This window comes from Tetrao urogallus (genome assembly GCF_951394365.1).
Source record: "Tetrao urogallus genome assembly, chromosome: Z".
Classification (NCBI taxonomy): domain Eukaryota; kingdom Metazoa; phylum Chordata; class Aves; order Galliformes; family Phasianidae; genus Tetrao; species Tetrao urogallus.
In genome coordinates this window covers 26902609-27190966 of record NC_136816.1, presented here as the reverse complement: position 1 = coordinate 27190966, position 288358 = coordinate 26902609, and the positions used below count along the sequence as shown (strand labels likewise).

Below are 288358 nucleotides of genomic sequence, written 5' to 3'. Positions count from 1 at the left end.
TCATTAGTTTCTGCAGATGCCCGTTTCTCCAGAAATATTTCCATGAAACCAATAGTTCATGGCCATCTTCACTTTCACTGTTACATGTCCTTAAAGGGGTTGTGACAGAGAACATTCCATTTGTGAGCATGTTCCTGTTTAGAATCTCATTTTCAGGTAATAGTTACTTTCTGAGGATAGTTAATCTCTCTGTCTTTGATACGATATCATCAGAAAGCAGTAGTTGTGAGCCGTATGCATTCTCTTGAGAGTTATTATGTTTTAGAATGTGAAGAAACTGAACACGCTGGAGCTCGTGGTTGCTTTCTTGATTGTTGGTAGAAGCCATTCTCTACTGCCAGTCAGAAAGAAGGGACTGAATCATGAAATAAGGGCAGTTGATACATACACGACCTTTGTATTTTCTACTTTCCGCATAGATTCTTTACAGTTACGTGCATTACTTTTTCTTATTGTTGTTGTTGTTTTTTTTTAATCTATTAAGTAAAAAATAGAAAAATATGTCTGACTAAAATATCTAACAACAGAAGATGAAGTACCACATACTGAGGAATTAGTTTCTTTTTAACACACACACACACACACACACACAAACCAAAAAGTTTATTAAAAGAGATGAATAATTAATTACTGATACTATAATTAAATTATAGAAAAAATGCATTATCCATTCTTAGTAATTCTTATTATATGAAATGACATATCGTGTGTAATATAAATATAAAATATGTACTATGATAATAACAATGATAATAATGATCAACAGAATTTAAGGATGCTTGGTTTCAAACCATCGTTCTGCTTTCTGGGTAAATCCTAACTAATCTTGAGGTATATTGAGAACATTTAATCCCAATAACTGGCACACACTAGGCTTTTCATGTGTGTGACTCATGCACAACACACTAACTGCAGTTCCAGTGGCAGTTCTGAGGAAATACACACCTCTTTTCTAGATATTAGGGAAATCAACCTGGCTAAAAAGCCAGGAATGCTTCATTTGTCCTCCTGTCTCACAATGCAATTATGTAACAGAGAAGTTGCATAGACGAACAACAAGAAAATTTTAGATCGATGTTATAAGCATAATCTCCTTGTTTTCTGATAAGCAATTTGGGGTCTCGTATGTATATAGTCAAAAAGTTCCATAAGTTGACTCTAATGTTTTATGTTGATTGTTGCAAAATTCCACCTAACTTCTTCTATCTGGGAATTACCAGGAACTGGTGCTTATGTGTAATAATCTACTTTCCACCAGGATTTTGGGGAAGTGCTGGGTGGGCCAGAATATTTTCAAAGCATATTCCTGAACTCTAGTAAGATAGGAAACATTACAAATAGAAAATGTCTTTTGGGACTCCTTAAGAGAAACTATTCATGTCTCAGAGGATGCGGAGTGCTTACAGATTGTAAATTTAAGAGGAAGGTCCTCCTTTTAATGAACATGAAATGTCATTCAGCTCAAATTTCTGCTTTTAACCACTGGCTGTGCTGGACAACATTAATATTTCATAGGCAAATACAAGGATATTGAACCTCATCTGAAAGAAAAGACAAAAATTACATTAAGTCTGAACTATATCCCATTGCATCCTGGAAAACAGTTTCCAGCAAATCTGTGAATGTTAACATCCATTGACCAATGGAATATCTCTGCCTCATCAACAAGGGTAGTCCATATAGAAAACAGTTCATTATTTTTCTTTCTAGAAGCATAAGATCCCCGTACATACAGCCCCTAATGGCCTAAATCCTGCACTGTGCCATATTCCATCAGGAGCCAGCATGCAAATAATATATTTCCATCTAAAGTCTGAAAAATGTCACAAAAAGCTTTTGGCATTTACATGACTCAGATGATCACTCTTACACACTCTAATTCTCTCTGCAGATAATTTCTAGTGTTCAGTATGTAACCACAGCAGGATACTAGGAATAACTACTAAAGTAAAAACTAAAATTCTGCAGCATAGCCACTAAAGTGCTCCGGATTGCAAAAAGAAGTATTTTAAATGATGCTATTGACAGCTACTGATTAATAAAGTGAAAATTGAAATGTAATGCACTTAAACAACAAATAGTCTTGATATATGGGACTAATTTACAAAATTTCATACCTGTAACTTGGCACAAATTAATGTATCTGCATTAATGAGATTTTCACCTGTGTCTCAGTGAAAACAAACAAAAAAACAAACAAAAAACCAAAAAAACAAAAGTAGCTTTGTCTTCTTTCATATTACATTTCTTCATCACATTCAAAAAACATGTGATATTTTGCATTTTCTTTCCCTGATCCTTTGTAAAAGCAATATACCATTTTCATATCTGAATCCAGTATGAAAACAACATGGTACCTGTATGAGTTGCATATGCCATGTTTTGAAATTGGACTGACAGTGGTCCCCTTTATGAATTCATAGTCACAATACAAAATGAAAAAATGAAAGCCCAACAGCTGGAATTCTGTCTTGATGGCATAGAGGGAGTGCAAGAGAAGGTTGTCATTAGAAGGACAAAAAATGAGGAAAAGGAAGTTGCTGTCAGATTGCTAACAAGAAAAGGTCTGTTCTTACAGGGACGTAGTTTTCCATCTAGGATGAGGAAGTACCAAGTGAACCACAGTCATTTAGTTTGCAAAGAATTTGTGGGCATTACTGTTCTCACATCTTCATTCTAGGAAAAGAACAAAGTAGAAAAACAAGAAAGCATCTGAAGCAGGGTGCAAAGACAGTGAAGAAATGTAGAATGGGTGCAACTGTGGGAGTATGTCTGTACATGCATTGATGAGGTGGAAGGACTAATGTAAACTCACAGCCGCATTGCCACTATTACCAGTCACTAAAAAAAACATAGCAGGCATACTTCAGAGAAAGCAGAAAACAGTTCTTGCTTGTTCAGCTTGCCTCAGGCATCTTCTGTGCTTGCCCAGTATGTTTCTGCTGATATGTACTTTCAGATAAAGGTATGATAAGGTCAGTGAATTTTAAGACTCTCACTAGTGTTCTGGATCTTTATTTTAGGGATTAATGAGCATGTTTTTAATTTAAGATGGAAAAGGACTTGAGAGTATTTTGAAAAGCTGAAGTTCAGTTTAGATGTCCAACTCAGAGAAGCTACATCTTCCTGAAAGGGGTTGCTCAGACTTTTAGGTGATTTCTCTTCAGGCATGTAAGAGATTTAAGGCATCTATCAGTTAACTTTACAAAAGGTAACCAGTGTGAAAGAAGCAATAAAGACATCAGGAAAATAATGTAATTCCCCCAGTGATTATTCAAAACATTTTCTTTGAAGATCATGAGTTGACTATTAACATACCTAGTGTTAGCCACTGATGATGATGTATATACAAAACAGGAAAGTTTTGGTTCCTCAATGTATTTGGGAATGATCATCACAAGCTGCAAAATGGAAGTAGAAGAGAGAAACTGATTAAAGATTCCAGATGTCAAAATTGCAAAAGAACATCAATAATTCATTCGGCAGCCATTCTTTAGCATTCAGCAGTTGCCTAAGTTTATCAATAGTGACAATGTTTAACTGTTTCATTTCTGTCTCTGTGAAGGAAAGAAAGAAAAACACCTCAGTAATATGAAGTATATAGAAATTATAGCATGTAGTAAATGTAAACAACGCTTCTGAAACTCTACAGGCACAAGAAGGAGATTTATAAGTGTGCATATTGCAATCAGTTTAGGCATTTCCTCTTGTTTTGACAATTAACAACTGAGCTCTGTTTCGTAGCATCAGTAGTAAAGGCAAACAAAGCTGTTGTGTTATGATTTTGATTCGACCAAAAAGAAACAAATTCCTAATTCCTTTTTTTCATTTGAAGGACTTAAATCACATGACAATAATAATTTTCTTTTTTCTTTTTTCCTTTTTTTTTTTTTTTTTTTTTGCTGCTAGAGAGTAAGATCATAAAACTAAAAATTTCATGTTTTATGCCTGTTGGCTGTATTGTTGTTGGAAAGGGATAAAAAGTGGTATTTATGTGACTGTGAGTTATACTACAAAACACTTGTCAAGACAGAGATCTTCCCAGATTTATGAGGCTGTATAGTCCTTTACATGATAGCCATCTCATGAAAACATTCAAAAAGATGCAAGAGGGTTGAAAGGCATTAGAAAATATGATGCAAATATCAGGCTTCGGTACACCAGCTTTCTCTTGCAAAAATATGCTACATAGTCTGTGTCTTAGAGTCAAAACTTTCTGAACTGGACAGCCACATTCTAAAGCACACTTAGTCCAGAAGGCTAAAAATGAATAAGGTAAAGAGATATTTTTATTATCAAAAAGTTGAATTACTGAATTCAGTAAAATGTCTGATAGTTAGATTTGTGTGATTTCCTGGCTGTTAAAAAGGCTGTACAAAAAAATAGGTCAGTTTCCAAGACAGCACATAATCATGTTAGTAAATTTCAGGAGGGGAAAAGGATGCAGAAACTGGCACTAGCCTACAAACTATAGAAAATGTACAACTAAACAAAATCAAATGTAAAAGATGTCAAAGGATTTGCATCCATAAAAATACTAATTTTGCAGGACAGAATAATGATTTTGATGTAATTCTTGCTTTGTTTTACTGTTTAGAAACTTGTTACAGACAGTACTCACACCACTTTTTATTGATGGAATTCACCAGAGTTAATTCAGAGGCAATTCTAAAACAAAAGAAACCTCTGAAGCTTATGCTAACTGGGACAAGCACCAATTAAATAAATAAAGATTTGCTTATATGTGAGCATTCCATCAGTACTCATAATATAGCATAACCTCAGATGTAAAATCAGAAACACAAAACTGAATTTTGTGATAGGCAGTGGTAAGTTGCATATAGTTTGTTTTTATAGAGCAATAATAACTACTTAATTATAGTATAATAATTACTTAATTATAGTAAACTGTTACTTAAAGCGTGGTGCCTTGAAACAGCACAGCACAAAGACACAGAAGTCTAAACAGATCAATCACCCAGAATGATTTATAGTAATGCTTGTAAAGACTTTAAATGGAAAAAAACAATTCAATTGGTCTGCAGTTCTTAAGGCAAATAATCCCATGAATTTGCAGAATGTAGAGAGAACTTAGAGGTCTGCATCAATTTTATGATTCAGTTTCATTCATATGTGATTACATGTAATCTTTCTACCAGAAGGTTTGATCCTTTAAAAATTAAAATACATGCATGTTTTACAAAGATGAATATTTCTAGGCAAATGCAGTGCAAAATTAATAGGTAAGAGATAATGTAGGACACCAGTAACAGGTTTGTACAAATTCTGGACATTACAACGAAAGAAAAGCCCATGAAATTAGTTTTGTAGCTTGTAGTAACATAGTTAAAACACTTGGCTCATTTAGCCTTATTTCTCTAGGAAAGGAGGGTTTTGTATGCTTGTTATCTGTCTGTCATTCACTTTGGAGTGTAATGCCATCCAAATTCATCTAAGTAGTAAAAGGCTGGAAAACAATGAATGCCCTGGAGTCATATGGTACTGGGCACCTTTCTAGAGCAGAGCAAGAGATTTATATTGCAGAATCCCTGGGAAGAAAGTGGCAGGCAACAAGCCATTATCTTTCCACTAAGCCTGACTGTGCAGCAAACATGTTCTTACAACACAGATATGAAATATGTGTCAGGAGGGAGGTGAATAATACTAACACTCTGAAACACATTAGACACAAATCTGCGCAACAACAGATGTCATTAGACTCAAAATACATGGAAGAAGCTGTTAAAAAAATCATGTTATAAAACATCTACTATTCCCTCCAAACTCAGGAACAAGCTGTTCAAATTACATCATCTGAAGAGTTTACCAAAATCAGATCCTAATCATTAATACAGGCCAGTCAGCCTCAACTTCATCCCTGGAAGGGTGATTGAACAACTTGTACAGAAAACCCTCTCCAAGCAATTGGAACAGAAGAATGTTATCAGGAATAGTCAACATGGACTGACCCAGGGGAAATCTTAACCAACCTGGTAGCCTTCTGTGATGTCATCAGTGGCTGAATAAACAGATGGAGTAGAGCAGGGTACGTTGTGTACCTTGACTTCAGCAAGGTATTTGACACCATTGTGGGAAACGCACAACATGCTTGTTCTGAAACTTTGAAAGCATGGGATAGATGAGTGGACGATGAGGTGGATTGAGAACTGGCAGACTAGCAGAGCTCAGAGAGTGTCATCAGTAGCACAGAGTTTAGCTGGACTCCTGTAACTAGCTGTGTTCCTGAAGTGTCAGTGCTGAGTCTGGTCTTGCTCAACATTTTCATCAGTGACCTGAACGAAGGGAGATAGTCCACCTTCAGCAAGTTTGCTGATGATACAAAACTGGGATGAATGCCTGCCACACCCGAAAGCTGTGCTACCATTCAACAAGATGTGGACAAAGTGAAGAGCTGGGCAGGGAGGGTGAAGTTTAAAAAGAGCAAGTGTGGAATCTTGCACCCAAGGAAGAGTAACCGCATATATCAGTACAGGGTAGGGAATGATCTGCTGGAGAGGAGCTCTGCAGAGAAGAACCTGGATGTTCTGGTGGACAACAGGTTGGCCATGAGGCAGCAGTATGCCTTTGTGGCCGAGAAGGACTATGGTATCATGGGGTGCATTTAAAAGACCGTGGCCAACAGAGCAAGGGAGGTGATTCTCCATTCTATTCTGCCCTGGTGAGGCCATGTTTAGTTCACTGCATCCAGTTCTGGGATCCTCAATTCAATAAAGATAGGGATCTCCTAATAGGAGTCCAGCAAAGGGCTAAAAAGATGATAAAGGGCCTGAAGTACCTCTGTTATGAGGAAAGGCTGAGTAACATGCACTTTGCACTTTTTCCTGCACTTCGGCCACAACAACCCCAGGCGACGCTACAGGCTTGGGGCAGTGTGGCTGGAGGACTGCGTAGAGGAAATGGACCTGGGGGTATTGATTGATGCTCGGCTGAACATGAGCCGACAGTGTGCCCAGGTGGCCAAGAAGGCCAATGGCATCCTGGCTTGCATCAGAAACAGTGTTGCAAGCAGGAGCAGAGAGGTGATTGTTCCCCTATATTCAGCACTCGTCAGGCCGCACCTCGAGTACTGTGTCCAGTTTTGGGCCCCTCACTGCAAGAAAGATATTGAGGCCCTGGAGCGTGTTCAAAGAAGGGCAACGAAGCTGGTGAGGGGTCTGGAACACAGGCCATATGAGGAGAGGCTGAAGGAGCTGGGAATGTTCAGCCTGGAGAAGAGGAGGCTCAGGGGAGACCTTATTGCTCTCTATAACTTCCTGAAGGGAGGTTGTAGTGAGCTGGGGGTCGGCCTCTTCTCTCGTGTCATTAGTGATAGGACCAGGGGGAATGGTTTCAAGCTACGCCAGGGGAAATTCAGGCTGGACATGAGGAAGTATTACTTTTCAGAAAGGGTGGTCAGGCACTGGAATGGACTGCCCAGGGAGGTGGTGGAATCACCGACCCTGGGGGTGTTCAAGGAAAGACTGGATGTTGCGTTGAGGGACATGGTTTAGTAGGAGCTATTGGGAATAGGTGAACGGTTGGACTGGGTGATCTTTTAGGTCTTTTCCAACCTTAGTGATTCTATGATTCTATGATTCTATGATTCTATGATTCTATGAACATGAGTCTGTTCAGGCTGGGGAGAAGAAGACTGAGATAGCATCTGAAAAATGTTTATCAAAGGGGAGATGGGAAGCGGATGGATAAGGCCAGCCTCTTCTCAGTGATGCCTAGCAATATGACAAGGAGCAGTGTCCTAAAAATTGTACATAGAAATTCCATACAGATATTTGGAAAAACTTATTTACAGCAAGAGCATTGAAACAGGTTGTCCAGAAGAGGCTGTGAAGTCTCCTTCTACGAAGATATTCAAGATCCATCTAGATGCTTGTGTGACATACTGTTGGGAACCTGCTTTAGCAGTGGGTTGGGCTTAGTGATCTCTTGAGGCCTCTTCCAATCCCTACAGTTCAGTGATTCCGATTGATTCTGTGGCTAATAATAGCAGTGACAAGGTGAGGGCTAGGTGAAAAATGGATTATGACAGAGAAAATAACACAGCCACTGTCTTTGGGGTTTGAGGCAGGCTAAGGTGGGAAGGTGTGGGCTTTAGTTTGTTTTTGTGCTTTTTTTTAACAAGAAACAGGTTTATATGATAAAGATTTTAAAATATACCTTATCAAAACAAAAACAATTTTCTATGTTCCTGGCATTGCTTCATGTGGGAAAAATGATGATTACATATACCAAATTATCACCCGTATCAGGGTACCAATTTCAATTGTTGAGCGCTTGTTTCAGTTGGTCTTCCCTTCTCACATTCTGTGACTGGCAGTTGTTAAATTAATAGCAACTTTATATCATACATAAAAGACAACTGAAAAAAAATAAAAGCATACAAATGTGTTCCCAGCTAAAGAATTTGACCACACTGTCATTCAAAAAAAGAGCTATATATATCTTGAATGTCCTATGGGCTTCAAGAAATATGTCATTTTTCACTCCTTGAGACACAGAAACTGTAACTCACAGTTTAATGCGAGACAGTCGCAAGCTTTCACACACAGTCTTTGGCACAACATCCTAAAATATTGGTTTTGTCTATTTTTACTGTCAAGTTGCCAAGAATGAAATTCTTTTTACAACACAAAATTTAAGAGTTGATAATATATTTTTTTCTCTGGGTTGATGTCTTCAGCTTCTGACAGTGGCTTTAATTTATTATAACATTTTCAAGGAGCTACATCTTAGCACTGAATGCCGTAAGTTAGCACTAGACACAGAAGCCTGCCAACTCTAATTCATTGAGAATTAGATGAGAGTTCTTTTTTATTTTGATGTGAAGATACTTGTGTCCTTAAAATAAATCCAGATTTTGTGACTGTTAGGCAAACTTTTAATCAACGTTTTTTTGTTCAAAGTGCATATGTGACAGTCAGGGTGGAATAGGGCATCTTCACTGTCCTAAGGAGAATACTCTCTTTTAGCCTGCCAAATTGTGAAGGATTTTGAGAAAAGCTTGTAGTCATTGTGATAAAAGCCATTTAAAGTAGTGAGAAAGGAAAGGGAAAAAGAGAAGGGAAAAAGGAAAATAAATGGGAATATCTGTCACTTAGTCTGAGTTACTGATGCGAAAACAACCATGGAACACTTTAATTTGAAATAACAGTTTACAAAGTCAGGTTTTTTTCTGCTCTTTGGGACAAGAACATTGGTGAAGTAAAAGCCATGGTATGACTGAACAGTCTTCTGAAAAGAGACATCTCAGCTTCCAAAATGTTATTTTTTTCCTATACCCTTTCCCTTTCTTCCCAGTGTAGACAGCCTTGATCTTCATAGAACAACGAAGACATACTTTGGCCAGCAGTGACTGGCAAGAGAGATATCACATTCTGCTGAGACCAGAAAATGAAGTGTAATCTTTGTCATCAGAATGACAGTTTAAAACCAGTGGCAGTCCTTCTCATTGTAGCAGAGTGTAGGTGACAAAATACTTTTAATGGACGAGTTTTGTCTTTTTCCCAGTTTAAATGTACTCTTACATGCCTCATGTCTATGACAAAACAGCTGAGCTGGAAACTACTTCAGTTACTTTCTCCTCTCCACAGAATATATTTTTACACAAACATCAATTTGCATTAGTCAGAAACAGGGAGAAGAAAATAATACCACTTATGCAGATGATTCTATAGATGATATCAGTATGAGCTACGTATTGCATTATGTTAGCAAGACTCTTGTTAACCAGCGGATGGAAAGCTGTCAGCTTCCCCCCTCCATTTACTTGGCATTTCTGAGGGTACATCTAGAGTTCTCTGTACAGTTCTGGAATCTCCAGCACAGAAAGTATGTTTTTTGAAGCAAGACCAGTAGCTGCAGAGGCATTCAAAAAGTCAGATTGTATGATACAGGATGAGAAATGGAGAAAACTGTGATTTTTAGCTTGCTGACGAGTAAAGAGAGTAAAGAGAACAATATTGCCTTCAAGAACTACCTAATGGAACATTACATCCCTTCAAGGTGCGCCCTAGAAGGACAGGAGGCAAGCAGTCAAAGATTAAAAATAAATAAGCAAATACAAAATCTAATGAGATATTAGTGAGATAAAATCAGTGAGGCTGAATTGAGCACTGAAGTAGGTACCCCCAGAAGACTGTGAAATCACAACCCTAAGAGACATTAAAAACTTGACACGACTAAGCTGAAGGAAGATAATTTTAGTTGGCCTTGCTTCCAAAAGGAGTTTGAACTAAATTGTTTTTAAACAATGAGTACATTTAAATTTATGTATACCTTTATTTATTTTATATATTTACATAATTTATAAATAAATTTATTTTGTTTTGTTTATTCTATAAATTAACAGAAAAAACAAAAGCCTCATGGGAAAATTAGCAAACATAAAATGCTTTGTCAATCAATTTCATAATATACAATTTGCCCAACTGTGTGGAAAGTCTCTAGTCTAATCTCAACCTCAGTGAGTTTTAAGACATGAATTCCAAATCAAATCAGACTCTGAATCTTCTCAGATTTGACTCTTGTTAAGTACATAATGTCATTTTACTCATCAGCATTTAAATCACTAAAAGTCCATGCATGACTTAAACACAGATGAAGTTATGATTTCATCAAACACCATTTACAGGAACTAATAATAAAGATATGTTTATCATTTCAGAAATCAGGATGTGGTTCACATATCTAATATATACTATGAGTTCCCATTATGAGCTATGTGAAAATTTAATTAAAATTTAAGAAAACATTTTTCTCAATTGGCAGAAGTAATGACGGATACCTATTCTGGTTTCATGGAAGGAGGTTATTTGATATCAAGGCAGAAATATTTAAATGACAGTAAATATGCTGCCATCAAAGCCCTCTGAAAGAGAATTTTGTTTCTCATTTCATTTTCCAGTGACGTTACTGGAGTTCTTTTTATCTCAATTGGCCCAGTTGTTCAATAGTCTTCCTCCTGAACTTGCTCAATAAGTATTTATAATTATCCATCCTTTCCCATTATAATAATTGCCAAAGAGTCTTGATTTCACACACCAGTGCTTTTGCTGTTACTGAGTGATGGGTATGCACCTAGGGCTGGGCCATCCCAAGCTGGTCAGCAGGGAAGAGTCGCCACTATTACGGAACAGGAGAAGGAGGCAGGTTGTAGCAAGAATATCTGGCCTAAATTAGGTAGTGTGTTTATTCCATATTACACGACATCATGCAGAAGGCTACAAAGCTGTGGGGAGTTGGCTAGAGGAGGCCACAGGAATTGTCTGATTGTCAGTCTGTAGCTACTGAGATGTTATATTGTTAGTGGGGCACTTGTCAGTAAGAAGTTGTGCTGTTAGCTGGTCAGCAGGTGGCAAGTAATTGCATTGTAGTTAAATATAAAAACATACATGTATATATGTATATATCATTTAATTTTTGTTTCTGTTTTCCTTTTCTGCCTTAGAAAATAATTTTTATCTTAACCCACAATTTCTGTTTTGTTTCCAATTCTTTTTCAGCCCATACAGGTGATAGTGAACGAACAGCTCTGCAGTGCTGAGACGCCTGCCAGCTTAAATCACAATTACCTTTTGCACCAAATGTGAGGTTCAAAATGTGGTGATAACAGCAGACCTGACCAGAGCATGTTATAGCAAAACTGGTATAAGTGTTGTAGCCATTTAATAACTGCAAGTCTTAATGTCATTTTTATTATCTGAATTCTTTCAGATTTTTTTCATTCAACCATTGTATTTAATACCTTACTTGCTGCATGTGAACCCTCTTATGCTATTTACCATCTCTAGGGACTGGATTAAGGCTATCATTTTTCTATACATTGTAACGGAAGACTAATCTGGTATTTGTATTCCATATTGCAGTCATCTTCACACTTCAGGAAACACATCTTGGGAAATATTATTAATTTTGCTCTTTAGTTTGTCTCCTTGAGTGCCAAGCTATGGAGGAGACAAGGGAGAACATTTAAATCAGTATGTTCCTATTGCGAGGTCTTGCTTAAGACTAAACCACAATTTAAGAATATCAGATCTGCCCCAAAGTTGGATAGTTCTGAGTGGCAGGAACCTAGAACTGTGGGTGCTCCTAATGTTCTGAAACTTCAACCCTGAACAAACGCAGAATTCTGAAAAACTAGTAAAATATTTGAAAAAGATATGCTGTCACCCTGGCAATCCTACAGAAACACAAATCACTGCAGTGTGCTGGGGCCTAATGATGCCCACCAAGTCCTATTCAACACTACTTATCACCCTAAAGAGAAGAAGATTTCATGCTGATGACAAGCTGTCACTTCAGTCTCTGCATGGTTGCTCAAGCTTCTGTGTACTTTGCAGTTCACTCAACAAACACCATAGAATAAACTTGTGTCAGTAACAGTCACCCCTATACACAAGACAAAAAAAAAACAAAAAAAAAAAACAAAAAAAAAAAAACAAAACAAAAAAAAAAAGGGCAGTGAAAGTCAGCTTATTACTGAGGAAATAAACTGCTAAGATGAGAATGAAAGAAGAAATGGGGATGAAGAATGGGAGGAGTAAGAAGGAGAACTTATAATGAAGCAATAACTGTCTTACTCCTGAGCATAGATGAACTGCAAGATATCTGAAAACACTTCAGCTGTCATCGAAACAAGCATATTGTCACCTAGCTGCTCTGAAGCTGGGAAAATGGGGCCCGTAGCCTGGACATAGTGGACAGCAGTGCCAGGCAGCTGGGATACTTTTTTACAGAAGAGGACACTGATGAACAATTGGAAAAGGGACACAAGTCTTCAATTCATGAAGGATATCTTTGTCAGCTGTGAAGGAAAGATACCCTTCAAGGAAGATCAGATATGTTAACCAGGCAAGTAAAAAAAATGGAGAAAAGTATCCAGTACCTGCATGAATTAGATGTGCTGGAGGAGATATACAATATTGACCTGGATGATGATCATTATCCTAAGATCCTGATGACATGACACCTGCACAGCAGATATTTTTACATTATCACATGTCAACACCCTGGCAGTAATGGCCTGGAAAGTTGAAGAAAATCCAGTGGTGGATTAAGTGGCTAGCCTACATGGACAATATGAAGAAAAAATGTCTTTGTCCCTCTGGGCTTGTGTCTCAGCTATGGAGATACTCTCCTGGGCGTTCTAGCAATTCAAAGACAGTTTGCTCTGCTCTCCACCTGTTTGGAACAGTATCTCAGCCACTAAATGTAAGTGTTTCTCTGCTCAAGAGACGGGCTCTAGTGGGTACACACCATGTGCTACCCTGTAATTTCACCTGCATGAGCATGGAGAAGGTATGAGGAAATAGCATGGAAAATCTATGTTGACCTTAGAGGTACAGGTATGTAAGTTACAATGAAGAACAAGAAAAAGAAGGGACATTTCCAGGAAAATGGCTGCACCTGATCCTAGTGCACAGTCTCCCCAGAATAGAGATAAGTTGGCCTGATCCTATTTCTGAGGTTGATAATGAGGACTTTATGGCACATCAGAAGCACAGGTGAACAAGGAACTGGCTGCAAAACTACATCCAAAGAGTGATAGTCAGTGGCTCAATGTTCAGATGGAGATCAATGATGAGCAGAGTCCCTCAGCAGTCACTGGTATTGAGTCCAGTCCTCTTCAATATTTTCATCTATGACATGAACTGGGACTGAGTGCAACCTCAGCAAGCTTACTGATGACACCAAGATGTGTGGTGCAGTTCAAACACCTGGGGAGAGGATGGTATTCAGAGAGACCTAGACAGGCTCAAACAGTGAGCCCAGGAAAATATCATGAGGTTCAACAAAGCCAAGTGTGAGGTCTTGCACTTGAATTACGGCAATACCCACTACCAGTACAAGCTGGGGGATGAAAGAATGGAGTGCAGGCCTGTCAAAAAGGGCTTTGGTGAAGTGGTGCATGGAAAGCTGGATGTGAGTCAGTAATATGCCCTTGCAACCCAGAAGCCCAGCTGTAATCTGGGCTGCACCAAAATAAGCATGGACAGAAGGTCACAAGAGGTGATCCTGCCACTCTGCTCTGCTTTGATTACTCACCTGGAGTACTGTGTGCAGATGTGGAATTCTCTGTAAAGGAGAGACATGGACCTATTGAAGTCCAGAGGAAGGACACAAAAATGATTGAAAGTGTGGAGCACTTCTTCCATGAAGACAGGCTGAGATGGCTGGGCTATTCAGCCTGGAGGAAAGAAGGATTTAGGGAGATCTGATAGAGCCTTTCATTACCTAAAGAGGGGCTCACAGAAGGAAGGGAACACGCATTTTAGCAGTGTCTGTTGTGGTAGGAGAAGGGGAAATGGTTTCAAACTAGAACAGGGGAGATTCAGATTGGATATAAGGAAAAATGTATTTAAGATTAAGGTTGTGAGGCACTGGAACAAGTTGTCCAGACAGGCAGTGTATGTCCCATCTGCAGAGACTACCGGGCAAGTTAGAATGCTGCTTAATGTCCTCTGTCTCCAAGGCAGCTACACCAAAAGCCAACTAATACTCTTTCGGGTCCTTGAAATACTGTCTCCTGAGGTAATCTATACCAAGGATGCATGGAGCATCTGAGCCATTCGCAATGGGTTACTTTTGCTATTCATTCCCCTTTAAGTTCACTTTGGCCACCAGTGCAGCAGGCTCTTTTTTATTCCTGTCATTCCAGAAATGCATATGGATTCTGCTGCATTATAACTTGATGCCAGTGGAGTACACTGTGCTCCAGGGTCCACTACAGCTTTATACTTGCAGACTTATAAAATTGTTTGAGTTGGAATGAACTCACAAAGGTTGTCTAGTCCATGCAATGAATAGGGACATCTACAGCTAGATTGCTCAGAACCTTGTCTGGTCTCTCAGAGAACCATTCTGTTTTGGAATTGCTAAGAGAAGAAAAACAACAAGTGCCAGCTGTAACACAACGGTGCACCAGAGTCAATTTCAGGACTCCTTGATTCCTATCCATAAACCCAGATCTTCAACTGGAGAGCAAAGGGGTTATCTGCAAGACTCTTTAACAGTCCCATATGGCCAGTATGAAAGTTCAGTGGACAGTGGAGGCTAACAACTTGCAGCCACAATTCAGAGATCAACTGGAGATCAGTCTGCAGATAGTGAAACATTGCTAGCAGGGCATCCATCAACAGTTATATTGTGAGCTGAGTGTCAGGCAGCAGGTGGCAAGCAATTGTGTTGCGGATATATATGTGTACGTGTGTGTAGTTACTGTTAACATATTTTTTTTTCTGTTTTCCCTTTCTGTCTTATTAAATCATTTTTATCTCAGCCTACAAGTTCTATTTTGCTTCCAATTCTCAATTCTCTCCCTCATCCCATCTGGGAAGTGGACTGTGTGGAGTTTAGTTGCCTGCCAGGTTAAACCACAACAACTAAGCTTTTATGAATGACTCACACAAAAGGAACAGCAAGCATATGCGTTCACTCCTTCTGCTCTATGAAGAACTACTTTGTCAGTTGTTGACATAAAGCACTTGTGACAACCTCTTAGAAAATGAAATTTACCCAACAAGGTTCACAGAGAAAAGACTATCAAAATAGTCATCAAGAAGGAGGAAAAAAAAAACTTTTGGAATTCTTTCATATATTTCAAGCCATAGCAATATCTATTCAAATTTATATGTCATGGGCTACATAAGCAAAGTGTCACTCAAGCAGAAGAAATGGTGTGAAGGCGCAAAGGAAGTTTCATGTTTCTACTCACTTCACTTGCAATACTTGGTTGCCTGTTTTGGGAAAGGGATGTAGTGGGAGAAAGGTTTAACTAAGTCAGATTGAAGGCATGGAAATAAATGAAAGTTGTGAAATAGGCTCCTGTCTGATAGAATAAAATATAGAAAATGTTTTCCTATACATCTGTACACCAGCTGCGGTTTTTCACAACAGTACTTCGCTTACCTACAACAGGTGGTTTTGTGGCTGCACCAAATTCTCTGCCTTTCCCATGAAGTCATAGAGGTCAGAGAAGTACTTAGACTAAACTGCAGATGTGAACAGTCACTGAACAAGCCTGAGGATGCTTTGACTATTGTGAGCACAGAGCACCTTCTACTGCAGTGCAATACAGAACATATACAAGTAGAACAACATAGGTTCCTACTACCACAAAGTGGTTCTTAATGAAATAATTTAGCTTTAAAAATTTTTCACTAAAATACAGTCTTTTTACACATTTCCTCTCTTTGTGTTCTTTATATTCCTTCTCTGTATCTTTAATTGTTTATATTTTTCCTTCCACTATTCAGATTACTGTATAGATTTAGAGGAATGAGTGAGCACTTAGGCCAGTTGAAATTGTATGTGTTTGATAACATCCAAATTTTTTTCTTAATCCTTTCTCCATCTTGATATCATTGTCATGGTAAATGTGTGATTTCATGTTCACTTCCACTCACCCTCATGGCACTTGAAGTAGTTTTAAAAAAGTTAAACTTCAAAGACTTCAACTACCAGATTATCACTAACGTAAATAAATATTAGACTCCCTGCACACAGTCCTAATCACTTCTGCATCAGCTCTGAAGAAGAACTGTATGGTATTTTAAGGACATTTCAGCATATTTTACTAGAATGTTTAATCAAAAGTAGCATTAATTTGGAAGGAAAAAAATAGTAAGATTTTTTTTCCTTTAAATTGCCACACATTGTGCTGGCATAGAACAACTTGGTAAACCACAATTATTTTGTTTTGATTTTCATTTTGATAGCATAAAAAGAGCATGCAATGCATTTATTTACTCTCACACATTAGTTGAGACGGATAAGTAATTGTCTGTCTATACAGAACTGATCTGTATCTACCATGTTTCAAATAAGACACAAATCCAATCAGGCTTCATGTCAGTAGTTGGAGAACGCTACAGACCACTACTACAGTATTACGTCAATACCAATATAATAAAGTTATAAAGTCATATCAATACAGATATAGATTTTTCTGAAACCACACAGATTACTGTATACTCAGGGACTCCAATAAATTGTATTTCAGATTGTTTGAGTGAACTCCAATGTCACAATCCTACCAGATATATATGTTATTCCACAAATGTCTTGAAATCAAAGAGGAAAATATTTTGTACCACATCATAAAGCTGTCATTCCCTTTTGTCTGTTTGACAGCGTCTTTTCAAGAGAATCCCACACACAAATTAGTAAGAAACTTCAAAATATTTACAGAGTGCCTCATATCTACCCTAAGTTATACCTAAGTTAAATCAGTTCTGTTAACTTCCTTACATATACGAGCAAATCACTTACAAATTGAGAAGAAAGAGAAATTTAAAGCAAGATTTAGGTCACCATTTCTGAAATTACATTAATACCCATAGCAACACTTTCAAAGATAAGCAAAGTGTATGCGCTTCAAAAAAAAAAAAAAAAAAAACCAATGTCAAGCAACAGTACACACAAAAAAGTGCTGCTTCACCTTTCCTCTGATTTCTGACATACATAAAACATCAGAGAGAAACACGAAATCCAGACACAGTGTAAAATACTTATTAAGCAATGAATAGCTATCTATTCATAGAATCTTTAAGAAATCCGAATATCTACATCATAGTAACTAATTTCTCAATAACTGATTTCCTTTTTTCTATTTCATGAACCATAACTTTCATTGGATTTCATAGTTTATATGATATTTAAAAAACTCTTCCATCCATCTATGGTTCCTGTGCTCTCCCATTGAGTTCAAACTTCTGAGTACATAATCCACTGTTATTAAAGGAATCTAGGTGGTAGAAGATATGTAGTATTTAAAATGTCTTAAAAAGTACTAGGAAATGAAACCTACTCCACATCAGAGAGGCTCAGTATTGTACGGAATATGTAATACATGTCTCCATGGTGCACACTCATATGCTGTAGAATACATGGTATATAAGAGAGTGAGTTTTTTGTGTCTTTTGCTGTCTTTCGGTGTTTTTGCTAGATGAAAAGCTGATCTCTTGTGCATGTATTTTAGAAAAAAAGGAAGGAAAATGAAGGGCAAAGGGGAGGGAAAGGAAAAGGGAAAGGGGGGGGGAGGAGAAGGAAGGGAAGGGAAAGACAAAAGGCAAGGCAGAAGGCAAGGCAAGGCAAGGCAGGGAAGGGCAAGGCAAGGCAGGCAGGAAGGGAGGGAGGAAGGGAGGAAAAAAGAAAATATATAAATTACATTTTGCTTCCCTTTTTGTGTTAAAGTATAAAATAAAATGTAACATACCTGTTGATGGAGTGCCACATGCTTGTTGATTGAGGGTGACAGATGTCTCAGGAATTTTACAAAAGAAATGATTGTTGCAAGTTTAGCATCCCAAGCAGTGGAGTGACCACGTCCACAAAACAAATGTTCTGCAGACACTGCTTTACCAGCTAAAATATTCCAAGGTTTAGAGTCTTCTCCAGCACAACCACTTTTGTGCAGACAGAGAATACGTGCTATGAAATTAGTCCATGGAGAAAAATGGTCTCATTACACCAAGTAAAAGCAGAGGTTTTGTTCAAGTGTTCATGGAACGTGAATATGGAGTAATCATCTCAGGAAATATTGTATCAAGAAATTCCCTTTCTGAAAAGTGTCTAGAGAACTTCAAAATAATTTTGCCGTTTTTTACTTGTCATAACATTAATTCCCCAATTCTTTTTGTGAAATATCAGAAATCAAGCAGTCTGTTGATTTACTGTGTGTTCAGTGGGTAAGAATGTGTGCACAAAACTCAATGCATTATGCTTGCTGTATGACTAAGAATCAAATGTTCTAGCACACACTTGTCATCTGTCTGTTGTTTAGTCATGCAGAGGATAACCTTCTTACTCAGGAGACTCATGATGATCAATGCTTAGGGCTGAATGAAATTTAGAGATTAAGACATAAGGATAGAGCAGTCTTCCATATTGTCTCATTTGCAACACTCTCTGTAACACCCAGGAAGTCAACACTAGCATCACAATGATAGCGTAGTGTGTGAGAATCAGAAGGAGATGCTGCTCTTGCTTTTGGTTTCAGGTAAGGGATTTCAGACAAAAAGAGGTGGACTGGGTAACAAATGCATTAAAATGCTTTATTCATCAGATCCTTCAGGATCTACTGAAAAAAATACAACTGGCAACATGACAAAGGTAATTTTATGTAGTTTTTATTCTATTGTCACTGCTTTGAGTAGCAGAAATAATAAGATTTTTTTCCCCATGTTAAATATACAAGTATGTCAGGGCTGTATTACATTGGAGGGGAAGGTGTAGCACCTCTGTTATTAGGTTCTGAGGAACATTATGGCCTGAATTTTAAAATATTCTTGAGAAACCTCCTGGAAGAAAACTCCGCTGGAAATGGAGTAGGTCTAGTGTGGCAACTCACTTTAAAATCAATCTAGGTCATATTCAGTCTCATGCAAAAGGACAGCAGGATTTCCATGTGTTAACTATGAAGAAACAGGCTAAGCTGAGTCTTTAATAATGCATGCTTTCAGTCACCATAAACTCCTGTAGCTCTTAATTCATTGATTTCATCATTAAAAAAAAAAAAATTAAAAAAAATCAATCTATCTTTCCTAATTTGGGAAAATGCAATGCCCACCAAGCAATAATTTTCACAATACAACTATGAAATACATGTAATATTGTTGCTGTTTTGCTGCCAATATTTGTAGCAAAATTACATCATATATCAAAGACTGACTGAATGAAATTATATATTTAGAAATGGAATTCAAGGTCTTTTGGCTGCTGCTAGCTGATAGCAAATTCTTCACGTCCATTCTATATTAAAAATTAAAATCAACTTTTTCCTGTATCAGTAACAAGAGATTATAGAATAATTATGATGTTACAAATTCCCAGGCTGTTTTCTTTACATCTTGAATATATTTCACATTAAATCAGCTTTGTTATTTTATTCTACAGTCAATAATCAGACAATAACAGATTTTTGTGCAAGTGTCCTATGACAAGAGGTAAGGAAAATGTTTTTAAACAAGGAAAAGAAATAAGTTTATTAAGCCACAAAAATTGATAGAGAAACACAGAAATAGATCCAATATCTTTAAAAATTGATATGAGATGTCAAATGATAAGAGCTTCTTCAAATCTCAGAAAGTACTGTAGATGAAAGGGAATAATTCTGGAAAATTATAAGCCAGCATATTTCTAACACCATGGGCACATAGTGGTTATCTCACATAAATTAGCCCTTCGGAAAACAATATGATAGTAATCAACTGAAGCGGTATACATAATAATCATAAAAGATTAGATATTGTTGTCATGTTTTTACCACAATGTAACACCAGAAAATAATTTTTAACACCCACAACAGTACAAATTGTTTTACTGACAAGTGTTTAGACATCGTATTGAAACCCTATCATGAAACAATTTCAGTAACATGTAATATTATTATCTGAAATTAGTTTTCTTGGTCTTCTCTCTTCTGAGAACATTTAGAGAACATAAGGCTATACTTTAAGGATGTTTATTTAAGTAAATTGAAATACATACTTTCAGGGAAAACTGAAGTTTTCTGCATTTGCAAGTTAGGGGGGGGAAATGTGAGAAGGAGTGAGCAATGAAATTTTAACTGAAAATGAAAACTTACATATATTCAGAAATCTCTCATAAAGAAATATCCACTGTAACTACCTTAATTATGCAATATATATGTAGCTTATGCAAACTCTACAGTGTTTGATTTAAGCAAGACATCAACCAGAAACACGTTTTATAAATAAGAATTTGTTTATGGTTAAGTATTTATTCAAAAACAAACAAGCAAACAAACAAACAAACCAAGAATGTTCAGCTCAAAGAAAAACAAGCACAAAAATCAAACACAAACAAATGAAAACTAGAAATTATATCAGAAAATATTTTTGCATGTTTTAGCTGTGTCAGAAAGGCACAGCTATATTTTGTATACATGTGCATGAGTGTTTATTTTCAATTGGATTTATCAGAAGTTTTTGATTGAAAAATGTGTTGCCTCAAATCCTTTTCTTTAGGAACACAACCTATACATAAACAGGCATATTACTATGAGTGCAAAGCAGGTTGAGTAGTTGCATCTGATTTTCTTTATAGTGTTTTAAATATAAGATAGTTCAAATCTAAACAAAAGCCTAAACTTCTCTAGAATACTGAAACATCGAAGTCCATAACTTTAGATGCGAAACACTACAGGCAAAGGCTCATTTTCCACTGTTTTGATCAATACAGGATTTTTTCTGTTTCTGGTTCTTATATTGCAGTTTGGATCAATGTTCAGTTGGGCTTTTTCTTGCAATCTGTATATATTTAGGAGGGTGAAGGAGACATTTTTAACCTTCCTGAAAACGTTCTTTGTATGAAAAGTGACATGATGATTTATAGTATATGAAAAATTCCAGGTTTTAGTGACCTGTGTAAAAATGAACTTGATTTCACAAGCCTTACACAGCACTTCAAAAGGAAGATAACAATAGGCTTTTGTACAATTTTTAAAATAATTCTACTAATTCCTTTTACTATGTGTTAACTCAGAGTATGGCATTTGTTTAATAACAGAAAAGCACAACTGTAACAAGACATCTTCGCAAGAGTGAATACAGGATTTGCATAACTCATTTAACTGTGTCTAGTATCAAACATTTTTCAAAATCCGTACATACTTTTTGTTCAGAATATAAAAAAATTAAGCTACTGGTTGGCAAAATCAGAATTAAAATATTCCGAAAGAATGATTCGCATTTTGTAGAAAATCTGCATTCTGTATTCAATTCATACAATTCCGTGATTCTTTGATTATGAAAAGAGAAATGTAGAACATATTCATGTATGTTTAGAGGTAATCAGTTTCACACATGCACACACCAAAAAACAAACAAACAAACAAACACAAACATTTTGATGTTTATTCACTGTCCTTCCCTTCCCTTCAAACTGTCCATAAAGAATTATATTAAAGTAATTATGTCATACAATAACTATCACAAGGACTCATATCTGTTCTGCAGGTTCCTGTATAGAAAAAAATCTTGTTTTTAATATTGTTATGATCTCTCCTTTTGCTCAGTTTGATTGAAAAGATCTGTTTTATAAATTAAACTTTCAGAAAGGGCCTAAAAAAGACATTCCTAAAGATTTACTCACATTCCAGTTTATGATTTATTGATATTATTTTACTAAAGTACAAGTGCACTATTTTTGTTCTTTGAGGTATTTCCAAGTATTATATCTTAATTTGAGTTCTCTGTTGTATCTAGTTTTTTGGATATTCCTATGTGTAATAGCATGGAGATATCTTTAGTTGTCCTGAGAAATCACAACATTGAAGAATTCTTTTAAGCTTTTTTTAAAAAAATATTTTACCAATTGTTGGTAATGGTAGAAAAGTACACACACACACACACACACACACAAAAAAAAAAAAAAAAAAAAAGGATGTAGTGCTTTCTAAGACAAAGACATGATCTGTTTCTGGGTTATATGGACCCACACGGAGCGGTAGTAACACATCACATTCATACACTTCAAGTGCAAATTCACCAATTGCACCACATCCCCTGTGTTAAGCTACATTTTTCTTTTCTTCAGACAGCAAAGCTAAGCAGATGAGATCTATTGCATCCAAAAGGTGCAGGACAGCAAACTAATATAAATAACAGAAAGTGTTGAGTACAAGAATAATGCAGGCTTTTCAAATCTTTTTTTAGGACTAGTGTAGGTCAAGAGTGGTAGTGGACTATAGTTTCCACTGTCCCATCCTCTGCATAATCACAAACAAAACAAGATCTCTGCCCCAAACAGAAAGATGGCAAGTAGACACCATCAGACAGACAAGAAAAAGTACAAAGGAGATAACAGAAACCTTATTCAGAACACAGTTTGAATGTTTTAAGAAGAGATGTGAGAATTGACTGACATAGGTTGCAATCACTTGTACGCATGTCAGAAGATATGCCATACAAAAAAAACTAGTTGAAATTTTGCCTTTTTGTAATTCTGTGCTCAATTCCTATGCTGCTGTTGATCCTTCTTCCCCTACAGATTATCTTCATAAATCTGATACAGGGGTTATAGACATCATCATTCTCCCAATGGATTTTTCTTTATTAGCGGAAAAGTATTGACGATCTCCATCAGTCAAATCTGAAAAATCTTGGCTTACATTATATCTCTGTATTTGAAAGGTCACACAAATATTGTGTTCCTAAGTCTAGATAATGCGGAGATCCTAGAGATTGAGCTGCTTCACCTGAAACAGAATTACAAAGTCCTCTGGATGATATGGAAGGGACAGAAAGATCTGTGCTGGAGGTTGTGGTGGCCATCTCAGTGCTTCCATGTTTGCTAGAAGTTATGCTGTCTGCCATATAGGCAGAGCCTACTTTCAGCTTCATCATAGAAACCTACCATTAGTATTGGGTTAGTATTAGGTTAGAATTGGGTTGGTATTTATTCTGTGTGACAGAAACTCACACACAGTCAGTCATCAAATGGGAAGAAATACTGACCAATCCTGCCCTGTCCTATTTCTTTTAGGTATATTTCAAGGCATAGAACTTTTGAATTGCATTTATTTTTTCTGTGGCTTTTATAATTTCTTCTGCTAAACTTAATAGAAGTTATTTAAATGCAGTGTGTAGTGTTTAGAGGGAAGGCCAGATAGCACGCCAGGTGCAGAAATTTATTTTTATTCCATGGTGTTGCATATGCAGCCTGATACCTTACACTACAGCATGGCACTGACTGCTACCAGAAAAATATAAAAATAAAAAAACAAAGAAACAACAACAAACAGAAAGAAAGAATAAGTAATTTGGCAATTTTTATGTTTTTGTTTACCATAAGCATAAAGCTGATATCATACTATATATTGTTTGCTCCATATGCTTCCACATAGAGGCATCTTTTCCAAGAGCCTCATTCTGTAGTCACTTCCATGATCCTGCAGATTTTCACTGATTCTGTCTTTATGAGCAAGAGATGAAAGATGAGACTGTAGCAAAGTGGGAATAACCATTCTTTTACTTCTGCTGTGCATCACTTTAACCATCAAGCTGTTCTTGTCATGTATTTTTTGCACTTCTTTGGTTTCCCTCCACAATTTTACTTTAAAGTTTAAGAAAGTTTATTAGCCTTTTCTTCTTGAGTTATTTAATTTGATAATTTTTCTTTCACTCCCTTTGATTCTTTAGTTTTTTTATACTGAATCTTTAGCCTCCATTTTTTCCATTTTCATGTTTGAAATTTTCCTTTATTCTCTAGAGCTAGATATACCTTAATTCTCTAGAGCTAGACAGCTATTTTTAGTAAGGTTAAGCTAGTGTGACCAATATAAGAGATAGCAACAACTGAGTGGGAGCTATCCTTGTATTAATTTAATATTTCCTTTCTCTTAATAGAATGTTGGCAAGCTCTTTATCTCCTATTCTTACATACATAATAAAATTAACAAAACAATCTCTATTTTATTACAGAGCCTCACAAAATGTTTTACCAAAATGCCCAGGTCTAATTGAACTTTTATTTAAATACTTGGTCCATTTCTTTGTGTGTGTCTGTATGTATAAATAATTAAATATATATAATATATATATTATATGTAATAATATATATAATTATATACATATATAATTAAAATTACTTGAATAAATGTTACAGTTCAGTAACATTCAGTACAGTACAGTAGAAGCAGGATTTATGAAAACAAGATATACGTTTATGCAATTTAATACTTTGCCCTTCATTGCATACTTGCTAAGCTGGACTATAAAACTTGTTAACATTCTGTCTAGGAAGCACACTAAATTCACAGAATCACAGAATCACAGAATGGCCAGGGTATGAAGAGACCTCAAGGATCATGAATCTCCAACCCCCCTGCCACAAACAAGGCCATCAAACTCCCCATTTAATACTAGACCAGGCTGCCCAGGTCCCCATCCAATCTGGCCTTGAAAACCTTCAGGGACGGGGCATCCACAACCTCTCTGGGCAGCCTGTTCCAGCACTTCACCACTTTCTCTGTAAAGAACTTCCCCTAAATTTCAATTTATAAATTTCAATTACAATTTCTAAATTGTAGAAGTTAAATTCACATGATGGAGAATGGGGACACAAACAAGTTTTGGATGTGCCAACCACAGAACTGATTCTCTGTAGGTCATAACAGGATGCCACCCTAATGTACTAATTGCCTGCCAAGGACATCCATTGTGATAGGTACCCTACACGCTGTGCCTTTCAGGCAGTGATAGACTTCTCCAGCAGGAAGAAAGGAGAGCCTTGAGCCTTGCTTGTACTGCATTATAACTCATAAGAATGCATTTTCATTTATTCATATCTCACTAGAAACAGCAAATATGGCTATATATGCAGCAGCACTCTTTGTTTTCTTCCTTCTAGTTTTCCTTTTCTGTCTGAATACAATCTTTGAGTTGCTCAGAGAAAAGCATGCTTACAAATGTTTCTAAAATCACAAAACGCAGACACTTCACTCATTCTATAAATACTAGCAGGTATGACATGTCAGACAAGTTGATTTGATCTTTTGGAAATAGTTTAGTATATAAAATTCTGTTTGCCATATATGAAGAAATGGTGCCAGCAGGATATTGAAAACCACAGAGAGCTCTGTGGGAAACATTAGGAAAGAATAGGGCAACTAAATGAGCACCCAGGAAAAATAGATACTATAAAATTGGATCCCTGCTGTATCAACATTTTTGGGACGATATTGACAATTTGGGAAAGAGTAGATTTCAGGGGCTTTGGTAACCAGAAGTTATATGGAATATTTCTGAAGTCTCTTTTCTTGCACTGGAAATTGCAACACTTTTAAGTATAATAAAAATAACTATCTTTGCAGTATCCAGCAAAATTGTTTTCTGAAACAACATTATCTATTTGGAGTCACAGCAAAAACGTTCAAAGGTAAAACAATGCAAAAGATATTTGTTAGCTAGGACTGAGGATTAACCAATGCATTTTTTTTAGCATATTTTACACTTAAACCTAGTATGCTTAAACAGACTATCTACATATACATCTTACATGTAATGTAATGTATATGTATGTTACATATAAATCTTTACAGAATAAAAGAAAGCTAGTATAAAATCCACCCAAACATAAATTAGAAACCAGTTGTATGGGAAAAAATCTATTGAGCTTTAGTGCTTCAATTTCTTTATGCCAACCTAAGACACTAAGGAACAGCTTATTTTCCATAACTGATGGAAACATAACTTTGCTCAGCTGTCCCGAACCCAAGCCGAAACTTCAGAATCTAAGGCTGAAATCATAAGGAGTCTTTCAAATCTTCAGTTATTCTGAAGAAACTGTATTTGTTAATGGAATGAAAATGCAATCTCAAGAGTGTTTTCAGATGGATAAAACTCTTTTCTGTTAATTAATTCCAAGTTTCCTCAACAAATAAACATGAAACCCCTGTTTAAATAACTGTGTGTGAAGTTCTCAGCCTTCTCTCAAATGCTGGCTTCATAGAACATGACAGTTACCTGAAAGCACTTTTATTCTAGAAACAGTGTAGTTCATTTCATCTTAAAGCACTGGGATTTTTTTCCATTTTTTTGGTGCCTAATTTATCACACTAATTACTTAGACTGTTGAGCAACTAGTATCTTATCACACACACAGATATATGTGCATGTGTGCACACACAAGCTCTTTGAGGTCTGTAATTCTAGGGTAAGCAACCACTGTATTTTATGATTTGCACACAAAAGTAATTGTTTGGAAAATCTATGAAACCTTGACTTTCACAAGATATACATGAGTGCTGTTTCTAAAACATTGCATAGCTGACATAAACCAGTCCTAAACCTTGACATGAACGGTAAAAGAAATATCATTTGCCCAAAATGTAAGCAAATGAGATACATTTACCAGGGTCAGAAAACTTGGGGGCTAATCAATTTGGATTAATGACATACAAATAATGAGTTGCACTTAAATCAACTATGTTGTCAAAACATTGCTCTTTTAATCCCTGGTAAATGATGAGGTTTATAAAAGCAGATTTTTGTGGATAATTGAAGATTATTTAAACATATGTGGAAAGCAGATGATGTGTGAATCTAGTGCTGCTAAAATAAACTATATGTCTGTCAGGAGTCTTTGTACTTCTCCATTTCATAAATCCACAGCTATCTGTATATATATATTTACTGTAATATAACTCTATTTTATGTTTAGACTTTTCATGTTAAAATATTCCATACATGAACTTAGTTGTAAGGTCCTTTCAATGCATCAGTTCACATTAGGTTGTAAAGCAAAACAACTTCCAGATAGGACGGTCTTTTTTCACCCCTTTCCACCTGTCTTAGACTGGAAATATAGGAAGAGCTCTCCTCAACATGTTTAAGCTTCCTTATAAAATCTATTTCCAAGCTAAAAGGAAACATAAGTTTCTGATAATTACTAAAAAATTCCAATGCTCCCAATGTTCTTTACTTTTTTTTAATGATAACTGGGTTTCTGCTGATGTTTTATAAAATTCGTCCAGTGCCCATGAACTCCATCCATAGAAACTTTTTGAAGTGCAAGTGCACTAAATGCAAAATTTCTAAACATTTATTATATCACATGGTATTAATATTCAAAACCATAATTTAACATCAAGTATTCATCATCTGACTCTCCTCTCTCTGAATCCATTTCCACAAGTATGTTCAGCTCTAAAAAAGAATACCAAGGATCACATTGAGATAGAACAATAGAATAACAGAATTGCTCAGGTTGGAAAAGACCTTAAATGTCTTGGCCCTTCTTTGGACCTGCTCTAGCACCTCAGTGTCCCACTTTCAGAAAAAGAGCAGATGACATCTAGGTGCTGATATGACTGAAGTCTTTGTATACATCTAGTGGAGCCATTTCAGTAGGAACTGTCAACCAGAGCCACAGATAGGAATAAAGCAGGAGAGGAGAAAAAACAAAAAATGATAATGATAGATGAGTGTAATAAGGTGAATAGCCACTATTACTCTGGACAATTGCTGCTCTAACTTCCATCAATAATAATCGGATTGATTCACTGATAGGAAGAACTGAGAAAATAATTTGTTTCAATTCTTATATTTTCATTATTTTTATATATGTTATGCTACATTTTTCTCTGGTAGATCTCAGGTATGTAGATGATAATGCGATCCACCTCCTCCATATAACTTCTAAAAAAGTTGCAATTAGGAGGCTATAGAGTCTACAGACTCTTCTAATCTACAAAAGTATGCACATACCTTTGCTTCTGGAAACTTTTCCTATGGTTGATGAATCCAGTCACTGAAATCTGCCATTAACAAAAGTCCAAAAGGGAGGGAATCCTCAAAAAATATACAAATGTTTGCCTTCGTGACCAAAAGTTAAATCTCTTTGATCATGTTTGCCCTGCATTTATACTAATAATTAATCTAAAAAACCTCCTAAAAAAGAGCCACTAATTTTGAGAAATCTTTTGCATACAATCTTCATGTCACTGTAGTTCAAAATCTGTTATTTCCAGAGTGTTCCACATCTCCAAAATCTGAGGAGCACCTACTTTGATTGCCTATCAGTGCTTCCCAGCTCTTGGAACATACAATTTCTTAGATGTAATTGAGTTAATTTTCTTTAATGGCTGCTGCTCCTGCTGCTCAGCTCCTCTCAGCAGAACTGCTCCAAGACAGCTATTACTCCCAAAGTACAAGGGAGATGAAACCCTGCAGCAGAAATAGCAGCAGCAGAGCAGCTGACTTTATATGAGGAGAGGAGAGCTGTCTCTGATCTTGATGATAAGGGTTCTCTGTTACACTTATAAAGGCTTCTTGAATTTTCTCTCCTTTTAAATTCTTCTTTTCCCTACAAATCTGATTTCTTCACCTCAATGTCCCATTCAGGTCTTATTTTTCTTCTTGATATGCAAATTAAGGCTTCTTCACTTCCCTCATACTTATTTACTTCTACCCCACAAGAGGCAAAGTGAGCACTGTGGTTTTAATTGGTTTGTTGCTGCTGTTTTAGGTTTATGTCTTGTTTTTTAGGCTGTAAGAACATCTTTATGCTAGTATAACTGCATCTCCATTAGAATATTTGCACTAACCTACTCCTTCGTTTTTTAGAACGACAGGGGAAAAAAAAAGAAAGAAAAAAAAAAGAAAAAAAAAACAGAAAAACTGCAGCTAGAAAACTCGTTTCACAGACTCAGAATGACAGCATGGCCGAGGTTGTGAAAGACCTCTGTGCCCATCCAGTCCAACTCCTGACTAAGCAGGGACACCTAGAACACCCGGAGCAGGGTGTCCAAGACCAATTTCAGATGGCTTTCGGAAATCTCCAAGAAGGACACTGGGAGACTGCACAGGCTCCATGGGCAGCCTTTGCCATTGCTGTCACCTGCACAGCACAGGAGTGGTTTTTGATGTTTATATGGAATCTTGTATGTTCCAATTTGTGCCCATTTGCTCTTGAATATGTAAGATTTTTAATATTATGTGAATAAAGGTGTTGCTAGAATTCATTTCTATCTTGTTGCCTTTGCTAAGTGGGGTAAATTTACATATGAAGGAGCTTGCTAGGTTTGTTCCAGGGGATTAAATCTTTGAGGACATGTGTTTTGGGTTGCAGTGAGCTCAGAAAGCACAGGAAGCCTGAAGAACCTTTGAGTTTTCTAGGATTCCAGCATCATAGGTTACTAGCTTCTTTACAGCAGACCACATTGCAAAGAAACATCCAAAAAAAAAAAAAAAAAAAGTCTATTTCCCAGTGCATTACATTTTAGCTTGCTTTCTCTAGATTCAAACATTACCAATTGCTTGTTTGATATAGAAATGAAATTGTCATAGGACAAAGAGTGTCCTATGTGTCCTAGCTTTAACCTAAAGCTAGGTTAAATCAGAATCTTCTATAATTCTTCGCAGTAGATAGTTAGACTACCCCTTCCCACCCAAGCTTTGTCAGATTTTCTTTTTTACCAAATATCTCTCTATGTTATACAGAAAATATCAATACAATATATTCTCAAAAAATATCTGCAAAGTCATTGAGTTCAAATAGTCGTGTAGCTCATATCTTAATTTGAATATTCAAATGTTTGCTAGCATGACTTTTTCACAGCTTTCAAAGTGATAAATTCTAATTGGGTTACTTATTTTAATATATAAATATATATTTTTATTTTTATTTTTATTTATTTTAATATCTACCAATGCATTCAAAACTCCTGCTAGATATTTTAGAAATTGTTTTCCATTGTTAGACTATCTCCTGGAAGATCTGAGGGCAGGGATTTGTATCATGCTTCCAGAGTCTACTCTTCATGGATCTCCTAGCTACTTCCAAAATAAATACTTCACTCCTGGACCATGAGCAACCCATTGTGACAGAAAAAGAGGTAGGATAAACCACCTCGAAGCCAGAAGAAAGATGAAAGATGAAAGATGACAAATACCTACACTCTGCTCCATCTTTCCTCAGATGGCTCTCTCTGTTTGTAGTTCAGCCATCTCAAGATATCCCATTTTCCAGTGATCCTTTCACCTGTGTAAAGTTATGGACAGTTTTTCTCAGTTCTTAATTTTGTATTTAAATATTCACTCTATCAGCAAATAGAAAGAGCAGCTCTGTGTACCCACCACATTTTTCATCTTTTGGGTACAGGTTTCTTATGTGAACTCAAGTGCTCTTCTTTCAGTCACAAGGTCTGCTAGGTATATTTAACTGTGTCCTTAAGAAACAAACTGACTGCATATTACAAATGGAGATTCTTAAAGGAAAAAATTTTGATCTTACAGATATCGAGCTTAGATATCTCCCCTTCTTTTTCCCTTTCCCCATACCCTTGCCTCACCTTCCTTGTTCTGAGTCAGGAAGAACAGCTTTGGAGGGGACACATTAGCACAGCATTTTTCTGGCAAAGTCAGCAACTGTGTCTCTTGTTATTTAAAATCTCTCCATTTTCTCATTTTCTTCTCTCTCCTTTTTTTTTTTTAATAAGATATATTTCATGTCAGCAACATAACCAGAAGGTCAAATCCCTAGATTTCAGAAAAGGACAGCCATATTCTGTAGCATAAAGTTTAGATTATCATAAATACTCACAGCTGCATTATGGAAGGATTTGGGTTTCCACAGTGTTTTGTCTCCACTTCGCTAGATTGTATGATTTACACTGGGGTGGGGAGTCTCAGCTAACTGGAACTCAGATTTTCTGAAAATAAACAGGTAAAAAAAATAGGCAAACAGAGATACAATTTTCTCAGTCATTTCCAGAAATTACTCTACTGAACAGAAAGATAGATTTCACTTGCTAATAGACAGATAGATCTGGAGAGTGCTGGGATTCCTCAGTCAGGATATATCCATGTAACAAATTGCAGCATTAGGCAAGGTCATCCACATTAGCTCTGAGTTTGCTAGCTGGAGGCAAGCAACTGCATTAGAGTGGACCATGGGGGCTAATGAGCTTCTCTCAGGGCTCAGCACTGATGCAAGTATGTGGCTACCATAGAGCTAGCCAGCTCGTCTGAGATGCTACTATGGGCACTGCATCGTACTGCGCTGCTGTGAGGCTCTGCTCTTCAGCTTACTTAGTGAGGAAATCAAATGTGAAAGGCAAGCATTCAGCGCACAATGTAAAATAAGACAGTCGCTCAGCTGACCAGTCCAGTCCCACTCACAGGACTGCCTGCAGTGTATGATAAAGTTATGTTTAAAAAGCTCACCAGCTACAGCAGGGATGTTAGTATTTAACACTCATACCTCACGATAAAGATCTGGATATGTAAATCTGTAGAGTGATCTAGAGATTAAAAAACAATGTTTTGATCTTTCTTTTCTCTACAGAAGATCTTTACAGACAGTTTGTTACAAGTGGGAGTAAAGAACATCCATACATTCAAATGTATTGAAGGCATTACAGTCCTTTGATATGTCATAAAAAAAGAGTGGTAAAGCAGGTCCAATCTTCTTTGCACTTATGCAAGTATTGCTGACATGTTAATCCTCACATTCACCTCAGAGACAAATGAGTACAGGACACTGAAAAGTGTTGAGGGGGCTATTTATCAACAATGAGGAAAAAGAAGAAAAGAAAAAGACTAAAAAGTTATGTAAAACATGCTTGACAGACAAGAACAGTTTATCAACATGCGAGTTTTGATACACCTGTTATATGAAGAGATATTTCTTCCGCAAGACCTTCGACATTGACCCACACCACATTCCTATATCTAAATTGGAAAGAGATAGATTTGAAGGGTGGACTTTTCAGTAGATAAAGATTTGGTTGGAGGATTGCAGCCAGAGAGTTGTGGCCAACAGCTTTGCCTCGCTGAAGGTCGTTTATGAGAGATGTCCCCCATGGGTCTGTCTTGGGACCAGTGCCCTTCACCATTATCTGATGCTGGTGAGGAGGGTCTCAAATCAAAATGAGGCAATCAACGTCTCTGTGGACAATTTTACATTTGAGATAATCTCGTTGGAGTTGTTTGCTTTTGAGTGGGAGGGCCCAAGTGTATTCATTGGCTGAAGACTTGGCCATGAGTAAATGAAACCAGCTTGATACAGCAAAATGGGAGATGATGCCACTGTATCCTGTGAAGGCAAGCTACAAGCCGGCATCTCCCTGCTTTCTCTTATATTCTGACTTACATTTGCAAGGCCTGGAAGACAGGAACAAAGGAGTTCCTGCTGAGATCCCCAAACCAAAACTGTCACTCCAAAAGAGTTCACTCAATCTCTTCGGACTGTAAGTAAGAACTTGTACTGTCGTTAGTCATCAATTGAACAACACAACCTCCAATGACCCATCACAACTGAAGATCAGCATCTGACATCAAGACATCTCTGGCTCAAGAAGTGGTGAACCACTTTACTTTACTATGTTTGTATATCTGTCTGTCTGTCTCTCCCCATTTTCCTCATTTTCTGTTTTTTCTCTTTATCTTCTTTTATTACTCTACTCTTTGTGGTAGCTGTCATCTAACATTATCTTATGTGTAACGTTTATTAATCACCATTAGCCATTAACCAATTTTACCTCCAAGTAGCTGTTGTTAGTTGTTGTTAAGAATGTTCTCAATAAATTGATATGTGTTATTCCTCTGAGTCTGGGATGACTCCATTGTGGTAGCAATCCATTAACGAGGGGAGGCATGACTCAGGAGGTAGAAAAAGGTTCACCTCCCTCTAAATCCACTGAGTGGGATGAGACAAACGTCTTTATCAAAGACATACACAGTGGGCTTGAGTGTACCCTCAGTGAGTTTGCAGGTGACACCAAGCTGAGCTGTGCAGTAAATACAATAGAAGGAAGGCATGCCATTCAAAGGGACCTGGACAGACTTGAAAAGTGGGCCTGCATGAACATAAGGAGGTTAAACAAAGCCAAGTGCAGTGTACTGCACTTGGGTCAGGGCAATCCTAGACACGTGTACAAATTGGGAGAAAAACTTACTGAGATCAGCTCTCCAGAGAAGGACTTGAGGCTCTTGCTGGATGAAAAGCTGGAAATGAGCCAGTAGTGCGTGCTTGTAGACCAGAATTCCAGAGGTATCCCGGGCTGCATCAAAAGAGGGTAATCAGCAGTATGAGGGAGGTGACTGTTCTCCTCTACTCTGCATTTGTGTGACTTCATCTGGAGGACAATGTCCAGATCTGCAGTACGCAGCACAAGAAAGACAGAACTTTTAGAGAAGTCCAGAGGAGGATCACAAAGATGAGCAGAGGGCTGGAGCACCTATTCTACGAAGACTGGTTAAGGAAGCTGGGTTTTTTTAGACTGGAGAAAACTCCAGGGAGACCTCCCTCGGGCCTTCCACTTCTTGAAGGGAAACTTATAAATGGGAGGAAGACTGACTTTTTACATGGTCTGACAGTGGCAGGAACAAGGGAGAATGGTTTTAAACTAAAAGAGGAGAGATTTAGATTAGATATTAGGAAGAAATTAGGGCAATGAGATGATGGAACATGTATCCAAAGAAATTGTGGGTGCCCTATCCCTGAAGATGGTCAGGGCCAAGTTGGATAGGGCTCTGAGCAACCTGGTCTAGTTAGTAGTAGACTTGTCCCCACCAGGAGAATTGGAATTTGGTGATCTTTAAGGTCCCTTACCATTTGATGATTCTGTAATATTTTTCAATTTGGAGAATAACTAGAATTTTGAATACTTTAATTTGAAGGAAAATTAACTTTTCTTTTTTTTTTTCTTTGTTATAAAATCTTTTCTTAAAGGAAATATCAACTTTTAATCCATACCTTAGAGCTGAGATACACAAAAAAAGAAATTCAAGTACTCCTTTTCAAGTCCCCAAGAATATACTGAGTGGTCTTAAAGAGCACTTTTTGCTCATTTTGACCTAATATAGATTATTATCTTACATTAAATTAAAATTCAAAATCTCAAATTTGCAGCTAATCCCTAACTGTATGATGAAAAGTTAAAAAAAAAAAAGAAAAGGCATGGATTCAGAACATATATAAAGATGATTAATCAGATATGTTTGCACCTCACAGCTACCTCCAATTTCTATGTAGAGCCCCAAGACCTCCAAACTTCACTGAACATAATGAATTTACATGAACCTTGATTAAAATTTGTCTGAATTTGTAACAAAATAATGAACCAAGTAGATTTATGTTTTTCTATTTTTATGAACGTTTTAGAGATCTGTAGTCCTCATCTATTCTAAGATTATTAAGATATATAAGGCATTCATAAGCAACCTGAGGCCATTGCACAGGTCACATAAATAGTCTTTCAGAGGTACACCTCTGCTGGTTTTGCCAATGTACGTGTTCCATAGTAAAAACTTTCTCAGGCAAAACTTACTGAGGGCTTTTAACTGGCATTTAAGGGCAGTGCATAGAAGGCAGTAAGAATGCCTTCCCACAGCATTAACCCTACTATTTTATTTGCATTACAGTTATGTCTAGAAGTGCTTTCTGGAAGTTTCTTTAGTCTAAATAGAGATCTAGAATTTCACCTTCGTTATTTCTGGTGTTAATACGCTGAATTAGAAACAAAACAAACATACTTACGGAAATTACTTACGGAGACATAGTAAACAATTCCAGCATCTGGTTACTACTTCCAAACGTGTTTCAATTTTTAAACAGAGGCAGATTGAAACAAAAATATTACAAGAGAACAATTCAGTGCCAAGTGGAAATAAAGGTGCATTAAACCACAGCCAAATTCTCTTTGCATACTTTTGTCTGTAGTCCTGATCCATAAATGTAGACAACCCTTCACTGCATGCCACCTCATGTTACATAAGACTTGCTGGGAAATTTCCTGTTGATATTGAAGCCCAAGATAACAAGAAATGTACTCCATATGTTTCTTCCCTGCTAACTTACAGAATTATTATTAAGCATGCATGTGTGTGTATACATATATACATATATACATATGTGCATATATGAGCATATACATGTGCTTATATAGATATGTAGTTTTAGTTTCTCAGTATAAACTAAGACATCTACAAAAGAGTTACGTAAAACTGCAAATTAAAGCAAACAAGCCTATTTGATTCATTTTTAGTATGGAGATCAAAAGAAGCATCAAGGACACAATTATGCTCTTTGTCACAGTCAAGAAATCTTCAGCTGAGGAAAATTCCACAGCTTAACCTTTTGTGTGAAAGGGGTTCTATTTGAAGAACAAGCTAATAATATCTGATTCACTTCTGAATGAATCATTCAATTATGCCACCAGCATCAAGGAAACAGAATGGACTACAACTTAAGGATAGTCTTGGCCATCAGATGCACTCTAAAAGCAGATAAAATCAGTCACTTGAGAACTGTAAACAAAGAGGAGAGTTTTATTATAGCATTCAGAGAAGCATGCCTTCAAATGCAGTTATGATGAGCCATTCCACACTCCAACTTCTGTTTTAGTCATAGCAACATTCCTTGCAAATAGAGACAAAGAGAAGGTGGGGAACAAACTGTTCTTCATGCCCTGCATTGAACAATATGTGTTTTAGTGGTGCTTTGTATTATTTTAATTTTTAACAACACACACACACACAAGAGAAGAGGATAAGACTGAAAATCGATAAAACTGAATGAAATACTTGCCTGCAGGAAAACTAAAGGCCTATATCTGTAGTCCACATATGAGCACAACAAGCATTAAAGCAAATTAGTGCATTGCCAGCATGGGGACTTAAGGACTGAAATATAAGAAGGAAAAGAAATAATGCTAATTTGAATGCATAGAGTTAAATTCTACCTCTCTCTGTTCGAAACTCTCAAAGATGTGTGGGACTCCACCACGATAACCATCACACTCCTAGGTTGGCAGTGAGGAAATGGCAAGCTCCTCTATGACTGACTGACACTCAGCCATGTCAGGGAATCTAATCATCCATATGTTTTCCAAGAGAAAAGAAAGCAAAAGCAAAGATCTATTTCTGCCAGCAAATCCCACCTAATTCTAAGATTCAGTACTTCAGTTTAGCAATCTTTGCATTTACAATTGTGTTACAAAAGAGCAAAGGCATTACTTATGGTAATCTCATTCTACCATTTTAAGTCACATGTTGTGTGGGTGATTTTACATCTGCACACTTGTATGCAAACAAAATGAAGAAAGACCTGAGCGCCTGCCAAACTGAAAAGGAAATAAACAGCAGGGAGTGAAATGATTTTCTTCAGACATCTAAGAAACAATTACAAAGGAAGATTAGTGCCCAAAAGTACAAAAAAAGAAGTTAGCAGTTACTGAATCTCACTGGGACCTGGATAATGTTAAAGGATCTGTTCAGCTGTGTCCAACCTCAGTGTATTATCATAAATTTGTAGACTTTTAAGGCCAGGAGAGATCATTAGTTGTGATCATGTATTTTCATATATCACTGACTATAAAGAAGCCTGAATAAAACCTGACACTTAGTGAAGCAGGAGAATATCTTTTAAGACACACAATTTTCAAGCGAAACCTTTAGTCCTCATTCTTAGGGAAACTGTGCCAGCCTAACTGTGTTCATCATATGACTAACGTGTGTAATTCTCTTCCTTGCAGAGTATTTGAAGAGGAAGTAGAAGCTTAGATGGAATTTAAGCAGAGGTCAGGGTCTCTTCACTGAGGTTAATTTTATCCTGTGCCAGTGCATATTCACATTAAAAGAAGAAATCGACAGGGAATTCAGTAAAGCCTTTAATTTGCCATTGCAGAATCTCATTCATATCCAAGAGTGACAAAACAAAGCAAAAAAAAACTCAACAAGAAACAGCAAAAAGATTTAATTCTCCATATCATGGAAAGGAAGAACCAGAAAGCAAGAAGTACTGTGTAACAAGCAATCCAGCTGAGGCAGTAGCACAATTTGGTGCTTCTGTTGATGGATATTATATTATCCTAGCCACTGCTGTTTTCCCTTACACTTCTTTTCTTGGCTCCCTAGTCTAGGTTCTCATGGATTTTGAAACCATCAGTTTTGTTCACAAACCTTGTCCTCCCTTAGAAGGAGGCCAAAGTGGGAATCATCACACTACCTGCTGACCCTACTTCTCTGTTGCAAAACTCAAATGTGAACTAACATCCGAATGTGGGAAATTGTATTTAATGGGAATGAACAAGTCTCAACAATTTATTTCTTCATTTCAACACTAAACTCCTCCTTTCTTAGCAATAGAACCTTCTTAATCGCCTTTAGTGAAAACTATATTCAGCATGGACTAATAAGATATACGATTCAGCAAGAGAAATTAAAAAGCCCACCTATAACATGCAACAGAGACTTAAGTTATCTCAGGTTTGACTGCCAAAGTAGGAAAGAGAGTTAAGTTTTCTCATAAGCAGAGAGAAAGATGGGAAGGGGAGGGGAGGGGAGGGGAGGGGAGGGGAGGGGAGGGGAGGGGAGGGGAGGGGAGGGAAGGGAAGGGAAGGGAAGGGAAGGGAAGGGAAGGGAAGGGAAGGGAAGGGAAGGGAAGGGAAGGGAAGGGAAGGGAAGGGAAGGGAAGGGAAGGGAAGGGAAGGGAAGGGAAGGGAAGGGAAGGGAAGGGAAGGGAAGGGAAGGGAAGGGAAGGGAAGGGAAGGGAAGGGAAGGGAAGGGAAGGGAAGGGAAGGGAAGGGAAGGGAAGGGAAGGGAAGGGAAGGGAAGGGAAGGGAAGGGAAGGGAAGGGAAGTCATGTCTTCTGAGTCCTCCTTTCCTCCTTGTACCAATAAGCAGTGATCAGTGTTAGTCAGGCAATAGGATAAAATAATCCCTCTGTGGGGCTGCACAGAAGATGTTTCAGGAATTTACATTTTACCTCAAAACCCCACACAGAGTTCTACCTCACATTGGCAGTAAGCACTCTGACTTTCTGTCCAAGGAAAATATTTCAGTTGGGAATACGTGAATGGTTTTTGTATACATGAATTATAGGCCAAATTTCTGTCTCCTATCTGAGAACAGATGTTATCCTGCTGTGTCTAGAGGCAAAAAAGAGAGAGAAAAAGAAGCAAAAATTGACAAGAATAATTTTCCCCTAAATTGCTAAGGTTAGTCTTTCACCTCTGCAAATAGGCTACATTTTTTGTCAGCATACTATTACTACTCTATGCTCTCCACCAGGATTTTAAATACCTAGTACTGTATTTTTGAAATATTTTGAATTACATGAATATTTTCCCTGAAAAACTGTGAATTTAAAAACTACCTACCACTAAGCTAACCTGAAGCTTCAGCAAAAAAAAAAAAAAGAAAAAAAAGAAAAAAAAAAAAAAGCATTTATTCTGTAATTTAAAAAATAATAAATAAATAAATAAATAAATTATTAAAAAAAACTTGTCCCCAAATAATTCTGCTTCATTTTATCACGCATACGAAGATTTAGTTTTCTCTTTTGTTAATGTTGTCTGAAAGTTTTTCTGTCATTATTACAGGAAAAGGTCGATCTCAATTTCTAGATGCAAAAGCATATCAGGACTATATCCAGTTCAAAGCTGGTAAAAATGTGAATATAAAAATACAAACTCTCATGCTCTCTTAAAGCTCCTAATATTACAGTAAAGGCATGTTTAATAAGGAGAAATTTCAAACAGGTAAAACACTGTTTCTCATTCTCATTAGGGTGTGGTGAAAAATTATTCTCATGTAGAAAGTTCTTTGAGATCTTTACATGAAAAGGATTACTTCGGTTAATAGCAAAGTGTTATTATTGTTATTAAAATAAATTGGAGACAGAACATCATAAATGTTTCCCTGTAGGTTAAATCTGAGAACAGGTCTCTGCTGCATTGTAGCTCAGGTTTAACCTTTACAACATCAACATCATATGCATCTCATTTACACTGCAGAGATAAGGTTCCCCAGGGTCTCCAGCCTCCCAGTCATGGCCTAAACAGCTAGTTGACAGCCAGAATGCTGTAATTGTCACTGAACTTTTATGGTAATTTCAGATCACAGAAGGAAGTAAACAGTAATTTCACATTACAGTTCGTCTTTTAGTTTAAATGTATGGGTTTTTTTAAGAATAAACAACTGTACATAAACAACCATATGGATCAAATGCAAGCTTTTAAATTTTGAAGGCCATCTTCCTATGCTATGCTGTAATTATGACTACAAAATACATATTTATCCATGGAAAATCTGCTAGCTTTAGAAAGCTTAGTTGAGAAGGAATAAAATGAAGGAGCAGACTTGCCAGGGCTCTCTCTATTCCTTGATATTGTTTTTAGCACTAACTACAGCTGTTAAAATGCCAGCCCTGAAGACTGGCATCCTCCTTGTAATCACAAAACAAACACAAAGCAACATCAGTACATTCTTGCTAAATTTTCAGTAGGGTCCTCTCCTCTGGCAGAGGCCAGATAGAATTTGTTCAAGAGAATAGAATGTTCATGACTTTGCTGTTTCAAAAATCAGGCAGTAGGAGTTACTGAGTGAATGTACCAATTTAATTCACGTACAATGGTGTCCAACTGGACTGTGGGCTTTGAGAAGTAAGTAGTATAAATGCCAGGCAGTAGTCAAAAAAATTGCATGGAAAGGCATTAGCTGGGATTGGGAGTGGAAAAGATAATTCAACTAAAAAGAATCAAGGCAAAAGTGACAGAGTAAGTGCTTCACTTAAAAGCACTGGCATTTTTTTGTTTTGATTTAGATGTCAAAAACAAGAGGGAGGTGTTTAGTTTATAAAGTTGTTATTATTGACATATTAAAATTTTAAAGCTTAAAAAATTGTGTAAAGTTGCCAATAAAATTCATTTTGTATTATTCTCATAAGAGTTATTTAGAAAGGTAGCTTGGCAAACTGTGTATCGTCTTGTGAACACCTGTGAACTGTTGAGTTTAATTGGGCAACAGCTGGTGCTGATTGTGGGTTTTCTTGCTGTATCTCATTACTGGTTTCCCCTTTGCTCTTACCTGAATCAGTGTTGCTGATGTGCGCTGCTTAAAGGACCCCAGCAGAAATAGTTAAAGATAGTCAAAGAAGGTGATTGACAATGTTTTTCTGTGTAATCTGTATACTAGTGAGCTTACTTAGAATACAGCAGATGTGTGATGTACATGGATGGTAGTCTGGGGATACTGCATATTGGCTGTCGGTCTTTCAATCTCCATCTAGACATCAAGTTTTTCTGCAGAGGTTAGGAGAAGCTCTGATTTAAAGATATTTATGGACTAAAAACTCAGAAGAAAAAAAAAAAACACCATAAAACCCTTGTCATTTCACAGTAGAATATATTCCTTGCTTCCCACTTCAATAAAATTTTAAAGAAGTAATCATGTGCGTCCTACTGTATTACCTTGCTAAGCATTCTCAGGGCAAAGCTGCTGATCCTGAGAGCCAAATTACCATCTTTTGCAACTTTTAGGAGAATTAGGAGTTCAGAGAGAAGATATTTTGAGTGCTGACCTTGCCAAAAGCAGAGGCGCTCAGAGTGCACAAAGCAGGAAAGTAAATGGCAGATGAAAAATGAGTTTTTTCTAGAAAAGAGCAATGAAAGAAAGAGAAGGAAAAAACCCTCTGCAGTGAAATTATCTGTTGATTGCAAAATAGGAAAATAATTCTGAGAATGGCTGAAATTGGTAACAGAAGAAGAGCACTAGATATATATTTGGAATAGAAGCTACTTATTACCGAATTGAGTGAGATCAGAACTAGACTGAAGCTAGTTCAAAAAATTTTTGAAAATGGAAATGCCCACCCATTTGCCCAGTCCGAAGAGAGGAAGCAGTATTAAAACAAAGGATCATGAAAGAATTAGGCCCTTCACCTAGTGCTGTTTTAAAGCTAAAACAAACAAACAAACAAACAAACAAAAAACAAAAACCACCCAAACTCTCAGATACAGTTCTCTGAAATTGTTGCTAAATGAGCTGTTTTTAGTGCGGGCAGATAACAAGTTTACATACTGGTCAATGTAGCTTAAATACTGCAAATATTAAATTGATATTTAGAAAGCTTTCAGTTTGTGTACACTACAATGTAATATGAACATATTATCATCATAAAATTTACACAAATCTACCACATTATAACCACATGAAATTACTGAAGTTTTTTTTTTATAATATTGTTTTGATTTCAAAAGCCTTTACAATTAAGCTCCTTTTATTTTTCTTCTCTTTAATAAGAACAGGAAAAACAGGCAAGAAAGAAGATAATAATGTTGTGTGCAGCAGGTGAAAATAGGTATTAAAAGCAGAGATTCCACTTTGGAGTATACTTTCTACTTTATCAATAACTGAAGAGACATGATTTAGTCCTTCTACACCAAACTGATGTAATATCTCCTGAAGTTGTATATGACAGACATATATTTGGAACTATATTATGTTTTCATAGAAATATTAAATATATAAACATACTCAGAAAAACTCATGCCTATGGGAGTATAGGATAATTATGAATATTTATAATCCTGAATTGTGAACTGTTGGAGTTGTATTACTTTGCATTACCACTGATAGAGTTGGGCTTTAGATTTACCTATTAGTGTTCTTATAAATCTCATTAATACAGATCCCCTTAGCAATGTGCTTCTAATAATTCTGCAACCATGGCATTAGGAAGCACTAAGGTGTGACAATTTTCAGCTAGATAGTGTCCCTGCACCTAGTAAGGGGTATTTACTGCAACACTGCATTTCAAGTCTTTATTAATGCACTATTAGTGTTGTTACTACACTCAGAAGAGAATTTCTGAGTATACAGCTGCCTAAATAATGAAATACTTTACTTACTAGTCCTCAGTAAGTTACAAAACATGTTTGTAGTGGCTTGACAGAAGAAACAGTTCTAACTCAAAGATTGCAATCTTTATGCTGAATCAGACAAACGTTAAGATAACTGTGTTTCTGCTAAGTCCAAAATCTGCAGCAAATTTAGGCTGTAACATTTTGTTACTAGAATTTAGTTTGCTTGTTGGCCTCCTGGAGCTTCCACTTCGGCATGTGGCAGCTAGGTTTTCGTTTTGATAAGAAGTCACTGATTAACATCCCGCTCATTAGGTGTCCATTCCAAAAAAGAAACATTACACATCCCATCTCTGTCACAAATACTCATTGTCCTAAGTCAGATGCAATGATACACCCATGACATCTCTCTGATCTGCTAAATGGCTAACTCAGAAGAGGAAATAAGATATCTCTATTTATAAGGTATTAAAAGGTTCTGGTTGAGATAAAGACAGACAAAATATTAACCGAATCTCAAATATTATGTTTTTAAGCACCAGGTAAACAGTTCAGGGACTGTAACATTAAAAAATATAATAACAATAAATCTAGATACACTTCCTGAAGTTTGCCACAATAAAATTAACATATCTTTCCTAAGCTTGGTTGCAAATGAGAGACGTGCCCCTAAGCAGCTTACAGCTTTATTAAATAGAATCAGATGATGGCAAGATACCTCAATTTCATCTTACATTTACCTGCATCTTACAGCTTTAATTTCCATCAGAACAAATGCCATATTTCCAAAGGCTATAGATTTTCACATCAAAGGCTTGATTCTTGGCAGAAACAACTAGTCATTTAGAGAAATTATGCCACAAATGCAGAAATACTAGTTAGTTATGTTCAGAGAAAGAAAGCATGTAAATAACAGTAAAAGCTACCAAAAGCTTGACAAAAAAAGTTGTATCTCTCATACTAACCATACCACTCTTAGACTCTCAAAAGATTTTCTTCAGGCCTTCATGAGCCATTATGAATTTTATCAATAGATTTTAATGTGAGATTAATGTAAAACGTACACACATTAGTGACAACTTCCTGCATTCATTACAATCAAAGGACAAAGAACTGACATGACTTTAGCATAACAAAGAACTTAATAACTGTATGTTATAGGGAACTTTTAACCTGTATGAGCCTTCATGATACACCTAATGTGAAACCTGGTCCAACTAATTTTAGGTACACATTTGTTCAAGAAAGAATTTATGTCTGGAAAGAATCTAACTTTGTTCCTATGATGGGATAGAACAATTTAAAATTTATGCCATCATTTTGTGGCTCTCTTCTTGCCTCGGGGAATCTCCACCTCTGAGATGTTTCTTTAAGTATATTTAAGTATAATCTAATGCGTAAGTCTAAAAAATATATAACATTTACAATCTACTATATAGATTGTCTTTAAGTATAACGTACATGAATCTAAAATCTTTAAGTATGATGTAGGTGGATAGTCTCAAAGATGAATCATCTCTTCCTGACATGAGGAAATGACACAGAGATAATCACTAAGCAAGCAAAGATAATTACCTGTAACACAAATCTTTCTCATGCATACACACCAACAAGGAGAAAGACACATATAAGTAGTTCAGGAACCTGTCAGGCCGGATGGAAGGACACTCATATTTTTGAAGATGTCAGCAGATACCGGCATAGGTGGGGAACAGGGTCTACCAGAGACACCAGCTGAGTGGATGGCTCTGGGCAAGCTATGTGCTGTCATGTCCAAGTACATGAGTCCCGCTTCACAGTAGGATTAACTACCATCAGCACAATGTTGTGCTGATGAGAGCTACACTATTTCCAGATGCAATACTCATTTAGTCATGTAATTTCAGGTCTCCCTACACCAGGCTCTGTTGTGAAATGTCCCAAGCCTGTACCAACACTTATTACCAGGTCCAGTGAATATTGAGACAGGTATGCTCAGCAGCTCAACAAATTTCTATTTGAGAGATGAGCACTGAAGTTTATGCCAAACCAGCTACCAAAGACAATTTTTTGGAATAATTAAGAAAGAACTACACAACAGGATGATAAGATAAATTTCTCTCAGGAATTCATCCCTTGAGTTATCGGGCCCGTGCCTAAAAATTGTCATCAAGATGAAAACTATGAAGTATCCAGCAATGAAATGTGTCCTCCATTTCCATTGGTAAAGCCACAAATTGTAATTGTTCTAGCAGCTTATCTGTTATTATCTACCCTTTCAATTACCTTGACAATTAGAGTGTTTAATGTTCAAATTGGGGGAAAAAAAAAAAATGAGCGAGAGAGAGAGAGAAAAAAAAATCATTATTATTTTATATACAACTTCCTATTTAGATCCTATCCCATTCTCTATGTTGACTGTTAAAACACTTCAAAACAAATCATCATAAAATTCACAGTAGGCCACAGCAGATGTAATTCTCTTCTCACTTCTCATGGGCAGATGAAGACAGAATCAGCTTGTTTTCCCTCTTCTCCTTTTCTAGTTCTTCTCTTTTATTTCTCTTTTTACCTTTGTCTCTTCTTCCTGGATATTTTTAGCAGCAGCTTCAGAAAAGTGAAGTTGAAAAAGTGAGCCTTACAGTTTGTTCTGAAGGCAGTGAGATTTGTGTTCATTCTTATTTCCTCCAGTAACGAGATCCAAACTCATTGCCTTGGTGCCAAGAAAGCCTCATCTCCAGCTCTCACAAGCTTCACCCTTGAGGCTGACAAGCTCATAGTTTCCAAGAGAATATGGTTGTCAAAGGATGTCATCAATACAAGGATAGAGGTCCTCTCGGGGAAATCTTGAACCGTATTCAACAGAGATCCTGAAGATTATTAATGGGACCTTGAGTTTGAACCAATATATTTATGATTTCATAATAAATTTATTAAATATATTAATACATAAATTTTCCAGTTTCCTTCAGCTAAAATCTGAAAATGAGTTTGTAGAATTGAAAAGGAAGAAAAAAATGTACCAACTGACACTGACTATGCCTAACTCATTGGGTCATTATTATTTAGTTTCTATTTTTATCTCTGTGCAGACACTACTTTTCAGCATTTAGCTAATTAATGTTTTCTCTATGGACAAAGTAGAAAAAGCTAGATATGATTTTTTTTTTTCTCATTTTACATCCGTGGGAACTGGCAGGCCAGTCCTGCCAAATGGAACTTAGATAGTACCTTTTTTCAGCTGTTTGTCCTGCCACTCTGCTGGAATTACCAGAAGTAAACATGAGACAGATCCTCAGCAGCTGTGGCCTACATCTCTGTGTATCAACTTAAACTGAAGTTGAAGGTGGCTTAGATTAGTATATCAGACTCTTAAGTGCCAGCAAAATAGCTCAGCACCGATTCCATCCTGTTTTCTCTCCCACAGGGCAATAATATTAGCAGAGGGAAATGACAGAATCATGCATGTACAACACACTGGGCCTTATCTGTTAATTTTCCCGAGTCACATGTGGAAGCATAATCAAACCACAGTATACAAAACCAGGACTTTTCACATGAATGGTGAAAAAAGGTTATTTTTAGCTCAGAAATAGCTGATTAGTTCTCTGTTGTCTCCCTAAAGAAATGAGTTTTCATGAGCCAAGCAGATAAATCTTTATAGCCTCCAACAGATGTAATAATGCATATTATATTAAAATTTATTTAAAATATTGCCAGTATCTGTCTTACATATTGACATATTATCTATTAGAGATATTTTAGGCCTACTTGCTCATATGGATCCCAAAATCTGAGCTTCCAGTTTCTTCTGACAAGCAGTCTGACAAACTCACTTTTATCATCGCATACTTTAGTGCATATCTTTAATTTCTATGTCAGGTTTCATTTCCTCTGCTCTAATAAATAAATAAATATAATTTATACATTTCATTTCATAATACTCACTGCTATACTAGCTCTACTTATGGTAAATCTCAGAGGTCTGGTCACTAAAGTGAGTAACTGTGCAGCATTTGCTATAATTTTTCATCATCCTCCTGATTGAAATGGAAATTAAAAACTTGTTCTATCACATCCTTGTAAAACAGAAGTCAATTACCTTTGAGGAAATGTATTTCCAATTTGTGCAACCATCGTTTATTTTATCACTTTATTGCATGTGCTTATTTCTTCCTGCTCTTCAGTTGTACAGTAGAGCTGCACTTCTGCATGCTCCTCTTATGCTTCAACTCCTACCACATCATTTCAAACTCATGGATCAATTTATATAAAAATTCCTTCAATATTTTAACTTGAAACTTTTCTTCAACTTCAGTATTTTATCTTTTCAAACCCACAGTGGAAAGCCTCCTAAACTCTCACTGGCAGCTTAATATAGCCCAGCAGTGAAGAGGTAACAAGGAATGGTACTGTGGATGCAAAGATTGCTAATGTATAGGCCTTACTCCCAGCCTTGGAAGCAGCAGAAAGCTCTCCAGGGTAATGCTGAAAATGTGCCAGATACAAAGCGTTTTGCTGACTCGCTTTATGGTACTAGTTCCTTCATGATTTCTTTAATTTTGTCTCTTCCTGTTCCTTTCTGTGGTGCTGCCGGCATTGCTGTTCCTTGCCCATTTGTCAGCTTTGATGTTTTTAAGGTGTGCAAAGCCAACATGTCAGCAATGCCAAAAAATAATAATAATAAATTCCATCTGATTATAATTCAACAAGAGCTTGCACCAGCTTGACTGCCCTTTACCTTAAGGCTACCTGACAATACCACAAGGCCAAAATCAGAACTTTATGTGTAGAGTAGCTCTACTTCAAAGACTTTGTGGTTGGGCTGATTAACCTCCCTGCAATTTCAGGGCTGTCTCCTGCCCCACAGTCCAAGCAGGGATGAGCTTGGGTGGAACAGGTGATTGTATTTCTGCTTCTGTTGCCCTCCAGGGATCTGAGTGGGAGAGGCTGAGAAGACAGCTGAAAAGAGAGTGTAAGGCACTCCACTGCAAGGGCAGTAGAACCACCCAAGAGCACATCATATCTGCATTACCAGCCTGATGATATCTGGCATTATGAATAATCTCAGTGTCATATTATTCTTCTTTTAATGTTTGTCTACAGTGGATGACCCCAAGAGCAAAATTCATAGCTGAGATGGATTCTGGGACTGATCTGTGTATTACTTTCTCTTCCCATTAAAGCTCTGCAGATATCTAATTATATAGTTTGTTTCTGACTCCACTCAGCACCTTTTTACACACCTCTTCCCCTTTTTTTTCAAAGTCATCAAGATTATTTTCTTATTACTTCTGCTACTTCCTAATATCACTCATTATGAAATTGCTTACATATGACTCTTGAACTTGAATTTACAGTATCTGTCCTCCAGCTATTCTGGTACGGATTAATAATCATTCTGCTTATAACCAGTACACCCCACAGAAACAGCTAATGGACTCAGCTGAGCTTTTAATGAAAGAGAAAGGGAATTCTACCTGCCAGTTTCATGCAGATCAATATAATAATGTATGAAGCATTAATGGAAAAATGGACAGATTAATATGATGTTTGATAAGAATGAAGCAGATTTAGTTTACAAAAATTTTAAAAAGCATGATAGATTTTAGACATCCATATCAATAGCAAGAAATATTGACAGTAATGGAAACCTGTCACAGCAACTATGTACAACACAAGGTAAAATTTGAAGAATGTTTTTGGAAGATAAAGTTTTGAGAACATTTGTGAAAGCAGGCACTTGCAAAACTTATCCGGAGTAAGAGCTTTCACTATCAAATGCTTAATAAAAACTAGTTTGAGAAAACACTCAGAATCATTGAGAGTAATGTAACATTTCTCATTCAGAAAGGTTTATTTTCTGTCTTTTAAACAAGATGCAAATTTTGACATGCAGCCAATGAAGCAATAAGAGATATTAAAAGATATGGAAGCCTTCCCTGATTCAAAAGTCATTAGAGGATAATTTGAAGCAGATTGCATAGAGTATGTTTCCTGTTTCTCTCCTCTGAAGAATCATTGCTTACCTCTGGAAAGATGTGCGAAGAAACCAGGAAGATTTCTCAATAGAATATGTGATAATTATAGAAAAAGATTTTCTGGCACAAGACCTTATTTCTGAAAGAAACATAAATGAAATTGTAGTGCCTTATTCTCATAACAAATCAACCAGAGGTAACATGTAAAATGATGCCTTCTTCCTTATTTAATGAGCATAAAAATAAACAAGATTTTTCCACAAATTACAGAATATCTCAAGTTGGAAGGTCCAAGCTCCCTGCTCAAGCAAGGACTCACAGCAGGCCACCCAGGCCCACGTCCAGTCAGCTTCTGAAGATCTTCAAGAATACTCCACAGACACTTTGGATAACCTGTGCCAGTGCTCTGTCATCCACACAGCACAGAAATGTTTCTGTTGTTCAGAGGGAACCTCTTATCCTGGCACTGGGCATCACTGAAAGGAGCCTGGCTCTGTCCTCTTTGCATACTCCCATTGATTATTTATATACATTGATAAGATTCCTCTTACCCCTTCCTCCTTCTCCCCCTCCTCCCCTCCTCCCAAACTTTCTCCAGACGAATCAGTCCCAGCTCTCTCAGCCCTTTCTACTAGGAGTGGTGCTCCAGTTCCTACTGGTGGTACAGCATTCGGCCATTTCTAATATGCCTGTGTCTCTCTCACAAGGTCAAGCTAGTGGCTTCAGAATGGCTCCCTATTAGCCAATTCTATAGATGGTCAGAGGTAAGCTCAGGAAAACAAGAGGATTCTGTTGTATGTAGCTAACACTCATGATTATGTCAGCTAAATCTAGCTGAGGTCTAACTGTTCCCACTGTAACAACTACCAGTGTGAGTTTTGCACTCTTGCTGCCTATGTGTCCTTTGCACTCCATAGCCATGATAGCCATGAAGACTGAGATGCCCAAAGCCTTTATTCAGACAGCTCTGAAAGGCTCCTCCTCTGTAGGAGGAGTTGAATGAACCTATTTTATTTTATCTGAGTTGTCACTGCAAATTGTTCAAACTACAGGGTTATATCACATTTAAGCTAGGCAAGGCTGTCAATAATATATAGGACAGGATACAACAAAAGACAAAAAGCAATCTGTCTGTAAGTAATAGGAAATATTTGTAATACCTTCCTTTTTTTTGGTAATTATATAAGATGGATGTTTCCTTATAGTCCTCTCAGGTCTTCTTACCAGGATCTTACCAGGATAAATACAGAGAAAAAACTTGTTGTACCATTCTCTCAGAACATTTACTATTAAGATATGTTACTTTAATAGAAAAGAGTTTCCTTTAAAACAAAGAATGCAGTCCAGCCATATGAGAGAGGCTACAATCTGCATCACCTGGCAAGAGTAAGAGGACACTAGAGGCTTCCGGCAAATCTCTTATGCAATAAACCTGGCTCCAGACCAAAGATAATACCAAGTGTTTGTTCAGGAGTGGTATGTCAGTAAGAGAAACAAAAAGCATGTCAGAAGGGAAGTATCTTGGAAAAACTGATGTGGGAAACCTTATTCAGAGTCTCAGAAAAAGACAGTGAAGTTCAGAGTCAGCACCCACCTAATGGTGTACAAGAAGTCAAGAGAGCAGTTCTCAACACCAGTGGTAAGTTCAGGTTCAGTGTTGGCCAACTACCTTGCAAAGAGGCAGAGAGTTTCCCCAGTTATTCCTGGCCATGAGAAAGAAAAAAAAAAAAAAAGAAAAAAAAATTGTAAAAGCCTTTTTTTTTTCAAGAGTCATGACACTGAACTGTGACAGACTGTCCCTTGCAGAAAAACCTGTAGGATAAAGGAGGTGTTGGTCCTCCCTGTCCTACTGGCATCACTTCAAGTGGCAATCCTTCAACTATGCAGACAACCATCTATTTGTTGTCTCCCCCTCAAACTGTATGTAGAATACACCCTTCAGCACCCAGAGTTTATAGAAAATGTAATTTCTTCCTTTAAAAGGGCCACAATTCTGCAGAATATGAAATTGTGACAGATTACGTTATGATTATGAAAAGTGAAGTTGAAATAGTTACATGATTCAGCCAACCTGATACAGAAAAGGAAGAAAAGACAGGGTGGGTTAGGCAGGAAGGGAAGTGGCACAACTGTGGCACAAGGACAAGACAGTCCCTATCTCCCTACATACTGTAGATGATGAGATCATTTCATGTAAAGACAACCCTAGTAGTCCTCAGGTGAGAGGAGCACAAAATGAAAAGTTGCATTGTGTACTAAGCAAAAAAAAATAATAATAATAATATAGCAGCTCTTGAGAAGTAAGCAGTAGTACACTCACAAAAATAAAATGTCAGTAACATCCCTTCCTGCTCCTCAAATTTTATACTGATGCAAGCACCAAAGAGGTTAAAATGACTGAGTGTTTACAGCATAAAAAAAATTACCACACAGAACAAAAGCTGGTAAAATCTTCCACACCGATCCTAAGAGGGAGTCTGTGGAGGAGATGATTATTAGAATGAGTTTTATGATCAAAGGACACAGGAGAACTGTTCTGAAGGAAATTTAATTTTGCAAGTTGCTGTCTTGTAGCAATAATCAAAATGACAGCACTGCTGAGAGTTACTCATTTCCTGCAGACTATCTAATTTGTGATTGCGATAGCAATACGTTTCTATAACCAACAATAAAGCATTAACTAGGATTTTTTCCCTTTAATGTTGCCAAAGCAAAGAAGTAAGGATTCCACCCTCCACCCCTCTTTTCTATTTTTAAACATGCATCTTCATTCAGCAACCAAAATTGGACCCCTCTGCCCTACGCAATTACAATTCCAAGACTCAAGCTGGGTGTTTGTGTTTTATCCTGTTGATTAATAGCATTCACATTTAAATGGTCACAAGCAGCCTTTGAAGTCATTAACACCCCATTAAGATGAATGGAGTAACTTCGCACCTTTTGTTTCGGTCTCCAGACTATGGAACCAACAAAACCGCAGAATATTGATTTACACAGTAAAGGCTGTCTCCATAGCCATTGAAGGAAAAATATGGAGGTTTAAATATAGGAGAATACTTCAATATCTGCTAAATAACTCCAGATAGTCTGCATCTTGCATTTTCAGCACCTAGAGAGTCGTTGCTACCTTAGTAATAGGGTAATGACATTTAAACCACCAATCAGTCTAGCACAGTTTGCACCATGATGCAGATAATTGTCAGCATGAAACTTCCATTTAACATCTCCAAGAAAATAAATAAGTATTTGCAGTATCTCACTTCTCAGTAGAGAAAACATATCCCTGGGCTTAAATATCTGCTGACTCTGTTATTTATGCTCATACATAAAACAATAATGTAATCCCTACTGTATCTCTCTGTTCAGAATGCAGCACTGATAGCACTAAAATTTAGTTATGATTAAATCAGGGGTGAAGGAGTATCTTCACAGTGAGTAATTGTATATATAACCACATTGCATCTACCATAACATGCTTTGTCCTAACTCAGCTACATCAGTTTTGTTCAGCAGAAATGTAATTTGCATGAGCTTTTGGAAAAAAAAAAAAATTAAAAAATCTTTCTACATCAAGTTAATTTGGGGCTTTCTTAAGTTACAAAGAAGCTATAAAGTAGACAAAAAGTCAATATCCTTTACCTTCATAAACTGTGGATGCCCTTGCCATTTAAACTAGAGTGCATTAAAAGCATAGCAAGTAAGAGGAAGTTATATATATATATATATATATGCGTGTGTGTGTGTGTGTGTGAAGGAAAGAAAAGGAAAGAAAAGGAAAGAAAAAGAAGAGGGGAAGGGGAAGGGGAAGGGGAAGGGGAAGGGGAAGGGGAAGGGGAAGGGGAAGGAGAAGGAGAAGGAGAAGGGAATCAGTGGATCAGATAAACTACAGAGATTTATCTCTGAAGGAAGGGAAGGGAAGGGAAGGGAAGGGAAGGGAAGGGAAGGGAAGGGAAGGGAAGGGAAGGGAAGGGAAGGGAAGGGAAGGGAAGGGAAGGGAAGGGAAGGGAAGGGAAGGGAAGGGAAGGGAAGGGAAGGGAAGGGAAGGGAAGGGAAGGGAAGGGAAGGGAAGGGAAGGGAAGGGAAGGGAAGGGAAGGGAAGGGAAGGGAAGGGAAGGGAAGGGAAGGGAAGGGAAGGGAAGGGAAGGGAAGGGAAGGGAAGGGAAGGGAAGGGAAGGGAAGGGAAGGGAAGGGAAGGGAAGGGAAGGGAAGGGAAGGGAAGGGAAGGGAAGAGTCTTAGAGCTTTATAGGTTATTCTTCATATCTATTCCTGCTGTCCTCTCAAAGCCAGGACGGCATTAAAGATTCACTGCCCCTATGACTGACCAGTCCAGAATGGTCCAGTGGACTGAGAGGCAGGGAGGCACACATGTGTTGAGAAACTTTGTTGCAGCCATCCATGGAATGGAAATTCCTTTTCTACATCTGCCATCAGGCAGGACTGCCATAAAACAGGACTGACAGTCTATGAAGAGTGGCGTGCCAGACTGTATCTTTCTTCTCCAAATTAGAGGATAATATGACAAATCCGAGTGAGAGCTAAGGGACACTGCTGCTCAGGAGGTCTCAACTCTTCCCATGTGCTGTGGCTTCCAGAACTGGCCCCATGGTACACCATTCAAATTCTGTCTTTGAGCCATCTTTGCATTGTGGTTTTCCTCACAGGTAGAGGTGCTCCTTTTTCTGCCTTTTATGACATTAGAAAAATAATTTTCGTGCATTTGTACAATACTATTTTTTTTCATTTACACTAGGAGGCAGATATCCTTCAGCCTTGTATGAAGTAACTAGGTGGTTTAAAGCAGATCATAGAGATCAGTGATTTTCCTGTGCATTACTCTAGATTGGAATCATGTAGTGATTTGGGACTGTTGATACAGGAAGGAACAGTTAGGATTGAGTCATAGCAACAGATTAATACAGCATTTAATTAATCTTCTTAATACTGTTGAGGGATGGTTAGGCATCTGTATTGCTATTCTAGAGAGAGACAAAGAGCAGCAGAGGCAATGACTTGCCCAGGGCACCCAGCAAGTCAGTGGTGAAGCAGTAATCAGGTCTTGGAAATTCCTTTCTCCCTGCTGTCAAGACCAAGCAGCCTAATGAACAATGCTTTGTACTGGTTTGCTTTTATAAGGTTATTCTTCACTCCTGATCACTTGTGTTAAGTTTTTCTCTCATCCTTCACAGAAGAAAATGCAAACTGACCTTATTATTCAGCAGCCCAAAGGACCAACTGTACACTGGGGTGCATCAGGCCCAGCATTGTCACTGGACAAGAGGAGGGATTGTCCTGCTCTGCTCTGTGCCGTATGGCCTCACCTTGAGCACTGGATGCAGTTTGGATTAGCACACTATAAGAAGGAAAAAAAGCTATTAGAGAGAGTCCAAAGAAGAGCTATAAATAGGGTCAGTGAGGTATCAGGAAGAGTTTCTTCACAAGAGGGTGGTGCGTATGGAACAGGCTAAGTTCTCCAGGGCAGGGGACATACCCCAAAGAGCAGGAATTCAAGGTGCATTTGGACAATATCTCAGATATAGGGTTTGAATCTTGGGTAGTGCTGTTTGGAGCAAGGATTTGGATCCCTGTGGGTCCCTTCAAACTCATAATATTCTATGATTCTACGATTTAAATCGCAGTGGATAATCCATTTGAAAGTAATTATAATTTTGTTTTCAAAAAGAAAATTTGTTTTGCCGTAATATCAGCAGAAAGGCTGTTCTGATTTCCTCAGCAGTGATAAGGTAACTTTACTTAGAAGAACTTTTTGACCTTCATACTAGTAGTTAATCCACTTGGGATCTTGGTAAAGCAGGAGATTCTTCTTATTATCTGTCAAATATCTCTATAGTATTTTGCTGCGAATCAGTAAATAGGCTTTCATTACTGACTGTTACTTTGAAATTATTATCATGAAAAATGTTCTAGTAATCTTCAGAAAGTATCAGTCAGAGAAAGCAATCTGGTTAACTTTAGCTAACTTTTAAGATTCCTTCTCTGATGTTTTATGTGTTCTGATTGGAATTATCTTTGAGTCATTTTTTTATGGGTTTTGAGTTGTTTATTTGGGGTGGTTCTGTTGTTTTATTTTGTTTTGGGGATAGTTCTATCATTCATTCAGAAATTCCACCTGAGGTGGATTTCAGGAGAGAAAAGATTTAAATAGCATTGTGTTTCCCTCAAATTAGGTTTAAATATAGACAATATGAAACCTAAATTTCCTGTTTCCTAACCTTTTAAAAATATTTTTCCTGCATGAAACATGAAGAGAATTGATATTTCATAGCAAATCTGTAGAAGACACAAGAAGCCTACAAGCTACGTGAATTACGGCTATACATGGACTAGAATTTTAACATTATTTGGATACAGAAATCTAGAGAATTTATTCTGGTTTATAAAACCCTAAGGAATGCTCTGGGTGTTTCACCACATGCTAGGAGAAATGATGGGAGAGAACTGGCAGAATTTATCTCTTCCCACCCAGTTTAACTGATTCAGACAGGGCAATTTTGTTGGAAGAGTCTGCCGACAATCAATATGTCTCAGCTTGCTCCTATATGCCTTGCTGAGAGAAAGAGCAGTTGGAAGAGAATCAAGACATGAAACTTTTTCTACTCTAGTTTAAAGCTTATGAAAGCAAATGATCTCCAGCGCACTAATCTTTTCACCTTGGTAAACATGCAGTGAATCTAAATGAAAGGAAAAGAGGACTCCTCCCTCCACCTCCTCCTTTTTCCTCCTTCTACACTGAGTATTTCAGCCTGCACAGTGGGCTCTGCCTTGCCAGAGAGCTACAGCCATTTTGCAAAACTCAAAAAATAAATACATTTAAAGAAATCAGAGGAAATAAAGTCAAAGACAATTTTTCAACATCTTATTGTTAAACATCTGTTTTCAGGCAAAATGTCAGTGCCTTGCCCACAAATTAAAACTACAGATTTGTACTGCTAAAGACAGGCACCCACTCTCCTGATCTACCCATCTTAGCACCAGCTCTGATAGTAAAACAGTCTGACTTCATAAAACAAATCATCAGTGATTGTTTCTTGTTCCTGAAGAGTTATTTTGCAGAGTTTACTTATTGATCAAGTATGTTTGTGCATAAGTAAACTTGGCTTAATAAGTTCAAAAGGCAATGCACGTCATCAAGATTTTTACTTCAGGGATTCACTTATTTACTTATAGCCTTCTGGAAATATAGGATCAGGTCAAAGAAGAAGACTTAATCTTTGCTCCCTTAAGCAACAATCAGTGATAGTATTTCATATATATTCTCCTAAGACTAGAAAGAAGAAGAGCAGCGAACTTTTCTTTATTTCAGTCAATTATATTACACTTGGATTTTAATCAATAAAACTGAACTGAACTGAAACACTGCAGGTAGATCAGTTAGTGAGCCATTGCTTGCTTCTTAAGAAATACTTCTAAAGGATTTTAAGTCTACTCCGCTTTTGCCTATTTCGAAATCACATTGATTTCTTAGGGAAGATAGTTTAGTGTTTCTTTGTTGTTAAATGATATAGACCAATAAGACTAGATTTTCTGGCCACTATCACGATGGGCTGACTGTGAGTGGAAAAAGCAGAAGACAACACCCAACAGTTTAACATCACATGAGTAGGAGGCAAGATGGAGAGAGTAGCTTGAAAGCAAAAACAAGTCTTTTTCCAGTATTTTGCACAACAGCTGATCTGTCACATTTTTCTTCTTGGTGTTGGTTAATGATAAACTACTGACTGTCATGTCCTAAGATACATTTCTCTAGCATTTCCCTCTAAAACAAGAAACAAAAAACTACATAGCTCCAAGTAGGAGACAAAAGTTCCAAACCTGTCTGAACTGCATTTATATGGTTCATACTAAACCATGTAAGTGATTACATTGATGCTGCAGTCCAAACTCAGCCAAGTTTACCCTACCTACGGTGAAAGGCACTGTGCATAGGAAGCCATTCTCTCTGTCATAAGGCTTCATTTAAGAGCATTTTTAGATGCTCTCTTCATGCTTCCCTTGCACCAGGCAATCCAGTGTAAATATTTCGACATCATACAGCCATGAAACTATTGCATGTAATTCAAATAATGAAAAATAAGCACATAGAGGCACAGTAATCCGTACATAAGGTAATTGCCTGGGAGACTTCCTCAGCTCTTGTGTACTTCACTTGTCAGACTGCAGTTAGGTTTTCTTGCCTTAAGTTATTCCCTTACTGCCATGCTTGGTTATTTTGTGTGGATATTCAATCAAAACCATAGCTTGCCAAAACTAGAAATGCATGTGCAATCATCCCTTGAGATATTTATAGAGTGAAAATCAACTGGTGCAGAAAGTCAATGGAAAGTCCTCTGTCTCATCTGAGGTCCATAATATGGAGAAAAGGCCAAGAACAAGAATGATATTCTGTGTTTATTTCCACTGCTTACTTGTAGCTCACACAGGTCAGTGCTCAGTACAGAAAGCATATGCACTATGTTAGGAGGTGAGTCACAGATTTGGAGAACCCCATGACTAGGAACTAGGAACATGACTTCCCCACAAGTACTCTATAAGTTATCCAAGAGGTTAAGGCCACCTTCCATAACTTGCTTGGAGCTTCTTATGTTAGTTTAAATGCACCTCACCCAAGCAACCCCTGTTGTTCCTTCATCTGTGTCAAAAAAAAAAAAGAAAAAGAAAAAAAGAAAAAAAAAACTGGCTAAAGCTGAGAGTATTCTGTGGGCAAAATGATAAAAAGCAGGACAGTGATAGTTTTACAACTAGCCACTCAATTTCAATGTGCTCTTGAAAACGTTTTCCTTGTTAGTCAGGGGCAAGAAACCACAATAAAGCTATGTAGAATTTGCTTGTAAACCATACATGCATACAAAAAGCCTGAGACACCCGCCATGTAACCTAACATTATGGAACCATTCTTAATGCAATCTGCATGCTGTAATACCAAAGCATGCTTGGACTAGTTAGGAGAGGCAATTAGGAGTTTCCTTACTGTGTTTCTTCATCAAGCACTTCACATAGGAATTAAGCTTTCATTTACTTTTTTTTTTCCCCTCTGTTATTTTTTTATTTTTTTTCTGTAGATTGAAAGTGTGGAATGCTCTCAATTTGAAAAAGCTAACTAATTCCAGAAGCCATTTACAAGATTTATACTAAAAACTGTGAGGAAAGATGTGAAGAATTAGTTTTTGAACACAAAAATTTGTCTATAACTTGTTGATAAGAAAATTTTCTGTGTTATTAGTATCATGGCAATACTAGTATTACAGTTGGCAGAAGAAACTCCACCTGTGATCTTACTTCAAGGCATGGTACTAATACATTATTCTTTCAGCTTAACAATGACTAGTTACAATGGCTAAGCAGATGTTTTCACTTATCTTACTTTATTTGAGTGAGGATGTAAGATTTTTTTTTGTTCAAAAAAGGTTTCTTTTATGCTGAAGATTTAACTATTTAAATACAGCTGTATTTAAGCAAACAAATTTTCACCTATCATATCACAATAACTTATTTTCACACACAATAAATATGTTGTCCCTATACTCTAGTAGTCTGTCTTCAGCAGCAATCAACACCAGGTGCTTCAGAGGTAAAGAACTGTCAGATTATCTTCTCTGTGCCAGATTAGCTTCTTCACCTCTTCCTGACAATCACGATTTTTTTTTTCTAATTCTCACAATCAAGATAAACATTAAATTTTAAGATGTACTGCTTATATTAGGTCACCGGCTTTTAAATTGTATTTTAAGTCCATTTAAATTTAGCCCTTTACCTCTAAATTGTCTTTGAATCCTGATTCAGAGCAATAAACCATGAAAATAAGAGTTAACTTTGCAAGAGTGTTTCCAGTTATGAGCTGAGTTTGCCATCTCTGAGGGACAGTAAGTTCTTCCTTGAGCCTATCTGTACTTACATCACATTGCACATTGCATTACAGATTTTGCAGTTTCCCACCTCTGGTTTTAGCTAAATTTCAGTGTCATAATGAAACAACAGACTTAATAGTACAGTTAGTGCTCAGAAGTCGAGTGTAGTTCAAGTTGGAGGAGAAAAAAATGTTAAACCACAAGATAGCACTGCTACTTACTACATCACAAACTGTACTTAAAAATTCAATTAAGATGACACTGAACAGTAGACAATGGAAAACGGCAAAAATGCAGGAAAGGAGAGTTGCTTTGGCAGCATTCTTCCAGCAGAGGCAATATAGCTCCATAAAGACATTAGCCCTTCTCTGCTTCACTCATGTTTGCAGAGTAGGTAGGCACAAGATGTAATACGGGAGTTGTCCTGCGGTCTAGACCTAACTCTACTTGAGTCAGAATGCAAGGCACCATCTGCATTTGCAAGGAAAAAATGAGAGGAGTCAAATCTATCTCGTTTTCCATTAATGGACTACAGGGCCATGTGTTCTTCTAGCAGAAATTCACCTTTACACATTCCATCTTTCCAGCACTCATTTTTTGCCACGTTTTAGCGTGCCTAGTCTCACTGATGCCTGTCAACATTCCCATTTCAAGAAATGCAAGCGAGCTGTTGTATTGGATTACATAGCCTGCTTTAGGTAAATTCTTATTATTTGATATTTGCATATAAATTTAAGCATTAAAATCTGGATTTATATAAAAGGAAAGGTAAGAGCTAGTGCAGTGGACTTATTACTTTTCTAAATTGTATTGAAAGAAACAATAAAGCTTTCACTGTATTATTCTTCTTCCAGTACTCACTACAATTTGAGCTAGTTCATCAATGTTTCTAAATTACAGAGAAGGCTGTAGCTAATCATCCATTTCCTTATGTTTTCCAACAGCCATGACAACATCATATGTTTGTATAAGCCCTTTTAAACTATAAAACATGCTGTGACTAGTGGAAAATCTTCAAAAATGTGAGTTTAATTATCAGCTAAGAGATTGCAAATACAGAACATGTGCCAAAAGGAACCCTGCATTTGCATGCTGCAGATGATGTGGTGAAGGACAATTGACAAATTGCCTCTGAAGAGCACTTCCATTCTACCAATGTCAACTGCAGCAAAGGAAGGCATTTGGAGTATCCATTTCTTGTTCAGCCCAGTTTTCTCAGTGCAGTCACAAAGCTGAAGTTCACATTTCAAAACTGCAGAACTCTCTCTGAGGGTGGAATCTATCGGCCTTTTCTGGATCCCCTAGTCCAACTTTAGAGGGCACCGAGAATGGTCTCATGCATAAGTGCATGTGATACAGGTAGCTGTTACTGCCATCTGATGGGAAAACACAACACAGCAGATTGGAAGAGAGATTATCAAAGGATAGTTGCCCATAAAATGCACGTAACAATACAGTGTGCCCAAACCTGCCATAAGCAGAAAGACTAAATTCGAAAAATTATCTCAAACCGTGTCCTAGCCTTGATCTTAGTGGGATTTTTCCTATGCTCTAGCAACAACAGCGAACCTCTAAGTCTAATATAATATACCATATGAAGTCAAAGCTACAGCCTCCAACTCTAATCAGCAACATTTCCCATGCCTGTTGAGGGCTCCTGCTGCTGACTGGACCACTTTCTGCAGCTTCTTAGTGGTGGGTCCTGCAACAGGTCGGCCCTGTTTACCCCAGGGCACAATCTACACCACCAATCTCTGCAACTCTTTGATTACTGTAGAAAGTTGCTTACAAACAAAAGCTAACATGCAGCTCCCTTGTAGGCAGTGTCTTCCTCTGCAGGCTTGCACATCCCTTCCAAGCACATTTCCATACTCCAGTAGTGCCTCTTTTATCCAGAATGAAGCAGACACCCCACAGGCTTCTCTCTCACCAAATTTGACCACAATCTGCTCATTTTAACAGGAAGAACATAAGAAGAATATGAGAAGTCCATACATTTGATGGAAAATTGTGAGAGACTACACAGGCAAAACTAACATTTTCAAAAAATGAAAGGTTAAAATTTAAATAATATATAACTAATAAAGGATAAAATTATGGATAACGTTTAGATTTTTCACAATGTAAATCAAGGTTGGGAGACATTTTCAGAAGCATCAGGGTACTTGGCTCCCTATATACTATGTGGTCTTAATCAGCAGGACCCTACTGAAAATCCAGATGGCTGTCTACATGTTTAGCTGCTAAGTACCTTTAAATTCTAATTCTTAAGAATTAAGGCTAACATCCTTGCTCAAATCAAATCTGTGACAAATTCCCATTGACAGTCCCATGATTCCATCCTAAAGCCATAATCAGGCATCTAAATGAGTAGTCTGTTGTTTTTTCATTGTTATTTGTATGAGGTTTTTTTGTGTTGTTTTATTTTTTTCCGCTTTCAAATGCTCAGCTCATATTTAAACAAACATGAGTCCTGGAGCCAAACTGTAAACTCTGAATTTTAACTTCAGACATATACTTCAAGAAACATTTTTTTTTTTTTAATTGTACAAGTGAGACTTTTCACTATCATACTCATTCTAAAGACATAGAATTCCCAAACACAGAATACCATCTTTGGAAAATCAAATCTACTCAAAATTCCATGTGCCATTCTTTTGCAGGATAAAAGATGATAGAGATGAATATGTACTGCAGCAAAGGTGCATCTGCAGAGATATTAAAGGTCCATTTTTAAGAGCTGTAAACTTGATCTGACTTCAATGCAGGATATATAGGGAAGAAAAATAACATCTAAGTGTACAAGCATAAGAAACTTATCACTGGAATGGCCTGAGTGTTACAGGCCCGATTTAAAAATGTGCTGGCAATATTGCATCTAAATCTAAGGCAGCAAAGGACAAGCTGGTTTTGTAGATCAAATCACTTTTTCTTAAGAAAGTAAAAGATACCTACAATTAAAAAGAAAAGGGAAAGCAGGAAAAGAAAAGAAGAACAAAGGAACACTTAGAAACGTGAAGCTCTCTACTAAATGGTTATTGACATTTGTAAATGGATGAGGTTTTTTAATAATTGATTTTAAAAATTGCTCCTGGTCTGAGACCTCTGTTTCAGTTTCTATCCAGATCAATTTTTACAGCTGAAATAATTCTTGAACTGCAGAGTTCATAGCAGGAGCAGTGACAGATCCTGTACAGTCTTCCTATGAGAAGGTTTAGAACAAAGGAAAGTATAAAAAACCTAGGATTATTTCATTTTATTTTGTTTATTTACACTACTACACAAAATAAAAAATAATCTAAATAAACAAATAAATTCCTGTTGATTTTTTTCCTGCAGAGCATTAATAGGTTTTAGAAATGAAATTGTTTTATTAATTTGATTGTCAAAGGAAAATTTGCACTTCCCATGAATAATTCAGATTACCACCATATCTTCGAATGTCATATGTAAAACATTGTTATATCTCAAAATTCCCTCACAGTCTAACACACATTTAATTTTCAATAATGTTGATTTATAGTATTATAAAGCAAAATATTAAATATAATAAATTGTCCCTATATTCCCTGATTTCAGTCACTATAAAATAACTGCTGGAGTTTTACATTTTCAGTGTGAAATATTAAATACATAAATCAAAACATGATTATTTTTCATCTGGAGCTGGAGACTTGTTTCTCAAACTGATAAATTCATTTTAGTTAAAAATGAATATTTTAGGAAAAGACCTTTACTGAGTGCATAACAGCTCTAAAATAAATGAGAATTTTGCATTTTAATATCCTGTTCTTGTTGGCTTCTCTGTAATGCATGTTGAGTCTTGTGAACACACTGGCTAGAAGCAGTCTCAGCTTTCTAGTAGCCTCCTCACTGTCTTTACCTGACCACAGATGCTACTCTTCATAGTACACAACTACATCACTGCGAGGCTGGCATTGTCTGCTGCAGTTTTCGATACGACATATATCTATATATGTATATATAAATAAATAAATAAAACTGAAATAAAATTTTTAATGTACATAAGCAGATTCAGTTTTTTTACACATTCAGCATCCCAAACAGAAGCTTCATTGGGAGCTAGAAATTATATTTTGATCTTTGCTTTAAAAAAGTAAATCTAACTATGAGGAATCATTATAAAATTTAAATAACTTTCAGTTCTTAGAATGCTTCAATATTCAACCACTACAAGCTTTCTGAAGGACTCAGATCTGAATAGTAAAGAATTCCAGAGTGTAGGAGTGTGTGTGCAAATAAAGTCTACTCGAGGTAAATAAAGGTAAATAGGGTCTATTTGATTCTACGTTAGACAATTCTGGAAATCAGAACCATACTCTTAGCCAAATTCTAAGTGCTCTTCCCTGGGCCTTGCTTAAACCTGGGACAGATTAAATTTTGGCAGCTTTTTTTTCATGTGTGGAATTCTATTTGTTGTTTACATTTGTATTTTTCATATTTGTTCTTTAATACAATTATATGCTTAGTAATAATAATAAATTAAAAATATATCTCACCAACAATGTGTGGAAGAAGCCTACCAAACAGGATCTTTTGGCTTTACTTGCTTACCTTGTCTTTCAAAGAGATAAAGCTGAGGTTTTGTTTTTTTTTTTTTAAGAAAAAAAGGAAAAAAATCTGATGATCCCCTTCTTTGTTTTGAAGATTGATATCAATGTAACAAGTTTGCCAGATACTATTCCATAGCTGACTGTTACCTTGGCCTAATTGCCTACACAGATTGGCTAACAGATTATTGCAGCCTCAACAGCCTGGCAAATGCACCCTTGACTTGCTATGTAAACAGGGCAAAAATAATCCAGGTACATTTCTGAATTTTCTTTCACCAGAAACAGGAAGAAAAAAATAAAAGAAGAATATTGATGAAAATTTTTGCTATGAAATTTGCTACTTTAGGAACCACTTGATTGGCATTTACATAAGCGTTTCTTTGCAGAAGCAGTACTTTGCTATTGCAGTTTACTTCTTCAGTTATTACTTTGAGGAGATGTTTCAACAATTCTTCTGCTCGGTTCGTTTAAACTCTCAAGTTAGTATGCCTCTTTGCAATTGCAAGTAGATCCTATAGGGAATTAACTTACACATGCAGCACTTCAGTATGGGAAGAGTAGGTTATCCTTTTCCAGTCTGAATCACTGGGAGACAAAGGCAACTTGCTGTCACAAATTAATGAAATTAATTAAGCCAAGAACTTCATTAGTGGTACTTGTAGTTCTCTGCGTTGATTTCAAGCCAAATCTTGAGATCTTTGCATGGTTCACATTAAGACCCGGGTAACTAGGAATTTTCTTTTCTCAAGACCTGAGGTAATCTTTAAATTTGCCATGTTGTGATCTCAGTCCTTCAGGAAAACCTGTAGTCTGAAAAGGCAATTAATCTTGAGATAATCTTGCTATTTCCAGTCTTGATTTGACAAGAGAGATGGTATGAAATATGAACTAAAACACAAAAAGTAATATGTAATATATACTTGCTGAGAAGTCTTTTCATTCATAAATATTCTACCACAAAGACATTTTAAATTACTTATCCTCCTGGAATCAGTGATTTCAGTAAACCGTGAGTAGCTTACTCAAGGAAAATCATTAAATGAACAGATATACACAACTATGGTCCAACTGAGAAAACAGATGATTACTATTATCTCTGGCAAGCTAATCTTAAGCTACTATGAAAAGACATAAGTTTAAGTTCAGTTATGTAACTTTGGAGTCTTTCTGGATGCTTCAAGAAAGTCAGGAATAGCGCAGAATCTTAAAAGAGCCAGGTATTCATTGCCAGGTAAGACAGAAGCAGGATGTGCAAGTGACCCAATCTCGAAGATCCATCTTGGGTTTCTCTACATCACATACTGTGTCCCTTGCTTATAGTTCACAGAATCACAGAATCATAGAATTGTAGTGGCTCGGCCTTAAAGTAAACATGACATTTTTCTTTACATTTCATTTGCAGAAAATCTACCTGTATAGGTAGTCAGCTACCTATACTAGTCAGTAGTTACCTCTTACAGCTTGGGGAAAAGGGGGAGAGGGGAGGAAAACAGGTTAAAGAATTGACAAAGAATCGCATAGATTTCTAGCACATTTCTAGCATCCTAAAACATATTGTTTCGTACTCAGGCATACACATAGACGCATCATAACAAACCACAGGAATAAGGAGTACTGCATGACATACTGTCTCACCCAAATTGTTTGGAAACTCAAAGTGGGTTTCTATTTTTTTCTTGTTTTGATTTAATTTCAATTACTATCTTAAAAAAATCCTTAAAAAAAGGAAAGGTAGCAAACTGATGACAGGGCATATGCATAGTTGCTTAACTACCAGATTATCTCCATAACTTTATTAACTTCATCAGATTTATTTGCTTTTTAAGAAATCACAGTATTCCTGTAAGCATTATTCAAAATGTTTTTATGCAAATTTGCCAGCATTTTATTTTTCTATTTAATGGATACGACTTTACATATTTAAAATACTGAGTTCCTAATGATTCTTATGGCTAACTTTGAATTTTAATGTCCTTCTGTTATTTTTAAAATTGCTTTCAAAGTGGAATGAATGTGTCAAAGAATATACAACACTAAGCATTACATTAAACAGCGAATAACTGTCAAGGTTACACAACTCTGAGTCAAATTTAGTTTCCATTGTGTCCAAGAGATGATGCTTTACAAAAAGGTTAGGTGGAAATCAGATGAAGAGAATTTAGAGAAAATAGAAAGAATTACCGTGTTGAGGCTTTGGAACATGCAGCACTGCTATGGGTTTTTTTCTGCTGCTGATCATCTACGTTGAAGTACTTGTGAGAAAAAGAATAATGGACTATATTGGAAAGAAAGGTTATGATAAATTGAAAGTGAGAAAGGGAATGAAGATAAGAACATTGGGTTAAGAGCATTACATTAGAAGTTATAAATTAGGACCTCATCACTTATCTAGAGAAAGAGAAGAGAAAAATTGAATTGACTGCAATATAATTTCAGGAAAGAAGAAAAACTGATGGAGCCGCTCCAGAAAGAGGACCCCTCTACAAGGGCTGACTGTCAAAACTAATCTTTCTTCGGACTTTAACCCACTGTACGATTGGTACTCTGTGCCTCTCACAGGTTTCTTCTATGGTCATATCTTGTTAGGCATATTGCCATTAAGATAGTGTCTTTACTTTAACTGATAGTGATCATGCTAGTATGGCTTATCTGGTTTCAATTGCAACACAGATGTAAGGAGAAAGGAGTCATTGGACCATGTGGAATGGTGCTATGTGCCTTGATAAGTGGCTTCATTGGCAAGTGACCAAAACTCATTTAATCTTATTTGCATACATATAATAAATCAATATATAGATTTGTAAAATCAAGGTGTCTAATACTGATATAAAAACATTCAGGAAGAAAATGTTTCCTAAGTGGCTAATTCACATGCTTCTAGATTCAGCTTTGCTTGTTGATAAATGCTTTCTAGAGTTTATGTCCAGAAGTAAGGCTAAAAGCTGATTGCACATTAGCTACCAGAATAAAATTTTTTGCCATCACATTTTGACACATCTCTTACAGACTCAGTTGATAGTGAGTCAGGTGTGAACTATGTCCTTTACAGGAAGTGTCAGTATCTAAGCATACTGCTTTCACTTCAAGTATGGCCTGTACAATGTGCTCAACAAAGTGCATTGCCATACTGACTGCTTTTACTCCTAAAATAAAACAAATTGCCAAAATAAATAAATAAATAAATAAATAAATAAATAAATAAAAGAAAAAAAAAACAAACAAAAAAACCCCTTTATTACAACCATTAGATGAGCTAGAAACAATAGGCCTAAATGTGGAAGTGAAAGGCATTTTGCTTCAGAAAGAGTGCCAACTGACTCAAACAGTTTGAATGAACTCCAAGGCCCTGATTCAGTTGCCTTCACTCAGGTGTCTAGTGAAATATCAGATGCAATGATATCTCTCGTTTGGCCTTCACCTACTTCTGCTGTAGACCTCTTCATGTGTTGCATCTACCACTGGAGGCAGATGTCTTACACACTTTCAGGTGTCTGCATAACAGTGTTTACTCAACACAATCAATCTCCAAATATTCAACTTGAGTCCAATTCAGATCCTAGACAGAAAGTACATACAGCTGAATGTGAACTGCAGTTATGCAGAAACCTTTGTATCCAAAATCTCATGAGTGACAATGTAAGTCTAGAAGGCCAAACAAATTCTCTAAAATAGATATCTAGACTGGATCTGCAGTAGAATATCTATTGCTGACACCTGAATTTAGACATTTTAATCTCAATAATAATACTGTTCTAGATCAAAAGAAAACTATAGTAAAAGCTAGTGTATAGAACTCACAGTCAAGAAGCATACGAAATGAAGAATTCCATACGTAGTATGGAGATAGTATGAATACAAATATAAATGAATTCTTTCCAACCAGAATATCCTAAATGCTCAGAATTACTGAAATCAACAGAACAAATCATGCCAGTGGAAAACAAAAGAACACAAGAACAAAATGCATAATCTGATATGGATCCAGCTCTCCATGTTTCTCAACCTTTTCCAGTCTGTAATCTTCAATGGTTTTGCACCTGTAAGCACACAAACTGCTTTGGTCTGCCTATAGATTGATTCATACAGTAAGAATATAGGATATGTAACAATAGTATTTCCTAATCATGGCACAACATGAACCATTTTGCTAACAAGGATTAATCTGACTACCAAATAATGCTCACACCTATTTAGGCAGAAACCTAAAACCTTAATTAAGTGGAATACTTTAAGCATTAAAAATGCAGATCTAAAGGGCTGTGAAGATTTTAAATTAGCAAGTGAGCATCACACTGGTCTAGGCAACACAATGAATCATTGTGAATCACTGGCAGAAACTGCAACTCAACTTCAAAGCAAAAAATTAGTGGCTTGGAATTCTGGGTGGAGGGAGCCATAAAATACTAGCATCAGCTTTGTATATAACAAGTTCACTACACAAAACTAACCTGGTCCAATATCTTCTTGACTAATCTAGAGACTTCTTTAAACTCGTCTTCTTTTCCAGTACTCTCTTTAAATGCAATAGGTAGCTCAACTGAAGTATGTGAACATAGTCTCCTCTTCTGCAATACTCTCTTCCTTTTTAGTCATTTTTTATTCATTTTTATTCATTTTGCAGGAATTTTTGGAAAATTCCTGTTTTCAAGCACACCAGTCCCAGAGGAGGCTTCCATACTCATATTCAGGTTATTTGCCTAATCTTGGAATATTTGTCCCCTCACTGCTATGTTCAGCCCTCCCACCATTCTGTTGTCAGAAAGTGCTCTCTTCATTTTAAATTGTAAGCAACTGAATTGATTTTAAAAGATTCCCTGAGTTTGAGTTCTGGAGAAACATGAATTTGAAGGAAAGCTGCAAGATCTGTCCACCATTCCTGCACCCTACTTTTCTACACATTCTACAAAGCGTATACAGAACTAGATTTCTTTTTTCCTAACAATGTCTTTTTTGAGATCTAGAAGGCCAAACAAATTCTCTAAAATAGATACCTAGACTGGATCTGCTGTAGAATAGCTATTACAGACACCTGAATTTAGACATTTTAATCCCAATAATAATACTGTTCTTGATCAAAAGAAAAATATAGTAGAAGCTAGTGTATAGAATTCATAGTCAAGAAGCATACAAATTGAAGAATTCCATACATAGTATGGAGACAGTATGCCAAAAGCAGTCTGGGAAACACCCAGAAGCAAAATAATCAATTTTAAAATTATTCTTCAAATATCAGACAAACTTTTGTCTGTGGGCAGACCTTTTCCAGAACTCCGATATATGTAGGGCAAATTCTAGGGGTGGTCTTAACTCTATGATATGCTGTTAGAGCAACATGTTCGAGACTTTAATATAGATGGAAATCAGACTTTGGTGGCTCAGTCTTGTATAATTTATCTGTGGGTATGCCTCCATGCACTAAGACACAAACAAAAGTGAAACAGGGCTGAGAACATAGCTCCCTACTTAAAGTGAGCTAATTAAAAAATGAAATTCAAAATAAATCGGCTATCTCATCTAAAAAGGCAGAGAAGCACAGCCTACACAGGAGGAGCAGCCAGACTACTGCCATATTCTCTCCTGGGGATAAAAGAGGACATCTGTGAAAAGCCTCCCCTCCACTTTCTCCAGAGCAACAAGCGCGGGAGTTGAGAAGACATTAATCACATTCCACCCTTTGTATCTGAGGAAAAAAACTCCGCAGGGGGAATAATATGACAGAAAAAAAACACCTACATTCGGGATCTAATTTTTTAATGAAATATAACCACCTCTTTTTTGAAAAGAGAATCAGACTCCCTACATCTCTTTAAGTGGGAAGTTAGCTGTGCATATATCTATTTCACAGAGGGAAAGATTCCCATCAAACTCCTCTGTCTCATGATACCTTCCAGCAAAGGAGAGTAAAATAATACACAAACTTCTTGTGGCCTAAGTATACTCTTAAGCTGTCCTGCCATATACCACGTAAACTCATAGCTTTGATGGTCAGCCCTGGTGCCATTTCTCAATTAGTGTCTGTGTTCTTAGGGCTCTAAGATGTGTGGGTGCTCCGTAATAATTTCATCTGAATATGATTAATGTTCTTTACTTTCTAGCTCAAGCTGTTTTCTTGTGTTGCTTTGCAGAGCCAAATAGTTGACAACCCAGTTGTGGCTGAACTTCAGATGGTAGATGAAGTGATTCATGCATATATATTGTCTCTAAAACCACTCTGAGATCCTACAGGATAAAAGATACATTTAAGCAGTGCAAGTCATCATTATCATCAATAAATTGGATGCTGGAAACACAAAAGCCCGATTCAGACGCATGAACATTTTTTGAGTTTCATTTATATCTAAAAATACGGGAGATATACACCGCAGTGCTCACGAAATTCTTCAAGATGATTTTAATAATAGTCATTATCTTAAAAAATGAAACTTCTCCCTGTGTCAGAGATGAACTGGGAAGAAACAAAGAAAGAGAAGAAGCTCCTGCAGCACCTCTGTGCCATTCTAAAATTGCTGTTCATCATTCTTTCTTTCAGCAGTTCACTTGCTCCTTTTGTGCAAAAGGTACCACTATCTAATGAAACAATTAAGGCCTGACAGTTTAAATACGCTATTCTGTTCTTTTCAAGCGTAAGTGCCAGCCATCAAGACAAACTATACCCACTGCTTCACTATCAGCAGAGTCATTGTTATCCCAAATAGAGTGCCCTAAAAATAAAAGCCATTCTGTATGTGCAGCTTCATCAAGTCAGGTCATGTCAGCCCCGCAGGGTAGATTGCACTGTACTAATTTTATTATTCTATTTTTAAACATGGCCTCCTTAGATCTTTTAGTGTGTCCTACATAACAATGCAGAATTGACATATTGTACTCAAGTACATTCCTACAATGTACATTCCTACTCCCAGCCACGCTCAATTTCTGAATATTCCACTTGGTTACTATGTTTGGTGTCCATAGCAATGGTGAAGTGGTTCATACTTGGCTTAATGACACCTCTTGTGCACTACTTGGCTGTTAAGAGGTCATGATATCAAGTCGAAATTAGTGTCCACAAGACCAAGCGGTGTCAACAGTGCCCTGAGAACCATATTTCATGGAGAGCGTCATCTCCAAAAGCTGAACAGACTTTTACAAGCCCATGAACGTAGTTGCAGCGCGAGGTTTTCACCCTGAATTACCTCCAACACGCTAATGATGAGGAGCCATCAAGACTATAATAATCCCTCAGAGAGGAAATAGAAATCATTGTGTCATTTTTGTACATATGAGGAATTTGGTTCCCCACAGCTGCCTTCCCATAGCACTGAGGTCACCTAAGCTATTTAAGGGTTATAATACCTGCACAAAATACCGAAGTAGAGGAAGAATTGACTATATTTGTCAAGGCATTTTGAGTGAACACCACTGCTACAGAGATTTCCACCAGGCTGTGGCTATTGGATTGACTTTCATATTTGATTTTTTTACACCAATCAACACTAGAAGGGTGCATACATTGTAGGGCAACTTTCTGAATCAAGAAACTAAATAAGAAAGCCCTTTTCTATCACTTGCACCTACTCCTTGCAACAATAAAATTCGAAAGCTGACTTCACCAAAATCCCTACCTGATAATAACTGCACATTTATCTGCAGTTTGGAAATTAGCTCTTAGCCCACTGTTAACTAGAAACCTGGAGTAGTTTCAGATCAAGGACAGCTATTTTGATTACTGCTGTGATGGTGATTTTAGAACATAAATAAGAATCCAGTCAGTGTTGTGCATGTGCACAGTTAAAAATGACTCCATCATATGCAAGAGGAAGGGAAATAAAAGCAAAGTTGTTTTCATCAATTTGACTGGACAAGTTCCTTAGATGTTCAAATTGTCCTTTTTGTCATATCATAATGTCACATTCTCAGTGATCAGGCCAGCAGGTGTCTTAGGAACACTGGACTCAAACAGTGGACAGCAAACAGCTCTCACAATTCTGCCACACTGTATACTTTCCACTTGTGATGTTGACTAGTAGTATCCGGTAGTATCAGCTGATGAAAATTTGCACAAGTGGATGGGATTAAGAGAAACACTAGGTCCCTAGAAATATCTGGTGCCTGCTGCATGGTATTTAGTTGGTTAAATCCCATCTGAGGTTCTTCTCATTTGGCAGGGCACTTCATAGTTTTCATTTTGTCTTTTAGTATGTGAGGACGTGGAGATTTTTTAGTCTGGAGAAGAAGAGGATCAGGGGAGACCTTATCACTCTCTAGAACTACATGGAGAGAAGTTGTAAAAGTTTTCAAAGGGCTTTTCTGCCAGAACAAAATTGGATCACTCCAGTCCAGGATGGTCAGCAAAGAACAAAGAGCATGCATTCACAAAAACACAATACCATGCAAAAAAATCCAAATGAGTGTTGGCCAATGCGGTTTTAGACACTAGTATTAATACAACAGCCTTATTTCCTGAGATGTCCAGAAAGTTCGCTCAGGTGAATTTTTTAGCTTCCCTACCACAGTTATGCCATTTCCATTATTTCAGCAAGATGGCACACATCCCAACAGGGTACTACACAAATATATCCATGGGACCAGTGTTAGTCAGTCAGATACTGCAATTCTGATCTGACATAAACATCCTGTTTATTCTGTTCATTTCTCACAGTTTGTTGTTGTTCTGTCTGCTTTTGTTTTGTTTTGTTTTGTTTTGTTTTGTTTTGTTTTGTTTTGTCTTTCTGTCCCTGGAGTGATCAGTGACTAAAGGAGGCTGGAACACCAAGATTTGTGTTTATCAGATACAGTTTGGAAGAGTCACCTCTTTCTAAATATTTCTTGCCATTTAAATCAATCCTGATGCACACTCTTGCCATTAGGCAGATCAAGCTGCCAGGCTGTTTTGTTAAAGATTCCTCAACTTCACAGAAAAAATTAAGGAAAAGGTATGCTAAGAACTTCTCAGAAACATTCATACAGTTTCTTCTTCAATGTATTATATAAGCAGACAGAAGAAGAATGCCAAAGAACTGGAAACTATTACGATGTTAGTAAATATACATAGGTTGCTCTGAAAGTAATGCCTCCTTTTAGGAGATATAAAAAGCACAACAACACTACTTGATGAAGCTAATTCTCAGCTACAAAACAGTTTTTCAACATAGTCACCATCATTAGCTGGGCATTTTTGCAAGTGGTAAACAAGAGCCTGCATGCCATGCTCATAAAAATCTGCACCAGCAGAGGTGACCCACTGTTTCACAGCTGCTATGATGGTGCAGGTGCTACAAAAATGTTACCCACACAGTTCATCTTACATTGCCTGTTGTGAATGGAGACTAAAGCACTGCACGCTTTACTCATACAGGAAAGGCAGAAGGATATTTATTGATATAAAATAGCTATTTTATCTAGTGATTTGAACGATGACAGAGACTTAACTAGATTTGAAATGGCTAGATACCTTTGTCTATTTCTACACAGAGGGTGGGAGTCAATAGTGAATCTAAGATCAAATCTTAGCAAAGCTGGTATGGCTTAAAAACAATAAATTACTTACCAAATAACTGTCAGCAAGGCATCACCAGGTGAATCTCTGCACAGACATTAAGTAACCATGAGAAGTGTCCCTACTCAAGAGGAGATTCTGATGTGTAGCCAGCTGCCTGGAAGGAGAGCTCATGAAGGGATTCTATTTATGGTGCAAGACGATAACAACCTAAAATGTGATCTATTGAACTAAGTGTCCGTTATCAGTTCTCTGAGCTTTCAGTTTGAGACAACATGGTGGTTGTAAACTGTCTTCAGTAAAATCTTGATTGTTATCAGTCCCAAATACATAGTTTTTTGCCCCCCACTATGTTCTAGGCCTTAGTAAAAATGACAAGGCTGGGTGGAGGGCAGCAAGGAGTGCACTGTCACATCAGCTCAAACAAGTGAAAGTCAGAAAGTGCCAAATCCAGACTGAGGATGTGGTAGAACATTCAAGCCAAGATAGCCAATGTACTCCACAATCTTCAAACTGTTATGAGGCCTAGTGTAATAGTGTTGTAAGATAAAGGCTGCCCACTTCTATGGCCTGAGTCTTGAAGTCTGAGCGTTCAGCTCAGTCAGTGTTGTAATGCAGTGGTAAGAGTTTATGGTTCATTCCAATTCCAGGAAATCCAGAAAGATTACCCCTTTGCAGCCCCAAAACATCACAGACAAATTTCATGTAACACGAGGCATTATTTTTGGAGCACCACGTTTGTTTGAAATATACATTGAAAGCTGGGCTTGTACTGAACGCACTCAGTAGTGAAAGTTTCATACAAATCAAACCAATCACAAATGTTTTTAATCTACCTTACCAGAGCATGCTTATGCTTCATGTCCCTAATGGCTGAGATGTATGCATCCCTGACAGAGCTTTTGGAGAAGGAAACCTCCTCAAATGGTCTCTGAGGATTTTGTTCTGGCAATTCTCATCCAGCAAAGCTTTGCTGATGTAAGTTTCAAAACTGTTGCTAAGTGGCAACTCTACTGGAAAGCAAAGACATATCTGTGTTGCTAGTGCTTAAATCCCCCCAAATACAATAATCAGTGAAATGACCTTTTCTGCTGTTTGTTCTGTTGCAGCAGTGTGTTCGTGTCATTATTTTCAGGCCCTGTAGCTGACTATTTCTGGAGGACATCTGCATTTGGTGCCTTCTTTGTTTCTCGATGAATATGTAAAAACAAAAGTGTCAAGTTATTTGAACAGATTTCTGGCCAGCCTTAATTTAGAATTGGAATATGTGCACATAGTTGGCTATTTCAAACTATCACTCACTGCAAAAGGTTTACTTTGTTTAGTTAAGAAGCAAAAAAACAGAGTTGTCAAGGCTAATTCTTGGAGTCTGGAATTATCATATCAAGCAGTGCTCTAAACTTGGGACAACCCAGTGTCTCTTCATCTGGCTTGTGCTTTTGGAACAAACAGTGCATGACTTTGACTCAGTTTTCATACACATCATAAACCCCAGCCAAAGGGAAAAATAAAAAGAAAATGCTAGATTGTTATGACATGGCTATAAATACAGACAGTGAATTATAACAGTGAAATATGTTATGCAAATTACATCTAATTTTAAAATAGCCTGATCTGACTGCCTACAGTGTGAGTGAAGAATTATATCGTGTTGTTCGAACATTTAGTTCATTTTTTACCCCTTCAAACCACTTCTATTCCTCTGATTTTTCAGTTTTAACAGCTATTGAAAAAGGATTTATATTGACACATAAAAAATAGCAGTTAGTAGATCTGTAGAACACTTTGAGTTACAGAATTTTCCTAATTAGCATTTATTTTCTTCAGATGGGTAGCTAGTGATTGCTTCTCCTTGTGCACACAGAGCTTCTGGTTACTGTTCCTTTTCTATGACGTTAGAGAGATTTATAAAGATGCCATTTGGCAGAATATTTTAGAGATTTGTTTTAAGATGAGTGTTTCTTGAGTGTGAGGCATCACAAGCAGTTTTAGCCTCCCAGCTGTGTTTCTGAGCAGATGGGGCTGGCAAAAGCTGCATGTGATGTGACAGCACAGAATTAAGTTTGAAACAACACTTAAAGAAAAGGTTTGAAGAAGAAAACAAGGTCGCTATCCATCTGATGGAAATCACACTGGGTAAACATATTTAGTGAGAAGTCAATGAATTCTAGTTAAGAAAAAAAAAAACAACAGATTCTTGGACTGACAAGAAACAGCACCAGGAATCTTTTAAAGAGACCACACTGTCTTTTCTAACTGTGACTGTCCTCTACCCTGTGTGACATGTCTCACAAAGGGAACTTCCTGATTTGGGAACCTACCTGCTAGAGGAGAGACTCATCCTTCCTTTCATCCTCACAAAAGTCCCACCATGGCAGAGTTAATTACTCTGTATAAGAATTCCAAAGAGACAGAGCTAAGTGGTGGTGGGGTTAGAGCAAAAATTATGTACTAAAAAACTTTATAGGAACGAGCTAGGGAGCAGTGCCAACCTCTGATATTAAAGCTAAAGTCTGTTTATCTCACAGGGCTTTCACATCTCCTCCTTTTTGTGTGGAGATGGGGCTTACAGGGGAAAAGCTCAGGATGGGATGAATTGGAAACTCAGCAACCTCTAGAGTGCCTGCTGCCCATGATTTTACACTGCAATTTTTCATGGGAGTTAACACTTCTGGGCAAAACGTACCTCTCCTTGCACTGTTTGTTAGCCAGGCTCAGCACAGCCTGACAATCTGTTCACTATATTCCTCAGTACCCAGAGCATTCTCATCCATGAATATATGGTTTGTCATAGTCATGGTCATCTTCCCCTGTTAAAAATACTATGTTATACAAGTTTTTGCCAGTGCAGAAGCTTTTCAACCACATGCATGTATCCACACCTAGCATTCTGCTCAAACAAGTTTGTTACTGCATTTCTTCAGGCTACCTACCCTACAGCACTCAGTAATAAAGCGAATGCTTTCAACTGTAATTGCTAAGTGACTGGATGGGTTTGGGCAAAAGGGAGAGAGCACGCTGGCTTCCAAGGAAAGTCAGTGTGTTTCCTTTACTTTACTGCAGTTTTGTATACATTCTTGCTCCCAGTTCGTTCAACAGCTGTGTTTCAAAAGATTTCTGCCCCTCAGTTTTCAATTTAATTTCTAATGGTAGAGTTAACAATTCCCTCAAAATAAAGACACAGTAGTGTGAGAGTGTATTTTGTCAGTAGCTGGACATGAAGGCTTGTCTACAGGACAGACTGTGTGATAATGCTGTGTTCAAATTCTCTTCTTTCCACCATACCTTACAGACAGAATCGCTGTTAGATATGCTACTTTCTCTTCTAGTTGCAGACAAATCAGAAAACAAAAAAGAGGGATCACAGTGCAGGACCAGATGTCCAACTCTTAAAGCTCCTTTCTGTTTATCACTGAATTCCAAGGTCTTGTACCGTTTCTCCTTTGCCCCTTTTAATTCACAGTGGATACTCTGAGGTTAGACGAGACAAGATGGTTTCCAGGCTTAGTATTGCTCACTGTGTGTGTGCAATAAGCAGTGCACTGTGTTGATGTAAACAGCTCCTGAATCTGGCATGTTAATATTTCTTGCCTAATTTTTCCAAATGGAAACTGCTTGCGCAGTGAGTCAGTGTGTGTTTTCTCTTTCCTTCAGAAGACTCTCCCCAGGAGTCTCCACACCCTGCTGCTTACCACAAGAATGGCTTTCCTTTTTCATTTCTCTGTGGGATGCCCAATTAGAACATTCTTGTGCTTTGTTTTTTCCCCCAAAAAATCTTCTGTGCAAGACTGCATGTATTTTCTTCTTCCATTTCTTAGTATGTGATCTTTTTCAGTTCCTCAAGCCCCAGTTTAGTGTCTGGGGTATACATTCTAGGACTAAGCCTGGGTTACATCCATTAGTGCTCCTGCAGCGGCAACACATGCTTCACATAGCAGAGGTGTCTATGTTCATTCTGGTCTTTTCCACAGCAGCTTTTTCAGACTTCATGATTTATTCAGGAAAGGAAGAGGAAAATGCATGGCTCCTGTAACCAGCCTGCTAAAGCACAGGTGTCTCAAAATAGAAGAGAGTTATTACTTTTCAGTGTATTAAGCCAGATATTTAAGTCAGTTAGCTGTTGCCTATGAGAGCTGAAACAAGGAATGTCTTTGTCCTTTAATATTCTCGTTGGTGACATTCTTACTTTTTGTTTGTTTGTTTCAATTATGCTTAAACAAGTAAACAGGTAATTATGTCTGAAACAAGTTTTCATGGTGGCTTCTGGGACAAGCTTTCACTGAAAGGATGCAGAGTGAAGAGCTGGCAAACAACAGTGATAAGATGCCCAGATAACACAAGCAGGGATAACTTGCTCTGTGACACTGGCAGTAAGTGTGTCACATGCCAGCACACATAGGGGAGAATCACCTACCTGTTTCACAGTGAGCTTAAATATAACACAAAATAAATTTCCACATGGGGAAGTTGGGAAGAAAGCATAAGATCTATGCTGGTTTATTTTAATCTGCACTGAAGATCACAAATATTTCTTCTTTTATTTCCCTGACTGACCATTCATGGAAATTAAAGAAATCATTTTGAAAGCACTCAGCTATGAATCCTTTCAATTCACTCTTTGTTTTATATTTTCCTTTTTTCTTTTTTGGGAAAAATAATTTTACCATAATAAATTACTTATTTTCCCTCAAATGCATATACTCTATGCCTCAAACAGGAACCACTGCTCATGAAGGCAGCTTTTCCAGCTTTGTTCTTACCTGAAGCATCTTTCAGCTGAGATCAAGGGCCATCGGTAGCTCAGTCTGAGGGCTGTCCTCACCTCACAGCAATGAACTGTGGCAGGCAGCAGGAGCTGTGAGCAGTGGGGCACAGACCTGAAAAGAGCCACCTGAAAAGAGCTCTGGTCAGAGGTCAAAATTCAGGTAATCAGATTTTGGTATCTCCAGGTGAAAAAAAATATTGAACAGGCAGCAGAATACTCATACAAGGATCCAAATAAATCACTGCATTGAGATTCTTTTTTAATGGGAGAGTGGCATTAGAGATGGCAGTAAGCAGTCTGACAGTAGGACAGTGTATGGAGGAGCTGTCAAAGAGGGAAAGGATGAGCAAACAGGTCTTTTCCATGGGTCTTTCTTTGACATCACTTGTCTACGAGCACCTTGCCCAACACCTGATTACGCAGGTCCAATGCTCCCAGGTACATTCCACTTAAACCCTTGTTCTGAAATGTATCAGAGGGTAAAATGCTCATTTTTCCATCCAGGCAATGTCGCAGCCCTACAGATCTCAACACAACACGAAAGTGATCAGGCCTTTAGCAGTTGTTACTGCAGCCAAATACTAGGGCAGCTGCTGTCTGCAGATCCATGCAGCCTTCTCTAACAGTCTCCAAAGACTTGTTCTAGAAGCAATCTCCCTTCAACACTATCTGGCTGGAGCAGGGAGGAAGGATTATCCTACTCTGCCTCAGCCCATAAAGATCACGTTGCTTTGACTTGTGTACATCAAACCTCTTGGAGTCCACAACTTTCTTGTAAACACTCTCAGTCTGTCGCTCCTGAAGAGAAAAAGCGAAGTGACAGTTTTAAATTTGGATGCGAACACTGCTAGAGAGCATGGGAAACAAAGGCTGTGCTCAAAATGTGAAGGTCCATTTTTATTCAAAAACCTTGAGCTTTCTCAAATGAAGCTCATAGGATGTGGCTGTAGTACAAGTGTATAGACAAAGCACCTGCCTTCAAAAGCTATCTGGAAAATCTGCATGACCTATCAGACTAATTTTGGTGCTACAGAAAGAGGAAAGGGAAGCAGGAGGGAGGCATGCACTGCCTGCTGATATCAATGGAGTTCCAGCAATGAGAGGTTGTTATATTAACCACTTTACTGTTTTGTGCAGTTACCGGTTCTTGTTAAAATCTGTATTATTCATGGATGCAAAAATCCCATCATTAAAACATCATATATATTCATACTGTGTGCATTTCATTTAGCCACTTGGCAAAATTTCTCTGGAGTACAAGAGTTTTGAGGAAACCCAGCTAATGAAACCACAGTACAGGAAGTATGCGCAGTTCTTTTTCTTTTTTTTACCTGCAAATAAATGCAGAATTACTAATTAAATAAGCAATGACAAAAGGGGCACTTGTTCAGTAGGAAGGATGATATGCACGCTTGTTTTGGCTTCTGTGTGAGGGGAACACAAGGCCTTTTGTAATGCAAGTATGTGCAGGAACCGAGATATTGTAAAACTAATGTAGAAAGCCTGATAAGCATCACTGCAAGGGTTTGTTACATTTGATGTCTAACCATTAACATCACGCATGATCCATGCTTGTTCATTCACTTTTTAAGGAAGAGCAACAGCCTTTCTAAATAAGCTGCATCCTGCCTCCTGATAATCACATTATGCACCACACTCCTAATTCAGCTTCGAGATCTTTCTGACAGCAATGATAAAACTAGCAAACAAAAAAGAAAGCTACTCTCCAACCTTGAAAACAGCCACTGAAGTATTTGCTACATACAGCGCACAGCAGCTGCAGGAGACCTCACACAAAGGCCTGATTCTGCAAAATCTCACCGGCTCCAGGTGCAGCCAGGAGGAGACCTGAAGAGCACAAGATGTCAAGCTTTTTCCATTTAGGAATGGTCAGGTGAACTCAATGTTTTTAAATGGTAGCAGCTTTTGAAAAGTGTTCAGTATTGGCCTAACAGAAAGATAAATCTTTCCCTTATTTTCATGAGGACAGTACTTGTTTGCAGGACTGCTTAGCGAGGGCACAGCTTGGCACCTTGCATGTTTTCCGCTTAATGTTTTTACTATTTTCAACCAACAAGTAGGACCTTTACTCATGGACAGTTTGCACCAGCTGCCACTTTCCTTCGCTTAAAGTCTGCAATATACTTGCTATATACACTGCAGCTGCTCAGCTGTCTGTCACTGAACGAACTCTGCCTTCCTTGCTACTTGCCCATTCTCCATCCCCTTTGCAGCAAAGGGAAGTACTGAGATATACAATGGGAGAGCAGTCTGCCAAGTTTCTGCTAAAGCCCTCACACTCAGCCAAGGGTCTGATTCATCCAACCTTCAGGCAAGGACTGGTGCTGCAGGATGGCAGTGAGCTGTTTCCACTATGTAGCCCTCTGCTTCATCCCAGTTCCCTCCTATAGAAGGAAGAGAACTTCAGTGTATCAGTGTTGATGCTCTGATGCTTTGCTTTATTGCATCATATCTAGATTTTTTTTTTCCTTTGTCATAGGTAAAAATAAAACAAATAAGCAATCAAACAGAGAAATAAATAAATTCAAATGTAATCCTTCTTCCTAAACTTTTTGGGCTAAGTTGTCAGTGGTTAGCTGAAGTTATCTTTAGTGAAGATACAGCAAGTGCAGGAGAGTAAGAGGAGTGATTAGTTCTCTGCAGTAGAAGTAACCAGCTATATTTCTATCTATAATATCCTATTAATTTACTAGGCCTTTACTTTAACAAACACCATCCAGACAGAAACTTTTTTGCTAACAGCAGTTTTATCTGTGGATAAAGAAATGTTTAAAAATGTAAAAATTGCTACTGGAAAATAGATATTGCTAGGTGAGCAAGTGCATATCTTGAAGCAGCACTTAGAACATGCTCTAAACGAAAGAATAAGATTGCATGCATACAAAGAGAAACCTTTTCTTTACTTCAGAGCTGTATTACAAGGGGAATAAGCACTCCCTCAGCCATGGTGAGGCTGCGTCTTGAGTACTGTGCTCAGTTTTGGGCCCTTCACTACAGGAAAGATGGTGAGGCCCTAGAGCATCTTCAGAGAAGGGCAATGAAGCTGGTGAGGGGTTTGGAGCACAGGCCTTAAGAGGAGTGGTTGAGGGAGCTGCGATTGTTCAGCCTAGAAGGGGTGAGGCTCAGGGGAGACCTTATAGCTCTCTACAACTACTTGAAAAGAGGATCTGGCAAGGCAAGGTAGGGAAAGCCCTCTTCTCCCACTTAACTAGCAATAGGCCTAAAGGTGTGCCACGGGAGAGTCCGGTTGGACATTAAGTAAAACTTATCCAAAAGGGTGGTCAAGCACTGGAATGTGCTGCGCAGGGAGGTGGTGGAGTCACTGAGCCTGGAGGCGCTCAAGATGTTGAGAGACGTGGTTTACTGGGAACTATTGGTGATAGGTGGATGGTTGGACTGGATGGTCTTTTCAAACTTAATTAGAAATCACCTAATAAGCCTGATCTTGAACATAGTGTGCACTTTTTTAAAGTTCGAGGGGAAAAAAAAAAGGGAATATGCTTTTTCTTTCCCTCAAAGTAGATATCTAGCTTGCCTCCTTGAAATTTCTTGTATTTGTAGTCATCAAGTAAACATGTGACAGGAGGACTTGCTGGAAGAACTGTCACAAGAAGAGTGTCTGTAAGATTTGTCCTTTTCTGAATTCCTCTGAATTAAGTATGACTGACAGTATAACTTGCCTCACAGTTTTATCAGAGATGGGAGGAAAACAACAGAAATAAAAGCTTTATCTTGTCTGTATTTCTGCAGTACTTTTTCTTGAAAGGATTTTTTTTTTGCATCTAAGAAATATTTTGTTTTAAAAGCTCCTACCAGGTCTAGGAAAAAAATTTACAGTACCTTTAAATTGGAACTACGTCAGCTCGTATTGATTTACTGCATCCAATGAAAGTGATGCTAAAACCAAACAATCATGAGCCACTGCCTTGTACAGGAGCAGTCTGTATTGCAGCCTTTACAATGACTGAGTCTTGATTGGTCTCTTAGGCCCACATTTGTAATACAAAGTTAAATCATGTTTCCAACGAAACTTTCTACTAACTTAAAAACAAAACAAAAAAACCCAAACAAAACAAAAAACAAAAAAACCCAAAAACCAATAAAATAAAACAAACAAAAAACCGCCAATAATTTACAAGGAAGGAGGCACTTTTCAGTCCTCTGCTTTCAAAGCCTGTAAAATTTTAACCATCCTAGTTGGCTACGCATCTCTAACTGATAGAAATCAAAGCATTGTTTTGAACGAGTAAAACTGCTTTGGCACACAACCATATCTTAGCGGTATGATGCACCCCTGAATATTCCTAAGAATGCCCTCAGAAGTACTCTGTGAGCAGAATTATTCTGTGGACGAAAAGATAAGAGAGCACAAAGTCCTATTGTTCACGCTAATGCGAAAAAATGAAATCAAATACCATTTTCAGCAAAAGCAGATTGTCTTCTGAGCAAAGGCCATTAAGTGTGTCAGGCTGCAGGATATTTTCTGGACATGGCTATTATGTCAAGATATACTGAACACGTGTCACTTATAACCCTGCCCTGGCTGTAACATCACAGCTCCAGAGGAAAAAGTCACACACTTTTACTCTCACCAAGCTGTCACTTCTCATCTATAAAGAAGGCTAGAATAAGTCATAATTAGTACTTACTGCTCTGTCAACTAATTAAATGTAATAAAAAGCTTTTGGTGAGTTTAATGCTAACAAGTTATAATTACAGTGAATTTCTGAATGCAGGGTGAATGTATTATGGGTTTCGGTATGTGTCCCCCATCTTCTGTGACCTAAATTCTCAGGTTAAACCACTGTATCTATCACATGATTAGTGAAAACGCACTGCCAAGGACACACATTTCAGACCTACATACAAGTCATGCCCAGTCCAGTCTTGCACATTTCTGAGGCACTACATCAGCCCCAGGGAACACAGATGAAAGGAAGAAGAAATATCCAGCACCAGCACTTCATTCCTTCTAGAAGAACCATTGCTCAGATTCTCCCATCCATGGACCTTCTGCCACTCTCAGCCCTTTTCCTCCCTTTTGTGACTAATGACACAGTTAAGATTTCAAACCACTTCCAGCCACATCTCTTGGTCAGAGGGGAGTGCAGGGTAGATGTGCACCATGTGCAATTACACTGTGTGCACACACCTAGGGCTGCCTCTATTCCTCAGGAAGCAAGAGTTAGGCCATACAAACAACTGTAACCCACAAGAGGGACAATATTGCTTTGAAGGCCCAGAGCATGTCAGAAGTAACAATGGAAACCAAGTAATGCTCCAGACTAGCATAGTTCCTTATTCTCTTAAGTATTTGGAAGAGCTATGAACACACGCACACGCACACACACACACACAAGTGAAGAGCACAGCTGCCAGAGTTCAGATCAGCCAGCATGTAGGTAGTTACAGCCCTAGGTAGTCAGCCATTCTGTCCACTGCATTCTTCACACTTTCCCATTCATACTCCTCATTGCTTTCCACTGCCCACAAAAATAGAAGATAGGTACAAAGAGCCCCCAAAATAAAGACATAATTAAATGAACAAAAATATAGCCTAAGAGAACCAATTAAAATGATGAAAATCTTTAATTTTATTTAAGTATAATTGTACGGACACGTGTATATACAAATACAGATCTTAGGGGCAGGGTTCTTTTTTTTTTTAAACATTTTTAGATTCATATATTGTAAGCATTTCAAAAACAGCACTCAATGAATAAGTGCAAAGAAACTGCAAAGCGGGGCAGTACAAGCACAGGACCACACTGAGCTGGACTTTCATACCCAGATGCATACACAATGAGTGGCTTCAATGGGGGTGTCAAGAGTAAGCATGGAAAGCGGATTTCGCAGACTCATGGGTAACCTCCAACATGCCAGCATCTATTAAACTGTACAGACAATGGCAGCAAGCCTATTGTAGGGAGATTTGTCTCACATCCGAGAAGCTCAAGGGCGAATGCATGGGAAAAACTCAGTGATGCCAGGCCAGAAACAGATCTGCCCATTCACGGCTCCAAATTAAAAAAGGAGGGGGGTGGGAGAGGAGGAAGGGCAGTAAAAGGGGAGAGAAGTGTGGAGGTTTGTACAGTAAAACTGGTGATTACAAAATCCAAGTATAATGAAAGGAGGGGAAGAGTTAACACTCTCTCCTACATCTCTGAAAGTGACAGAGCCACTGATCTCACAAGGCAATGGATAAAATTCAGTTTTGAGGGGTAGGGGTGGGAATCAACAGGTACAAATACAACCATTTTCCTTCCATAATTATAAAGGAAAGGAAACAACCTACTCATCTACTCTCAATACCTCCCAAATTTGTTTCTAGTTGTTTTGAAACCAAGTACGTATGTATCACACATGACACTGGCAAGATCCTTTCTGGAAAACAAAACAAAACAAAACAAAAACCTATTTGTGGAAACAAAATCAAAAGGAATAAAGAAAAAAAAAAACAACAAACAACATCAAAAACCCAAACAAACAGAAGAGTTGTTATATCCCCAAAGCAATTTTAGAAACAAACGTGATACAAAAGAACAAAAACTAACACAAAAACCATGGGGCTCCAACATTAGACCTTAAAACACTGATGACAAAACACTGATCACCAAAAGTCATGTTTTCCAGGTCTTGACAATGTGAAGACTTGCAATAGATGAATGATTTCCAAAGATGAGTCCTGTATGCTGCAGTGTCATGGCTACTTGTCTCTCAGTTCTCAGCCATGATCACACTTGATGCTTCAAAGCTCTGTCTTGTAATCAACGCATGATTTTTATATCCTGAAAGTCTATTGTTCTCACTTACAAAAGACATAAGAATCAAATTAATACTTTATTATCAAACACTATATACAACAGAGGTTGCTAATAATACAGAATTTAAAGAACATAGCTTTAAGTTTTACTTGTCTTTCCTTCGCCATCCAAGTTAAGTACAGTACAAAACAATATTCTAAACTAACACGAAATGTTACCTTGCCTATTAAAGGATACACAGTATCCACTAAACTGACTGATCCCTATTTTCCCTGCTTCGCTTTGCAATGGCCTTGGCAGCCAGGAGTGCAGGTCACGGGGGTAAGTAAGCTGCACAGGCTGGGAGAATCAGTCCCTTGGGCTTGAGAAGGGGCAGATGGAAGGGACCAGAAATCTTTTAGCAGTTGGCACCAACATTTGCATTCAGGCCTCCAGAGATTTGCTTCCCAACACAAAACCCACTAGCACGTTCTGCTATGACTGGAATTGCCTGATGCCACCGTGTGCCAAACTGTCTTGTGGTCTTCTGGCCACCCCTGGCAGCACAGGGATCTGCTCTGCAGCTGGGTCACTCACACTATCCCTCATCCAACACCCAGCTAGGCCCTGTGATAACGTGAAGGGCTGAACTCCACACGAAACAGTACAAATGAAAAGAGTCTGCTGTGAACAAGCGTACATCTCAAACTTTGACATTATTTAGAGACATAGGATGAAAAACGAAGTCACCATTTCTACATAAGATTGGCACTGTTGCTATAACTGCCTGCAATTGCTATGAATCATTTTAATATGATTACTATCATGCAGTATTACCTGTACTCCAGTTAATAATCCAATTGATAAGGCGCATTTTTGATTAACCTCACCTCATCCTCTTTACTTGCTACCTGAAGGAAGCATGAATGTGCTTAACAAGCACATCCAAGTTAAAGAGCAAGAAGTACCAGCCAGACTGTAATGGGATGGTGACTTACTTCACTGTTTAGACTCTATGTCTTTATTCTGTGCCCTTAACAGTAGAGGAAATTTCCTACATTACTACTGTAAGCAAAGGCCTTGCAACAACAATCTTGTTGCACACTATCAGGCAAGCTCAGGTTGTGGTTAAGCATGCATAAAATCTTAAAAATCTTAAAATTTATTTCCCCTTTTCCTTCTTTACTGAATAGTGGGCTGCTTACAACTTTTGTAAAGTTTTTCTTCATTAGAAAAGAAAAAAAAATGCTTACAAAATATTGTCCATTATTTGTACCACTCAGTTTTGTTATGATAGAGGTTTTTTTCAGAATATAGAAACCCCTTGTTTAGTTTGAATGCATTTCATGTTTTCTTTCACATTTAACTAATTATCACAGTTTTTGTCTAGAAACGTTTTGTTTCAGTCTTTGCCTGATATTTCCCTGATTATGCTTAGCAGTTCAAATTTCATGGTAGCTCAGACAAAAAAAAAAAACCCAACTCTTACACTTCCTGGCAAATGACTTTTCCAAGTTCTACCTTCACCAAGGCTAAGATTTCCTAAACAGAGTCACTTCCAATTCCATCAAACAAGACAGTATCATTTCCTACTTGCACCAAGGGTTACCACTTTTCTCACATGTTTAAATAGGACAAGCATATATACTCACTCTCAGCATAAAGTATATCTAAATAATGTATTTTCTATTCTAGTGGATTTTTAAAAAAATATTTTGTTAAGTCTTTGGGAGCCCATCTAGTTTATCTCTGGCTGATAAACACGTTTCCTCTACTCTTCAAACTGTGCTGGAAGGGGAAAAGACAAAAAATCAACATTTGAATTCGTATTCCACACTTCTTTTCTTTCCCCCCACCAAACAATGCTACTAGGTGGTCCTGGCTTCTGCTACTTGTGGTTTATTCCCATGACTGAGGAACTTGCAGGAGAGACAAATCAAGAGCACACTGGAGATCCTTTGTTCCAAAAATGATTCCTCTGATGTTCTCTATTAGCATGTATTAACACCCAAAGCAGCATCTAAGGTTCTCAGCTACTAAGTCAGTGCTGGGGAAGGTCACTTTATTCTCAAAAGTGCCTCTGCATTTCAAGAAAAAAAAATTAGCACCACGGTGATTTCTTTTAAAATAAAATAACCCGGTGTGCATTATCCCCTTAAAACGAAATAACAGAGGCACTCACACCCCCAGTGAAGTTTCCTAAATCTGACCTTGCCTGCTGTGCGCTAACATTTCTAAACACTAACCTCTTTCTCTCACCAAAGACAGCGTTTCTACTTGCGAGCAAAAAAAGGTTTTTCAGGACAATCCTATAAGAAACATTACCTTTCCCTTTCAGAAGCCTGCTCATTTAGAACTCCCGGAGGAAATGGTATTATACCTGCTATTAATATTTCCCCTCCAGTCCTGACATGGTGACACGATGCCCTGCATGATCATCTTACAGTGCTGAATGAGAAGGCATAAATATTGTATTGGAGAGAAAAACTCTCCCAGGCTTTCATTCAGTTTGCTTATCCTCCACTGACTGTATTTGCCACTACTCTTCCTTGTCTACATTTGGATGACAAAGTGAGCTAACAGAGGTGACTTCTTAAAGGAGAATGCAGAGGAAAATAAGAATCACTAGTGTCACTATTATAGTTTGGCATTTTCATTTGGAGTCCTTTTATTTGTATGGAGGGGTTCAGAAAGTCACAGGGTAGGTAGGGATGGGTGCTGAAGCTAGTTATCCCCTTCAAATTTTTGCTGAGTTCAGGCTAAAAGGGAGAAGAAAAGGGAAAAGGGAAAAATAACGATTTGACATCTGCAAAAACAATAAAGTCCCTTTCTTGGGATGAGCAGTTAGGCGGATCTTTGATGTTCCAAGACCCTGAAATTTTCTGCGACAGGTTGCTGCAGCATACTGTGCTATAATATCAAAAGCATTGCCAGGAGGAACAATAGAGTTGCCAAAAGCTGGATGGGTATCCTCGGTGTCTGTGCCGCGTTCTCACCACGGGATGGCTCGGCTGACTCATGTACGGTATCATCTGTTCAAATAGAAAGCATACATTCCAATGAGATTTTGCATCCTTAATAAACTCTCACTGAGCCGACAACTGTAAGTAGATTTCAGTGCCTTTATGAAATAGGGCAATGAACCTTGTGCTGTCATTGACTCTCACAACCGTGTAATACCTCATTATGTAACCAACTTGGGGCCAAGTCCTGCATTTCTTACTGGCAAAACTCCCACTGAAGACCAGAGCAGCAGAAAGTAAGACTGACTGCAGCAGACTGAGGAATGAAAGATTCCTCCTCTAATAAAACACAGTACCTTCAGCTTTGGATGGCTCATTAGATAGCAATGTCAATAGTGAGGCAGCTAAATAAAAACACCTGATTTTCAGAAGGGCTTGAGAAAGAGTTGCATGTGATAAGAATTAATTTAAAAGTTAATCCCCTTACTGAGTTACGGATTTCAGCTTCTGAATGTCAAATGGCTGTCTAAAAGCGCAAGCATTTATTCCACTTTCCACTGAAGTTTTGGGGTATGCAGGGGATATGAGACATCTCTCTCTCTCTTGAAATGGAATTCCAAAGACTACGACAGTGTCTGATTTTCAAACACACTTCCCAAACTCTCATAGGTGGCAGAATATTTTTTATGGTAGACAAAAAATACAGAATTAAATATGTGCTTATCAAATTAACAAAAATAAATAAATAAATAAACAGCTGAGTTGCAAAAGCATGCTTACTCATTAGTGGAAGAAGAGAGTACAGTGGAAAATACTTGATGTTTGATGCTGAATGAAGATCTGTTTAAGTTTTTTTCAATTAAGAATCAGCATTATAGACACAAGTTGTATCATAAAAAATGTAAGTACAGTCAGATTCAACTCCAGGGCTATTACAGGTGTGCTACTTTTCTTCGCAAAATCCCCCATATCCACAGTTATCTAATTTAAATATTTTAAGACTAATCTGTCTGAGACTTGCCATAAAAAGCCAGCTTTGAGTTTGAATATTCCTAGTACTAAATGAACAAATGATCTAAACCATTTTAGGAAGTGAGAAGTGGCCTCAAAATGCATTCACAAGCTATTTTAGGGTGCCTAAGTTTCCATGAAAATTAACAGTATCTCACTACTTAGTGTAATAAGCTTCCCCATTTTAAGAGAAGTGTTGACATACCTATGATATATCTGTCTCGTAGCTCCCATCTCAACAGACTGCATTGCCAGGATTACACTGGGTGATTGCACTGTGCAATCCCAATTAAAGGCACTAAGGAAAGAGGGAGTCACATCACCAGGATCACCACACAGCACTACTGTAGAGCCTCTCTTAGCTTTAGTTAGGGACAAGCTCCTTTCACATTCTTGACACCAAGCACTGAAGCAAAGTAGAGCACTTTGCAGTATTTGACTAACAGGCTTTTCAGCCTCAGGCCAGTTTCACTGGGGGATGTACAGTAAACTGGATTAACAATCTGTCACATCTGGTTCAGTACTGATACTACGGTTGCATCAGGTTTATCAACACCTCCTCAGTGCTTTTAAGGCAAAAGTGTGAAAGGCAAGCTCTGATCATGTGAACATGTTCACATTTGCAAGAAAGAGACAATTAAATGTCTAGAAAGGGCCATTTAAAACCGCTAATTCTGGTGGTTGTCAGAACCAAAGGCTGTTCTGTATTTCACCTGTTACACTCAGTACACTCTTGGGGCACTGCAGTGACAATACAATACTTCACAGGAGCTCAATACTCCTCAATTAAATACAATACTTCTCAATTAAAACATACTCTAAGAAGGTACAAGAAAAGGTACCCATGCACTACAGTCAGCTCTATACCTTTCATATACGTTGAGTCAGCTCTGCTCAGTTTGGAAGCATACTCATCACTGACGAACTAATACTACAAGGGGAAAGATGTGAACTGTCTTCTGCTTTCTGCATCATTGATAGAACTGCAAGAAAGTCTGAATTTGCAGCACACAATGATAACAGTTTGTCCTAATTATATCCATGAGTCAGTACTAAAACACAATAAGGTAGAACTAGTGTTAAGCAGCAATAAATCCCAATTTCCTTTAACTATGAAGTATACTGGCACAACTGGAACATTGGCTACAGCTAAAAAAATAAAAAAATAAAAAAAATTAAAATCAACCCAAAAGCGCTAACTAAAAAGATTAATTATTAAACTAAAAATACAGAGATCTTCTAAGATGCCTTCTTTATAAAGCCATTTGTCTCAAGAGAATTCATTTTCATGTAATATTAAGGGACTACTTTCAAGAAATCATTTGGGCTTTCTGTCGATGCAGTCCCAAAGTCTCTTTGCACTCATATATTAGAGCACTCATTTTATCTGCGGTTCTCAAAATCACTTTACAAAAATGATTTTCCTTGGGGTGCAGAGCTGTAATACTGCACAATCTTTAGTGCGTAAGGGGAAGGACTGGGTTTATTCTGAACACTGGAGACAAGTCACAAATATGACAAAATTGATGAGTAAAATCTGGAAGGTCATTGCTAAAGACTGGGAATGCTAGCAGTAATTAGAAAAAATTAGTTTGACAGCCATGAATTTTCCAGATCACATAACTTTACATCACATGCTTCAGGTATAATTTTTCCACATATGCACAGCTGCAATTTTTGTTTAAGGGACAAGAGGGGAATATAGACATGGCCCAATTTCTTCAATGACTTCTGAAAGAAGAGTGATCTGTACAAATCTGCTTTCTACAGATTTCTGAGCAAAACCAGTGGAAGTAGAGAAGTTCAAAAATCACACTTCCCCCCCCACCCCCCCCACCCTCAGAAGATTGGCAGCAGTAAGTAATTTGCTGAACATAACCCCTCTGCTTCCCCATTCTCCTGTATATTGTGGGAGTAGACAGTGGCAGGTTAGGGGAGAGCACACAAGTGGAAGGTGAGCTCCAGGGGCAGGTGAATTACTACACATTACACATTACACATCACATGCAGTGAGATCCACCAAGGCAGGAGTGTCTCAGCAAGTCTAACAATGCTGTAACAGGAAATAATGATAGCAGACAGAAGATCTGGGAATGGCAGATCATCTGATGGAGACTGGTTCAAATAACAATTCAAATAAACTGATGGAAGGAGTGCTACAAGCATAGGAGTGGCAACTTTTTGGTACTTGAAGCGTTTAGAACCAAAAAATTCTCTATAAGGCTATTATTCTCCAAAATAATACAAATGGTATTTCACTTCAGACTTGGACTGTGGTTCGCTGTCCTATCTGCTGCCTTCTAATGGTATGTTTCTATGATGTTGCTAGCAAGATGTAGCCACTCAACAGAAAGTGAGCAGTACTGCTGAAAAGAATATTTACTACTATCATGCATTTATTACTCAAGTGATCTCTTTTGCAAACCAGCAGCAGAAGGGATACAACTGAATTAACTCATGTTCACCAAATCACAAAGTGCAAAAGAGCACACTGAGTTTCTAGATTCACAGTTTATCTAGAGACAGGGGATGATCATCATCATCCTAATGCCTCCTGTAGAAGGTGAGTACTTTTAACAGAAGTGCAAATGTATCTCTACTGTAAATGTATTTTCCTTGAATAGAGATCTGCTTAGAAAACGTTATTGATTCTCATAAGCAAATTTTTAGAACAGTTCTGAAAATTCCATTTAAGAAAAAATAATAAAACAGTAGAGCATTCAAATTGGGTAACTTTTGGAAGTCTTACTAATGCTTTTGCCTAAATGATAGCTTTTAGGTGAAGGATCAGCAAATAATAAAGAACAAAACACTAAGTTGGTTCACATGAAAGGGACAGTGCTTTCTCAGTAACATAAGAGAAAAAAAAAAAGCTGGGTAATCTGATCTTCAGGGAATGTACTACCTGTGTATCATGGGTGTATTTTTTTTGTGGTATAATTTGTTTGTTTAACTGTTCATTTTAATTATTGAGGCTTGAATATAGCAACATGTGAACAGCATGTTACACATAGACCAAGCAGGTAAGCGCTATTGTAAATACTTGTCTTACATAGCCACCCAATTTTAATGTCATGAGCCATCCCACTGAAGTTGATGAGATTATTCACACCCCTAGAATTAAACATGCTCCTATCTGTCATAAACTTGAGTCACACAACCATACAGATGCACTTCCCACACAGAGCCACACAGCTTGATCATGAATGATAACACAACTTTGCCCTGGGCAGATAGAGGGCTTTATAAAAGCAAGCATTATTCTTATTATGAAAGGCAGCGTTTTAGGGAAATAAAAATAAATAAATAAATAAACCAATCAAAAAAACTCAAGCAAAATAAAATCCCCCAGATCCATATCAAGGGTATGAATTCATATATAACAGCATGTATGTATGTTTACGTATGTGAAAACAATACTTACCCTAAACAAGTATATATACAAATGTATATAATTTTAATGGGCTGATTTCTTACTTAAACACTAACTCTATAAGCTGCATGCCTGAGTCATGCACTAGCATTAAATAAGGAGTGGTTCTTTGAAAGTCTGTTGGCACCACAAAACAAATGAAGCATGCCCACTGGCTTTAAGACTTTTGGCCCAGTTAGTACCATGAGTGGTCTGTCAACATGCTGGGTGTTTGGTTTGGATAGATTTCAGGATACTGGTGAAAATTTTATTCTGGCACACATTATATTTTACTAAGCTACATCAACCAAGAAAGCAACACTTTCCCTCCCTTACATTAGATAAGGAGTCAGGAAATATACCACATGTGATATTAGCACTGCTAGAAACAAGCAAAAGCAGAGCAATTATACCATGCAAAGCATGCAAGAGTAGAAGAAAAGAAGTACTCAAGCACCAGAGGGACACACGCATTTGTTAAAAGAGATTCTCTAAGCATACTAACCTGCTGGTTCTAATGAATTTTCTACTTTGTCGTTAACATCGAAAACACGATCATGAACACCTATAGTTTTCATACAGCTGTCTATAACAAAAATAGAGATAACAGCCAAATATGTTAGTGAGACACCCTTAAACTCTGCATTTTCTGTTTTGTTTTTTTTCCTATCTTTTTTTTCTCTATATTTACTGTATATAATTAAGCATATTCTATGGCACTTATCCAAATGCCAGTCTTCCATTGGTACAACAGTTTAAGAAACAACAAGTTAGCAATTGCCATGAAATTAAAACAAAGCTTTATGAAAAATGATAAGGAAATACCATGAAAATAATAACACAAATGCTGCTGTACAGAACAGATAAACAAAGTTGAACAGTAAAAAAAAAAAAAAAAGATTTACTGCTGTTAACCAGACCACACAGTAAAGCATGCACTACAAAGCCACCCTCAAAAGCTTATTCTAAGGAACTTACTTGCTGGTCGCACAAAGACCTTAAGCTTTAGACAGGATCTCCTTCCATTATCTGGGATCGCAGAAGCTGTAAACGAAGAAAAATGAGAGAGAAATGAAGGAGTAAGAGAAAAAGAAAATGCATATGATCCTTTTTCCTACAGTCAAACATCCCTTATCATCCCTTCATTCAAAGAACTGGCTACATTTCAGTCTCTGCATGTAAATATTTCAAATGTGTAAAGTAGCCAGATAAGACAAAGGCAGTGAGAGAACTGCAGATTTTATTCTAATCCCTTTTTCGATTATTTTCATTAAAGAAGTGAAGTAAATGACATTCACAATGTTTCATTATCTCTTTTCACCTTTTCACACCTTTATCTCAAGAGATAGTTTAATATGGTTTCTGCTGTAATGCATGTGTCTACTTTGAAAAATTACACTTGAGAATAATTAAGATCACTTACAAGAAAACTGAAGTCCTGAAATGGTAGGACACAGACTTCAAAGCAAATCAAAAGGGAATGAAGGAGAACTGACAAAATGATGCTGAAGTTGACAACGTTAAAAATACAAACGTGGACATAATTCCACTAAAGAAAAAATACACACCATTAAATACATCTATTAAATTCCACCACAAAATCAGACTCTGTATTCTTCCACTATGTGTGCCTTTGTTGATAAAATCCCTATTTTGTTTCAGACAAAATAAGATTCCCTGTGTTAACAGACATTCTCAAATTAGCTTATTCCTTATTTCTCTCCTCCCTCATCTTCACCATTCAAAATATCTCTTTGGAAGAATACTTACTGTGTGAGGAGGAAAGGAAAAAGAGGAAACAACATGCCTACCACTACACAAAAGCTCACACATATAATATTACGATAATCATCTATTTCCCAGGAACAACTGCTGCTGTGAAAACTTCCTTTCAGGATATATACTTGCTTTAAAATACCTAATTCACAGGCAAACATACAAAGCCACTTGACTTGGGTTTCCAAATTTTTGCTTGTGAAAGACCATCTTTGGGTACATTATTTCTGCCTTGTAAAACCTTCAAAACAAATACCTGAAAACACTGCCTGAAGCACCTGAAGTTATTTTTATTTCACTGTGAAGTCTCGTCAAATAAAAAGCTAGAAACAGTGGCACAACAGTTGCTTTTTATAGAAAACTGAAATTATTGGAAGCTGTCTGGATTTGTGAAAGATGATTGGGCCAATAAAATGTTTGTTTTGTTTATGGCTATTTCATCCATTTTTATTTTTTTACTACATTTTACTGAAAAATAGCTGAAATCATTTACATAAAGACATAAAAACGTATGAACACACACTCTTTGTCTACAAGGCAAACTCACACTTGAAGGGCTTCTCAAATAACTTAAAATGAATTTCTTTAGAATTAGATGATGTGTTTCCAAGGCAGGCCTCAGCTTTTTCCTACCAAGAAGAACTAGCAAATTCAGTAGGAACACAAATAAAAGGAGCACAGTAAGAGTCAAGAAGAGCTAATGCTTTTGTTCTGCACCTGTTGGGAAGTGCTTGAAAAATTGTTTCCTTCTTTTAATCAAAAGACAAAAGTGTGTAGAAATGATGCTCCCCCCTTCAAAATGACAAGCGGTTAAGAAGTGTTAACAGCTGGCTTTGCTGTAGGCTCTTACTAAATCAAAGTCAGAAAAACTCCCTGTACTGACATTTACAGTAACTGGTGTGTTATTTAGGGCACAATATTTGAACTCTGTGGTTACATTCAGGAAATTGTGTCCTTTCTGTGGCCCTTACTGAGTATATGCAACTGGCTAAATGCTTTGCTCAGACTAAACAGGCACTTATTGATTTCTCAAAAGATAACTATTCTATTATTACCATACTACTAACATAAAGGTGGAAACAACACTTCTAACACTAGTCAAAACAGAAAATATGCAGTAATTTTATCACAAACAGCTCTTCTAGCTCAGAACTTCTGAAATGCATCAGGAACCACACTTATTCAAAGGCACATTTTTACTTTAATGTTTACATGTTGCCACTTACATCCACAAAATAAACGTGTTTGGGCTCATTGGTGTTTACTAGAACATATTGTCAGCATTAGCACTGACTAGCTATGATAGCTAGGATCAAATAATAGTCTACCTATTATATATATATAAAGTTTACATGTGTATGCAATACTTGTACATACTTAAGAGCAAACAAGACCTGATGATTAGCCATGTTCTCTGGGAGAAAATTTCAAAATCTGCCTTCTGCTTAAACTTTCTTCTTCTACCATTCCTTACATAGCTTTTCATAAAATGTGCTGTATCACGAACCGCAGTCTTATGGCAAACCTATCAGCTGCATTTAATTAATCATCCTTAAAACTGATGCACTTTTAGTGTTAAGTGTGATAATGTGCTTTTTTCTTCTCTTAGGAAATTATGTACTCTAAGTGATTTATGAAAAATGGTAAGTAATAAAACTAGAAAGATTCCTCTTCAGCCACAGTGTTTTACTCCTTCACAGGGAATAATAATAATTAAGATAAAAAGAACTAAGAGATATTTTGTCCTGCTCTCACCTCTGCCTCAGAGACCAAGAACAAGATGATGAAGAGATACAGTGCAACCTCTTCAGCCTTCCTGAGAAATTTAAGACCTGTGTGCCAAGCTGGGTGACTGCAGTACCTTTTTATTTCTTCCCTTCTCTTTTTCATCTTAAAACAAAAACACTGACAGTACTCGGACTTACAAGTATTTCCCGTAAGTCCATAAGACGTATCGCTCACAGAGTAGAGTCAGGTTTGCTAATGCCATCAATTCTGCTCCCTCACACATTCCAGTTTGTCATTACTGCTCTGTTCTCTTCCCTGTTTTGTTTATTTTGCAATAGTTTCACCACTGTCCTATGAAAAACGTGACTCTTAGATTATGACATCCAGTTTATATTGCCAACAGCTAGGGTTTTTTTTCTTCCTCTTTCAGCAACAAGCTCAGTATCTTTTTATTTTCTTCTGAATTTTAGGCATATCACACTTGCACTCTGCTAAGGAAAGCCAAGAGTGCTCATTAAATCTGTTTTTTCATAGCTAACGCCTTGAAGCTTAAACCCAAGTTGAAGTAAAGTTCTATTCTTCTACATAAAAGTCCCTTTAATGACAAACTTTTGCTAAAGAGCACAAAACTCCCAATCAGGGTGACCTACTGGCCAACATTTTGATTAACAACTTTAGAGGAAAACCAAATGACCAAAACAACACAACACATAGGAAGGGATAAGCTACACATATTAGCATATTACTAATATATATATATATATATATATATATATATAAATTTTCTTTTTTTTTGTGGAAAAAAAAGAAAGTAACGGTGTAGCTAGGATCTCAAAAAACTATGCTTTAAATGCTTTAAATGAAAATTCAGGAATCAATTTAAACTGAAAAATTCAAGTCTTTACTTCTAGACCTAAGGTCAGGCCTATTAGTATTAGCAGAATGTTCAGTGGTTTTATGTGTTTCATTTTCCAAGAATGATGGGTTTTCAATGCAATGGAGTCTTGTAAATTCCCTAAAACTCTTGCATACTTGCAAGAGTGAAATTTTTCTGAATGCTGTAAAGGAGAAAGAAACTCCCTTTGCCTTCTAGGGTCTGTTAAAGCTCCTTCCCAGCTAAACTTCTCACTGCTGTTGTTATATTCAATTGAAATCAGCTATGCTATAAGAAAATGTCCTTTCTTCACCTGTACAAAAGGAAATTTCATTCTCTTCTCTGCACAAAACCAGGTTAGCCTCTAAGGCTTTGGCATAAGGCTTTTCTATTTGTCCCTTTTAAAGGCAATATTAGCTATAAAATAGAGGCCAGCTCTGAGAATAGGAAATCTCTGATGCTAACGGAAACCGTCCCAAGTAACATTTTCAAAAACTGAAATTCCTGAGGAGAAAGAAAAAAAAAAAAAGAAAAAAAAAAAAAGGCAAATGAAATTTTGCTGCGCAACAAAAAGAATCCTCTGAGAAAAGATCCCTTATTAGGAGAAGAGGTTATATCCTCTTTTCTTGATGAATGATATAAGAATTGGAAAGGTCTGACTAGTTTAGTTTGTGTCAATAAGAATGACTAAATCAGAAGAAGAATTCTGCAGTGTTGCTAGTTCCTATGATTACATTCCTATGATGTTTCGCTCCCTCTGCCCTGTGGAATAAAAATTTCATGATTCGGAAGAAATTCAAGTCATGATCTCTGTATTCTTGCGATAAAAATTCTACATTCATCAGTTAAACTAGAAAAAAAATACATAGACTGAACTACAGCACACAGGACTAGAGCCAAGCTGAAACCGAAAATGGCAGTAAATGATAATTAGAGTAGAAAATTTCTTTTCTCTGAACTGGCTACCATTTTTATACCCTGTAAGGAAAGAGAGTGAAGAATTATTCCCGCCTCATCTAGAGCCAAACCATAAATATTTCACTATTTGTTAGCTATATTTAAATGTGGAAAAAAAAAAAAAAAAAGCTGTCTCCCTTCGTCCCACTCACTCCCAAGCAGTTTTCTACTACGAAACACATGGTACAACACTAATATATTAGATATAAATAAAAAATAAGTCCTCCTCAGGCCAATAAGGCTTAGCTGTTATTCAATAACTACTGGAGACCCACAGACAGAAAACAAAAAAGCAATACATGTAGAAAAGTGTTGGTTGTTTTTTTTTTCCTGGCAACACATTTTCAGTTAAATTATTATGTCAAATTGTATAACATCCTTAAAGGAATCAGAATTAGTTATTAATATTCGTCTCACTGTGTAGATTGAAAAAAGTTACTTTGTAACAAAGTAGGCTAATTAAAAAGTAAAGAGAAAGTATAAAAATTTTAAAAGTAACGTGGTTATCAGTACCTGCTAGACATATGACAAAAGCCACAAATAATAGTTTCTTTCTTGATACAGCTGGTAGTTTGCCTGGCACCAATCTAAGGCTCACTTTCTACCTGAAGAGCAAGTTACTTGGATGCCACATATAAAAACTGTCTTAACCATCCTATTTACTGATATTCACATTCAATCAGCAGTTTTCTCTGCTTGTCTCCTCATTCATTCTTAGCTTTCTAATTATAACATAGCACCTTTTAGTGAAATGCAAGTGCTGATATAAAAAATTAATTCGTGAGTGCAATTCAAATCCTCACTTAACATTACAAATATATTTAATATTCAAGCCACAACCCGCTGTGGGCCCTATTAGACAGCAAAACTGGAACCATTCAGTGTACAAATAATGCTTCATTTATCTAAGTCACTCAGATGGCACCTTCATTTTAGTACAGGGGTTATGCTGGCAAAGGAGTATAATTTCTCTCACTATTTTGTTTTTCACGTTTCAATTACCAGTTCACTTGGAATGTTCTTTGAAGGATTATAAACCAGTGCCTGTGAAAAACTGTGGAGATAAGCTTGTTCATTTCTCTCTATATGTTTGAAAGCTTATTTTTGAAAGTGATTTCTGTCAGTTTCTCCTTAAGTGAATGTTTTATTTATTCTACTCTCTCCTAAGACAGCCAATAAACTGGGATGGTCTGCTTGTAGAGACGACCTAAGAGATCTCACAGAGATCGCTCTTCAGCTCCTTGCAAATGGACTCCTAGCAGCATCATCTATGCGCTACACAAATTCCTAGCAATGATATGTGCTTCCAAACCACAAGCACCAAACAGAAATATCAGTGAAATTGACAGAGAATTAATTCCGAGCTTCTCCCCAGCTCACTAAAAGAGATTCCATATGCGTGCAGCCAGACCAGACACTTAACACTGACTGTCCTATCAAAAGGATTGCACTTGCAGCTTTTGTCATCACCATGAAGAGAGAACCTGCAACAATCCCACAGACAGGACGCTGTCTGCTGTAAAGCAGAAACTCATGTTTATGCAGCTCTTCTGCTCTCTTTGTCTAGTACTACAGACAAACTCCTCAGGAGAAAACATTTACAGCTGTGATATGCCTCCAGCCCTTTAAGGCACAATACCACCCCCATTATTCAAATCCAACATCCATGTAACTTTATATAACCCACAAATCATAATTCCACCAACTAGAAGTGTTTTAGCATTCAATATCCTGTATCAGCTACACAGCTTTAGAAAGTTTTATTTTTAAGAACAGTCATCTGCTCCTTTCTTTGTAAAGAAATGAGTATGTGTGAGAGCATTAAAAATGCAGTTTTCTATTATGTTTGCCACAGGCAATATTTCTCAATTTGTGCAAGTGAAAAGAAAAAGTAGCCTATTAGTTGTTAGAAGAGCTGAGCCTTTCCCCTGTAGGTTTTCATGTGATTTACCATACAACACAAATGTATGCAAATTAGCCAGGTAAATGCAGAATTAGTTATTAATATTCCTCTCACTGTGTAGATTGAAAAAAAGTTACAAATTTGCATAAACGGTACAACTGAAAAAGTCAGCTAGAATTTAATGAATCAATAAAACACTCCTTTGTGTGCATACATAAAGTCAGACCCATATGTATGGACAGGAAAGGGGACTTCAAATTTATCAATTAAAAGAGAAGCTATCTGGAAGGATTTACAGGTGATCTTCTTTCTTTGAGTGTTAAAATTGAAAATCAAAAACAGATAAATAGAAGCGCTATAGAAATCCCAGAGTTCACCAGTCCATGAGTTCAACTTAAGAAAGGGGTCTCTATGCCTATCTGTTCTTCATTCCAATATACATGCAAAGCTTTGTTCTGATAGTGTAAACATGACTTCAGTCTGGGGAAATTTAAATATTGAGTATCCTCAATATTACTCATTCAGCAGATGTAACCAATCAAACACATTTCACAAGTAAGCTATGACCATATTTATTTGAGTATTTGCTATTGTCAAACATTTTGCCTATCATCTCTCTGTATTTAGCCATCATAAAATGAAATCGAAGGAAAAAAAAATTACATAGTATGTTAAAACTCAGAAATTTCAAGCTGTCAGAGAGAGAATCTCACCTGGAAATAAACCTTATCTAAACTGCCAATAACAATTAGAAAATAAGAAAAATTACCTACTTGATAAAATAAATGCATAAGCAAAACAAGGTCATAGCTAATACTTATACACTTATTGCCTACAGCTTAACAGATGCAAAAGGACTACAAGACCAGTGCTTGCAAACGAAGTTTTGAAATCAAATGTATTACAAGGGTACATAAATGAACACTTTGGTTTACTCCTTTCTTCCTGCTCAACTGCATCTACATGAAGTGAAGCTAAAAGTAATCACACCATGTTTCTGTACTCTTACCTGTGTATGGATACATGCACACACATGCAGGGAGTGATGTTCTGAATTTTATGAAAAACCATAAAATCCAAAGCGTACAGTAATGGAGAAAAAGGCCCAGCAAAATCTACATGTACAACTAACATGAAATATTCCTTTTATTTTTTAATATCTTTTGATTAATTCACTCTACATTTGCACTGCTATAGAAATACTGGGTTATTATAGCTTATAACATAATTGACTATATATTTCAAATGCCCTAAAAGTAGCCTAGCAAATGGAAATGACTTGTCAGATAAATGCTATTTTAGTGAGTTCTTAGAAGAAAGTAATACATAGTTTCTGTGTTAGCTATTAATGCTGAATCAACTGTCCCACTGCAACCACTTGGCCAAGAAGAACATAATTTTTTCTTGTAGTTTATAAACCACTGCAGCTTATATATCTGGTTGAAGGCAGCACAGACCAAAAGTAAATTTCACATAAAAGCCACCAAAAAAAAAAAGAACAACAACAACAAAAAAAACCAGGCATCATATCCAGCTTGAAAAGAGGTGTACACCATGAATTTCTAGTTTAATTAAGTGGGTACTAACATTCGAATATAAATTAAATAATCTAGCCAGCATTTTTTCTTTTAGGGGACTTAGCATAGCCTAGCCCTCTATGTATGTCTCAAAAAGTACCCTTAGCTGCTCCAGATTTAACGACAAGACTTCTCTTTTGGTGGCCTGGCTGATGTGCTTGAGCCAGAATTTTCAGTGTAGAACTTCAGAGAGGCCAAGGCCCAGCCCTTCACAACCCAGGGTACCAGAGGTGAGCAGATGCTTAGGGATCAGACAAGGCAGTCCGCATCCAGTCCAAATGTTTATTAGTCATACTATTATCTGCCCTATCAAGCTGCAGAGTCCACTTGAGTTCAGGAAAACACAAAATCATCTCAATGTGGTTCACACTACAGACTTCACAACAGGAGAATAACAAAGCACAAATTTTAGCTGAAAAAAAAAAAAAAAAAACCCCAACAAAACAACCCATGAACCTGTCTGAGCCTCTCCTCTGAACAAAACCCTGGACCAGCACAAAAACCTACCTCAGAAATGCCCTGCAAAGACTTTTTTTTTTTTTCCCCCTCCATAAAAGTAGGAACAGTTACATTTGTTTATGAAGTGGGGCAAAGCTGTTATTTGGCTGCAGTCTGGGCTTCCTAGTGAATCTATCTTGCCAATGCCATGTTTCTCCTCATTAAAGAACAAACAAACCTCAGTTGGAAACAAATGAAAGACATATCCTGCTTTGAGTGGACTTTTAGTTGCACATAGCTCCTGTGAAATATAAGGAAGGGGAGTTGAAGAATAGACCGTAACTGTTTGCACATTTTCAGGCCTTTCCTTTAAGAAAGTTTCTCTTTTTGTAAATGCAAACTCTTTTACATACAATAAAATAAGGGCTAGCATTTCCACACTAGCATAATATAGATAGCTGATGTCATACTTTTCTATTGCAATAAACCAACATTATTATCAACTGGAATGAAAGAATAAAACCTCGGATCTCATTATTGCTTTCAATGGCTTAACAAAAACAAATACAGTTATTGTACAACATTAAGACTGTATTGAGAGTGAATTGCTAATAAAACAAGTTAATACTATCAAACAGAGCACTTAGAGAAAAAGATATCCCTCTCATACTTTTCCTAGGCACTTCCGTGCTTTGATTTTCCCTTGGTATCACTAGAAATAAAATGTTTTTCTTCAAGCAGGCTATCCATTTTGCTAATTTCCATCTCTAAGAACTAGACGTAAGTAAATGCTTTGAAGAGACATTATAGCCTTGTTAGTAATTACCTCCTCTTTTTGATCTTTAAAGCAACATGTTCACCCACATGGAATTTGTGGGTATTGTATCATGTTACTAAACCTCATATACTTTAATGGACTTCATATTACCCATGTCTAGCTTTACCGCTGCTGACACTATAATTAAAGTTGAGATGAGCATTCCATTCTATTTCATTTTCATGGGCTTGCCAGCACCTTTAAAATATTTAGAAGCATTTCTAGCTTCCCCGTACTATGCTTGTAAATTCTGTCAGTTTATAAAAATAAAGAAGTAATTATGAATGCTGTATTGTGCTACGAGTGCGACAAGTACAAGGACATGAAGTTACTTCTGCTGACTCACCTAATCAAAGCAAGAAAATTCTTTGTTTATGTCTTTCTCGTGGATGGGGAAGTGGGGACAGACATAAAGGCATAAAGGAAGACATCTATAAGAAGCTGCCTTAGGCACAAGGGAAATTTGGAAAAAAAGCACAGACTGTGGGCTGTATTTTGTTGTTATTTAAAATGAAGAGGAACAGTGAGAACAGTGCAGGTTTGAACGTGTTTGAGTGCACATGCACATGCATGTCTGAAACTATGCAGATGCACTGCTTAGAGAGAATACCATTGCTCAAAATCTTTCTGATGGCCCTTTCCTGTTGGCAAAGGTCTAACAACAGCTTGGCAGAGCTTTCACAAAAAAATGCCTTTATATGCACAGTTGGCTTTTACAGAGATAAATCCAAATTTGAGCAGGATTAAAAACAGATATTAAGTAGAAAAGTTCACATTTGTAAAGCACATGATAGTCCAGTGTAACTCAAGCCTGTTTTTGGCAAATAAATATTCTCAGGGCAGAGATCTTCTGCTTCGTTACACCTACTATACTGGGTTCAAGGTTGTGACTGACTGCTAAAAAAAGATGCAAACACTATATTAAGAACAGTTCATCTTTATCAGGTGAACTACCTTTTTGTTCAAATCACACAGGGGAACTACTGAACTCTGTCATAAGAGAAAGAAAATTGTCTGCTAGCTCTTAAAAATATTTCTTTAGCCTCTGGACTTGCCACATACACCTCAAAAAACTCCAGAACACATTAAGCTGAATTCTTCTTTTTAACTTCTTTCGCTTATTTAGTTGGCATTCATTGTCACAGGTCCCACACACGCTCTGAAATATGTGTTTGAAAAAGCCCACCTACGTGAGTGTTGCTGCTGCCGCATCGAAGAAAGCTTCTTCCTCATCAGGAATAAAGAGCATCTTACCTATACTGGAAAAGGACTGTAGAGTGTCAGAGCTATGACTGTGGGAAAGTTTAAAATGCCCATGTGACAGCTAACTTTTCATTTTACTCTGCCACAAATCATTTCCTTCTGAGCTATTTTTTTCTTAAATTAATGAATACCACAGGATGTTTAGCCCTTTTTCCAGTGATCATTCCCAGCTGAACTCAAAATTAGATATGTATGTGTTCATTCTTCCATAAATGGGATTCAAAACCCCATGTGGTTTGGAAACTGGCTCCTAAAAGCAGTGAGTAGCCCTCCAGACTGTTGAGCAGTACAGGTACCTCACTGTCTTTTATTTTCCAGACTGCTGCAACACTTGCACTCTCAGAACAGAAGCATTTCTCCACTGCTCTTCCAGAAAAGTCCTTGTTTGACACTAGGTCTTCCCAAGCAGACTCTAGTCTCAGTTTTCATGCATGCTCAATTCTAGACTCATTTTTCATGCAACAGTTTTTGATCTAATCCAGCAACTCCTCACCACGAGCTTGTTCCTCTACTCTGTACTTGCTAACCAGCTAAGAACTTGCAAAACTCAACTTTTGAGCAGCTTCAAATGGTGCCTCCTACGTGCATCTAAGACCATAAATACACATAGAAAAGATATGGGATAACATGGGACCATTTAGTTGACACGTTCTTTCTGATATTTATTTCACTTTAAAGAGGTGGACAAAACCTCCATCAAATTAACTACTCTTAATCTCACAGCATCCATCTCTGCTCCATTTAAGAGCCTAATGTGGTATTTCCACACCTCTATCAGTAAATACCTCAAGACTGGTCACACTAGAGCACTTCTGTTAGTAAAGAGCACAACCTATCCATTTTCTGTAACCAGGGGATCTAATTATATTTGTATCTCAGTCTCTTGATAACCCATGCCAGAAATATCTGCATTAGATGCAGTTCTGGCACCTGTGCAAAAGTGGGGTCAGTGTTCTGAATTTCTCCACAGAAGCCTGGATACAATCCCATTTTTTCTAGCTTGGAAAAGAGACACTGGAAATGCAGGTATTTATTCCTTAAGTTATTGCAAGGAAACAGTGTTCAAAAAAACTCCCAGAAAAATGTAACAGAAAACAACAGTCTGAGACCAAACACCTTGCTTTTGGATCGAGGGATATCAACAAATCTGTTTGACACACGTGTCCACAGCCTGCCTGTGCCTCAGGCACTGCACGCCTGTGAGCACGGGCAGCGGGGCATAGTGCACCCTGTTGGATTTCCAGCCAGGACAAAAGCAATCCTGTGTCCATCCTGTATTCTCTTTCCAGGGCTGTACAGAGCCAGTAGCAAAGAAAGATCCTTCCCATTCTGTGTTAATTTTTAAGATGTCTGTGAACTTGCAGTTCACCTTCTAGGGGTCACTGGATAATCTGCTTTTTAGCCAAGTCAGAGTGTTAGTGGTATACTCCCACATTTTTCTATTCTCCCCTTCTGAAATATCCTGCAGAGACAAGAACATTTTTTTCCTTAGATCAAGCTGGATGTTTTTTTGAAAGCCTACGAGGTGTGTAATCAAAGCTGGCACTGGAGCATCCTAATTACGAAACTCAGCAAGGAACTTTTGCACACATTTTGTGGACTTCATATTTCCCATTCACAGAACCTTCCTGCTGAAAAAGACAAAATCATGAAAAAAGTTCAGAAAACAGAAACTAGACCAACTGCTAATGATTTTTCACTTCTGCCTTATAAAACAAAGATTAAAAAAAAAAAAAAAAAAAAAAAAAAAAGAGAGAGAGAAAAGAAAAAACTGACCCTGTATTTGGAACATGTCACTCCGTTTTTGTTTGAGAAAACATCCTGAACTCCTCAGGAGGACTGACACAGAGGGCAGGAGGGGGAGATCAAGGTTTATGTTTTTGTTTTTCTTTTTTCACAAAAAACGTGAATCTTGAAACGGACCTGTGGAAAATATACCAGGCTTGAAGCACTATCAGTGCTGGCTGCTTTCTGCTGAGCTGAAGTGACCATTTTCAGATCCTTTCAATCTGTGGTGAAAAGATCATTACCATGCTACTCCCAGGAAGTCAGTCCTCCTGCAAGTGAGCTTCTTTGTTATGAATATGGAACAGATGGAACCAAATCTATCTGCTCTGTAGGAACAAAAACACTTACAACCTAGCACTCTCTATTAAAGACTCTACTTAGCTCCTTTATACCACTGGCTTTCTGTGCACTGCTGTGAGGTTTTGACTTTATAGAAAAAGGCACTTCATAAAAGCAATAGTTCTTATTCTTAAACCAAAAGCGGCCTAAGAACTGCAGAAGATGAATGCAGAGTTTAACCCGCATGGCTCCTTGGAGATATGCAAATATTCAATCACTTTTTTTTTTTTCTTTTTTTTTTTTTTTCTAAGCTAGAGAAAGGATTTTTTTTCTCCTTTTTTTTGAGAAGAAGAAATAGCCATATGTTATGGAGACTGTGCATCAATGGCAGTGAAGCACATGAAGATGATAAAAATGCTACTCATTCTAATGAAGGTTGAAGCTAACTCTGTTATTGCAAGAAGGAACATGGATTTGTTTTCAGATTGTGTCAGCATGGATCAAGATCACACTCCTGAAAAAAAAATCTTTATCAGTCATTCAAAAATTGACTTTTTGTAGGAGACAAAAAAAAAAAAAAAAAAGAAAGAAAATCCCTACCATGAATACAAAGAAGATGTAATGCATCAATTTATTCAGAAATACTGCATTGTCGGCCTATTTCCTAGGACTTTAACAGAAGCCGCATCAATATTACACCAATTAACTCTGCAAATTGAAAATATGCATAAGCTGTTGTTGAAACCAGTAGATGTAGACTCTTTTGCAGCAGAGAGAAGCAGGAACATCTAGAGTATCTGTCACATCTCTTACTATCAATAGTCTCAATCAGTATCAATCTCAACTATCAATCCACAACAGTGGATGTTTATTCCAGGCCATGCATGCACACATATACACAGACACTGTTTAAATCAAATTTTTACAAAAACCCATGCAGCAGAAGTCAGCAGCCTCCTTTACTTACTATTTAATATGTTAATACATTTACTGTCTGGCTGCCTTTTCCACAGTAATTGAAAAAAGGATTTCTGTGGCAGGATGCTTTGATTCTGACTAAATGAAGTCTTCAGGCAAATCTTCCCCTGCCAGCAAAGGCACAGCTTGCCTGAAGTCATAACCTTTGTTGGCGGAAGGGAACTGGCCTTGAAACAGATCATGAAGCAGATGTTTTATGCCAAATCAGAGTCTAGGGATACCCAGGCTACTGCAAATAAAACTCTTCTCCTGTCTGTTCAATCATTTCAATTCCCTGCCGTATGAAATATGAACTTGCCAACAAATGGCCAGTGTGCTATGCAGCACAGCAGGGAGAGCAAGAGCCACAGCTGTACCAAGGGCTGGAAAGCTCCTTCATTAGATCTGCCTTTCAGCCCAAAACTAAGCAGTGACACGTGGGAGCCACCTCCAGTGAAAGGTGCTGGTGTCTGTAAAGACAAGTCTCCACCAGTTTGAATTAAAATAATTGTGTGCATTTTCTTGGGAAGAAAGGAGGTTTATATGATTGTATCCACAGGTCACGTTCATTAGCAGCTCACGATTCAGATGTTTCTTTAATGATACTTCTTTACAATTTTCACTCTGCATACATGACTGCTGATAAAAGACCAACCTGTAAGTTTGCAAAAACAAAAAGAAAAATTAAAAAGGAAAAAATGAATGCCATCAGCTTAATGTGTGGATACACTACGTAACATATGAGAAAACAGGAATATATGACAGGAAAGACCACCACTAAACTGTTGAATAGCACTGTACCAAGGGAGAGCAGCCCAGACCCAACAGCCGCTATTATTCTGATAGTAAGAGATGTGACAGATACTCTAGATGTTCCTGCTTCTCTTTGTTGCAAAAGAGTAGAGTCTGTATGTACATCTATTGGTTTCAACAACAGCTGATGCAGCCCAAGGGAGAGCAGAGGTTCTGCTCTCATCACCTCTGAGGAGCACAGCGTCACCCAATAAAAAGCCAAGACAGTCCAGTACTCCAGCAATCCCTCTTATTTATCTCCCCATTGAGACTGCTTCTGCTCAATTAAAGCATTGCCTGTCTAGAGAGATACCCTTGCTCTTTAGATATAGCTTTTTAAAGCAATAGTTAAATATAAGAGAAACCTGGCACTTTCAAGTCAGTTTTCATTGACATCAACACTACAATCACTCTTTTAATGTGTTTCTAAGCTAACAGTTGCTCTTTGCTTTAAAAGGAGGGAATAGGTAACAATACCAGACAATCTTAGCTCACGAATATGGTAGATGAGAAATGGGGTTTATGTTGATAAGAATTTTCCATTTGCACATAAAAACAACAAAACAGAAAAGAAAGAGAGAGAGAAAGAGAGGAGAACAGAGGGGAAGGGAAGGGAAGTGAAAAAAGAAGGGAAAGGGGAAAGGAGGGGAAAGGAGGGGAAAGGAGGGGAAAGGAGGGGAAAGGAGGGGAAAGGAGGGGAAAGGAGGGGAAAGGAGGGGAAAGGAGGGGAAAGGAGGGGAAAGGAGGGGAAAGGAGGGGAAAGGAGGGGAAAGGAGGGGAAAGGAGGGGAAAGGAGGGGAAAGGAGGGGAAAGGAAGGGAAAGGAAGGGAAAGGAAGGGAAAGGAAGGGAAAGGAAGGGAAAGGAAAGCAAAGGAAAGCAAAGGAAAGCAAAGGAAGGCAAAGGAAGGCAAAGGAAAAGGCAAAGGAAAAGGAAAAGGAAAAGGAAAACTACTAGAACATATAATTCAAAAAAGCCAACTGACGGGATTTCAAGGTGTTACAATTCACAACAGAAAATACACATTCCAGAGAACTCAGTGCTTCATCTGCAAGGCATTTTAGAAATCTAGCCAACTATTTGGATACCTAAGTGACAGCTAAGTACTTCTAAAATTATGACTCTAATTGGGAATGCTAAGCACTTCTGACATATGGCCAGTAATACACAACCTGTTTATTTTACCTCCTTTTGGACTGGGATCAAGGCAAAATAGGATTGAAGAAATATGTGCAATTTTCACAGAGCAAATTACATATATTGTTTCTACTCTGTCTTTAGGCTTTTTTTTTCATTTCTGAAAATGTGTATGTTCAGGTGTACTTCAGGACAGTCCCTTAAAGCCTATAAAAAGTTCAATTCAAACACAGATGCATTGAAATCGATGTCACTTTCACAGAGGTTTATGTCAAAAAATATCACAATGATCAAGTAATCTGTGTATACAGCTGGCAGATTTTTTTTTGAAAGTCCAGTTAAAGTAAGCCAAATGAATCCATTTCAGCATTCAATGTATGCACAGTCTCCACTTAACATTTCTAATCTGAAACAAAAACATAAATATGTAAAAAAAAAACCAACTTTTTATTATTATTAGTTTTTGTTGTTTTTTTTTTTTTTTTAAAGAAATAGCAAAGGAAAAGAAGTTACTTTTACTATTCTTTTTCAACCCTCACAGAAAATTACTATTTTAGTATCTTTCTTCTTCAGCCTAACGTTCAGTTGCAGAAGCTAGGCCAATGTCATGGGACTTTCTGTTACTCTTTTATTTGTGCATGGTTTATAATGCTGACTTCTTTACACAATGTATGCTTGCTTTTAATTTCACCTTGTATTTGTGGGGTGCAGTACAGATTTACATGTATATATTAGCACACCATACAAAGTGATGTACACAGGCACTTTGTGGAATATATGAACAGTACAAGTGGTACATCTCTGTAAAACCTGTAAGATACTCAATAATTTGGATAGCAACAATGGTGTTCTTTTCTTATGAGAAGCATCAATGAGTTTTGGCAGGGCAGATAGAAGTTCAACTGTCTGAGAGTTCACAGCAGACTCAAAACACCCCTCAAATCAAGTATGGACCATTCCACAGAATTAGGTGCTAGGTAACTGCAAAGCTACTTGAAAAGGCATTATCCTCACTCCATGAAGAAGGCAACAATAATATGGGATGACATATAGTTTGGAAAAACTCCATTGAAAATGAACATTTCGTAAGAGTATTTTTCATCCAAAGGATTTTGGTTGCAAACCAAAATGCTTCTTTTCTAAAAAGCTTGCATATTTCCACATGAAATCTGGAGCACATTTGCGAAGAATGGCTCGTTCTGCCATTTTCTTCAACAGTTAAAATTTCAGTGGGAATGTAAATCCTCTAATGCACATCCATTTAACAGAAAATAGAGGAACCGTGCACAGCAGGGAGGGGAAAGTAAAGGGACAATAGTTGCATCTCTACCCTGAACAGCATGGCAAATAATCATCTCTCTCAACTAAAAAAGAATTTGTATTTAACCACATTTTCATTTTATGAAGAGGGAGACACATGCAGTGCTAGTAGCATGATTATGTCCATAGAGGACAAGAAAGAACAATAGGAAAACTCAGCCCATTGAAGAGAATGATAATCTAGTGAGTACAATACTATGCACAGGAGGTACTTCACTGGCATTTTGTATGTAAAAAATTGATTTTACGGCGAAGCTAAAATTATTTATGCTTTAAACTGACAAAATTAGTTTTTTTCTTTTTAATAATCTCAATAGCTAGAGCTTTTAACATGAAAGTATTACTTTTTATAGAAGTAATAGAACTTTTTTGTATTATTGTTTGTATATATGATCTGTGTATGTGTGTACATATAAAAGCATGCATCCCACATAGGTACAGTTGCTAAAGAAATACATGAGAAGTACAGGAAAAAAAGGTCAGTAAGTGGAAAAGTAAACACTGCTGCAAACACTTTGGTTTTCTTGAAAGAAGAGTCTTCTACACAAACACTAGGACCTAGGAAAATAAAATTAGCAATAGATTCTTCACAGAATAAATTCACTGCAAGTTTTGTACACATTTATATTAAGTCACGGACCTGATCAAGTCCTCAGACCCCACAGAATGCATCAGCTCCCCCATGCTAATTTTGAGGGAAGAAGGGAGCACTTTAAATTCATTGTCACAGGAGTTCCAAAACCGCAATGAGATAAAAATCAACCCTGCCAAAACCTTCCAAGTTTGATTCAAAAGAGAAGCTACCTCTATTACTGTTGGAGTAATAGCCATAGTAAGAATCTCCAGAGAGCAACACTACCTCTACTGATTTTATCATGCCCTTTTCTTGTGAAATATTTCACTGAAAATAATTGGAACCTAATGATGCTTCAGAGGAGCCTCTATCCATGAGAAAGAAATAATAGGAAGAAATGTTATGTTTGAGACTATACTACCTTTTTACAGGATCCTTAGACATCCAATGGGAACTGTCAAAGCCACCAATCAATTAATTTTCTAATCTCTCTGTAATGAGGTTTTTCCTCCTTCAGCCCTTGTTTGTCTTCTTTGTAACAAACTTGTGTTTTGATTTCCCTCATTTTCTATCATCTTAAAATGTAAAAGTGGAAGAAAAAACAAAACAGGTCATAACAGAATAAAATACAGCACGTCTGCTCTTTAGTTCCTTGGAATATGATAAGCTCAAAAAGCAGTATGCTAGGAAATTGATTTTGTCTGTACAGAACATGTGGAAGAGCGAAGGTCATGCTGGCAGTTTGCCCTTCATTTCTTTTAAACTTGCAATATTCAGTTTGACCTCTTTCTTATCATTCTAGTCATTTCTTCACACCCTGTACTGAGTTCAGGGACTGCTCATACAGTGTTCCACAGGACTACTTGCATATATACAGAATATTAAATGGTCACTTAGACTACTATTCCTTGGAAATCTAGACAGGGCACATGAAGCTATCCTGAAGAAATTAGAGGCACAGTGTGGGTAAAGAAAGAAGGAAATATGAAGACAAAATGGACTAAAAAGTGCCAGAATGAAGTATGATGGCCATCTCATTTCTCATTTCAGATATTTGGACTTGCCAAAAAATTAAGAGATGTGTGTCTGGTTTATTTTTTAACCTCATTCAGCTTTGTTGATTAACCTGTTTTTACTTTTAAAATGAATTACACCGTCTTGTGTCTTGTGTCTCCACTGTATAATTTTATCAAGCAGGCAACAAATCATGCTGGCAGTGACGGTTTGTGCTGAAGTGGAATGTATAGCAAAATACGATTTTCCTCAAATGAATTGCTGAAACCGTTAATCTTTATCTAAATGCCCATAATAACTGTTTTGTTCTGCATAGCAGTAAGGGGAAAAAAAATGTCTTCCAGAGAGCACTTTGGCAGCCAATCTGCTTGTTAATAAAATCTGCAGAAACATTTGTGATTAATATAAATTACTAATTCCACTTTTAATGCCTAAACGTGACAGTGACTAATTTACACAGTTTTGCTTGAGCTGCCACTGAGTATTTCAAGTGCAGCTGTGAACAGAATGCTATTGGAGGCTGCATATTCTCAGCAAAGCTACCACAGGTGCAGCGCTACAGATGAGGAACCCTATCTCTGGCAATCATTTCTAACCACTCTGCTTGGGCTGGGAGAAAAGGGTCAACAGTGAAAGCTACCTAAAGCCCTCTCACTGTAAGTTGGAAATGGCACATTTTCTAAAGACACGGGAGCTGGTTCCAGTAAGACAGTGAGTCTGTGAGGCAGCTGCTTTGTCTACTGCTTAGCCATCAGCATGTTTTTAAACGTTGCAGCAAGTTTTCCGTTTGAAACTCAGTACTGCAGCAAAGAGCATGGGCTGGTTGGTGGGCACCCTGCAGCAGACTGTTAAGTACTCACCATGCAGACACCATGCTCCTCAGAGGCAGTGTTGTGAGTACGCAGATTGCTCCAGTTTGACTGAGATAGAAGCTACAGTACTATGAATGGTGAAACATAAATCATATTGATGTTTAGAACTTTCAGACAAGCAGTCAGGGTACTAGTATTTTTTTTCTTACAAATCTACTTACATGTGTTCTTATATGATGATTCGCTTATAACTCCAATAATACTGTAATTTGTATTCCAGTGCTAACGTAACAAAATAAATATCTTGCGAAATATCTTGCAAAATATAATAAAAGAAATTGCTAAGCAGTTGCTACCAAGCTTACATTTGAACTACTGTCATGATTTCCACTGGAGCATAGCTTATTTATTTGTGAATAAATCTGTGCTTTGCTTCTGCATTTCTCTCTGAGGAACAAATGTATTTTCTACCTTGCTGAGGGATCAGTGGAGCTTTCACTACATGACTTCTCCCTTCAACCTCTTGAAGTTGTTTGCAGAAAGAACCTAAGTCAGATCACACCTCCATGAAGCACTGATAGAGGTGCATATATAACTCCAAGAATCTTATACCTGAGAAAGATCTGGGAAAAAACAAGTTCATGACTTTTTTGTGCATCTCCAGCCAGAAGCAAAGAGATATTAATGCTAAGCCCTTTTCAAGAGAAGAGGCTGTATTCTCTCACAGTCCCCAGGACGCTAAGAATGACATAATGTCTTTTTTAGCATGAGGCTGCTGTATTTCTGCTTAAGTTCTCTCCAGCACAAATACATTCAGGTATCTACAGATAGCAAGCCCTACTGCAGCTCCTGCTAGGGATCCTGACTTCATTCTCAATACAGAGCTGTATGGTATGAAATAGTAGAGCTGCACAGTTCGTAGTTAAACATTTCCAACAAAATGCTGTATTATGTGAGAGTAATCCTCATGTACTTTTTAATGACATAGGCATTTCAATATAGGAAGAAGATCCAATGTTACTAAAAACAGATTTGTCCAAAAAACATGTAAGAGGAAATGCAAGCTGCTAACTTCACAGTATCTCCATCTAGAATCTTAAAACTTAATGTAAGTTAAGCCATTCTGGTGTATTTTTCCCTGAACACATTCTGAACACCATTAGGACTGAATTGTCAGGGCTCTTTAAATTGATTAATATACTGCCATTAGGATTACCCTTCAAATAATTAAGATCATTTCACCCCCAGAAGATCAGCAACAGTAACGTTATTCCCCATATCCATCATCAGGAGCTTGGTTACTTTTGTGCATAGAGATATGGCAGAATGAGATTCTGATACACCTTCAAGCCATTCTTAATTCCCTAAAGCAGTGCTGTATCTAGCTGGTTATACTACTTAATTCTTTAAATATTAAATATCCGTGATGTAAAGGGGAAGCCAGGGAGATTTCAGAGGCAGTAAAAATCTCATTTGGTGAACTATATAGATCTCAGGATGACCTACTACTGTCCTGAGGGAAAGAGGAAACATTTGGAAGTCTGAAAAGAAAAAACTTTTCTGATTTTATTTTACTATTATTATTGTTTTTTAAGAATATAGCAACTCTGAGCATTTCTGAATACTCTGTTTAAATACTCTGTTATATTTTAATATAATATTTTAATACAATTTTAATATAATATTTTTAACATAATATTTTAAATACTCTGTTTCTTATTCTACGTAGTTTATGTTGACTTGCTATGCATCTTGGGACATGACAGTTTTAACAGCTTGTGGTCATTCTGAGCTTAGAAGCATGCCCACCTTGTCTGAAAACTTTTTATTACAAGGAATTAAATAGGAAAAAAAAAAAGAGAGAGAGAGAATTCCACATTATTCTCCCATTTTATAGCTTCCACTACTTTCAGAGCGATAGGTAGTTTTAGAAACAAATTTGTTTGTTTAAAATTTAAGTATTTATGAAAATATGGAGTTCACTGTTGAATACTTATGAAACAGAGACATCAGCCAATTGTTCAGAATGCTCAAGCATTTGTTCAGTGATGGAACTTTGTTTTGGTCTACCAATTGCAGACATCATATACTCAATCTGTATCATGACAGAGACTGTGCGAGCAGATAAAGTGCTGCCTTGGTGAGTTAGTCTGAGGAACAGGAAGACTAACATGCTGATGACATGGAGGCAATGAAGTACAACACTGTTATTCCAAATGTCACTGGTACGTTATTTCCATTTCTGCTGGCATCCGCTCCATGTTACAAAATGCATACTTCCAATACAACAGCTCATTAAACAGGTTTCAGTTTGCTCAGAAATCAAATTAGAACAGTTACAGAGTTATAAGTCTTCAGGTAATAATTAATAACTCTCCACTTCTGTGAGTTCTTTCATCCAAGGAATCTACATGCTTCACCTTATTAATCTCATAACATAGTAGTGAAGTACCACTGCAAAAGAGCCTCACCTACCACGGAAGTGCAGCCACGTCTGAGATGTGAATTCATAGCTGTTGAACATCAAAACTGATTTAAAGGAAGAAATGATGAACAGTCCATCTGCACAAAAGATTGAAAGGGCTGTGTGCAGTTCACTCAGTTGTACTTCTAGCAGAACTCTGGATTTGCATACTAGACAGGAAGGTGCAGTGGGATTTTTACAAGAACTGCACATGTTGAAAACTAGTCTAATCCACAGACATCAGAATGAAACATTTAGTCACCATTTCCTCTCAGGTAGATGAGTCACGTAGATCCTTATCAAGTTCCTAATGCTCCTTGGAGATCTTTCGTCTGAGGTCTTTTCAGACCTTTGTGATTTGATAATCACATATCTACGTCCAATGCATGCTTTTATTTTCCTACAAAATGAACTGATTCTATTCCAGCTCTTCCAGCAAATTAGATAAGAAGAAAAAAAGGACAAGGGAATAAAAAACTTGCCCCTCACCCCTTCTGGCTGGACGCATTCTCTCATTCTTCTAATGTCCACTATGTCACTTGTCTTCATGCAGAGGTTAAGACCTTATAAAGTATGTATGCCCATAAGACAGCTTTCAAATTTACAAATCCATGATACAGAGGATAGAAATGTATTCTTCCCTCCTACTATATTTATGCTGCTATCGTGTTCTTAATGGTACTTGGATTTTTGAAGAACTTGAATCCAAATCATCTTCTTTCAACTTGTTATCTGAAAGACATTTATTGCCTTTGAAAAATTCAAACAATAGAGACCAACACCTCCACAAGTTCTTTATTCATTTTCCTATATGGATTTCTCCTGAGTCTCAAATTATTCAACAGCTTTTAACGCTCCCTTTGAGGATTTTAACAACACTACCAACGTCAAAATCTATTAGACTCTAGCGATTGTTTCTGCTTTCTTTTTTACAGGACCAGCACTTAATTCTTCTGATGCTTTCTAAAAGAAGCCAGTCCTTTAATCTATACACTAGGCTAAGCATGAATTCCCCCTTTAAGGTCACCTTCCTTGTCTGTCTAATGTTATCACACGAAAATATTTTTTAAAGTACACATTTATCAAACCCTTTCAATTGCTTTGATTTCATTCAGAACATCTTGAGTGATTCTGGTAAAGCAACTATCAAAGCAGGATTCATAGTAGAGTGGCATATCTGAGCCCACTGCTGTCAAAATAGAATCAGTGTTTACACTGATCAGATCTTGATTGAAAGGTTAATGAAGGGCCTCACAATAAACAACGTTTCCCCCAAAAGAAAAGCGCAATTAACACATTAAAAATGTTTGTAAATCCTTCAGCATTCCTGAACAACATTCTTTAGTTAACCTTCATTTATTAGCTTTTGGTGCAAAATTGGATGTTTAGAGAGAGAGTTCCAGAAGGGATCCTCAGACCTTGAGTGTTCAAAAAGAAATGAAAAATGCAAAGACCAGCACTACCCACATTAACTAACACCTGTGGAACTGAAGACACTCACTGAAAGGCAAATCTAGTTTTCACACTGAAAGCAAAATACCTGCTACTTAAGCCAACCACTGCCACTGGTAGAAACAATTTTTAATAAAAGTTAAGCCTAGGGAGTAACTATAGTGACTCTGCTGCCTCCAATATAAGCTGAGTACAGCATGCCAAGACCCGCCAGAAATCTGTTCTACTCATTTCACTAGAGCTGACACAAATCAGTACTTTCTAATACTGAAGTCCAAACTTTGCCCAAAGCCAAATTTTGGACTCTGAGTGCTAGGAATTACAGATTCAAATAGAAAATGAACATCCCAAACCAAGCTTCTAATATTCTATATATTATTGACATGAGGGAAGACAGCAATAACAAACAAAAATAAAACTAAAAAGCACCACCAACAAATACAACAAACAGAAAACATCCCTACCAACAGAAAAACCCAACCAAAAAAAACCTCACACAATAATATTATCCTGAGCCCACACCATCCCTAACAATTTGGTACTTTTTCTTACAATTAACTGCTACCTTTCCAGACTGTGCTCAACTGAAAAGCAAAATAACCTGTTTTTAAGTATAGATAGACAAGTTTTGTCCATGGGCATTGCTCAAGAACTCAAGAAGAGATTTAGCCAAAGACTGCATAAAGATAACTTGCACTGGAAATCCACAATCTAACAATTACAAGAGCAGCTCAGAAAGTAGTGCCTCCTATTTTATTCTGTTGGTTTACGACATGATTGACAGATGTTTGGTGGAATGGCACTAGAGGTGAAACCTTCCCACCAATATTCTATTACGTTTTGTTGCTGTGTGACAGTTGGCAGCAGAGAGGCAGTCTGACAAGATGGCGTCTGATATGGAAGTGTATATGAAACAAGGGAGAATAATGAATTCCTCCCTGTGGAAAAATTTCCACTGATGTTCACTAATGCTTGCTGAATGTCTATGGAGATCAAAGAGTGGATGTGCAAAGAGCGAAGTGGTGGATGGTGCATTTCAGCAGTGGTGACACCGGGTCAACTCTGCTGATGATAATTCTTGAGTGTAGCACGCAAGCTCTTGCTGGTTCATCGCTGGTGAAAATGCACAGCTAATGGTGGTGACTGTGTTGAAAAATGGCATTTTGTAGCGTAGAGTTTGCTAAGACAGCAATCAGAAGCTATTCCATGTTCCTAGTCACAGAAAGTTTTAAGAAGTGTGTTAATTTTTATTAAAAGTGGTCAGTGCCTTTCCTTTGCTAACTCCTGGTATGCATTAAGCATATGTAAAATTCCTCTCTTTGAAGTAGACTTCTAAACTTTGTACATAATTATTTTTAATAACCAAAAATCCCTACCACAACCACCACCATTACCAAGCAGTGACAGTTTCATGCTCTTCTCCCTCTTCAGGAATTCAGTTGATGCCACCTAGAGAAAATATGTCAGTACAGATCCTACCAAAAACATATCAGATGCAGAGAACAGAAGTTATGCAACGTAATAGTAGGAACTTTAAAATAAGCTCTGAAATAATTAGCTTTGAAACAAAAGGCAAATAAACACTAAACATACTCTCCAGACATGACAGAAGAGAGAAGAGAGAAAGCTGAATGTAAGACACTGCTGCTGCCTCACCAAAAGCTTAACCATAGACCTTATTACCATTAAAGAACTACTCAGCTAACAGGCAGGAACAACATAGAGAGAACTGGAGGTATAATAAACACTCTTCTTTGCTACACCTTTATCTTTCATATCTTCTGAGTCACGGAAGCTACCAGAGGTATGCAGGTGGTTGTAGTGAGACGGTCCAGCTACCAGGCAGACACTGGTGAAAAATGAGGACTCAAACAGTCCCACAGTGTAATGTGCTGGGGACACCTTCCAGTTACAGAGATGGAACAGAAGATGCAGAATTTTATATTTGAAATTCTGAGAATTCTCTTCCCAAGAAGAAGCAGAGACCATCAGTGTGGAATGTCATTTGAATAAAAGCCCTCAGGGGAGATGAGTCAGAAATTTCAGGATAATAAGAAACTAATTCAGAGGAACAAAGACAATGGTGAACAAAGGCAAATTTTAAGAAAATCAAGGATCAAATTAAAAACAGTTTTTCCCAGAAATGTATCTCTGGGGAAAAGGAATACAGGAAAGCTGGATTAAAAGAAAACAAAAACAAAAAAAAACACCCTGTATTTAAAACTCTAACTAAAACCTCACAAATTCAATTTCTTGATTTAATCACAAGTTTAAGGTCTATTTAAAAAGGTTTATATCCATAATTAAATTCAAATCATATGAGCACGCTATCATGTTGTGATCAGGAGCACATCATTACAACAAATGCTTCCTGAACCAGCAATCAAAAGCTTCATAAAAATAAATGACATAAAACTAAAAAGAAACACTAACTAAAAAGATTTAAAAAAACAACAGCAACAACAATAAAAACAACAGATAAGACAACAAGATTGTTAAAAGTAGAAAGGAGCTGTATTCCTCAGAAAGTATGGGGAAAGAACCACATAAGGTGCATTTAGATAAGTTGCATGTAAAGCATGCTAACAGCTAGCAAAATCCTTCAAAATCTTGTGGCAGCAGGACTAAAGACCAACAAAGACATCTGGTCTATCTATGAAAAGTGTGTAAGTATATATAATTGACAATAGTCACAATGATCAAATTAGTAAGTAAACAATACATGTAAAAACTTGCAGCATCAGATAATAAAAATAGCATAGATTTGTGAAGAAAGAAAATGTGTCAAATACTGAATTCTGTGATGGAATAACTGGGCTGGTGTCAAAAAGGAATTAAATGCTACAGCTTAATATTAGTACAGCTTCTAACACTCTGAGATACATTACTCTCAAAGAAAGAGCAGTGTAAACTTCAATCAGAAGAGGAACTTGGTTTGGAAACTGCTGTCAAAATTCTGTATTAATCAGTACTAGTCTGGTTACATATGTGTCTTCATCTTTTTGTTTTATTAACTCTGATTGTGTAACTGCCAAGCTATTACTGATATTTTATTCCATATATACTACATTAAAAAAAATAAAATGCCTATAATTAAGTTATGAAAATGAAAACAATACCCTCACTTTTAATTATATAATATCATACACTTCATTATCTTTTTTACCCTTGTTTGCTTTTGAGTTCATCTGCCCTTGCACAGTAACACCTCTTAACATATCTTTCAAACTCAAACTTCTTTCCATACCAATGGGCGTGAAAATCACATTTAAATCACTAAGTGTTTACTTTCCACTTTTAATATATTTTAGTGACAGCTGCTACAGTAGTACTTTTTTGTCTGTTCTCAGGCCAACATACAGTAATGTCAGGTGACTGAATGTTAAGAACTATGAAAAAACTCAGACTTCTGGTCACAATTTATTTACTTTCCCCCACTACACACTACCTAAAAATTATTTTCACTCTGAACATTTCATAAACTTTTCTTCTTCTATCAAAAATAAACTTGATCAGTACTTGTTGATCGCATGTCTGCAATTCACTTCTCCAATATGAATTTGAAATCAGAAAGCTAGATTTTTCTGGCACTGTATTTTCGTGGAATAACTATGCAAAGAAGTGAGATTCAAGATCATATATATGCAATACATGAAAGTACGGCTTAAGAAAGGAAAGTGGCATTTTCAGAAACCAACAGTTCAGAAAAGAGTCTGACATTGTTTTTGAATTATTGTATTTCCTGGAAAGAATGGAAAATAGAGACATGCTACCTTAAAAGGTAAATTTCTAAGACTTAGAAAACACCAAACAGACAGTAATTAAGAAAAAAACCTAACTAACCACTTAATACCTTGTCTTCCCACAGGTTTAGACTACATGACTTTTTTGTATCCTTTAACAGAACACAGCAGGTTATATGGTGAGCCTTCCCTTCCTCCAGCAGAGAGGGCAAAAGTTTAAGACACGCTGAGGAAAGAAACTTCATTGGCGATTTCCTTATCATGCAAATACAGGGAGGTAGTAAAGGCAGTCTCTGCAGCCTGCACTACAGCCTGCTGACAATTATAAAAAATAAGGAACAATGTTTCACCATCTTGTTTCTTCGGCACAGACAGGAGAAAAACGTACCAGCATGACAACTCTGCCTAGAAAAACTTTGCTTCTAATGCTTTTCTGTCCCCTATAACTGCTGTATCATCAATGTTATCCTCAGCAGTCCAAAGGCTGACAACTTAAAAAATGCTTCCGTGTTTCGGAAATGTGGCTACTAATTAATTTCAATGACTACCAGGACAATAAAATACTAGTAAACAAGTATCTCTTTGCTGCTAATTTTTTTGCTGTTTTATCCTTCATTAAAAAATAAACTAAGTTGAATATCATAAAGCTCTTCATATTTTAAACCATTTTGGAAAATTATTTTGAAGGGAACCCTTGACAGTTAAATGAGTCAGTTAAATGAACATTAGAGAATATGCATAATGATTTTTAGGGAAATATTGAATTTAACCAGAAATGAGGAAAACTAGGCGTAAGTGCCCTGGGTGTATTTGAATTATAATATCTTGCTTGAGAATTCAATGGGTTTTGTCTATCTTAACAATCGATCTATTAGCTAGATAGACCAAGTTGAGGTTTCCCATCTTTCCCCCCACATTTCTATTTCTATAAATATTTCTATATTTATTATTACTTCTCTTATGTTAGTAGATACTGGCGTCATCCTTGTGCTACACCATGGTAAAGACATTTCATTCCTTAGATTAAGTATGACTGTTTCAATGATGATGATCAGGAACTGAATTAAAAACAAACAAATAAACACATAAAAATACAGTATCACAGGGAGTTTAGTATCAGGGTTTTGAGTAACCTGAAACTCCTGCTTACGTTAATGGAATGTTTTTTGTGAGTGACATGAGAAAGACCAGGCACGAACAATACAAATTTATTTATCCTAAACACTATCCTCATAATATCATCCACCTCATATTAAACATTATTAAAAAATTTAATAATTTTAAAATTAAAATTTTAATTTTTTTAAATATGTAAATATTTTAATCTGTAAGCAATATTACTGTTTGCTGTTATCATTACTATTACTGTGCTTCAGAACAAGAATAATTCACTGTTCTTTTGATGCTGAATTGCTACTTATTAGAGGATGTGATTTGCTGGGAGAAAAGGGAGAGAATTCCACCAGGAATACATTTCTCAGTAGAGTTAGAAAGGGAGAAGAACAATCTCAGAGCTGAACAAATGAGGCTGAAAAACAGGCATCATACATACTCAGTTTCCCTGGTGAAATAAGATAGAAGTTCTGTTCCACTGCAGAAAGGCCAACATCACATATGAGAGCAGTATTTATTGGTACCTACTATGATCTACAGCTTTCAAACCTCTATCTGAACACTAAAACCTACAAAAAATGTTGCTGGAACAGTCAAAGCTTATTAACAAGTGGAAGATTTAGGTATCAAACAAATTGTGGAAACAAGGTCTTAGGTGGGGGATCAATCAAATATGATAGCTGCAGCAGTGGTAACTGCAGGGCACCACTCAGCTCACCCCTGGGGCTTGAAGGTCCTCAACTGCTTTCCCATGCCAGGTGGGTTCCCAGTGTTCCCAGTGCCTTGCACAGGCTGGGAGTTGACTGAAAACACAGGTGAGGTTTGGTGCTAGAGAGGCTTGCCTTCGGAAGTCACCACTTCAAATACTCCTGGGCTACAAAATAGCTGGCTACGATCAGCAGCTATATTGCTCACAAGCAAGACAGACCTTACTTCTCAGGGATGATAAACATTACAAAGAAAAGAATACTTAATCTAAACAGTAATCCAGGTATTACACACATAAATAATTATTTTTACACACACATGGGTTAAGCTTCCACCCTTCCTTTCTTGCCTGCTCCTCCACTTCAGCATAGTGCACTAAACGTAGCAGCACATTGTACTTTAAAAGTTAGCCACAGTTCAGTGAACAGGCTGACATGCTATTTCATGTGAGAAAAGAAGCTGTGATTCAATCTCATTTCCACAAGCTAGATTCCTAGATAATATATCTGGGGATACTTAAGCCTGCAGATGTTTTGCAGCGAATGCATTATACACAGTTTGGTGTATTTCCACAGAGTATAGGTGAAAAACTAGCTGCGTTTCTTGCACCTGCTAAGCAACAATGGTAAATCTCCTATACTCACAGATGTAGAAATACTCCCGGCCTGGCCTGAACTCAAATCCGAGTGAGAAGGGTGTGAAGAGTTGGAATTTTTCTGAGAACTTCAGCGGTCCATTCGGAGAGTGTGGCCGATTGCACTCCCACCTCTTGAACCCTTTGGAAATGTGATCGCAGGAGCTGTAGCCATCAAAGTTCACCATGTACAGAACATAGCGTTCGGTCTTATCTTCTGGCACCGAATCTTCATAGTGAGGGCAGAATACATCCAGGTAGTCGTTAATGCACACATCAATGTGGTAGTCACCCTGCTGGAACCTGAAACCAAAGAAAGTTAAGACATTAGCACATTAGTCAATGCACAATGGCCCTGTTGCGGGATAATGTTCACGAGAAAAAGGCATCACTAATGACACTTCATTTCACACCAGTCGTACTCATTCACTCTCAAATCTACCTCTAAAAATTCACCAGAGCTATCAGAGACCGCTAATGCAGGACTACAGTTCTATGATATTCTGGACAAAAGCTTTGGTTTTTCCTATGATTAAGTGAATCGTTTGCTAAGGCACATCAAGTTGTATACCATCTTTCTCTATGTTTTATTGATTAAATGAAGTTTTTGCCCTTCGACTATTCATTAAAAAAAAAAAAAAAAAAGGAGAAAGATGAAAGAAGAAACAAAGATGCCAGAACTATATCAGCGTCCCCAGATCAGTGCCTATACAAACATCTACTTGTGCAGAAAAATAAGCAATCCAGGTTTATCCTCTTCTGAATCACGCAGCAGTCTTCTCTGTGTTGAAAGCAGACTTGACTGTGAGAACTTTTAGTTACTGCAAGTGCAGAAACAGGTTTACATTCTTCATGATTACCAGCAGTTTGTCAAGATGCAAAGGAAAGCCTGTATTGCTTTTTTATGATTTTTGAAAAGCACTGCAACTCCTTTGGCAGAAGTACATGTACTGGAGACATCACTCCACTCAGATAAAAGGATTCTGGGATATGAATTATCAGCTCTCAGCCTTGCATGACAGGTCTGAACAAGTGCCAGCCCAGAAATGCAGCTCAAGACACCAGCCCAGATGCACTTCATTATTATTACTATTACTGAGGAGTCTTTATAGGCACGGGATTTTTGTTTTGTTGGGAGGGAAGGTGTCCTTTTTCTCCCCTTTGTTTCACTTACATTACTTCACTAATGCCTGCCACAGAGTCTGGAAGAAAGTATGGGAACAAATTCACTGCCTCCATGGGAGCTCACGCCGTGATGGACTTAATGATTCCATAAAGCAGGTCTGTACATCTATCAAACTCTGCAAGGCCGCCAAGAAAACCAAGCACTGACCTTCTCCACCTCAGGCTGACTGGGGTACTTGTAGCTTCCCTCTTTCGTGGCTGCAGTTGTCAAGTGTACCACAGAGCAATAAAAAGACCATGACAGATTTAACTATAATACTTCTTTTTAGCTGAGGGGCATATTTTAAACACCTGATGGGCCTGAAATCTGCCATCTGGAGCCTTCTATCTAATTTCAGAGAAAAAGCAATGATCTGCTGGCCCTCCAAGGATAAATTCAGAGCAAACTATACCTTTTCATATCCCTACAATAATTTAGCCTCAATAAAATAGCTTTTTAAAGGGAAAAAAAAACCAAAAAACCGAACACGCATCAAAGCATGATATATCTGTATAATTTCAGCCAGTGCACAGACTCAGAGTTCCATTCTGAAACAAGGAAAAGTCTTTCTTAATCACAGTGCTTTCAGGAAAATTCACATTTATCTAAATCACTAGTTCAAAAATGTATTTTTGTACTTCAGTGCTTCCAAAATCTGTCACACAAACAGATGCGGTCTTAACACATTTGAAAGAATGTATTATTTTGAAATCTGTGCCCATTCTCTCTATCAGTTAATGGTACACCCTTTCTTACATGTAATGAAAAGGAATATCTTGTTAGTTCTGAACAGGAAAGCCTTATTTCAGTTGCATTTTTTATTTAAAAATTCTTTTAATTTTTAATTAGTAACTAAAATGTCCATTTTCAAAGTAATTAAATAAATAATGTATGCATATACACACATATATTTATTTTAAACACACAGGCTCCTCAACTTCAAGACTGCCTCTCATACCAGCCTGTGCCTTCACAGTGACACCCAAACATGGTTTTGTGAGAGAAAATGGTCAGAACTACAAGCAGTAACTAGATGCAAGTAACTGAGACATTCAGGATCAGACTGACAATACTTAATACTGGATTTTTTACAAAACAAATAACCTTACATGAGCTGCTTCTCTAGACTGCCTTAAAGTCAATGGAGAGAAATACAGACTTTGAGTCCAATTCATCTGACTTATTTAAGGCCCACAGCACATTGTGGTGAGATGGATCACACTCCAAGAGCAGCTATTTCTCTCCTTTAACTAAAAGCAAAGTCTAAACAGATATTTCACAGATAGACTCTATACTGTGAATAGCTGAATTTGAAGGGGTGCATCTGACCACACAGCTCATGATTATGGGGATTTTGAGCACAGAAAGGCAACTGAATTTGTGATCACATCTTAAATCCAAGTTATCAAGGAAATAAAACTTGTAATCTTCACCAGTGAGCTATTCTACCCAGCACTGCAAACAAAGAGCATCATCCGATGCCCTTTTAGTAAAGGGCTTTTAATAAGTAAACAAAACTGCAACACAACCTCCCTCTCTGGTCATTGGTGTTTCAGCAGCTTCATTCGTTTCTGCTTCTGCCAGTGGTAAACCAGCCGAGTGTCCTGGTCAAGCAAAGTAGCACATAAGGGCAAGAAGCAAGCACTGGCTGCAGAGCTGACCTGAGGGTGAAGAATCACCACGTCCCCTTCAACCCACTATCCTTCCCTCCTCTTCTATCCTTCCCTTCTCTACTAGTACTTTCAGCCCAGGGTTATTTGCAGTAGCCAGGAAGCCTTTATATTTATACCTCTATAAAAAGGAGGAGGATGTTGTGCATTTTAAGTGATGTGAACTGGATGATCTTAGTAATGCTGGCACAGCAGTGAACCTGCTCGAGGGAAACCGTGTACCAAGGTGTTCTATTAAGCAGCTCTGAGCAAAGCTTCTTCACCCCACATAGCAACAGCAGTGCTGAAAGGAGGTTATTACTAAGCTAAGAAGCAGAGGGCAGGTAATTATTTATTTTTCTTCTTGTAATGTCTTAAAGAATTCAGTAATCAAGGACTCAGAAGATGCAGAAGAAATTTTGTTTTCCCAAATAAGGCTAAAAAATATGTCTTGCTTAAGATGAAGTGAGTGGTGAAAATGTTCCCACTTCTCTCATCACAGGACGGTTTATTCCTGAAGAGGAATCACAATAGCCTCTGATCTGTACAGGAAGGGAAGGGGTGGCCATTTGCACCTCACAGCAAAATTCATCAGCTCGAACTCCTCTGAGTTATTAAAAGAAAAATACTCCAGAAACACATTCCCAATAATTTAAAAACCACATCCAGGAGGAGAACACCTAACATTTACAGCTGAAAGCCTCTAAGTAGAGCAAAGTCAGGTATTAACATGAAACTAAGTTCTACTTCAAGTGAAAGCATTTAACAGTGTTTAGCCACATATGTACGTTGAAGAATACAACACATAAAGGCACAGTGTAATCTGTTCACAAATATATTTTTAAAGATGACAGAAACAGAATTTCCCATAGATTGTATTTAAGGCATAATAAATTTCTCCTTTTCATGAGACTCTCCTCAACACAGAATGGAAAGACCACTTTTCAACATTTCTCTAGCAATGCCACTGACATTCTTTGCCCATTCTGTCCTAAGAGATCCTCATGTGGGCCCCTGCAAGCTCCTCGAACCAGATGGTAATTAGGATCTTTGTATATCCCACCATGAAGAAGAAACCAGTACTCTATAAATTTGCATGACAGAATACAGTGGTGTGGTAGAAATCGACTGAAAAGGCTTCCCCTTCGAAGACTCAGACAGGGTCTTCAAATCTTGCAAATATTGTCATTTGTCTCCCTGCAGGAACAGTAAAACACAGCTATTCCTCAAACACAATTAACCTTCGCTTTGTGTCAGCTGGCATTCAAACAGCATCTCAGAAACAAGCTCAGTAGAAGGCTAGCTATTAAGCAGTGGGTCTAGAAAAGCAATTTTGAAGGCACAGAGTTAAGTAGCTTCTAAACCTGAACATTACCATAACCAATTACCATCAGCTTGCTACTCAAAACTTCCATTCTGCTTCTAGCAGAGGCAGTCATACAAATGTTCCTGAGCTTGAGTGCTACTGATCAAATATCAAATATCCCACAGAACGGGAAGGAAGAAATTCATGGTAACTTTATGTGGGAAACTGTAAGACTAGAAAAATATTTTCTAGGTAATTTTATCTTCCATGTTTTGTTTATCTGCTAATGCAAAAGAAAGCACACAGTCTCTGTTCACATTTTTCTTCATAATTTTAAGTTCTGAAGCATGTGTAGCTTATTTTGAATTCAGTAGCTTTGCGGGTCACTGAAACAAGTGACTAAAATAATACTTAAGATACAACAACAGCTTTGTTTGTTGGGTTCTGTTTCTTCTTTCCTTTCTTTCTTAGAATAAACACTACAAAAACCTAGTTTAAAAACAGCACAAATAACACTAATTGCTCATTATCATTTAGAAAGATAAAAAATTGAGATAGCTTCTACTTTTTGCTTCCCATACAAATCTTACTAGTTATATTTTATCAGCCTTCCTGTAAAATCAACATGACAGATGCTCTACTTCAAGATAAGTGTACTGGAAAATTCTCCTTATACTTCGTCAACCTTTCTTTATTTTGAGCCTGTTCTGTTAAATGCATGCAGCAAGGCTTCACCAGGAACGACTTCAAATAGCTACTTTAACTATGAATTATGAAATTCTGGTCTTCGAGTCTGGCACCAGAAATGATCAAATGCAAATGGCTCTGATTCTGCTGCTTGGAGCCTGCACAGCCAAGAACACAAACACATAAAGGATACTGCCACAGCTGAATGCCTTCTACCAATAGCCCTGCTCTCAAAAGATCATCTAAAATGCAAAGCAACATAACAAAATTCAGCAAATTGATTTATTCCTCACAAACCGTAATTATCCACAGTGTTCAGGAGTACAGCAAAAAGATGCTTGTTCTGCTATTAAAGGAAAGAAGGTTTCTGTGAGTAGCACACAAGTACCCCCTGCAACTGCTGTTCACATACGTCCTGCTTTTTACTTTAATGTCTGCTAAGGCAATTTCAACTACATTTAATGGAGACAGAGGTCTCTGAGAATACTGCATTCCTATAAGTATCATGTAATAAGCAGGTGAAACAGATCCTGTAAGTACTCCCAAAAAGACTAAACCACCATTAAATGTTATTATACAACAGCAACATTTCTCACAAATGCTCCAGCCACAGAAGCTTCAACTGGAAAAATATTTAAATAGTTTGAAAATTAAGTCTATTTCTGTCAGCTAGTTATGAAACTGTTTGGTTAATTTATTAATAATGGAGGGATGAGTATAAAGTACGTATTCGCATATACAACACACATATAAGTATTTGTATATGCAATAAAACATCAAATGTGAACACTTTCCACAAAACATAAATGTCCTTTAAAAGAACAACATTTTAACTGCTCTTGGAATGCGATTATGTCACTTATTTACCATTCCACACTACTGAATTCACTCACATTTTTCGCTTCTGCTTGGGCTGCACAGCAGCACGTTATACCATCCTAAACTCTATGCTTGCAGCTGAGTAACTCATGCCTCCTTATTCTTTGTTCTCTTAGACAGCCCAAGCCCTCTAATTTCAACTAACTTAAACTTGCTGCTGCGTGATGGGGGGAAATCTTCTGGCTGTTAATTATCTGAGGGGTTGTGGGATTAAGTGCACCATTTTACTGCAGATAATTTTAAAGATGCTATTTCTGTGGTACGCAAAAATAACCTCTTTAATGCTTTTCTGCTCTTTTACTGGCTTTGTAACAACATTTAATAAACCCTGCTCCCATAGCTGTGCTGACACCAACAATGATTCTGATACGCAAACAATGAAGTAATCAAAGAGCTATTTTAATTTTAGCTCTATTCAAACCAAAAGAAAATTCAACGTTTTCCAGATGCTACGAGAAGTGGGTTTGGTAACAGTAGCAAGACAGTGACAGATCCCTAGCAGCATATTACTATCATGAGCAAGCAGAGGAGGAAAAAAAAAAAAAAAGCAAACAAAAAACAACCCCCTCCCCCCCCCCCCCCCCCCAAAAAAAAAAAAAAGAAAAAAACATATAAAGGAAGAAAAAAAAACCATTATGAAAGAGTTGTTTATGATCTTGGTCCTTAGGTTGTATTTTCTCAAGGTAAGAAAAGCTCAAAATACCCTTAGAAAAGACTGTAGGAAGTGAAACACTGACAAAACAGAAGAGAAATAACTAATCAAGGCTATTATTCAAAAAAGCAGTATTCAAAAATTATGCCTAGACAAGATTGGAAGTTAAGTACACAATACAGAAAGAAACTTATTCTCTTGTCATTAAGTCCTCTATTCAATTACCATTTATTGGAGTAATTAAACACTGGGAAAGGATGCCAGGCTAATTGTTAGATTATGATAATTACACAGCTTTGCTGTGCTACAGCTGATCAAAATAAGATGTGGTCACACGCACTCTGCTAAAGCTTCTCTGCAATCATTGGGCTTCCATGGGAAACTTATTACTATAATAAGGCCACTTATTACTAGTTCATTATCAATCAGGCAGAGAAACTTATTATTTGTAACCTTCGTTTTACTTTCCCACCCACTCTCCTGGAACAAGTCTCCCAAAAGGTTGCACCCAGACCTCGGCCTGTGGCTGGCTCCCTTCCATCACAATTACACAGCTGAGCAGAATCAGGCTCCTGTACTTGACAGACTTCATCACACTCCCAATTACTGCTTCACAGCCAGCTGCAAGAGCCTACCCCATTTCCTGAAAGAGCCAAGTGGTCTCCCTGAGTTAAACTCCACATATACCTGTCAGAGATCTACCTTTCCCATTTATTCCTACTGTATCCATCCAGTCTGGCAGATTTTCACACATCCAAGATCAAACAAAAAACAACAACCTGAAACGTACATGAATTAGAACAGAACTGTGTTAAGCAGGGCTTAATGATAAGAATATTGTTATTAAGTTGCTTGCCTCCCTGTAAAATCTCCTTCCCTTACCCCCTTATCAGCCAGCCAATGGTACAAGAGAGACACTGTGCTTTAGTATTAGCTTTTTTCTCGCTAAATAACAGGATTCTGATCTGCTGTCATCCTATCTGGTACTTCCTAGCACTTATTTAAACAAGACAAGTGACCTACGATAACGAACAGATGTGGGAAGAAACATGAAACAAATGACCTTCAACTAGCATTCAGGTTTTTAAAAGAAAAGAACTAGTTAACTACTGGGTCACTTTGAAGAATCAAAAAAATGTTTGGCGCTAACAGAAGAAACTCACCAAAAACCACCAAGCTCATTACTTTTGTTCTGTGCTGATGCAAAAACTAGATCTTTTGGGATGTTAGAAGCCTCAACCGGATAGGACAGACAATGTTTTACATCCCTGGTAAGGAAAGGTACATGTTCAAGCTTCGGTCTGGAACTTCCCTCTCCACGCTTTCTAAGTGGATGGCTATCCAGCAGTCCATCACTTACAACCTTTTGATTCTCCTAACTTCCAGAAAAAAGAAACATCCTCTGGCAAAATACTTCAATTTATCAGAAGGAGGAAAAACAAATAAATATCTGTTTATATCTATCAAAAAATATCTCTAGACGGATAGAGATATATATAAATTTAGATAAAACCTATTTTTATATAAATAGAAGCTTTATAAATAAAATCTTTTTTTTTCTTTCCTTAATAAAACCCAATTGTTGAAAACCTCCTGATGTCCCTTGAATGAAATACTTCCTCAGCAGAAAGAAAGTCTTTATCTTGGCGAGGTTTCTATTAATTTCATTGACCTCAAAGACCTGAAATACCTTGTTTTCTGATTCTAGTGCAGAACCAAAATTATTTATGTCATAAGTCAACAATGCATCAAATTTGAAAGTATAGACTCATCTTTTATTTATTTTTATTCTTTAAAAGCCCTTTAAGGAATAAATTGTGCAAAAATGTGTTTACCCCACTTACTGTTAATAATTTCCTCCTTACACTCATAACTGTGTTTATTTGTACAGCTGGGTCATATATTGACTTTTTATAGCTGGCACTGCAGAAAGATATATGCTCAGTGATAATGCAAACATTAAAAAATAGAAACTAATTGCTCTTCCCTGAGTAGATATGAGGGAGGGGGAAAATAAACAAATCAACATTTATTTCCCACCTATAAATCTGAGAATGCTCCAGAGATCCTCAAATACTGCAATACCCTCACCTACTTAACTTACCATCATTCTGCACCTCCTAATCGATGAGCTGGACATTTTTCATTCTGTTTATTAAAACTGTTTCTTCAGACTCTCAATTTTTGAAAAGATTTTGGTTCAAAGCTGGCACACACAGTTTATGCCTGATCCCTTCGAGTTTCTGGTTTGATGCGTCCTGGTTCTGAAGTGAAGTGCTCATTGCACGTAGGGGGCTTCAGTGGCACAGTCATGCCATGGACAATAAGGATAGCAAGGGGTTCAAAGTGCCACAGCATTGATCCCAAGGAGGCTAGGCTCTCATTTGCAGCTGTCTGAGCTTCGATAGCTTTAATCCGCAAGACAACAGACTGTACCTGGCTATTGATTTTCCATTGCTGAGAGCATTTAACTTGCTGAGATGCATGAAGGCAGAAGGAAGGAAGGGAGGGTAAAGCAAGAGTTATTATTCTGTCAAAGGCATCACTTAGGCTTACAGGATAAACTTCAGCACTGAAGACCCACGTAACATACTCTGAAGGATACCAATACCAAGCAGACACTAACGGCAGCCTGAGATTTGTATGAAGAACCTCTGTCCACAATGATTACAAAATGTTTGGGGCTACACTAGTCCCTTTGTTAAGCTGATTTGTGGACAAAAGCTCATTACCTGTGTTCACATTAGTTCTACCCGGTAATACTATTCTAGAGTTTACCAGTAACATTTATCCCACTTTATCTAAAAGTAGCATGAGGCGATCTGGTAATTACTACTCATATAATTTTAAATGTGGTCATCAATATCTTCGACACATGACTCTCCATTTGTCTATTTTATACACTAAAAACACTCCAGATTATCTGCTTCATCTTTTATTCCGTGCTCATGCTTGAAAATAAAAAACTTACCTCAGCTACCTCTGGCCTATAACCAGAAATATTGTAGCTTGCAGATTCATTACCTAATCCATCTTTTTAAAAATAAGTAAGAGAGGCTTCCTTATGTCTGCTGAATTAACACAGATTTTTCAAGCAGACAGGTTTGGGAGAAAATAAACTACTCAGAGTTTAAATTCTTAAAAAAACAAACAAACAAACAACAGCAACAAAATAACAAACAAAACAAAAACAAGCAAAAAAATACAACAGGTATGAGTACTACTAGAGAGCCCAAACTGGAGCTTTCCAACATGTGTTGACCATGTGTCTAATCCAGAAGACACAGCCTATCAGCACTGATGGAATGTGATTCTGTGACTGGTATTTGCTAACCCTGCCTGAGGCATGTGCTGACATCTATTAATGGATATGGAGAACAATGCCCTATCTGCATAAAGGTCTTGCTTCCCATACTCACAAAATGAAAGAAAAGAACACTTGCACAACAAGCATGTTGACCTCTATGCCGAATGATAGAGAGTAACTGCAGTCTGCTTCCATGCAGAAGTGTACATAATGCAAATCACCTTCACAAATGTATTTTCTTGCTGATGTATTAAAAGCAGAGTGATAGTTAACTCATACAAACTGAAATCTCCACCTCTTCAATACTGCCAGGGAAAAAAAGCTGTATCAATTTGCAACAGTAAATACATGGGCGGTATTTGAGACGAAATATATATTTTCATTAAAGTACATAGCTGTTGCATACATGCATACAATTGTTCTTCCATTAGAAATGCTTTCCTCCACCATTAAGATATAACTACTTATTATTAATCTCTGAATCTTCCAAGAAAATTAATTTCAAATGTTTTGAGATCAGCTGAAACCGCTAAAACCTGGACCTTCATCCCACAGTATACGAGGGTATGAAATGAACTTAATCTTTAGGATGTTTCACAGTATTCATACACTTGACAGACGTTGTGTGTGCTTTAGTAAGCTGTGGTCATCCTTCCACATCCTCCAGATAAAATAAATGGATACAGACAAAATAAAAAATAGCAAAATTGTGGAGAGAAAAATAAATAAATAAAAATTACAGAGCAAACAGAAACATAACAAGAAGTTCCAGTTTCAAAATAAAAATCGCTGTGAACACGAATAGCCTCTATATTCAAACACATTCTCAGAAGCTACTGGAACTTGCTCAGGTAAAAACAAACAACAACAAAAAAAAACAACCTAACCAAATCAGAATGACTAACAAGTATAGAAATATATTTGCTGTCAGATAAGTGCTTCAGTCAATGAATTTAATTTATTTCTTGCTACACAATTACCTTGTGGTTATTTAAGAGACCAAGAGAAAAAATACTTTCTTTATTGACATTGAAATAGTATTTTAGAGAATGTTCTACACGGAAATCTAATATTTTTACTCTCTCCCTGTTATCCTTTTGTGTTAGTCTCTCGCTTTCACTAGAGAAACTGTACTTTAAAGGAAAAGAATCTTATTTCTAGATTACATATTGAACAAGCACCAAGTGACAGTTATTACTGTTAATTTTTTTTCTTTTCAATCCTGTACTTTTCTCTAAAGACAAATAGCAAATAGATACAATTTTTTCTCCATCAAATTTAATCTTGCTATAGTCTCTGAACAATGAGACTTAAAATATTTTTACCCTCAGATAAATGTATCTTAAGCTTCCTAACTTGTATGAATAACACAGATTCTGATCTAATGGGTTTTCAGGTTTACAAACGTGATGCAAAAAGCTCTGAACTACAAAATAACAATTAGAAAGAACATAAGAAATTACAAAGATTACAATCTCATGGGCAACAATTACATTTTTTAATTGAATGAGGTGGATAAATACAGAAATCAATACAATCTTAACATCCTTTTTTCACTTTTTCAGGAAATGGACCTCCCATAATGTGGCTCTTTTTACAGGGTTTCAAAATTCTTATTTCTTCAAGAGTAACGGAGATAGTTTTTGTAATATGTAACAGCTCAATTTGATAAAAGGTGCAAAACCTGTTCATTTACTTTTATCCATATGTATAAAATATTCATGTAAGAAAGAAATAAGTGGAGAAAATAAAATGCATCGCTCTCAAATCAATCAAGAATTTCTGAGAGGTAAAACGGTAGCTATTTTCTTAATTTCCCTATTGCATTTTTCTAAAAGTGATTCCAAATTAATCTTAAATGAATTCCAATTTTCAATCTGTAGTGAAATCACTTCACTCAGAACTGAATGATGACCTTGTCTGCATAAAACAGTTACTATTTTAGAAGTACAGACACTAAGGTTAAGATAAGAAACAGAGTATATCAGAGACAAATTAAGCCAAAGGTTTCCTTCCCTTCCCTCTCCTTGTTTCTAACTTATTATACAGACGCCACAAAGCACCTGTCAGGAAGGAACATTAAAGCTCTGGCAGTAACTACTACTGTCCACTGGAAAGCTTTTGCATTGTTTCAAAGGTATTAAAACGAGCTACTGAGCACATTAACTTTCATAATTATGCTAAAGTAGTTTAACAACAAAGAAACAAAGAACATAAAATAAAACAAAATAAAAAGGAAGGAAGAAAACAAAATTATTTACAAAATAGGGGTGGCCTGTTTTCTACTCTGTTTTTATTGATACATCCAGATGTACCAGATGTATCCACGCCCAAATGAATTCAATCCTCAGCTCTTCTGTTATTGTCCCACATGTGCCTTCTGCATTACCCAGCAGTATTTAATCCTTCTGCTTCTACATGATCCAGTATTTACACCTCATCTTTTCTGCTGCCTTCACGAATGTATCTGACTCTTCCATTGATCTCTGCTGCTCAGTTAGACCTCCTGCAGAATAGGCTGTCTGGCAAACCACTGAGCACAGATTACCTCCACAAATCTTAAAACTCAGGGAGGAAGTTTTCACAGCTTAAACAGGGAGCATGAGCAGACAATCTAAGAGAAATATAATCTAAAGAGATAACACATTAAAACTGGACCTATTCCATGGGCAGACCTCCCATGCTACGTGCATCAGTGCAGAAGCAGCAACAGTAGTCCTTCTGGGAGTGACCAAATCCCCACCAATGCCAACAAGCAGCTCCCAGTACTGGAAAGCAGAGGATGCTTGACATTATCATGCCTCCCAGCATACTGTCACAACAACCACTGATCTTTGTATAGCGAGAGATTCAGGCTCATCATGCTCAACATACAATAATGGATTTTTCTTCATCAGCTGGTCTAAGCATTTTTGGACCCCTTGGAAACCGGGAATTTGATGCACAACATTCTGCGCCACTGAATTATACAACTTAACTGTCATATGGAAAAGTGCTTGCTCCTCCTCATTTTTGAGCCTGACACCTGGCAGACTCTGCCAAAGATATAATTTATACCACAAATTTCATAGCTAAGAAAGTCACCTATAATTTGTGATGTTACGTTGTTTAGAAGAAAAGTGATAAGAAATGATAAGCTGATTACAAACATGTCTAACCAAGCATAACAGTATTCAAATGCTAACAACTGAGTATTTTCATCTTTGTTACAAGTAACAGCCAGAGGAAGGAGTACACCTTGTCAACGCTCTGTGACAAGGCTGTTTTGGAGACAAATTCACACTTCAGGAAAAAAATAAATACATTTTGATTTCTAGAATACCAGTTTGTAATTTTAATTAAAAAACAAAACAAAACAAAACAACTGTGTTTAAATGGATATCACCATATATTCAAAGAGGCTGTCATATAATGAAGGCTTCTACAATGTAAATTTAGGTAAGGACTGTTTAAAGCAGAACACAGACCTCAAGATTTGTTCTTTCCTTTTTTATGCTCTGACTCAAACCAATAATACAACTGAAAAGGCAATTATTACACTTCAGAGAAAGCTCAGAGTTTTATATTGCTCAGCTTGTCCTGCACTCTTAAAGATACATTCTTCATAACCAGTTGATTTCTTCAGAAACGCTTCTAATGGCTCAAACATATTCTCTAAGGTTCTTGAGATGTTATCACACTCTGAAGATACGTTACAATAATGTTTACAGAGAAGCAAACATAATCTACTCTGTTTTAAACCTGTTTTTTTCCTACTATATGTCAAGAAATGTCCATAGAGGTCTCCTTCCATCCCTCAAATGAAAAACTTCTCCCTAAATTACGCCTTCCAAGCTCCTCGTAGCAAAATTCAGTTCAAGGCACTGGCATTCACCAAATCTGAAGAAAACATGTTGAATGTTTGCAGGTTATTTGCTTTGTTTCCTTGGCTTTTTCCTTCATCACTGAGTTGAAAAACTTCTTAGTTACTGTGTGCACGGAATATGTCAACCGGAAGATAAATTATGTGCATTGAACTTATTATCAATAAGTTTGCATTTATTAAAACAGCAATTTAAGTGTGGCAATATTACGGCTTCACATTTAACAAAGAAAGGTTTTTCTTTTAAAAAAGATTAACAATTCTTTTGTTAAAAGAAATTGTCCAACATTACCCCCTTTACCCAAAATGTTGGATTGTTTCTCATGAGTTGCTGAATCAAGCTATTCTGTGATTTTATTTTTCCATTTGATTCATTGTTTTGCTTTTCTTTTGAACTAGTTTTGTCAATGATCAAGTATCTTCTCCTTTTAGCACGCACTGCCCCTCACTCATGCCTGGGTATGCGGTAACTCAGATACATGAATGCATTTAAATATATGTTAGGAGATTTTTTGTTAGATTGAAGAGTTGTCTGGATAATCAGCAGCTCTGCGCAAGATGGTAGTTAAGCTGATACTTTAAGCATATCGTAAGCCAAAGGATTCAGATAAATAGCTAAATGCTTTCCTGAACTGAGGTGTAACAGCGTAGAAAACCTTCAATGAAGCAGTGAATCTGCACGGGCTATATAATGGTCTAAAATTATCCATTATTATGCTGATGTCAGAAGAAAACTACCTCAGCCAAAGAAGAATGTGTGAAGACAGCATTTTATGACATGAACCATGAAAGCGAATAACTTAATACTGAGAATCATTAATTATCAATATTATTACAGTAATTCCTCTTACGACTTTCATTTCATTATTCTATCTCCGGGAAACTGAACTACAGATATCTGTAGCGCTCAATACTTGACTCTTAATCCTCAAAGAGAAAGGGTTAAAAAGCTTTTACTTTAATGAATGGGCACCTTTTATACCACTAAAGAAAAAAGTCTTAGCAGGATTTACATTTTAAATATAGTCCATTAGAAGGTCACGACATCACTACTATCCCCACACTAAGTGAGATAAAAAATGGGACTTTATTGATATGCTATCATTGATTTTAACTGTAATCTGAACATAGGTGGCAGCACGTAATTCCTGTGTTCAAACATTAAAGCTTAATTCACTTCACTCATGTAATTTTCTTCCTTTTATGTGCTGAGATGATGCTCTTGATTAACTGCTTAGACAGCAAGAGACTAAATCAGCTCCACTGGCTTGTATCAGTTGTGTATGCATGTACTGCACAAAAACACACAGTCTGCTCAACCGTGTGTGCTCTTAATACATACGGTATAGAATATCTAAAGTATTTCAAATGACAAAACTTACATTAAGGCTAATTGAAACTTGTTGTTGCTTTCAATGAAATCAATTAATTTAAACTTCCCAACCTGAAACTCAAGAGATGATTTCCAGTGTAGCACAACAGAGAGAATGACTTCTTAATATGTTCAGGTTGATTGGCTAAACATTGTTTCACCTATCTTTATATCTTCAAAATTAGATGTTTTGGGGTTTTTTTTGCCTTCTGTAATTGAATACTGACATTAATATTTCAAATTCCTTGAAGTTTAAAATCCAAGTATCTACATCCTGCTAAGACTAAAAAAAAACCCAACAGATTCTGTTTCAAAATTTAATTCAAGAACAATGTAACAATGGTAGCAAGATTACCTAATTAAAAAAACAAAACAAAACAAACAGAAAAAACAGCTTTTTATCATGCTCTTTTTCTATCAAGAAATAAAGAAAAAGAATAAATTTGACATGACTTTTAGAATAGATGCATTTTGGTGAGAAACTGCCGGATTGTCTCAAGAAGTAATGCTAACATTCAGTAACAAATGATGGAATCCATATTCGGGAAAAAAAAAAAAAAAAAAAAAAAGCCGAATTTTTTTCTCTAACTTTATACCAACTTTGCTGTTAGAGAAATACAATGAAATTTACACTAGTAGTACCGGTAACCTTTAAAGAGTGTTAGGGGGAACTGCTGTTTCAATCACTTTCTCAGCTACTACTATGAGGTAGTAATGTATTTTCTCTTTTACATAAATTAGTCTCATTTCATTTTTTTATCCTTAGTAAACAGCACATCTTATCAAAGAAGACTAGAAAATGAAGAAAGAAAAGCACGACTTAGTCACTTAAGAATACAGTGGAAAAAGGTTATGTGAGTCACTGCACATGTGATTTCTGTTGCACAAGATCTGCAGGCAAAAACATCTACTCTTCAAGCCCTCCTGGATCAAGTTTCACCTTCCACTTTACTACAGCAAATGTGGGAGTAACTCCCTGTTTTCAGCACATAAATGCATACGATGAATAAGACAAAACCAAGCCTATGACCTATAGTGTTTTAGTTCATTTAGATATCAAGTAAACCATTTGGGTAGAAAAACTCCAGATAAGCAAAACAGCATTGGCTGTGTGCAAAATTTATGGGAAAAACACAGTTAATGACTGGAGCAAACTGTTAGCAGAAGGAGCACGTTGCCATTTTCAAACACAAAGGTTCAACAAATTACATGCCCAACCTGTGTATCTGATTACGTATCTGACTGTTCAAGCTTGTTCATTTGCTCTTCTGATGAAAAGAAATGTTATTGATAAAAATACAGAAAAAGATACACAGGAACATGCACACTGTTCATCGAATTAATGCCTACCATTTTATACTACATATTGGAGCTTAAACTCTTTTATTAATTATCTAGACTGAAAAGATTTCTCTTTTAAGGGATAATTAATGTCTTCTGATATCAAAGTAACACAAATAAGCATTTACACCACCAAGCACTTCAATACAAGAAGAGAGGTCTTAATGACAACAGGTGGAACAGAACAGGTATTACTCAAATACTTGCTGATAGGATTCAAGAGTGCTCAAGGCCATGTGATGCTTAGGGCAACAAGAGAAATCAGCAGAGACCTAACCTAGCTAATTGTCTCCCTTGATTATGATGGTTCTGATTAGAAGAATAATCAGCTCTCAGCAGCCCTTAGGCAAAAATGCATACCGAGGGCTCTTTTGTTGTTGTTGCTTGTTGGATGATGATGCACAGCAGAATGAATGCCAGATCGTATCATTAAACCATTTCCCCAAATATTAAAGGGGTTCCTATATGTGCAAAGCCAATAATTCTCTTCATAATTAGCTTGAACATTTTCCCTCTGACATTTTAAGACAGCTTTCATGTAGAGACAAAAAAAAAATTGCAAGATTTGCTTAGAAATACAGAACCAACTGTAATCTGTCATGGAGAAAAAAAGAGCTCGAAATTCCATCAGTTCCTGAATGAGTAAAGGATTATCTAATGTTAAATTAAATTATTAAGAGCTGCTGCATACAACACAAATTACTCTGCTTTCTTTTGTAGTAGTATTTTGATTGATTTTGTCTAAATACAGAAATCCACCATAAAAATTCCTTCTTCCTTTATGTCACTGATTATCATCCCTCCCATTTTTTTTCAGTACCTGATTTATATTCCCCGTCATCAGGAAAACTTCAGTGCAGACATATTCAAAAGAGATTTCATACTATATTTTCTCAGTACTGCTCTGCATTCTGAGACTTTTAGTTTTCAACTACAGTAATTTCATTCTTCCATTAGTTGCTCACTGCTGGAAAAAAATGTGAGTATCCCTTTGAATGCAGGGTAATAGATTTTGACAATTACATTCCCAGGCTAGTAATTTTAAGGAACACATCCTGTTACCATTTTTTGCACCATGGTGGATTAGCTGATTTAACATCTTCCAAAACTGTTAAGCATATCATACACGAAAAGCTTAAAAGCAAAGGAACAAAGGAGTGCAAAACAGTTTCACTTTTCGTAATGATCCGGCAATCATAGATGTAAGACGAGGAAGGGCTTTAGAGCTGCTTTCAGTGCTTAAGACATGGAAGGAGATCTATGTATTCCTCCAAATGACTGATGAAAAAGCTGACCAAGAGAATGTCTCCAAAAGAATTAACTACACTGCAAAACCAGCTATTTCATATGGAAATGCAAAGTCTGAAAGCACTGAGCTTGTATGTCCTCCCTTTAAGAATGTCCACATTAATAAAATTAAATACCACACCGACACCAAGGTATAAATGTCTGAACAGCAAAAAAAAAAAAAAATTTAAATCAGCAGTCACTAAGTGCACTTGACACCTGAAGGTAATTACATGTACGCGAATCCTGACAAGAGTGATTTCTCCTTTGTCCAGTTTGAGCCATTTGTCTTCCAGAAAGTTCACTGAAAGAATGTGTCAAACTGTCTATTAAAGGGACAACCAAAATATGCAACAAGCACATCCATATTTTAGCCTCTGACCCTTGAAAGCTGGCACATTTTTAAAATTCCTCCTGTCAGGATAAGCAAGAATCAGCTTGCTGTGCGTATCTGTGCTCAGACCCGCTCACACTGCTAATGGGTCTAGTCCAGGGAGAGATCTACAGACTCGAACATTCACAGCTGTCAAGCATGTTGCCGGAAATCATTTAACCAAAGAAGGAACGAGTAAATGTGTGAAAGAGCTTACTGCAGATCTGTTTTACGGATCCTGTACATTCAGGAGACCACACGTCTTTGCCAAATAGAAATTTTCTTCAAACAATAACTGTCACCTTCTCTCAGAATGCTGTGCAAATACTTAAACAGAAAATATTCTTTTTTAACCCCGACTACCTCTATTCAGACAAATGTGGACTAAAAAAAAATCATCTGTCTCTCCTTGGTTTTACACTTGGGACTTAAGAGTATTTTAGAAACAGAAACCTTTTCAGATGGCACAGCATGAACTGCTCATTTCACCAAGACTGCTAATGAACTGTAAAACCAACATTTTGGTTCAGTTAACATCAGAATCCCAGTTCCCATAACAGATGACCATACTGACTTACTGAAGCAGAACCTCCCATTTTAAGATTTCAGTATGTAAATTTCACCTGCATCATTTTGTTTTACTTGCGGGATATTAAGTCAATTTTTTTATGCATTTATATACACATGCCTTACATGGGTAAACATACATATTTTACACTAACTGTTCTTTTAATATGAAATCCAGCGTGCCATTCAACAACACTGTAATGAGGAGAAATACCTTTCAAAAGCACTGCTTTTCCATTTATGAATTTTGTTGATGCCTGTTGGTCGACACTGATGTGATATGACAGCAGCAGTCAAAGATACTGTGTTCCCTCCTACAAATCCTGGCCACAGTCAGAATCTGAGTCAGCTCTGGATCTGCTCCTCTATTACCTGGTTCCCAGACTACTTAGAGAGACTGGCAGACTTCTCTGGCAAAAGTGTTTGTACTCCAAAATTTATCCCTGGAATAAAGACTTTCCCTGCCCCCAAAACCAGTGTATAGTATTAGGAGTACACGGCAATACTACAGACAACAGCAAAGCTAGCTGGTCTCAGAACTGCCAAGGAACTAAGCCAAGAAGGACTTGTCTGAACAAAGAATATGAAGATGCACCACTTTCACAGTTTGTAACAACTGCAGCATGCAATTGATCTCAGAATCATTCAATGGCTCAGATTGGAAGGGACCTTTAAGGGACCTTGAAGCCCACCCAGTTCCAACCACCTGCCTTGGGCAGACCTGCCACCCACCAAATTAGGCTGTACAGAACTCCATCCCACCTGGTCTTGACCATCTCTGAAGATAGGCCATCCACAACTTCTCTGAGCAGCCTGTGCCAGTGCCTCACCACCCTCTGAATAAAGAGTTTTTGTGTGACATCTGATCTAAATCTCCCTTCTTTTAGTTTAAAACCATTACCCTTGTCCTCTCACTACGAGACTGTGTAGAAAGTTGGTCTCTTTCCTGTACATAAGCTCCCTTTAAGTATTGGAAGGCCAATGAGAACTCCCTGGAGCCTTCTTTAATCCAAGCTAAACAAGCCCAACTCCCTCAGCCTTTCTTCTTAAGAAAGGTGCTCCAACCCTCTGATTGTCTTCGCAGCCCTCCTCCAGAGCTGCTCCAACAATTCCATGTCTTTCTTAAGCTGGGGATCCCAAGCCTAGACAATGTACCACGTAGGTCCTGACAGGGGGGACAATCATCTCTGTTGCCCTGCTGGCCACCCCTCTTTGGATCAACTGCATCATTCAGCTTAGAGTCATCAGAAAACTTGGTGAGGCTTCACTCAATCCTACTGTCTAGCTCATGAATAAAGATGTTGAAGAGTGCTGTTCCCAAGATAGACCCCTGAAGGACACTACTCATCAGTGGCCTCTCCGTCTGGACATCTTGACATAGAACTGCTGATCACAACCATCCAACCAAATATTTATTCTCCTAAATTGTCCAGAACTCAAATCCATCTCTTTCCAATTTAGAGATAAGGTGCAGGACTACTATCTCAAATCCAAGTAGATGATATCAGTTGCCCTTCCTTTGTCTACTGATGTAGTCACTCCAATACAGAAGGCCAACAGATTTCTCAGGTATAATTTGCCCTTGGTGAAATCATATGGCGCTGTCAGATCACCTCCTTATCTAGCACGTGCCTTAACTTCATTTCCAAGAGGATCTGCTCCATGATCTTTCCAGGCACAGATGTAAGGCTCACGAGCTTTTAGTTTCCCGGGTCTTCCTTTCTCCTTTTATTAAAAACTGGAGTGATGTTTGTCTTCTTCCAGTCAGCAGGGACTTGCCTGACAGCCATGACTTTTCAAGTATGACAGAGTGGTTTAGCAACCATGTCAGCCAGATTCTTCAGGACCCTGGAATGAATGTTGTCCAACGTCATAGACTTGTACACATTCAGTGTTCACTTGTTCTGCTCTTACAAAAGTTAAGGGACACAAGAGGCATGAGAAGGCTGACTGGCAGTGAAGACTGAGGCAAAGAATTTGTTGAGTATCTCAGTCTTCTCCTGGTCTGTTGAAGCCAGTTCTCCTTTCTCATTCATCAGATGGCTACACACTCTCCTCTGCCTGTCTCTTCTGACCAATGTACCTGTCAAATCAATGTCTGCAATAAGACATGTCCCAGACCTTTTGGTACTCATCAAGACTGCAGAAAATTTAAACATCCACTTGGAACAAGTAGTAAAAATCTCAGTATAAACAAATGTTCATATGAGTTTAACCAAACCACTGATGACCCAAAAGCCAAAAGCAATTTCACATGAGGGTCACTGTAGAAAAACTGCCTTCATCACTGACTTATTACAACATCAGGAAATAACTTCAGGTTTTTGCTCTGCAAATCCCCCTTTGTCAGTAAAACTGGGATTTACATAACTGACAAATGCTCTACAGAGATGGGTTGTACTGCGCTGGGAAGGTTATATTCAGCATCTACAAAACTTCTCGCACAATAATCTCCAGCCTACTGCAAAAGATTTTACAGGTCAACATCAAACATTGATTGATACCCAAACTGTGGAACACCTATGCAGAGTCCTATTCCTTTACTGTTTGCAGATGGAGCTGTGAAAAGCTATGTCTTAATCTTTGGATGGAGACAATGTTTTTTTTTACACTTCCCCTCTGCTTTGGTTTAAGGTTTCATAACATCAGTCTGTGTTATTTTCCATCTAGACAGCATTCTCCAGGGCAAAGCTCATTTGATTTAAACAAAACTCCCATCAGGAAAAGTGACAGAAGGCAGCTTTTGAGGCTCAGCTCCTCTGACTTAGTAATTGCATAAAGTCAGACACAACTGTGACTACCAACAGTATTTCCTTTATAGTACTCGTTCTTCTCTACTGTAATCTCCAACAAAGGAGTGGGTAGATAGCTTCTATGGGACTGAACAAGGTAGCAAGCATTAGGACTGGCACATCAGCAGTGCAGTCCGTACTTGGCTTAGTAACGTTTCCCATGTAGGTCACTCCTAAAGTAATGCCTCGTATTTATTTCCATGGAAACTATAAAATATAAAGAGCAAGATGACATAATTCAATAGAGCAAATTCTCAGCTACAAAACACTGTTTTTCAATACAGTCAACACCGTTAGCTACGCTTTTATGCATTAACTATAACTATTTGAAGGGAGCCCATGGTGAGGTAGGAGTTGGCTTCTTCTCCCATGTAACTAGCAACAGGTTTACAAGGAATCGCCTCAAGTTGTACCAGCGAGATTCACGTTGAATGTTATGAAATACTTCTTCAAGAGGGTGGTCAGGTGCTGGAATGGGCTGCCCAAGGGAGGTGGTAGAGTCACCATCCCTGAAGGTGTTCAAGGAACATTTAGAGGTCAAACTCAGGGACATGGTTTAATGGGAAATAATGGTGGCAGGTGGATGATAGGTCTGGATGATCTGGTAGGTCTTTTCCAACCTTGGTGATTCTGATTCTATGATTTTCATTCAGCATCAGTGGAGGTGACCCACTGTGGCTGCTGCCATTGCTGAAACACACAACACACACTGCTTCACTGTACTCATATTTGATCTCCATAAACATTCACCAAGCACTGACGAATGTCATTGGGTGTCCTTTTTTCTGCACGGAGTAACTCAGTTACACACATCTGCTTCACCCACAAGATACCATTCAGACGCCATTGTGTCAGTCTGTCCCTCTGCTGCCACCTGTTGCATGGCAATAGAAAGGAATAGAATACTGGTGGGAAGGTTCAGCCTCTGATATTGTGGGCCAAAATAATAACATCGAAAACATTACTTTCAGAGCAGCTTTTGATATATGCTGCTCTACCTCACATTTCCCATGGTAAGATCATCAATAGTTCACTGTCGTGTGAAAATACCTACTGTTGACTGGATACCATGGTACCACTTGGATACCATGCTATAGGTATATATATATATATATAAATATCTATCTAAGAAGAGTCTAATTAGCAGCCAACTACAGCCTGCTATTCCAACACCCAATTTTGTTTTGAATTTTGAGCAGCTGCTCAGACAAGAGAACAATGCCTAGATTATCTGCTGCCACCTGAACTTCACCCAAATCTCTTCACAGACGGAAGACATAAGGGTTTACAGAAGTTTACAGAAGTCTGTTACCTTGATGAGAATTAGTTGGAAGAAACTAGTATGAAGTTCTTAGTTCCACTATGTTCTTAATTCTAAGATTCTACTTAGTTCTTAACTTACTTCTAAGTTCTACTTAGTTCTTAGTATTACTATTACATAGTTCTTACTACGTAAGAAACTAGTAGTATGTAGATTAAATAACTGTATAAGCACTACTACTGCACACGTAACTGCTGGTATGGGGACATGGAGAAAGTTAAACATTCTTCTAACAAATTAGTTGGCATTTAAAAAAAAAAAAAATTAAATTTTCTTTTTGAATGCTGAGACTATTATTTCACCTTTTACAAGGGTTTACTCCAAGCATGAACTGAACATGAGTGTACAAACAGCTTTAGTCCACCCGTACCTGGGTTTGTAACTATTATTTTCATGCAAAGAAAAAAAAAATAGCAGAAAAACAGGACTTAATGAAACTTAATGAAACATACAATTGGATTTTCTTCCTCTCTTAACAAATTCTAATGCTTCAGGCACCAAACATAAGTCAGCTTGCTTCAAAAGGGAGTTTTTTCTCCCTTCAGGTGAGGAAGAATTTAAAACGCAAATAAAAAAATCAGGTTAGCGGATGAGCACAACACGCAAAAAGGAGAAGCAAGAATCTGGGCAATGAGATATAATTCCTTTACACAACTTGCTGCAGCAGAAACCAGAATTTCTGCGTGAGGGCTTAGTGGTCACAAGGAATTCAAAGCAATCTCCCTACTCCTCCTCCAGGCCTTCTCCAGCTGTCACTCTGGCAGCACTGCCTGGAGCTAACTTCTGCCACAAAGTCTCCTGCTGCCCCAGCAGGGCCTTTCTCCCACTGCAACCATCACTCAGCTGCAGCCTAGCCCCGATTATCGACAGAGCTCCCTGCCACCATCCTGCCAACCTCCATGGACTCCAGGTTCAGGTAGTTATGTGGTACTTTGCAGCTCTGCCGACAAAAACCTGTCTGGAGAAATTCATCTTTTGTTCATTTTTGTTTTGTTTTGAATTATTATTATTATTTATAGATGCACCATGTTTGGCTTAGGCACTCTGCAGCCTTGCTGAACCGTTGCGGAGTCTCAGGTGCACACCACAACGAAATGTCCCTGGGAGGTAGTTTGCCAACTGTGAGGTGACATCGTCTTCACTCCCAGTGCAGCCCAGCTGAGAATAATAAAATAAAACTACGTTTCAGAAAGCAAATTCAACAGGGAGTGAGGGATGGAAAGAAGAAACTTTTATTTTTTTTAATAAGGGACAGCTAATGCACTCCTAAAAGTGCATTAGCTCCAAGCATCAAAGAGGCAAATGACAACTGGCAGTGCAGGACTACGCTAGAATTTGCACTTAGTGGACACATTTATGGCATCAGCCACCCAAGGTCAAGGAGTGAGCCAGTGTAATTTACAAGGAAAGCAACCACGGGACAAGCCCGACAGGAACAGTAATTGCGCTGCATATAACTGCACTCACACAACTGCAATTCTTCCAACTTCCTATTCTGATCGATTTCATATCCTGTCCCTTCAGGTTGCCATCTTACTTCCAATTCATGGACTACGTTTCAGAGATAAATCAGGCAACAGAACTGGATAATAAGAGCAAGAATTTATCACAGCACAAGTATTCCTGAATAACTGAACATTTACAACACATAAGCAATTAACACCTCCTAGATTTTGTTTCCTTTTTATTTACTAAGCTTACATGTTTCTCCATCATACATATCGTAAGTCTTAACAATATCATACTCTGTACACTGCAGTGATGTACACTGGCCTGGCTGTGGCAAGACTGGGCTGCCAAGTCAATGTCTTTGAACAGAATTACATCCAATAAGCAATTACAGCCAGGCATGGCCTTTTTCTGCCAATCAAAGAAGATAGAGACCTTTCTCTACCCTCATTTAACTTTCTGCCTGTTACAATGTAAAAGGATTGATTTGTAAAGAGCTAAGAGTGTATGTGCTTTTTGACTTAGCATCTGCTTTGTACATATTGATGAGGCAAGAAAAAAAATGGATGAAAGAAGGAGCTGCTGCCACAATGAAAAAGATTGTGGAGTCCATGCATTTTTTGCTCTGTCTTCTCTTATTGCCAGCTAACCATTTCTGCTCTTATGAGAGCATGAACTGTTCACAAGCGCAAAACGGATACAGCACAAATTGATTCAGTAACATCACAAAGACACGTTTGTATGACTAATAAGGTTCAGCTGCAGCCTGTCACACAGAAAGCATATCAGTGCAACTGATTTTTGAAAAGCTGACTAACATACCATACCATTCATTAAAGAAAAAATACAAAAACAGTGACAATTTTTTACCTAACTTCCCTCTGCACTGTGAAGAACTTGTTTACTGGGAGAAAAGATTATTCAAAGCCATCCTGGAGTACATTCCCTTCAGCATTAACTCTGGTAATTAAAAACTGTGATTATCTTCTTGCCCAGGTAACCTTTATTACCTGCTAAATTCAAGTTCTTCTCCATGAACTTGTTCACTGATGTGAAACAATCCAGAAACAGTAACAATTCCATCTGAAAGTCTTCAATTTTTAATTTCCAGCTTCTAGACTCCTCACAGCAATTTCTAAACTCCAGCAAAAATGAGAATGGCAAGCAACTATATTTCCTTTTGATCAATTCATAGGCTATTCACACTGGCCACCAATTTACTCTCAGGATGTAGTTTTCTCACAGATGCTTTTCCTCCAGCTAACTATTCTAGCTGTTCAGTATAACGGGGTAACTGCTATCTTCTGTGAATTACCTAAGGTAAAAGGCAAGTAAATAACTTGGTTAATAGAAAAAAAAAGAAGAACAAAGGGTAATACATCACAGGATATTCTACTTCAATTTATTTACTTGATATCATGAAGTTTTACCAGCTGTGCAATAATTCAGCTTTGTCAGCCCTACAATGGCTCCAGAGGCACTTAGCAGACATTTTTATCAATCTCTTATGTCTTTAACAAGTTAGATAGACTTAAATGCAGAACAAGTGTCTTTATGCTAGCTTTCTATCCCTTTACAGCTTGTGCTTGGAAATACTACCTAGTCTTTCCTCTTCCCCATGCTGACAGAAATCCCTGATCTGGTGGCACGGCACAGCCCCACAAGCAGTACAACTTCTGATCTATCTTCCCAGCTTGCAGCTTTGCACAGCTCTCCCACCACCAAGCCCAGCCCACATCACTGTGCTGGGTAAGGAAGAAGGAACTTTTCTGCTTCAGGCTACACAAACTCCATTGTGTCCTATATACTGTAACCTTTGGTTCAGTTATTTCCTGCAATTTTTCAAAATGCTCTTCTTTAGGTTTGCCTTGGGTATAGTAGGTGATCAATGAAATACAGAATAATTGTACTTCATGCTGAAGACCTTAATCACATGCAGTTATTTGACAGCCTAAGACACAAGCATTTTAGATGCATGTAATAAGCTTTTGGCCAAAGCACTACGGCTTGCATGGAAGAATGTAGCAAACAAAAAGAAAATAAAACAGCTGTTCCTCTGCTGAGCTGGTGTTAGTACCTTATATTCAACTGCAAACTTAGTTCCAAATAAACCACCCACAATGCTGAATAAGAGACAACAATTTAATAAAGAAAACGTGAACCTGCTCCCATTAATGTCATTGGGAATTCTACTATCTTAAATAAGATTCCACAAAACCCTGGCTTTCTGGCTGCAGATGAAAAAAAAAAACTAACAAAAAGAAATAGAGTCAGCACCTGTGTAGCTAAAATTTTACTTATATTTTCCAATGAGTCTCACACGTGCCTTTACGGCTGTCTTTTCTTGCATGTGTAGGGTAAAATGAAAAAAAAATCTCTTTCCGTTAAGGCAGTTTGAAGACAAGGAAAAAAGAAAATAAACATAATTCAAGAAGTTCATTCAAATCAGGTGGACATTAACACTGTGCTTACAAAAAGGGAAAAAAGTTTTGGTGGTTTCTTTTTGGTTTAACAAACACAAAGAAGTATTCACAGTGACTTACTTCCCTTAAGGAATGATCCTCTTTCTGTATCTTCAAGACTTATTGTTGCTTTTAACTGCATGACCTTTCTCTGAACAATCCCAAAAGCCTCTTCCTGGCCAAAAAATTAGAGAAATGGACTGAATACCCACTAAATCACTACAGAGCAAGGAAACCAATCATACTAAAAATACCTTTTCTAAAAAATCATTTACAAATAAAATCACTTGAGCTTAACATGGCAGACAGCGTACTTGTAACCAATGGAGCAACTAGATCTAGAGTATGTGGATGAGAAAGCTCTTGCCAGAATTGATGTATGAACAACGCAGCCGCATATGTTTCTCCACACGGCAGCTGAACATTATGTTTTATGTAGTTTTAAATAAACCCACAAACCGCACCTTATTTCTTTCTTTTCTTTTGAGGAAGGAGGAGGGAAAGAACATGGAGAATAGAGGCAGCAACGGACTTTATTCCAGAATAGCTACCATTGTACATGACTCATGGTCAAAAGGAATAAGGATGCAGTTACTGAGCTATATATCTGCAAATGGTAAGTGTTTAGATGGTAAACTTCAAAGAACAGCAGTAATTTTCTTATGCAGGGTCGACTTTCAGAAACGGTGGAAGTAGGAGGGGTTTTAAGTGTGAAGGAAAGTTATTTGAAGCAATACATAAAATTTAAAGAGCAGTTAAGAACTGTAAGTATGAAAAGCTTTTAAGATACAGTAAAAGTAATTACTTGCTGATACAGCATCAGTAGGAAATATATTACAGGCAATTTCACCGAGAGACCAATAATGACAAATAAAAGGCATTCTTCCACTGGAGCAAGTTACCGCAAAGTATTTTGGCTCCTGATTCACCCCTAAAGCATGCTAGATTTCTGTTCCACGCCTTGCACATAATACATACTCTTGGCTGAGGTTGACTGAGGTAGTAGAGCAAGACAACACTCAGGCTTCTACCACACCCTCGGACTTTATTAGAAAGAAAGCTGCTGTATATAGTGTCTTCTGAATCAAAATGGAAAAACTTCATCTGAAATAAACTTCCTTTCTCAATTACTCATATTCTACTTGCTACAGCAGACTCTGGAATTCAATCAAATGTTGTATATAGTAGGTAATTATCTCACACACAAAAGCAAGAACATAAACCCAAGAGACAAATATCCGGAGAACAGTTTACTGCTTCTCATTCCAAGATCTTTTATTTCAGGGCATGGAAGGGTGGCATTTCATGGTTGCCTGTGTCCCCCGACTGAGGGGTGGTATCCATTCCAAATGTAGAACTCCTGTGCTTACTGTCATTCATGGATCTGTGAGCTCAGCAGCACCTAAGAGTTTGTAGTTGTGGCCCAAACTTTGTTTGCATCAGCTGCTTTCTTCAGTGGCCTTTTTATAAAATACTTTAGATCCGTGGTACTCTGGCATTTTCATAAGACATGATGGACATATTTGTCATGAAACACAATACTATGTCTATGTACGATGTTTTTCAGAAACCCATGTCTTTCTTCTATTGATTGTGCTGCTTCTATAGGCTCACACAGTCTTCTCTTGGTTAAAGTATTACACAGAAATAAACTCTCTATCCACCTCTCCATTCTCTTAAGAACTTCCTCACCTTCTTTCTCCTTTCTGAAAAAAACTGTGAGAAAATGCAGCATACCTGAAGTTTTCTTATGATAACTTTTCAAAATTGAAAATAAAACCTCAGGCAAACAAAAATTACCTATGTATTCATTTTAAAACTGTTAGCTATCGTGTCATAACAAATATAAAAATAATTCAGACCACTCCAGCTGAAAGCATATGAAGCAGATAATCAAAATACTTATTAGGCTTTAATCCTAAGTAAATTCATCACAGGTTGCAGAAAAAATGCACCGAACACTTAATCATGTAGAGTTTCCATCAATTTCTATTCCAGTTTTCTAAGGGGATTTTCACTTAACAAAATGAGTTTGTCCAAATAGATCAGCCTCGCAGCTTAGGGATAGCAAGGAATGTGGAGGAAAACCAGACCAAGGTCACGGCAAAACAGTCCTCCTAGATTCCTGGGGCAGAAGCGTGTAGCACTGCCCTTTAAACCCCTTGCCTCCTACACCATCCGCAGGAGAAAGCCTCACAGATTGCACCATGTGCTTCACGATGATAACAGCACTTGTGAAACTGTAACTGGGGCAGAAAAATAGAAGGTGAGAGCATGTGAATGTGTGTAAACATGTGCACATACATGCTACAGCAGGAAATCTCACATCAGACTCCCCATAGTTGTTAGTAGAAAGCACATCTTATCAGAGGCTGTGAAAAAATCTAGGCTCAGCCAATATAAAAATCAACATCCCATTTAGAATTGCTAATTCAAATAAGGAAAGCTACCATGTGAACATACTGATCTTTATTTCTGAATATTTATTTGTGGGGATTACTTCTCTTTTACGTTGGTTAGGATATACCGCATGCATACAAAGCAACAGCATATTCAGCTAGCACTTGCTGTGACAATCACCTGAACCATTGTGAAACCCGAACAAATCATAATTTGCATGGATGTTAGAAGAGAGTTCCAGAAGATGCAAAATTATAGCACAAATCATAGAAAATTAGGAAGACAAGAAACACGTGTGTAGAAACAGATTTTTTGAGACTGCCTGTACGGAGTGAAAAAGCACATGTTACTAATAGACTGCAGTCAGAAAAATCCACAACTTAAATTCTCCTTTCATATCTGATGTGGTTGGCATCTACTACATAGCTACATGTATTCTGGAAAACACAGATTTGCTAGGTACCTGTTTTGGGGTTTTTTGCCTTGAAAAATTTTTTTGACGAAAAGGATATGCTTCACTATTTTTCTATCAGTCTCTGCAGAATTCCATTTGTGTTTCACTTGAAAAAAACACCAACTAACATGCATGTCAGCTAGCACAGATTAGAGAGTACAAATATATCTACATAAAATCCATCCACATAAAGCAACATGAAATCATAGATTCTTACATATTTAACGAGGAGAACTCTTGAGAATGTTTTTTTCTCTCAAATTCTTGAAGTTGCAAACAATTTTACCTTCAGGTACAAATGGGAATATATCACAGATTAAAAAGGGCAAGGTCTATATCATCAAAAAAATGAACATTTCATTTTGAACAATCTTCCTTAGAGAAGAAAATCTGTTTTTAATGACAATATTTTGAGTGTACACCTTCAAGAAAAGGCAGTGTGTGTGTGAGGGTATTTATCACAATACTGATTATTACGAGAGAAGAAGAAAATAAATTTTATTGTTTCTTACTTGTCAGAAAAGAACTTGATAAGAAATCAGCTCATGCTAGAAGCAATCCTTTCACAGACATTCCTGAACCATAACTGTGCCAATCAACATTATTTAGAGGAGTGGGTTCACTTTCCAAAGGTGTTTTTGAAACACTCCAGTATCCAGCTATCACTGAATCACTCTTACAATACAGGGAATTCCCTGGGGTCCTACAATAAAACCTCTCCTCCTCCTAACTTTTAAACACACACATATTTTGCTTTGTTTTTAGGAACAAACTTTGGATCGGCAGCTCTGACAGACCAAACATTTTATGTTAAAACCCACAGGACTGAAGATTAACCATTTGTACTCCAACAGAAGAGAGCAACACTGCAATAAGCTTCAGTAATTTGGTGCAAATAGAGCCAAAGGAAATTGCTGAAATATAATTGAATGCTACTTTCTGTTACAGAGGCTCTAGACAGCTGGTAGAAAAACACTTTTTTGTATCAGGCAGTATACTCATAATACAATCTCGGCTAATCTCCAGCTGACAAGGAGAAGAAGAGAATAAAAGTGGGCACAACTTTAGACAAAGGATGGTGCTCCCCTCTTATATTTTTCCTTTCTTTCTCCATTCCCCTATCACGTGGAAAAATCTGCTCCATTTGCAGCTCTCCCATTTCGGACAGGTATGGGGGAATATCTCTGTAAAAGTTGTCTCTGGAAGCAGCACAGAACAGTACCCCTTCAGGGAACCATACTGGACAGCAGTAATTGGCAGCTAGAAGGGGGGTGAAGGCATGTTTCCAGTCAAGAACTATCCTATTAATCCTTCTTTCCTCTTACCTTCCCAGCCTCCTATGGCCCCACTGTTCTAGAGTGAAAGATACAAAGTTTATTTTTGATTTATTATCTTTTTAAAGAAGTAACAAAAGAGAGAAACACCTGCTAAGCTGTCACTTATTTACACTGGGTGCTGTTGGCACAACTCTTCCAGTCTACTTGGTCTAAGGACAGAAATGCACTAGCACAAAAAACCAGGGATGCAATGCACCACTTCCACCTTCACACACATTCTCTCTATTGTATTCAGGAAGTGCACTTTGTTGAATATGTCTTGCTTTGGTATACATCTACTTACATTTGCAGACCTCTACACATTTCTTTTTGTTCTGTCTCATCAGGCAAAATGGCAACTGAACCATGTGCTAGGACTAAGATCGATTAAACCATTTTACTTATTTTAACTGCTTTAATAACTGAACATAGCTAGCCTTTAGAATTTTCAAGACAAATATCTGTCTGTTTTGATAAAGTTAAGAGACATCATGATCCTCGATATATAAACATTCTACTTAGTTGGCAGCCAAATCCATGCCTAAGGGCTGTTTTCATAATGACCTGAAGTCTGATACAGCTGCAGTGACCTGAAAGGGGAAAATGTTGGACCACAACTGTCAGCCTGGCTTCACCTTGGTGTTATCTTTTTGTTCTTACCGACACATCACTGCAACACAGAACGCACAAGTGAGACTAGTGAGTGTCCTTCTCTGCCCGTGCCCACCATTACACACTTCCTACTCTGCAGAACTTCCTGCTCCTGTATGACAAATAATTTTGCCTCTAAAAAGAAATCTGATTAACAAAAGACAATAGAAACAAACTTCAAGAGAATAAAGACATATTTTATGCATATAAATTACACTTTTCCAGGTAAAGACATGTCATTTGTAGCTTTTCCTGACTGAGTGCTTCCAAATGTTCTTCCAAACTATGAATGTTCTCTGGTGATGAAATACGAAGAGGTGATGATTTCCTCAAATTACAAGGACATTAACAATTAAGTGTTAATGTGAACACCGTTACAGTAGGCAATTATAACTGTATTCCATGAAGAGCAATAGGAAATTACTCTTATTCTCCAGTGATAGTTCTAAGAGAATGAGACTCGCAATCTTATATTCATTAGATGGACAGCTCTCATTTTCTGGTCTGTGAAACAATCACTCTTTCTTTATTGGCACACTGTCTCCTATCTCTCATTACTGAAGCTAAAGAGAGCATTTTGAAGATACTCATCTATCTTGAGTCACAGGTGCAATATCCTCCCAATAAACATTGTTCAACTGTTCTTCACTGAAAAAACAAGGAATGCTTACGCTCATTTAGCACAAGAAGTTCCTCAGGTGTAATGAAAGTGCTCTTGCAGAAAAAAAAAAAAAAAAAGTATGAGACAGGTGTAAGTGCAACACATAGTACAATCTCCTCTTGAAATTTGCAGTACAAAGAAGATGGCCTACAGCAACTTGCATACCAATACTTAACTGACAATTGTCTTTGCAATCTAAATTATTCAAGAAAGCAAGAGTATTACAATCCTCCAGTGGGCTATTACAGGGGAGAAAAAAAAAAAAATCAATCTTAGTTGTATCTTTAAAAAGAGCAAAAGAAGTCTAAGTGAATTTTTGGTGCAATACAGAACCAAACACAGAAAAACTTGATGGCAGCACCAATACCCCTAACCACAAAAAATATCCTGAGATCATTCAACCCTTAGAAGACTGCATTCTTTAATGACTTCTAGAAGCCATCACTCCACACTTTCCATATTAAACACAAAAGTACTGGTTGGCTGTAATAATTAAGAAAGCTTGCCAAAAAGATGTTAGAACAAGGAATGCATCAGGTGACAGAACAGTGCCTCCAAGGACTCTGGGACCTGTCAACCTCAGTAACTATATCCTCCTGGCCTGTCACAGTAGAGTTAATTAGAAACATCTGTAGCACAGAGATCAAGCGGGGGCAGTAGCCGCAGCTTATTTGCACAAGAAAGGTACAACTTATGTGGGAGTTAAAGAGGGTAGAATCACAAACAGAAACAGATCAGTTATCTGAGGTATATGCAATTCTGCATGAAATGAATGGCAATGAAAGGCTAATAAAAACTTTAACACTAGCAAGCTGAATTCCTGAAATCTTTATGGTGGCAATACATCTTGAACCTTCTCTTTAAACTTAGGCTTAGGCTGCTCCACAAAAGCCTCCAAAATCAATCTAAGTTGCTTCACCTTATTTTATTTTTTTCATTTTACTAAGGAACTCTGTACAAACAAAAGAATCTTATTTCTTTAATTATAGTTCATGCTGTTGCAGTTTTCAGAAGTCAAATCCTGTTAAATGTGCATTTGTTCCCCCCAAAACCACTGGGGGCATATACTGGGGCAAACAGATCTCTGTTACATGTAGAACTAGAATTTTCATTTCTCCCATACAAGAAGCACACAGGTCTGTCAGGTTACTCAAAACAACCTACTGCATTTTGGGACTGAATTACACACCAAAAAGACCTTGTGAAATTCAAAAGTAAGTTTACAATTGGAAGAGGATTTGGTAGAGGTGGGCACATGCCCAAACACAATGCTGAATTACTCACAGACCTTTGCATTTCAACATCTCTGTCCTCCTACAACTTCAAGAAAAATCAAGAGCTTTCAATGAATTCAAACAGGACAACAGCAGCCACATCTGCACCGATAGGATGCAGAATCCTCAAAGGGAGCATGAAGATTTGCATAAGCAAATCACACACAATCAACACACAGATCTGTAGTCAAGCATCGTGGCAAGCATTTGTGGCAAGCATTTTCCAAAGCCCTCGCTCTCTGCTTATTTTTAATTTAGTTTGACCTTTGGGCCCCTAGCACTATTCCCCAACCAAATGGTTGCAGCTGTTTATGCGGCTGCTGCCCCAGCAGGCCACAGCTCTCAGGCTGCCTGCCACAGGCCAGTGGACCAACAGCTGGGTATGCCTGCGGGGGAACACCTGCCCACTGTACAGAATGCCCATACTTCGACCATGCCCGTCCACAATACTAGTGCAAAAGATTTCATGGGCTGCCTAACAAGGCTCACCAGAGCCCAGGGACACAGGCAGATGTTCCCATCTGCTGCCTCCACCACTGTGCTGGTGCTGGCAGCAAGCTATGGTGGGCAGCGAGACCTCAGATTACGAAAGCTGCATTTGGTGAAGGTCATCTGTTAGAGATATTAATTTCCCTGGGGATTTTCAGAAGGAGATCACTCCCAGCCATTGGGAGGATTGCTGTGATGGTCCTCCTTCTTCCTTTTGGAGTCCCACTCCAAAGAGCCTGCTTCAAAGCTCAGGGAAGTCCCAGATCCTCTTTAGTCCATTTGTGCTTACTTGTCATACTCCTATACTCTTTTTTTTTTTTTAATCCCAATTTTTTCTACTCTACCACTTTGAAATTTAGAAAAGTTTGTATTGTTGCACCACCAAGGTGCAACAAATTTATAGCCATGATACTCAACTAATTGCCAGATTTTGAAATACATATACTTTTTAAAAGATGTTTTTGTTGTTTTGTTCTTGAATGATGGAAAATCTCCTCTCAGTACTTAGGAGCAACATAAATGCATTGACAGCTGGAAGGAACCACATTAGAGCATGGCAAAGCTGGAGAGCTAATAACTCAAGACTGCAAAGATTTACCCAACTTGGATACCAATAACTCTAAGTGTGAATGTTACTGAATTTTGCAGCACAGCCTGCAGCAACACAAAACTGCAGAGTGGTTGAGCAGAATGCAAAGATTATTATTTCAGTGTTTCATTTTCATCTAAAAAATGCCATCAGCAGTTTTGTAAGGAAAAAATCTGGCTAGTTTATGCAAATTTGCAGTGTGTGGCCCTAAAATTCCTGACAGAAAGTAAAGAAGAAGCCTCATATTTGGGCATTAATTTAGTACACTACTACATATAAGCTATATTCTGAAAAAAATCCAATAACCTGTACTGAAATTGAATAATACTTTCTTTTTACAGATAACTTTTCCTGATCTGAGATGTCTGTGTCATATGCTACTGCAGAAACACTTAACCAAGAATATCAGTGTGTGACTTAATAATGCAGCTATGCATCACACTTGCTAATACACAAAATTCTTAGAAGAAGATAAGAAAACGCAGGATCTCGTTTTTCAGGCTTTTTTTGTTTGTTCTTGCACAAAATTTGGGGCAAAAAACCCCAGTATTCCATACAGAATGAAAAGCTCTGTTATTTCATATTAGCTTAGATTAATGCTTTTTCAGCCGCTTTCAAAATCAAATATATGCTTGATTACAAACAAACAAAAAACAGACAAAAGACTCCCCCCCACACACAAAAAAAAAAGCAAAAAAACAACAAAAACCCCAGACAATAACCCAAGCCTAGAAAAACAGTAGTGTGTTTCTTCTTTAAAAGTCTTCAGAAAAGATGATGTGTGGCATTTTCAAAACACAGAGGTAACGAATGCTTCTCTGAACAAAAGAGAAATTAAAAGTCTGTCCAATCTTCAATTACATAGATTTCTAATTACAAAAAGATTATCTAAACATAGCTGTGCTGCCCATAACCTTTCCAAATCCATACGTTGTGTGTCAAGTTATGGCTGAGCCCCCCGTGAGTTCCTTACTCAGTTTAACAAGCCATCAATTAAAGGCAGATATTTAGAGGAAGCAAAACTGATTGGTTGCAGAGGGATTTCTGGACATTTTAACTGATACTCACTGAAAATACATGAGAAGGATTTCAAGCCTAGAAAAAAAAAAAAATTGCCTGACAAAAGCTCTGGCAGATATATAACACCATGATAGAAATACTATACATTATGTCATACCTAACAACTCACTTGTGCCACATCACACAGCTGTTTTTGTTACACTGCAGTGCCAAATACAGTTCTCTCTCTCTCTTGCTCTCTTGCTCTCATATTAAGAAAGAACAAAATTAAACTAGCAGATTTAAGGACACCAAATTTACGCAGAACAGAAGTTGCATTCTAAAATGAAGTAACCCAGATGAGGTAAGTAATCTTAAGAGGGAATGAAATTTTTAGTTGCTTTCCCAAACTCATTAAGAGTGGGTCTGATTCCCACAGGTTTACCAACAATAATTAGCAGCAACAAACACTGGTAGGATTTCAGTGTGTAGGTCAGCCTACAGGATTAGTCACAAAGGTTTTGTAAATTTCAGAAGATATCTACACAGATGTCTGAAAAAAAAAAATAATAATAATAACAATAATAAAGGCTGTATAATATATGCAGCCAAAACTATTAAGTACTTTAGAATTTGTAGGACTCACACAACCAGTTAAGTTTTAGGGAAAAAATCAGGCAGGTCAGCTGGTAAAACAAACAAACAAACAAAAAAAAAAAAAGGCATAAAAGTTGCAAACTTCTAGGCAGCTTGTAAAAAGGTGGCAATACAAGAGGGAAATAGTAAACACACTAACAAGAGTCATCAGTCTTAACAAATAGGATAGGGTCACGCGGGTTTACTCCAGGAGCCCATAAAGGTCCCTAAGTATCTAATTATTTCTGAAAAAAGTCTGAGGTTTTATTCCCTTCTATTCCTGAACAGATTAGCTCATTCTTCATCAGACACCACTTTAAACTGAAATATATGCTTTCTAAGAAGCTAAAGTTTCTTTCCTATTGACATGATAGAATACTACACACCATATGTTCTTCCAGGGGAGCATTACTAAATAGTATTAAACACTACATCCTAATGGTGTTTCTTCAGAGAAGTACATAACAAAAATCAGTTATGGAATCACGCCATATAGTAGCTCTGGATTTTGAAGAAAACATATTAGATTAAAAATCAAATGCACTCACTTCTAAATTTCAACTTTGTTGTGAACTACAAAAAATGTCTTTTCTATCACTTTGCTAAGGGGAAGATGCAGATGTACTGTTACCTTTACAAGGAGGCAATCATCCTCCTCACTAGGCAGATTTTTAGTTCATTGGTTCTGACATAAAATTGACAATTGCTGCTTGTTCATGTCTTTGCCAACAATGATTTTATAGGGCTGCTCAAACTGGTAACTTCAAAAATCGTAGGTAACAAATGTTACCTTTGTGATCAACAAAAATAAAGAGCACGTCCTGAACTGCAGAGTGCACATGTAAGCAAATGCATTGCAACAGATAATAAAAATAGCACTTTGTTCTGACTGTCAGACTAATTAGAATCTGATTTGCCTACTTAAAAGTTGTAATTGAGCAGAACCCATGCCAGTAAGACTTTGAGGCTGGATTTACTTTCTATGAACTAATGCACTGACCATAACAGAGGAAAGAGAAAGAAGGACAGGGAGGAAGAGGGACGGGCAGCAGAGAGACAGAAAGAAAAGGCAAGTGGAACTGAGAGGTCTGCAGACAGTCTCCTGCTCTCTGTTACTTTGGCTAACCCCTGACTCAGCCGGGGAGTTTCTTTGATGCTGAAGATGGCACTGCAGAATGCTGGGTGCCCTTGCTGCCAAACAGAGCATCACCGGAGCTTTACAAAGGAGGATTTGACACAGTAATTGATTTTGAATGTGCCTTTTCCTCCTGCCTTCATTTTCCTCTTTCCTTTTTGCCCTTTCCATACCCACTGTTTTGCAGTTTGTCTTTTTTTTTTTTTTTGTCTTTTTTTTTTTTTTTTTTTTTTTTTTTTTTTTTTTAAGCTAGCAGTCTGTATTCCACCATAACATACTTAAGAAATTCAATCTGAAGTACAACAGATGATCATCGCCTAAGACATAACATTTGCAAAAGATTTATATTCATTAAAAGTGTAACAAAAAATAAACCAGACATACAGACATCTTTTCATAAGTAGCAACGTAAATATCAGCAACTCCCAAGTTCTTCACTGGATACATAAAACAGAATGTCTTGTGTGTCCCACAGAAAGCAAAAATCATTAGGAAACCCAGAGGAAAAAATCAAATCTCCTCCTCCTCCCACCTTCAGGAAGCAACTGATGAAGCCTCAGATAAATGATGTATCCACTTACTACGTTATCTCAGCTATATATTCAGTGCCCTGAAGATATTACTTAAAACCCCCTGGGCTGTTGTCTAAATTGAAATGTTCACCATCTCCAGTATTTCAGTACTATTAAAAATACAACCTGAAGTCATAATGGGATTTTTTTCCCCTCTTCATTGTCTCTAAGCAAAACTGATCCTGTATTTTTATAGGCACCCCCAAGCACTAATTTCTGAATCTCTTTATGATTTGAAAGCTTATGTAGGATTTCTGTATGGTCAGATCCCACACACCACTACATATAATAAGAAAGAAAAAAAAAAAAAAAAAAAAAGAAGAGTATATGGTAAAATCCTACTTATCCAATATCAAGAAACAGGAATATAGCTGTGCAAACATGGCAATACTGGGCACACCTGATCAAATGTTTAGGCATTGTACCGCAAAAAAAAAAAAAAAAAAAAAGGAGTATCAAGCAAAATATAATTTATGAAGTTACACTTATCAAATTTTTAAAATTTATCAGAGATACTGGCTCCAGCACATAATCTTCATGTTTTACAGAGTAATTTTGATGATTCACAGAATCACAGAATCACAAGGTTGGAAATGACCTGCAAGACCATCTAGTCCAACCACATTCATGCTACCCAGTTAGCTTACCAACTCACAGAAAAAGACAAATCTCCAGAGCTGCTGAAATGCTCGCCCTGCCTAACATCTGCCATTGCTGCTCCCCTGTCCAACCTCCTGCAAGGCACTCAGTCACAGTGTCCCATGTCCCCATGTGCTCACTCCCATGCTGGGAGAGCTCATTAGCGGAATGTCAGTTTGCTTGTGCACAGCTTAGCATACAGCTGGGTGCAGGGCAGCAAGAGGAGTCCCTCTGGGTTCCTCATGACATCGTTTGGGCAGTGCAGGTGTGACTGCAGAAAACAAAGCTGGTATTTATACACACGTATTAGAAGGCGGCCCTCCTGCATTGTACTTAAGATGACAAAATGTCAACTTCAATCATCTGACTGGCTTTGGTCTCCCTCTGTAACCTCTTTCTTTTTGGCTGCTCTTTTTTTTATACACACATGTGACACTAACAGAAAAATAAATTGAAAAGAGCATTGAGGCAGAGTGTATTTCACGCACTGGTGCCAATGTTTCATATCTCATGAACCTCAGGAAAACAATTCATTGAACTAATTAGTTTACAGTGTTTAAGCAGCTTGTTTCCCCTCTTTAATCTTCTTTATGTAATACTGCAAACAAAGCCATATTATCTTCTAATTTTTTTCTTATGCAGTTTAACAAATATAATCTTTTTTTTTTTCCTGGAGATTACTTCATTTAGACATCAAACTAGGCTACCCCCCTTAGCTTTTCTTCCTGGGGAGAACAATATAAATGGCACTGATCTATTTGCTTTCCAAAGACCTTCAAGATTAAACTATGAGGTTTTTTTTCCTTCCCCCTTCTATCCTCCCCAAACCTAAATCTTACCTAGTTCATTTAATTACTCACTTTTAACTATTCCTCAGGAAGCAATTGTGCTTGCCTTCCTCCAAAAATAAAAAGCCTGCTCTTCTTCCTTGCAGGTCGTAGTAATCAAAGAGTATCCTAGCTTATAATCTTTGTTCAATTTGTTCAAAAATGTACTGCAAAAGCTCATGTTAACTCATTAACAATCTGCAATAGGTTCATCTTTTTTATCTTCATCAGCAGGGTTTGAATGGGCTTGAATGAAATTATATAAACAAGCAAATTAACAGTCCCTGTGCAGAAAACCGGGAAATGTGTTCATTTCTTAATTCCCTTTCCCTGTGCCTTTGGTGATGTACTGCTTGGACTATGAGCATAGCTGGTGCTGGCTCAATCACAGCAGCAGATGATTGCTCTACTTTAAGTGGAGATCCAAAACCAGGAACAAGTCCTTCAATAGACTTGATCCTACAGGGACGTGGTACAATACCTGCAAGAGTCCAAGACATGACTGTTCCCACCTGGTCATTCTGTCTCTCCTTATTACCACGTGATAAGAAAAACAGCAAAAAAGAGTCAGAAGCATACCAAGATGTGACCACATTAAGGCAGCCAAGCTAATTGCAACCAACTTTGAAGGTGGGTTAAGAGAACCTGTATTTCAGAAGATTAGGTTTGCCTAGACTGCTAGTCAAATTTTTAAGTCAAAACATATGCACTAGCATATAAAAGGACAGATGGGGAGCAGATTTTAAGTTATTCCAACCAAGATGTTTTTATGACCAATACATACAGACAAGATTTTTGCCCAAGCACAGCCCCTTTCTTGTTCAAATACAGAAAAAGGATACTGTAATACACAGCTTTTATGCAGCATTTTACCGGTACTCTCTAATAGCAATACACGTATTACCAGGATAATCCCTTTCTTCTGTATTCTTCCTGGTTTCATACAAAGGCTGCTTGATGTAAAATGCACAAACCATACTGGAAGCAGGAAACCAATACTCCAGCCACAAGGTGACAGTGAAAAGAAAATATATTCTCTTGAACTTTTCCACAGCTGTTATCTCTAAGAAAGATGTCAAATGTCTCAGTGTTTAACTGGTAAGTGCTTAAACCTTTCCCATGATAATTGCTCTCTTGCATGGAGGCATCATTTGCGAACAGTGAAAAAGTACTCCACTCAGACATTTGTTTTGTGCAGAATGTTGAAGTCCACACTGTCAACATTATTCCTGTCTGATTTCTTTGCTTGCTTTAGAACCGTGTGCTGCCCCCCTTGCTTATCTACATTAAAGTTCATGTTGTCCTTAGTTGTCAGATCCATAGTAACTCTTCATTAGTACAGAAGATGTGACACTGCTGCATCTTCTCAAGCACAGAACCAGCAAGAGCTCTGTCCCATGGAGCTCAAGGGACTTCTCTGCTCTCCCCTAAGGTTAACACATGGAACTCTTTAGGGAAGTAACTACGTAGGCTGCAAGAGCTGAAGAGACCTGAAATCTCACACCTATTCAGACACCTTGCATTATTTTTGAATGTCTGAAGGGTTACAGGAGCAAACTTTGTAAATGAGTGAAAAGCATTAAAAATATCAAATTCCATTAATCTTCGATTTATATCCTGAACTGCTGGTTTAAAACTTTACGAGTCAGAGTTTTGATTAAAACAAAATAAAAAATGCATCTGCACTTTAAGAATACATCCAGTTCTCAAACAGTCTAGTGTTAAATATATGCATGCTCTTCTACTCAATGCAGACTTGCACCAGTAAGCAGATTGGGAAAAACAGATGATGAAAAGTAACAAAGCTGTATAACCACATCAATTTTTACCTCTTTATTTGTGGGGGAAAAAATTACAAGCTTTTTCCATTTCTCTCTTCCATTTCATGGTTTACTTTTAGATTAATTTAATGAAGTTTGGAGAAGGATGAAGGATGTCTGTTCACATCTCCCAGCTCTTGTTTAAAACACAAAGCATTTATTTTTTCAACTTAACATTAACCCTCAGTAATATATAAAGCAGAACTGCTGTTAATACAATCCTATCAATGTATCCCAACATGCTTCAGAAAGTTGTAATTGCTAGTCCTCAAGGAAAGAGAATAATTTTCTTCTTAGAAACAATGGACTTTGTGACCCATCGGAGCACACAAAACACTTCTTTTTTTTAATGTTTGCAGTACTTCTCTGCATCAACTAACACTGAATAAGACCAGTTTAACAAGAATATTTTTTCTAGTCAGCAAGAAAACTCATTCTGCAGCAGAAAAGTCAAGTCTCCATAGGCTCATCTTCACAGACAACTCTTTCAACTTCCTTTTTTTCCCCCAAACCTATTAGTGTGATTGACAAAATGTTATAAAGTGTCATACTAAATGCATTCAAGAAGATGGAATATTCTTATGCAGTATTTCATGTTTTGTTCTCATCCTGTCATACTCCTGATAAGATTTTTTTAAATTAAAAAATAAATTACTACATGATTTACAGTGGCTAGAAAACACAGATGCAAATTTAGAGGATCTCTCATATTCTTCTTTCTCTTTAGCTAAAGTCTACAAGTAAGAATTCTCATTAAATTGCCACGTAACAGAAGTCCACCATACACCATTCCTTTTAAATGCAACCCTTCAACCTACTTCCTTGTGTAAGAATATCACTCAAGCTCACTTAAATGACTTTTGTTGTTGTTATTTAAATCACTAGCCAAAATCTGGCTGGGTTCCATCTATATCATGTCGTACTACAGTTTCTTGATCCTTTTCCTACTTCCATTTTTTCCAAAGCACAAATTGTATGCCTGATGACTACATACTGTACCTGCACCTGCTATCATGCTTCATAAACTATAGTACATGTACTTTACTTGGAACTCTCTCAAGCCAGCATCTTTTCAGCAAAGCAGACACTGCTAACACCTCCTCATCTGTCTTAGAATGGTCTGCTTCAGGACTCTGACTCCAGTAACAATCACTGAGAGACCTAAAAATGCAGAACCCCCAGAAATCTGATTCCAAAGAGACAAGTTACTCTAAGAGATGCTTCCACCCAACGATATTGTATCCAATCTCATTCAACACACAAAGTTAGGAAACGCAACATAAATTGAATGATGTAGAGTGCCAAAGATTTCAGGCTTGTTTACACTTCAAAAAAAACAAAAACAAAAAACACAACAACAACAACAAAACTATACAGTTTCTCCCTAGAAAGTCTTTGCATAGTTTTGTGCTACACATAATGTGTTATAGGGAGAATTCCATCAAGAAATAACAACTTTCTCATCATACACTGCTAGAATCATAGAATCATAGAATTGCTCAGGTTGAAAAGACCTTAAATATCACTGAATCCAACCTAACCATCCTATCAACTACCCTAACTCTAACAACTCTCTGCTAAATCATGTCCCTGAGCACCACATCCAAATGGGTTTTAAACACATTCAGGAATGGTGACTCAACCACCTCTGTGGGGAGTCTATTCCACTGCTTAACACCCTTTCTGTAAAGAAGTGCTTCCTGATGTCCAAACTGAACTCACCCTGGTGCAACCTGAGGACATTTCCCGTCATCCTGTCACCTGTCACCAGTGAGAAGAGACCAGCTCTGCTCTCACTGCAATCACCTTTCAGGTATTGGAAGAGAGCAGTAAGGTCTCCCCTCAGCCTCCTTTTCCCCACACTTAACAGCCCCACTTCCTTCAGTCTCTCCTCATAGAGCATATTCTCTAAGTGCTTCAGAAGCCTTGTTGCCCTTCTTTGGACCTGCTCCAGCACCTCAATGTCCTTGCTGTACTGAGGTGTCCAAAACTGAACACAGTACTCGAGGTGAGGCCTCACCAGTGCCAAGTACAGGGGCAGGATGACTCCCCTCGTCCAGCTCACCACACTATTCCTGGTACAAGTCAGGATGCCATTGATCTTCTTGGCCTCCTGGACACACTGCTGGCTCATATTCAGCTGAATACTATATACACATCTCTGCAAGAAAGAGCAAGTGCAGATATGCACAGGAGAAAATCTCCTTGCTGGAACTGCAAGACCATTTCGCTCTGCACAGCAGCAGGACAGCCTCCTGCCTCCCCCCTCAGCAAGTATTTCCTACAAATCAGTAAATCCCTAGTCACTCGTTGAATAGACAACTGAACCCACTTCCTCAGGTGCATCATTAAATAAACAAGTAAGTAAATAAATAAATACATATATAAAGGTATTTGAGAAATAACTGAGAAAGACTGCAAGGACTCGTCCTCTCCTGATGCAATTTTATCACAAAGGAACACCACTGGGATTTGCACTCTGTTTTTATGGGCATCAGATTGTTAATTACTAATCAAGCTGGTTCACAACAAGCATTAGTTAGAGGTGCTTGTTAAGCACTAATAAGAATCTCACTTATAATTGTCTGTTGCTTAATACAATTTTATCTAAAAAAAAAAAAAAAAAAAAAAAAAAAGCCATACGCTGCCTCCAAATTACTAAGTAAAAAGCATTACAAGGGTTTCAAATTAACTTCTTTGCTTAAAACACTCAATTCAAACCTTTCGTCCACTGTTGATTTTTATCTACCTGTAGAGCCTTATTTGAGCTTTTGACTTTATATTTGAAAATTATTTGCTTTTTACAAATAGCAGAATAGTACTTCTAACAACAAGACTTACTTCTTCAAAGTTGTATTTTATCTTTAAAAATATTACCAAATCCATTTCACCTGCATTTTCAGTAAAATATCTTCTACATTTTTTCCGCAAGGATCCTTTGTTGAAAATCATTACCATAAACAAAAAGTACAGGACTTTATTCAGAGGGACAGTTGTTTTCTCCAAAGCTGAGAGCCCAAGAGATAATAAATTAGACTGAAGTTGCTGCTGGGAATTGTATTTCTCACTGAGTTGGTGCTCTGAGATTTTTCAGACTATTCCAAATAAGTGATGGATGGTACTCTTCATACCCTGGCAAAAAGAAATATAGTAGGTCATAACCTCAGTGTCAGCTAATGTAGGTTTTAATGCAGGAATGTGATCACTTTTAGCAATGCATGTAGGAACTACTGTAGCTAGAAAAAAATTTAGGTCTCGGGGAAAAAAAAAAAAAAAGAACGTAAGCTAAACAAAACTACCAGGCAATTACATGTCAAACACAATTGCATTAACCTGAATAAGAGCAGTGTTAAAAATATTAAAATCTGTATGAACTGAATCAGAAAATAAATAGGTATTTTCCTAAATTGAACTGCTTGTGAGCATAAGTTTAATAAGCCTATTCTAGTAACACCAAAGCACAATTCCTTATTTTGCTAGTAAGTCACAAGAGCATCTAAACACCCACTGTTATTTATGGCTTCAGTCAAAGTGATCAGAAATATGAACTACATGGGAAAAAAACATAATAATCCAGTCTGAATTTACATATGGATGTACCTTCAGTGTTTTCTTTTACTAAAGCTTCCCTTTTTTCATATAAAAAATAGTCAGTTCACTCAGTAAATTGAGATAGGATATGGTGCAGAGGCATATGACAGCAAGCATCCTACGAGCTACTAATTCAGTATTTACACACTTGACTAGAAAAATTCTGAAATAATAATTTTGCTAATTTATTTTGTAATATAAAATACCAAAATGAGACTTTACTTTTTTTTTTTTTTTCCTTCTTGTTTGAAAAGAAACAAAACAGAAAAATAAGTATCTTGGTATGTGAACCTGCTGCTTCTTTGTTCTTGATACAGGATGCTCTAATGCTTTACCTTCTCTATGTCACAGTATGACTTCGAACAATTTAACTTGTCTCCGATATTCTGACTCTTTCATTGTATTTGGTATACTGCTGAATTTGAACCGTATCTCATACACATGATTGAAAGCTGACAAAGAAGTCTGTTTTCATAGTACTAATAAGCATATGTTGCTGAGAGTAAGTCAGAATACTTACAGCCCAATTTATTTTCCGAAGTTATGCTTCCTGTTATCTGGATCATCTCACTCACAAGCATGCTAATGATACAGAAAATAATATTTGGGCTTAGTATGTGAGTCAGCTTTAAGAAAGTTTTGGAAAAAAATCCTTTTTTTTTGTCTTTTTGTGTGTTTTTAAATTTCTTTTGAAGAAGGGAACAGCTGATTCTTATATCTCCATCAGTAACAGCAAGAAATAGCTGGGAAAATGAAAATTTAACCATGGAAACATCTGTGCATTTTTACTGTCAACATACAGTTTGCACTGGACAGAAAAAAAGTGCCTGTGAAATAAATGTAAGAATTTTGTTACCTCTGATAAATGAAAGAAAAAAAATCAGCTCTGCGCTGATCTTGGGTTGTGCTTACAAAACTAAAGACAGGTTGACCTGTTGTACCAAAGTGAGATGCAACAGCAGAGAAGATACGCTTTTCATTCCAACTGCAGCTGTGCTTACTAAATAAGCACAACTTAGACAACTATGCGAAGAGGCAACAAAACAATAAAGAAGCGGCCACAACATGCAGAACAGTTGGTGAAAAGGGCCAGCTGGATGGCTTACACTTTCTCATCTGTAGTGCATTTCTAAAACCTACCTAACTACTCTAACAGCCCTGCTGAAGAAATGTATCTCAACTCTCAACAGAGGTACAGAGTTCTCTATGTGGTAAATTAATAAATTACTTAACTGCTTGTTAATTACATCCTTCCACTCATCATTCCAAGTACCCCTACACTATCACAAGCATCATCTCATAGTGTGAAAAAGGAAGATTACATGATCACTATAATCATTATTTTTCAACAACGACCAAAAAAAAAAAAAAAAAAAAAAAAAGCTAGGTAAGTACTCTTACTTGAAACCATCGGTGCACAGAGAATCATAATTAATCTTCACGTAGCACTGTAATTTCTCCTCAACTACTTAAGCATCATCATAATCGCAGGTCCAAAACAGGAACCTCTTGGCTTTGCTTAATCATTCTCTCATGCACTTTTCTCCTAAGACAAGGCTCTGATCTGAGAGCAGAGCTGTGAACAAAATGAAGCAAGTACAAATGAGAGGAGCAGGGTAGGTCCTAATATCTTACCCTCAGTGAAAAAAGGGGTTAACTTAAAGCAACTGAAAGCAACTGTTCACTGGACTTTTAGAAATGAAAACAAATATGATGACAAGGAGTGAAAAAATGGGAAGGAGTAAAATATTGTGAAAGGCACACCCTTCAGTCTTTATTTTGCCCTTGTAAGCTGATAAAGGCCAAAATAAATGCTTCCTCCCTCATTCCTCTTGAAGATAAATCCTATCCACAGATTTGTTAACTTCAGTAAATAACAGATAAAAAAATTAAAGGAATCAGCAGCAGAACATGTTGGAGCCCAGTTGCACAACAATCATCATCTCTCCATTAAAGTTCTTTTTTCGTCTACTTACTAAACCAATCAATTTCAGGAACCTATCAGAGTTGAGGTTGGAAAACATAGTGGAATAAAAATAAAATTAAAAAAAAAAAAAAAAAAAAAAAGAATAAAAATGAATGAAAACCCACACCATATTTGGAAGGCTCTAATTTTCTGATATCAAGCACCATTTCTTTCCTTCATTGGCTTATTAAGACTTCAGCTACATAGTAATTTCCTCAAAAGCACAAATTTGCTACGCACAAAATGAGAGAAGAACTCGTAAATTAGCATCTCATTGGCAAGAGAGAATATTGCTATGAAGGAATGTGGCATTCACATTTATAAATTGTAAGAAATTAAATGATAATACTACTAGTCATAAAACTATGCCTATCTCACAGCCTGTACAAAGAGCTTCAGAACAGAAGTGCATGGGTGTTTGGAGGTTGGTTTTTTTTAGTGTGGCTTAGATTGCTACCAGAACAATGTAAACAAAAAGAGCAATGAAATTCATCTAGCTTATTCTGTATTAAAAACATGCACTGCAGTCACTGTAGCCACTCTAAGGCTACGCCAAGAGAATGGAAGGTGTGAATCTTCTGCCTGTATTTCAGCGAAGTTTTCTTGAATAGTCTAAATTTAAAAGGTTTTATATCAAATACATTTCTCACACAGACAAACTCTAGCAACATCAATTGCTCCTCTTCTAAATCCTGTATGTCAAACTGATACGTATTGTTAAGAAGAGGGTTTTATCTCACTACTTCTCTGAATCCTCCAGAACACTTCTTTTGTTAAAACTCTGCATTAGATGTTTAAGAGCCAAAAAGAGATCCAAAAACAGACCAACTATAAAACTCTTCATATTCACCAGACTATTGATTTTAGACATATTTTTTTAAGCAATTCAAACTGAGTTTCCACAAAATTTCTTTACCAGTAACAAATCAGATCTCCTGAAACCAATTCATAATCTTTGGGTAAAATTCTCACTGAACTTCTCTATGGAAGAACTGGGTACACCATGCCTATCTCAGCTTCTTCAGTGGGGGTGGTAACCAGGGGAAAAAAAGAGAATCCCTGGGTTCACAGAAAGCTCTGTTTCAGATGATTACACTTAGAGCTTACGAGTTCTCCTCTCTGCCCCCAGATCAATACTTGAAAAATGTCTGTCCTGCATGAAGAATTCTGCAATCAAAGAAATATCTTCCTAATCGCATGGGTAAACTTAGCAGCTGCTTCTGCCTCCTTTGGTCTTGTCTACAAGGAAAAATTATTCCCATATATGACAGGCTATGAATTTAAAGAGCAAGAGCTGTTCCAAAATAGCCACCTACAGGACACACCTACTGCAATCTAAGAGCATTCAAGCAGAGGAGATTTTTGGGGAAAAAAAAATAAAAATAAAAAGTAAAAAATAAATTACATTCAAAAGAGCTTTACACTGCAAGAATAATTCAGCTCCACTTCTGAGGGCCCCCACTGAGAAGATTTTTCAATATAAGGAATATTAAGATATTTCTTCTCAGAAGTCCAGGTTTACTCAGTCAGACTGCTGTGATCAAGCATGATATTGTAGAGCAGCCCTTGCAAAAGAAGCTTCTTGGACATATGCCAGTAAGGCAGCATGAGTGCTAAAATGCTACTTCCAACTACGGTCACAGAGCAATCTAAGAAGCAGTGGCAATTACAATAGAAATATGCCACTTTTCTAATGGTTTATTCTTTTCCCTCTGTCCTACATGCGCTCTGTTCAGACAACTTGGGAAGGAAGGACTGCTGCTGTTTTTTATTTTTCCTGCTAGTATATTTGAATTATGTTACCACAGTAAAAATCACACTAAACAGACCAAATGGTCAGTTGCTCCACAGAAAATACAGCAGCCTGTCCAGCTTTGTAACGATTTTTCTAGACCATAACTACAGCCTCTGAGCTCTGCAACAAGCTTAATTATCAGATCTACTCTAAATAAATAATCATACTAGTTCTAGTTTAGAATACTTGCTGACCTGAAACAGTGCAGAGCCAGTCATCCTCTAAATCCTATGGAAAAATCACAAGCCAATGGTGATTTTGTCTCTCATTCGTAACTATTCACTTACAGAGGGCCAAGGAGAATGCAAGCGAGCACCCAGAGGTATCCAGGTTAATTCATATTAAAAAAATACATATTACATCCGCAACCAGCACATGAATTTCAGAAACCAAACATAACCCATTTTAATTATTTTCTATCAGCACTTGTTTGTACTTCTTTTATTTGGAGGCATTTCTCCACATGTTTACATCACCCTTGTTTTGTGCCATTTGTGGCATAAAAATCCTGACATATTTTCACCCTAAAGCTGTGATCATCATCTTTTGAAACTAACAGGTACAGACAATGATGAAGAAGCCCATAAACCCTAACACTTGAAACACATGCCTGACAAAAGTTTTAACCCAGCTGTATGCTAAATATAGAAGTATCAATTGATGATTACGTTAGAATAATATATTTTTTGTTTTTAATTAAAGCTACCTTAATGAGGAGTTTATTTCTTCCAAATTCCCTCTTTCCCTGTCAGTGAAAGCCATTTTATTGTAACGCTTTACTGCAGCCAGGGAGAAAATATATAAATGCCCTAAGGTGGAAGTATTACACACACAGATGGATCAATCTTCTAAGCACGGAAGGACAAACTGATTGCAAAGCAGGTAAAACAAACAGAGTATCTGGATAAAACTAAATAAGCAAAAACAGGTCAGTGACTCAATTCTGTGGTGCTCTGCAGCCATTCTGGTAGAGCTAATTTACCCGGTGACATCACAGTCATCAATAGCTTCAAGGCAGCTGTGTCTTGGCTCTATGGCAGCCCACTGATGAGAGCCTTTTTTTTTTTTCTTAATCCAAATGCCACATTTTTGCAGCCCGACCCAAGCTGCAAAGTCTCATCAGCAGATGTTGACATTATCTCCTCCCAATTGTAACAGCTCATCATAAACAAGTAGTCTGCTTTTTGAGCCCTGTTTTGAGTTCTTTGAAAAACAGCCACATAGAGGAATAGAGGAGGAAAAAAAAGAATACATCTTGTCACTTCTGCAGCGTATTTCCATTAAGATGAAAATAGCAGGATGTCATTTAATTTATTGTCCCATTCAATCAAGAGCCCTAAAGTTCTCTTGCATATTGCCATTTCATTCAACAGATCACCTCAAGAAATATGCTAAAACAATGGGCTTGCACTGCCACATTATCAAAAGTCATTCCCCTTCCTCTCCTGTATCATACTGCCAGGCATAAAAGCTGAAATAAAGAGTGCTACACCTTCACCCATATTTAAAGTCAACGACACAAGCACTGTTTGTTTACTGTTTTACACTGTGTTGAATAGTCAATAGTCTTGAATAGAATTTGAGAAGCAATCATGATCTTTACGTCAAGGTAAGGGCCATGCTGTACCATGCAACCTTGACACCATCATATCAGAAACAAAGACTGAACTGTTCCTCATGCATCACCAAACCAGATGCAGCAGCAGAACAGAAATTCTCTCATGAACAGTCAGCTGCCATGACCTGGAAAAAAAACAATTCCTTTTGATGCAGGTTACAGATTTTTCAAGCATGGCCTGGTGAACAAATTTATTCATATGGTTCCATGATTTAGACTATTGCCTATGGAATTCCTCTAGGAAGCTACTGAGCACCATATCATGGGGCTTATTAGACAGAACTGACCTGAAACTCCACAGATAAATTTACAAAGAGCTCAAGCCAACCTCCATCTAAAAACTGGACAGTTTTTTATGTTAACTTCAAAGGAAGCAGAGTGAGCTTTCAGGGAAATATGAACCCCACTAACAGGCACACCTACAAATGTCTTGGACTGGAGTTAGCGAGCAGTTGTACAGGCAAAATCTAGTATCCAAAATGAGTAAGTAAGAAGCCCAATTAAAGACAATTTGACTTCTCTTATTCACTTGAGATACAACCTGAAAGGGAAGATGATAGGTAATCTATTTGCAATATAATCTTGCAAATAGACCACTTTGCTGAGAGGCCTGCCTTCAGTCTGGTCAGTGACACGCAGTGTCAGAAATTGCACCCATTTAGACGATTATTGCAACCATCACTAAAGATTGTATCTAGAATTTGTTAAATTTCAGAACTACAAATAGGACCAGCTCAGGCTATTCAAAAACTCCTTTTACTTTCATTTCTTCCTCCCCTTTAAGAAGGGAAAATGTTTAACACTGTGCTACTGACAGGCAATACTGAATACAGATCAGCAATCTTACCTTCTTAGCCATTATTTCAAATTGAATATGCAGTCAAAACATTTTGTCATTGAAGGAAATCAAATACACTTTCACTAAATTGTTAATCCAGGATTTCAGGAATTTCTGTCAGCAGCATAAGATTTAGTAACTCTTGGTACCTTCCCTTTCCTTCAAGCAGAGTATCTGGATTTTAAATGTATGCAGTAGGTATGATACAAGAAGATTTTGATGAACAGAAAATTTTGTACTTGTATTCTGCCTTTCCTGGTTTACAAAAGCTGAGAGCTGATGGAAAGCACCCACAGTGTGGTTCATCAGCAGAAACTGTACATCAAGGGAAGCCTTCACAACAAACCCTGTTATCCAAGCATGATTAACACTGTCTGGACAAGTAAATTCTCCTTCCACCTGCACTGACTCAGAAAGGAGATTTAAATGAAGCTGCTAACTCTAGTGAGCAGCACACTGCTGGTTGTCTGAAGTGAGCTATACACCACTTACCATCAAACTGTAAACCAGTCATTTCACTTCACTGATCTTGTTCAGGCTTCCCGGAGTTAAACAGACAACTCATTATCCACTCCATCACACGTTGTCTGTATACCTCTCTACTCCAATTGTTTTAAGACAGGGGATGAAGCAGCTCATGCTATCTCACACAAACTATCTTCCAAGGCTCCCTGCAAAAAAAAGCTGCTGCTTTCAGTAGACTGAAGGGGAAAAGAGAAACAAATAAGCAAGCAAGCAATTAAAAAAAAAAACAAAACCCCGAAACAGAAGTGGATGTACTTGCACCACCTTTAACAGTATTAATATCAACAATCAGTTACAAACTCTCCAGCATACCAAGAATTGATTTCCTATACACAATTCCCTTGCATTTCATCCAGTATCTTTTTCATCGGAAGTAAATTAACTGGCAGGAATCTCAGAACTGGAAATGAAATTAAAATAACCTAACCCTGACACTTTGGGGTTTACTCATCTTGTTATGAGTAACAGCTGTATCCTGTTATTTGCGATGGTAGTCTTTTGAAGCTACCGTTGGAAAGCACACGCATGGTCATGCAAACGTTGGACAAATGCTCAGAAGAATTAGGCCTTTTCTTCTCTTTGCATACAAAACTGTGCCTTCAGAATTCCTCTCCATCAAGCCCCAGCAGAAATACTTGATGAATGGGCCTTGTGAGAGCACTTCTCCTTGCCTTCGGCGGCAATAGCTTGCAGGCATACGACACTCCATCAATACTGAGAGCTGGCAGTTGAAAGGCGGGAAGGACGTTCACTGATAGCATGCATCTGCTTACTAATAGCATTGGTGCTCCACTCCTTTTTCCATTCATTGCCTGCAGGAACGACTCCATTGAGAGACTCACAATCAACAGATGGTCCCAGGCTAAGGTGTAATCAGGAGCAGCTTGCTAAATTTACCCAAAACAAATAGAATTACAGGCTTTTGCTGAATCTAAGCTGAATGGGAAACTTGGGTGGTACAGAGAGTGTTAATATGAACATATTCCAAAATGATGATGCGAAGCTGTCAGTGAAAATCAAGTCTGCCCTGAAGTTGCATATTTATACTCATGCTGCTTATTGTCTCAGCTTATACAATAGATGCTTATTTGGGGGAAATTTTTAGCTGCATCCTAATTAAGTCATTTACCTCCTACAGTCTTCTTCTTCCCTCAAGATATACTCTGCTAAAAATATTTTAATGCAAAAATCTACACTTTCCACACCTTCACCTCATGAATATTTCAATATGTTGACTTTTTACTGTTAAGAAAATAAAATCTACTATTAAAATTGAAAAAGCCTTTACCAAGACAGAAAACTATGTTGTAACACAGAATTGGATGTGTATATGCCTTGAAAGCATCATTACCTTCAAGTTATTTGCTGTTTTGTTTAATGCAACATTTAAGATTGGAATCATGCCCTGTTATAATTTACTAATAGCAATTCCAAGTAGAAGCAAAGGAAAAAAATATGTATTAATTTCAAATGCAAGTTCTGCAGCAAGATTTAATATTTGAATTTGAATTTACATTCGCTGTGAAGAAGATACGATCTCAAATGAGTTTAAAACAAGTTTATACATCACCACTTTGTTAGACAACATATCTTCTTATTGAAGGATTAAGACTTATCTGCTGGCTCTGATGACAAAAATAAGATTTTAAATATGATAACTTCTTGTAGAACTACTGTATACAAAAGAGGCTGGGTGTTCTGTTGTTGTCTTTTATTTCTTTTTTTTTTTTTTTTAAACAGCCTAATCTGGCCTCCAGAGTATCTTTTAGTAATAGGCTGGTTTTGTTTAGTTTACTTTAGTTCAGCTCAAAGAGATCGTGAGAGATTATCAGATCCAAGCGCCTGACTACTTCAGGGCTGACCAAAACTTAAAGCATATTGAGGGCATTATCCAAATGCCTCAGAAACATTCAAGGCATCTACATCTCTTTAGAAAGCCTGTTTCAACACTGTTCCAATGTTTGATCACCCTCATGCTATAGAAATATTTCCTAATGCCCAGTCTGAACTCCTCTGCAGCAGCTTTGTGCTATTCCTCGGTGTCCTGCCATCAGCTCCCAGAAGCAGAGCCCAACATCTCCCTCAGCTTCACCTCGACAGGTTGCTGCAGAGAGCATTGAGGTCACCATCTTGGCCTGTTTTTCTCTGTACTGGAGAAACTAGTGGACCAATCACCTCATTTGAACTATGAGGCTATGCTATATGTAATACACCCAAAATGCAGTTTATTGCATACAAAACAGCATGCATTTGTCTGTTGGTGACAGGACAGATTTCACTTGTAAAAACTGCAAAAGCCGAACACTTTGTTACGGATAAATGTGATCACTCAAAGGGCAAGTTGGTCAGGTGACAATACAGATGGAATACCGAAGACATGAGTGTCACTGCTGAAGGTGATGTATTAGTGAAGCTCTGCTGCTGCGAAACACTTATATGGAATGCAGGCAGCGTTGTTCCACTACACATGATTCATCTGCCTGTAGATGGCAAAACTTGACTAAACAGTAAAAAAAACATTAAAAGCTAATTTCTTCAAGCCAGCTTTGAAGCAAGTGGCTTTATTTACCTTATAAAATTCTAGCTATTTATACACGATGAAAATAATCTCCTGAGGTTGCAGCTTTTCAGTAACGCAGAGTTTCCAGCACTGTTGTTCAGCTAAAGGAATTCCCAAACTTCTGCCTTGAGGCAGTATAGTGCCCCATGAATTGTACCAAAATAACTGCTTTTGGAACTGTGAGGTGGAGCCGGATAAGTGAAATGATCTGTCTGAAATAACAATAGATGGCCCACAACAGAGTTATTTTTGATCTTGATCAATCCCTTGATATATTTCCCAGTGTGCAAGCTGTCAGCATAACTGAGAATAACAAATGCTTTACTACAGGGAGATCTCAGCAGTCAGCCAGAGGCTAAGACACAAGACCTAAAACCATATGATCTGCCAAAACCCTTCGCACCATGGAGCAGTAACTCAGGAAAGAACTTTCAGGGTTGGATAACACACTACAATATCACCCTTGAAGTTAGCAGAACTACTTCTGCAGTCACTTGCTTAATGCCTTTTTAATACTGAATGCTTGCCATCAAGAGCTCCTTGAGCTGTCAGTCATTTAAAACACTAGGCTTAATACCACTATGGATCTGAAACTTTCCTTCAGGGTTATATGTGCAGACTATAATCTACTACATATTGGTTGGTACAGGTATCTGCACACAAATCTCTGTTGTAAATGGCTACAACTATAGATTAAAAAAAAAAGAGAAAAAAAGGCATTTTAGTCCTTGCCAAGATCAGAGCTACATTCTTCTTCAGTTTTGCTATATTGCAAATACTGACTTTGATCTAAACATTTACTGATGTATGGAAACATGATTAAAATCAAAAGAGATAGTTAGCATGGGACTACTTATTCTTTCATAAGTTCTTTTTTAAAAAAGTAGCCATATTTATTCCTTAAATAAAAGTCAAGATCTAAACGTCATGATTTAGGTGATTATAAATATTTACCAATTTATAATAGGAAGTCTGGCAAATGCTGAAGTATTTTGACAGTAAAGGTGATCTGCACGCCCCACACAGCCCATGCTCCTTTATTAATACCATGGGCACCGCCTGTACCTCCCAGTGAGCTATGAGAGAGGAGCTACTTCCTGACTAGTTCCTAGATTGTCGCCTCACTGCTTTCTCAGGAGCTAAAGCTGGTTAATGAGAAGTTACTCTGGAACAGAACCACAGAACAGCTGCAGAATAGTCACCCACTATATACAGAATCACAGAATCACCAAGGTTGGAATGGACCTAAAAGATCATCCAGTCCAACTGTTCACCCATCACCAATAGCTCCCACTAAACCATGTCCCTCAACACAACATCCAGCCTTTCCTTGAACACCCCCAGGCTCGGTGACTCCACCACCTCCCTGGGCATCCATTCCAGTGCCTGACCACCCTTTCTGAAAAGTAATACTTCCTCATGTCCAGCCTGAATCTCTCCTACCGTAGCTTGAAACCATTCCCTCTGGTCCTATCACTAATGACACGAGAGAAGAGGCCGACCCCCAGCTCACTACAGCCTCCCTTCAGGAAATTATAGAGAGCAATGAGGTCTCCCCTGAGCCTCTTCTTCTCCAGGCTGAACATTCCCAGCTCCTTGTATACACACAATACACGGCCAAATTCAGCTGCAGCTTGAATACACACCTCTGTGTAAAAGTGAAAACATTCGTAGACATGTGTAACTAAAATTATTAAGAGTAATCACTACATTGATAGCCAGTAAAATGATGTTCAAATGAATGAAAAGGATCCAGAAAGTAAATCCTAGGGGAATGTTACAGTGAAGCAAACAGACATGTTCTAGAGTAACAGAACATAACGCTAAGAAATGCACCTTCCTTTTTTCTAAAACAGTGTTCTGTTTTAGATCTGGAACTATATTAATGACTGTATAACTTTTCCTACATTTACCAAATGCATTTTGTAACTAGCATTAGTTATCTAGCTTTAGTAAAAAATATCATACTGTATGAAGAGAACTGGTGAACACTTAGGCTCAGAGAAGACTCTGCAAGCCAATGTGTTCCTCTTTAGAAGTGTCATCATCATATAAATGTAATGAAAAGTGGTAAAAACTGAAAGACCAAGATGTAACTCCTACCACTCACTTAGGAAAAAAAAAAAAAAAAAAGGCAACAAAGTAATAACTTCAATCTTACATGTATCAGCCTGAGATGTATTGTGTGTAAATTGCAGATCTTGTACAAAATCCAACTACGGAATGTGTAATTTGTAAATGCAAAACCTACTATCCATCTACTTGATTACAAATTCTAGATGACACAGCTGTTCCATCACTGAGTCCTGAGTGGATTTTTCTGTATCTTGTTCCTAAGTTAAAAAAGGAAATTAAAGTGTTCTTTCTGGTAACTTACTAAATTTAGCTTTGAATAATTTCCTCTTTTAACTTCGTAAGTCTGAAAGTTTAGTAACCATTAACAGCAGCTTTGAATAGATGACAAAAATGTATGCCAATATACAGACGCAAACAAACAAAAAAACACCACAAAGTGACGTATTCAAAAGCCTTCTATTGGAGAAAGCTATTAAAGAGGCAAAGCTCCTTATCTGGGAATTATAGCTTAGTTTAGTAGTCTTGGATATGGAGACTCCTCATCTTGGAGTGCTTCCACTACAGGCTCTCCACTGCTGATCACAGAAAATCCGCCAACTTGTAAAAGGAGAACTGTCACCACAGTGTTATCATTTTGCCGGTAGGCGGATCTGCCAGCAACACGTACAGCCCTCTGGCAAGCTCAAAAGGACAATTCCTGCATTAAGTGTGCAGAGGTTTTCCTTTGACCATTTTTAAGGCGCCAATAGCTGGTGTTTAAGATAAGGGGCTCCCTAATGAGACTCCAATCTTTGGTTAATTGTGGGATCAGCCAAGAATTTTCTGGTAATTCTGATCTCCCCTTGTTCTCTCCCCTAGCTTTCACAGAGTAGCTGGATCCACAAAAAAAGCAGAGAGGAGCTCAGTGGAGGTGCTTCTTCCTGTCATTTCCTTCCATCTCGCCTCAGTCTCTGATCCTGGCTCCTGTCTTTGGCCTGCCACAAAACCAGGCTGCTTCGTAAAAGCACAGTGTATGTGCTACGTGCTGCCGGGCCTTAGGGGACACATCAGCTGTACTTCAGAGAGGAGATGACATCCTCCCCAGAGCCCTCCATGGCAAGGCAGGAAGGATCAGGCAGGAGCTTCCAGCCATGACCACCTTGCTTCTGCAGTGGCTTCTAAGCCGCACAGCAGCCATCTTGCTTCACTGATGTCATGCAGCAAACCTCATGTGGAGGCTTTACTTTTCATTCTTTATTATCCGGACATAAATGTGAAATAAAGGTAATTTAGACTCAAGTTATATGCAATATAAAAACAGGAGGAGGAAGCTAGCAGCAGCAGTCTGACTTCAGGCTTCAGAAAGCCTATGAGAGCCTGCCAAAATACAGTTTTAAATAAAAGCATTAGCACATCCGAAGCCCCATGGATGTTTATAAACAAAGCAAAAAAATAAACCAAAATGCTTTCCAGCAAAGCTACTGTCTCCATCTCCTGGTGGGGGGAGAAGCAGAGCCTACATGCAGGTTTTGGCTGAGAATCTGAGAGACCAGTAACAACCTCCCCAGATAAAACTATATATGACAAGTTCAGCCTGCAGCAAATTTGTACAGCCAAGTTATAAATCCCTCACACAGGGTCTCATAATGAAAATGTGAACACTGTCTTAATAGATGGCACCTTGACCTGACAGAAATTTGGCCTCCATTCCTCTGCCAGAGCAGCCACAAGACAGGGCAATGAGTAGTCCACCCTCCAGAGAGGGTGAGGAGGAGGGGTGAGGGGGTTGACGGATGGTTCTGTGGACAAAAGAGAGAGGGATGAGGAATAAACTGCAAATTGATCTGTGCAGAGGAATAAAAGCAGGATGTGGCAAGGTAGACCTAGGTCAGTGTCACACAGGTGCAAGCCTTGGAATTAGTTTCCTGAACATCTGCAGCAAACATAAAAAAAAATAACTGCCAGTACCAAGGAGGGAAAAAAATAACACATCTCACATTGCACATAGTGAACCAACCAACAAAACAACAGAAAAGCCAATAAAACTCTTTTCTGTGACCATCACATTTACTAGTCATTCTGTTCCTAATTTCCTGGTTTAAGCTGTGTGTTTTGCCACATCATTAAAGAAAATAATCATCATCATTTTGGGGAAATTCTGGTCTCCCCAAAACCGTTCGGAAACATCCCTTTGTTGAGGCCTGAACTGAGCCAGTCTTCCAGACCTAAACAAAGGAGGACCTCGGCATAGAGCTTCTGGCATGTTCCCCCACGCTACCCCCCTCCTGCCAACTACTTCAGACTAAATACAAATTGGAGTCTCCTCCTAGGAATGCACAAAGATCCATCTTAACAACATGTCTACTAAGTATGATAGGCAAGGAGTCATTTGTGTGTTTTTCTTTGCCTACGAGAATGTCTGGGAGAAGAAGAAAAGGTTACTGTTCTACCCATAATTATTTCTCCTTCCCCTTTCATCCTTCCTATTCCCAGGGTAAGCAGACAAAACAGCATACCGGCACCCCAAACTGAATTCATTTACAAAGCTTTAATTTTTCACTTAGCTGCATACAAAGCCAAGGTACAGTGGAATGACCTCTCACATGTGAAGGGCTACATTAATTTGCCTGAGAGCTGAGCTGAGCACCTCCACTGCTCACAGAAACAACCCAAACAAGAGAGATTCTTTCACCTTGTCAGGGAAAAACACTTTTCCCTGAAGAACACCTTCCCACCTCCCTTTAGACAAAAAAATCCCACACAAATGAACAAACAAAAGCAAGATTAAGAAGTAACTACCCCCAAAATATTTTGAGCCCACTTAATGAACCTCATGTTTTCGAAGTGACTGACTGCTGTTTAATAATAACAACATTCGTTTCTGAACTATTTAAGTTTTTTAAAAAATGACTTTTTATTACTTCTCCTTTCATATAACTTCTACTGCCTTAATTAACTGTCTGTGGTAACTGAAAAGATGTACTTCATTTAGTAGTATCACACAATCCACAAATAAATATTTATCTTTCTTTTATCTTCTCAAGAAGAATAACTTATCCAGAGGTTCAAGTCTGACAAAATGAAAAATTCCCAGATTAAAAAAAAAAATTCAAAACACAAATCTGCCTTTAGGATTCCAACAGAAACTGTTAGAAATAATATAACATTATAAAACAGAGGATGAGAGGATGAGAGGATAAACCACTAAGAAGAAAATAACTATACTGAAAGAGGGCAAGGAGTTAAAGTGTAATTCAAATTGCCTAGTGGTCTGGGGAACATGCATCTTTCCTTCCTAAGTCAAAATCCTGAGCTCCAATATTGTTATAAACATCTTGAGATAGCTCAGAGCTGGCCTTGAACACCAGTCCTCAGGGAAAACACACAAAAAATCCACAATTCCTGCTATGTTAATCTCTTGATAGGTAACCTCAAGGATGCCCCAGGAGCTGCTGTTCTACACGGACATCTCCTCCACGATCCACTGCATAGTACAAAGGGTCCTTCACTGCAGCATGGTGCAAGCCTTGTTCCTGGCCCATAGGCATCCTGCATCACCCCGATGCACACAGAAAGTTCTTCAAATAGAATTGCAGAATCATAGGTCTTGAAAGAGACCTCTGGAGATCATCTAGTCTAACCCCACTTCTAAAGCAGGCTCCCTGGAGAAGATTGCACAGGAAAGTGTGGGTTTTGAATATTTCAGAGAATGAGACTCCAGCAGTTCACCTCTGGCAGCTGTGAATTCATACATAGCTGCAAAAGTACTTATGCTGATAGATAACAAGGGTAATTGGATGGACATCGCAGCAAATGCACCCAATTCTGACAAGGATTCAGGAATCCTGTTTCATTTTCCTTCCACCTTCGTTTTTCAACCCAAACTGAAACTTAACCAAGAAGGTGGCAGCACGGACATTCCTGATGCTGCACACACAGTCCAGTACTAGTGACACATTTATTTCCTCTGCAACTCACAAAGTGACACTGGAACTACCAGTGGCAAAGCACAGAGAAAGACCCAAGTTAGCTCAAGTCATGCCATTATGTCTGTGCTGACCAGCTCAGGTAGATGGATAACCTTTCTTGGCAGCCAGAGCTGGCTCAAACATCTTTCTTCACTCCTTACTGTCAAACAGGGAAAAGAGAGAAAGCCACTTCAGAAAGAGAGGTGAAAACAACTTTGACTCTTAACACAAGCCTTACCCTATGGTGCCTTCTGCTTCCCAGAGTTCCCCTTCCAGCATCCAGTCTTAAAGGTAAAATACATTTATTTAATAGCAGAAGCAGAGCTGTGGAGAAAGTTTTTGTAGCTGCAGTCTGGAGGAAGGCAGATGGTGGGTGACTTTTACACTCTCCCTCTTCATATGGAGCCAGTGGATACTTTTATACTGAATTCAACCCAGAGAAAAAGTCTTTTATGGCTAAGATTTGTGTTTGATTCTTATTTATTTATTTATTGCTTTTCCTTTATTCCAGGGAAAGGAGAATAGATGGTTGTTTTTATTTAATAAAATGTAACTAACTGGAACGAAAAAAAAATGAGTACAATCTGGATAAAGGACTTTTCAATGAAGGTACTGTAAATGACATCTTCCCTCTACTTCAGAATGCTGCAAATTAGCATACCTCAGAGTGGAATTTCTGCTACAGGAGAGAAGAAAGGTTAACTGTCTAAAGAGTAAAGAATATGTTTGACATCCATTTAGAAAAGAAAGAGTCTCCTAATAAAAGCAGAGGCTCCACTTGATGCTTCTAATTCTCCTTCAGTGTTTGCATACACTTTCAAATAATTAAAGAACCCCACTCCAAAAAGCTTGACTGAAAAATAAAGAAAAAAAAAAAAAAGCAAAACCACAAAAACAAGACCTCCATGTCTTGTTTGCTGGGCTTATATGGGGGCTCAGGAGGTCACAGTGACTGACAAGCATTTGGTGCCTGTAGGAGGGCTGATAATGCACACACATCACTTTGGAGGCCAGCTGTGAGTACTGATCATGCCTAATAAGCACTGGGCAGCCAGCAGCCTGAACAATGCAGCAAGCCAACCTCTCTGAACTAGAGGTGGCTTGGAGATTGCAAATTAGGTTCTTCATCAATTAGCACCAATTAGAAAGCCAGACAATATGGTATATCAAGTAAATAAAGTTTTCCCCACTCCAAGGCATTTCCATAAAGCTACCTTTGTTGCCTCTTTTTAGCATGCACCTTACTGATGCATATGCTACATCAGTATGTGCCAGTAGATGCCACATCAGTATGTGCAGTATATACCACACCCACATATGCCTGGGATCCCATGAAAGAACTTGCTTTAAGTGTTACCAGGGCCATAAACTTGTTTAGAAAAGTACTTTGAGTTGGGGCACACAGGTTCAAGTTTCTGTAACCGGCCATAATCTAACTGCTAAGATGGGGGTTTCGTAAGTAGGACAGAGTCAGGAAACCATGGCTCAAGTCTGACAAGACTGTTCCCATGCTGGCTCCAGCATGCCCACGCATCCCACCTCATCACCACCCTGTGCATCACCAGCAGCCAGCTGCTATGTGAAGGAGAACACCACCAGGGAAGCAGGCGATGATACTCCTTTTCTCCCAGTGTCTATAAACTAGTTCACGTGGCATTTGTGTGTTATTCTATGTACAGTTGAAGAGAGCAAACTGCTTCCACAGGTGTGCTCATAACAGTGGTTTATGAAGTGACTCCATGGAGAGAATGTGTCCTCCAGTGTGTGTGCTAGTCAGCTTCAGCAGCTGTTTTAACTTTGCCTTTTTGTTTCCAGAGCATAGTGTAGCTCATTAGGCTACATCTAGCCGCAGCTAGCTCTTTAAAGACAGCTGTGCCTGTTTAGCAAGGGAAAAACAACCCTATTCAGTTTTTAAATGCTTACCTTCAATGAACAGACCTATTGACTGATAATATTGATGATGCTTTTCAAGCTTTACTGAACTTCTGCGCTGGCTAGAAAAATAATAACATAAATATAATTAAGCTTTCAATAACAGTAGATGACAAGGAAAAGAGAATCAGTATTATTTTACTTTACCAAAATCACACTTGGCATCATATTTGCAATAAGAATAATACTTTGATCTTTGCATTTTTCACTTGCAAAACTAAACCATGTTTTACAAAGGAAGCCAGCAGCACCATTTTGAACAAAGAACTGCAAAGAATTTCTTCTTCATGTACATTTTTTCAAATGCTATTGTGACTATCTGAAAATGCATATGTATATATCAGGGCAAATCATAAAGCTTTGGCATAGAGCCTTTGAAAGGAAGGTCTTTATCTTCTTCCCATTCACCCAAAAGCTGGCCTCTACCTTTTCCTGCCCAGAAAACATCTGGAATTTGGCCTATCACTAGAGACACTGAGAGCACTGCTGCTGTGCAGCTAAGCTCAGAGTCCAGCTGGGATCTTTCACCCATTGCTGTGAAAGCCTATTCTTTAAACAAACAAAGCCCACAACCAAACATTAAAAACAATAACAACAAAAAAAGCATTTTAATATTTCAGCAGATCTAGAAACTGAACTATATCAGAGTAAGGACTGTTTTCTTTTTGGAATTCTAAGTATTGCTCAGTTAGTGACAGGTGTGAAAAAAGCAATAAGACTGTGACAAAGCACACTGCCTCACTTTCCCATTCCCTCCCAATTCATGGCTTGTTTCTTCCTACTTTGCAAGAGGCCTTCTATTCACTTCCAGCGGGGTCACAGAAGTATCTAGGAGGCAGAGGAACAGGGTGCCAACGAGGATAAAACAAGCACATATGCAAAGAATAGACTTCTGCAGGAGCACTTTTGTTGGATGTTCCATAAATCAGTGTTACTGTATTACAACTGCTCTCTTTTAACATACTTTGAGCTACGAGTCTTTATGGGTTATGGCTTCTAGTCTTTATGGGTTAGCTGATACAGACTGCAAATGCCACAGCTAATTTGGCAGTAAATGGAGTAAACCAAGAAACTGTTCCTCAGCTCTTGAAATGCTTTGTTTACAAACAGATTTCCCAGACCAGACTACCAGCTTCAAGGTGAAGCTTTGACAGAAGTCTTGAGAGAAGTTTCCCTTATGAAAAGACTGTGAGGAGGAGAATACAAAGGCTGGTTTTGTCCTCACACCCCAAGACTAAAGCAAATGTCCTGGACTTAGTCTACTTTGCTATCACCAGTACTCCAACCAGGTTTAAGTGCAAGTCTGTGCATCTGCAAGTCTGAAAAGCAATTTATTTCTACCTGGTTTTATCTAATCTACTCTAGATTGACAGTGAGAAAGGATGGTTGAGGTACTCATGACATTTCTTGTGAAAAATACACTTTAATTCCAGCTCCACAGTACAAGAAACAATCAAGTGACAGTCGCTGTTTGTACAGCCAACCGTAAATCTTTAAGGCTTGAGAGTCAGGTTTCCACTCCTTCAAAATTTCTGGCTACCAGCATAGCAAACAATTAAAAATATTAATTGTAAGCAACAAAGAAAATGTTAGCTTAGAAGTCAAATTTACCTAAACACTTACTGAAAAAGCATAAAGGAAGAAGAATGGTAATAGAAACCATTCCCAAACTCATTCCCATATTGGAGCAATCAATGAAACAGCCACTTTAACACAAGTATGTGAGAAGACAGACACTAGCATTTCCTAGCCTATTTTTTTTTTAATCTCCACCATATTTCTGCCATTTTTAAGATTTGATTGCTTATTTACTCACATGCTCACATACAGGATGGTCACAACCAAGCAATAAATTGGATTCATCACAGAATTCTTGAGCACTTCATTTCTGGCCTGCCAATTAATCCGAACTATTATATCTTTCCCTAAATTTCAAGTCTTTGAGTAGCTTCAAACTGCCAGAGAAATTCTTTCATTTCCAGATATGATGAAAAATCCACTCCAAATTACAGTCTGGCATAATATGGTCCTGGGTAAGTGACAGATTTAAAGGTCTGATTTCTTGTAGCCCTTCACAGCTAGAAATTTCTGTGGCATGGGAAAAAATATCATTTTCTAATCCTTGGATAGTATAAAGATAATGGCTTTTCTTTTCTTTTTTTCTTTCTTTCTTTTTTTCTTTTTTTTTCCAACACAGAGAGCCTGTTTTAGATAAAATGTTATGGATTTTCAGTTATCACAAATTCAACTATGGTAAGCTCAAGAGAAACCATGAAAACCTCTAAAATTATTTAAAATTTCTTTTATGAAATTAAAAGCTACATGACTACGTTCTTTATCTGAAGTTTCCCCATGGCTATAACATTATTTAATTCTGTTAGCAATATGGCTGGTAGATATAACGAATATATTTATAGAAAACACATTAACATACTTGTTTAAATGTTTAAATGAAATGTTTGAAATGAAACAAAGAAAAATATATTAGAGGACAAATGAGACGGTCAAAATGAATTATATGCTAATGTTTTGCATTATTCTGACATTACCAAATGACTCCTGCCTTAATGTAGAGGCATACAAGCATTAACATTCACATATGCTTCTCATCAGGTATTTGAAGCAGGTGGACCAGCTGAAGTAAAATACAAACAGATCATCTATGAAGATAACTTATCATTGCTCTTCTGAAAATTATGGACTGCAGAGTCATGCAATCCATTATGGCAATCTGCTCATATCACTTAACAGATGCTGGTCTGTGAACCTAAAAATAACAGCAACAGCCTGTCATCATTCTCAGACTGAAGAAATACTCTTAACATAGCAAGATACATACACAAATATTTTAGGGACTGTAGTGAACATCTGACCTAGGAATAGCTCTGAATTGACAGTGATGCACTTCTTTTGAACATCCTTCTGAAAGCAAACACCCTTTTTTTAGTCCCTTTAACTAATATATCAACAAGGTTAACATCAGCTCCTGAACTGACATTGCCCAGGCACACCTCCTTTAAAGATGCCATCTATTTTGCAGATACAAAATACTGAAATCACATCATCTGTCAAAAATGCAACATTGATCGCTGTTTTTTTCTTTTCACAATCTCAAAAACCTTACTTTCTTTGCTGAGGAGTATAAAGGAACGAAAGCTTGATTATGTATTTTTTTTCTTTCTTGAAGCCTAGAACATTAATTTTTGGAGCTATACTCATCATGCCATGACCAAGTGAGTAACAGGGAAAGGATCCCTGCACAGGCCAGTTGCAGCATATCTGGTTTTGGCACGGTGGAAGCAGTAAATTGCGTCAGCTCACCTACTGCACTTCTGAGAATGAAAGTCAAAAGGCAGTTGCATGACTGACTTTTTTGTAAGGATCAAGCCATTGGGTGGTTTGATCAGCCACTTAAATCTGCCTATCACATATGGAGCTCTGCCATAAAGAAATCCAAGTCCCAGGCCGAGACAGAATATGGAAAAATGAGGAAATGCTTAAAAATAAATGAATGAATGCAAAACATATACCACTGGTTATGTTACAAGGAACAGCATGTCCTTGTTTTCAAAGGTAAGCAGAAGGAAATCTCAGTAGTGCACCTGCAGACCAGGCTGTCTCCAAGGATCGATGCTTCCAGAGAAGCATGAAAAGAAACCACAGGCCAGGCCATGGCTGTATTTTCTCAGCAGGGCTCTATTGCTAACAAATAAGGTAAAGCTTATCGTGCTTGATGCCCATTTTCTACAAGCTTGCTGTAATGCTCAATGGGCTTAAGTGCCCTTATCTGCCAACCCCCTGCTTCATTTCTTCATTGAAATAAATCCCTTTGTAATAACAAACGAGAGTTCCTACTTAGACTGTATGCAGATGAGGAAGGACAGAGCTGCTTTTACATCTGGCTGGCAACAGACAATCCGTACAGGTAGCGTGAACTGCTTAGGGATTACAGACAAAATTAACTAAATGGAAATCCCTGCTTGCTCATCCTGGACCCCTTCCCTTCCCCCCACTCCAAGTTCTTTAACACTTATTATGACAAATTCTGGTGCTCTGTAATTTAAAGCTGAAACTTTCTACGTGGTTTTGGTGACTGTAGCTTAATTTATTTTAAAATCAATAATTTTGAGAACACATTCCTGTACTTGGAGTGGGCAGAAACAAGGAAAGAGAAGCGGTTTCAGATTACTTATATAGCATGAAATCCTACAGACTTGGCTTTCAGAGGCATAAGTCAGTTAGAGAGTTCAGGATAGCCTACAGTTCACCAGCTTAGGAATGCTTTTTAAAATGGACTGTGAATAGGAACACAGATGTTCATTGTAGTTATTAGAAATAAAGTTGGGGGCTGAGGGGGACCAAAAGCTTAACATAGCAAAATGGTTTCCTGAATTTTTCCAGAATATTTACATATTCTTCAAATTGCAACTATAAATGATGTATTTGTCAGTAAACATAGAAATTAGAAAGTTACAAAAATACTGCTGGAACCATTCTGAGGTAATTTTAAAGCTTTTACAGCCGGAGACTTCGTTCAGCAAGGGCACTGAGGTCTTGACTGTATCTGTTATTTCTATCAAGTGGCGCTTGAAAACAATAAAGACATTCACATGAGTAAAGATGATAAAGGATTAGTTCCAAAATGCTGAATTGTCCATTATAAAACAAATTACACAAGTTCCCTCTGCACTTTAAAAGCCCTGATGTTTTACACAGCAACAACTCAAAATTACTAAGTCAGTCTGTACACACTGCATGCATGCTCAGAATTAAATAACCTCAAAAGCACAGTAAGAAGACGAAAATTAAAAAACTGAGTAGCTGAACGTGGCTTTAACTTCCTTCTATCACACATTTAATAAGTATTTATGTAAAGACTTCAGATTTGAAACATAGGTTCATACACTAAAGATCTGAAATTCAAAGTACCTTTGAAATTCTCTGAGAATACAGAGAACCTACCTGATGTTGACTCTGACATTCACTACTGGAAAGAAATTCCAGGCTCTAGATACTAATTGTGTTCTGACATCTTATCAGGATGTTGAGTGTGCAAGTAATACATGGCTGGTCTTGCCATCAATATTCTCAACACTGGTTTCTTCATTTTACATGAAACATAAAAAACAGTGTGTTTAGAACTAACTGACTGATACAATTCTAATCCACCTTGACCAGAACAAAATATCTTTCCAAAGCAAAGACTTTTATCTCCCAAAATAAAGGAAACACTATAGACTAAAATTAAGTGAATCTGCCTCAGAAATTAATTTCGTCATTACTATTCAATTCAGAACTTAAGGTTTTGCATTTCTTCCTAACAATTTTTGAAATAAATTTGTTTACCTGTTCAGCGCTTACAGTCTCAAGAGTGATGTCTATCTAAGAAAGGAACATTACTGTGAATTGCTTCAATTACAGTATCCTAATGGACAGATTTAGTAACGTGGCTAAGAATTGGACTTACTGTCTTCACATTGTAAGAACTCATATGTTTATACAGCAGGTGAATTAGGCCCGTAGCCATCAGTCTACAAGTAACAGAGAGATCATTTTTTATGCTAAGGAGTGCATTTCAAAAAGCCATTATATGTTTCTAGACTGGAAATATCTCATCAGAAAGTGATGTTATTTCACAGGCTGTCCCAGAATTTCAGTTTTTAAGAGCTCAGACATGAAAGCAATCAAGCTTGTGCTGCTATATAATAGGTTTTCACTGTGAATATTAACAGAGTCTGAACTGTGGCACAAATTGCTTACGTGTATGTTAAACATAAACTCTAATAAAATTTCTCAGTGGAGCAAGGCCTCTGGCAGGCAGAAGGATGCGACTGGAACAGAACTGCCAGTGCAGCCCGAGTTGCTGGCCTCCCAGCAGGGTGGTGACAGGGCGCTCCTGCCTCTCAAGGAAACCTTCCCGACCCCCTGAAGGATCACCAGCATCCTTCTCTTTCTGAAAGCAGACAACACAATTGGCTGGAATCCTCCTTCTCATTGTAAAAGGGAAAAGTTCACAGTGCTTCTTGCAGAATGGAGAAAAAAAAAAGCTTTTGAATTGACAAGCTCATCTCTAATGGCATCTTCTCATCCCTCTGCACAGCAGGTCTAACAATTTAATTGTATAATCAGTGAGATGAATGGATCAATTCATGGCTCTCAACTACAGACTTCAGCAAACATTCCTGCATTGAGACTCAAGCAAACCCTTTTACACAGTCATGAGGGACAAATGTAAACATAGGATGCCAGAAGCGGAGACCTTCAGAATAGATCTCCTATGCTTATGCCTTAAATCCAGCCTAAAATAAACCTCATGAAGATAAGAAAATGACATATTTAGGGAAAAAAAAAAAAAAAAAGACAGGTTCAAAATTCCCCAAGCTCAGTAAGTACTGGTGAAATCAATATTTAATCCACACTTGATGTTCTGGGCACAGATGGCAAGAGCCAGAATCTGTTTTGACAGACTTGCAAACGTCTAAAAGTTTCGGACCCATTTTTGTTCACTTTATGATCCTATGCCATATAAGCAGCAAGTCTGAAATTCTCTGGGCATTTTTCTGTCCTCCTGTACATGCTCTCATAGTATCAGAGCTTTTGTCACCTCCCTTTTTGCAGCACTGCTCTCAGCTGTAGCACACCTATTGTTAACTATTTCCTACTGTTTTTATTTTTCAAATAGTGCTGTGCCATGGACGCAGGAGATAAAAATCAGTAAGCTTATAATATGGAACTTAAACCCTGAAGTTAGCACATGCAGCTAGTAAGTCGCATATGTTGAACTGGAACTTCTAAGAACAACAATCAAAGTCATTAATCATCAGACATGTCCTGCACATAACAGAGAAAATGTCTGTCAGAATCTGGATGAAACCCTGCTCACCTCCATCAGCATGAGTATCATCTTTCCAACAACAGCAAAAATCTTTTAGTCCAGCAAGCAACCCCCTGTGCTATCAGAACAGCCCAGGCCTCACAGATACTAGTGTGACTGAGCTCCCTCAAATGAACCAGATGCTGAGACTGATGCCATCAGAACGGCGTTTTGGGTCATATTTCCCTTTTTTTTTTTCTTATTTCTTCTCTGTCAAAACTGAATCCTCACTAAATAGCACGTAATTCTAAATACATGCGGACTATGCTTTATGACTTGTTTCTTGTAAGACTAAAAACTACAACTAAAATTCCAAATAAGGCTAGCAGAACAGCATGATTTCTCAGGAGAACAGCACTGCATGAAAAAGGCATAAATGGAATAAACCAAAATGGAAAGTCAAAGAAGATGCTAGCCTGTGAAAGGAGTGTATTTTCGGGGATTATCATTAGCGCAACTACTTTATTCTATTTTGAGAAATATTCTTATAATCAAATAAAGCCAGCTAACCCAAAGCTATCACTATCACACAATGTAATGTCAAACCACCACTACAGGGTGACTGCTTTGAGAAAGAATAGCATGAGGTCTCTCACAGGACAGTCCTGAATTTTAAACAGTCTTTCTTTGCCATGAGAAGCTAGAGATAAACAGAAAAATTGATAACAGCAGCATTCCATAAATTACAGAAAGTATTGAGCACCCTGGCAGGGAAAAAATACTGACATGTCATAATTTTCATACTAGAGCAAGTGTGCTCTGCAAGGTAAACAAAAAACTTTTTTTTTTTTTTTTTTCCATTTTGCACTGCAGTCATCATTAATTGAATATATCTGCAGCCTGTTCTAAGTGCAGTTGCAGAAGAACATCACCCGAATGCTAGCAAAGCTTGCCTCCAAAATGCTTAGCTTTAATAAAACTACATATAATAATGTCTTTTATTTTGCAGCTGAGCTGAGAAAAGCTGAAATGAAGGCATATAAATCCAAACTGAATTTTTAAATACTTGCATTTAGGATTCCTTTGGAAATTCACAATAAACACTTATGTCTGAATTCCCAGTATAGAAATTTTGTTTTTATTAGTCATATTTTTATCTCCTATACTAACATAAATTTGGGTGGTTTTTTTTTTTTTTTTTTTTTTTTGCTGTATAAATGGATCCTAATAACGCAAGCGAGGTTTCATTTAAACTCATTAATTCTTTAAAAAAAATGAATTACGTAATATTTACAGGGACTAGTAATAGTTCCCATGATAACATCAAAACAGTAAAATGGTCTAATATTTTCTACAGGTATTATTTCTGTAAGAAACACCTTTCCTGGAAGCTGAGAATAGCTCTCAAGGCACAATATTATGCACAATAATTAAAATGTATGTATATACTACTGACATACAAAATCCTAGTTATACACTTGGATCGACTGTTTGTATGCTTCCTTATTTCCAGATAACATCACTGCAAACTATTGTCTTTTTTTAATGTTTGAATTCTGTCAAATATATTTGTAAGTGCAGTACAGCAGAAATCGGAGTATATTAACAGGAAAATAGTAGTGCATTCAGCTAAAAAATATACTGTGAATCAATTGAAAAACAAACCAAATCCACATACACAAATTCCTCATTTTTATTACTCTTTCTTTATTCTTCACTGAATCCACATGCTTAACTGCAAGGGAAGACAGTTTTTACAAGATATCACGTTTTTAATGAGGAATCGCGGTGTTTCAGTGTGTCTTTAGCACCATCCTTCTTTTCATTACAAAAACATGACAGGGGCTCTAACTCCAAGGCAAGTTTAGGCTAAAACTTACTCTCTCCATTTTTTGCATGAAGAAATATTTTGATTTTATTAGCCCATTCTGTGACACCTGTTTTTTAGTGTTGGTCTTCTTTTCTTCTTCTTAGCCCACTACAGAATATGAAGCAAAACAAATTATTTTTAATTCTTGCCATGGGTGCCATAATACCATCCGTCTGTTCTCTTTTGAGCATAAACAGGTTTTACAATGAAAGTGTAACGTGTACCAACCATGTCAAGTATACAAAACTGCTTGCAGTAGCAGCAGGGACAAAAAACATGATAATTAAGAGAAAATCACAAGAAGGTCTTTTCAGAGCACTTTGTCATGATTCCTGGACCTTCAGTGTATACCAATCAAAGACCACCTAGAGTTTTAGAAGGTCTCAAGAATTCATACACAATCTAAACTTTATGCTAGAATATCTGCTTTGTTCTCCTTGGCCCTTTTGTTTGTTGGTGGTGGTGGTTTAGCTGTTTTTTTTTGTTTTGTTTTGTTTTTGGAATGTCAGCCATATATAAATGTCAACCATACATGCAAGGAAAGCACATTTTGTATAAGCTGAGTAACAAGGGGGAGTTACACTCCTCAAAGTAAGGGACAGCTAAAAAATATACTGATGGCAAAGAGGCAGTCCTTAGATGAAACAAGTATGTATATCAATTAGGCTTAGGACATAGAGGTTAATGGAGTATGCAGATGGCTTTGTTTTATGGGCCCAGCTGAAGATGAATGATAGTGGAGAGGAGCCCAAGGAAGTCTCTACTATTGAGAAGTTAAGCATAAAAGACAAAGCAATGGACTGTGAACTGTTACACAGGACAATTACTACTGAGATTCCTGCCTGAAAGTGAGCAGCCTGCTGGGATACCTAGGACATTTGATAGATAAAATCACTCTTGCCATTTGGGTCACGACCTCATTAACAGACAAACAGCACTGCTGAAAATTAATGATCTGCATTTGACTACCCAATGAAAATCTATACTTCACAACAATGTTTACATTTAAGAATGGGTTTAGAAGGTAATAGTTACTGTAAACTATTTGAAAATAGCTAATTTTAACTGCATAACATGAAAGCAGAAGGAATAAAAATTACATTCTGTGTACTCCATAATTTGTAAGCATTTCGATGGAGACAAAAGCGCAAAGCTCATGAAAGCTCTCTTCAGACTCAACTCTTCAGAGCAGAGCACTCAAAAATACACATGTAATGTTAAACAACTTTTCCAGTAATGCAAACCAGCTTATCTTTAAGCGACAATACAGAGGCCTTTACAGCCCATCAGTGGTAAAGTACACAGCAAATTAGATGCTTTACATCAAAATGTATCAGAAAACAAGAGGGAAATGAGAATAATATATTCCTTTAAACACAAATACATACTGAACACGTAATTTCTGAATTTTGCTGGCACTTAAGCTGTTTTTGTCATCAGACTTTATTTCACAGAAAGTACTGAACTTGAGAGGATAATCAACTCAGAAAACAGTTACCAGATGCAAGAAGAAGCCTCTCTAAAATGGTATAATAGCATGTGGTAACATTATTCCAAATTAACTCCACTGAAATTAAATGCTAAAATTACTTAATTTTTAAATGTAGGTATGTTTAAACTATTATCTATACAGAGTCCTATAATCACCTAGGTTGGAAAAAAACATTAAGATCACCAAGTTCAACAATCAATTTACCAAGGCCCAACATCCCTAAGTCCACATTCACATCTCTTTAGTATCTCCAGAGTTAGCCCATGGCTTTTGGGGTGTTTTGAAAACACGCTTGTTTGTTTCTTACACACTATTTTTTCTAGGCAGATATTTTAGACTGTTGTAGATTTGATGCCAAATTTAGAAAAAACAAACCATACTTAGGTAACCTATTTCCTGAAGTGGAAGAACTAGGAGGGAATTCTTCCACTTACTCGACTGTACTTAGGGAGATCTAGAAAGGAGAATTTTTCTGCGTCTTGCCTTTCTAATTGTAGGAGAACAATTCTAAGTGAGCCTCTGATGGAATACAATAACAAATGAAATTAATAATCAAAGAGGAGAGAAGCAGGAACATGTTGAACGGAAACCCAACAGACAGGATCAGGGACCAAAAGAAGTATTGTGCTCTGGAAGAGAAGAGGAATAAAGGAAAGCAGATGGCCAGAGAGGTCTTATTTATTAATCAGCTTCTACTAACTAGAAGAAGTAAAGCCATGTATGAAAGACTAAAGAAGCAAGTGAAAAGGAGCAGATGATATTACATTCCCACTGTACTGAAGTACGAAATGGTGACTCAGAAAGGAGTGGCACAGAGATGCCATCTCACTTCAGAATCCTCCAACTGTCTGTCAAGGAAATCTTTCTCTTGCAAGATCTTCATCAGAAGACCTAACTACACTGGAACACATACTTATAGATAACTCCCTATAAACTAAGAGGATGAGGCCAGAATCCAGTCATTCAGCCTTTCATCTGGGACTGGCGCAGTTCAAAGGGACCATGGCAGGCATAGTTCCAGAAAACCCGACCACAGGGAAGAATTAATCTAATGGTCATCAGTAAAGATTCCTTCTAGAGCCAGCCTCAATGTCATTGGATTGTACACTTCACAGAGGTAATAGCTCGGATGGTAAATCTTGACAGGAATCAACACAGCAGGCCTCCTCAGCAATTGCTATAATCTGTAGTACCATTTATTCCTATCTGCTATGAGACAATATAGGTATTTATCAGTCTTCTCAAAGAAAACCATTAGTTTTGTGTGTCAGGGAAACTAGAGATATTGTTTCTCTTAAATAAAACGAACACAATGACCTTAGTAACATGTACGCTAATACATATTTTCTTTCAAGAAAAATAGTATGGTCTTCAAGTAAAGGATGATTTAAAATAAAATAATTAATTTAAAACAACAACAACAAAACAACAAACAAAGAAATAAATTTAGCAAATGAGTGCTTCTAGCACCTCAAGGACAGAACTCCTGAGATTTACCTCTATATATGAGAGATGTCGAGTAACGATTCTCATATCGTATGGCTTATGGTTTGTAGATCAATGGGGATTCATCTCAACTAAATTCTTTAACAGCTGATATGACAGAGATGTCCATTACCCAAATGGACAGCACTCTCTATTGATCAGTGCTCCACTTAGCAATCTCATTTGTCATCCTTTTGTCTCTGCCATCATCTGCACTAGATAAAAAGAAGGAAATTAATCAGGCACCACAATAGTTAATGCACCCATATGGCACAATGAACAATTAAAACACCTAAGGTGCAGAACTCTTTGCAAGTCTACCACAGATCTACTGACTTTCTTTGCATCTTCCCCAATGGCAGACAGAATTGAGAAGCAGCCTAGTATCATGAAGGCCAGAGATGCTATAGTCACTGTAAACTCTACTAACATCAAGTGTCACATTAACTTCACGAGTTTTTTATTCTCTCAAGTTACAGAAGAAAAAAAGACAAAACAAGAGAAAGACTACTTTAATCAAGCAGTCACCTGGGCAGATGCAACTATGATAAAATAGGTTTATACAGTTAGATTATGATCATTATTTCATGCATATAGTATGTTTTTACACATTTCTGAAAAGAATAATTGAATGAGTTATGAGAAAAGCAATACTGAAACATTTCACTTTCTCCCTCATAGTACACATAAGCACTCATGTCACGGAGACAGAGGTTTTTCTATTCTTTCAGTGAACACAGTAACAGAAATAATTAAACATCTTTCAGACCTGAACTACATAGTCATTAGCCAATGATTTGAACTGCCACTGAAGCTTGAACTGTACTTTGTCTGGGCTTTTCTACCCATTTCCATTCGGAAAGACTTCCATATCCAGATTTCCCCTGAGAAATGGTTTATGATGCTATAAAGACTTTCAACCAGAGACAGGAGCTCCTCAGCACCTGAGCCACAGACAGAACTATCAAATAACACTTAATTGCTAGATGACACTGGGTGGCTGGACTTGAATTCTGATCTCCAAATATTATCCATGCAACTGTCTGTAGAGATAAGACTGTTATGATAGCTGCAGATAAAACCAATTAAAACAGGGAGCAGAGAGTATTTCAAGACCCTTTCACCATGAGCACAGTTAAATACACATAAGGGAGAAGATGTAATATGCTCTCTGCTTAGTCAAGAATACCACCTAGGGCCCAGCTCTTTGCCACTAGGAAGAGGGATACATATTGCTAGGGAAAAAGCAATGACTGACGAAAGATACCCCATACTGAGGACGAAACACAGCAGCCATTAACTACCCTTATAAACACTGTGGGACTGCAAATACTAATACCAATTGCAAATATAGGATCTTTTTAAATTTAGGAATATGTTCACAGCTTTAATCAGTCACACAAATATTCCAACGGAACTGCAGTGCACATATTTTTTATTTTGCCTGACATGTGAGCAACTGCTTTCCGGTTTATACAATTTCACTAGCATCTCTGTCTGGTAGTGTTCATGCCATAATATACTTCATGATTTATCTCTTAGTGTTGCTGCCAAAACCCTCAAATGAGGCTGCAAGCTTTAAATTTTTACACACTCAACAACTAAGGAATACAGAGAAGAAGTTGCACATAAAGGGGACAGTGAATAAGAATTTTTTAGTACGCATATAAATTTTCATTCATTTGGCAAGAAAAGGCAGGAACATAGGAGGAGAGCAAAATGGCAGGGTTGAGATCAAGTCTAACTAATGGATCCCACAGGGCAAAACCATAATTGACTTCTGGGAACTAATGTGAATAAGAAGAATCTGGTTAAATGAAATGTGGACTTAAGAAACAAAATTCCAACTTGAACAACAACAAAAATGGCTAAAACAGCACCAGATGATACAGTGCTACCTTAAACACCTTCCCCTCCACATCAGCTCTTCTCAAAATTCAGTCAGGCATTTGCAATAGAGAAGTCATTAGAAAAGCTGTTCAACTGACTTGAACAGTGGAGAAAAAAAATCGAAATTTATCCATAATATTTTTTTCAGTGCTATCAATTTCTAATTTAATCTATGAGCTCTCCAGATAAAAATGAATTACCAAAACTAGAATTAAAACTAGAACAGAAACTTGACTTCATTTTTTCCTTTCTATTTTTTCCTCTTTCCCTTTCTTTAACTGTACTGCTGTGAGGCTATTTAACCATTTATTGCTATTTTATCTTACATGAAGTAATTTTACAGAGACAATCTTTTGCACAGTGTTTCAGACAATTTCAGATGAGCTTCTTCACTGTAGAAAGGAAGAAATTATGTACTTTTTCTTCACATTCTTGCAAATAGTCAACCTAAGTATCTAAACAACAGTAAAAACATACAGAAGCAAAGCAAAACAAACAACAAGCAATACTTAACTCTTACATTTAGCTAAAGATTTTGTTTGTCCAAGCCTACTCACATTGACACCTACTGCATCCCTCATATTCTGTCCCCCTTTCTCTTGCACTTTGAGTATCTCTAGAGGAGCACGATTAAATCACTCTTGAATCATCACCCTTCTCCCAAAATACAGCCAGAATAAAGGCTGAGAGACCTATTCCAGCAACTCTTGTTACGATTCCTGTTTTGTTTATTTGTTCTAACAACAAAAATGTGCCTGCTACCAGACATGTGCAGTGAAAATCTGTGGGCAACATCCTACTTCATATACATAGGTCACCCTGAAAATAATGCCTCCAAATTATTCATATGGAAACTACAAATACAAAGAGCACAATAACACTATAGTTGATAGAACACATTCTCAGCTACAAAACTCTATTTTTTTTAACAGTATTTCCATCAGCTAAGCATTTTCGCTTGTGATTGAACACACGCCTGCATGCCACACTCACAAAAATCAGCACCAGCAGAAGTGACCCACCGTCACTGTTGCCACTGCTGAAACACACCACCCACTGCTTCACTGTGCTCACATCCATTGTTTGGTTCCCATAAACATTCAGCAAACATCAACAAATGAGAGTGGGTGCTATTTTTTCTGCATGGGGGAATTCAGTGACACACCTTTGTTTAATATGCACTTCCATGTCAGATAACATTCCTTCAGACTCTGCTGCCATCTGTTACAGAGCAAGAAAAAGTAACTGAATATTCATCACCATCACTGTCATAGAATGGCCTGGGTTGAAAAGGACCATAATGATCGTTCAGTTCCAACCCCCCGCTATGTGCAGGTTTGCCAACCACCAGACCAGGCTGCCCAGAGCCACATCCAGCCTGGTCTTGAATGCCTCCAGGAATGGGGCATACACATGCCTCCTTGGACAACCTGTTTCAGTGTATCACAACCCTTTGAATGAAAAAATTCGTCCTGATATCTAACTTAAATATTCTTTGTCTTAGTTTAAAACCATTTCCCCTTGAATTTTGATTGGAAGGTTCAACCTCTGCTGCCATTTGACTAACATCTGCCTCTGGGTCAACATCATAAAGTAGGAGGCATTACTTTTGGAGCAACCCTTGTATATTAATTGCATCTCTTCAGCATTCAGACCATTGCATCTTGTTGAGATCAATGGCTCACTTTTCTTCAACTCACTGGAGAAAATCAAACTCCCATCAGAGCAAAACATGTTTAGGAAACAGAGATGGTTTGACTGCCAATGAATCCATATGAATCTCTTACTGAACCAAGCAGTATGTGAGGCAATACAACTTGGTTTATCTGTAGTATTTTACTCCTCTATAACATAATAATGGTTTTTGCATCTTTTCTGTTTACATTCACTTTGAAGTATTCTCCCTCCAGGCTTCTCCCCACCCTCTTCCCACTTGTTTTGATACATCTTGCACATTTCCTGCTATTACAATTAACAATGCACCTACACGAACAATAGCCACTGTCACAACATTCACAGCTTCAAAGCTCGCTCCAACTTGCAAGACATAATGCACAGAGAGGACACTAATGAAAAGGCTGAATTTAAAATCCCATTTATCCTGAAAAGGTCATGCCATATTGAGATGTCCTTGGGAGATTGCTGGGAGACACTGGCCTCTTTCAACGTTGTTGTGATCACTTTCTCAGCAAGATAACTGTGCTTTACATGTCTGGACTCTTTAAGGGCGCAACACATGCTAATTTAATTTATGTTTTTAGGGGGGGGTGAAGCTTTAACAGAAAAAATGCAAAGGTCTATAGTTTGCACTGCATGCACAAGGGATTACACCCATCTTTTAAGAGCTCGCAGTAGAGCCGCAAGAGACAGCAATAAACCGGTTCAGTTTCCTGGGAGTGCTCTTAATTCACAATCACTGTCTTACAAAGAAACGACTCCCATACGTAAAAGGGATTGAAGAAAAATCCTCCTGGGATTTATAAAGATCTTGGAAAAGATTTGGACTATTTATACTCTAAATAATTTGACAAACACGTACCAAGGACAGATACATTACCACAGGCAATGGCTATGCTACTGCTCTTTTGATATTTGGACAGTTTCATGCCATGACCATTCAAAATACAAAATCTCTTAAAAAAAAATCCCTAAAAAATCATCCTGTAGCTCTAGTCACTTACTGCACTTAGAGCAGGTACCAGCCACAGCTATTACATGGCATTTCACGCTTAAAGATCCATTAGCTATCTTACGGCCATGACTATTTGTTCCAGACTATTTTAGGAAGGTTGGGAAATTCTGTGCAGAGACAGATGGTCTGGCAGACTGAGATCAAAAAAAAAGAAAAAGGGAATTTCAAAGAACAAAAAAAATCTAGCCACTTTTTACAGAATGAAGTTTTACCTACGCTGAAATACAATTCTTATGCATGTGAATGTATGCAGAGGTACAATCACACACTATCAATAAACTACTTTGTTCAGTTACAGCCCTTGAATTCATGGATGTTCTAAACACAAGATAATAAATGCTTTCAAGATATGTCTTATAAAGTTTATTTGAGAGCTTTGAGATATTCTTGATGTTTCATCCATTTGCTACCACCCTTGCAGGTTTGAAGAAAACAACGTTGCATGCCCCAGTCTGAGTCTGAATGGTATTCCCTTTTATGTATTCAATATATAAATCTTAGTACAAGACTGCCATAAATAATGGCATATTATTTATATTTATATATATATATATTCATATTATTTATATATATATATGGTATAATGCCATAAATAATGGTAATGTCTGGTAATGAGGACTGTGAGCTAATTTGACTTCAAGAGACTCAGATTAAACTTTCCAATTTTGTTAAAATCCTCCTTGTTCCAGACTATTTTGTCTGTATCTTCAGAGGTTATAGCCTTAACTAAGCATTGGTTCAAGGCCCTGGACTACAAATCATCAGTGAAAGTAGGAAGAAAAAATAGTAGAAGAGTGTATTTAATAACTTACCTCCTTTAGCAAACTTCATTCTTCCATTTTTTTAATCATTTACTTCCCAAATAACAGTTTTCTCTATATTTTTGTTTTATGCCTTGAAAGACTTGATGGAAGCATAGTCAAAGGGCTTCAGGAAGTAAAAAAATACATATATTGACACAATAGTATCATAATACTGACAAAGAGAAGTTACAGGGTATGAAATACTGTTTTTAATGTAGTCTGTTAGGATATTGAGAACCTGCTGTGCAGAAGACTCGAAGTCTCCATTTAACAAGGAGGAAAAAAAGAAAGATGCAGATTGCAGGCCTTGGTCTGGAAAAGACAAGAATGCTAAACTCAAACGTACATAAAAAATCTCAAACATGCCAGACAGGTTAAAAAAAAAAGACCTGCCCTCTCTGGAGCTTTTAGGTGTGTTTGACCAAGGTAACAGATTCCAACTCTGTGCTCACCATGTTACTGAACAGAATGATTCAAAAACTCCTGCCACAATAATTCAGCAAGAATTAGGCCACAGAAAAATACAAAGGCTTGTCAGTTTCTTGGAAGTTACTTCTACAGAACTTGTTTAGAAAATCATTTCAAGCTCATGCATAGACACTGGGTGGACTGAGGATTAAGATGATTAGATACATTTGGTGGGCAAATTTAATTTTTCCTGATGTACCTTATATAAGAGGGGAAGAAAAAAAAAAAAAAAAAGAGAAAGAAAAAAAAAAAGAAAGCCTACAACAATCTGACATCTAGCAGTTTCTTCTCAAGAGAGGTCTAGGATGAAAATAGCTGGGGCTCTGAAAAGCAGAATCAGCGTATACTGGCAAGAGGTGTCTCTTCAACACAGGTGTTCTCTGTCTCTCTCTCACTTTTGTGATTACAAAGCTAACTTGCACATACAAAAATAGAAAAAAGAAAAAATGCTTCTACTCCTGAAGCTCTCGCAAGTAGCACTGACAACTCTGTATTTTAATTTGTGACCACTCTCTGTTAAATGTATAAGCATGCCGTTCTAGTCTGCACTCAAATCTGCATTCAAATGTGGAGTATAGATGAAAAAGAGTGAGATTTCAATCAGCTGTATTAAGGATTTTGTTTGGAAAATGTCCATGATCTTCAAGTATGTCAATTGATATGGATTCTGCTTTTTCTGCAGACTACATTCTTCACAGCATAGCCTTCTGAGTAATTCAAGCCCAAAAACAAGCTGAACATTGTGTGATACATCTACTTCCATTATAGCATGCCAGCTACTCTCCTGGTGATGGCAGCGTGACACGATTCCCATCCTTTCTTCATTCCCTTATTCCTTGTTACATTACTGCAGCTACACTATAATGACTAAACAGTGAAATATAGCACTAACTGCAACCAAGAAATAAATACATCATATATTTCAGCAAAGACATTCACATTGAAAATAACATTGGTGGCTACATTGATTAAAATAGATCAGTACTCCCCATTTATAAGCCCAACTTTTCATCTCATTCTAATTTTGCCCAACTGCCCAGAATTAGAATGTTTCTAATGGGTATTTAAAAATTACATAAAACAGGACACATGGCTAAAGGACAGTGCTGATGAAAAGGCGTAGGGAAGGACTCTGCTGATATCAGATTGATATCAGATGATACCATAGTTCATCAGCAAATCCCTCCCTGTACAGTGCTACTCTGTGACAAATGAAAACTTGCTGCTGTTTACATTTATAGAGTTAGTTCAAATAGCAAAGACTTACGGAGTGAATTACAAATTCCAGCATTCCCCATGATCTTCACTTTGTTTTGTTAAAGAAGAGGTACTTGCAGACACCAAAAAATTGTTAAAAAACAATTCTCAGACTGCAAAGTCTAGCTTTTCAAAGTTAGAAAATGTCTGAAAAGTTTGCATTTTCACTTGGCCCCAGTAAAGACCTATTGAGTCAGAAAGGAACAGTTAGTTAGTTGTTGCTGTTGTTGTTTTCAATAGAAAATATTTGAATTAACTGAGGTTAACTTTTGTTCTTTCTTTAACTTAAAAGATAGACTTCCAACACAAAATGTCAGAAGCTTCTTCTGGCTATGTAGTCTAGTATTTACTTAGGTTGGAAAAACTGATGAACCTTTTATTCTAAAAGTGCTGTCCGCTGAAATGTATTATTAGCTGTACTGTACAGAGATGGAATTGAGGCAGAAAAAGGTTAACATTAACAGTAACCAACAATTTGGGGTTCACAATTTGCAGCAGTTCAGGGTGCTTAGCACTTTGTCATGTTATGTTCAAAGCACAGTCCCCAGTGACTACAACTGCACCTGTTAGAGTTCAGCACTTCTACAGATCAGATTCCACGTCTTCAACCTCAGTCGCCCAGAAAACAAGGCGCATGCAGTTAGTAATCATCTGTGAAAAGTCTGGGTTAAGCCACTTACCTGAAACTGCACAAAAACTCTCAGAAAAAGTTTACTTCAACTAAGTAAATCATATTCTTCCTGTCCCCAATTAATTCCAAACACTAGGTAGGAATAAGGCCCCGGGGATAAAATATACCTCATAATACCATATAATAAATGGTACCACTTTCTATCCAAGAAGATGCCACTGCAACTAATTCTGTTTCAAAAAGAAAATCAATAAAGAAATAAAGCACTCAACATCAAAATTTCTAACCCAAGCAGAATTCTTGCTTTGAAAGAGACGGACCCAAGTGTTCTTCACATACCTGAACCACTTGGCTGTGACTATTAATCCTGTGTAAAAAGACCTCAGATAGCATAGTAATGAAGAGTAGTAAAGATGGCATAAGATAGCTAAGACATACAAAGAGAGACATACAGAGAGAATTTGATTGGATGACTAATTTATTTTTTCTTTAACCAGGTCAAACTAACAAGGAGGCAGAAGAAAAAACAGCAACAGCATGGACCCCTATCAGCATTTATATGGCTCTTCACATGTGTAAACTACTTTTAAAAATTAACTAATTAATCCTCACAACCTCATATTCCCATCTGATGCAGTCAAGTGTTATAAACCTGTACTTTCCAAGAGGAAACTAGGGCAGAAAAATTAAAAGCTGTATTTCCAAAGTGTCCATTAATTCCGTGCATCTGTGTGGAGTGCCCAACTTGAGACACTGAAAAAGAGGCCATAAGATATTTTCAGGACTCTCAGCTCCTAAGAACGACAGCACTAGTCATAAAAAAGACATCTGAGAGAAACATCTGAAGCTTGGCGCTGAGATAAAAACATAAAAGTATTACAATTTATAATTTCTTTGAGAGAGATTGATATGAACTCCGACTCTAACATGAGTCAGAGACAGACTTGGGCCTGATATTCATTTAAAACTAAATACAAGACATTGAATGCAATATTTGTTCATCAGAAGAAGAACAGGTAGCTCAGAAACTCCAGAATGAACTGTGCTAGGCAACTTCACCAATTTGGAAAACGCAGGAAGAGATCTATAGAGAAACGGGGAGCAGTCAGTCACAGCCTGCCTTCACAGTGCAGAATGAACCTGGTGTTCACTCAGTGAGAAAGGCAGACACAGAGAGAAAACCACAGCGCTTGCACATACAAGAAACCTGTCTGCCTCTGAGGAGGACAGCAATAAGCAGCACGCTGGTCCTGAAATCTGGCAACCACTGTGCCTTCCAGAGCCCTAGAGCTCCTATTTCAAATGCATGTGAGCTTTCTCCTTTGCAACCAGTGCAGGTACCAAACCACATCGACCTCTCTCTCTCTCTCTCTCTCTTTCTCTCTCTCTGGGTAAAGGCTGCTCCTTGGAGGCTCTTGTGATAGCTCATAGAACTCCAGGCTTTAAACCGTGCTGAAGAGGTGCTTTGAAATAACACAAATACTGAATTTTTGTGAGCTTCACAAGTTGTTCTTTTTTAATCTCAAACTCAGACTGTGGACCAAGACAGCTTAAATAAACCTTTTGAGGAGACTGTTCTTCTCAACAGCCAGACACAATTCTTGAAAGTTACGCCTAAAAAGTGGTAACCTATTCTTAATCTTTAAACTGTGGGTTCACACATACCTACCTATGCTATTTACTATTTGCAACCAGTATACTTCAGTGCAGCGTTAACAAACGTGGCTGACAGCATGCAGTAACGTTGAGCAGAACAACGGGCTGAGAACCTACATCCTTCCCTCTCTTCTGAAGCCTTTCTTCACTCTCCATCAAAGGAGGAAATAAAAACCACACATTGTACCGCTCACGTTTCTTAAGGCATCCAAGCCACTTCCACAAAAATTGCTTGTCCATCAAGACACCAGGCTTGGCATGCCAAACAGTGCATGCATTTTGTGGTCTCAACTGCTAGTCACATACGCATTTACACCATCAAAAGCCTTATATTTGTGCATCATCAGTAAACATGAAACATTCCTGCACCCAAGTAGTAAACAATTCTTCCTGCTTTTTTTCTGGCATGAACAAAGATAACTGCTTGGAATTTAAACCCCACACTTCAGAAAACACTTCCATCCGTATAAAATACAACTCTATGCATTGGGGTTTCTAGTTTCTAATGAAAAAATTCAACCTTTTCAAAGCTTATTTCTTTCATCAGTCTTGTTTGTAGAGAACTGAATACAATGTGCTCCCTCATGCACCATTCTGACCAGGACATTTCACAAGAACCTCTATCCACCCAGTGCCAATCTGTTTACAAAGGTTACAAAGAACTACATTTCTGCCCTGAGCTCCAAATGAAAAAGAGTGTCCGCTTCCAAACTTTTCCATTTTTTTGAAGAAAGACAGGTATTCATTCTCAGCAATTCTTATTGAGCACTGCATCATTCTGGAGACTGTTGTTAATTACTTAAGGCTGGGGTCTGAAACCTGTGGTTTGAAAGCCACATGTAGCTCTTCAGCAGCATGTGTTTAACTCTTCAATCCTCTGGCATCAGCCCACAATTTTCAACACCAAACAAGTGCAAAAGGAGGAGCTTTTTGGCAAGAAAGTCTCTTTAGAGCTCTGTAATCAACCTAGCTCCAGCAGTCCTTTTTTGTATCTGCTAATAGCAAGTCAAACTTTTGAAAGTCAATTCTGACAAATAACATTATCTCTTGGTTCCTATCAACGTCTCTGAAATATTTACATGCACATAAGACAAACAAGAAATAAATAATCATAGCAACAGCTTTAGAAAGTAATAAGCAATAATTTCTAAAGAGTTCTAACTCTGAATTTTGTGTGCTAAAGAATGTTGTTTTGTCAAGGTTGTTTGTTTGCTTGTTTGTTTTTAAAACACCAGCAATACTAAATGCAGCCTTCCCTCATGGCATTATAGATTGCTTTGCAGCAAAGGCATCATAGTGCAGACTCGGTCTCTGTGCTTTTTCTCTTGCAGTGGAGTTTCTCTACAAATAAATACAAACACACACAGAGAACAGATTTTCCTTTTCTGCAGAAATTTTCTGGAGGACAGGTAATGGTAAACTATGATGACTGAAAATCAGAGCAGGATGGAAGGGCCAGAACAGGAGAGAGACAGTTTGTAAAGGCTGCCCTCCAACACTGATACTGCTGTTCACTTCATCCTTGTGATCAATTTGGTTGTCTCCAGAACATCTGCTCCCAAGCTGACAAATGATGAACCCCATCTCAGAATCTGTAAGCAGAAGAACAGCAGTCTGATAAACAGCTAACAGAGGAAAATATATGCACCTTTCATAAGGAAGACAAATTGCTTATTCTCACCAAATGCTTCCAACAGGAACACTAATTCTGTATTTATTTGCAGAGCATATGTACTGTGTCCAAAGCACTGCATTAAAAAAGATCTCCAGCAGCCAATCGGTTTGATTACATTACTTTTCCCTTGTGTAACAACAGCTCTGAAACAATAATAAGAAAGCCTGTTAGAAAGAAAGCCTGTTAGAAACATTTTGTGGCTTTTGTTTGTCTTTTTTGCTCCTGTTTTTGATGGGAGTGGTGTTATTATTTTGGACCTTTTTCTCCAAGAAATGTATATGAAATATTAGGGTCACATAGCAAAGGCTTTCATGCGCATTCCCTACGACACGACACATTATTTTTATTAATCATGGCACAAATATATTGCAGGATGCTCTTTGTTTTAGGTCTGGCCATGTGATTTTCCTGACACCAGGGAACACTGGGTAAATTGTAATGCTCTACCAAGGCCAAAGAATGGTCTTTTCTAAAGCTACGATGTTGATGAATTGTTATTTGCCAAGGCCTAAGTAAGCACAGAACACTCTATCTATTCCTCCTTCTGTGCTTTCAGGAATGATGGATGGAAAAATGAGGCAGGAAAAGAAGCTGGAGAGAAGACTGAGCTGACAACCTAGCAGATCTAAGCAGGATTGTTTTAATCAAACTGCAAGAAAAAGTAGCTCCTTGTATTATTCCTCTAGTCTCGCTCTCTTACTGCAACCACAGAGCATGGGAAATACTGCACCACATTTCTCTGTCTGAAAATCTAACATTGAAAATAATACAGTCAGTCCCTACATGCTGAGGCACAAAAACGACTCTTTCAACAAAGACAACTTCACATAAACCCTGACTTGCAAGTTATGACCTGCTTGTAATGCCAGCAAAATGCTTGAGTATACATGGATTCAAGCAGTTTGTACATGCAAAGTACTATTTTCCCTTCCTAGAGTAGCTGGCTGACTTACAACCTGCCATCTAACACTGATATCGTGCAAATTCCACACTATAATATTTATGTACAGATAGTGGATAACAGAAAGCAATTATCAGACATGCACATTTTCAGGAATTTAACAGGAATATCTAATAAGATCCAATTAGCGGTTTCCCAGGAGATGGATTGCACTGTTCACTAAACACAAGCACCACTCCACCTGTGGGCTAGTGCGGAAGGACCGCAGGGAGGGCTGAGAGATGCCCATCAGCTGCCTGGCGAGGCTGTGTGGCTGGCAGGTGGCAAGGAGGCCTGCCTTGCCCAGCACTTAGGCAGCATTCACAGATGGCCATCTACAGGTGCTCCTGTCAGTAAAAGGAGGGTGAGGCTGCTAGGGCTCCCGTTCCCTGTCCTGCGAGACCACGCTAGGTGAGGAAGTGTCACCCATGGAGGGCTGCAATGAGAACAGAAGATGCAAGCTCTGTGCTACCAGCATTAAGAGCTGCACTTCCGCTGTCTTCACTGAAGCAGTACAGTTACTGTGTAGTTAAGGCGTGACCTCCATGGCAATGCCAAGACTGCTGCTCCCAGCACAGAGATTCCTGGGGGAGGAGAGAGGTCCTGGAGGAAGGCTCAGAAGTGGGAGCTGCCACAGAGGCATTTCTGTGCTTATTGGATTATGGCTTTTAGCTTCAGTTATACCTGCAGTCAGCACAATCCAAGCATATCTAGCCAAAATTGTGTTTGTCAGTGAGACAAATCCACCTTGTTCCTGAGAAGAGGTGGAACATACGAACTGAGAACACAGCTAGTGGGGGCAGGATGATCAGAGATGGTGTCGTTCGCAGCATCTGCTCTGCGTGCTGTCCTGCCTGTTCCTAACCAAACATGCAGGCATCCTGGGACTGCATCCCACAGCAGCAACACCAGGTTATGGTTGGGAGCAAGAGGCAGGTGCAGTGTGCTGCAGGCACAAGCAGACACACCACAGTAACAAGCAAGGTGCCATCCACATCTGTCAGTACTGCATTACATTTGTCTGTAGTGCATGTAAATATGTAACGAAGAGGAAAAGCAGATAAAATGACTTTTTTTTTTTTTTTTTTTTTTTCCTGGAGATTCTTCTTGGGCAAAAGAATGTATCACTGGTAGTGCCTGAGAATTATTTAAACATATTTTTCCTTGAAATGTTTTCACCTTTACATATTTCTTTTAAAATGTGGAAGTACTTAGAAGCATCACAAGATTACTTCATGAAGTTCCTCAAACACTGAAAAAACACATGAGATCTCCTATCAACTGACACACTTATAAATAGGTTGCCTTCACCCATACAGACAGGTGTCAACGCACGGGAGCTGCCATTACATTTGAAATACTCCTAAGTGTTGCCGATAGCCTTTGCAAAGAAGTCAAGGCATGAACAAACTGATCCTATGTCTCTCATCCAAATCAGCGCTAGAAGCAGGCAAGAAAGCTGAGCAGTGATCTGAACCTTTTGTTTCACTATTTAGAATGCATACAGCCTGTGGATAAAAAGTCAGAACTCTGTCTCTCACAGTTTCAGCTAAATTTATTAGCATGCTCCAGACAGACTTCAAGAAACACTCCATCTCCTAACAAACTTGGCCATACGCACAATCTACACAGTTACAGAAATAGCAAAACAGTTTTTTTCCTGCAAACACCTGATAGAAGTCATGGCTACAAGTCAGCATACAATTTCATATATTTGAGTTCCAAAACCCTAACTGAAAAATAGGGTTTAGATGACAGAGCAAACAGATGCATTTAATAGGATAGCTCAGCACACAAGGAAACCATGAAATTCTTAACAGTCTACCCGTGTATTTCAGGACTGATCAGTGCCAACCACACAGTTCAATGCTCTTCCATAGCAATTTTAACAGGAATTACTGAAGTAAATTAATTCAACGTTATTAAAACAGATGTGTGCATCACTGCACAGTTACAGAGATCTCTCCAGTTACAAAAGGAATTTCTACTATACAGATGATGCTTTGGTAAAATGGCGTTTTTACTTTTTCTTCCCACTCCAAATTCCTGCCTATTCTTAGCTCTCAGATAAGATGCATTCATTTTTGTTTTGTTTAATATTAACCTCTTGCAGGGGATAATTTCTCTCAGAGAAATTCCTGCGCACAAATGAATTTCTTAAAATTAAAAAAAAAAAAAATTACTATCTAAGGAAAGCAGGATTTTTACCCAATGACTCAATAATAAAAAGGTACGAGAACCCCTAAGATGCTTTTCTTTTTTTTCTTAAGTATGGAAGTTTTAGTTTTTCTGGCTGTTGTTTTTGTTTGTTTGTTCACTTTTCCCTGAAAACAGGCTTAAGAAATCATTACTTTTGTAGTGAAGAACAAAAAGGCAGAGATATTACTGGCCTTTGGCTGTGCATGGAATACAAACAAAAATCAACACCGATGTTATTCTGCCTTTCTCCTTCACTAGATTTGTTACCACATTTCGCTATGGTGGGATTCTGTTCCCGTGATCACTTTGCCACACAGGCACCTAAAGTCATTACTCACTCTGTTAATCACTAATATGGATGGGGAAGAAGGGCCAGAACCTTTTAACATTACAGCCTTGTAGTGCTTGGGGGGCTGAAATAAATGATCCAAGTGTTGAAAGGAGACGAGATATAAAATGTCTTCCTTATAAACTTAACTTAGAGGTAAAGCTGCCACTTGTTTTTAAGCCTTAGCTATTAAGCTATGCTTTCTCTGGCCCACTATACTCCACAGCACTTGTTCTTAATTAATTTCATTGTTTGCTAAGGTCTGCAAATAAGAGAAAGTGTTCAAATACAATTGTCAGTGTCAATGTTCATGTATACTGCCACTTCTCACGCAAATCAGAGGGGTAAAATTTGACTTAATAAGCCAATTCAGTTAGAAATACAGAACGGATTCGTTTTCCAGGTGCTGCAGCAACACAACGAGCTTTGCCTTCTGAGCAAACAAGCTAAAGGAAAATGTTGCAATGGTTAAAAAAAAAAAACAAAAACAGAGGTAAAAGTACCACATCTCAACATCCACACACATGCATTCCAGTCCATGACTGCTATGCAGCTCAGGAATTCTGGTTTCATCTCTTCTGCTGGGCAATAAGAAAACGTTCGTGCAGTTCACTGCCTTTGTTTTCCTGACAAAATTTTCATAGCAGCCCCTGAGCCAAGAAGTTGATCTTTCTTCCACAGTTAAGGAAACTCCTAAGTTACAAGAATTTCATTCTGGAAGAACCAAAAATGGATCTCCGTGCTCTTGAGACACAGCAGAGACCCATGCCCACTGACTTTTGCAATAAATATGCCAAACTGAGCTGTACAACAACAGCCTAAACCACACTGTTCACACATGTGGTGCCCAGCACTCCTGCCAGACAGTATTATTGCCACTTTTCACTGTAACTAACAGGAGCCCACACTGTCACAAGAAATATTTTCCTCTTTTTATTGTGTAGCCAAAAGTTGCTCCTTCGGTACACATTAATAGCACACGTAGGACAGGAAGGCCTTAGGAGACCAGTTTACAGCAGTTCGACACTGTGTGCCTCGTCACGGTGTGGTGTCTCTGTTACAAAAGGGCCAGGGCAGCAGGTTGCGCAGAGTGCTTGCAACACCACAATGCTGGAGATTTCGTCTGTATATCCAGACAGAGCAAACTCTTACCTTTACTGGCTTTAAAAAGGTCAGTGTTTGATTGAATAAACTCCCTGCCAAGAAAGCACGCTCTGTTCTCAAAGGCTTAACATTAGCACTCGCTGGGTGGCTGGGTGTCTTGGAGCACTGCTGGAGAGCTACAAAGACTTTTACATCTGTGGATTTCCCTGTCCAATTCAGCTGTTTCTAAACTTAGCAGCCTTTCCAAATAGATGGGAGCTGTGTTTGGCAAGCTCCACTTTACAAACTCATCACAACACCACGTAAACTCAGAGGTTAGAAAACTATCTACAGGGAAATGCACATTTTAAATTAAAGTTAATAAATCTGTCTTTTCTGCCTTTGTATACCACAGTTCTGCTGCCTACACATGATTAAACCTTTGCCCATACCAGCAGTCCTACTGACCTCCTTCAGTGAAACTACTCACATGACCTAGACACATATGTGCTTAGAAATTTGCATAATTAGGCTAAAACAAGTAAATCTGAAGCAGGCTGTCAAAACAATAATTAAAAATTCAAGTGCATAATCACTGCTTGCAACTGAATGTGAAACAAGAAGGGTCACCGAGTCTCATTTTTTCAGACTTTTCTGGGTAGACAGATCAGTGGAAATGCTGGTTCTTAATCATGTGTTCAGTCTGTGCACAGGTAACAACCTCTTGTTCCTCTCTTCGCGAATGCTGGCAATTAACAGATGTTCATGCATTATGCTTGCAGTGTTTTAGTCAGTGAGATCCATCTGAAGACAACAACAAAATTCAGTAAAAACTACACGCTCTTCCATGGATGTTTTTTTACAAGTGTTATTTCTTCAGTAATATTTCGTGTCCCTTGGATGATTCATCCAAAAAGCAAAAATCAAAATAGACTGTAACTATGAAAAACAAGGTGTTTACGCAAACAGCACTGCACTGATGTAATACTGTGACAGTTCTCTCAGTGCCACATCTGCTTTGAGACCTGGTTGTCCTATCACCAGCGTGCGTGATTAGGAACATGACAGAATTTGTGCTCCCTCTGTTGGCTACCTTGTTCTTTGGTAGGAAAACACCAGCCATTTCACATAAAAAGAAAAAAAAATCTTACTAGGAGGGAACGCTATTTTAATTTTTTTGATAGGACACAGAAAATTAATTCCTAAGCAACACAGAATGAATTTTAAAAGGGAGCTGGCACACAAGCAATTAATGACTGAACTCCGACTGCGACTCGACTAGGCCTTAAATTCTGCAAGCATAAATAACTGCTCTCACAGTTTTTTTTCCTCTCTGTAACGAATCAGTGACACATATTGCTAACATCATCAGGCTGAGGCACGCAAACAAGTACTTATATGTCAAAGTACTGGCGTATATCTAAGCACAAAAAACACTACCAAAAACTGTGCAGCAGCTTGTGAATGTGAAAGTTTAGCCACAAAAACAGATACAATTTAGAAAAATATTGGACCATACATGCATATTCATACCACATCACATCAAAATGCCTAAATTACAATTTTAAATGCAGTCAGTAAGAAACCTCTGTTTAAAAGGCTTTAACAGAATTTACAGGAATGGATGTCAACAACAATTTGGTTCAGTAACACAAATCAGGTGATTATATCGCCTTAGTAATTATCAAGTCTCAGAATGGTGATACTGGTCATAATATTGCCTCCACTCTCTAGATAGATAATTAACTTATATGGTGCCAGCAGTTCAGACCTCCTAACTCAGTAACACTGTCACATATGCATAACATGCCTACACCCAAAATGCATCTACATCTCCTTTTGAGAGCTGTCACGCTGCTACTTCTGCACCAAGCCCAGTCTAAAGCAGGAACAAAAAAGAATAAAGCTGGGGGATGGAGACGTGAACTGAGCTCTCCTGCACCGCCTCAGGTTGTGAAACAGGACCAGGTTAAGTAATAACAAGGCTTAGCAAGTCACTCGTTTATTAGTCAGTACGCAGGCATCCAGTCTCCACACGGCAGGCAGGACAGAGAGCCATCAATTCCCGCCACTGAGCAGGACCTCCAGCGAGCACGGTCCCCAGTCCTGGCAGCCCAGCCCATTCTCCTTTGGCTGTGTGGGTTTTGTTGTAACTAAGCTGTTTCCCCACCCACCACAAAGCCTCCGCCAGCGCAGCTGTCAGACTTCACAGGTTGACATCCTTGCCACAAAAACAAAGTTGCTACTGGCAGCACTATTGTGACACTACATCCAAAGCGAGTATCAGCATCTTAAAGGCTCTTTGTATCAGGATCAGTCAACATATTTTGGCTGTTGAGTGCTGTATAGATTGTAAGGTAAGCTAGTCATAGCTCTTGCCTGCAGAGGAATGGAAGTGAAATACAAACACATACCGATATCATGTGGGTTTTTGTTTGTTTGTTCTTGACAGCAGAGAAGTGAAGTTACCCTGGTCTTTATATAGCAAGCAAAATGTTACTAAATCCCCGCTAAAACTAATAGTCATTCTGTAACCTGCAGAGATGAAGATCGTGCTCTTGACATTAATCAAGTTAACACATTCCTTCATCTTCCTTTTTTTGTTTTTATTTATTTAATTTTTTTTAACCAGAATGCATTACATCCTGGTTATTCCCATGTGCACATTCTTCCACCTCCAGCAGGACAACACAATAGCTGTGTCACTTCTACTCCATGGGATACATGCCTCGTACTGCTAGAGTAAAATCCTCACATTTATTTTTCACATACCAAAATGGGTGAGTGTGGCCTAAAGCAGACCTTGCAGAGTGCATTACTATGGTAGAGGACGTACGTTCAGACCATTAGAGAGCATCTCTATAGCATCTCCTTGAACAGTGCTGCAAGCACAGCAGCGAGGAACCTGACAGAGCCCAGGCTGAGGGCAGTCAGTGGACAGCCAGGTAACATGAACAGATCTGGGGAAGTAGAGGCAGGAGGTTGGAACCCCTTTTCCCATTCCCCCCTTCCCTTCTTGCCCCTCCAAAGAAGCAAACAACCAAAAAAAAAAAACAAAAAAAAACAACATTGAGACAGTGTATGACAGATATAACTATGTTTTATTTCTATTGATCTTCAGCTCTCAGTTTTGCACTTGCGTGTTTCTTGAAGAAACACTGACACATCATTAATACTGAACATTTTAGACAACAGAAAAAGAACTCAAAGCCACCTAACCCTCTACTCACATACACTATATGCCAAAGAGGGTAGGTCTTATCTGTAGAGATAAACAAGTCCACAAAGAGCTGGGAAAACTAACACTTAATCCAGAAAATATGCACATACCTAGCATACAAATTCCATGTGTGACAAAGTATATTTGAATGTGGGAAGCCATAATGCACATTACACTAGCCAGTGGTTACCCCCACCCCTAGCACCTCCCTGCTCCTATTAAAGAAATTATGTATCATAGTAAGAGCATTTTCAAAAGGAGAGAAAAGGTGGGAAGAGGTGGTAGGGTAGTGGGATATAGAGGATATGAAAAGGTCAAATGCAGTTATGTGGGGGTTCAGCTCCACGGAGTTTTAATGTGGAGAATCAGTGTGCCTGCTCCCAGAGATTTCTGAAATAAAATGTGACTAAGTACTTATTTAACTGTTCAAAAGTTGCTTAAAGGATATTTAAAAACAAAGGTAGAAATGCGGTTCCAGTACTATCTGTCCTTTTCAGAAAACACATAAGCAGTGAATTCTTCAACGCTGTAGTGCAGAACCTAATAATAATATCTCTGGCACTGCTGATCCATCTGTGACTAAATGCAGAGTGAATGTCTCTCAAGGATTCCATCTGCATATACACTGAGTTAAATAACATAAAGAGCAGAAAGAGTATTTTCTTTCAAAGCATGGGAAATAAATTATTGAAAAGAAGTTTTAAAAACAACTCTGCCTTGCTGAAAAGGGAGGCTTCCGTAGTGATCTCTGCAGTTTAATGAGTGGAATTACTGAGAGAGAATGCCAGTCGCATTATAACTCGAACAATAAACAACACAGATAGTCGCTGATACATCAGGAAAGCCCATTATCCTTTGGAAAAGAAACTTATTCGGATTTGCAACTTTGAAACAGAAAAATCCAGAATGCTTTGGACTGGAACTTCTCTCAATAAATATTTTGAAATTGACAAGACATACAGAGTCACTTTTGTTATAATGTGTTAAGGTTGGTTCTAGCCACTAAGCAATTACTGAGAGGTACTTTGAGACCCACACAAAAAAATTCAGAAAGGTGTTATACAAAATTTACTTTAAATTCCTCAGATTCCTTCCACTGAGGTTTGAGTTCCCTGCACATCACTTCTTTTTTTTTTTTTTTTTTTTTTTTAAACAGGTTTTTCTTACATTATGAAATGAATTACAGTACAAATCTATCTATTCATATTGCAGCACTGACATACTGACATAAGAAATATTTGCATAATGGGCATCAAGAGAGAATCTGGCAGCCAGCTCACATACTGCGCAAGTCCCTGTAACACAGGCTTACTTGAATACAGCAGCATGGTGAAGTCTTACTGCTGAACCGCACCCTGATGAGTTTGAGAATCCACCTGTGAAGATCTTGAGAACTATTCAGTCTACAAGTTGCAAAAACACTTTCATAAGCACTGGGATTCTTGACAGTTTAGTAAAATATAAGTAAATACAACCATACAGTTTTAGGTAGCTATAAAATTACTTCTGTTATACTTGCATTTGAAAATAAATAAATTAAAAACACTGGGGGGGAAAGCAATCAATAAACAAACCAAATCAACAAACTAAATCACCCCTGAGGATATAACAGTGTCCTCTGACAGCTGTGCTGTGGTTAAACATAACACATTTTCCCTAATGATACTCAAAAAAAAAAAAAAAAAAAAAAAAAAAAGAACAAAACAAAACAAAAAAACCCACAAACAAACAAGGAAAAAAGCCTGAACAAATCTTTCACCATAGCTGGACCAAATTCTGAAGGTTAGACAAGGGAGTTCTGACAAAATCAACATTTATTTTCTCCTGAGATGAGACCATGATGGACTATTTCAGTAGCTACTTATACCTTTCTACAAAGACAGGCTGACCTACAGTACAGACTCACAATCCCTTTGCACTGGCAGAGGTCCACACTGTGGCAAACAGATGTTTTTGCTGACACAAAGGAAGAGGTACTGAACAAGGAAAAATAAAATGGAGGAAGAGCAGACATCCTCTTGTAGTAACAATGCCATGCTACAGCAAAGGCTGCACTACAAAACCAATCAGCACTCACTGAAATTCGTCATGAGCAACGTGTACATTATTTAGTAAGTGAAATCCTTGAAGGGTTTTGTGTTTTCTCTTCTCTTCTTCTTGTTGGTTTTCAGAACTCATCCAAAATTCCAGACTATAGATACTTCTTAGGTATGTTGGCAACATTTTTCACCTGTTGATGTTTCAAAGTTCCTTCAGATTTAGAAAGTAGAATTGATACCCGTTTCCAGATTTGTTTATTATTCTACTTAGGGAACAGGAGTTACAGTTTGCCAGTCATCAATATATCATTTCATGCCTTTAATGCACCATCAAGGTTTCCATATGGTTTTCTGAATCCTAGGATTTCTCAACAAGAAGTGATAAGGTGACTAATAGGAGCTTACGATAATATGAGTGGTCCAAAACCATTTATGAATAGAAAGCAAGCATCAGCTGTCAACAGCTCTGAAGATGCGTGCAGTGCAGAGCTTGTTCTCATGACAGCAGTATGTAACAGTAGTTGTAATCATAGTGCTAACTCCATCTCAGTTAGTGAAAAAATCAGCCTTTCCCCACTTCCACTCATATATTCCTCCTTAAGATGACACTGCATTTGAATTTGGAGTAAAAGTTCACTACTTATAAAGGCAGTAAGTCAGGGCTGATGTGGTTGCAGAAATTTTTCAGTCAATTCTAGAGTACCTGCAAGGCAAGCTTTTCTCACATTTTCAGCACTGCTCACATTTCAGACAACAGTGCTGCTTGCTTAGCTATGCAGGGGTTCCCACAAGCAATTTTCAGACAGAGATGAGAAAAGGATATACAAATTTCTAAATAGCATCTCTGAGTAACAGAACATGGCATCTCTGCAGTTATTCTACGTACTTCTTTTTAACAACTTGCTAAAGGGTCCTTCTTCAGTATCAAGCTAGGAATGTGATAGGGACAGCAAGTGAGCCAGACACTAGTTTAACAGGGCTAACCCGAAGCTGCTAGTGCTTACACAAGCTACTAAGCTCTGTTATTACACTAGAGCTTCCCAGAGGCCAAGTGCAGAAGGGTCATCTCTTTGAGAAACTGTATACCCTTTACTTCATGTTTTACTCCCTGGGGTTAGCTGTAACATGACCTTGGGCATGACTTTAGGCTTGAGGCTGGAAAAGTACAAATGCTGCAGCAGATCTGAAGGGCAGCAGTGCTCTGACCATGGCTCCAAGGTAGAGCCACAAAGACAGCCCACAATGGGATGAACAGACACTACGCAGAATGTGCATGCAGCCCACTGCAATGCCCCACAAGCCCCGTCTGCTTTCTATGCACAGAAAAAAGAAAGAAGTCAGTATTATGCACAAATCAAGGCTTATGAATATTTAAGAAAGAGAACTGCACAAGGCCTGCAGCCCCAAGAACTAAGGCTGCAAACCAAAATTAGTTTTCTATTTAGCTTGCACATTCAGAAGGTGATCAGAAAAAAGACGTACACACACTTGATGCTTTGTATTTATTAAAATCTTTATGTAAACTTTTTTATTTTCTATCCTAATCTGACTTCTGGCCACCCACAGTGAAGTCTGTGTTTGTCAAAAGCACACTTACTCTGTTAGACAAGATTTTTCATCATCTCAGGGTAAAGGTATAAAAAAAAAGACTGAGTAAATAGCATTCAATTGCAGCTTTTTTATGAGGCATGGACTATGCTTTTAAAAAGTCCTTTAGCTACAGCTTCAGCTCATGTTCAGCCTTGTTATCATAAACTATAAATATAATAATTACGTGTATGTTCTGACAGTGGCTGGTATGTGTCTGCTTTCATACATGCACCTAAATAGAAACTGTTTCTGTTCCAAAGAATTTGTACTCCAAGAATGCCATGAAACAAAGGAGCACAGAAGTTCTCCATCGATCATCCCTTTATGTTTAAGGGACTTGAGGAGAAGGGAGGGAAAGGACAGCAATACCTTTCTCTTGGCTCAGCATCACAAGTGCGTTCCAAAGAAATACAGTAATTATTCCTGCCTATACTCTTGGCTTGGGTGTTATTTTTTTTGTTTTATTTTCCTTCTTCTGCTAAATTAGAAGAAGATAATGATCCAAAAATCACCACAGGTTTCAGAAACGAAACATACAACAGAAAGAGACAAGATCTGAATGTGTAATGCAGGCAATTCACAGATACCTTTTTAGGAATTCTTATGCGCAAATGGGTACGGAGAAAAAAGGTTAATTATAAATGACACAGTATAATTCCTATCTAAGATTCCTAAGGTTTGCAAAAGGAAAGGTTAGCTCGAAGTCTAATAAAACATTATGCCTGAATGTCCCTTTCTCACACGCAGAAGGTTCTGCTATTGTTCCCCAGCTCGGCAGACAGCTGGCACTGCACTCTGCACGCCAACTAGCCGCAGCCAGCAGCTCATTTACGACCCCGGCATCAGTCAGTGAAAGCAGATCATTTAGCAGAAAACCTCCCAGGCTGGTCGTCTTCCCATTCCTCACTCCCCCCACATGGTAGCAGGCAGGTCCAGTCAGGCTGCACAATTCCCTGGCCTTCAAAAGCCCAACATTTTTCATGTTTGTTTGAGAGGTTCTTTCCCTCAGACTCAAAGCTGCTTTCACAGACACGTTAGTGGGTGAGAGCTTTCTATTCTCGCACTAGATGTGATTAATTTGTGGCATTCACGTGTCTAGTTCTGCGCAGACAATGAGAATGGACTGGCTCACACCCCATCTACAAGCAATTTATGCCAAAGAAGTTCAGACTTAAAGAAAAAAAGGCCTTGACAGTAGAAGCTTGCTGCTTGCTGTGGATGGCGCTGAATGAACTGCAATCTGGTATTTCAGTGAAAAGATGGAGCTATTACTGTTCACACCAATTATTATTAAATACCGTATAGAGACGGAATAACATTTTTTTTCATAGCAGCTAGATCACAACAAAACACACTAAATAAGCAAAAATGGATTCCTACATTTCTTTGGCTCATCCAGCAATCAGTAGGCACTAAGGAAGCTGGGATACGAAATCTTAGAAGTATCTGCTTTAACTCAGACACTCAGACCTCCCTCTTCCATGTACAATTACAGCTGCAGAAATGCAAAGCTAATAGCACCACGAATATTTATTGAATTCTCTTTGCTTGGCACCTTATTTTGGCTAAAGCCCTGAATGACAATCCCATCTAGTTCCGTAATCAATCTTAGCTTATCTTTGACGGACTAAGTGAAAACTCAAAAGCTTCTGAAATCATCTCACTTAGAGAATACTCACAGTTTCTTTATTCCAGTTCCCGTTCAGTACAGGCAAATCCTGATAATCACCTTTCAGCCCTGTCGAATAAGCTCACTTGTACCTTACACAGAAAAAGACACACTGATTCAAATTTATACATAGACATGAGGGTGCGCTAGACTGAGATTTTGTCTTTTATCTGCACACATTTGCCGGCCTAACAAAACACATAAAGTGTGTTATCAGATGCATATGGTAAACATGCACACTTCCTAATCTACATCAGAAAAGCAGCCTTCGGTGTTATTCACAAACAGGTTTTCGCAATTCTTCTGAATGCCTCACAGAAGCTAATAACATTCCACACAGCAGTGTGTGAGCCTGCTGCCTGTCACTGTCTGAAGTATTTCATTGTTTGCTGCCTCTTTGGTAGGGTTAAGAGAAAATTAGAAAGTACGGAACAAGAAAGCGAAAAAGTAGGACAAATGCAATAGATGCCCACTTAACCATATTCTGTCACATATTTAAAACTAACTGGACCAAATAGCAAAGAAGCAACCAGCATGGTGAGCTGTTATTTTGGAACACAGTGTCAGTAAATGGAAAGTCCTCTTAATTTCTATCAATTAACCCAGTACCTTCAAGTCAGTAATTACATACAGAAGCATGCCCTGCACTGGCCTTGAATTTGTTTCATAGCCAATGCATATAATTAGTCCTGATTAATATCCCACATCGCACATCAACAGTATCAGCAAACCCAAATGATCTTCACTGCTGCTGCCACAGGAAGTCTTAGCAGTCTGGTTGGTGCCTTTATCAAAGCACTCTACCCAAATAGGATTGAGGGGTGATTTGGCACCCACACTGCCTGATTTATTAAAAGAGAGACTGCACTGCCTTCCACACAATCATCTTAATCCCTTGCATCAACTAATTAAAGCACAGAGAAAGCTTTTACTTATGTGTGAGCAATTACAAGTTCCTGGTTGGTGTCCAAATGGATTCATGACATTAATTTGTGAACAATAAAACCTCGTGTAATAAGGAATTTCAACAGGTGACTTTACATAGAGTATACACATTTTCATTAATTGTGAGCACATTAGGGAGCAATAGGTGTATCCATTAAGTATCCATACTTAATACCATTCACAAGATTTCTTCCGAAGGGCAACAATTAAAATCAATTAAAATCAAAGAAAACAAAATTTGCAACAACAACATTCACAGAAAATAATCTCACACACAAACAAACAAAAAATACTACAAGAGTAGCTAATAGTCTGCAGAACGTAATTTTGCCTGCTCCACCAGCATGTACGTTTTATTAACATTAAATTTTGGATTACATTTGTGTTTCATGCGAGCGAAACCAAGTGACTAATAGTAGAACTGGTAGCAGCTGTTACTGGAGACCATTCCCAGTTAAAGAGAAAGTGGTCTGTGCACAAAGCTTCATCAAAAGCTGTACAACCTGCTGCGTGGCTTCTGTTCTGGTTTGGCTCAGCCAGAATGGGAAGCACTCCAGCATCAGGGATGCGCATAATCCAACATGGGGCACAGTGCATGGGAACATACTGGGTCGGTCATTCAAGCCAAGGCATTCAGTGATAAAGCACCACATTGTGGTTACAAGCTCAAAGCGTACAGCTAGTGAACTTTTTTGCTGTGCAGATGGCTTGCCGTCTGAGAGCAGCACAACAAACCTAAAACTAGTAAATATTTTTTCTTTTAGTGTTACTTTTGGGGGAATGATGCTAAGTTATGCTGCTCACCTTATGAACTGCAGTGAAAGAAATCTACATCTGTCAATTAAAACTATCAGCAAACAAATCTTGTCAGCATTTCATTTTCTGCATAAAATGGTACCAGAACTAATAATCCATGTTCTCCTCAAGGCTACAAGAAAACATTCAGAAGGATGTTCACCTGCTAGAATTGCTAGCACGTTTCAAGTCCAAGGGCAGCAAGTAGTTCTCATACTGACAACAGAGAGCAAATACACCCTTGTATGTGGAGGAATACACAGCAGAGGTACAAGTTCTCCTCACTCCAGAGAGATGAAAGACTTGACATATTTTAGCAACTACATACTGCAACTTGGGAATATTACTGTCTGAAAAGTAACGGTTGTTCTCTAAAGATGATGTTTATTATTCATACACAGCAATTTCCCCACAGCTCAGTAAAATCTCAGTGAAAGCACTGCAATAGAGAACTTGCCTACAGAAACGCATTTTGAAGAGACACAGAGTACTAAATATTATAAAGAATGCACAATTCCCTGGCTTCTGTCAAAAGCAAAACATTACCACTCTATCTTTTCCTTTGGAGTGATGAGAGTGAGAGAATGTAGGAACGGAACTGCAAATGCTTCAGTGTTTACTAATCCACTAAAAGGAGTGAAATTTAAATTGATTATGTGAACTCCTCCCCTCTCTCCTGATCCGGTATCCTTCCCACATCTGTCTTTAATCGCCCAGGGCACCTCCTGCTGTCTTCCTCAACATGGGCACGTGCCCTTGCCATATGGATCCTTAACCTGATCAGCCACATCCTGGCCAACTGTGCCACTGCAGGATTCACCAAGGCATGAAAGTAAAGAAAAGAGCTCAGTTCAGTAACAGCCCCTATGCCACACTATTTGCCCAGCCCCAGTCCAATTCCAAAGGCAACACAATAAAAGCTGCCAACACTGAGCCCTAGGGCTCAGTCCCAGGGTGCTGAAAATCATGCATTTCCTCACAGAAAACTGGGAAGTGAATGCTCAAGTTTTATAAACAAGCATTTATGAGGAACGGTCATAAAATGATTTTACATCCTGCTATCAACAGTAGAGCACACTGCTTGAAGTTACAGTAACATAAACAGAGCTTGTAGGGTAGCTGAATCTAAGAGTCCTGTATTTCTTGCTCCCCCTCTTCCGTCCCACTCCTATTCTTCATCCTGAGCTCACACTTAATTCAACCCTCCCTTTTCACATTGTTTTTTAACTGGGGTTTGACAGAAATACAAAGATATTTTGTAGTGTCAGTTTTTTGCACCACTGGAATGGGTCCCCTTTTATCAACGCCCCTGTAGTACCTCAGGGTTTTGACAGAAAATCCTGTGTAACACAGGCAGAGAGCTTGTCCGCAAGCACATTCCCACCATCATCAATTGGAAACGCTTACTTAAGAAAATCTGCCAATATGTTCCACTCTGCCCGCTCCGACAGCAGCATCGCTGCTGGAAGCGAGTTCTGGGAGACTCATGCGGGGCTGCCTTCCAGCAGGCATATCACAGGCAAGGATCCTTCACACGAGCAGTTGCCCTGGGGACCTCCACCCGATGCCTTCTCCTGTCCCTCTCCTCCAAGCACACCAGAGAGCAGGGGGATCAGTAAGTGAGCGCAGACATGATGACTAAAGCAGAACAGCAGGCATATCAGCCTTTCGTTTCTCTGGGCTTGTTTCGCTGTGCTTTTTGAGAAAGAAAGCTAAACATATGGGAAGGGAGAAAAGGAGGACAGAAGTACTAGCAAAAGCAAGGATGCTGTTCTCTCCCATAGATGTCTTAGCTTCTGGCAAAACGTACTGGATATGGAGTGTCTGGCAATAAAACATTATGGTTTCCTTCTACTGGCCATTATTCTCGGCATGCAACATTAAAGTCTGTTTTCTGCAATTACAAGCCTTCAAGGGTTTCAATAGAGCAGTGTTTCAGCCTATCAAAAGGTCTAAAACAGAGTTCATGGTCTCTCTTTCATTTGGGGATGGGAGGAAAGCCATGAAAAATTTCAGAAAAGACAAAAAAAAAAAAAAAATCAATACATATCAGCTTTGGTAGCAGCAGCTGTTGGCAAATGTTCCCTCTTTGAATAAAGCTGTCAATATAGCTAAGAGCTTAAGGGCCAATTTCCAGAGAGAGTTACCTTCCCAGACTAAAAAAAATAACGATTATAAACATTTTTTCTTTGTTTTTGCCCCATCCCACACTCTTTGTTTTTCCCTGGTAATCAGCAAAGGCAAGCTGTCACTGCTACTGTGCATGTCATGAGCACAAAGGGAGTGAGTGCCTTGCGACAGCAGACTTGCCTCCTCTCAAAACAAACAAACAAACAAAAATGCAACAGCAAACACCACGCTAAATCCACCAGGGAAGGGGAAAAAACACCTTAATTTGACTGACTTTGCTTGAGGCTGTGGCGAGTCATGCACAGATAACTACCATACCGGATGCTGGCACTCACCCAGAAATTTGATGCGCTAGAATTATATATGGTGGCATGTGTCAGGCCATCTCACTGCACTTAACAGTTGTCTCCAGCTTCATTTCAAGCTAATTAACTGCAAAAGTCACTTGAGAAAATTCTCCCCTTCATGGGGATTTCACATAAAGGTCTCTAAAACACATCATCACCTATTAGAGGACTGAAGAACTGGAAAGGCTAGAAAATTCTATACTAAAACAGGATGACCAACATTTATCAAAAATCAGTCAACGCTATCAAGTACTAATAGGACAGAATCAAAATGAAAAAAAAATCAATACGTTAGCTCTGGCAAGCAACAAACCTCATGGGTTTAACCTGATATGCCATTAATATGAAAAGAATTTGACAGTTTACATAAGGGATGTGACCTAGTGCCAACAACCTCTGGCTTCTACATTTTCCAGATGGCAAGAGATTAGGCTAAAGTCTTTATTCTCATAAGAAGATTTTTTTCCTCCATGGAAAAGCTATAAAGGACAATTCTGTTCCAAACTTCAAGTCTCCTTCACAAACGTCTACTCAATTCCAGGCCTATTAAAAGAAGCCTTTGGGCCTGAAGCTGTGAAAAAGAAAAAAGATTTAAAAAAACAATAAAGAAAAAAAGGACAAGGCAAACCTAAGTTTAATGCTTGTCTATAGAAAATATATTGACAAAAGAAGCGGGAAGAGCTTGAACCTTCACTACCTTAAAGAAAAGGATTGGCAAGATTCAACTGTAGCTATGAATGACTGCTTGAGTTTGGTCCTGATGGGCTTAAGAGTAGGAAAAAGGTAAGTCTACTTACATACTAAAAAATGCAGCAATGTTAAATTCAGTACGTACCATTTTTCTTACTTTGATTTATACCCATCATTGACAAAAACTTTGAAGGACATTCCTGTTTAATATGGTAAAGAGCTACAGCATAAGGCACTGCCTCTGCTTTGCAAACGTTAATATGAAAAATTGTCCCCTGACAAAGCATGATGCTATTTCCCATTAATCCCAGAAATACAGCAAAGACAGAAACTAGAGTCTTTCATTGCTTCTTATCCAGGGAAGACATAAAAGATTAATCAAAGTGGGCCATAAGATGAAAATATACCATACAAAAAATAACTCTCATAGACAGAAATTCATAACCAATTAATCAGATTAAACATGGAAAAAAAAACAATCAAAACATATTCTTCAGAGCTCAAGATATCCAAAAAGTGATCTGCAATCTCTTTCCAACTGTCACTGAGTATTACCTCATTTCTTGCTTTACTGGTATCACCATAGAAACCCTTCCCTTACAGGAAACATTCCCCAGGGTCCACCACCCCATCCAGCACATGCCTTCAACACCTCATAGCTGTGCTGTAAAAATTGACTTGTCTCTGAAGACTGGCAGTAAATTCAAGCGTTCAGTGAAAAACGGACTCCAGTCATTAAAGGATCATCTTCAGACATAAGCTTACTGAGTGCTCCATGCAGAACAGATTTTAAAGTTATCAACGTTTTGGCTCAATCCAGACGAGATGCAGAGAAACAGAGCAACTATTACCACGCTGTTGTTTTCTTAACTAGTCCCCTCTCTCCCTCCTGCTATTTTTGCTAAGTCGTTTTACACATGATCCTTTTTCATTTTCAAGCATATAAACCAGTAAAGATAAGTTTATAGTAGTTTCCACATAAGAACATTCAGACACAAACTATAACGCTCCTGCAATCATACTTCAAAATGTTATTTAAGGAAGTGAGCTAAGAGCATTAGATCATAGTACAATGTTTAGTTTGACTGCACAAAGAGAAAAAAAAAAGCAAAAAAAGAAATCATTTTATAGACTTCGCTTTAGAAGGACTAAAATCTAAAGTTTTGTTTGTAAAATTATTAGGGAAATGGCCAAATACTAGAATTCATAGTAGGGATGAGGGATTTGGAAATAATTACCAAAAAGGGGACACTTTCAAAAGATGGGAGCTTTTTCCCAGGGTTTTTTTTAACTATTTTGCACCAATTCTGGTGTCTCCTCCCATGATTATCAAATTAGAAAAACAGTTTAATTTGACATGCTCTTACACGTCATCTGCCTTCTGTCCCACTCTTGCCCAGTTCCACAGAACACAGATCCCATCCAGCAGGCAGGCACAGAAATTCTCCCAAACTTCTTACCCAACTCCTCACTCCACCACCCCAGCAGTAGAAGAGCACGATGAAGTTTGTGATACTTCATAAACAGTTAGAGGACATTTGACGTGTGTAACAAAAAAAAATTCAGAAGAATTTGGAACACTGGAGAATGGAAGAAAACCATATACGTATAACCACCTTTCAATATTCCATTGTTTCCAAGTGTCCTTCAACAAGATAAATTTCTTCTGAATCTGGTTCCAGCTCTGTTTAAATGTGCTTTAAGCTCTTCTTCTTCTCCTCTTCATACTTCCTTCAGCTACTGCTCATCCAGCTCAGTTTTCTCGTCAGTTAGAAACATGCTTCATTCCTATTCTCTGATTTTCTTTCATCATTGTTTATGCAATGCCTCCCAGGTATACACAGAAAAGAAGTGTAGAAACTGAAGAAAAAGAGACTCTTCTGCATCTCTAAGAAACTTTCTATAGAGAAAAAATCTGGCATTTGACTGCAGCTGAGGAAGCACGAGGTTCTAGACATGAATGAGTGGGACAGCTAAAAATGCCTTGGATGCATTTTGATCTCAATTTCAAAAAGCCAGACTCTTAGTATTAAATTAGCAGCTTCTTCCCGAACAGAAAGGAGTAAAAACATATGTGTGAAACAAACAAACAAAAAATCTAAACAAAAGAAACTGAAGTTTACATAAAACAGTGACAGTATGGTGCTTCCTAGCAATGGTGCCCTTGTAACTCAGTAAATCTGATAAAATAATACAGATTTTTATGGAAAATTCAAATACTATTCCTGTGCAGTCTAGACAGCCATGTACACAAGATCAATAACCATTAACTAAAAATAACTAATATTGACATTAGCAAATCCCAGTACTTTTGTACTCGTCTGTAATGTTTCTTAAAAAAAAAAAAAAAAAAAAAAACACAAAAAACAAACAAACAAACAAACAAACAAAAACAACACAACCAGCTTCTTACATACCTTCAACAAATTTCAGTTATTTTAGTTGCTGGAGGGGAGGGAAAAAGCAGTCATCTTTAAAGCCCCAGTAATTGATTATAACAAGGATAAGAGGAAAGGTATTCTTTTAATCTAGTAACCTGTGGCTGGAATGGCTGTGCATTTTACCTTGCAGATGTACAATTCTAGTCTCTTAATCAAAATGAGACTGAACAGTTTCAAGAGCAACAGAAATTGAAGTACATTTGGACACTGTTCTTGGTTTGTCTACTTCCTTTCTGTGCCAGTAGAAGACATTTTCCCCAGATGGTATGCTAAATTGTGTTCACAGATCAAAAAGACCACAGGCCAATCAAACAGGTTTTCATCTTTCCTTGCCAGCACTTCTTTTCAGGTCACAAAATCTAAGCCAAAATCCTCACTTTCAAAGCATCAAACAGTATTCTGCTTTCTCATGTCCTTCAGAGTTTATCTGAAGCCATCACTCGTACTTGATTATTGTCCCCTTGAACAAATGAATCACAAAGATATAAACACTACATCACTGGAATTCTGGCAAAAGGTTTGTTTGTTTATTCTTACATACACTCTGCTTATACAGCAGTGTTTCCAGTACGAGGGAAAAGCGCATCTGCCTTTGTCTCAAGGATGGTGACCCCTATCTGTTAAACCCCAAAGAGATAATGTTGACAGAAGCAGAGCTGCAATTTGTCTATTAGCACTTGGCAATTAGAGCAGCTCTTTGCTACAGCGATGTTTCCACGATGCACCTAACACTCTAGATGGACTGCATCCAAAATCCGCTAGTCCAACACAGAACAAGAAAGAATATCATTACAGAATACAAAGAGAGATCAGCTTGGCCTCACTAGAAGAAATCTGGGCACAGTGTTTTGCCAAGTTTAGAAGCGGCAAAGATGATTTTATTTTAAATTGGTGAGCTCTATAAAGAGATGCTTTTGCAGACACCTAAAAGGAAAAATTAGCAGGGTGAACTTTAAATGTAAAATATGTCCCTCAGTAGCTTTAGTTATACTGCTTATCTCTCCTTTCATGTGAACGAAGCAACATGCCCTGCCAAAAGTTAAATTATATCATAGACTGAGATCACAGACCTTGTTTATGATCCAAAAGCTGAGAAAAATCTTATTATCCTGGAGCTTAAAGCAACCTAAGGACCCTTTTTCAAACTCGTGTGCCATGCCTGTCAACTGGGACTCAGCTGGAGCAGGGACAGATCTTAGATGTGTCTTTGATCAGAAAAGTGTTATTCAGATTGTATGTACAGTCTCCTTTTTAAAGGAAACAGCAGACTACACCACCCCACCCTGCTCAGCAGAAATCTGTGCTAAGCATTTTGTAGAACTTTGGTCACGAGAACCTTTTTAAAATCTTCAAAATCTTTAATCTGCTTCTACTTCTTTTTCCCTAACTTTTCAGTTAATATCTTTAGCTTCAGAAATCTTAGAATTGAGAAAAGGAAAGTGAACTGCTTTCACACTGGAAAGCACAGACCTGTACATGCAGAGAGGAGCAGAGTGCTCGGTGTGCCAGCTCACAGCTAATCTGAGGGGAAGCTAAGGCTCTCACTTCAATGGGCGAGCTATCTGGCAGAAAGTAACAGGCAACCCTCCTACCTTCAACGATAACCAAAGCAAAATGTTTTGTTCAAGGTCAGCTCATTTTCAAGCTTTCTCTGTGCTCAAATGGCTCAGCTGCTCCCATGCATATCTTTGAAAGATCCCTGCAGTGTGCTGCAAAAGTCCTTCAAATCCTCACCAGACTAACACTGAAAACTCAGGATGAGGCGAAATTGAAAAGGAGCAACAGTAAAGCCCCAGGAGGCTACTGGAGCACCAGCTGCTCTCTACCTATCTGTTTTAAAAAATGCACTCTGTGATCTCTTACACCGCCCATAAGACTGAATTAAGTGGTAATTCTGTTGCTGCTTTGTTCAATAGTTTCATGTGACGCTTGTTCTCACTCTTCCCACTTACAGCAACTAACTTGTGGGAAAAGAATGCCTTTCCAATTAAGCAATACAGAATACTCACACATTTAAAGTACACCACGGACGTAAAAACTGGTCTTACATGCTCTAGGAGAAGGAGTGCAGTAATATCTCAGCCTCATCAAAAAGACAAATGTATTACTCGGTTGCATAATCACATTCTTGAAGCTGCAAGAAAGCATATTTAGCAGCACAGACATCCCTACAACAGCTTCTGACAGTCACATGGCTGCCAGAGTACTGCTTACTACTGCAGGTCTGATTTAATGAAAAAAATAAAATTACCCACAGAAAGATATCATATTTCAAGTGTATTCATCTCTGGGTCAAATCTGTACTTAAATCCTATTCCCTGGCTGTACTAGTTTCACAATGACATTCATAAAACCAAGGCTTTAAATCTTTTAAATCTTTAATCTGCTTCTACTTCTTTTTCTGTAGTTCTTCAGTAGTGTTAAGATCTTTAGCTTCAGAAATTTTGCTGTTAACAATACAAGAATCTTTTTACTAATAGGCTTTGGTCCCACGGTATTTTCACATTAGTGCATCATTTTCCACCAAGATCAAAAGACACTTTGGTGAGGTGAACAACAGTTCAGATCCCTACATTGCCCCAAAGGAATTGGGGTATATGAAATAATTTACAGAAGACTCTGCACCCTCTTATATACTGATGTACACAGGAACACTAATCAATATTTTTCACAGATTCCAAGCAGCTTTTCCTTTATTTTTTTTTAAACTCTTCGCAACCTTGCGGCAACTAAAAGACAAAAAAGACTTGAACAATTCTAATAAGTATTTGTAGGAGTAAAATGCAGTCTTCCCACACATAGAAGAAAGCTGATGTTAGTTCAAAATTACAAGTTAAAATGATTCCATACCTCAATTTTAACCAGTAGTTCAACAGAATCTCCGTTTCAAATAAGACTTATTTTCCTTACCTGAGGGTAGAGGTGTCAAAAAACAGGCCAATGCATCACAGAAATATATTTATTTATATTTTAAATAAATTTTATATTTTATATTTTGTAGACATTCTTAGAAGCCTTTAGAATAGGTTGCTACAGAATCAACAACACGATTCTGTGCAAGACAAAGTTTCAGTATGATCCAACATTGTTGCTTATATCATCTAGACTGTGCACACCCAAAGTTAACAGAAAAGAAGAAAAAAAGAGTTGATTCTCTGTGAAAGCACTAACAGCGTTTTTTTCATAGTTAAAAACAGACGCTTAATGGCTCCCTCCTCACAAGTTTATAAAACTTACAAAGCAATTGCAGTAATGCCAGGTGCATAAGTACAGATCAAAATTAGCAAGAGAAGAAAGCAAGCTGTTGTTACAAATAACACTGGAATAGTTAGAACAGAATTAGACTCTTTCCAGCTCCTTTCAGAGACCTCAGTGACATCAGGCAACTTAAAAATATCCCTTCCAGAACACTGTTTTCCTACCTCAACCAACAGTCACACTCAGGACTTAAATGAGACTCCCCCACTCAGTTCAGGGAGACTGTTTACCACTGAATTGGAAATTTTATTGCTTATGGTGTATATACTCGCTTCTAAAATGTCAACAAGCTTAACCGCTCGAGAGATTCTGCTAAAAATAAAAAATAAAAATCCTACAAAATCACTGCTTCTCTGCAACAGGATTACCATACACTCACAGGTTGCTGTATTAAAAAGCACGATGGACACATAACAACAAAAAACTCATGGACAGCCATCTAGACATTTTAAACAGCAGACAAGGAGTACGCTGGCTTTTTTGGACAAACTACTTCATTAGCTACAATCAGGATTACTTTTATGGTTTCAAAGTAAAAGAGTCCCCAGGCTATACCATACCCCCCATAAGAAAGCAATTGGGTGCTTCCTGACGTGCGGAGTAATTACTTCATTTTTTATATACCTCTAAATATTTCAGTGGAAGAAAGGAGATGCTGAAAAGAATTTATCATGCTCTTTTCACAGCTTTCCATTATTTTAGTAAACATACCACATCTTTAGAAAATAAAATGGAAACAACAGCTGAACCACAACTTTTCGGCTTGCCAAGATCTGCAGTGTGAGAGAAGATTAAAATAAAATAGGGTTAGTAAAGCTGGAAGCTTTTCCAAAATGTTACAGCAGGAAGGCCTCTTTTCTTGGTTGGAATACATTCTTATAGGAAGATAAAAATATATTTATAAAAACTTCGGGGTACAATTTACATCCACAATGAGGAGCAAAATGGAAGTTGAGGGGACTGAAGGCAATTGTTAAGACGAATTGATCTCTCACGGAAATCCATACAGATTGAGGTACATGGATGATGTTGGCTGAACCTGTTTAGAAAACATTGCCAATCAACATGCAGCTCCTCAGAAAGAAAAAAGAAGCCTTTTTCCAGAAATGTTTCATCCCAAGGGAACAGTATAGCCCTGGACTACGCACTAACGATCAGTAGGAAATGGAATCTGGAAACACACCACTCTGGATAGGAAGGATGACATTAGTTAGGTAATAAATCCACATAAGATCCCACTTAATATGAAACACATTTACACTGTCCTAAGCTACACAGTTTCGGAGCAAGCTGATCCAGCAATATATTTTATGCTTTTCAATGAGCTGTTGCAAGGTGGGACAGCAACATCATTACTTAAAAACTCCTGAAAAAAACATTTGCCTCTTCTGCTTCTGAAGGCAAAAGACTAGCTATCACATCCAACACAGAAATCACAACAAAATTTCTGCGGGTTTCTTTTTCATAGGCAGAAGCCCTCAGCTTTTAACAAGTTCAAGTCCAGAAAATTTTATCAGGCCATTAAAAAAAAAACTGCATCTAAGAGAAGAGCATGCTGTTTGTAAGTCCCATGAAATACGACTGTTGAAGCAAAGTGCAGATCTTACTGCTTTCATGGATCAAAACAATATGAAGGAGGAAAATACTCAGATACGATACTCACGTGACCAAAATTAAGAAGAAAACAAACAAATAAACAAACACAAAAAAAAAAACTATGTTAAAACAGCATTAGGTGTCAAACCTGCAGCAGGAACCTTCGTAACCACACAGTGTGTCCTGGTCTATCATCTTTTTCTCGTAGTAGGTTAAGACCAAAACTCTGACAAATCATCTCAACACTGAAGATGACAACATATAGTCCAGGCTGCTTATGCAGGTTCTCAATGAGAAATCCAGCATATGTTCAAATTTTTATGCAACTCTCCACTCTGGAGAGTTTTTTTTTTCTTCTTCTTTTTTTTTTTTAAGAAAAAAAAAGGCATGTTGGTCATAATGACAACGAAACCTGCCAATGTAGGCTGTAATACTGAAGGTCAAAATGAGAGAGCAGCCATCCCAGCACCCTGCCTGCCTGAGCAGGAGGCCGCCTCTCCCTTCAGCTTTTGTGCCCCACTGCACTGCCCCACCCCTAGTGCAAAAAAGGTCACGAGACAGAATAAGATTTCAGAGATGGGGCAACTGAGAAAGGAAAACAATTCCAGGCAGATTTTTCTTTTTTAACAAGAAGCTTTCAAGTTCTCCCCATACTCATAGTTCTGTTATCCTGAAATGAGAATAATCCGCCTTGAAATTGGCTGATTCTGCTCAAACTACGTTTACAAGGAAGCAAGTTTCATCTGGTTGTCCTCATTCTGAGACCAGTTTCTGCACTGTGGCAGGAGGGATTATTAAAAACTATATTACAAGCAAATGCTTTAAATTGACTCAGTTTGAAAAGATAACTGTATTATATCAGCCTTCCACTCCCTAGGTCACCAAGAGGGAGAGGTAGCAGTTAAAAATCTCAAATGGAAATTGCTTTTTAAATATATTATCCTCCATAAAAACCATTTAGCAACTGCTAGTAACCCACAAGACAAAGGGAAAAGATAAAAAGTACAAGTGACAAGACATATTTAGGAGGGGTACGGCAGACTCATTTACATTAGCACACTAAGCATTTACTACAAGAAGGAAAAAAACAAATGCTCTCTGTTTTTGCACAAGCATCAATTACATCTTGCAATTTCATTGATGCCTTTTGCAAAGCAGGTGCCTTGGCTCCACTGCAAAGCACAAATGCATACACCATTAGGGTTGTTACGGCACTGGCGACATTTCATTGACCTGCTCTCCATCAGGATTCCTCTTCATTTGATGGCGAATAGGAAAAATTTTCTCTGACAATTAGCAACACGAGCAGTCTCAGATGAAGCCTCAAGCTACAAATAATATCAAAACCCACTAGCATATCTTAGGGAAGAGAACATATGGCTAATTTTATATAAACACACTTCAGTACAATGCAATACTTTTACACCTACATTTTGTGCAACACTTTCCCATTTTACAAGAACTCCAGTATAGGAAAGAAGAGAAGGAGGGATGCTTCTGTACTGTAGGGGCTAGGAGAATCCATGTTCTTTCCTTCTGTCTCCACATTTGTGGTCTGAAATGTTCAAAAATGAACTGCCCTTAACTCCCTGCTTTCCTCTCTGCAACAGCAAGTACCACTCATGCAGAGACAGAACGCCACCAGACACATTTGTTTACAGTCGCCCTAAAAAACTTCTTCCATAAGCAAGTAAAAAATGATGTGAAGTCATTATCAGTTGTTAACTCCTAATTTCCTGGATCTATGAGCCATGCCAAAAAGAAAAAGAAAGTGTTACTAGTCTGCTTCTCATCCATTGGTCTTACAGGAAAAAGACACCAGTTACACATAAGATACTGTTAATCAAGTCTTTCTCAGCAGCTTTCCAGCCTTCTCAGCTATGGAACTGATAATTCAATGGAAAAAAAAAAAAAAAAAAAAAAAAAAGTAGTTGCTCCAAGAGCACATAATCTTCACAAAGAATCATGCCCAAATAAATACAGATGCAGTGAAACTCAGCTCCTATCAAATTCTGGAATAACAACCATGAACTAGAAATGGAAGATTCACAAATCAAATCCTGAAAAGAGTAACTGCAGTTGAAGTGATGTGGGGAGGATGAGGTACCTCCTATATTCTCCTGATATTTCCCAAAATCACTGCCATTCAATTTGGCAGTAACTATGTATTTAAATAAAAATTCAGACACATAGTGCAGGTTACTATTCCTAAATACATACTGACCTTCAGAACTGCAAACAGCATTTCACCTTTCTCCTGCAATGCATTTCTTCCCCTAAATCCTGAATTCTAAGGGTAGCACTGAGAAAGGATGGAATTCTCAAGTACTTAAAAATAAATTCAGATGTCTGTAAGATAAGGGAAATTTATGGACCAGCATCAAATACGCATGTCCCAAAGTTCTCATTGCAAATTCAAGCACAATTTATGCTATACATACAAATCTAATGAAGAGATGCCCACAGCTCCTCTACCATTAGCAACAGACTCAGAAGGACTACCACCAAAAGCGGAAATTAAACATGGTCTCACTTTTAGCTTCCATAACATACTGCTACTTTCTGAAGTAGATGTCATATGCAAATTACACAGTTGCTCATCCCTTCCCAGCTACATTAAGAGTTAATTAAATGGCAACACAACTAGGATTTTATTTATCCAGTACTTTAATACTTGAATGTACTGTCACTTGTAGTACACAAACTGACTCAGTCTGCATATTATGTGCAGACAGTTTGTATTGGTTTTCAGTCCACAGACAGCAACGATGAGTGTATTTCTGCCTGCCTCTGTCAGGAAAATGGCAGGCACTGTGGTAGGGAACCAGCGGAGATGTAAGGCAGAAATCAAGTGTGTGTTGTTTTCAATTGCAAAAAGAATATTAATAGTGATTAGCAAACATTTAACCCTCCTTGCTACAGAGTGCCCCAGACATGCTGAAATAAAAAACAATACCAAACATAAAACCTTTGAAGTGGAGCCAGACAAGAGCATGAGCAGGGGCAGAGCACTGTAATTCACCACTGCAGGCAGGCAAAAAATTACCACCTTTGTAACAAAGGACTGGGGGCACTGACAGACATCTCTGGAAAGCCACGCTGGGATGGCTGAACACTAGCTGCCTACCCCTCCATCACTAAGCGACCTCTCAGCCATCTTCCCTCACAGCCTTCCAGGCACATACTCATGCACATGCTCACCTCATCAGTTCAGACTAATGCACTGACCTGTAAATGGGCTGCCTGAGATAAAGGCACACTTTTCCTTTTACCATGTAGGTACAAAGCTGGTAACCTCTGGCAGAGGGTTAAGTAAGTACAGCATACTGGACTAGGAGGAAAGGGTGAAGCAAACTGCTGGGGGAAGTAACCTGTTACAACTGACCAGAGAAGAACTGTTAGATCTGAAGTTTCAAGACATTCAAATACCTGATTTGCAGAGACTCTGATACTCACACAGAAGTCCAGTGGCCATGGTGTGTGTTCAATCAGCTTGACTGAGGAGCAGGGCATAGTGCACAACACTGTAGGCTGCCAGAGGAGAGACAAGCCAGAACATAGGCAAAGACAGCCACCCAGAAAAAGACAGCCACCCAAAAAAACAGAAAAAGTGAGGAATCACCCACAAGCTAAGATGAGGAATCAGTTCCTAAAAGCTGATATCAAACAGCAACTGTATTATTTAAACTATCAGTTGAACAATCAGATGCTCCTTAAAGGAAGAGATTATGTCAAGCCAGCAATCCAGAGATGTCTCATTTTCTTTCTTCTTGTAAACACTCTGTCATTTTAAAAGATAAACAACATAAGCCTAAGCCAGAAGGAATGGATGGCTAGGAAGTAGATGAAAGCAAGCCTTACCTTCAGGTATTTCGTAAGGACTAAGTGAGAACATGGGTGAAAAGGAGAGAACAGCAAGGAAAGGTATCATAAGGTAAGAGGAAAGGAAAATTCAACCTTGTGCCAAACAGCATGCTGTGATTATCATGTAGCTGCAGGTCTTGCACTTGAAATGACATGCACAGTAAGATCAAATTCCCAGTGCTCATTGCCCTTATAGAAGAACAATCTCCCAGCCCTCACATAGTGTTCATCTTGGTCCTTCAGGCTTTCCATTCTGATTTCTTGAGAAAAACCAGGCTGCCTTTTGATGCCAAATCCACCCTCAACCAAAAGCCAGTATGTAGTCTTAGACATTCCATTTATAAAATCCTACTGTAGCTACAAGCACAGAAGATATGGAGCACTACAGATTTAGAGGAAGCTAGAACATTAAGAAGATTTTAATCCAAGAGCTATGGGTAGTTAGGTATTTCTTGTTTGGAAATTCTAGCATGTAAGAGTTCATTGGAATACAGACACATTTCTCTTGGCAGAAGGGCATGTTTCTGCTATCAGACAACTGAAAAAATTTGCAGCACTTGCCCCACATGATCAGCTTTCCTATCGTTGAATGCAAAATGTACACTGAATGAGACATAATAGAGGAACTTGGCTTTAAAATTGTTGTTAAAGTTCTCTTACACAGTTGGGTGATTTTATGAATATGGTAATAACTATAACCTTTAGAATTCAAGACAGGAACAGCAGATGGAATCTAATTAAGAGAGAAAAATTATTAATTCATCTTCATAAGGAGTGGGAAAGGCAACGACTCTTTGCAAAGGGAGGTCCTCTGTGTCATTTAATAAATGCAGAAACAACTAACTAGAGCAGGGACTTATTAAGTAACAGGTACACCTCACACAGGGGCTCAGGTTTTGTTACCTGTGGCTTAGGACACTGAGTAGACAGGAACTAAAAGGGATTGGTGGCAGTTTCTTTCATACATTGCACCGACTGTGTCACTGCATTCTTAGCTGCCGTATAGAGAATAACCACACAATTATATTTTCCAGCTTGTTTTAGTTGTCTTCAACTTCATCAAAACCTCTGAAGAACTTGCATTTCTTCTTTCCTAATAAATACCATGAGGCAGCAGGCACATAGCTTCATCTTTTGACAGGCTCCCCTCATACAGCTGAGGGCGAATGACAGAGGATGGTGAGGAAGAGAGTTCTAACTACCTGAGGAATGGAGGCATATTTATCCTTTCTGCTAAAGGGAAGGTTGTGGGATGATGAAGGGTGGGGTACACATAAATCTCATCTTAGAAAAATTTAAGGAACAGATTCAAAGCAAGGATCTCAGCTAGCATTCTGTTTTCTTCCCAAGCTTCTGCCATGTCAAAAATGGCCCCAGTATAGGGTTTATTAATCAAAATGTTAAAGACACTTCATGGGAAAAAAATTAACCACAGGGCACAAGATCTCACTCCCAATGATGTCCCTCACAGTCACCTTCTCAAAAAACCATCCCAATACATGATCCGTATTTTTTTACCCATGCTTCAACACAGAAATCAGCAAAAAAAGCAGTGCCATAGCTGGTTTATTCTTCTTATTCCAGCTGTGGTGCGCTTATCTCTAAAAACAGCTGATAAACATCAGTCACACAAGGCCGTCCTCCACTTTCTTTTAATTGCTGTTTCAACAAGTGAGAGTGACTGAAAACAGGGAAGCCGAACACACACATACACGCACATACACGTACATACACGCACATACACGTACATACACGCACATACACGCACACAAACCACGCAGCTTCTGCTTCTGTTGATGCAGTTCTTATCCAGGCCAGCATTAGCTGGAAATGAAAGGAATATTGTGCAGGACACAAGCATGTGTTACTATATTCAGCTGGGCAAGTACTGGTGCGTGCCAGTGATAAACTCCCTTAACCTTCGCATCACTGATCCTTATTATTACATCACACTCATCCCTGTAGCAGTATTAAGTAACACCATCCCTTCACATTAGCATAAATATACACCTTTGTGTGCATGTAATTTGTGCGTACGTAATGCATGAGCTGCTTTCTCTCTCTGGAGCTGTATTCATTCGTAGCTATCTCCTCGTTTCCCCTTCAGCTTTCAATCTCTCCTTTCACAGCCACCTCTCCACTTGTTCCTGCACTGTTCCTTTCACTCATGCCTGCTCTAGCTCTTAAGCAAAAAGTATACTCAGGGAAAATAATATATAATTCACAACATAACGTGTTCATAACGTTGGACATAAGCCTCCAACAGAAATACATCCTCAGTTACCTGATTATCAAAAGGCTTTTTACTCCTATTTTCGTCTTTTTTAACGGAACTGAGTTCTTGGTGTTTGTGCTCATACATCTACTGAAATAAGATGCCATTCTTCAAAGCACAAAGCCAGACTGGAGCATACACAAATACTCAGTTTTGACAACAAAATGGCAAAAAGGAGAAACAACCCAGCATTTACTTTAAATAAAAGTGATAAAACAGAAACAAAACCTTAAGGAGAGCAACTCTGGCCCTCAAGCTCCCTTTTTGCTTGTCCGAGAGATGCACATCAGGAATAATAAGACTCATTTCAACTAATATTAAATGAGAGATTTTCTATGGGATAAAAACAAGCATATACATTCTATTTTTACAGTTGCTTAAGGGAAAGAAAAGTGGAGATTCCTATGTTTCTGACAGTGGGGATGGAATTCATGCTTGATCAAAATCTTAAAAATATGAATCAGAATACTGGTAATCCTCAACATGAAAATGCACAAAGGCAGATCTTTCTATTACATTATTTCTGAGAGAGGAAAAAATATTAACTCTAAACACTGCTGCACTTTACCAACGCAAATACGAAGTGTTTGCAAAATAACAGGAAAGCAGGGAGAAATGTGGAGTGCTTTCATAGAGAGAAAACGACGCATACATAGATGGCACAGCCCTATAGTAGGAAGAAATAATCACAGCAAGTGCTACGAAAGGCATTAGCTTTACCAGTCACTCCAAAAATAAAACACTCAAACTCTACCCTTAAAAAAGTAAAGTAAAATAAAAACTTGGTGCTATTATCAGTGAGCAACCTACTGAATGCACACACACTGCCCCAGACTGCCTCACTTCACAGGGCTGCAGCTCAATACCTCAGCTGCCTCCACTCCAGCAGACTCCCGTCACCACAGCACAGGCATCTAAGCTTTACTGACATTTCAAAAGGCAGCCCTGCAATTTAATGAAAAACCACATACGAGGCACCTTATGCCACCTACAGGCTCTGATGTTTTCTATCTCTGAAACTCATTGTGCATTTCAGCTTGCCTCCATTCCTGTATCTATTCATTGCTTGGCTGTGGCCCAGCTCCACCTTTCCCCATGGAGTCTTCTTCGAGGTCTCCCGGGCCTTGGCCTCCTTGACCCAGCCTCACACCTCCCCCTTCACCTCCTGTGAGCCTGCTTTTTCCAACCTTTCTGCCCTAGCTGCAGCTAACTCCCACTAATCTGCAATCCTGTAGCACTAAAGCAAGGACCAGAGTTTATCTTAGAGCCTTCAGGAGTCTGAGTCTCTCTTGGATCCCTCTTCTCATGAAATTGTCCACTGGACCTTTGCTTGAGTAAGGATTAGGGATTCAAAGCCAACTGTATTTGTTTTTATCGTTAGAGAATGACCTGGATGTTAATTATTCCAACATCTTAGAAAAAGATGAAAGGAAAATTAAGAAACACATTCTTCTAAAATATCGTTCTTTCTGAGAAATGGGAAGTTCCATAGAACACAGCACTACACATCGAGAGCAGCACTGCACAACTCACAAGGAATAGTATTAGAGCAAGAATGACCCTCCTGAAAATCTTCCTCATACAAACTGTAGACAAGATAGAAAAAAGCTGAATTAGATCTCCTTCTGCTACTCCACTGTTCCACCCTGACTATTCCCTCCAATAAATAAATAAATAAATAGATAGATAGATAAATAAATAAGGTGGAAAATGACAGCAAGACAGACAGTGTAGGCACACATCTAAATTTCAGTGGAAGCAGAGCTTCAACGATCATAGAAACACTGGATCATTAAGACTGGAAAAGACCTCTACAATCACCTAGTCCAACCGTCCACACACAGTGATGGTTTACTCGGAGAGCAGCTGGCAAGATATGTCGTACTCCAGTATTGTTAACACACAACCAGTAATGACTTGCAGGCTACTAGCTGTAATGATGTTTATTTTGGAGACCTCTATATGAGTGCATTATTTTGGTATCATTTTTTTTTCCTTTTTTTTTTTTTTTGGTGGGGGCAGGGAGGGAAGGAAACTCCAAGAGAATCCTTCAGCTTTTTCTTAAGTATAAACTAGGTAAGTTTTCAAGTGATGTGACGAATGACTCTGTTGAGTTTTAAAGGTTTAATATGCAATCTGTAGTTAGATGAGATTAACGTAACCGGGCAGGCTCGAGAAAGCTGCTCTGGTCACTCTATACATGCCTAAGACAAAGCCTGGTACTCTGCCCTGCTCCTAGACACTTCCTTACCCGAAAAAAAAAGATACCTTCAAATTTTGCATGAAACTTCACTTAAAAATTAGTGGACAAATGCAGTATCACCATGTTTGGCAGCTGCAAAGCTAGCACCAACTGTCAGGTCCCAGTGAAAGAGGAACAGAAATCATATGAACTGTTAGCAAGGTGTTGTGTTTTATCTGGATATTATTTTATTTCAAATATGGAAATATTTGACTATGTACCCTACGCATTTTTAATCTAAAAGGTTTTTTACACGAAAATATGTTTACACCTGTACTAACAAAACCAAACTAACAGCCCCAACATTTATCTTCTGGACTGTGAGAACATAGTCATAAGTAGCCTTGACCTGGAAATTCTTTTTTTGTTCCGCACAGGCATCAAGTTTCAATTCCATTTTTCCCTCTTACCTTCAAATAATATGCCTTCTTCTTCCTGTCCGAGACACCTGAAAGCTGATGGTCCATTGACAGCTGGCTGAATTGGTTTATTCTTTGTTAACTGTTTGCTTTGGATCAAATGAAAGCAAAAAGGAAACAGAAAACAGCCCCATTGGGAGAAGACTCATGTGGGACAAATTAGGAGCCACTGTCAGATTTAAAAGCCAGGGGGAAAAACAGGACTAACTGGAGGCAGCTGCCAGGATGTGGTTTTTCTGTTTATATTTCTCTCTTTCCCCTCCCTTAAGCCCTTTATGGATATTATGAGAGAAAGTAAACATGAGTAAGTGGGTGTACACAAGAGAAAGAAGTGTGTAACACTGAGACCTCTTCTCCATACAGAAGGCAAGAGGATATAATGTAATCCATAAGACAGCGATGGCCTGGTTATAAAAACAAGAAGAATTGCTTAATCCACTTATTTAAGAAAAAAAAGAAAAGAAAAAAAACTTTTTTCTTTTGTAAGTATCATAACATGCTGCAATGCAGGGAGGGATGAAGGCGAAAGAAAGGAATGAAAAGGAAAGAAGGAAGGAAGGCAAGGAGGAAATTTATCAAATTCACTCTCAGTCTTTTTTTCCCCAGGATGAAAAGATCCAGGTTATTCAGCCTTTCCTCATACGAGAATTGCTGCAGTCTCTTTATGATCTCTGTAGCCAGCCCTTCACTGGACTTCTTCCAGGAGAACCCTGTCTTTTTCAAACAGGGGAGCCCAGAACTGGATGCAGGAGTCTAAATGTGGCCTCACCTGGGCAGAGCAAAGGAGGAGGATCATCTCCTTCAACCTGGTGGCCACACCTTTTTAATGAAGATGAAAAGAAAGAAAGGGGCATAGCACAGACTCTTGCTCCAAACTACTGAGCAGCTGACCATCCCCAATTCCTCCAAGGACAGTACTGTCCCTTTTCATTTTGTTATCTATCTTTCTGCTTTCTCACATTTCTCTCTCTGTTCTTATTCCACTTCTAAAGTCATAACTGAAATGACAAATATTTGGTTTTCAAACTTTCAAAAAAACGGAATTTCACCAAAAACAAACTATACAACAGCCAGAAGAAACCAGAAGTCCCCCTTCACTCTCCTGGACCTCTTAAAAGATATACGGAGAAGGTGTGAAAATATATCAGAAAAGCTGATGCTAACACCACATGTGATCAACGTATTTTGAGCCAAAGGAACACACAAGGTTTTAAATCCAGTCACAAAAAAGCAAAATACAACTGCTCATCTAAAGCTGACAGATACAATCATGAGTGATTCTCGCTTAACCGTACAAATGCTTTGACTTTTCCTGCTGGGTGAATGAATAGGAGGAGATCACTCAGTAGCAGGTGAGCCCTTCACAGTCCACATTTTCTGTGTTGTTGTTTGGTTTAGATAACTTTGTAAGTAAACTATTAAATTGTGTCTGTCAACAGGTGATGCTAGTATAGGCAATGCTATAACATTATGCCTACCTGTACTCTAGCAGTCACCAAACAGTAGGATTCTAGTTGGTAAAAATGTGTCCAAAAGTCATAAAAAAGATGAGGTTCTGTCTTTCAGTGACACTGGCAAAACATCCTTCACCTGCTGCACTAATAGCAAGCTATCTGGGACTCGGAGGCTTTTCCTATGTTTATTATTGTCTAAGTAAGCATGTTCTCGTTTCTTAAAAATGAAAATCATTTTCATCAGGAAATGACTGTTTCTTTCACTTCAATCTCAAAATTGTTTTTTGTTTTTTGTTTTTTTTTAAATAGAAAACAGGAAACAAAAGGCATCCAGTTTATTAAGGCTGGGGAAAAAAAAAAAAAAAAAAAAAAAAAGTTAAAAAGATCTTTTTTCTGAATGCTGAGCTTTCATATCCTTTGCAATAAACAGAAACCATACCCAAAGCTAATCACTGCATTTCATTCACCTAGCTTCCAATTCCTTGAGAAAGTTAACTAACTCACAATTCCACCATAACACCCTTAATGACTTTAGGCACGAAAGGTATTTCTTCTCTTCTATGAACACACATAACAGAAGAAATTGTTTTCCACATAAAATTATGGGTTACTTCTTGCAGTAACTACCATTCCTACTGTTATTTTTATGAAAATCTAAAAGATCTAAAATGTGCTGTTTGAACTCCAATCTAAGGTGATGCCTAACAACCTCTGAGAAAACGGAGTAACATTTTCCACACACTCATACAGGAACACCAATGCCCTGTCAATCTTTTTAATGCATGTACTTACATAAATCCATTCACCATCACAGGGTGGAATGCTCAACAAAGCACTCTGCCATACATTTAATCAAGAGTCAATTTACAGAGTGCAAAAAAACAGGAAGAGACCTACCATACTTAGCCTACCTAAAAAAAAAACGAAACAGCAACAAAAAATAGTTGTTTCAGTATTGCTGTCACATATTTTTATTTGCTCTAATGTTCATCGGCAGTTGAGACTGTAGTGGCTGAAACCTGAAAAGAGCTAGTCTTGTGAGAAAGCAAACTTAATTTCTTTCTATGCAGCTATGGCCATTTGTTTTTACACAAAAGGTATCAATTATTCATTGCCTGCATGAGATTAACAAAAAAGAAAAAAAATAGCTAATGTCACTGAAAGTAGCTGCAAGGGAGTGAGAGAAAGAAAATACATTTCACGTGTACATGAATGGATTTTAAATGGTAGCAACCTAGAGCAGGCCTGATCTACCAAACTTCTCCTGCATTGCTTCCAATTTTGAAAGTGACCGAAGCAGAGCACCTTGTCCTTACCCTTACCCTCAGACTCTCAGCTGCTTGGAAGGGAAGGCAGAAATGGAAGAAGTGGAAATAAAAGATGGACAGGAGTAAGACAAAAACATTTCAATAGATACTATCCAAAACCAAGCAGGAAAGAGCAGTGGATTAGACCAAGCAGATGTTAGCACCTTTTTTTCACTGAATGAAGTAACCAGAATGCTTGCCTCTGCCGTTGGCAAACCCTGCTCATTTTCTGAGGAGTCACATCTTCAGTATGTTTTGCAGGCATAGAGCAGTGAATCAGACACTTAAACGGTGAACGCTCGGTTTTTTACTACTGAAGTGTCATCCAGCGAATCTGTCCGGCTGCTAACCAAAAGCTCATCTGGCAAGAACCCAAGGCTGAAGAACTTAAAACGGTTCGTTCCATGGTGTTGAACACATTCCCTCCCTTCTAAACACACTTTTTTGGCAGAGGAGGTGTCCTGTCAGCAATGGGCTGCCCTGTCCAGCACTGTACCCAGCCCTGCTCCCACACACAGATCTGCCACTCCACATGTTTCAGTGCCAGCCCTGAAAACATGGCTCATGCTGACTCAGTTCCCAAATCTATGCGGTTAATTCAGAAGCAGGTTATTGAATTTAAAAGAGAATTCTTTCCTTGGTGATTTTATCAGTCAATCAGTCGTAGCACGGGAGATGAGTAGCATATCAATCCCAACCCCAGGAAAAAAAACATAAGGATGTGTCTAGCGGCTGCTTAGTGTGGGTGAGGAAAAAAAAAAAAGAAAATCCTTAACCCTGCTTGTGAGTGAAATAAAGCTGCAATGTTTTGCTTTACTGCCATGCTGTGGAAAACACAGCACAGCGTCCAAGCCAGGCTTCTTTTTCCACAGCGTGGCAGTAAAGAGAAGCAGCACAAATGCAGCCCACCTTGGGATTCAGAATGACTGAGGAAGGGTGATGACGAGTCTGATTTTACCACTATCTGAGTAAGGAAGGCACAGTCAGAGTATCCCAATCATATCACTTAGTGAGGAGCAGGGAGGACCTGCTAACCTCACTGATACTTAAAGGCAAGGATGCCCCTCTTCATCCAAAGGGTGCAGCTCAACCCCCTCACCGTCCATATCTGTCAGGTTTTGCCTCTAACCAAAGCATTTGCCCCACTGAAAACACAGATCACAAAGCTATGACACAACTGACACAAAGTAAAGCAAAGCCAAGTACTTTTCTTCACAGCAGTGATCAGAGGAGCATATCTAAAGCAGTTATTAAAACCCAAGGAGGAGCAGCATAAAAAAAACTTCATTGTGGCAATAATTCTTGCACAATGGTTTTGACCAAAGCCTTGCTCTTGCAACAGGTCCTTCCAGTAGCACTCAGACTTGTCTCTTTGGCAGTCGCTGTGGACTCAGTTCTGTGATGAGGGCTCATGGTGTTGAACCTGGCAGCTCTCAGCATCCCTCAGCTTGCTGTGTAGGGTGCCAGTGACATTCTCTCATGCTGTTTTCAAGATAGAGATCCAGCTCCAAGTCTGCATGCAAGCAACTATTATTTTTAAATCATCACAGCTTACTGTTGAGAATACTTATTAATTCACACAGTGACCAAATCTTTCCATTACCAAAGCTTTCCTATAAATTAAAGAAATAATAATCCTAGCAATTACTAATAATTGTCTTTTGTGCTGATGAGGAATGCCCTACTTTCCTATTCCTGAGGTTCAAATCCTTTGATCTGTCCATGCCTGTTATAAACATGAGCTGCAGGAGTGGCAGGTTCAAATAGGAATTAAGCAAATAATTCCTGAATGGAACAAAGCCAAAACTGGCAAGGAGCCAAAATGCCAACCTGAACTGCTCAAAAAAATATAACAGTAATAATAATGACAATTTTTGTAGTTACCTCGCTAAATAATCTCCCAAAAAGCACGGCTGGGAGATTCAGCATCATGTCAGAACGGTCTTCTGTCAGCATATACTCAACCACTGGTAATCTTGAAGAGTCAAAAGAAACACTTCTTTTAGGGGGGGGAAAAAAAAAAAAAAAAAGGCTTATTTCTGGCTTTTTCTTCTTGCAAGTAACTTTGCAATATAATCCTTACATGTGAAACTAGCCTGTACTCTCCCTTCCCTCATTTCTTCATCCAATAGCTAATTTTAAAAAATGTGACCACATCGAACATATCAGAAGATTGTAATAACAAGCCCATTTTATTATTTCCAGGAGAAAAACAAAGAGGAAAAAAAAGTGCAAAACAAACAAGAAGAAAAACAGAGTGACTGGTAAGAACGGTAAGAGAAATGGACAAGTAATACACAAAAGGATGACAGTATAAAAGAAAAAAAAAAGCAAAACCACCTTCTGTACAAAATACAATCCTAACATATTCCATCTTTTATTGTGAGGCTTAAATAGACAAATTGTCAACTTTACAAAATACTAGATAGTACTACAAATTTTTATAGAGGGAAACGTGCTTAAAAATTTTTCACTTGGTGAGAAACACTTTGCTATAGAGCATTTTGCATAGAGCTACAGAGATTTCAAGAGGGTTTTTTTTGTTTGTTTCATTACGATCCCGTTATTAGATTCCCCTTTAACGGAGCATATATAGAAACAATATAATACATGGAGAATTTCTGCTGAGCTCAATACTTCTGGTATGAACTGTTGTGGTTTTTTTAGGTTCAAAAGTTATAATACCCCTTTCAAACAGGCTAGTAAATGACGCATCATTGGTATTCCCATATTTTCCAATAAATGAGGCTTCGAAAGCATGAACAGTGAACGTTATAAAAACATAAATTGGCTTACGTATTTGAAGACACTCTTTGTAATAATGTTAATAAATACAGGTTTAAAACCAAAGAATCCTTTAAATGACTGAGCTGTTCTCTTTTCCATCTTATCGCCAACACTAAAAAACATGAAAAAAAAACCACCACCAGAAATGCTGAACTGCTCCCTTTCCTTTATCCTTCACGGGTGCTTCCTTTCCATTTTTTTGAGTTTTGCTTTGCTGAGAGTCAGCTTGCATGGCTGCCGGGGAGCTGCACTCCCAGTGAGATCGTCACAAAAAAAGCCAGCTGCCATTTTCAAGGCAGCACACAGGTTTCAGGCATCAACCCTACGACCAGTGAGAACCAACCAGAATGAAACACAATGACGTGACTGACTGCTGCTGTCACCCACATTTTATCACCGTCCAGTCTGGCACATTAACGGCAACCATGATGCCGTAACCTGGAGGTACTCCCCCTTCCCTGGCAGAGGGGGCTTGGCTTGGAAAAGAAATTTCTGGAAGGTAGGCTTTGGGCTGGGGCTGCCTCCGCCTGGCTCCCCAGAGCATCGCGTGCCATGAGCAGCAGAAGAGCTGGGGTGGCGATGCACCAGGCAGCCACGGGGTTGCTGCGCCAGCTCTCCACTCTGTCTGCAATCATTTCCATACCCACGGAAGCATGAAAGAGGGGCAGTGACAGACACGAAACCTTGCACGAAACACTGCGGAGGCGCTCCTGTCTGGTATTCGCTGGAAATTAACTCCTTACTGACGTACATGGCGCTCAGACAAAGCAGAATGGGAAAGGGGGGCCAGCAATGGGGCATGAGCCGTAAATCAGACCTGCAACCCAGTGTGGGGTGAAGCGGCGAACATCCATACCGACCTGTGCCCAAAATGGTGGGGAAAACCTGCCTTCTTCAATTGTATACGAAGATGAAATTATCCCTACTCGATGGCTCGCTCATCCCAAGCCAAGCCTTTGTTCAGGACACAGCCTGCCTACCAGCAAGACAAAGACAAAACTAATGCATCTGCTCATTCAAGAAGCGCTGTTCTCCCTCTTCTGCACAAAATGTTCTCTCCAGATTTTGGCTACAATGAAAGCAGAGGAAAAACAAAGCAAAGAGCATTAAACTAAGTGTGGCTTAGCTCTTCCACTTCCTCCGTCTGAAATGCTGCCATCTAAACACTGAAAATTAATTATCATGCTTTGTATTTTTGTACACAAATGACATGTACTTAAAATCAATGTCATTTCCATGCAATAGAAAGCAATTTTTAAAATTTATTTGGAATGAACATATACACACATAGAGTGAAAGACAGGCACACGCACACATCTAAAGATGAATATACATCTATATGTACGTATGTATTGATAGAGATAAGACCCTGAGGTAACCATGGAGCCCTGGAGGTCAATAAAATAGAATTACATTTATTTTAAAAACAAAAGGAAAAGAAAAAAAAAAAAAACAACAAACAAAACCAACCAACAAGAGATATTTCAAAACTGCAAATATTTTGTTGTGTATCATGTTTTAGATTAAAATTCCACACGGTTATTTCGTATGCATTTTTGCTGTGCTCACATTCCTGCTTTCTACTCCTTTAATATTTACTGAGATATGTGTCACACAGTTAATAAATACGTTGTATACTTAATGCAAATTACAACATAATTAAAAAAGGGAGAAAAATTCACCTGGCACAATGCAAAATATCCTCCTATAAAATAATATGGCTATTTATCTTCAGTATCACACCAGACACCTTGGATCACATTTCCAAATTATTTGGTCTTTTCCCAGAATGTCTTTTTTTTTGAGACTACAAAATCTCTTGTCACTAGAAAATGCATATTAAAAAGCAGTAATTAAATAAGCACAGGGAAGACATGCAGTAAAGTTAAAAAAAAAAAAAAAAAAGAAGTTATTTTAAAAAATTTTGTTAGATAAGGGATTGATACAATTTAAAATTACGCTTCAGCATCTCCAACTGATATAAGACCTTTCCCTTCAGTGAGCTTCTTGACTATACAGTTCTTCTCAGGAGAGAATGAAAGAAAAAAAACCCAAGACGTAAACATGAAAAAAGAAGAAGGGCAAAGAAGATGGGGGCAGAGAAGCAATGATGTGGGGAATAATAAAGCAAAAAATTTCTGTAGATGCACAAGAGAAAAGCAAACAATGATACAGCGAAGCACGCTGCTGCAGGGAACTGATGGCCAAGGCACTTCAGGTAGAAGCACAGCTCTATGCTACTAATACAATGAAGGAACTGCTGCAGGAACGGAGATCCTGAGAAATTTTCTATTTGCTGCCCCCAAAAGCCAACCCTGCGCTGCCAGCACCCTCACAGAGGAGTAGCTGCTTAAGAAACATATTTTCCAGCACACCGCATCCAGCACAAGACAGTGAGAAACCAAACAATCACCCAGATGAAACCACTAAAAAGACACATTTTCCTTGTTCACAAGCTGCAAAACAAGCCTCATTTTCTACAGCAAGTAATAAAATAACATAAAACGGGTAAAGAAAATTTCCATGATGCCTAAGACTATATAGTCCTAACGCTTTTCCCCTGCAATAAAAAAAATTAAATAGTAATAATGGAAAACCTTGGGAAATGTAGAGATTTTATTAGTTTTATTAACTCAACAATATAAACTTGAATTATCTCCGTTTGTTTATTTGCTAGTTACTCATTTTGAAGTGCCTCTCAGTGCTAATGAAAATAAAATCTCAAGTGCTTTATAAAAGCAATGGGGTTGGCTGAAATGACTAGAGATTTTTATTTTATTTATGTTAAGATGTTTTCTCCTCATTTAGTAACTAAATTGTTAATTTAGGAAGCAGTAGTTACATTTTTATACCTCCTGTATTAGTAATGCCATCAGAATAATCAAAGCCAAGCAAAAAAACAAAACAAGGATTAAAGTAAATATTATCTGGGCTGTTATTTTTTATTTATTTTCACAAGGTATTTATTAATACCAGGATGCTGGAAAGTAGTACATTTAACCTTTTTCCCGCACCTCTAAATTCTTTAACTATATGGCACAGTGTGACTACTTATGCTTAATCTCTTTTTTTCCCCCTTCCATCCACTTGTTTTCCTGTCAGTTTGTGCTCCCAGCCTGAACTAAATTAAAAAACTATTTTCAACCGATTCAGAGCTATTTAAACTTATTACTCCTTCAAGGATATTTTTACTAGAAGCACTTCAGGAGTTAAATTGCTAAGTTAAAATCAAAGTAATGACCCAAAGCAGAGATTACTGAGTTGCAGAGTAAATTCATATAAATAAAATTGGACTGAAAGGCATTTCCCGCTGAATGATAGTGTCTCGATTAAATCTTGTACTGGCACTAAGCATGCCTTGTGGTTCTAACAGCCCATCACTTGCATTAAGATGATCACAAAGAAAACGAATACCAAACAAACCCAATCTTTGCCCTCGAAGCTGTGAATGTCTCCAGTTTTCTAAAATATCCAGATCACTTGAGTGACTGCCTCACAAAACATAAGGATAATTAAACTGACATGAAACAACTGCCCTGATTTAAGTCCTAGGGGCAGTTTGTCTAACCTTCTGATCCCAGAGGAACCTAGAGACACTCGCGCACCTGCCTGTGGTCACTATCTGAAAAATTTCACAAAAATATTCTTGGCAATGTATAGAAACATCTACTCTGCACACTGCAATGATGATCCGTATTTTACTCTCATTTATGACATCCATCAAATGAAAATCTCACTCTCATCTGCAAATATAGAACAATTTTGTCATGGTTAAACGTCAGCATCCTCTAGGTATAAGAAAATCGCATATTCTGACCAGGTTGAAAGATTTGATATCTCTTTATTATAATTCACCTCACTTCCCTATTTTTTAAACTCGCAGGAACAGTAATTGCCACTGCAGAAATGTAGCATGTGTGACTTGCCTTTGGAAAAAAGAAAGAAAAAAAGACAAGAAAACACGTCTGGAATCATTAGAGGTGAAATCAGTGTTTCCAGTATCATCAACCTGAATTTACTTAAAGTAATGGATTTTTTTTTCTCTGACTACAGTGAGATCATAATTGGGCCTTAAAAACTGCAAAATAACACAACTGATTCTTTATAATTCATGCTAGCTGCCAACTTTCTCCCTTAAAAATAAACAACTTTTTATTGTTAGGACTTCTAAATTATTCACTTTGACAAGTCTGTTCTTAATTTTGTTACCAATTTCAAGTATGTTCAAATGTCTTGTAAAAACCAATTTCCTTCTGTTGTTTTGAATACTCTAAAAGCACACAGGTCTGCAGAAAGAAAAAACATTTTGTTCACTATCAAACTGTAAAACAACATAGAAATAAAATTGTGGAATCTAGAAGGACGTCCACTAGTATCTTTAAAACCTCGGTCTCCATCAGTATTATGTGATAAAACAAAAATTCTGAAGCTAAATATCTGAATGTCAGGGGAAAAAAAAAAAAAAAAAAAAAAAAAACAAACCCAACTGCAATACCTGCAAAAACAGATTCTTCAAGAAGCATATATTCCATTTTCTCTCTTTTTTTTTTTTCATTAAAGAAAAAAAGAAAAACACCAACAAACACAACATCTCCCTTGCACAAAAATAACTTATATTATGACTATTCCATCATCATCTTTAACCCCTTTCAATTACAACTGAAAAGCTCCTCCTTAGGAATTTTTCCCACTGCAAAAAACAAGATCCTTCACGTATTTTCTTGTCTGAAGAACAATTTGGCAAGATTGAAGTGTGCACCTTCCAAACATTGATAACATTTCATACAGTCCCATTTTATTCTAAAATGCATTTCTTGTGTTAGCTCATTTACAGGTATCTTTCTGAAGCTTCGTAATACCTTGGTAGTCAGCAAAGATTCCTAAGGGCCACTTGATTTCCCTCTCATAGTACAGATGCAATATTTTCTGTATGTAACACATAGCCATCAAGGGGTACAGTTTCATCATTTCCACATAACCTCCACAGCTTCCATTTTCATCCTCAGAACTCAATCACCGTATTCCACACTTTGCCCCTGCCCAAGGATGGAATGGTGCTTACCTTCTTTCTGAGGTATGTGTTCACATGAATGTCAAGTGCTGACTGAGAACACATTCCATGATGATCCCTATTTTCAGTTAAAATACATACTTACAGTTTTAGATTTAACTCCCAGCCTTTTCAGTCACAGCCATTTAGCTGGAGTCAATCAAGCGTATGATTAGAAATAATAACTCACGAGCAATGAATTCAGAAAGATTAGATCTTTGCCAAACTGCCAAGTGTGGCAAGCTGCTATCTATCTCCTCTTACTTCTAAAGAAGGTGCTAAGAAATACCTCACACAATTCCTGGACTTCAAGCACTGCATTTATGACTCAAAATATCCAATATTTAAATTCTTGCTTTCCAGAAGATGCTGTCTGGGCGTGCCTTTTCCTTGAGTAGATCTCTTCTAGTAACTGCAGCAGCAGCTCACTTGTATTGGATTAGACAGGATCAGAAATGAGGAGACCATGAGACATTTTTCCGAAATGAAATACTTACATGCCACAAGATGGAAAACTGTGGGGTTTTTTTCACGTATAACCCACTTCTCATGATCTATAAATTAAATTAACATGGATTAAAACTGTATGTTAACATTTGTGATACTCTAATTAATGTTCAATTACCCTTTTCAGAAATGACTGATCTCTGCAAAGTGCAATTGTCAAAAATGACGACGTAGAACTTCAAAGAAGCCACTTTTAGGAGGACAAGATGAGTTTGCTTTCTTCTTATGTTCCCTCCCTCTAAAATCATAGGTAAAAAAGACAGTCATTTTTGTGGTTTTACTTCACTAAGTGAAGGGCAAAATCTGGTGTGAAGATTTCAGAATATTCAGCTATTTCTCCACTTGTTTCTATTAACAGCCTACTAAAAATTACTGATCTTCAGAAAAATCTACCATGCTTACAGTAGCCTTAACAGATGTCTGTTTTCACCAATCTTACTATCTCCTTCCCACTCTTTTGCTCATGACAGAGCACAAATACAAGATTTTAAAATAATTATTTAGCAGCAGCTCTCAGGTATGCAATGCACTGTATTTATTAACAGATTTTACCAATGAGATTTCTGGCAGAAAAGAAGTGACTTGCAATAGTTTACTCAGCAAGCTAATCATCAGAACATCTGGAAATACTCACCTTCTAACAGCGCACTTAGCTTGTTAGCAGTGGACCTGCAAATACTTTCCAACTGAGGTTTTATCTCATATATGCTAAGGGTCCTTTACAGTTTCCAAAGACAGGTTTCATAGGACATGCCATGTAGTCCTGCTCCCTGCCAACTAATTGAGCAGTCAAAAGAAAAGAAGCAAATCTCATCTTGAACAAACTTTGAAATATATCTGAAGCATATCTCAAAATTCGATGTCAGTTTAATGAACATTACATTCAAGAAAGCTTCCGCACTTTTCACCACCTAATAAAAAACTGTAATTAATACTGCAGCATTTTGTTTGGCTTTAGAACATCTCAGTATGATTATACACACTTAAAGATAACTACCACACTTTAATAATCCAATTTCTGTAGTAAGACTCCACTAATAATTCTGTAACACGATCTGCATTCAGTTAAATATTTATTTCCCACTATTTTACATTCTATCTGTAACTCTTATTGTCTTCACAGGAGGTAAGGCTAGGACAGTGAGCATAAATTCAACTTACAATCAGGAAGAAACACCACAATTTAAGTATTCACCCAATAAGAAAAAAATATATAAACAGCTCTCCTCATGGTTTTCAACATATAACATATCCCCACAAATTCCTACCATCCTACTAAGGTTAGCAGAATTTATAGGTCCTCACAGGCACACCAGGCTCTGCCTAACAGCATCTGCACTTAATTCTCTCTTTTCCACAAAATCTCAGCATTGTAAAACTACAGAGCTTCCATGGGTTTTCTCATACATGTTTATAGAAAAATAGTCACCAAAACAATTACTGAAAAATGATTTAAATTATTGTTAGGAAAACATATTAAATACCTCTTAAGTAAACTGGCCATACACAGTTACCCATCAGTACCATCTTCAGCAGTAATCTACTACCAACAGCTTTTACATTTATTAAAGCAAACACAACAAAAGATTTTTAAGAGGATGAAGGGAGGACAACATGATGTGTCCAGAAGAAAAACATAATCAAAGCAGACTTTTTTACCTAAAACTAAACTGAAATCCAAGAGTATAAGGAGAGCAATTCATGCCAGAGCTTGACAGTTATTTTATATAAATTTGGAAATTAATCAAGAATAAAGAAACATAACTGTGTCATCTGCTGCCCAAGCTGTCCTCTTCACAGACAGAAGAAATAAATAAATCTGCTTCAAAAAAGTACAAACTACATTTTTCCATCAATTACAAAACACAAAGAAAATTATTCTGGGGCTCAAGTCCAAAATCTCCGAACTAGTGAAAACAATCCCTTTTCATTTAGAAAAAGTGTCAGTGAAGCCAAAGAAATATGGCTACTTGGTTAGGCAGACATTTTTCAGAACTGAGCGCTTCATCAGGTATGGTTAGCATGTGCTGTTTTTAGAAGCAACAATCAACACTGTTTAAGAATGAAAAAAAATTATCTGACCTCCTGGGTGAAAACATATTCCTGTCTAATTGTCTGGTTATGTCATGTTATTAATTACAAAAAATAGCATATTTGCTTTTGTTGTCCATGGATGAATAAACACTTCTTCTTCTTCTCATTATAAAAGCAAATAGAAAAAATCAAAATACCAAAATGTAATTAACCCTTAAATTAGAAGTAAAAATCATTACAGATGGTGGGCATATCCCATTCCACCATTTGTGAACCTCTAGATTGGAAAAATAAAAAAAAAAAAAAAAAAAAAAAGACTGTGACACATATCATGTGAAACATATAGCTATGTACTCCTTCTACAAATCTTTATAGGTAATTTATAGCTACTGAACATTTGTAGATTTAACAGCCCATCAAAGCATTTGAGGAGACTCAGTCCTAAGTACTCATTAAGTGAAATTAAACATAACTTTCCATAAATACTGAGCAGCGCAAATGGGTGGGCAAGCTTGTGAGCTGCTACCACTATAATAATTTATAGTTTGTAATCTTGCCTTATTACTTCCCCAAAAATAAAAAAGAACACTTGGCAGCTACAAAAAATACTTAGTCTCTGATATAAATTACGCTAGCAGAAAAATCTTTTATGTCCCTGAAGGATGTACTAATTCTTCCTTTTCCAGTGGAAGAAGATAAGCTAAATACAGAAATACACCACCTTCCCTTATCTGCAGGATACTATCCCCTGCGAAGTTTTCTCCTCAGCTATTTATGTTCCTCTCTACCAGCACAAAATAAATAAGTCCATTAAGAATTCAGGTAAATGCCATTCAGGTAAGCTAGCAAGACTCTCCAAATATGCAATCCCCTACAAACAGTCTATGCACTTGTTTAAATACGTCCTTACTCTTAAAACATTAAAAAAAAACAAGTGGAGAACAATGTTGCTGGACACAAAAAGGAAAAACACAAGGAAGAAAGGAAGAGAGAAAAACTAAATGTGAAAGAAAGTACTATCCAAATGTAGGTCTTGGTCTCAAGTTCCTGAGATAACTAGCATAGTTTTAAAAGTAGACCAGTAGGCAACAGGCAGCTTTTGTAATTTAGCCAACTCCTAGAAATATGTCTCAATTTTTATTTTAGTGACTTATGTAACAGAGTAAAAATCAATACAAAACAAAAATGCTAGCGGAGTAAATTTTGATATCTGGAGGTTTTGACATTTACACCTGAGTGTGGATTTCACCAAGCCGTATATGAGGCGGTATGTGAATAATTTATGAAAGAGACCTGAAGAAACCTCAAGGATTAAAATAAATAATTGTGCTTAATCTGACTGAACAAGAGCGGAGCATATTTAGAGGCTGACACTTCCTGCACCACGAACCAGCTGGGGACAGGCCATGCTGGATTAATTCCAGCAGTACACTCTCTGCACTGATAGCCTGCATTGAGTGAACCCTGTGCTCATGGAGAGATTTGATGATGGAGTGAGCCAGAGCAGTGGCCATGGCTATCAGGAGATGAGAACACCACGTCAGAGTACAGTGTCGCCTCTCTTCATTCAGTGCAATGGCTAGGTGGCTCGGGCACTCTGCAAAGGACCGTCGGCACAGTGCCACAAGGTCTTGTATTTAGCGCACTGTTTTGTATGTTATGTGTAACTTTCTTATGTATTATTGATCCAGGTACATTGAAGTGGGTTGAGCTGAGAGCCGTGGAGACTGTCCTGGTAGGAGCTTCGGCCTTGTAAAGAGAAACCAAGGGAGAGTTTCAAGGGCGCCCGGCAGCTGCATCCAGAATTGGAGAAGTTCAATGGAGAGCCCTTTAATAGGGTGCACAGAGAGAGCTGAGATGATGGCAGTGAACTGGAAGAGGAGAGTTTTAGACAGGACACAGAGGGAGGCTTTACACCCAGAACACTTGGCCCAGCAGTCACAGGTGTTGGGGCAAGAGACTCTGGAGTCCATCGCTATCCTTGGAGACTTTCAAGTCTCAGTTGGATACGGCTCCAAGCAACCTAGCCTGAGCTCAGAAATGACCCTGCAATGAGCAAGAGCTGTGCTACAGACCTCCTGCGGTCCCCTCTGGCCTGAATGGTTCTGTGATCTATTATTTGATTGACTGCCGTACATTTGATAGAAACTTCATTTGCCATCTACCACTGTCTGGACCAACCAAGCCAGGAGTGGCAGATTTTACAATACTCCCAAGTGTTAACCCACTCATAAATATTGGCTGCTATTTACCTAGTTTTAAACATGATTAACAGTTTAATTGTGGATCAATAGGAAATGTAATTCTACAAGACAGATTCACTGTAATGTGTCGCTTATTAACTACAATTAACTACAATGAAGTACTGAAGGATCAGAGCCATCTCCCTGCAATGTAATGAGGAACAAAGCTAGAAAGACTTGAGAACACTGAGCCCTACTCTTACTTCTTGAGAAATGGAGACTCAAATTTCATAACCTTACATTTTTATAGCTATTGAATATCTTACAAAAATCACCCTAGAAGGAGAAGGCAATTCAAAAAACAAGAAACATAACCTTGGAGCACCAAAGTCCTGTAATATAAATAAATGTTGCATTAAGGAAAATATACATACTAGCAGCCCATAGCTGAAAACGTTCCAAGAATATTTGATGGAATACCTAACCTCTTAAGTCGCAGTCACTCATATGTGCTGACTCACTAAGGTGTATATAACACTCAACAGACTGTAACCATACTTTGAGATACCCAATCAGATTACATATCTGAGTTTTTAAAATGCTGCATGAGAACTTCCCTGACACAACCTTTAAAACACAGCTCGCCATAAAACAGCTTGCTTTCCACTGTCTTGCAGCTTTGCAGTTGCATTATGAATTACTGCCAATGTTAAATTCTTCACTCACCTGGAAGACTGCAGGTCTTCAATGTATATATTTTGAATAACAAACTAAAAGATGGAAACCAAGGCCAAACAGATCTTGACTCTTGCCACAAAGCCTCTTTTTTCACCTCTTTCAATGCTAAAAGTAGACTGTATCTTTAGGCACCAACATTCATATATTTAGGCTACTGGAAGTGTTCATAAAAATGTGACTTTGTGTAGCAAAACTCACAAAAACAAATGAGCAGCCATCTAATACCTATATACACCTATATAGATATCTATAAGCTTACAAATTCTGAAAATATAAGATTTCCTTACTGTCAAATACAGATTATAGAAGACACCAAGGAAATGTGACAAAACCAAGTTGTTCAAAATGTTTTCTAATGGAGAAGATGTGTTTTTTAATATCATATTCTTGCAAAGCTTGTTTAATACAGCACCAAGCAAAAATACTGTTTGAGGATTTTTCTTTATCAGTGTCTAATTAGTTTTCTCTCTGTTTTTTCCTCCTCAGTGTTGTGGCATAGGACTTAGCTACCATCATTATTTTCAGTAGGGCATAGGTTTCTTTCTTTATAGCTTATTAAGGTATTTTATAGCACTACCATCAAAGAAGCTGTAAGGATTTGTGTTGCTTCATTAAACATTACAAGGCTGCCTCTTCTCCATGAAATATAATTTTGTACATTTTTGTCATTTTTATTGTAATAATAATCTTTGTAAGATTCCTGTTGCTTCTTTTTCCTTTTCGTGCTGTTTGTTTGGCTTTTCTTAGTAGAATTAATATAGGAAATATTAATGAGACAAGGTTATTAAAGCTTAGGGATGAAATGATTTGGGATCTCTGCACTATTCTTAACAATGAATGGGGATGAAACATTCATTTTCTCAGCTTAGAAATAATAATAAAAGTTATTAGCCACTTTATCACCTGAAGAATTGTCACGGAGGGAGCGTTTAGCATGCAAATGCCAGCATTAGCACTACCTCTGTGTATGAACGTAATGTAAGCAGAGGTTCAGTTAAATAGTGTGTGGTCATTTACAATGTGCATGCCAAAAAAAGTGTGTTACTTTGTGTGAAATCACTTAATTAGTACAAGTGCATTAATGCACTACATTTCTGTCAAGCGCCCTAGATGTATAACTATTTCTGTATACAAAAATTAGGTGTACAAGTGTTCTGTTACTTCAGCCATGTACCCCATTTTGCAACATGTCCCTTGCAGTTATACCAGCCCTGTTTACATAAGCTGCAACCCTTGTTTTCACAAGAGTAGAGAAAGTCCTGGTCATCAGCACTGCTCACTACCAGTTACACAAGAATTATACTTGTAACTACATCACATGGCTGAACACGAGCTTGCCTCAAAGACAAACGCTGCAACAAAAAAATTCAGTATATGTGGAGACCAATAATAAAAATCACAATAACTTCCTGACAAACATTTAGTTTATTAGCCTGACCATCAGCCTTGTTTCTGTAGTGAAATAGGAAGAAAAATAATTTTTTTTTTATTTTTAAATCCACTTTTTATCCTGATGCTAACAAGCAAAAATGATGGCTATTTTAGCAGCTAGGACATTCATCTAGAAGAACTAGCAACAAAGGAATTGCTTATGTTGGAGAATAATTTAGTACTCAACTTTCACAGATTTTATTAGATATATATCAAAAGCCCCAAACAACAACCGTTAGCATAAGAAAGAGGTTATTTCTTTTCACACTGAAGAGGCAAGTGTTTACTCTGTCATCTCATACTGTGGTGGAAAAGTGCATCACTGTATAGGTCACATGCTGGAGAGAAAGAAATATAAAATTGTTGACTTAGACTTAAAAAAGGAAGCCTGACAAGAGAAAGGAAGAAGAAAAATGAATTTTTGTAAGGAGTTCATGTTTGTTAATCACATACATTCTTCGGAGAATATTTCTATATTTAGGTCAGAAACAGACATTAGATTGATTTATCTATCAGCAGAAGCTTCTGGATTGCAATTATTTTATAGTAATTAGGTTTATTTTGCATTGCACTATTTCCCACCCAAGATGTCTAGAGCATTACAAAAGTCGTTCCAAAATATGACAGACTTTGCATTATTTTTTGAGGCGGGGAGATTTCTATGAATGAAGAAATAACAAAAATTCTGGGAACTCTGTGCCCCTAGCACCCCTCTCCCTGGCTAAGCAGTTCTCTACACTAGAATTACTAGGGCACTGGGACCCTTTTGCCACCCACTAATGCCAGCCATCTACAACCATGCAGAGTTTGTTCCTTTTGGAGAACACCAACTCTGAAAGCACTGTGGAAATGCTTAGTGGCAAACTCTTTGTGCCTTCTGGTCCTTGCCAGCCACATGGCCAGGATGCAGGAAGCCTTCCCCAGGGCCAGGACTGGCCACCGGGTCTCGCCCTGCTCCCTGCACTCTCTTGGGCAGCACTGCGCAGCCTGGCAGGCCTCACCAGCTGGGTCTGCCTCGCTCAACTTTCGCATCACATTACTTCCGCTTTTCTAACTTTTCCACTACTGAGCACCATCAATTATGCACTAGAATAACAGAGGCTTGGCTCAGCAATGTAACATAAAGGCCGATTATGAGTGTAAATAATTTAAACACCTGCGTGCCATGTTTCTTTTAGCAGTGATATGTGACTGGCGAATGCAGTGCACTCACAGGGAAGGCTCAGCTTTTTAATGCACTAACAACCCCCCCATTCAGATGGTGGGGAAGGCATGCTGCAGTGCTGATGGTGGTGTAACAATGGGTAGAGTTAAAAAAAAATTATTTAACTGGAAAAGAGAAATGCTGTGACCCACACATGCAAGATGATGCAAATTACAAAGTCTGTGGTGCAGGGAATTTGGCGAAGTCTGTCTGTATCTCTGTGCAGACTCCCATACCTCCAGCTCACTCAACGATAACCCTTTCAGGTAGAGAATGCAATGCTGTTATAAAAAGTTATAAAAAGTAGCTGTGAAGCAACCTCAGGCTACTTGAAAGTGGAAAAGAAACCTGCCTATTTAAGGAACAGGATAATAGAAAAATTGATTTTGAACTATTAAACAAAGAAAAATCTATTTTCCTCTGCTAGGCTGTTCAGTACATTTGTGCTGCCACTTAGACACTGACAACTGAATTTTTCCAACTTCTTTTTACAAAGAGCTTCATTTTGTTCTCCCAACAGAACAACATCACAAGCAGCTGAAGATGAAGCACCTGATACCTCCACCAAAATGCATAGGTGAAGCTCAGACTGGGGCCCTGCTCACACAGGAACAACTAAGGAGCAAATCTGAAATATCTGAATTAGTTTAAATATGCTCCATTTCTTTTATAAGATCATTTGTGTGACTCAGCATTTCTGTCATCAGTCTTCACAATAATAAGGTGTGGGACATCTCCAACACATACTATTTTAAAACAACCAGGAAACCTTTTAAAATAACCTGCAGTTGAGAGAGATGGCTTTAAATTACATTTTTTATTTGCATTGAAAATCTACTAGTAATCTGACATTGTAATACAGAGTACATGGAATGTTTCCAACTGAAAAGCATAGTCCACACTCCAGTTAAATGAGTTTTGAACAGAAAGTATACATAAAATAATACAGTTCACAGTTTCACATCCGAGATGGGGGTCACGCTACACAGAAATACTCCAAAATATGAAGGGTGGAGATGGCTATGGGGACAGAATTAAGAAATAAGAAACCAGTACACGCATAACTGAAATACGCAACCTTTCAAACTGAGGTTTCAAAGCTGTATTGGGATTTGACCATGTCAATTGAAAGAAAAGGGTGAAGGGGAGCACGGAGCGTTGTTGCTTAAAACAGCAAACCTTAATAGCATCCATATGATTTAGCAAATCAATGTAGCCAAAGTCAATAAATAATCATGCAGTTATTTTCTGAAACAATTTCATTACTTTCTTTGAGCTGAGCATTGGTAATTGAAGAAAAGTGTTTTCATATTTCCTCCTGTTAGATGCATCTTTGCTAAGTTCCCTTCAAATAAAAAGAATTTGCACCTTTATTGTTATATGAATATTTCAAAGCAACTTCTTTGGAAGGTTACTAGGTTCCTACCACATATTTTTCTCCAGTATTGATTGAGTGTGAATAGCATTACTTAACTCCTTAGGCACCATTTTCTCCCAGGACAGGCATATTTATTTATAACAGACTGCACCAGACTGCAGTAGCACCATGGGGCTCCTCTGTGGTGGAAAGCATACATACAAAATTTTTGCTGCACCAGTCGAACAAATTGAAACTTTCCCCACCAAAAAACATGCAAACCAAGTGTAATACCTATTTTCTTGCATTTTACCAGGAGGTTTATTTTATGCTGACTGGCACAGCAAACAGTCTTCACACAGCAGTTCTTTGCAGCCAAGCATTTTATGTGCCATAATGAGGGGCATTTTAGAGACACAGTAATTACCATGGATTTTAGGGCTTAGGTGGCTGACAGCCTCATAGTGAGAGACTTCCCTACACTTAAGACAAAGTTTCTCATTAAGTAATATAGATACATTTCAATTCAGTTCCACACAGGCAGACTGACAGATAAAGCCAAACTTGTAAAACCAGCCATCCATGGAATGAAAAGTCTCAGCAGTGAGCCAAAGTATAAGATAATTTTAATCAAGGATTGCCACAGAAAACATCTCTCTATACGACAATTACCGTTTGCATAGTGTTATACACTATTAAGAACATTAGTCAACAGTATGGAAATCTTTCTCAGACCATTTCCCTGCATCTGCAGTGATGGTATGCTATTATGTAAGCATGTGTACAAAGCATACGTATTTACCCCAAGAGATGAGAAATAAAGACTGATGATACACTCAACCCTTTAAATTTCAACCTCCCCCCAGAATCACAACTTATTTTGCCTTCCAAGTGGACTATACCATTTGTTGCCCTCCTTCCCAAGAGCAATTAGGCTGTTCTACTGATGAAAATGAGACTAGTATATCCACACCCTCTCATTAGCAGGGGCACGTCTTGCAAGCTCCAGTTTCAGGAATGCTAAACTGAAAGAGTTCGTTACAGTTAGTGATGTTTACTGTGTTTGTGAAATAGTTTAAGTAGTCACAGTCAATGGAAGGATGAACAAATACATATGGTCCACAGATGCTAACAAAAAATGAGCAGAAGTGGTCATTAAAAACAGTGTGGGTGGGTGGAGTGTCCTTGTATGTAGGAGGGCAATACTAACACAGCCATGAACAAATCTCTGAAATCTGGAAACCTAAGGAAGCCTCAGCCTCAATCCACCCCCCAGCCTTTTCATGTGCATGTGAAAGTTTGCATGCCCTACTCATCTGTGAGATCGCAAACAGCCTTTAATATTTCATTCGGCCCAAAGCACAGAGCGTGCTCAAATTCAATACAAGGAAATGCTTTATCTCTTCCTTCACAGACTAATAATCCAACAAAACCAGAAGCGCCAGGGAGTCATGGCAAGTTGTGAGGAAATGACGTGCAGACACTTCTGAACACTTTTATTCCTGTTTACTGTTTGGGACACTTGGAGTGAATAAACACCAATTAAGAGCCTTTTGTTCACTGGTGCACAAAAACCGTACCCAATATCTAGGCTCAGACCACTTACCAGAGAACTTTTGCTTTGATTAATTCTTTGAAACTGTTCTCCTCTCCAGCTTATTATATGTCATTAAAAGTGATTTTCCTGATTTTTTTCATGAAGGTATGGATTTAATTCATAAAGTGGAAAGACAGCCAATTTAACAAATCCTCTTTCCCCTACAAATGGAGCACTATACCTATAGGACACTTCGAAAATGACTGCTGCTTTAGCTGTCGAAGTTTATCATATTTTCAGGATTACCTTAATTTTCCCACGTGCTGGGACTAACACTGTCGTCTCATTCCACAAAACGTCAAGCAGTTCTGAGAATATCATCCATTTACCATGTACCAGATTATGCTGCAGGACAGCACTTTGAGCAGCAGAGTCTGGACACGCTCACAGAGACATTTAGATACCAACACCCTTCTCTGCTAACAGACTTATTTAAAGACAAGAGACAGAAGTCAAGAATTTTAGAAGTTCTGAAATGAAATTATACAACATTTAATGACTTTAAAAAATGCGAGTCAACAACAATCGCAGGAAATACATGCTAATAAAGTAACAAGTAACAAAGCTATTACTTCCACTGGAAGGAGATACAAAATTGCTATTTAAGTTTATAAATAGTATCTACAGATTACAGTAATGGTCTATCAACCACCTTTCATCTCTCTTTAATTTATCCAGCTGATGTGTGCCCGTTAGAAGTATTTCCACACTGATTTCTGCAACTACTCAGGAATACAAAACACACAGAGGGATGGTTCAACAATGCTGCTAAATGAAAGGAAAACTATTTTTTTTTTTTTTCTAGCTGCCTTTATTATACTCAGATCCAGTAATCATTTCATGGCATATATTACTAACTAGGATAAAATGCATGAATTTTAATTAAGGGTTGTACCTCTTTTAAAACAAAAATGGGAGAATCCGTTCAGGCTGTAGGAGCCCTTAGCTAAATGCCCATGACATTTAGAATGACAAGCACTATAATGCTGCTCCGTGACTCCATCAGGCTTCTAGACTTGGCAGCACTAGACACTGTCAGGTAAATTACCGCGCATACACTGTCTGCTGACACTGGAATAAAAAAAATGTGAGAAGACTAAAATCAGACACGTCATGCTGGAAGATGGAGGAAAAGGAATATTTCAGTAATGTACATTTGTATATGTTACAAACAGACCTTCACGTTTTTCAAGTCTTGTCTTTATTTGAGTTTCTAGCATTCTTTGCTATATCAACAAAGAATCCTCATAAAAAACGATGGTGGAGAAATAAATCTCGTAAAGGTATTAAAAATTGGTCCTACTCTACTATTGGAGGAAAAAACAAAAACACAAAAGGAGACAACTGACAAAATACTGAACTTTAAGAAAGAATCCAGGTGTTGAGTCAGAGGAATCATTATATGCATAGGTTCTATATGCAAACAATCACACAGGAGCTTAAAAAAGTATTTTGGTTAATATTTGGACACTGCATAAATGCTCAAGGATAGGAAGATGGACAGAAAACTACATCAGAGACCAGACGGTGCTCTGAAAGTGCACCATTCTAAACATATTACACTTACAAGAAACCAGAAATACATCAGAACGATACAACATGATAATGAAAACAAAACACACATTTCACACAAATTCGATGTTTCATTTATACATGTAAACGGCATTTCTAGTGTTATGAATATTCCTGCACACCCCATCTAAAATTTTACCCTGATATGTTGTGACGCTGTTAATCCAGTCTCATAATAACCCAGTTCTAGGACAATGAGTGAGTCACACTGATGCCCCTGAAAAGCACAACTTCTATTACATGTGACATTACACATGCACCTGTTATATAAAAGGCATGTTCCAGTATCAAAACACACATGCACCCAGATGAAATGTAGCCATACATATGCTGGATGTCCTTAGAACTGTCATGCCACATAGCTGACTGTCTCAAGCACTGTTTGTATCTACAAACATAACCACTAGTTAAGCTTTCCGGTCTTACCAATTCAAATTGAACAGAAGTCTCAAGTTTCAATGTTCAATAAATTGTTCTACATCATGATGCTCTATCTTGTGCAAATTGAATTTGAAGATTCAAAATGCCATCACCTCTTAAAACTGGACAAAATTGACTCATCCAATTCAATCATTATCCCCACTGTCTTAGCGAATCTACTTTTAAAAACATGGCACACAGAATTTCTTCCTATTCCTGCCACACTAAGAAGCTGCTGCATGGTTTTCTCTGTCAGGCGCACTTAACTACTGGTATCAGAACTGTTAACATATCAGCAATCTGCATCCATTACTAAAGCCTGTTATGAAAATTTATTTATTTCTTCATAAATGTGCTCTCCTAGCAACACCGTAAGGTAAGAGGAAAATACACTTTGATGGGACTGCAGAAGGCAAACAAAGCTGATCATTTAGTTTCCAAACAGGGGCATAAACCACCAGTCATCAGTTTGAAAGGGGCCAACAAAATGTCTCCAGGTGAACTGTCTTCCTGTATTGTTATTTCTGTTACAAATCATTTCTTAACCACAGAGATATCCCTCAACACAGCTACTTTTAGAAACAACAGTCCCAGGAAGCATGTATACTCAGAGGAAGAAGAAACAGCTTAGAGGTGTCTAAGCAAGCATGAGTACCTCCATGCTCTAGCCATATTCAGAACTTCTAGAGTAAGAAATTATCATCCTGCTTTCCCCAGTATAACTTTGAAATAAACTATTTCGGAAGCAGAGCTGTTCACATCTGCATTATCACGCATTATTAGCAGGCAAAATTCTACCATCCATTCATTTTTATTCTTTTTCTGTGAGAGCTTCAAGTAATCTTTTTTAAAACTTTGGAGTTACAGCCATTACACAAATTAACTTGCTACAGCTTACTGGGGTATGGAAGGAGAAATCTTACGATCAATAACTTGAGAATTAGCCCCATTCATCCAAACTACTCGGCCATAAGACAGTCCAGCTGTATGCTTTTTATTTAAGGCTATTTCTCTCCTTTATGACATGATGCATTTTATTTTCTTATTAAATATGATTTAAAAGAATGAACTATTCATTGTACAAGTCAAAAGCAAATGGGCAGAAAAACTGAGCTCTGTATCACAAATATTAACTTTAATCTGAAGAGGCACAAATGGGCTTTTCTGCCATCAGGGGGTCCAAGGATTAAAAAATTAATGTCTGTCCATCCAGACAGAGAACAGCTGTTCAGCTAATAAGCCACGTTTCCCACTCTCTGCACAGGACTGCAAGACCAGAAAGCTCTGGCTGTACTGAAACGAGCTTTGCAAGCTCTTAAGTTGCTAAGGAGTGCTCCCTGCAAAATCAACTCCAAACTTTCTCCCCTGGGTAGGCACTTCCCCTTACTTATTTAAAATCTAAAATCTCATCCAAACAAGATGACTTTTATGAAGTCTACTGCTTCATTTCCATACGCTACATTTAGTAACCATGCCATACGGCAGGTAAAAACAAACCTAAATGTGCAACTCCTCCCAAACATTTGACCAGCGTTCATCAGCTGCATTTTCAGATTTTCTAGCTACCAATCAGTTCTGACTGCAATTTTAGTCCTCTGCTGCCAGTACTAAAGGAAGAAGAGATCTCATCCTAGCCCTTTGCAAGTTATTTCTTCCTTTGGGGGCAGCTAAGAAACACTCCTTATAATCAGGGGTATTGTGTTTTTAAATTACAAAGTGCAGCTGCCTTATGGCAGAGAGGGATATGTAACCTCGAACTGCAGTTCTTAAGAGGTCACAGTTTAAATCCAGTTATGTATAGGAGGATGAGCAAACTTAGCTTTTGATTAGCTGCAAAGTGATAGAACCCCCTTATTCCCTTCCTTTTCTCCCTCTCCCCCACTCATCTTAAATGAGGACAAAATAAATAAAAATAAAAATAAAAATAAAAATAAAAAGTCAACCTCTCTTTGGTCCACTGATCTGTTGTTTGCGGAATGCTATCTGTCCATGCGCAGCCCTTTGGCCATCTGGACCATGAAGGGCCCTCAATCTCGGCCCTGAATGGTAATTGTCTCAGAGAGCAACCTCACAGGCATTTCAGGCAGTGGGGCTTATTAAAATCCTGAAGGGCAGTAATCCCTGAATGCCACTAAAAAGATCCCCAGCTGCTACCGTTTATGAAGTGGGCTTGACAAGGGAGAGAAAAGGAGAGGGAGCTTGGGGGAGGGAGGGAAGAGGAAAGAGGAATTTAGAAGAGGCAAGTTATCCAAACAGGGCCCCCATCTGAGGAGTCACGTTTTATCAGCTTAGGCTTTCTTGTCTTGGTTCCCAATGGTGCCCACACCCCAGCCCCTCCTCAACTCCTCTTTTCATTTATTCCCAAGGGGCTGGGGGCACACCTTGCAAACATACACTTACAGGTCTAAGATCAGGTATGGAGGCGTGACAAGGATGGCAGCTGAGGGAGCCAGAGGCAGAATGGAGGCCTGCCTGCTCCCCGTTAGTACAGAGAAAATTCCTAGATGTGAAAGCACTCAAAAACACTTTTCTCTGTAAGTACATGTCTGTTCCCCCGTAATTCTGAAAAGGTCTTTTCATCTCATTAGGTTAAGCAGATTAATAAAAATTCAGCAGTTTGCCCACTGCTTCTTCAAAAGTGGTGAAGCAAGTTGAAAGACGCAGATGGAAGGTTTTTGTATTGGAGACAATAAGGGGGATGACTTCTTAAATCCTTCGTTGTCATCCTCCATTAGAGATAAATAGATACCTCTGCTCAAATTCTTCAAACAAACACTATATTGCTACACTTCTTTATTTTCTATTAACCTTCATGAAAAGCTTTAACCCTTCCAAAGTGCAGGGACTTTTTTGTTTGTGTACTATAATTCACCATGTAAGTGAAAACCTTCTCTCATTTCAGTAACTATTTAGACAAGCTGTTGAAAAGGCATTATTGAACACCTATCCAAAAAAGATGGCTGTGAGAAACAAAGAACATATGCTGATCAATCGTTGTATCTCAGTGCAAAAATGCCTTCAAAAATGAATTTGAATGTGCAATTTGTATTATTTCAGAAACTGCAGTAACTCATAATTTTTTTCAATTTATTTTCAAAATATTTGAAAAATGTAAAAATTCTGCATTAGTAAAATCAAATGCAATTAATGTATCAGCTGTTTTGCTTTGGTTTAAATACTCTGAGTGTTCATCATCTAAGGTCCTAAAAAGATATATCTGTTTTCTAGCTGGAAAGTATATATTTTGCCTTTTGAGGAATTGCATTTGCAAAATACATTCCTTAAAATAAGAATGTGGGTTTTTTCCAATATGTCAGAAGTAAAGCCAAAGACAAAACTGAAAAATCAGAACTCTTCTGCTTGTTTGACAGGCAGAGCCTTTCATAAGCTACAAGTTTCTTAAAAATACACTAAGCATAAATACCACAACATCTTAATGCTTCTACCATTTCACACTTTTCTGAGCTATACACACTATATACACTACAAATACTTTTCACAACTATATCCCTGTACTCTAGAGCAGTGCATGATCAGAACTCACAGATGACACATGCAATGTTAACCGATATTAGTTTAGAATTTCAGAACTTACTTTTTTTTTTTTTTTCCTCCCAGACAACGTCATCAACAACAGTAACTCTCACACAAACGTGAAAGTAACAGTCTGCATCAATTTCCTTATTTTCTATCAAGGCAGAAGGCTGGATTGGATATGATGAACTGTATCTGCTGAAATGAGCATAGTTCTCTGGTAGACAGGTGCCAATTCTGATATTCCGCCACAAGAAAGAATTACTGCTGTTTTTAGGGAGTGTCTTCGAATCAAACTGGCAGTTACTTCACTCTGAGCATTTGCTTTTTAAAACTTATTTGGACTTGGACGCAGTATTCACAGACATTAAATGAACATAATAATTTTCTGTTTACAAAAATGACAGAAATCTATGTTGTTCTGAACTTTTTAACTCAGATAAGAGGCTGCAGACTGTAACTGATCTTCAGAGTTGGGTTCATACTTATCCCTGTTCAGCACAGTAGTAATATGCACTTGCCTAGCTATTTATGGAAAAGAAAATATCAGTGCATGTTTGCAGACTCCGTAACATAAAAAGGCAAACATTAATCCTTAAAATCATTAAGATACCACTCTTACTGACACACCTTGAATTTCCCTGGCTGTACAATAACAATTATAATACTAAAATTGTTATGTTAGAAGAGCAATGAGGAAATAAGGTACACACACAAAAAAAGAATACAGAAAACTTGAAGAAAAGTGGTCTCGACATAACACTGTGGAAAGAACTGTTTTTATTTTGTTGCTGTAACTCATAACTGTTTTAAGCAAAAATATAAAATATACATACAAGATACATACGTATCTATATCGTATCTATCTATACGTCTTAAGCGAGGGTAAAAGCAGAAATTTCAGTAACTTCCCCAAAATGATTTAAACACATAACAATTTTTTGAAAAAACAAACTGTATTTTGTCCTGTGTGTCATGCCTTAAGTTTCTCTCTTTACAATTAAAGTATAGCCAAAAAAAACCCAAAACCCAAAAACAAAAAAAACCACCAATGCGGACTACAAAAAAAAAAAATCATATTTTCCAATTACTGTATCATTGTTTGCAACGGGATCTGATTAATCAAGCCAAGTTGAGTTTAGTTCCACTAAATCTCTGCTTTTACACTTCTCTTTATTTACTAATGAACAAAGAGAGTAAGTCGATGCAGAATGCAGCTGACAGTGAAACACAGAAGAACTTAAAATTCAACTCTTTACTGAACTAAAATATGAAAGCAAACTCGCATGAACAGTGTTCATAAGAGGTTGCATACATCCCCAAGGACATGTACTGGCAAGGCATGAACCATGGGATCCAGGAAAACAGCTCTTTACCACATTTTGTTATTTGATTTTATTCATTGAAAGGCCACACAGTCATTCAAAACGGGCTGCACCAAGCAAGGAAGCAGATTACAGTGAAGCCGAGCTGAAAATCAGCACCTGCACACACGGTAAGGTTTCCCTCTTTTTGTTCTCAAGCAGATATTTTTCGATGTGAAAAGTGTAAATAGTTAGCAGTGCACTAGGCAATGTAGCTCTACAATGGTGCCTGCCCCTGCACACAGTACTTCAGTCTTCATGGAGACATGCCTAGAAAGACTTTGAATGCTTTTATTTTGTTCTTTGTGGACTTCTACTGAAAAGCAAAACACTCTTGCTGGAGAAATTCAACTCCTCCCTACCCTTATAATTCAATTCTATCTTAATTCTTTAAATCCTTTTAGGAAAACACTATAAAATTAGATTTTTATACATACGTATGTATGTATGTGTATATCCAAAGACTGTAATTAGCCTGCTTAGTTTTAAAATAATGTCTGCAAACCTCGAAAATTTGTTATTAGTAGAACAAGAAACATAAATGTAGAAATTCTAAGAGAAACGGTAGACTTGACTGGAGGAGGGTATTGTGCACTGATACAATACATTACTCATACTCATTTTGAGTATGAAATTTTGAAATTTCAAAAAATGTCCACACCAACAGAAGAGTCAATAATGTCTAAAGAAAACACATGACAGTGCACAGTTGTAAGAACTAACAACTACCTGCTTTCCAAACTGGCTTGTCCTAAAATGGAAAAACAGCTAGTAAGCATTTAACTGTTCAAAATAAAGCTGCATTATGGAGCTACTTGGTAAACATAACATTATTGATACCAAAAAAAAAAAAAAAAAAAAAAAAAAAAAAAAAAAAAAAAAAAAAATTTACCATGACTTGTATGTTTTCTAAAAAACTCTTACAGTTTAGTACTAGCTACAGTAGAAGAAAAACACGAGTTGATAAAAATCATGATGGGCCGCTCTTTTTTAATGTGGCCAATCCATTCACAAATTCACTCAGAACAGTTAATTTCATAAATACAAAGAAAGCAAATCTATACTAACCTTCAAAAATAGAAGAGGGATAAAGTAAAACAATGACATAATTTGTATGACTGCATGTTGCTTCCGAATCTGAACAAAAACCCTTTCAAAATGCAGCCATTTCAAGCAATCACATATATACACACGTTAAGGTTAACACAAAAATCTTAGGTTCATGTAACAGTGGAGTGTTACAATTGCTGCAGAAGCTGTAACTGAATTTTTCTCTCTGTACAATACCAAACATAATATTAAAATTGTTCTGAAAGTGGGGAAGAAGGAAGAAAAGAATAGACAGAGATGAGAAGGAAATAAAGAAAACTGGTCTAATAGGAGTCTGGTTACCTGTTTTCTTATACTGGCTTTATTGAAAGACACTTAACATTCATGCAAATTATATCCAATGATGTTTAACTTTAGCACGTTGGTGTTTGTAACGCATTGGTTTTCAATAAAATGTAATTTCTAGCTGTTGCTTTAAATTCCCAAAAAGAGAAAGACATAAATAGCAGTTAACATCAGACAACTAGCAAGACAAAGTGTTAGTTCAAAAGAAAATACACTTACTGCAAAAAAAATAAAAAATAAAAAAAATTAATAACTTTCCTCTTGTGTATCAACAACTACTATGCCCAACTACAGACTTCTATCTTCAGACTACTATGCCCAACTGCACACTTCTATTTTCAGAACATATGAAGGATCTTGAAGAGGATCTGGTGAGTAGCATACAGTACTTACACAGACTGTTTTTCTCAATAGGAAAAAAAAGTTTGGGGAAAAAAAAATCATACAGTATCTTACATATTTTATATCTATGAGTATTTTGCATACCAAATGGCTGATCTCTAGTGAAAGAGAATCCTGGTTAAATAAAATAAAACATAGTCACATTCTTCCACAGAGATTTATAATAATATGTTGCCTACCTACTCATCAAAAGTCCATTTTTTCTGGCTTTGAAACATTACTGCTCTTTATGACATTGGAAAATAATGCCTTTGTTAGCTGTAAGGCAATGTACTTAAAGTTCCTTGTCATCAGCATATTCATATTTTGAGCAACTCCCATCTATGCTTTATCTTCCTCACCCCACACTTGAAGATGAGGTTTCTTCCTGCTGCTAGAGGGTACAAGCAAAGCACACTGCAAACTTGTTCTTATTAACATGGTGTCAAGAACTTCTCCTATCTAGACAAAGAGCCACTGCAGAAACTAGACAATTCTATTCCCATTCGAGGTGAGTAAACAGAATTCGCTTTTATGCAGCTCCTTTCATATTCAAAATATCCCAATATGCTGTACAATAATGAGATAGATACACTGTCATTTCCCTAATCTTAAACAGAGGGCAAGGCTTTGTCTTGCGAGTAGGAAGAAAAGGAGGTCATGGGCTCTTTGAAGTTTCCTTACATCATCCTGACTGAAGGAAAGGAGGGAGTGAAGAACACAGCTGTGACAAAACAGACAGAGATGAGGACAGCTGACCATTATGAAATGTGTGAGACACATTTCTTTCAACACACTCAAGAAACACTTATCTAGAAGCAAAAATGAATCAGTGGGGAAGATTTTTTTTTTCTTTTAAGACTGGCAGCAGGTACAACGTTAATCATATATTTCTTTGAAGGTTTTCTTGGGCGGGAAGGCGGGGCGAACTAGGAAGCCCAGTAGATGAATTTCACTTTCATCACAGCAAGTCAGAGATCTATATGCATACAGAGATTCAGTGCAGGTAAATGTAATCTAGTAGATGTATTACCTATCTAGTCAACACAAGCAGTCATCCTATACAGAAGTGAAATATTCTGGCAAATGAGAATTTAAAAGGAGCTTAGGCAACAAACCTACTCAGGAAAGCAGAAAGGAACTGGGAGGGTAATAGCAGTTGAGCCAGCTCCCCCACATTGCCTTTGACCAGAGATCTGTCACCCACCCAGTGCCACCACCAGCACCTTCTCCAACAAGGAGGGGACTTGTTGAGGGAAGCACAACAACCTGCAATCTGTCTTACTGCCAAACTACACTCCCAAATGAATTAACAGAAAGTAGTTTTCTAATCAAAGTACATCCCCTGCATCTTGCCTTTCTGCTGCACAGCCAAGACTACAGCTAGATGGAACAGGATAGCAGCAGTTAAGCCCTTCAGAAAACTTTTTCCATCACTATCCTGGTTAGAGCCTCAGGCAGTGGGAGAGAGACCTGCCAACAACCCATTCTCATCACTGAGCAGTTCATAAAGTGCAGCAGAACCTCTACCAGTACCACCCCCCACGAGAAAGATGTCGGTTCCCCTTCCCGTTCCCACATCCCACCTAATTAATGCCAAGGCTATCAGCTACACGCATCTAGCACCCCTTGCTGACAAAGAAAGGGTGGGTGCTGTGAGTCATTCCAGCTCAGCAAAGTTTTCTGCAACCCACAGCAAGTTCTTGCCCCTGTTTTGTTGGAAGCTTCCTTACCCTTTGCAGTGATCAGTTAAGTGTTCAGTTGTGTCCGCTGTTTCATTTCCCCCCTCTGTCTTTCTTCTCCTAACACATGCATGCTTTAGCCTTGGCTATGGAGTGCTGACTGAGGAGGAACAATAGGAGCCTTTCAACTCTTCAGAGGAAGGCTCAGCTCAGAGACCCAGTCAATATTCGCAGCAGTTTCAAGCCACTGTTTTACAGTTCCTTAAGCAGAGCTCACCACTCAGGAACCCCCATGCATTACCCAATTTTATTCAAATGGGGAAAAATGAAGTAAACTGATTACCCAAACCACTCTGTTCTGTGGCAATGATTATTTCCAAGAAAGACAGAGAAAAGGAAATGGGAAGAGGGACAGGAAAGGTATGGGGACACTGAACAATACCACAACTTAGGTTTGAAGAGCAGACAGACATTTATAATTAGAATGGCCATTTTTCTCCAAAAACTAACTAGCAAAGTTCAAAAATCACGTATCACACAACTACTATAAACAAATCTCCTGAAGCGACCCAAGCAAACAAAGTATGCAAAGAGGATCATCTCACCAGCTACCTGAAGTTCTTGTTGCTCTCTGCAACACCTGGGTCATAGCACAGCCATACATGGACTATAGCCATGCACCCTTCTGCACAGAGTGATGCAACTTTCTGTTCTGCTTAAACACCACAAGTAAAAAAAAAACAAACAGAAAAAAAAGCAAAAAACATGTTCAGTTTATCGAGAGAACAAATATAGGAAAAACACAAAGAACTCACATTTTTCATTTAAGCCACAGCCAAGATGTAATTATTAACCCAAAAAAAAGAGATAATTTTATGCATAATGGAAATACCAGTAAATGTTTTTAAAATACGTGCAATATTGGGGCAACCGTGTTTGCTAGGGAGAGGATGGTCAATTAAACATTGACCTTCTTCCAGAATTTTGTGGAATTAAAACAAACAAACAAAAGAAACATTCCATTGGAAAACTGAGGTTGTCATTTGTAGAACTGTATCCCTTCTTTCTCTTCTACCACCGCCATACACATTAAACACACACACAAAAAAAAAAAAAGACACCCAAAAACGTTTCTGAGAGTGAAAATCCGACAGATTGACAATCATCATTTACCTTCTCAAACTCAAAGGCAGCTGTATGATTTTTCGTTTAGAATGGATGGAGTCTTGTCTGAACATGCTTTCTCACGTTAGACTGCACTCAAAGTTTTGAGCCAGAGTCTGACAAGCCACAGCTTAAACAGGAAAAATTACAGCTTAGCTTCAGTGGTGTCAGGATCTTTTCAAAAAACACAGTCTTTGTCAGCCCTGGGGTTAAAGTTCACGTATCAGCAGAACAAATGTATCTTCCCACCTCCCATCTCTCTTTTTTCAAAAAAAATCTCCTTTTTTCAATTTCAGAGGTTTGATAGTTTGAGGTGAGTTTTTTTTTTGTTTTTTTTTTTTTTTTTGAGAATGTCGTATTACTGTCGTGGCATTTGTTTGATTTTTTGAATGAAGTAACAACAGATGGGGTTCCTAACTGCTTTCCATTCTATCTTCTTGTTTTAAAAGAATGCACAAATGCTTTTAAGCACAAAAAAATAGGTAGAAAGAACCAGTACAATTATAGAAAGACACAGACACATCTGCAGCAAAGGTCAGACTCCTGAGCAAGTGGAAAGTACTTGTTTACAAAACAGTTCAAAAGACTGAAGTTGTGAAAGTTCCCAGTCTTAAGGAAATGAGTACGAGCTTTTCTGTACAAAAATCAGACAGTAAAAAATTTTTATTACTCCCCTTTCATAGCTTCTCCTAAGCCTATATCCAGGATGAGAAATTCAATCAATACATGAATAAACAAATACTAATTTATTAAAAATAAGTAAAAATACAAATAAAATAAATGTAACTACGCCTAAAAGAGGAGATAAGGAGACCGGAGATCTGAAAAGAAAAAAAATATTAGTAAGCAACAACAGGAATAAAACGATGGACTTCACAGAAGTGGTAAATGAAAATAAATTATTAATCACTCAATAGAGATTGAATGAAAATTTGTTTAAAAGAAAAAAAACGCTTAACATTATTAATAATGCTTTCAAATTTTAGAGTGAAAAAAAAAACAAGGCAAAGTGAAAAACCATCCACTGAGCAGCTGATGCTTACTTTGTTCTTTTTCATTACTTCCTGAGTCTGAAGGATAAAAATCATGACATCCCCAATGATTCATTAAAGTATTTGGAAATTTAATGCAAATACAGCACAGCATCTGATCAGAACATGTTAACGCACTGTTTTATTTACTCGAATCAATGGGTACTACAGAACCCAACTTACAGTCTGTTTACTACTGGTTACAACAGAATGCCACAGAAAAGAGTAATTAGTAATTCAGCATTACTGTAGATCAGAAGATTTGGTATTGCTGGGATATCTTCTCAACTGACAGGCTGTATTTGTGTAAAACATCATTACTGCTCCAGATATATTATTTTAATACCAGCACTCGGTACACACCATTAGGTACGCAGAGCAGGAAAGATTCTCTCTGAAACCTACGAATTTATCTGCAAAACAAAACCAACTGGTCAGTAAAATTTGTTTCTTTTTCCTTCTCTAAGGTGGGAATGTCTCTGAGTCCAAAGCGGTCCCTGGCTGTGCCATCCCAGCAGCAATCACAGGAAGCAGCACTGACCTCTCTCACGCACCGCAGGGAACGCCACAGAACGGCTCACCCAGGTACCTCAAGAGACCTCGGGGGAATGGCAGCTACAAAGAGCTACTGTGCCTTCGGTTAGTGTGTAAAACGGAGGACATCCTGTATTGAAAATAAGGCTTTCCTAACTGGAAAGGAAACAAGTGAAGAAAGAAGTTTGGGCTGAACCTACCTAATGTTAATTCTCAGGTCTTATAGCCATCCTGTGCTAATTTCATGTAGAAAACTAGATGTATCTTCCTCTTTACATAAAATAAAAAATAAGAACAGCAGCAAACAAACATAGAAATCCAAATGAGCAGTGCAGTGATCTGCTTTACTCGCAGAAGTTAGAAAGGCAAAATTGGTTTCATCACTAATGCATTAGATCCACATTCTACACCTAAAATAAAGTGCCTGTGAAACTCCTCCAAATGCTTTGTTCTGAAGAAGGCCATTATACCAGCACTAAATCAAGAAAGCTAATATGAAAAATGGAAAACGGAGATGTCTTTTTACAGTAAGCTATAAAATATAGTTCAGTCAGAGACAGGGTCTGAAAAAGTAATATTAAACGGATGCAATAAATCATACACAAAAACTTTTTTTTTTCTTTTTTTTTAAAAAAGCAACTACCATGCTTTGGATTAGAAACAGTAAATATGGAGATTCTCTTCATAAAGTGCTCCTGGCAAGTAACTTCTATTGAGAAAAGGTTTGCTCAGAATTTGAATGCAATGAATAGCCAGGATATAATGAGAAACAAGCATGATCTACCTCTCTAATTAATTTTCCTTCTTCACCTACACTGTCACTTGTTATGATAATGTGAATCTTAACCTTAATGAGAAATTTCATACCACCTTGATTAAAGATACCGTGAATAACAACACTTTTTATTTTGTTTTTATTTTAATGAAGAATCTCTTTATACTCAGCAAATGTACTGAACTTCTGCTAGTGAAGAAAATAAGCTATATGCATACAACTTTTGTGCCAAGTGCTAAAAGACTGATTTATATTTCATGTTTTTAAATGAGAATTATACTATTAAGCATGTTACAAAATGATCGTGTTCTCTGCAGGAAATGTTCCTGGTTTTTTTTTTTTTTTTTTTTTTTGTAAACATAGTTTGTCTGGGAATGGTTTTAAAGAGTAAATTCCTCAATAAAATTGAGTACGCATCCTTTAAAAGGTTTGTGAACTCAACAAACCTATTAAAATTCACACAATATCCTTACAATATTAGAAAAAATCAACTTCAAAGCTCTCTGTGAACCCTGATGACAATACGCTACAAATACATACAAATAACATTAATTTGAGTCCACTATTCTATAACTGGGTCTACTGACACGTGGACTACAAAATATGATAAAATTTCAAATATATGCACCGTGTGTTCAGTTTAAGAATTAGAACTTTTTTTTTTTTTTAATGAGATTCAATTAAGAAAAAGAGGTTTATAAAATCAATACACGTCTTTCTAAATTAAACATTGCCACTTCTTGAAAGATTTGTCTTCCAGTTCTTACGCTGTATTTCACAGCCTCTTGACACCCTCAAGTCTGTCTACTGGAAATCAAGGAAAACGCAGTATTTGATATTGCTTTAAACAAAAGGCTTCGTGAAGAGAGGCTTTCTTATTCTCTTAGCAGGCCAGAACACAGTTACGGACCAGATGGAGTAGGGAGGTGGGAAATCTTACAATTTTGGTAAAACTATACATATTTTTAAAAGAGACAAATGAAATGTTTATCATATTAGAGAGTTTACATTTGCAAGGAGTAGTAGAATCCTCTGGCAAAACACGAACTTTTTGTGGAATACCAGTGTTCTATTTTTTACAAAAGAGAGAATTATTTCCTGAACACAATATTTAAATCACATTAGCAAAGAACGAGCTCTCTTGTATTTGGACGTTCACAAAATCCATCTAGTCTTTAGAGAGCATTATGTAGGAAAGAGTGGTGTATCACATAATGCTTTGGAAAACAAATAACCTCTATCTCCTCCTAATTTTGAATTGCTGTATCAGACTAATTTAACTTTCACAACCTTAATGCTTTTTCTTTTTAGCACATTCCAAATTGTCTTGATGCACCAGGAGCCCCATACAGCTGCTGCCTGTCTGCTCACGGCCATTGACACCCAGCACCCAGCCCTGCAGCCACCAAGGCACAGCAACCATTCACTTGCTGGGTGTGCTTCATCTCTGCGGCACTCAGGTTGAAAGTCCCAACCCAGCAGAAGCTGTTCAAGAAATCTCAGTCAAGGATCATCAGTTGGAGGCGATCACACAAATACCCATAGACCAGTCCCCCCACACCTGGCTCACAGAGCTTGTGAGGCCTCATAAAAGGCCTGACAACTGAAACCATTTGTGCATCACAGCACCCAGTCACAAATGCACCTCAATAATGTCCCCTCCAAACCTCTGAAGGATGGAGTTGAACACTGCCTGAAATACTACAGCAAAAGAACATAAAAGATGATGGATTAAAAAAAAAAAAACAAAAAAAAAAACACACACACAAAAAAAAAAAAAAACAACTTCAATCCTGGTACCATCCACTGAGCATACAACACAAATAAATGGAATCCATTCATCATTAGCACCCATCAGCTCCTAACTTCAGCTACTTTTAAAAACAAGATATTTATTTATATTGCTTTCCTCAAGGAGCTTCAGGGACTGTTTTTTGAAAAGTATTGTAAGTACCTACAGGTATAAAATGGCAGAAATAAAATCCAAGGCAGCCAGGCACCAACCAGTCTCAAAAACCCCACGCACTCGTCTGCATCTCTACACACCTGAAGTATTCAAAAACCTAGCTCTGAGGATCTATTCTTTTTTAAATCTGTGGGCCAAAAAAAATTGCTTAAATAAATTATTCATTTTCCAGCTACAGAAAAAAAACATTAGTACATATTAGGGCGACGGCACGATTATCACTTCTGCAGTGTCTTTCAGGACAATGTTCTACAGATAATTCACTCTCTAGCTATGCACTTGCTCTTACATTGGGAAATATCTGTGTACTGACAAAGACTGGCACACACACTCCACCAAAGCCACTGCAGTGGCTCTCCAAAACATCACCCTCCTGATTCCACTCGGGATGACCTGCATGCCAGAGACTGTAAGCCAAAAAAAGCTGAACAAGCAAAATTATCCATAGGTACTTTCATTCAACATTTTTTATCCACAAAGAAAAGCACAGAAAGGATAAAATGACTTGCACAAACATAATAATGCAGGGAAATACCGGCTCTGATCCCAGCAATTTCGTTGGAAAGCTCAGTTCACCATAAGGTGTGCAAGAGAGAAAGAAAGAGAAAGGCAGAAGTGACTGAATGCAAAGGGAAAAGTGCTTGCAACTTAGGCTAAGTGAGGGGAAAACACAACCTTACAATTCAGGTCTTTTGAATACAGGAATAATAAACTTCCAAGTAAATGTCACTTCACTTTGACTGAGTTTCCCCAATCGGGTACTGTATACATATAATTTTATATATATAATTATTAGGCACACACTTTCCATGTTCTTTCCCCCCAAAAGCACAGCTGACAATGGTGACAGCGGAGTGTGTAATTAGTTTTTATTGTTCCCCTGACAGCCATATCTCTGAAAGGACCCCTTGCCTTTTCCATTGTAAATGTTATGGAAAAATACACTAATGACAGGCATTTAATTATGGGCACAGCGACCATGATGGGCGCTGAGCCAAAAGTGATTGGCAGATTTGGATACCAGATATTCATGGCAATGTTTTTTTCCCCACAGCTAGTAACTCAGATTACTGAGTTTTTTTAAGTATCTTTTCTAAGCTTTACTTATTGGTCATAGATATTATGACCAACAACGATCAACTTGAAAACACACAAGAAAAATGGATAGACAAAATGGTATCCTTTTGCTCAAAAGCAGCAAGAAGTTTTCTCAAAGAGCTCCATCCAGTGACAGTGCCATCAACATAAAAGAAATCCCCAACTCTGGCACATGGATGACATTTTTATTTACTTTTTAAAAGAGAAATTATATCTACATAGAAACAGAAAGATATTATATTCCCTAATACATCTTTATTAAATATTTACAAGTCTGTCCCACATTCAACTGTAGTTGCTGAGGTGCTTTTTCGCCTGATTAATTAGCAATTGGGAGACACGCTTTTTGGCAGCTTATGTATCCCTATTATTTCGTCTGGTTTGGCACAAAAACTCCCTTTTGGGAGCACCAGTATTTGTACTGTACCCCGCTTAGTGATGGATCACTAATTTTTAATAAACTAAGCCCTGAGAGAACTATAAAAAGATGTATAAGTGTTTTGGAGCAATAACTGTAAACAAATACAAAAAAAAGGGGGGGGGGGGGAGAAGAGCTTTTTTCAGTACACAAGTTTGAGGTCTTTTCCAGACTACACATGGATAGCCCATCTAGGAGATTACACGTATTCTGAAGACACGAGTCTGAATTGGCTCTTAAATACTCAATCCAAATCTCTGCCTTCATCTTTAAAAAGCTTTTAAAAAAGGGACTAGCTCATGTGGGTGCATATTTTCCTTGAAGAATGCTATATCTGAATGTCCCCTCACTGTTTCTCATCCCTCCCCCACCACCAGATGAATGAAATTGCTCTGTGAAGCAAATCTCTATGAAGAATGACCACACAATTCTGGACCAAACGGTACTAAGTCTATGTAGCAGTCACAAATCCCTAGCTAAATCGAACAAAGCAACATTATTCCTAAGTGGTAAGTTTGGGAATATAAAAGTGAAGCTGTCTGGCTCTAAAGTGGAAACTTGTAAATAGCTACAGAGTCAGTGCTGGCTCTCCATCCCCCATCCAGCTGGCTCTTATATCAGTAACTTAAAAAATGCAGTTTGCCATTACGGTGGCTTAAGGCACTCTATGTGCCAGTGCAATGACCATGCTGTGTGTGTGTGTCAGAAGGTCAATACTTTCAAATTCCAGAGTCTCTCTTTATTTCCTTCTTTTCTGGAAACAAGAAAGAGAAGAGGATTGATAGATCCCATTTTATTAATTTCTGCTCTAAAAACCACCCTGCCTGTATGAATATATATCTATTTTTAAAATTTGATTAGACATCAACTAAAGGGAGAAAAAAAAAAAAAAACAACCAACAAAACAAAACAACCACCACACACACACACAGGAAAAAACCCCAATGCAGCTGTTTTTCCTGCTCATTAACAACATTAATTAGCAAATACCTTTGGAGCAACTTTTTAACAACTCTGTGGAAGCCAACATCATTAAAGCTGTTAGCAGTCCTCACCTAACACTGACGAACTAGCAGAGCAAACTGAGAACTGTACCACAAAGATCATTATCAAATCTATCAGTAAGTGAAATATTTACTTTTCTTCCCAGTCTCCTCACAAAAAAATAAAAAAAAAATTAAAAAAATAAAAAACAACCATCTAGATATTATTTGCACAGCACTACCAAACCAGCAAAATCACTGCCGCGCATTGGAATTATTCTGTCTAATTTTGAGGAAAAGATTTAGAATACATTCAGCTCCAGCTTCATTAGCACAGATTGATATAAGGTACTCAAATTTATGTACAAAATTAAAAGAAATGTGAAGTAAAAATAAAAACCCTGTGTACAGCACAAGTAGTATAATAAAAATTAATATGTATTTCTTAACAATTCCCTGTGAGACTAGATAATGGGATTAAGGAATGTGCACAGAGTGAAGGAAGAAGTTCTTCTGAACTGTAATAAGAAAATGAAAAGCACTACTTTGAAGTCCACAAAAGCAAAAAAGTAGTTTCATTGCTACCCACAAGGGAGAGGCCAAAGTGCTCAACTGCACCTGATGAACAAACCACAAAACACGAATATGCCTCCACTGACCAGCATCCATCCACAAGCAAAATATGAAATCATCTTGGGGAGGAAAAATTATGTTCTTTTAATGAATAAAGAATGCTCATGCTATGCAGTAGACACTAATTTTGGCACAAAATACATCACAATAAAGTACGCATTTCTTAAATGTCATGAGGCTAAATTTTATCTGTAAGAATGAAACAAAAGGATATTCTAGTGAAGTGATGAAAGGATACGTATTTCACACTCCAGATTTTCACCTCATCAAATGATTCACTAACAAATCATATCCTCTCTGCCTCCAAAACCGTTTCATCACCGACACAAAAAATGAAAAAAAAATGGCATATACAAAAAATAACAAACAGGTTTTCAAGAGTCCAGTAAGAACAAAACCAAAAAACTGGAAGTTACTCAGTGATAAACACACAGGATTTATCATTATTACTATTATTACTAAAGGTATTAATTTTGACCAATTCCTTATATTAAAATGCTGATTCACTGATGGAATAGCAAATATAAACAGTAAAAAATTATTTTTATAAAAACATTGAACACATAGGTTTCATAACCCCATCATCCCTTTTTTTTCACACCATGTATCAGCCTGGATAGGTAAATTCTTACACTAGATTACAGTGCAAGTGGCAGAACAAGATCCATAATCATCAAGGTTTCTCAAGTAAAAATCGCCAAACCTGAAGAATTAGATGTAAGCTGATATTAGCAATTCAAGCAGATCTGGCTAATTAACAGGGCTCTTGTGTATCTTCTTCTTAGTTGATTTCCCTTTTGCATTTTTACCGGCCATGCATTTAAACAGAAAAAAAAATGGCCACATAAGTCCTATCACACTAGATAAAACAGGCACCTGACTCTTTTCCTAAATTCTGCAGCAGTCAAAAATTCACAAACTCATTTTTTTTCACACAGCTAGGACCTAACAGCGGATTTTCATCAACCTGTCAACGGTAAAATACGAAAGATGCTTTCCCAGATGAAAGTACAAGAGTTTTTCCCTTTTCTGTTATTGGAAATCACAATGCTTTACAGGCACAAAATATAATCTCAAATTTTTCCCCTTTTTTTCCTAATTTTCAAATATTTGATTTTAACACAAATTACTTTTAAAAATCCATGAGAGTGGATGTGCCTGGTTCCGTAATGTAACAATTTAAGCTCTTTTTCTTAAAAAAGAGGATTTCACACAACTGCACATGTTCACATTTTATAAAATTCTATTATAAAATTATTATTATTTTATAAAATTATATTCCTGCCATTTTAAATGAGTTTAGCTATAATTTAAGAGCCTGTAGAGACTACAACGAATAGGGAGAGAGCGCCAAGGCAAGGAAGACTTCCAGCGTGCGAAGGATTCTCCTCTTCCGTTCAACTATTTCAAACTATATTACAGCGGGATTTACTCACAATAACTGTAATATCACCAGAAAGCAGAAAGTTTCAATAACATGTCTGTTTATTTTAAACCAAATGTTTCCATTTCATTATATTGCTGTGCTGCTGACTCGATTTTAAGCACAAGCGCAAAGAAAACTTAAACAAAACAGGACCCTTTATTCTCCACAGTGAATTACACCATTCAGAAATGATGGAAGATTAGTTTAATCAAGAGACTAAAGACATTTCTCAAAAATCAATGCTCAGAACTGCATAGCAGCAGAAGAAAATCCCCGTTCAAAAGCACCTATCTTTGCCTTGCAAAATCGGGAAGGCTAACAGTGAGCCAAAGTAGGACAGGTGCGTCTCACAGCTATGAGGAACTACTCATGCCTCCTCTCAGAAAGGTTGTGTCTTTATTAACATTTTCTCTAAGGAGATCAAAATGACCAGCCTTCCTTACGCGCCTTGTTGAAGCCTAACATTCCAACCCGCAGTACACTGCCCAGTGACACGGCTGCTTCAGGCAGCAGCAGTAACAAGGCACTCTAACAAGCACAGAGAGTTCTCAAAGCACATGCCTGTAATCTCTGTGTCAAGTTACGCCTGTATGCTCGGGCACCAACCCACCTGGCTACCATCAGCCTCAGGGCTGCCAGTGTGAGATGAAACGGCACAAAGGGAAGAATGCCAACAATTAAAACATGGATCTACATCTTTTTGTTGTTGTTGTTGTTGTTATTTTACTTTAAATCAAAAAAAAAGACCTTTGCTAGAAGATGAGAGCTAAAAATTAGTTTCTAAAGCTATTCATCATCTAAATGCTTAGGCTTACTGATTAAAAATTCTAGAGATTTCATTCTCACACAACAATTGTGATTTTACCCCATGCCACAACACCGTCTAGTGATACAATTCAATTACAAACATACAAAGGCTGCTCCAAAAGTAACGCCTCCTATTTTATTATGTCGGCCCACAACATCAGAGGCTATTGGTTGGTGGTACGGCAGCAGAGGCTGAACCTTCCCATCAATACTCTGTTACATGTTGTTGCCATGTGACAGATGGCAGCAGAGGGGCAGTCTGACGACAAAATGGCAGTGAAGACTGAAGTGCACATGGAGCAAAGCTGTGGAACAGAACTCCTCTATGCAGAAAGAATTGTACCCAATTGCATTCATCAACACTTGCTGAACATTTATGGAGATCAAACAGCAGATGTGAGCACAAGTGATGTGGTAGTGGGTGGTGTGTTTCGGCAGCAGTGGCAGTGACGGTGGGTAACCTCCTCTGATGTGGAATTTATAAGCTCAGTGTGCAGGCTCTTGCTCACAGCTGGCAAAATTGCATAGTTAATGCTGGTGACCGGGCTGAAAAAGTCTTTTATAGCAGAGAATGTGCTCTATCAAATAGCGCTGTTGCGCTGTCTGTATCTGTTGTAGCTTCCACAAAAATAAGTTGGAGGCATTACTTTCAGAGCAACCCATATACATCTATACATACATATGTATACATTCACTGAATGCCATGCGTATTCACATAACAACATGCACAAATATTACACAATACTCCATAAGACTAAAAAGATCATGACTCCTGAAGGACTCATTACACTGATGATTTACTTTCTTAACCCAGCATGAGGCTGGTTGATTGCTGGGGTCACAGCTACCCAGGGAGGGGGGGGGGGGGGAAGGAAGGGGCATGGGAAGAGGACAGATCTTCTTCATCAGTCCCTCACCGCCCAGTGCTAGCAGAAGAAAGGGTAGTAAAGTGTCCTAACTCTGTGCATTTCAGAGAGACTTGGTAAGAAGTTTTTCATGAAGACCATTTACCACTTAACAAGGTGCCTTTCACAAGAAGGTGGAAACCAGTGTAACTATTGTTCTTTGTGTGGTTTTTCCATAGAACGCTTCCAACTCCCTCAAAAATCCACTTTTAAAATAAATATCAGAATTCTTTTGGAGACACAAAGCGTTAGCAAAACAACCAAGGGTACAGAAAGCAAGCGTAAAGAATTGAAGGCTCTGGTACTGATCTTTTAACTACAATAAATCAGTCAAAGATTCTTTCAGTTCTTGAAATAGGCTGCCGGATAAAATGCTTTCAAAATATAAGCTATACTGCTTATACACTCTGAGTACTTAAGGAGTATTATGCTTTCTTTGGCACATAGAAATGATATAGAACACCAAAGCCAAACCAATGCCTCGATTTTGCCCCTCTTCAGCCCCCGCGTCTTAGTTGTTCTTCAAAAAGGCAATGGCCTCTTTCCTATTCCAACAGCCTGATTTCCCCATCTCCGTACACAGACAGAACTATTCCAAGATGGAAAGCAAGCAAAAAAACAGTCACACTACCTCAGCATACACAATCACTATGCCAGTGATGAAGCCTTCAATCACAGGTAAGCAATGGGAGGTCACTGGTCCACCTTGCATGTCCTGAGAAGGTTGGGGCAGCCAGGCAGAGTGCTAGGGCTGTGCTGTGGCACTGGGGCAGCACTCACACACGTCTGCACCCCCACCAACTGCAGCAGGACTCCAGTGTGTCATACACAGAGTGCACCTCGGCAAAATCAGATGCCCTTCACGATCGGTGCCTACACAACCACAAAACTCACCTAACTTTAAACATCCAGGTTGGAAAACCCTGTTCCATGCAGAGCATTTATCCGCTTATTTTCCTGTTCAACGATTCCCAAGTATCTCTCTTAACAAAAAGCCTACCACTGTTGATGAAAATATGGCATCCAGGTTAGTAACTGGAGCTAGTCAACCGAATGCGAAATGCTACTGCTGTATAAAATTCTGTAATCAGCAGATGACTTCTCAGTTTTATTATCCACATAAACAGATGTCCACACACACAAAGAACATACATCAGCATCCCATGCCTTTGTAAGAGTTCTTCTGGGGATGTAATTTTATACACCATTTTCTTGCATAAGATATAGCCAAATCCAATAATACTCCTAATAAAAAATACTTGCTTTCCTGAGACTATGAGCTTTGGACTCTCCGTCATCCAGACTCGAACTGCAAGTATTTTTAACTACCTTGAAACCAGCAACCATTTACGAAGCTACAGAACCTGCCACTGAAATAACTTGGAGGAAAATACCTATATGTAAACCACAACCATGAAACACAGTCCTGCAAGCAGAAAAATGTAATAATAACCACAAACAGTTCAAGTTGAACTTTTACAAGATTAAAAGCACTAGCAAGTGCTAAGTCAGTAGACCGCTTCAAAATTTGGCTCAGGTGCATGACACTTGGGCTAGATTTTCATTACAAGGACAGCGGCTATCAGGATTAAATGCATATGCTCCACTACCAAACAAACTCCCAAAACTACTTTGGATTCAGGGGAGTATTCTGCAACAAGAATACTTTTTTCTTCTGTGTAAGACCATATACGCAGTCAGCACTGGAAGACATTAAGGAAATGATTAGAATCTATGTATGCCTAATTCTGAGTCCACAATAAAAGTACAAAAATATCAGACATACTTACAAGCTTACTCAATGAATCATTTTCAATACACACACACACCAAAAAAAAAAAAAAAAAAAAAAAGATAAACCAAACATTTTATTATACTTCAAAAGCCTAATACTCAAACTCATCTGGCACTGGACTACACCACTACACCATTTACAGCATTTCATGTATGCTGGCAATTATACCAGAAAATATGGCTTAAATTATTTGCGATGACAGACTCAGGCTCTGTAAGAATACACAACTTTCTGTTCATCATGCTCACAGTAATGATCCTGTGGTACTTTTTAATTATTCTTGCACAACTTTGGCAACTTTTCAAAAAATGTAATCTCAACTTTGTTAATGGACTCGCAGGCTCTCTTTACCTAAATACTGTTCACACAAGAAGCACTTTTCAAAATGGGCTGCTCATCAATTCAGTTCTGTGTCGCTTAATAAGGATGAGATCTTTCTGTATATTTGCTGGAGTTTCATACTAGGAAAACTAAACATGATGGTATCTGAGGTAAACTGAATCAATACGGAATTCTTAGACAACATTTTCACAAAACCTCTCTTTACTTTGCCTTTAATCACTATCAACAGCATCAGCATTTCATTCTTAAACTGAATTAATTAGTCTCACACTGGTTTGTTAATTCTGAATAAACACAATAAGGAGGTAAGCTGAAGCAGACTGGCCGCGTTTAGGGGCTGAGGAATGACGGAATATTTTGCCTTCCCACTTCAAACTGTTATCTCACTGCACACACTCCCACTTACTTCTATGTGTATAAAACCAGACCATCCCTCTCTGAATCTGCCTATCTCTGGAGGCAGATAAATCACTGTGAAGCTGCTCCTACAGCACTGTTAGCTGACCCCAAAGTGCTGATAACCAAACTGAATTTTGCCTTCACCCCAGATCTTGACAAAGTGATTTCAGAAGCGCTCCCTTCCCTCTGGGTCTCCTGCACCAAACCCACCAGGCATTTGCCTGCTTTTCTGTAGCGCTCATGTAACTTAGGAGGCACTCTGCTTAAAACAAAGGGGAAATGTGCCTGTACGCTGCTCCTTCTCATAGCTTTAACTCAGGCATAAACATGGCACGTCCACATAGATGCTTTCATTGCGAGAGGGCAGTGAACGTTTTAAGAGAAAAATAAATGTTTGTTTTCAAACGGGAAGGTTTCACAGCATCTTGCGATCAAGCCTTCGTGCGGTTATTTGGAAGCATAACAAAACTAAGTTTTCTCTACAGTCTGCTGATGTTTAACACTGGATTAAGAACAGATTTCATTAACACTGGTGAAATACCGTTAAACTTATTAAAATCCCTTCAAATCCACTCAGTGCACAACTCTGCCTTCCAGACAAGGGCTGGCCGTCCCTATCGCTGCCTACATGTGCAGCTCCGTGCACTCATCACACGCAGGACCACAAAGTTAAAAATCCTGAATGTAAGGTTACGTTTGAAGCATTTTATTTTTAGCTGCTACGCCAGCAACATGTGCAGATCATTTAGACAAACCTATTTCTTTCAACAACCCTGCTTCTGCCCAGTGGGATTTGCGAATATCATTTCATTTTTTTCCTCCAACAGTAACATTTCATTTTGCCTAAAGACCGCAGCAAAAAAAAGCTGCTTTCGAGAGACAAACAATTTCTGAGACTGGTGGTGCTGCTAGGTGTAACTTTTCATCTTATTTGCAACGAACTTTTTTTTTCAAGAAGCAGACATAAGGAGAGGAAAACGTAGAGACGGGCACTTAAAACTGCAGATGCTCATCACTCCCAGGCACAACTGCTACTTTGGGTAAATGCTTTTTGTCTCGAGCTCTTTCCGCCAACCGTTCAGCGCTGCGGCGTTGAGAGCAGAAGGCAGCGCTGGAGCACGGGACAGACATGAGAGTGAGGGGTAAAGTCTCCACAGCTCTCATAGAATGAACTATTGCCTTTGCGCACTTGGATATTCTGCCCGAAACTTCCTCCACCTATTCTGAAGCCGCTCCGGAATACAGAGCAGGGGAGTTTTCTGCAGGCGACACAGACCTATTAAAAAACATGACCTGTGACAAAAATCAATGCGCTAATCTTAAACCAAACAGCGGTATCAGCGGCATAAAAAAAGAGATAACCTAAGATAAAATAGCCCCAAATTTACTTAGACTGGCTTGACAGGTTAAAAAAAAAAAAAAAAAAAAAAAAAAAAAAAAAAAAAAAAAGTCTGCTGGCACGTACTGCAAGAAGGCAAAAAACGTAATCCCCAGGTGACTTTTTACCCAAACACATGGATACCATTTGGAGCGGGGCTGCGATTTTCCGATGCTAAACTGGAGGGAAAACTCCAGAAAAATTGCACGAACCTCCCTTTCCCCGGAAGGTTGGCGCAGCGGCGCGCACAGCCCGCGGCAGCCGCCCCCTGGGCACGGGAACCTCGGCGCAGGGCGCGGGCTGAGCCCCGCTCCTCCCGACACCGCCGACACCGCGCTCCCCGACCGGGCACCAACCTGCCCCGACGGGCTGCGGGGCAGCGCTCCGTCCTCAGGAGGGGCTGTGGCCGCCGGCGGGCCGGCTGCCCGGTCCCGGCCGGAGGCGGAGGAGCTCCGCGGGGCGCAGCCGCCCGGCGCCCGCGGCCCGAGAGCTGGAAGCGCCGAGCTGCCGGGACGGAGAAAAACGGCCCCCCGCACCCCTCCCTCCTTTCTTCCCCCCGCCGCCGCTCGCAGCCCCGGCCCTCCGGAAAAGAAAGTTTTCCGGCCCACCACGCGAACGGGGGCAGCTCCCGCAGTCGCCGGGCTGCGGGGCGGCAGACTTGGGGCCGCTCCCCGCCGCCCGCTCCCCGTCCCCGCGTACCTGGGGTTGGTGCTGTTCCAGTAGACGGCGTAGCGGTCGGCCACCGCCTTTGCGCCGGGCTCCTGCCCGCGCACGCACACCCACAGCGCCGCGACCGCCAGCAGCAGCATCTCCACGTGCGGCATCGCGGGGAGACGAATGCGGAAAAATTGGGAAAAGGTTGGGGGGAAAGGGGAGGGAGGAAAAAAGGCAGAAGTAAAAAATAAAAATAATAAAAAAAAAAAAAAGAGGATAGGAGGAACCGAGCCTTCTCCGGGTGCACGAGAGAGCGGGAGGGGATAACCGCGAGCAGTGGACTCCGCGCCGCGCCGCAGCTAGCGAAGCTCTTGCGGCCGCAGCAGCCGGCGGGGAGGCGCGGCCGTGGCACTCAGCGGGGCTCAGCCCGGCA

At 38.0% G+C, this 288358-nt stretch overlaps 1 protein-coding gene across 2 annotated transcripts; it reads right to left on the bottom strand.

Moving 5' to 3' along the window:
- Nucleotides 1-86442: 86442 nt before the first annotated feature.
- EFNA5 (ephrin A5) lies at nucleotides 86443-288095 on the bottom strand (the record flags this gene model as incomplete). 2 transcript variants are annotated; one of them, XM_079549011.1, is made up of 5 exons in its annotated part: nucleotides 86443-86564; nucleotides 91424-91504; nucleotides 91897-91962; nucleotides 121047-121339; nucleotides 287971-288095. In XM_079549011.1, the coding sequence occupies 5 exons, from the start codon at nucleotides 288093-288095 to the stop codon at nucleotides 86443-86445; spliced, it is 687 nt and encodes a 228-aa protein (XP_079405137.1). The 2 variants fall into 2 exon arrangements, with proteins under 2 accessions (XP_079405137.1, XP_079405138.1); XM_079549012.1 differs by lacking the exon at nucleotides 91424-91504.
- Nucleotides 288096-288358: the final 263 nt, after the last annotated feature.